Source organism: Gallinula chloropus (genome assembly GCF_964237585.1).
Source record: "Gallinula chloropus genome assembly, chromosome: 1".
Classification (NCBI taxonomy): domain Eukaryota; kingdom Metazoa; phylum Chordata; class Aves; order Gruiformes; family Rallidae; genus Gallinula; species Gallinula chloropus.
The window spans coordinates 156,397,539-156,634,686 of record NC_140085.1 but is presented as its reverse complement, the minus strand read 5'-3'; the positions used below and the strand labels follow the sequence as shown (position 1 = coordinate 156,634,686).

Here is a 237,148-nt window from a genome sequence, read left to right as displayed (position 1 = left end):
TTTAACTGACACCAAGAAGAAATGTTAAAATTTTTTAAAGGCAAGAAATTTGGAAAAAAATAACTGTCCCAACCCACACCATAACAGTGTCGATCACCCTGTCAGAGACTGCTGGTTAGGTTTACATTTCTGCTAAACTGAAAGCACTGAGATGTATTTACTTATTTGCTTATCAAACTGTAAAATACGATGAAAGAACGAATGTATAAACTCAAAATCACTGCACTGGAGTTAAAACACGCTAAATTAAAAGGATTTAAGTGAAGCATGAAGGGAGGAAATAAACAGATTAATGATGTCAGCTACCAGGAAATACTTGCATGCTACAATGAGACGAAATATTTAAGATTTATTAGCATTTTTCCCTATCATCTGGCTAGTTAATACATCTCAGTAAGCTTCTCATTACATTTCTAACCTAAATACATCAGAACAACATGCAGACACATTGATCGGGGTGTCGGGGGGGAAATCGATATTTGACAGTGATCCAAGTAGTTCCTGCCAGTCCTGTATTCTCAAAGGCAGCAGCTAGCATATTCCATGTATTGTAAGAAATACAAATTGTGTTAAGTTAGTTCTGTTAATAAGGAATAGCCTTCTGAGGGATGGGGGGTGGGGGACAATAAAGAAGGTAATGCTGAGGAATCGGGATAAAATTCTACTCCGAAGGGCAAAAATAATTCATACATAACCATGAACCTTGCCCAGCAATTGCTCCCTATCTTCTGTGTCTCTAACTATCCTACCCTCTTTGAAAACAAAAAGCAGGTCAGTGAGGGAAACAGTCTGCTCCATTCACTAAGGTTGGTCAAAGACACCCTTGCAAACCTACACACATTCAAATTAACTGTTTCTAGTGCAGAATCTGGAATGTAGGAGCAGAGAGACCTGACAAAGTTCAGGTTCCAATGTAGTATCAAAAGTTGAGGTATCTCTAAAAGAAAGCACTGTTAGGTTTCACTGTGCAATTTCAGAGACTTCATAATAGGAAACGTTTCTAGGCAGGGGAAGAAAGCTAACACCTTAAGAGAGTACGACAAAACTAAGTCAGTTTACCACAAATTGTCATGCACTAGACAGTTCCTTCAAATGCCTACAAAATGACCTCACTTTTAAAGCACTAGGTAGGGATGTGGAGAAACAGGAAGACAAGAAGATTCCATCTGGAAAGACAAACACATGACAGAACCACAGACTAAGTCAGGTTGCAAATGAGCCCAGGAGGTGTTCTAATTCCAAACCAATTAAGAGCAAATGTAATTCTGACTGTATCTTGAATAAATTTATCATCATGTTTCTCTACTATTTTAGAAAAGGCAACTGAAACTGACTTGGATCCCGACAGTGTTAACACCAATGAGATAAAAAGCATTCCAAACAGAGCCTGAAAGGGAGATAAATAATGGGGACAGGAGGGGTGGGAAGAAACCACAGGCAGGAAGAGCTTGACCAGATGCTTAAATAGCAGTATTCCGAGAAATCTGAGCGGTATGCAATGTAAAGTAGTCTGCCAACAATCAGACTTTTTCCTAAGACATTAATTTGGTGCAAAGTGGAAGTTTCCAGCTTCACTAAGGAGATTCCTGCAACTACAGTGATCAACCACACTGTGTGAGAAGGGAACATCCAGACAGAAATGTAACACGATGTAATATTATCCATTACAGTATTATATCTCAAACTGAAATAGGAGGCTGGAAAAATTCTTGTAAAGGTCAGACAGAAGTTTCTCTACCAATTGAAGAGAGCTAAAAGGCAGGCTAAGGTAGATAGAAGTCTTAATCCAATGATTTTAAAAAACCCACAACCTAGAACAAAAAATATCACCATATGAACAAACCCAGATTGTATATCATCTGAGCAGCAAGCTAGACACTGCAAACTGTCTTCAGCTGAGCCTGGGTTAGGAAAAGGTCTTTTTCTATAGGGAAGACTGGAGGGGAGGGAAGGAAGATTGAAAAGATGAGACATCACTAATGCCTGTCTTCTCTTGGTTTGTGAAAAAGGGTCTGCACCAGTAAACATGCAGAGTTATTAAGAGCTATTTGAGTCAGTATATATTGCACATATTACATCCCTAAGACAAAGCGCCTGTTTATATGCTGAGCAACAAGCTCCTCCTTGCTATACACTACACTGAATCTGTACTGACTGCACTATGAGATTCCCAAAGATGAAAAGATTAATTAGTTGTGTTAGCTCCAAGTTGTTCACAAACATATCTTTTTGTGACATCCTCTCTTGGACAGGTAATAAAGCAGAAGCTCAACTTCCCCTTCAAAAAATTGTTTGGAACTGTTTTACAGTACAGTTATACAACAGCTTTAAGGGTCTAACCACCAGTCCTCCCCTGATTACAGTAACTGCCTAACAATCATCACTTTTCATTTGGGAACTGGAGGACTTCAACATGCTAAGCTATCCTCTGACAACCAAATGATCTCCCACAAGCATAATCACACAGGCCCAAAGTAAATGTGTGTGCTAGAAATCAGACCCTTCTAACCCACATTTGCAAGTTTCAATTTGTCATTGGTGAACGCTTATGAAGGTAGAAGTCTTTAGGGAATCATTACCTGGGTTAATTTAAAGTCTTTGAGGGACCCTATAAAATTCGCATTAACAAACTGAGAACTTATTAAAGGCACATAGACAGAAATTGAACACTTGAGAGAATACAGACCAAGCCAGAGAGATTTTCCAATCAAATATGTTACTACAAAACAACATGGACATTCTGTCTTCAGACATATTGTCACTAAGCCAAAACATTTCATGAAGACACCCCCCCCGTATCTGCCAGAGAACATACTTCAGGCAGGATTCAAGCATCTAGGTCCTAGCACAAGAGCCACAAAAGTATCCTTAATCTCTTAAAACATTGGAAGTAGGTACCTACAAAGTTGTCCTTGATATTTAGCATGCCCAAACTGATGCCATCTTGACAGGACTGAACATCTGCTTCCTTAGAGATCTTCACACATCCTGACTGAACTCAGCTTTTCACAAAACGTGACAGCATTTGTAGGTGGAGCGCTACCTCCTATCTGGCAGCTGCCTGTATATTGGCTCAGAATACTAGAGATGTGGGCCTAAAGCCTCCTCAGCCCAAAGAGATTAAAACCAACATCATTTATCACTCTTTGGAATGCTTTAGCAACCAGATGATATTACAGCAAAGCCAACGTGCTTACTTCTGCCTGATAAAACTACACTGCAGGAAAGAACTGAAGATCCAATAGCCTTGTGAGAGGGAAGAGTATATACAGTAGTTCATCCTTCATATGAAATCTTCCTAGAGACAAGGAAGAAGAAATTGCGGTTCTGGTTGCTGTTACAAGGACTGTTTCTGCAATGATGGCTTCATGCAAATTTCAAAAGATGACCTTAGACTTGACAAGAATTCATATTCCTTTGGAAAGAAGAAGCTGTGCTAAAAGCTGCTTTGTGGCCACAACAGTGAGTTTTCCTCAGTCTTAGAAGTAAAACTCTTAAGCACCTGATTTGTCAAAACTGGTGCAAACCCAACATGGATTACTCCCAGTAACCCTCATATCCTATTTCCAGAACGGCAAGGAGGAGAATATGAGGAACTACAGGCTGGTCAGATTCACTCCCATCTCCAGAAAAATTATGACGCAAACGGAAGCCATTTCCCAACACATAAAGAGGGTGGCTCCAAGCAGACAACATGGATTTACCGAGGACAAATTACGCCTGACCAACCTGTCTGCCTTCCGTGATGAGATGGCTGGCTCTGCGCACAGGGAGATAGCAAAGGACACTGAATAATGTTAGCCATGCAAGGCTTCTGACATAGCATCCTTGTAGCCAAAGTAGGCAGGTGAGGTCTGGGTGAGTGGATAAGGATGGCATCCCATTGGACCGCAAGTTGAACATGCTGAGCAGGCCTCTCCGTAGTAGAAGGATATCGATATACTGGAATGAGTCTAATGGAGGGACATCATGATGGTTATGGGGCTGCTGCATAGAGAAACACCTACAAGAAACATCTAAGAGACCTTGGATAGTTCAGCATTAATTAAAGGCTTAAAGGGAGATCTTACTGCTGTTTGCAGCTACATAATGGGAAAGCAGAGAGAGGAAAGAGCCAGACTCTTCTTGAAGGTACAGTCCTAAGACAAGAGGCAACAGACACAGAATACAGCACTTGCATAACAGTATTCTTTGGGTTGTTTTTTTTTTAAACTATGAGGGTTGTCAACTACTGGGGTTAAAATATTTCCATCCTTGTGGGATATTAAAACCAGTTTGGCATAGTCTCTGAGCAGCCTGCCTAGAGAAGAGCATGCTTGGAGTCCCATGTAATTCTGACTGACAATCTGCACACCCAGCAAGGCCCTAAGGAGAGATTTGCATTCAACAAAAAGGAAAAACTACTGTGACATTAGAAATGCTAAATATGCCACCAGCCTGAAGACAAGAGGCAGTTTATTGTTCATACGTGATACCTTAATGTCAAAGACACTAACAAAAGTAAAAAATAATGCTTATGAAAATTAGAGCAAGATTTAGTTCTGTCCTATCTAGTCAAGGAAGCTGTGACAGCTGGCTAACATCACAAGGTTCTTTCAATAGGCAAACAAGGCAATGTTTGGGTTTATTGTGCCTTTTACACATGTAGCAAAGTGGGAAGGAGGCGTAAGTGATGTGACCCAAGAAATGTTATTCCAGATCTTGCATACACAGTATTATGTATGTGTTGACAGAGAGATCCACACAAGCTTAAAATCCTTAGAGTTACAAAATGCTGAATATCTTTATTAATAGCTTTAGGTCATAAAGTTGAGAGCTGCAGAAAGATCAGTCTTCGCCCAAGTAATCTTCATCCACACATGAAGCATGTGCCTTAAATTCAAACTTAAGTTTACCTTGAGGTCAGATGCACCAACAACTGCCCAAAAGAACTTTAGGAAGTTGTGCAGGTCAATCTAAACTGAACAAATGATCATTTATGGTTACGTGTGAGACTCAAAACATCTAGCCCTTTTAACTGCTTTACATTTCAAGCCCTAACATAGGGTTTCTATTACCGAAATATGCTCACGGGACTCCATCTAGTGGCCACATAACTTTCAGCTTTCTGAGGCTGAAGTGATCATCCTGGGCTCTTAAACAACTGGTAAGATAACCACAACAGAAATGTATTATTATTAGAGAGCTACTGAACATGTTTCTAATTACAGGATATTATTTTCAGAAACACTGATGAAAACATGCCAGAACAAATAATGCTTTACAGTACATTAGACTAGAAAAGAAAACATTTAAAACCCAGTTTTTGAGCAACCTTACTGTGTTGAGGGAAAAGCGGTAGAAACTTCAGGGCTCCTACATCCTTTTAGCTTTTAATCCCTCTATTGAGGTTATTCAGATTCAGGGTTGGCTTTTTTTTTTTCCCTTTTGTTCCTAGTTCAGCCAGGAACAAGTTCCAACTTCCCCTCCAGCAGACCATTAGCTGCCAAAATAATATATGTTGGAACTTGAACTTTGTCTGTTGAATTTTACCAGCAAGACTGTCTACAGCAGATTTTTTTTAAATTTTTTTTCCTATTAGAACCCCCATATTTCACGTGAGTAAAAACCACCTGGATCATGTTGCATACTCTGGCTGGGAAGAAATTAATACACAACATTATCGAGCCATCTAAGGCCACATACAATACCGGGCAAATAACTCAGAGGTGATAATAAGCATGGCAAAGCAAGAATCCCAAGACAATTTCTGACGGAAATTAGATAGCATCCTTCAAATAATTACGGTGTGTGTCATCTCTTCATTAAGCTGAATGATTTTATTTTAACTTACTAATGTTTGAGGTCCAATGTAAATTTAAAATCCTTCTTGGACTAATAAACAGGAAGAGAGAAGCCTCCTTGAATATTCCTTACAGGCAAACATGCTACCATGATTTTCAGCTAAACCATCTACTAAATCAGATGACATCATATTGCAGAAGTACTAATGCCAGTGCAAATACACCAGGGAGGAAGAGGTCTGAAATACCACTTATCTTCACTGTACTGGAACAAGTAAGGAATGGGCTAAATGAGGTAACTTTCTATCTTATTTTCACCAAGCTTCAGTTCTGTATTATTCTAGTCCTTGGCTACAGTCACTTACAACCAGGCCTCAACAAGCCTAGAAAAGCATCAAGTGAATGAAGTGCAAGCAGACCTTGTCAGTATCAGCACCCTGAAGTACTTCTGGAACCAAAGGATATAAAGAGCATTACACAACATTAAAGAACAAAGAGCGCAAAATAGGATTGTCAAAGCAATCAAACTGGAAAAATGGATAACTATCTTTCCATCAGCATAAAACCAAAGCTTCTTTTCTGTATGTCCATGCTAGCTGGCATTTCCATTGAACTTTTGATTTATTCACAAACCTGTTAAAATGAAACAGGGAGCTATCTTACTTGCCTTTGCCTCTCTCACTGAAAACACCCAGCTCTTTCTGGGGAGCTTCTGTTTTTCTTATTCACGTGTGCTTCAGTTCTCCTTTCAGCACGTGAAGGGCAGCTATGCCTTGGGTAACCAATAAGATGGCAAGATAATATACGTTAATGTCAAAACAGAAGCATCCAAAGGCAGTGAGGGCTCTGAACTTGCAAACTGAAACCAAATTAAATGGCTATAAACTCAGGTACGTTGAACTCCAGGCTCCTGAAATCAACTACGTTTCACTTACAGTAACAGAAAAACTGCAGTGTATTACATCTTGCACTGAGGTAACCAGATACTGAAATACTTTCTTTACTTAGCATTATGCAACCACCATCCATTCTGATCATAATACATAGTCACTCTTTGTTGGGGGATTAATTTTACAGCAGTAAAAACATAAACCCATCTTATCTCTGAATTGATCAAATGACTCCTTACCATGCACAGAGTACCTAGAAGAACTAAAAGCAGTTTAGTCTGTGCCTCAAATTTCCAAACCTCGATCAGTATCTGTCCACATGCTATTTCTTTTTAAGTCAATAGCTACACCCAAGTATCAAAAAGCACCCAGAAGTACACAAAGCAGCAGTTAAGGTTTATTTACACTGATGGACCTGTATTAGAAGCTTCACTGTATTCCAGCAGCTCTGGATCAGCATTACTCCAGCTCAGCGCTGACTAAACTTCAATTTTTACTTTTTTTTTTCTTTAATCATTTGAGAGGATGGGGCAAGGAAGTTAAAAAGTATTTTGGTTGCTTAGTTAATTTCATGTGAAGTCACTTGATATTTCCACTGCATGAACAACTATTTTTCTTAGTAGAAGAAACTTCAAAAGGGACTATCTGATTTCAACTTGTAGAGACTGTATTTGTTTATGCACACATTCATCCCTGAAAATTTCAAACAAGTTTGGAAGTGTGAGGTATCATTCTGAAGAGTCCATGTTTTATTGATTTAAGGTCCTGTATTTCTAAGTTTGTAGTGTTCTTTCTTAGAATTATCACTAGAAGAAACTTTTCAAGAGTACTACAAAAGCAACTAGGACAAAAATAGAAGCCATATTTTCCTGATATGCTCAGAATTATAAAGTTGACATTTCTTTCAGAACTACCAGCACTGTCAATATTGTACATAACATTGTCTACTTTAAATTTAACCTTTCCACAGAAATCCTGTGAATCACATTTTTCACACAACGCTCAGCCTCGGCTGACTTATTTCTTCCTCCTCATTGTCTCAAGACAGAAAAATGATCCAGAACTTTTATGTTCTTTTTTGACACAACAATTCCAGGGGCTGAATAGCAAATTTCCTTCTTAAACTGCCTGACATCCTTTCCTTCATCTGGTGAGCAGAAATTCTAGCTGGTCATCTAATGGGACTGGGCCTTTTCATTCAGAGAGGGCCCCAACCCAAGCCTTGGCCTGGGCCCAGAGGCTTAAAACTAGAATTCCAGATAAGGCCTTGATTTATACTGACACCAACCAGTACTCCGGTCTGAATCAGCCTGCCATCTGCTTGCTTCCTCAGCACACAGAGCTAAGATTGCTTGGTCCTTAAAAAGCAAGCTAACACCTTACAGAACAAGTACACAGCAGAATCCAGTTCTGCGCTCCCCAGCACAAGAGAGCCGGAACGTCCAGCAAAGGGCCACGAAGACGATGGACTGGATGATGCCTCTCCTGTGAGGAAACACTGAGAGAGCAGGGACTCCTCAGCCCGGAGAAGAGCAGGCTCAAGGGGATCTCACCGATGTACATAAATACCTAGAAGGAAGGGTGCAAAGAGGACACAGCCAGGTTCTGCTCAGCAGTGCCCAGTGCCAGGACCAGAGGCAATGGGCACAACCTGACTCACGGGAGGTTCCCTCTGAACATCAGGAAACTCTTTTTCACTGTGAGGGTGACCAAGCACTGGCACAGGTTGCTCAAGGAGTTTCCATCTTTGGAGATACTCAAAAGCCACCTGGACACAGTCCTGGACAACAGGTTCTAAGTGGCCCATCTTGAGCAGAGAATTGCATCAAATCACCTCCAAAAATCCCTTCCAACCTCAGACAGACTGTGATTGTAAGAGAACCATGACATCCCATCATACCACATCACTTGGAGAGATCTTCCCTGCTGTGCTTTTGGGTATTTTTTTTTTTAAATTCTGGATATTTACCAGTAGCTCCAAGGCAACACCACCACCCTAAATAGAGTGCCACTCACAGAATGGCATGGTTAGTTCCACCAGTCTGTGTTGCCAGCTCCAGACAGAGTTTTCAACAAAGGCTCTTGATTTGTCCTTTCTCATTTTCCCCTCACTTGACCTGCCTGAGTCTCCAAACCAGGAAGGAATCTCTGGACACAGCAGGAGAATGCAGAAGACAGTATCTGGATTCCCCATTCCTCCTCTCACATCTGATTCATTGGGCAAGGATGAAAGGATGATGAGATGACAATCTGTTCTAATAGACACAGTAACTGATCCTTATGCCAACAGAGAATCCCATCCCCCACCATCCCTGTATCAGATTAAGATTTTTATTTTCTTAACGTTTCCACAGCAAAGCTGCTATTTCCCTCAACTGGTCACAATGGGAGTGGAAGATGACCTCAGCTGCAAATGTTGGATTTCTCTGACCAAACCTTTGTGCTCCAGAACAGTTTCCTTCACAAACCTCCCCTTCGGAGCTTCTGCTCAACTTTCTGAAGACCTTTAGACAATTAGCAAACCTTTTTTCCAAAGCAGAGTCCATCATACCAACAAAGTTCTGGCCCTTGCTTGGCACAAGAAATCTTGTCCATAACATTAATCAGGTTGTTTTTTAGGGCCTCTTAAGACCGTTAATTTATTGGATTTTTTAGTATTACAGGAAGACTGTATTCTAAGATAATATATGCTCAGTTTCATTCAGAACTTTAAGGACCCTTACAGAAAGATAAGATGACATTTTAAAAATCCATACCTTTCTCATGATGCTAAGCTGCCAGCTTCAAATTGCTGAGCTTGTACATACATGCATATATCCCACAGTGATGTAATCTCAGGCACACACTACGCACAATTGACCACTCAGTCCAATAACCCTATATGCTTAAAAGTAACTTGAACATCTACACCTATACACCAGGAAAAAACCCACAGTGGACACTAAAGGTCTGTTTACCAAAACAAGTAGTTACAGACCCTTTCGAAAGATTTGCGTAGAAGCACAACACGACACAACCAAATGACTTTAAGTGGGATATAGAGCTCTAAGTTTATTGCACAAGAATCTTCAATATGAGAAAAAAATAGTCATGGGAATTGTGAAATTCCCAAGTTCAGGTGTGATGAGTTGTACTTCCACTGAGGTAGAAATACGTGATCCTGAGCATGTGTTATAAGGGCATGAGCAGGAGGAAGAGAGGAAAGAGCAAGTACACTACTGCAGTATTCCAGGCTTCAGGAGAGCTGCTGCCACCATAGACAGAAAACCCAAACCAGAGACACCCTGCATCTGACATTTGCTGTATTAGAAACAACTATTTTTAAAACACTTACTCCTCTACCTTAAACATAATTATCCTTATCTAATGGGATAGGAAAAGTTTCAAAAATTAATAAAGCAGCAAGGTGCAGCTAACAAGAATGATCTAATGTTTTTGAATGGGTAAGTGTATTCTTGTGCATGCAGAAATTCAGCTGTCCTGTATTTTTCCCCTCCATTCCCTTTATGAACACGAAGTTTACTGACATTTAAAATTCAAATAAGTTTAATGGTATTTATTAATAGAAGCTTTAGTACTACAGTCCAGCCTCCGAATCTTCACAACCACAGAAATGTCTATCATACCCAGTGAGTTTTCTTCACAGTATCAGACTTGCCAGAAATAACAGTTTTCTTACTAGTATTTTGGTTCCAATCAAATAGGGGTTTATATGCACTCTGTTAAAATAAAATTAGCACCTTTAAAAAAAAAGATCTTATTCTCTGCCATTTTTCCTTTCCTTTAGGAAAGGTTAGCTGTACATACTATAAACTAAAATAACTTCTTCAGGGTTGAGTGTCAGGTTTTTTTCCACCCAAGACAAAGTTTGACAGTTCAGAGAGTGACTAAATAAGCATTATGATTCGCATCAAGTTCATCCAAGATGAGACGTGTTGGGATGATGTTCCTTGTCAGCAACAATTTTTCCTTTAAAATCTTGAGTGTCAGTTCTCACCTCCCTGCTTTCACTCATCCATTCATAACACTTTGCTCCTTCCAAATTCCTTACGTATACAGCTTCACATTCCATATACAGAAAGCTCAAGGTTTATCCATGTTCCTAGCTTTTCTCTATCCATCAGCTCTAAAAGATTCCAGTCCTCCCTCACCCCCTCAGCATTACATACCACTTCTGAATTCCCACTTTCTCAAAGGAGGCCACCAACTATCTCTTTCTACAGAAACACTGCAACTGAAATCTCAGTTAATGTGGTTCCAAATACCCCATTCGCCGTATACAGAGGAGCTGCTCTGCAGAAAAGCACACAAGCCCTCTGCACACAGGGTGTATGAAAGGATTCACCCATCAGAAAAGGAAAACACCAAACCAAAATAAATACTTCATAATCCTCCCAGCATCTGTCTTCTTGGTAAAACGCTACATGAAAACCATTGCCAGAAAAACATTGCACAGAGCACACCTATCCCTCTTTTCTTGAGGAGGTGAGATTCACAGAAAGTGGGGATCAGGAGAGGGAAGACACAGTTGACATGACTATAAAATCAAGAGTAAGTCTTCTTTAAAAAAGAAAAATAATCCCAAACCACATCAGTGAGCTTGAGATCAAAGACTCATTAGGAGATCCAAGCCCTGTGTCTCTATGATACACTGATTTTCCTCCACATCTGAAAAGCTGAATTTATTCAAGAGTTTTAGAACTCAAGAGCTCTACCGGGTACTTGAAGTTAACATATAAAGACCAAGACCATATTAAGATATGATGATTTTAGTTCTCAAATACTCAAAGGTATTTTATACATCCAAATAAAAAAGAACTGCACAGAACAATCTAGGAATCACTCAGGATATCATCCCGTTCTCCGATATCCCAAGTTTCTGCTGTACAATGTTAGATTTCCACACAGAGGAAATAACTTTTGCTGTTATACTTGGTATATTTAAACATTTTCATTATCTGCATATTTGTAAATGGCATTTTATTGACAGCTAGGTAAAAGGAGACCAAATCTGGTATGCCAAGTATTCTCTTAATTGCTCATTATCTTTAAGTGTCAGCTTAATGTAACATAGGGTAGAAGACCTTGTTTTGCCACTGTGATAATTTGTCATTAACATATCATTGAACAAGCCACCACACACCTCTCCTGAAGTCCTACTCAACTGTATGCAACATGCTTTTGGATAGCTCATCAATCACTCAAAGAGACCACTTCCAAAAAACTTGCATTGAAAAGCGCCTTTGGTTTAAGCTGGTTTAAGCTTGGATTGCTGGCATAAGACACAGGTTTGTCACCCCCATGGTCTTGCTCCCCAGGCATAAGTGTATTTGGGTGGCCAGAGGCATCATTCATATTAAGTGATGTGACTAGTCTGAAGTCAAACCGACCTCAGCAATGCACAAGATGGTTTTAGGCAAATATGCTCCTGTCAAGCAGAAAATAGCAAAAACTGAACCTAAATAATCAAGATCTATATTATGTGCCTTATACCGCAGTGGAAACCTGGTTGCCCAATAAGCTTTAAGTTCAGCCAACCAAACTGGACTTGTTGGTTCAGCAAACAAAATCCAACAGAAAGAACGTACGAGATGTCAAACGCTGACAAGATTGCTTGCTTCATTCTGTGATGAAAACTAGCTTGGCTAACCACATCTGCTTCATGTTGTCCTACTACCCAGACACAGGATTTAGTCTGTCAGCAGGCTGAAAATCTCCGACTCTTAATTTCAATCTGAAAATGCAAGACCCTATCTGACTGACATGCTGTTTGCAGTCCTCAATCATCAGCATCATCCCCAAAACAGAGAAGGTGAGCGTATTTTAGAAATGTGTTTGGATACACCTCATTGAAAGACAGCAAAAGCTGCTGCCCCTAGTTATTTTTTAAAGACAAGTGATTGCATTGCTGATGATAAAAGTTGATGAAACCGTTAAGCAGAAGCCACAATAACAAGTTAGAGAATCTCTACAACCTCAGAGGTATTAGCAATTCACTTTTATCTGCCATTGCAAGTAACGACTGGATGATTTGCATCACTGCTGACTGCATCCTGCTGCAGAGGCATATGGAGGCGGTCTTTGGTTGTAGGTATCTGGACAGATCACCCACCAAGAACGCTGAATTCATTCTTTCCTACCTCTCAACTTCACACTGCAAGCCTAATCAGTGGAGAACAGCTTAAATATTATTTCAGTACTGCAAAACTTCATCATGTGCTCGTGAGCAACTGATGTAAGAGCCCATTAGCTACAAATGCCTGAGCAACGTTTTAAGCAACACGTTTTGTTGACAACCCAGTTCAGAAATCCTGGGGAGGTGTGTTCTGTTAACAAACTTGGAGAGGCTGCTTAGGAAGAAATGTGGGTCTTCTTTTCTTTAAAGCCTCACATTTGAATTGAGTACCCACAGCTACTGTAATACAGGTAATAATCCTGTGTTCACCAGGTCAGCCTAAAAATTATTTCACATAATACAGTTCAGAAATTCCAACAGCTAACAAACAAATCAAAGTAAATATTTTTTTTCTTAAGTCTTTTATAGCAAAGGGAAATACTATCCCAACTAAACTTACCCTTAAAAAAAAAACCAACAATAAACCACCACAACCCTGCAATTTCATTCCAAACATCACAGCGCTCAACAGAAGGAGTTAGAGCACATACAAAGGAGGAAGAAAAGGTAAGAAGGTAAACCTGCAATCACCAGCCTTTTATTTCACGATCCGAATGGCACGCGGGCAGGAGTTCAGTGGTAACACGAACAGCGTTTACGACAGTGGGAAAGACGTAACTGACTGAAACAGGAGAGCACACTTCAGCACAGGACGGTATGGGAAAGATGAGGATTCTGCGCCACACATCAAGCTAACAGAAAAAGATCACAAACCTGACATGAAGTCACCATTTTTGCTTTCTGTAACAGTGATGGAAGACCTTACCCAGAATGAGACTGAGCCAGCATGACACTTCACACCTCTGCTTCTTTCACTTCCTTAAAATTCTGTAGAATACGCTGTTCTGGCAAAAACAGCTGAGATAATAGGGAATATGATCCTATTATGTATTCCATCAAACTGAAAAAAATCTGATAAATATTTTCCAACTCATCTCAATGACACTAGTCCTAAGCGTGCTAGAAAAATAAACTTCTAAAGATTGGGGGGGGGAGGGTGTGGAAGGTCTGTCAATTACTGCAAAAGACACATAATATAAAAATTATTTTTAAATATATTTCCTCCTTCTACTCTTTCCAGGATCCCGAGCAAAGTGTTAACATACATCTCTCTTACAAGGAGAGGCTGAAGGACTTGGGACTTTTTAGCCTAGAGAAGACTGAGGGGGGTGATCATATCAGTGCTTATAAATACTTGAGAGGTGGGTGTCAGGAGGATGGGGGGGGTCAGTCTTGTTTCAGTGGTGCCCAGTGACAGCACAAGACGCAATGGGCACAAACTTGAATATAGGAAGTTCTACCTAAACATGAGGAGGAACTTCTTTAGTGTGAGGGCAGTAGAGCACTGGCACAGGCTGCCCAGAGAGGTTGCGGGGTCTCCATCTCTGGAGACATTCAAAACCTGCCTGGATGCTGTCCTTTGCAGCCTGCTGAGGGTGATCCTGCTCTGCCAGGGGGGTTGGACTAGATGATCTCCAGAGGTGCCTTCCAACCCCAGTCATTCTGTGATTACATGTATACGTGCTAATGGTTTATGGAAAACCGTCAGCATTCAGGTGAACCCTGAACTATGTGTATTAGTCTTTTATTATATACCCCGTGACCCACAGTTAAATAAAGAGCGACTTGATTTCAGAGATGTCATTTTATTAAAGACCGATGTCTGTCTTCGAATTGCAGCCACAGCATTTGTTACCCTCACAACACAGAAGCCACCACCAGACAGCGTCCTGACCGGCGGCTTAAAGAAGTTTGACAAGACCACGCGTCGTTACTATCAAAAGCAGAACACCACTGGCAGACCAGCTTCCAGCACCAGCGACCCCAGCACTGAAAAAAACCCTCTATTTACACAGGGTTACCTGCTACTGAAAAATTCTCCGTGGAGATAAGAAAGCCGCCCAGAAAAGGGATGCACACCGCGAATAAGAGCCCCGGGAGAGAAGCTCTGAAACATCCTGCTGAGGCTGTTGAAGATGTCGCCACCTGGGCACAGCCAGGCTAAATAAAATAACCCCAAACCCAAACCAACCCCTACACCTCTGTCTCCCCTGTGGTCCCAGCTGCCTCAGTTCACCGTCGAACACCTGCGGCACTTCCAGCGGTGCGGTCTAAGCGAGCGGCCCGGCAAGGGCAGCTTAGCGTGTGCCGGCGGCGCAGGGGCAGCGCGGGGGCAGCCGCCGCCTCGGCGCGCTGCCGCGACAGGCAGCGCGGGCAGCGCTCATCCTCCCTCTCCGCCCGATACGCGCCACGACGGGAGGAGAAAGAAGACGGGAAGAGGGTTTTAGTTGTGAAGCGTGCGGACCGTGCTGCGGCGACGGGGAGAGCAAGAGTCACTTCTGCGCCATTGTTTTCACACAGGCGAGAAGCGCCCCGGTCAAACGAGGCCAGGCGGCAGCCGCAGCCGGCTCCACAGGTGGAGGAGGCAGGCAGGGCCCCTCCACCTGGCCTGAGGCTGGCTGCTCCCCGCCGTGCCCCGCGTTCCCTCCGGCCGTCCCGCGGCGCCACACGCCGAGAAGTTAGCGGCGGGGGAGGACGGGAGCGGCCGGCCGTGCCCGCCGGCAGCCGCATCCCAATGGCTCCCTCCGCGCCGCTGCCGCTGGGAGCGTCCCCGCCCCGCCCGCACCTCGCCCCGCAAGGCTGCCGCGGGAGAAGAGCCGTAAAGCCCGGCACTGGACCGCGGCGATCTTTCCCCCCCACACCTCCCCTCCGCCTCCCCGCGGCTGTGACAGCCCGGGCGGGCTCAGGAGGAATCGGAGGGCCCCGTCTCCTCCTCCGGGGCCACCGCCTGCCCTCCCTCCGACCCCCCCCACCCCCCCCCCCCCCCCCCCCCCCCCCCCCCCCTCCCGCAGCCGCGCCCGGGCCCTCGGCGGGCCGCCCCCGCACTCACCAGGAGAACGGAGCCGCGCACCACCTCGGAGACGCTCTGCCGCAGCTCGGCCGCCGTGCCAGGCTTGCTCAGCGCCCGCGTGAACTTCCGAGTCTCCGGAGTCACCAGTGCCATGGCTGCCTCCGCGCTCCTCCGGCGCGGGCCGCCCGCTGCCCTCACGGCCCGGCCGCCGGGCGGCCCCTCGCGCGCCGGCTGTGGGCGGGGGGGGAGGGAGGGGGGGGGGGGCGGGCAGGGCACGAGCCCCGCCGGCGGGTGCCGCAGCCGGCGCCGCTCCTGGCAGGTAGCCCCTCCCCCGCGGAGCCGGCGCGCGACGCCCCCCCCGCCCCACTCTCCTCCTCCCGCCGCCAAACAGACCCGCGCGCCGGCGGGCGGGGAGAACGGGACACCGCTGCGAAGGCCGATTGGCGCGGCTACGAGCGGGGCAAAGGGGCGGGGCCGCGCGCGCGGAACGCCGAGGCCCCGCCCCCACCTGTTCCCGCGGCGCCTTTCTGATTGGGCGCCTGGTTACCTGCCCGGCTGCGACTCCCCACCCTCATTGGCTTAGCGCGGACCCCGGGGCCAAGGTGAGGGGCGGGGTCGGCGAGAACCGGAAGTTCCTTCCCTTGCCGGGCAAGGCCCGCCCCTAGTGGGGTGGCCTCTGGTGAGCGGCGGCGGGTTGCGGGTTGGGGGCTTGAGCCTGACCTGGGCTTCCCGCAGTGTACTGGTGAGCGCGGCTCTGCACGGCCCCGAGCAGCGGAGTCGCCGGCAAAGCGCGGCAGCGAGTGGTGGGTGCGGCTGCCGCCTCCCTAGGGCTGGGGATAAACCTCCGCAAGCGATGTGGGGCACGGGCTGGAGCGCGGCGGCCGCCCGGTGCCGGCCCGGCCCGGCCCGGCCCGGCTCTGCGCCGCGCCACCGGCTTCTGCCCCTGCTCGCTGCACCGGCACACGCGCCCCCTGCGCGGGGTCCGCGCGGGCACGTGACGCAGCGCGAGCGGCCCCGCAGCCGCAGCCGGCAGCGAGTCCCGTCACAGCCCGGCCCCGGCGAGGCGCCCTGTCTGAGGCAGGTTGCTGCTCGCAGGCCCGGCCCCCCCGTTCCGAGCTGCGGGGCTGCGGCTCTTCGAATCCCCGTGGGTTCCTTCGGAGCGGCTGGCGAGCGGTACCGCTGAGCCGAGTGGATAGGCAGGCGCTGGGCAGGCGCCTCATGGCGACCTTCAGGCGCTCGGGCTTGCGCGCCTTCGTCTTCTCCGGGTTCTATGTAAACTGAACTCCCTCTTCTAGGCTGAGCGGTGCTCAGCTTGACGCTGGTGGCGGGAGCAAGTGAGTCCGGGGGAGGGGGGAGGCTTCGGGTTGGGGGGAAAAGAAAAGATCTCAGGGTAAGTGTATCAGGCTGCGTGCTCCAGAAACGCCTGCCAGGGAAAGGGCCTACTTCTCTGGATGCTCCGCAGATGCATCTGTAACTAATAAGATGCCAAATAATTGAGGCCAATTCTTTCAGAAAGAGGGAGGGTAAGAAGTCCCAAGCACACACACAAACGTGCGGCTTACTCCAAGTCAGTCTTTCGTCGGTGAGGGATCTTTCTGCAGACACTTCGCAGACCCGTATCAAAGGATGCCTGACACAACTTGAGCATTCGTACTCCTTTGTACCTTTGACAAAGGCAGAACGCGCAGGGTGGGAGGCTCGGCAGGCTCGTTAAGGATAGCTAGAGTTCCTGATTTCACAAATTCAAGACCTGGTGTGTTTTCTGAGTGAGTAGTTAGGCTGATAGATCAGAATACTGGTGGAACACTACCTGAATACAGGAACTGGGCGAGCAGCTATGTGAGCATTTAGCTACAGTGGCAAGAATGAGCTATCTTAGGTCATCTGTTTTATTTATTTCTCTCGATCTGCAGGATATGTTTAGATCTCAAACCTCCACAACTAAACATGCCCTAGATTTTATATAAATAATAGATGATCGTTTTCTAAAATAAAATCTTATGTAATTGTCAGAGCAGTCAGGTGCTTTGAATTCTGACATTCCTGACTAAAAAAAAAAAAGTCTAATCTACTGACTTTATGGTTTCTTGAACATAAAAAATGGCACAAGTTAATTCCCATAGATAGATATTAGTTCTCTATTTAGGAAGACTGTACAGGATACCCAAACAATTACATTACCACAATCATCAAAGAGTTTTCAGCTGAATGAATTCAGTTAAAGAAAGAAAATCAAAGCAACAATTAATGTGTGTGTAAAATGAAAGGAAAAATGTGGAAGCTGATAACCAGAAATGGTAAGTGAGCAGTTGTGAAACAATGAGTAATAGCTAAATAAATGAATGAAAAGTCTTGGCTTGTTGCCTAAAGGACAAGTGGAATACCTTTCTTAAAATGTCAGGATCAAGACAGAATTTCAACAATGAAATGGTTTCTTTGCTACGTTGAAATACACGTTTTTCAGTAAAAATGTGGATATATAAAAGCATTTATTTCTTTAGTAGAAACCTGGATAATGCAGTAACGCTTTATGGATTTAATTACAAGTGTTTTATTCAATCATTACTTCGTAAGGATGATAAATAGCAAAATGTAAAGGTAAAAACATTCGAACTTTCAGGACTAATTAAGTCACATTCCGAAATTTTTTCATGGTAATAATCAACCTGTCTTATGTTTGTACCAGAACCGAAAGAGAAACTGATTTGGTGCCCATTAGGAATGTAAAACGAAAGGTTATTTGAGCTAAAATAACATGATGGGGAACCTTTGGCAAAATCACGGCAGTCAAACATGAGAATCACATGTAGGAATTGGAGAATTACTGAGTTTCTAATATCAGCAGGATTGGCTGGAACCCAGGCCTGTTGTTTATGGGATTGGTGTTTCACCTGGCAAAGGTAACTAACTTTCAGCCTATAAGAAGACATAATGCCATATTCTATTTAGTGCCAGTATTCTATTTGATTTTTTTATATATAAAATGTGCAGCATTTATTTATCTGAGCAACAACAAATTACCCAGCAGATCTGAAAAGTAATTATATCTTGAAAATTATAATCGAATAGAGAGCAGTTTAGCAAACTACAATGATGGTTTGGTTTTATCCCAGTCTGTTCATAATCTTTATTACCTTATGTAAAGAAAACATAAAATAATTAAATAATCACTCATAACAGATGCAGCCATAAATACTTATAGGACTTTCTGAAGCAGAGCTCCTTGTTTTTTTCTCCAGGGTGGGTTGAATGGGACTTAGTGAATTGTTGATTTGAATACAGGTGAGTGGAAAGGCATCTAGGTACAAATAATATTTCGGAGTCTAATGATAGAGGTGTTAGAGCGTGGTTATGAACAACCCAAAAGGATTCATACTTGGTAGGACAAATCTGGGATGTAAAAGCAGAGAAGGTGTAATAATGTTATTGTTACATATGGTGTTGATCAAACTCTTACTGAAATAGGGGTGCTGCATCTTAACACAAATAACTGATGAACTGGAGAAGCCAGAAAAATCTGCCTTGCCCTGAGACTGAAGACCTGTTTGTTTAGCTTCTACAAAAGCTTGGTCATAACATGCTGGGATTTGCAAGAAAGGAACATTTCAAATATTAAAAGTCTCTTTAACCTGTCAGGTAAGATAACGGTGAGAACCTGTAACTGGCAGGTGAAATTATGCTAATTTAGAATAAGCACAAGATCCTTCCGGCCACAAGAGGAGCAGTTTAGTATAATATCCCTGAGGACCCACTAAACTCTACCTCCCAGATTCTAAATTAAGATTCAATATCTTTTCTAAATCCTGGGCTCTCAGTCATCCCTCAAATTACGGACTCAAAGTAAAGTTCACATTATAAAATTTCTTGACCTGTGTTGCTATGAAGGTCAGACGAGATGATCTCAAACCTTTCTGGCCTGCAAATCTATTCAACCAGGAAAAGAGCTGACGAGCTAATGGCCACCAAATCATAGCAAGTGGTGTGGTCAGAGGAAGTGCTAAAAGAACAGAGGCGGCAGGGGAGCACTCCCTCAATATTAGGTATGCAGACAGTCTGGAGATTTTGCAGATAATAACTTAGAAATGGATCTTAAAATCCAGAAAAGATGGATTCCTCTTTTTTTTTTTCTTTTTCATGCTCTGAGAAGCAGAACCATAGAAAGCAACATTTTGATTGCATTTTATCAGTATTTTAATTTAAAATGAGCTACTTGTTCCATATACTTGTAAAAACTAAAGGAAAACAATGCCACTGATGGATGGCTCTCTTAGCATCTTCAAACAAAGTAACCCATTCAGTGATGTGCTGGAGCAGGTTCATTTGAGCTCCTTTTTAAAATTCTCCCAGAGCCCGAAAAGAATAATGGAGTGGTTTCTCTGCATCTGGCTAGCACTGACTTTTTCCCAGATACAGCTGATCTATCCTTCCAAATATTATGCAAGCAGCACACACAGATAGTTCTGAATAGCAGCTTTTAGTTCTGTTTAGGGTTTGTTTCTTTCTATTTTTTTTCTCCCCCCAGTGGAATGTAACGGTGTGCCAGAGTTTATGTACAGAAATAGAAATGTACAAACATTTACAAGTTGCTCTGATTATACAGCACTGGGAAATCCATGATTTGCATGCTGAAGATAAAGTCAATTTTTTTTTTAATCAGATGGTGTCTCCAGGTCCTACTCAGAAGTTCTGCATCTTTTATTTGTCTTAAATCCAAATACCTGAAACTAGACGTGCAGTGTAAGGTAGAGAAAATGTGTATTTCCACCAAAATGCACTATAAATAACTCTGATGTTGGTTCCTTTGATTGTATTAGCCAGAAAGAGCATATAGGTGTGTGTATAGGGGGGGTTGGACCCAATGATCTCTTGAGGCCCCTTCCAACCCCTACGATTCTGTGTATGAGTGTGTCTGTGGCTCATAAATAGAAATGCAAAAAATAATCGTGTTTCCAATAATCTCGTTTCATTCCTTGTCTGTAGATGTGGGTATCTCACCTGGCAAAGGGCAGGAAGATTTAGTGGGAGTTTCTCAGTAGCTTCCAGCACAGTGCTGGAAGTTCATAAAGCTGCGGGGCGCGTTACCTGCTTTGCAGATGACATCGTGGGTGTCAGTGTAACCCTGTGTTTCAGGCTTTGGGCCAACAGAAACTTGAGGAAGGACCAAGTAGATGTTCTGTAATCTTTCTGCAAGTTCAAGTGCGATTCTAAAAGCTCGGTTTTCCAATTCTGGTTCCCAACAGAGATACTGCAGGATTAATCTCAGCAACTAAATCTTCCTCTGCATCGATGGATGGCATAAATAGAGACGCTTTTCTCTTAAAAGCAGAGGTGAGCTCACGCTCTGGCTAAACTCCAACTAGGGTAACGATAGTTCTACGTTACTGAATTCCTGCACGAGTTCAGGAGGACACGGAATAATTCACTTCCTGTCTGTTCCACTGACTCATAAGTCAGTTAATGACCCTTCTTTCAGTTTATCAGTCAATTAATCAGTTTAATTTAGACTTCAGGGATAATATTCCTTTTTTAGTGTTAGTTAAGAGCTTGCCCGTGAGTATTAGTAACAACTTTTGGGGAGTTAGTAGTGTCAAGTGAACAGAATTCCATGTATTTTTCTTCTGCTTTCAGTGGAGTACAACTCCTCTGTGATTTTAAACCCGATAGGAAATTGATGCAGAACTTCTGAGTGGCTACTCTGGATTTGGTTTGGATTATTTAGGTTTGTCTAAACTCAGTTCAGGTAAGTTTGTGTTAAACTGAGGTCATGAAGGCTGCACTTCACAAAAATAAAAATAGATGCATAAGGTTTTGTACAAATTATCTCAGATCTCTGAAAGTATTTGGAGCTTAACTTCTACAGTTTTAAATGTTGGTTTATTTTCACAGCTTTGACTGAAGTGCCGTCTAGCGTTGCTGTGCGCTTTCAAGAGAGGCCTCATATCATGCCATGACCACCAGCAGCAGCTTAAGCACATACCATGGGACACATCTTTCTTTTATTATCAGCACAAGGGTTGTTATAGCCTTCAGAAGAGGATTTTTCTGCTCAGTAGTGATGGAGATTCCCAGCTAAGCCAGACCATATGCTGATTCCCGGATTTCTTATCGGTAATCAGCATCTTTCTTGATGTTCTCAGAGATGTTTCCATTAAAACAGCAGTACGATTCTCATACTTCAATCCTTCAGTGTTCAGGTATTATATTTGCTATTATGAGATTACCTGCCTTACTACCCAAACCAGTAATAGATGTCTTGTGGTGTCAATACTTGTGGCTCCCCAGGCACTTTAACCTAACAGCAGCATGGAAAAGATGGCTGATAACCTCCTAACACATCAAAAGCACTGACAAAGTCTCCAGCAGACACTGTAATTCAAAGTAGTCTTTATGACTACAAATCCTCCGTTACTGACCTGGCTGTACCTTACTTTCATTCCAAGTAGGTAACTTCTCCACACACGAAGAATTTGGGTAAGTGTTCCTTGTTTTGAGGTCGGGTTAGATACAGTTTGAAGAGACGAGCTGAGAAATAAGTAATAGGGTGTGGGCTGTATTCAGCAAAGCGATGAAGCAGTGATTGTTTACACTCTGTGTCAGTCCAGAAGCTCATAGTTCTTATCTCCATGGCAGAGTAACCGATGCAGCAGAGATCTTTGCTGGCACCAGGGAACAGATTTCACCATATGCTGTTCACAAGAGAAGGAAAACAGAATTTTTTTGAATAGTGCATGCTTGTCCAGTATCCATTACAGTACTGTATTTAGGAGCTTGTTTCTCCAGTATAAAGATATACTCAAAAATACCAGACTTTGCTTCCTATGCTTTCTTCCTTGCCAGTTCATCTGGCTGTCATTTAGAATAATCACAGCAATTATTCTGTCACAAATAAATGTCATAAAGTAGTCCATATGATATTTTATTATGTAGATATTTATAATTTTTTTGCACAATATGCAGCTAAAATAAAAAAAGCCCAAACCTGCATAATTGCTAATTTTACTGGCTAAAGGTTTGGCAGATTTTGAAACTGCCTGCTGTCCTGTGGTTCAGTTACTTGAAGTAAATCAGTGGAAGCAGTTTTTAAACTTTCTAAGCTGTTTTTAAATAGCTGCAGGGCAATCTTAAAACAAAACAAAATCAAAACACTATACCAAAACCAAAAAAGAATGCATATCCAAAAACAAAAGAAATTATTTCAAGGGCTTGAAAGTTTCCTGTCCCTTTATAATTTTTGCATATTTGTAGCCTATGATGGTATACCACAACAATAAGCCTCATTCACATGGGTAACCACAATGAAACTACTAGAAATAATCACATGAGGGACAGCTGCAAGACTGAATTTGTGGATGGGGTGTAAATAAGAAAATCGTAGCAGAGAATGCTGAAATGATCGTGACACGTAGAGAACGAAAGGACAAAAGCCAAGAAACAAAGATAAATAGTTCATAATCAACCCTGGGCTATAAGGAAGACTTTGGAATTTATAACCTGGTGCAATACTACCTAAAAGCAACATTTCTCGATCAAAAGAATAATTCAAATCATTTTTTGGAAACCTTGCAAATGTGACCATTGAGTAATGTGATTTAGGATAAAACTCGGGTTTCTTAGAAGGGCAGTTGGACTGTGCTTAACTGGTAAGCACAACGGTCTTAGAGGAGGATCCCTGTGCATGAATCAATGCAGACCAGCCCGAGATGCCTGCTGTCTCCTATTTTCCTATGAAACATGATGAATGGAAGCTCATGAGCATTTGTCAGCCTTCAAAGGAAAAAGGTCATTTTAGGCTTGATTTCCTAGTTTTTCCCGATGTGCTGGTTTGTACTCATGCTGTTTCAAAAAACAAACAAAAAAATATATCAAAAACCCACAAAAGGAAAATAAATTTACATTGAGAACTGGTCTTGCTTGCTACAGAGGCTTTGCACCACTTCAGTTTTACTCTTCTGTCTTCCAAACACTACCAAACAGTCCTTACCTTGAATTTTAATTGCATATGTGAACAAAATCAGTTGTCAGCAAAATGGGTCATCTTCTATTTGCAAGCTGCAGCTACCTTGTTCTGTTTAGTATTATCTGCAGCAACCAGAACATCTAAGAGCCTTCCAGAAGCTAATTAAGCAATGTGACTAACATGGGGTGTTTCTCATGGAAAAAAAAAAAACCTCTGTCTGCTGGAATGTTTTGAATGTTTTTTAATAATACATATTCTACCCATTCATCCATCCACATATTATCTTCATTTTTCTGCTAGACAAGAAAGAAGCCTCCAAAGCCTGTGGCATAAAGTGGAGAAGTAATTGGAGAAGATCCCTGGAAGGCTTCACCTCCATTGGAAGTCTTTCCTCTGTAGGAAAGTCTCATGCGTCAGAAGACGGAGTAGGCACAAACACAGATATATTTTGGAGACGTGTCACCCTGAGGTTCTCTCCTGAAGACTCCAGAGCTGTCCTCTAAACTGATAATCCTTCAGAAGCTAACAGGGCTTATACTCCAAATATAAAAGCAGCTGTACAAAACCAGGCCACAGATTTACTGGCACATTCCAGTGTCTGCAGCAGTGACAGATTGTCTGTAAACCTCCCATTTGCTAGGCAAACAACCATATTATATATATATTTTTTTTTTTTAATTTGCACATATAATAAGTAAACAAACTTAAAGCCTTGTGTGTCATTTCTTCTGGTGCAAATTTAGTTTCCATTTCTCAACATGGTTGCTGAATCCTATGACAACAGTGTGTAAAATCCAACTAAATTCAAATGCTCCTGCCTTCAACAAGCTTTGCATTTATTTTCCAAAGGAACCCATAATATGTTGGGCAGTGAAAAACACATCTTCAGTCCTTACATCTTTCAGATCCATGTTCAAATAGCAGACAGAAAAGATCAAGTAAACTGTCCTCTGTCCCTGCAGCTCACTCAGCCAGCATTCCAGCCCTGTCTTTTCTCACTTTCTCACTTCCTCAGGGTCATCTCCTTGCATCTTAATTTAAAGAAAAGGGGTCATCTGAGTTTGCAGAGCACAGATCTGTTTGGGATACCATCTGTCTTGCAGTATCATCCCCAGACTCATCGTTTGCTGAGCCTTATTGAACCATGTTTCCATTTTCTTTCTTCAGACTTTCTATTACACTCTGGTTATCTTCACTTGTAGTTTCTTATTGTCTGAATTATTATTTTAAGAAGAATCCCTATGTTTTTCTTCCAAATGAATCCACCATTACCTTCTCTTCCTTTAGTTGTGAAGTCTGCTTCAGTTTTGTTACTTAGAGCAAACACTGCTTTTCTTGTTCTTACTACAGACTTCCCTGCTTACATTCTTCTTTGGATTACTGACCACGTAATTAGGAAGGCTGGAAGGGAATACAAAAAAAATATCTATAGCCTCTTTTAAGGACTGGACATATCCCTAATAAATTCAAAGAAGGAAGTCCCCTAACCAGGAAGGCTTGTTAGAAAATGCTGCTCTACGTAGACAATCCAGTATAAGGTAGAAGAACCAGACCAAAGAACAAATAATTAGAGGTTGGGATCAGGAAGGAAAATAAAAAAAAAAAAGGGGGGGGGGAAAAAGTAATGAAAATGCCAAAAACAATGTAACAGAAAAAGAAGAGAAACAAAGTATTTAAGCTAGCCTGTTAGAAGTAAGCACAGGAGGAACGTGTAAAGGAAATTCTGACTTCCAGTTAACAATTCTGCTGCTGCAGTTTTAACTTCTTGTAATTGTAACCTAAGAGTTTCCTGGAAGCTTCTAGCACGGAAACACATTCAGCCTGCTGCAAGTCAAGTTTTGCAAGCCAAACATTCTACTTGCTATTAAAATGAACTTGAAATCTGAAGTAAGTCCATTTCTTAAAGTGTACGACACTGGGTCTTACAACACTGCAGTGAACCAAGGTAAATGCTTATAGTACCTATAATCTCTGAGCTTAAAAAAGCAACTTCATCAATCAGTAAAATATTTGTTTGAGATCAGGCCTGGGAAAAACTGCCCTGCGTCGTCTTCTCCTTGAAAAATTAACTGTTCCCTTTTCCACAAGTCTGTTGGTTTAGACTGAAAAGAGTGAGGAACTCTGGCCTAAAGAGCAGAGAAAGCAGCTGTCCCAGAAAACTGAGGCCCAAGACCAGGTGAAAGGGTCCACGTGAAAGACTATTTTGCTCAAGCAGGCGGAGGAGTTAATGAAACCCAATGGTCAGCTCCCTGAGCACGGGCACAAGCACTGCTCTGGAGCTGTCCTGTAGCGATGGCATTCCCTCCAGCTCTCCTTGGACACCAGCTGCCACCCCTGCACATTGTTTCCAGCCAGATCTCCAATCCCTGTAGCCTTTCCACAGGCTGAGCTGCTCTGAAGCTGTACCTTGTTCCAGGTACAGCGACGGTGCTGTAAGCTTTAGGATGGAAAAGTCAATGGCTGGATACTGCAAAATCTGAACTTCAGATACTGGCTTTTACCACAGCCTGTGTGAGCTTCCTTCATACGTATGGGCAACAAAGTGCTTTACACCTGTGGGTTTCATTATCATATTGTTTGGGTGGTGTAGAGTTAGCAGGATGGCCCCATCGTATCCCTTCCAAATTCCCTAAAACAGCAGGGCCATTTTGGCTACAGCAATAGCTGGATGGTGTGTGCTGGGGGGGTGTGGGGTTGTTTGGGTTTACCCTGAGTCCTGGAGATGTACCCCGCCTCCAGTCTTAGGGAAGCAGCAAATTTCCAGTTACCTTGTGCTCCCATCAAAGACTTTGCATGTGGCTCCCATGCAGTAAAGGCCTAAACAGCTCAGTTCTGTTTTCAAAACAATACAGACATAGAAGTTGGGGTACATCTCACCACCTAAATCATTGCCTAAAGCCCACTGTATAGATAAAGGGCAGCAAGGAGTATCTCCAGAGGGCAGTTCATTTGATCTACTTCAGCCATTTACCTTAGAGTGAGACAAATTGCTCTCTGGAGGTGTCTCTTCCCATCATCAGCACTAAAGGAAGTACAACAGAAGTGGGTAGACATGGATATCCATCTGTTAGATGCTTAGCTTTCCTCCCCACAGCTGTCCTGAGGGAGGTCAAGAATTTAAAACTGGAACTCTGACAAGGGTGCTGATGCACCAAGGATATGTTTGCACCAGACAATCAAAATGTCCTGTAAAATCACAGGACAGCTCCTCTAGCCTATACAGCCTTGTCAATCAGGTCAGCACAGCGCACGCAACCTGTGCCCCTTACAACCAGAGGATTGTGAGCTGCATTTTTCCTGAGTAGCCATTTCCTTTGGTGCTTCAAAATGTGTTTGATTGTACTTTTCATTCAGAAATGCAGAATGGAATAAACCTTCTGGTTTGTCCTTGGAAATATATGTGCAAAACACGCTCACCATGTGGTCTTTGGGCTTCCTTAGGTCAGGTGTCCGTATTTCATTTACTTTTAAGAAGAAGAAGGGTAAAAAAAAAGAAAAGGCAGGCAAATTTGTTTGTAGTAGTATTTGCATTGATAAAATTCTGCGGAATGTTAAGAGATATTTCAGCCAAAACCAGGACAGTAGTAATATTAGACTCTGAACTATATTACATGTACTTCAATTATTTGACCAATAAAATGAAGTATTTTATAGTTTATATAATATACAGCTTATTGCAGATAAGCTTTCAATGGAAGCATCAAAGAATGACTTTTTCCAATTCATAACTAGTTCTGGTTCTAATAAATAGGCATAGAAGTTACAGTTTTGAACGTAACATGTAAAAATAAACTCTAAGTTGTTACCTGTATAAACCAAACATCATATAATATTCAGAGAAATCTAGCAAATTCAGTGAATTGTTTGGTATTAAAATCTACCTTAAAAGTGTTTCCAGTTTACTCACACCAAGTCACCATCCCTGGGTGTGTTTAAAAGACGGGTAGATGAGGTACTTAGGGATATGGTTTAGCATAGGACGGGAATGGTTGGACTTGGTGATCTTAAAGGTCTTTTCCAACCTTGTGATTCTGTGATGTGATTCTGTGAAAGCATCTTGGACCCTAAAAATCCCCTTGAAATAAAAATATTTGTTGGAAAACACAGTCATAATCCTTAAAAGATGTAAATTTAGTGTATTAGAATTGTTAGCAGAATCAGACTTGATATAATGGGAATCTATCCAACAATATAAAATGAATTAACCATTCAGGCAGTGTTTTACCTACAGATGATGTGCTGTGACTGGCAGTCACTTATAAATGCACAACTACAGGCAAACCCACACGTTCTATTGAATTGTTCTGTCAGAAGCCCTACAGTTCTGTACAAGTACCTGTTTTCCATAGACAGGTTGAGGTATATGCCTACAACAGTGTTTTGCTGACACAGAATTTCAGAAAGCATCAGCTGTGATATGAACAACTACTACTTGTGCCAGAAAAATGTTCAAGTGTAAGCTGTGTGAGAAGTTGGGTTAATTTTATGTTTAGTTGCACGAAGATAATTTCTTTCAGGCTGACTGACTCTTTGCTTATACCTTTAAATCTAGTTCTCATCATGATTTGTTAACCCTGCCCTCCTCAAGAACTTCCTTCCTTTCTTCCTCTGCCCTGGTCAGGCCCCACCTGGAGTATTGTGTCCAGTTCTGGGCTCCTCTGTACAAAAAGGACAGGGATCTCCTGGAGAGAATCCAGAGGAGGGCTACGAAGATGGTTAAAGGCCTGGAGCATCTTCTCTGTGAGGAAAGGCTGAGTGAGCTGGGACTGTTCAGCCTTGAGAAAAGAAGACTGAGAGGGGATCTGATCAATGTTTATAAATACCTTAAGTATGGGATGCAAGGGGAAAGGGCCAGCCCCTTTTCAGTGGTCTGTGGGGACAGAACAAGGGGCAATGGCCTCAAGTTGGAGCACAGAAAGTTCCACACCAACATGTAGAACTTTTTCCCAGTGAGGGTGACAGAGCCCTGGCACAGGCTGCCCAGGGAGGTGGTGGACTCTTCCTTCTCTGGAGATATTCAAGACCCATCTGGATGCCTCCCTGTCCTAAGGAACCTGCTTTGGCAGGGGGGTTGGACTCAATGATTTCTTGAGGTCTCTTCCAACCCCCACAATTCTGTGACTCCTGCATCATCCATAATATACTTTTCACTTCTCTGATTCAGCCCCTTGTGAGTGTTGCTGTAACTGTAGCACTTCAATTAGATTATTTCTGCCTACCACCTCCTCTCTCAAAGAAGCTGACTCCGCAGCTTTGAGAAGGAGCTCCTTAGGCACACTCTACACAAGATGTTACTGGGAGGTATGAAGGAAATCGCTGATAATGGTGATAGTCCTCGTGAAAGCTTTGCACTGGGGCTTGGAAGGCTGCAGCAGTTTCCTATTTGTCACTATTTGTGTGTCAGCACATGCCAACTGGATCTTTAAAGTGCTATGTGGTCTGGGTCCTATCTACTGACAATGCCACTTCCCTGCCAGTGACAGCTGAGATAATCACGTCAGCCTTGGTTTGAAGTTCAGACACTAAGAGGTGATAGAAAAAGAGAGAGAGAGAAAGAGAAAGAGAAAGAGAGAGAGAGAAAAAGAGAGGAGAGGAGAGGAGAGGAGAGGAGAGGAGAGGAGAGGAGAGGAGAGGAGAGGAGAGGAGAGGAGAGGAGAGGAGAGGAGAGGAGAGGAGAGGAGAGGAGAGGAGAGGAGAGGAGAGGAGAGGAGAGGAGAGGAGAGGAGAGGAGAGGAGAGGAGAGGAGAGGAGAGGAGAGGAGAGGAGAGGAGAGGAGAGGAGAGGAGAGGAGAGGAGAGGAGAGGAGAGGAGAGGAGAGGAGAGGAGAGGAGAGGAGAGGAGAGGAGAGGAGAGGAGAGAGAGAGAGGAGAGAGGAGAGGAGAGGAAGAGGGGAGAGGAAGAGGGGAGATGAAGACGGGAGAGGAAGAGGGGAGGGGAGAGGAAGAGGGGAGGGAAGAGGAAGGGGAGAGGGAGAAGAGGGGAAGGGAAGGGGAGAGGGAGAAGAGGGGAGGGGAGGGGAAGGGAAGGGAAGGGAAGGGAAGGGAAGGGAAGGGAAGGGAAGGGAAGGGAAGGGAAGGGAAGGGAAGGGAAGGGAAGGGAAGGGAAGGGAAGGGAAGGGAAGGGAAGGGAAGGGAAGGGAAGGGAAGGGAAGGGAAGGGAAGGGAAGGGAAGGGAAGGGAAGGGAAGGGAAGGGAAGGGAAGGGAAGGGAAGGGAAGGGAAGGGAAGGGAAGGGAAGGAGCTGCTTATTGATGGTCCCCAAGCGTGGGCAGCTGCTATGAAAGTTCAGGAAATGCCACATCTGGCGTAGAGCAATGCCAGAGGTCCTTTCAAGCCCACAGCAAATCTAACCCTGTCTGATTAGTCTCACACTGAGGGCTTTGGGCCTGCCACCATTTCTGTAGCCTCACAACCTTGACAGAGGCACCTTTCCCATGGCAGGTTTTTCTGCATTCCCCTTACCCAAGAGGTAATCCTGCAGTTTCACCATTCTGGGGTTCAGTCCTGGATGCTGACCTTCTCGCCCACCCCCAGCTACGGAGCCACTCGCAGTGAGTAGTGCTAAATGCTGCTCTCCAGGAATCCGCGACCTGACTCTCAACACTTCTCTCCACGTGGCTCAGCTCCTGGTTCACCCTCAGACAGAGCAAACAGCAAAACTCAGAAGCCGTGCTGGCAGTCTCCTGCTTAAAGCCCTTCAGTCTCCGCAGTCCTCGGTGCACAGAGAGGGACCTCAGGTTCCCTACAACCGCCCCACAGCCCTGCCTCGCTCTCTCTGCCAGCTGACTCTCCCGAAGGTAGCGCATCCCTGTCACCCACCATCAGCTGTCCGGAGTGAGAACGGATTTATTTCCCTGGCCAGCATTTTGCTGCTGGCAGCTTACCCAAGTACCAGCGGCCTTTGGCATCACGCTGACCCGCACACCTGAGCGCCAGCATCCCACTTGTTCTCCGAACAATGCTTCCTTCTTTCCTTCCCTGCTTCACTCGCTCGTTCGTTCCCCCGGCGCGCTGTACGGTCAGTGCCTGTACAAAGCATTCCTCTGAGCCGGCGGGGCTGCTCTCAGCCCTCCGAGCCTGCTGTGCGCAACCTGCTACCGCTGGCAGGCTCTGGCGGAGTGATGTAATCCTGTGCAGACCTTACACCACCATCCCCGTGCCAGACATTGTGTTGGCTCCTGTTGTTTGTTACAATTTCTTTTTTTTTTTGGGGGGGGTAGGTTGTTAGGGTTCTTTTCCCCAAGCTATTTGAAATGTGATCTGTGCTTGTCTTTCTGCTCCTGGACTTTGCTGTTGGGGTGCTCGGAAGATCTGTGTTGGCATCCTGTGTGAATCTATTGTCCTTCCTCTTGTGCGTTCCAGCTGGGCTAGGTAACTTCCTCTGTTTCACAAATTCTGCTCGTTTTGTCAACATTTAACCCGAGTCTTCCAACTTTCCAATGCTTCTGCTCCAGATTTAAATCATCTTGTCTCATCCAAGTTAACTATTCAAAACAGCCAGCCCTAGGTCAGTCACCCTGCTCCAGCGTTCCAACCTCGTTACCTACCTTCTGATGAGAATAGCTTCAGTTTGCTGTTACATTTTCATGTTCTGTATTGAGCTTTCCTAATTCATCTGCCTGGTTTCGTGAAACGCTATCAAATGTGTATTAAGTGCTTCAGCTCCTGGCCAGAAACAACTCTGTGACCTGGCTGTTTCCCATTGTGCTGCATTTGGAGTACTGCTGTAGTCATTACCTTCCAAGTACCCAGGCAAAATCAATTCTGTCACAAAAATGGCAAAATACCTTTCATTAGCCTGATGTTTTACTGGCACGTCTCTGATTTCTCCTCCCAGATGAAAATCAAAACCGCCCCCCCCTTATCCTCTATGTTTCCAGATGTTTTTAGCATTAGAGGACCGACACACAGCTCCACTGTCCTGCTCAGGCATTTTCTTCCTTTCTTTTCTTCCCAACAGTGTCTGTTCACTCAGCAATGACTCAGAACAGAGAAGTATGAAAGAGGTCAAGCTATTTCGGCTTCCTCGCCTTGTCAGGGTGCAGTTATCCACCCCAGGAGGAAATACAAGACTTGTTGGTGAATGGATGCTACAGGGGTATAGAGGCGAGAGAAGCCACGGTGCTGTGGTCTATCCAGCATGTGTGTGAGGTGACTCAGCCTAAATTAATTACCTTCACTTAGCAGAGCTAAGGATTTTCCTTGAATTAAATATACTGAAAAGAGAAAGGATTTACAGACTGTCCTAGCAGGAACCTGAAGAGGGTTTGCACCTCTTCCTGTGCCCGAAAAGCCTGTGCATCGGTAGCAACAAGCCTGAAAGGAGCTTGTGCAGGAATCCTCTCGCCAGACCTGTGCTAACCCTGAATGGGTTGGAAAGGTGATAGGTTTGGGGTCAAGGTGGGTAAATAATCTCAACTGTGCAGCTTATATGTTACCAAAGGAGACAGTATAAACAAACTGGCTGTCATTATGTAGCAGGGGGAAACACACGTGTTCCAGCTGCGTTTGTAAGATGCCTCACACACAGCGGGGTCTGAATATGGAAGAACACCATGGAGATGACTGAAATTTCCGCTGTCTGTCTGCATGTGCCTGGCAGTAGCTTGGCAAAGCTCACAGAGGCAGATCCCGCATTTCAGGGTTTTACATCTACCCTCTGACTCTGCGGTTACAGAGTTGACTCAGCCTCCGGTTGATTTCCTCTGGATTTCCCCACCTTCGGGGTTTTTTTCCTCTGTCTATTGTGGGAGTGAGATGTTGCAAAACAGGAGTTGCAGTCCTTTTATAAACATTGCTTTTGAGTAAAATTCTGGATTAACATGGAGTTGGAACATCGTGTTCATTGGTTATTGTCAATAACCGAGACCCATTTTTCCCTTTTTTCCCCAAGGATTGATGCTGATTTCTTGTTCCTGGCTGAAGGAGACACAAAATCTGGGTTCTGTGCTCTCAGCAGCCCTTTGGCAGCACTCTCTTCAGGATCACACACCTTACCCTGCTAATTCCCTTTGAGCAACCTGCTTTGTAATCCATTCCTTCAAAGCAACAAAAATCAGACTTGTTTAACTTTCCAGGAGCAACCACCGAGAAGTGACAAGGCTCTGTTTCCTCCCTTCCGGACAGGATATAGAGAACAGTGCAAGAAGATGTTATTTTGGGACAATATATGTGCCATATAATATTTGTAAGCACCTAAATCAGTGTTTCTGGTGCTCTGTCTATTCTATTCATAAGCCTGGCTGAGTGGCTGCCGTTTGGAGGAGGAGAGGCAGGGCAATTTGCCTCAGGCAACCCGAGTCACGGGCTGAATGAGGATTACGACATAGGATTTCCTGCCTCCCAAATCTCTTCTGGTTCTTCCAGACCAGGCTGCCCCTCAAGCAGGTAATTACACACATAATCACACCTCTTCTAATTTTCTTATCTTTATTTATGAGCTGTGATTCTCCTACTTAACTGCGTTGTACTTCGCTGCCTTAATTAGCCGTGTGCTTTACAAAACAACCCGGAGAAGTTTTTCATTTGCGTCAGCTCCAGGAAAGGTGTTAACAAGGCCAGTCAAAAAAAAAAAAAAAATCCCACCCTGAAGCCCAATTACTATATATTTAAAGGTGTTTACCTCTCCACCAACCAAATATGGCAAAGCCATTTAATCACCCACAATTATGAGGGCAAATTAGTCACACAAAAAAAATTACAGCTGCATAACTGTATGTTGTGTTCAGGCAAGAGAATCACATGCTTAAACAAAATGAACTTTAACACAGTTAAAAGAAACTCACACGTTTTACTTGTGAGATGCTTCTATATCAAGCGGTGAGAGGAAGCTGGAGCTGTGCTCTGTTGCGGAGGAGGAAGCAGCCAGATCCTCAACTGCAACAAACTGGTTTTGGTTCAAGGGAATGAATGGATGGATGGAGCTGGATTGGATTAACCCACCTTAAGCACCTGCACCAAATGTCCTTATAGCCACAAAATTTGTGAGATTTCCAACTCTGAAATTAATTTTGACAGGGGGGAGAGGGGGAGGGAGAATGGCTGCATTGACACCAGTGCTGATTACACCTTGAGGACACTGTTGTGTTGTCATTGAACAATTCTGCCATCCATTCTAGTCACACTGTAGTTTATCATCTGGAGTTGCTGGGTTTGTTTAAAAATACCTCATCCTTCTGACATTTTATCCAACCCAATTTGCTTTGTTGTTACTGAAAAATTCTTCCCTCTCTCTCTCTGTTGAAGAAGGGGCAAATAGGAACAGGGATGTCAGCTGTGGGCACCAGGACAATGGCTAAATGATACTCCCCAGAATGCCCAGAGATGCCAACACCAAGTCTGAGTACAGAGTATCTGTATGCTTTCAACTATTTGGAATGGAGGCATGGTCCTTTTCTGACCTCTGGCCCCTTCTGATGTCCCCAAGGAAGAGCCATGTTGACTAGCTGTGGTTTAAGATCACCAGTAGGCTTGCCCAAAGAAGTTCATGAAAACACAGCAGGACCATTGCTCTATCCTTTGCGTAGCTGGTCTGGACCAGCGAGCATGTTACAAAATAAGAGTAGTAATGCTTTATAATTGTTTTCTTGGTATGAGTGATTGCATTGGTGAAGTAGGGCAGAAGTGACTCTACACAATACTACAAATTGCATTTCCCAAAACACACAAGTCAGCCTCCCTGGTTAATAAAGTACCTGTTATGATTTTTGTTTTCCTTCTGAATCTCTGTGGCAAACTTGCATGACAATTCTCAAATCTTTCTTTGCAATGTCAAGACCTCAAAGCTTTTTCTTTGTAAGAATCCAAGCAGAAACTTAGGAAATCTCTGGATTTCAGTGTCTGGGGATAAAAGAAGGCCACAAAATATAGTAAGTGACATCATAAGCTTAGAGGATGCTGTAATACAGCCGAGCTACTTTTTCATCTTGTAGGCCCTCCAGTGCCAAGGCAGAAAGGCAGAAAGGCAGAGGCAGGTACTGAAACACACGCTGCTACCAGCCTGTCTGTACATGTACTCCAGACAGATAATTCCACGCTCCAGGGCTGTCAGCCGTGATGAGCAAAACCTATGTGTGTGTATGTGTGTATATATATAATGTAACATTTGAATCTGTATTCACATGGATGTGAAAGGAGAATCAAACCTTAACCTTTCCATAATTTTTGAGTATTTGTCTAAACAGGAAACAGTCAAAGCAGAAAAGGGAATAACATAAGTGTATTTGTATAAATACAAACAATGTGAATGCAAACATACGTAGAGTCGGCAGATAACCCAGCCATGGGGGTTACAAAGAGAAATTCCCATATAGCACCCCAGCTGTTGACCCAGCATGCAGAAATAGCCCCTTCTGAGAGCTACACACATGGCTCAGGGGAAGAAATGAAAGAGATGAAACAGCTGAGCAGTACAGCACCACAGTGTCTCTCTCTCTCTCTTGTGTAAGGCCATGCTTCTCATGGAGGTGGTGATGATGAAGGTGGTGGTGGAATGAGTGCTTTAGCCCCCTGAATCCCCTGGAAAAGCCCCAGCTAGAGACACATGTGATTCCCACTTGTAAACCTGCACTGCAGAGTGGCCTTTCCCACCATTGCCTTGTTCCCTGCGTGTTCTTGAGACGTGAGCAGAGAGGCCTGGATATCCCTGGGTTTCTTTCCCCCACCTGTGGCTGCAGGATGGTACTGGTGTCTTTGCACACCTCAGCTCTCCTTCTCTCTGTAATTCCCATAAATACCAACAGCACTGCCCAGGAGCTGATGTTTCACCTTGCGTAATGCCTGGTATGTCTCCTTCATGGGCTTCCACTCCCCTTTCACACAGGGCAGTTTTTCCTAGTGTCTGAGTTTTGTGACTTCAAAAACCCCACAGCGCTCCTTCTCTTCTAAGGATGAGTCCTTTAAAACAGCGAGCGTTCTGGATCTGTCTTTTTATCTGGCTGAATACCAATTCCTTGGTTAATGCTAACACCTCAAAACCCTTCCTGAAACAGAAGTCACAATCTTGATTCAGTCACTCTTGAGTTTATTGATTCCAAATCCCTCTGTAAGTCCTTCTCTGTTTTACAAGTGGTCTAAAAATCACAACTCATTTGTTGAGGACTGCTGATCCACTGCTCACTCCAGCATGCGTTCCTGTTAGGATTGATGGCAAGTGTCTGAAAGAAATAAATATTGCTGGTTGGTGAGCATGAGTTGTGAAAAATTCCACCAACCTCATTTAGGAGAAGGAAAAGCCTGAAACAACAGGTGGTGGAAAGATGCTCTGTACCAAATGATACTGAGTGTCGTGCTGGTGTTCGGTGTGTAAAAGTTACACTGAACATCAAGCTTTTCTGGCAAAATAGGAAAGTCCATGCAGAGGGCAGGTATTAAATAGCTATTAAACTCTAATTGTGTCTCATACCTGTGGCACGAGACTTTCGGCACAGAGACCAGCCTTAAGGAGAGGTCACAGGAGGGTGGATGAGGCATTTGGCCCCTGACAGTTTTGTCACACAGACAACAAGGCCACACCTCCAATTACAGTCTTTGGAGCCCACTTAATTTAATTAAGCTCCTCTCTTGCCACAAAGCAGTATGGCTGATGGAAAGGCTGGGTCTGTGTGCAAAGAACCTGTGGGAGAGCCACGATAGCAGCCAGCTCCCTCACGCTTGGGCGAAAGGATGAGGACTCTCACAGCAAGGGAGACAAAATAATTCCTCCTGGGTCAGGAGACAGAGACACTCATTTGTACACTGTGACTTAAGGGGTGGGGTTATTGGTCAGGAAACCTTTGTGGGAGGCAGGAACAGCTGTTGTTCGATTGTCTTCTCAGCTAGACAGGTCAAACTCTAGAGTTCCTTGCATAGGTACTGTTTTTTTCCTTGTCTAAATTGCTGCTTTAAATATATTCACATCTCCTTCATGCCTTGGGTCCGTGGGAAAGTCAGGCAGGGTGATGACAGAGGGATCAGAATTGCTGCAGGCTAGCCAAGACAGCTTTGGCACCTGGGTTTTGACAATATTCCTTGTTGATTCCTCATGAATAGTGAGGCTTTCCCGATGGATTTGGCAGGCCAGGAAAAAGCAAGAAGACTCTGCCTCCACCTTTACCTCTGCCTGCTATGAAAGTCTACCTGATTTATGTTTTTTTATCCCACACTCTAATTAAATTCTTGAAGGTCTTCATTCAGCACTGAGTAATCTACGACTCATTTGGACCTCAATTCTGTTCTTAATGGCCCAAAATACTCTTTCTGTTGAATCCAGGCCAATGCCTTGTTAATTATGGCCATGTCTGAGAAGATCATCATGGCTGTTACTATATCAGCAAGGCAGAATGAAGAAAGACAATACGTGGTGAAAGACACACACCCTTTATAATTTTCCATCTCGATAAAGTATTTCTCAGGCCTCACCCTAAATTCTTACTGTAGGTGGTTACGCAACGTCATTTGAATGAAGCCATCCACATACTGATTTTTCTTCCTTGAGCTTCTTTCAGAGAAGAGAAGCCAGGCTGCACACTCACTGGATTTATAAAGTATTAGCCTTTTACTTGCAAAGAATTTTGATAGTTCCTTAAGAGGGCTCGTAGTAATCGCCAACACACCAATGAGTCATCAAATTTCAGTTCAAAGTCTCTATAATTGAGTTTTAAATTATACTGGGATTTGTTCCAACACAGCACAATTAGATGTCTTCCCATTTTCTGCTCACATCAGGCAAGGGTTCATTCTCTTAGACTGAAACCGATGATAGGGCTTTTTCTGCATGTGTCATTACTTTTGATTTCTATGAAACAGCCAGCTGACAATCAGAACAGGTCTCCAGTAAGCACCTTCCATGACAGAAGCACCAACATCAGATAAAATGATGTTTTAAACTCTGACCTCTTTAGCTGTCACCTCCTTAGTTCATCTTGCATGATTTTATGGCTGTACACACTGTGGTTGTGTATGTGCACGCACAGAGAATATGTACTGGCAAGCACTCCCCAGGAAAAGTTTCTTATCTGCACATGATTTGGAGGGGTTTGCTGGGTGCTGCCTATGCACACAAGGTCCTGTAACATTTTGGATTTTGCAGAGGGAAAACACTTTTTGCACCTCTGTTGCACCTTGTGTGGAACACGAGGGGTACTCAGCATACAGGACATGCCAGCTAGGCAGCGCAGCTCAGAAACCCCTTTAGCTGCAGGAGCCTACAGAAAAAGAGACTGCAGATAGAATATACAGGGCAACCAGAATTCTTTAAGTCAATTCAGCAACTCTTCTTTTTCTATCTTTATCACATTTTTGCTTTCTTTTTGTTTTTTTTTTCTTCCTCCTTTTTTAAACTCATCATCCCACCGTTCACAGACCACCTGGGCTCCATCCTGTTAGTGTTACCTTTCTTGTCAAGCCCCCTCACCACATCTCCTCAGAGCTTTTTACGGATTTCTCCTCTGCCAGTAGCAGGTTTAAGACCTGCCAAGTCTCCTAACCCCAAGCGTGCCTCTGTTTTTTCCCCTGTCTCTTGCTCCACCCCGTGCTAATTCCGCACATTCCACCCAGCCTTCCCCTCGGACCACTCCCTGCCTCTCTTCCTTCTTCTTCACCTCGTCTTAAGATCTTCTTTCATGCCATCACTATTAGCATGGAGCAAAGGCAGCCTCACACCCCACATTAGCTACGCATCCCCCTGCTCCCTTCTCAAAACAAAGCAGGAGTTTCAGCAGAGCCCATCTGTTCCCTGAATCATCCCGGCTGTGACGGGCACTTTCCATCTGCCCCGGCTCACTGCTGTACTGACTGTGGTTTGGAAGTTTAAAGTGCACCCATCCGAGCCAAACCCCGCTGAAAACACAACAGGACTCTTGCTGTTGAATTCAGGGAGCTCTGAGTCAGGCCATAAAACATCTGGGGCGGTCATGCTCTTTCTGATTGCAGGTGGGGTTTTTTTCCTTCCTGTTTTACAGTGTCATGTACTGACACATCTCAAGGGTTACATCAAAGGCAGGTACTTAAGCTCCAAATTGGTGTTTTACCTTGAGAGTGTCTTATCTTTTTTACACAGTGACCTTCAAAGAAAACAGTTTACCTACAGATAAGCAAAATTTCTGGGCTTTGTAAGACATTGAAATACAAAGGCTTAATTTCTGCCCCCCAAACATACCTGTTGCCAGCAAGATCACAGGTACCGAATTCAGCTTGCGAGCTGCTTCTCCTGTATGTGCAAACATACCAGTTCTCACTCATGTTGACTGGATAATGTGTTCAAACCATCTATTACTGAGACTCCAACCATGCTGTTGTGGAAGGACTAACTGCACTGAAACCTGGAATGAAAGCCATAGGAAAATGGCTGAAGATACTGTCTTCTCAATATACATTCACTGCTAAAATTAAGCAACAGTAGCATCCTGGCCAATGTTTATACAGTATATATACAATAGCATTAAACAGTAGTATATAGACAGTGCATTAAGTCAATATTTGCACTAATACTTGTCACCTGTGTAATGTGACTTGCATTGTAAATATGTACTTGTATTTATACTCAGAGACTGATATGTACTTAAGGAACAAATGTTGCAGCGAATGTGTGACTTGTGTGTGCAAAGGACTTTGCTGGTTTATTTTTCTCCCACTTGCAGAACTTGCTGATTTACTTTACAGTAGGGACAAACCACTAAACTTCAGTTTTAGTATGAGCTGATTTAGTATTTCCTTGTTATTTCTTGACAAGTGCCAAAAATGGCCTTACCTCAACCTTTAGCACAGCTGCCAGATCAGTATATCAGCAGGTAGGATGTCACTGGACTCCAGCCACTCAGCACAGCCAGCTGGCCATGCCCCCAGAAGAGTCTGTGGCAAGAACTCCAGCAGGTCTGTGTAACAATAGAAAAGATTTAATGTTGTGTTTTACACACCCCTTCAAATAAAGCCTTCCAGTTCCTCCTCTCCCAGTGAATTCCCACTTGCTCTCTCATTTCCCCTGGGCGCAGGCACATTTGCTAGAGAGGAGCCACCAAACTGCTTGAGAGCACGGAGGCATGGAGCCAAGGCTGGTCTGTCCAGGCTGAAGGCAGCACAGAAAGATCCCCTGGAAGCTTCAGCATCCAGGAGTTTTGGTGTTTTCTTCAAAAATTACACTGGCACTCATATATGTCCGCGCTCACTTCTCTGGTTTCTCCAGTCAGGTCCGTCCTGGGAGCTCAGTGGAAAACCTCCCTCGGCATTGTGCTGGCTGACCAGAAAAATGGCACCATCCCACCACCTGGGTGAGGTGAGGAAGAGCCCAAAACAGCAGGTCCAGAACGTCATCTTTATGCCAGGAAAGATTTCTTTGCCATGGGTGATTTCTGCTACAACCAGCCCTGATTTCTGCAGTGCCCCCACCACCACCTTACAAAGCACATGGTGGTATATTAAAAAATTACACTGAAGTATATTAAATTGCATTCAGTGAGACAAACAAGGAATGCTTCCTACATGCAGAGAAGGGACCTCAAAGAACAGTAAGAACGCCAGCTTTCACATATAATTCATTTTATATTTCACTTTTAGATTAGATCTAATCCTCAGTTTTAAAATCTCCCTAACGTAAAAGTGCTTGTAGCAGCAACCAGAACATGGCCCGTGCTGGAAAAAAGTATAGCAGAGGCTCATGAGTAATTGTGATAATCCATATTTTCTGTGTTTCCAATCACTCCTCTGTATTTAAATGTGATTTATCAACACACTGATTTTTTTATTTTAGCAATAGTTGCTCTTTCTAATAATGAAAAGCAGTTTAGTTTTCTGATGGTAAAGTAAAGGCCATAGCTGGGCTAAATTTTACACTTTTATATCATATAGATTTTTGGCAGATACCTTTGCCATTACTAACATTTTTGGAGGAGAAGAGAAACCTCAGGAATGCTAATTTCTTGGCAGCATACCTACTTCCATTGCAAATATCATGCAAGTACATTTCTGGGGCGAACATCCTTCAACTTTTTGCAAGTTCCACAGAGGGATCATTGTGTTTCAATAAAACTACATGAACACATCCTCTGGTATGGGTAATTAGAGCTGGAAGAAAAAAAAGACAAGGCTATTCCTTCATGCTTGAGTTTAAGTCAAATGCAAATAAGATGATGTCATTGGGGGAGAAGCACTGCTTACAGCTTTATCGTGTTTTTTTCATCTCTTAGTAGTGTTGCACTTCAGACCTGATAACATCAAGATGTGGGTGGCCACTTATTCCCTTAAACACAGATTTGCCCCTGAGTGTAAACAGGAGCGTTTGACAACCTTTGCACTGTGTGGAGATACACGGATAGGACTACAATGCAGACGTGAAGCAAGAGGAGGAAGAGATCTGTGAAATATAGACAGGTATCAGTGAGGAAAAATAAAAAATAAATCCTTTGAATAGCCCTATAAATATCTTCTGAAATCTAATTTTCCAAAGTGAACAATTTCAGCATGGCCATACCTGTATGGAACAATGCAACTCTGTTTCTGCATCTTAAAGGCTTAAGTTTCTCCCTGTCACTGACAGTTCTCTTGGGTAATTTAGCATGCGCTCCCCATCACAAAGGTACTCTCTGACATAAATTCAGTCTGAAATGGGTGGCTTGTGCTTGATCTCTGGTGTGCATAAATGAGCACAGATATGCAAAGTATGTTGCATTATGCAGTGCTATACATAATGCAGCATAATATAGCGTTACGCCCTAATGTATTCCTGAATTGGGTCGTCTGAGCACTGTGCTTAAATCTCATCCTTTCATTGAAGCCTGCTGACGTTTTGCAATTCACCTTGGAGCAAATTAACGCCCGTCGGATGAGCCATCTCCAGTCCAGTGGCAGCCGCTCAGCCAAGGGCAGCTGAACCAGTGTCTTTTTAATTGGCACAAGCATGAGGTCTCACCTAAGTCAAAAGGAACATGAACACAGAACATCAAACATAAAAACTGAGATCAGAATCACCAATTAAGAAACACTGGAATCAATTTGCCTATCTTTTTTTCCCTGACACGTTTGCATGAGGATCTGATTCCTGGTTATGCTACCACGTGTTCTTGCTTCTCACTGATACCAGCCTTCATTGACATAAATAGCCTGGCTCCAGTGGCAGAGAACTTAAGGACAACAACTTTAAGGGAGTGTTTTACAAGTATTTAGAGACAAAGCTGCTGATCAAGAGCTTGGTGCTGCCCCTGAATGTAGAGATGCCAACATCTGGGTACACGTTGGTGTTAGCGCTTAGGATCCCGCTGTTAAAAGGGAAGCAATGGTTCAGACTTCCCGTGTAAAACTAACAGCATGTATGTTCAGCCCACAGAGATGCAATGCAAAGAAGAGAGCAAGGCTGCCTCCACTGGTCCAGGTAGGAACTTTTGTTTCTTGCACTTCCTCCACGCGCTGTCTGCAGGAAGTTCTGCACCATTTGTTGTCCTCCCGTCACTCACATGGGAGGGGCAAGGCAGGAATCTAGAAGGTGGCAGGTGCAGCGGGTTTCTAGTGACAAAACAGAGATGGTTGTTGGAAGGTGGTTAAGAAGGACTCACCTGGCAGTGAAGTAGGCAGGAAAGGGCCTGGCTGGTGATGGCAATGAGCAATGCAAAGAGCGGGAGCTTGCGGCTGCAGGTGGCCCTTAAGCAGTCTGCATCGTGATCACCGCCCATTCTGGGGTTCCAGCTGAAAAACACGGTGGTGATGGTTGAATTATGTTTGAGTTACTGAGGCAATGGTTACCCACATACTTCTATTACTTCACATTGATAGGGAGTTTGGGTTCAACATGGTGTTTAAATTTTTGTGGAAAAAAATTTATGGCAGAACTGAAAGAAATGGAACACTTCTGAACATTTCTTTGTAACACAAAAATCAGTTGCAACCCCCCCCCCCAAACTAACAAAAAAATCCAGAATAAAACAAGCACTCTTGTAATTTTTTTCCACTAGATTGCCTTCTGTTGCACACTTTTTTAGAGCTTAAGGAGCTCTAAAACCTACAAGTTCTTCCTTTAGCCACTCGGTTGCTCTTCACATTAACTGTAAGCTTACCAGCTCTACACGAAAAGAACCAACCTAAAAAATGTTCTGCATCTTCTTGCTACAGTGAAAAACCCAAAATCTGCATAACAAAATGAACCCAGCGCAGTCTAAGGGAACAGCAGGTCTGCTGCAGCGCAGAGCTTGATTCACTTCTGAGGGAGCGAGAAAATCCTCTCATTTTGGAAAGGCACAGGCCCCACCGGGCTGATTTCCACCCAGTGAATCTCTGCCTTCTGCCCTTCCTCCGTTCCCATGCAAACTGCTATCAGCAAGCCAAGCTGCCACAGAAGCCGCCTCGCTAGGGTATGTGTGGCACACAGCTTGCTTCTTTCCAGTCCTCTGAAACTGAACACAAGGGTTGGAAACCGTAGGGAGAAGTTACTTAAATCCTTCAGTTCAACGTTTCAGGTGCCTGATGATATTTTGGGTAACTGCAATAGCTGTGGGTGCTCCTCTGAGTGCCACAGAAACCCCAGACATCAGAGAGACACAGACTACCTGCCATTAACCTGCAGAATCATTAAGCCACAGCGAGTTACAACAGAATATGCTGGAGCCAGGTGTTACCTTTCCACCCTCTTTCGCTTTGCCGCTATCCTTCATTCTATATGGCAGGGGAACGTCTGGCTGTTAGAGATTAATTAGTAATTAAGAGTTGGTTCAAAAGACATCACAAGTTCAGAGAAGAAAGCAACCTAATCGTGTTAGAGAACAGTTAGAAATATAAAATCCAGTCTCCTGGGACTTTCTCTGGAGCAGGAAATTGGAATAACTTTATTTTGAACATACCAAATTGACCTCGCTAACTAGATGTAATAAACAAATGGAGATACTTAAGCTGACATTTGAGCAGTGTCAAAGCCTTCTAAGCTTGTTCTGAGTAGATTAGTAGATTAGTAGATAAGTGCTAGCTTTCCTATTCTGGGATATGTTCCAAGGCAAGCATGAGGACCGATGACTTCATTTAACTCCAAAGTGGACAAGGCTGTATATTTAAATACCACAAATCATATGTGTGATTCTTATGACAAGGCACCAGTTGACACTGACGGTTTGAGGATAAAAAGCCTCCTCTTGGCACTGTATCTGAGCAGGAAACTTACATTTCCTCTACCACTCAATCAGTATGGGAAACTATAGTTGTTAGTGTGGTGTATGTAGCTTCCCAGAAGCACATACTGTATCTCATCTGATTTAATGACAGAAAGACTGACTTGATAAATCTTTTTAAAAATGCAAGATATCATTAGATGCTTCATAGACTCAGTAATAAATATGGATATACTTAAGTAAGGTAACGGAAGTAAATTCAGAGCCAGCCCCCTATATCCCAGCAGTACTGACAGATCTGCCAGTACCTTGGTATATTACACAGAATCACAAAGGTTGGAAAAGACCTTTAAGATCATCAAGGTCAACCGTTCCTGTCCCAAGCTAAACCATATCCCTAAGCACCTCATCTACCCATCTTTTAAACTCATCCAGGGAATGTGACTCAACCCTCTCCCTGGGCAGCCTGTTCCAGACAACTCTTTCAGTGAAGAACTTTTTCCTAAGATCTAAACTGACCCTGCCCTGGCACAGCTTTGTGCCATTTCCCCTTGTCCTATCTCCTGTCCCCTGGCTGAAGAGACCATCGCCCACCTCTCTACATCCTATAATTTCAGGTAATTGTAGGCGGTGATAAGGTCTCCCCTCTGCCTCCTCTTCTCCAGGCTATTGCTGGGAGAAGTTTGCCAACTATTGCTAGTCACTCAATTTTGCAGTATCTGTAACAAGTCCAGTTCAAAATAGGCGTTAAATATTTGCCCAAATGCATTCTTATTCAGCAAAGCTTACATGTGTAAGGCTCTAGTATGTTTAATGCTTCTGACTTCAATCCAATTCCAGCACTCAGCGTTGCAGAGAAGAATCCCTCTAATATGATTACCTTGCAGCACATCAATCTTGGGAAATCTTCAAAACCGAGTTTATAGAAGAGAAGAAGAAGAGGAGGTTCTTGGCTATCAGGACTGTAAACCTCTAAATTAATGACTGTTCTGTCACTCGGTTTCACTGTGTGACTGTGGAAAAGAAATAAAAGCCAGCGTTATCTGCAGCATTAAAGCAGCAATCCTAAGCCTCTTACACAGGCAATGCTGGAAAAGTTTTCAGGTTTTATCCTCACCTATATGAAAGCCAGATCCACAAAAAGGCTTAATTACCTTAAGTGGAGGATAGTCAAAAAAGTCCAAAATGGTGATTAATTAATCCGTAAGTACCTCATTAGGACCCTAAAGCTTCAGGAGGCCCTCAAGCTTTTCATAATGAGGTTTCACACTGGAATTACACTTGGGTTTTTTTTTTTTTTTACATGCTTTGCACCTCATTATTTACCTTCCTTTTCCTTAGAAATGGGGGATGCCGGTGACTGACTTAGGGTTATGCACATTCAGCACCATAACCATACTGGCAAAGCAGCATTTGCAGATGTAAGGCACAGCAGCCAGAGAGCCATTTGCATTTGAAAGGAAGGAGAATTTCTGTAGCAAATCAGTTCTTCCAGCTGTGTTTTAACAGCAAAGAGTAAGCCAGCTGCCTGTAGCCAAAGACACACCATACCTGATGGGCTTCGTGCTGTGAATCCAATTTGGATTCTTTGCTGAGGAACGAACCTCAGCCTGGGTGAGGGTCAGGATTTTCGATGCACCATCATTTTGGTTCTTCCTTCTGGCTAGTTTAGACATAGCTCCTGCCCTGGGAGCTGACTCTGAATCCCATTCACACCTGCCTGACTGCGGGCCCGATACAGAGAGGACAAGGGAGCAACAGGAATCTGAAATTACTTCTGAGAGCTGGACATACACTGAGCTTTGCTTAAGTCTTTCTGGACCCAAGCAATAACGTCTTTTTATGTCCCCTTGGCAGTGCTGAGAGATTTTGTTTACAAAGATACAGGACCTTCAAATTCACAAGCATCATATCTGAATGTAAGTATTAAAAGGCATATTCATGTGTAGTGTTATGTAAGAAGTAAGAATATAACAAGTTTATGACTTGCCTAAAAAGTTTTTATTATTTGTTGCCCGTTTAAAAATTGTTACCTACCTGACAAGTCACATTCTCCAGTTCCAGAGGGACACTTTGTTCTCAGTCTTGTAGTGTGGCACATCAAACATGACTTTGAGGTGTTTAGTTCTGCCAAGTGCACAAACACACAGCACAGAGGCCTTGTACTGCTTCTTCCTGACGTTCATGTCTGTGACACAAAGCAGTGCCCCATCACGTTTCAAGTGCATAGCATGGCTTATTTCAGTAAACTCTGATTTCTACATGGCACCTTGAACACTCTGTTCAGCTTTGGGCTCCTCACTACAAGGAGAATGAGGTGCTAATGTGTGTCCAAAGAAGGGCTGCAGGGCTGGGGAAGGGTCTAGAGCACAAGTCTCATGAGGACTGGCAGAGGGAAGTGGGATTGTTCAGCCCAGAGAAGAGGAGGCTGAGGGGAGACTTTATTGCTCTCTATAACTACCTGAAAGGAGGTTGTATCCAGGTGAGGGGCTGGTCTCTTCTCCCAAGTTACAAGCCTTAAGTTGTGCCAGGGGAGGTTAAGATTGGATGTTAGGAAAAATCTGTTCACTGAGAATGTTAATCCAGCACTGGAATGGGGGCCCAGGGAAGTGGTTCAGTGACCACTGCTGGAGGTATCGAAAAGACAGGTAGATGTGGTGCTTAGGGGCGTGGGTTAGTTGTTGGACTTGGCAGTGTGGGGTTAACAGTTGGGACTTGATCTTAAAGGTCTTTTCCAACCTAAACAACTCTATGGACTTAAAAATGCCATTGAATGACACTGAAGAATCTCGGCCTTATTATGCCATGCCTGGATGCAACCAGGCATTTCATTCACCTTACTCCTGGTGTCTACCACACTGTCAGAAAGCTCCCTGCCTTACCATTACAGCTAGCGGGGATCAGTTCAAAGCAGCCGGCGGGAGCAGCTGACTTCACCCTAAAGTCGACACCTTCACTTGATCACCTGAAAAGCCACCGAACGTACCACCTGAGCCTCCCTTAGCCGTAATGACGGCTTACCCACAGGTCCTAAGCAGGCGCTGCCCTTGCGGGCTCCCAAACTTAGGGAGAGCCTCGGGCGTTGCAGTTTCCCAAGGCGTGAGGAGCCAAGCTCCGCCTAAGGCACTTCCAAATCTCAAATTTAAATCGTATTTTTAAAGACATAAGTAGTTACACACGACGTATGTAGAGGCTTTATCCTTGTGTAGCTACAGCCCAGCTTTGGGGCCCTTCCCTGCGCCTCAAGGCCTGCGAGCGGCCTCTGACAGGGCCAGTCACCAGAACCTGCCCGTTGCCCCCCGCCTTACCGCGGGTTAACTCACAGAATGTATGCCATCTATACGGTCTCGTGTAAGCTTCGCCGTGTAGCGCTGAGTTCAGCCGGTGACGAGCCCGCTCCCTGGCAGCCAGCTCGCCGGGCGGGGCGAAGGTGGGGGGGCCGGTGGGTCCCCGCCGCCTCCCCCCTCCTCGCCCCGCCCGGCGGGCCCGGCAGGGGGCGCCGGTTGCCCGGCTGACGGCGGCGTTTGGCCCATCGCGGCCGCCTTAGCCGCGCCGGTCCTGGTCCGCCGCGGTTCCTCGGGGTCTGCCCGGCCTCTGGGGGTTCCGCCAGCGGCACCCGCCGCGGCTGGGCCGGCCCGGCGCGGCCCGGCCCGCCGCCATGTTTACCAGCACCGGCTCCAACGGGCTCTGTGAGTACCGGCCCCACCGCAGCCCGAGAAGGACGGAGCTGGGGGAGGGCGGCGGCGAGGGGTGTGTCGGCGTCTCCCCCGCGGAGGGTGGCCCGGCCCTCTCTGCCTGGGGACCGGACGGGGACGCGCTGCCGGGGCGGGGGGCGCCGCCGTGACCTCTGTGGGCGCCGCGGAGCGCGGGGGGGGGGGGGCGCACGGGGTCGCTCCCACCGCCCGGCCTGGGCGCGGCGCTGCCGCCGCCTCCCCCCGGGAAGGGGCCGCTGGCCTCGCTCCCCCCTTTCCCCGCGGCCGCGGCCTGGCCTCGGCTTGACTTTCAAACTCGGGCTTTACCGCCTCTCCCGCTGCGGGCGCGGAGCCGGGACCGGCGCTGCCGGCAGAGGAGGAGCCGTCGCGCCGGTCCCGGCGGCGCCTTCGGCAGCGCTCGGGGGGCGGGGGGGGGGGCTTCGCCTCACGAGCTTCGCTTCACGGGCTGAGCTGCCCGCTCCGGCCGGCGGCGGGGGCTGTACCCGGGCGGCGCGGTGCGCTCCGCTCCCGGCACGGCTGCCCCCGCTCCGCGCCTGTGTGTGCGAACGAACAGGCAGGTGTGTGTCAGAGCGGAGGGAAAGCTCTTTATGTTCTACCTTGTTTTGTAACGTGCGAACGGCAAGGAAGACTCCTGGTTTTTTTCCCAGCCGCTTTATCGGGAAGGCAGACTGGAGGGTGGATGCGTTTCTTGCCCGGTTTAACTTCGTGTTTCTGCGTGCAGCGAACGTAAATCGCTTCCTACGCCAGCGCTGCCTGAGCGGGCTTCGCAGGCGTTCGGGGTTCGAGCCTGCGTGCGGGACAAAGGAGGTGCCGCGGTGAGAAGCGGCGGGAGGAGCTGGCCCGGCTGTGGCGAGGACTTTGGCGCTGCGGGCTGCAGAGCTGGCAAATGATCGCCTGAACTTCGCTGGCTAACTTCCAAGGAAGGCCAAATCTGAGTGTGAAATCGCCTTCCCTCTAGGGAGGAGTAAGCCTGGCACTTGAGAAGGGGTGTTAGCTGTAGCTGTATTCAGTTTGAGCCATCCGAATGGGAGGGGAGAGTATTTTTGCAGATGGATCTGGGTTTTTTTTTAAAGATTCCACACGCACCCCCCTTGCCTCCATAATAGACACTGTAGAATAACCTTTCAGTGGTGTGTGTCTGTGTACAATTATGTGAGAAAGAACGTGGGGACAAAAGTACCCCCGCTGGGCTGGATGGATGGAAAGTGACAGTCAGTATTTAAAAGTGTTTCCAGTGTAGGCCCATCAAAAGGATGAGTGGAAAATTTTAGTCATAAGAAACATATTTATGCTAGGAGAAAAACCTAGAGAAGATGCCATTCTGCAAAAAGTCAATGTTTTATCTTTTTTTAAAATTTTTCTCCTCTGGGAAACTGGTACAACAGTGTGTGCTCTTTCTCAAGTCGCCTGTTGACCTGAAGCAGTTTTTCACAGTGAGACTTGACTGATACAGGTGCACTGACAAACTCTGGTAGAGGCAGGGATTTTGGTGGCAGTGATGCATGCCCCTCTAGCACGTAACTCTGGTAGTTTAAGATGTCCCTGTGCCCTCAGACCTTTGTTTCAGCCTTTGGAGCAAAAGTGTTTCCTACTGCAGCAGCATTTAGGTGGAGTTTGGTCACTGATGTGCAGAATCTGGTGGTTCAGGCAGTTAATGAAGGTGAGCACAAACCCAGCTGCCTGCTGTTGTATCGGGGAAGTAAGAGTCCATGTTCTGTGCTGTCCCCAGGTCTTGGGAGTGGTAACCTCTGACAGAAGAGCAGTAACAAATGTTGGGGCACAGTTGGTGGGTAAATGGAGTGCTGTCAGAGACCCCAGATAAAATAGCTGTGCACCTAGTTCAGCAGTGGTAAGAATGATCTTGCCTTGTTAGACTGGAGGCTCCTGTAGCCTGGTGTGCCATCTCTGTCAGGCTTGTTAACATCCATGCAGTTTGGTTCAGTCCATACCACAGTGCCATTTGGTAAGACTTGGTAATGGCCAAGCTCTCTTTAACCATGTGTATCTTACATTCTTTTAAATAGTGACCCAGTTGCTGATTATATTTTGAGTAGATTAGGGCTTTTAGCACTTTGGCATATCTATGCAGTAGTAAAAATGTCAAGAGATTACTGTATTCTTTTTGCCTTTTTTTTCACTCCCTTCTGCAGAATTCTCTTTAGCAATGGCAAAACAAACAAGTGAGGCAAGAGCTCTAGCAGATTTTAGTATTGTGGGTTTTACTGGGCTGTAAAACAAGCCAGTGTTTTAACAAGGGTGCCGGAGACCCATTGGACCTAGTTTTCTAGAAGGAAGTCTGGGTTTGGCTTCCTCACTTTTTAAAAAAAACACTTGGTTTAGATGTTGAAACTTCTTATCAGAACCTAATAGATTCATTTGGAGTATTTTGGTGCTTGTAAATTCTCCTGATTAGCTAATTCTTGAAATTGCATCTCATATTTTTCTAAAAGAGATAAGACAGTAAGTAACCAGTGGCTCTTAGTGGCAGCTGTTGCAGCTGGTTGTAAACTTTTTGCTCCATCTGGTAATATTAATCTAACGAAGGGTGATAGACTCCTGGATGAGGATACTATTGTCCATGTTCTTTCAATTCTTTGTTTTTTATTTCTTCCACTAATTTTAGAATAAACCAAAATAAATTACAGTGGACTGTATTATGTAATACCAGCAGATTGTGGAAGCAATATAAAGATTGTCTGGGTTGTCATTAGAGGTCTAAATGAGTCAAGAATCCTTATGTTTTTATTTGATGCAGTATGTACATCTGATTTGTAATCAGTGTCCTGCAAAGCCTACCTCTTTTTGACTGATACTCCATTAATCCCCTTTTCCCATTCTTGAATCCTGTCTTCTTGGTGTTTCTAGGCTGCCTCTCTCATGTCTCGATATTTTGATGAAAGCAAAGCTCTTCTTTTAAACTATAAGGAAACTGACATGAGTAAAGTATTTTCAAGCTGTTTGCTAAATATGTGTTTTTAAACTGGTCTTTGATCCTCATCATGTATAATAATTTAATTAGTATGTTAGGATTGGGGAATTTTCTTCATACATTATTCCTCTTGTTGTAAAAATTCATGGAACTTCGATTGACCCTGTACTCAGTTCTGTCTTTCGTTATGTCCCAGACGTGGTAACTGTGGGTGCTTAAGAGAAGACAGCTTATAATTAAAACCCTGTGTGCTTGTTAAAAGTTAAGTTATTCTTTAATATTCCAAACACTTAACATGACAAAATGTGGCAGAAAAAGTGACTGAACTTTGGTGGATCGATGTCACTTAGCAGGGTGCTGATGTTGTGTTTCTGGAAAATGTGGGAGAGAAACACGCTGGCTTCCTTCAGGCACTATTTAGAACATTTATTTGGGAAAGTCTTTGGCTGCATCCATGAACAAATCTCCAGTGCTAGCAAGCAAATGAAAACCTCAAGTGTGTTAATTTCATCAGTAGAAGGAGTTCAGCTATGCATCTGTTTGTGCAGGTTCCTGCATTCCCAGATTTCTAGACAGAGGATACCATCAGGTTCACTTACTCTGAATGCGTTTTAGTTTTGTATTGTAAGATGTCCCTGACATACTACTGCTGACTTGCCTTGTTAAGTTTTTAACTCACCTAAACCTTTCTGAAGTCCACTTATATACTGTAGCTGTCCTGATTGTTGCTGTTCTTCATTCAGGGTAAGGTTGTTGGTGCATTATTTAGATTCAAGTTGATAGAACGACCCTAAAAACCATCATCTAGATGTAGCCATAGATAGAGCCTTTGGCTCTTTTTGACACGCAGATCTTTGCCTGGTTGGTGGCTTCATTTCATTTCTGCTAATATCCCCTGTGCTGTGCTGAACAAACAATATTTTTCAAAGCCATTAACAAGTATAAACTATTTTTGTATTGCTTACCCCTAGCTAACTTTATGGATCATCTCTGGCCTGTGGATGGCAGGGGATGCTACTCCATGATACGTGGCTACACTATGGTACGTGGCTACTCAGAAAAGCTCATTTCACATTCTGGTTCTGTAGTTCAGTGAGGTGAATGACATCTTCATCCACGGGATATTCAAATCTTGAAAGGTCTTTATCAGAGATTGAGCTTCAGGTGTTACTCCCAAGTTTGGCCACTTCAGAAGTTAGACTTCCTCATAAATAGTGGTTAAATAGCTGGACCTGTGTAGCCAAGTCCTTGACCTTGTCCCTGTGCCTTTTAAGGAGATATCTCATGACTTTGAGCACTGTGGTTGAGTTCTGACATAAAGTGTTTCTTCAATATTTTTTTATCCTAGTTTAAGAGGTTCCTGGTATAAATCCTCCCTCCTGCTTCTGTTCAGTGCTCGTAAAAACCACATGCGTGGGCAGAGGGGCTCTTGAAAGGTGACACTGTAAGAAACAGGTACGTGAAACAAACTCCTCCAGCAAACAAACCGCCTGACCCCAGGTGCACGTGAGCCATTCCGACAAGTAGGTCCTTTGCTGGCAGGGATCTGCTGAGCTCCTGACAGGCAGTATCAGGTGTAGTGGGTAATGACACTGTGGAGAGCTTTTGACACACCTACTAGGTGCATGACACACACAATTTTGGATGAGGAGGTTTAAAAATAAACATACTTGGTAGAACTATGAGAAATACGGAAGTCAGGAAGCAAGGAAGAACACCATTTAAAAGGACAAAGACTGTTTGCCCTTGTTAAGGGAATCTGTTTCTGTTATCTGGACTAATGGAAGAGCTTGTGTGCCCTGGGGAAAAAAAGCCAATTACTCTGGATAGTTGGAAGCACAGCATGGGCATACGTGTAGCAAGATGCTAACCTACTCTTGACTTGTAAAACAACATTGCAGTGTGTTCAGGTAGTGAGCTGCTCTACCTGGCTTTGAAGAAAGGCTTGAGAGGTGGGCTGGAGTGACAGAGGCTGGTTTCTTGTGTTTGAGTCTCCCAGCAACTCCACTTCCATGAAGTTCCACTTCCTGGAACGCTTTAGTGTGAGTGCATGAAGATTGTCACTGGGCTGGCTGTTTGATTTACTGTAGTGCTGCTTAACTGCATTTGCTGCTTGTTCTCCAACATGCTGCATCTGAGGAGCAAAGTATGATATGCAGAAGGTTTTCTGTTATAAGACACTGAGGGCTTTCCAACAATTTAAAGCTGTGAGACCAATGCCAAACTTTTCTACGGTCATTGTAATATCCCCTCCTGAATTTCTTCATGCTATATGCCATACTGCATGTGAGAATAGTAGAAAGCCTATTAGAGCTATTTTATTAAGGTAAAACCTAAGTCCATGTTTTTAAAGCTTATTCTCTTGCTGCATCTGGAAAATACTGCTTTGCCTACTACACACAAACTACTTCATGTAGTAGTAGGGAGTAGAGTCCTTTGAACTTGCATGTAAGCATTTCTGCTAATGCAACTTACGCTTTTACCTCTCTGTGAACCTTGTGGTGCCGTGCTAGCAATCTGTTAGAAAGTCCCCAAGGCAAGCAGGGAATGCTGTGCTCCTCTGCTTGTGTAACCTGTGAGGCTGAACTCTGTGTGAGGGCGTCAGGAGGGTAATGAAGGTGTGTACGTTGGTGCTGTGTGGTACAACTGAAGGGAGGGAAAAAGAGTGAAGTATGTATTGAACAGGTCAGACTTCTGTGCATAACAATATTATGCAGTACAGTATGGTAAAACAAATGAGCTTCTATGTCAGCGTGCCACAGAGCAGCTTGGTTCAACATCTTAGCGTGAGTCCTGGGAGCAGCACACCACATCAGTTCAGTCAGCCATGCATTGAACACCACAGAAGTGTGGCTATTCTTGTGCTGCTGCAGATGGCTCGTTTTGGGCTGGCCTGGGGATCGCCACGTGGTGTTGTGGTGTGGCCATACTTGGTTCTTCTGATGGTGTATACTGATACTAGTATGGTAACATGCTCTGTGGTTGGGAGGAAGACGAGGCTGCTCAAGGGTAGCCTTCTGGTCAGCTTCAACCTGTTCCACTTTCTGTTTCTTTTCAAATGTTCCTTTTAGAAGCAAAGATTTATTTTTTTTTCTTTTCTTTTTTTTTAGACCCTTGTTCTCTTCTAGTTTGTAAGCTAGGCTAAAACCAGCAGGTTTTTAAACAGTAAATGTATAGGTAACTGTTTTGACTACAGTCTTATCAGTGCCTTCTGAAAATAGATTTAAAACATGTTTATGGTTCACTACTTTATTGATTTTCTGATTATATATACTAAGGTTATTCACCTCTCAACTTCTGCTTTAAGTTTATAAGCATTCAGTGAAAAACTGTTCATGCAGTGATACTTAAGTGTTCATTTGCAGGCATCCCGATGATTAACCACCAGAGTACGCTGTGAAGTGACAGGCAGAACACAGGATCCCATTCCTGTGTCTGTGCTCTTTGCCCAAGTCAGGGGCAAGAGCCGCTTTCCTCACCCTGAATCTTTCACGTCACGTAATACTTTTGGGCAGCGATAACTTCACTGCTGTTGCAGGGCCCTCTGGTATGGCATAATTCTTTTCAAAGGGTAAAATATTAGAAAAATACTTAGATTGGATTGAACAAAAATAATAAAAAAAGAAACATCATATGGTTAAAATCCATCCTGCCAGTCCTCACAGAGTCTCTTGGTGTCCTCTAGATTCCTCAAGCAGTGTTACACGTGTGTACCTCTTGTCTTTTTCCCTCTATGGCATGCTCTTGTTTGTTCTCAGCTATGGCTGAGGACTCAGCGTGTGGTTCTAATAAAGACGAGCTTCTCAGATGGAGCAAGATTGCTCCAGCCTCCCAGAGGCACACATTATAGTGTCTAGGAAGCACTACAAAATTGCTCTTCAGGTTTGAATATGTGACAGTGGTTTTTATCAACCATTACAATAAAGGACAAACAGTGTTTCCAAGCATTCAGGAGGATGTATTCATGCTGCTGTTTGCTGCAGCAAACTAGGATCTGACAGGAAAATAGGAGGCAAGAGTCTGTGAAAACCCTGAGCATTTTGAAACGTCGCTGTCGGTTGATGAACCTGGTGCTGGTTCTTGTTGCGATCTTGGAAGGTAAAAGATGAGTATCTGTGTGACAGCTTAACGTGGGAAAAGCAGCCACCCAAAACAGAGATTCCATCATTGCAGCTGGGAAGCACTGTGCATTCGGTTTGCATCGGTTACGGTTTAGAAGAGTCACAGATCTTGTGTGTCATCATTAAAAGGAGGCTTGGACATACTTCACACCATTAGAGTAGCCCCAGGAGTGAATTTGTCCGTGTGCAAGCAGCGTGTCTGCCTCGTAGCAGCTGGGGCTGGGAAGTCTGCAAGTGGCAGTGGAAAAAAAAATAATGTTACACAGCCTGTTTCATCTGCAGCTGTGGTATAAGCTCAGTAGGGTTCCCCACAAAAAATGTCCTGAACTAATTAAAGCCTCTGCGGCTACTGCTCGTCAGCTGGTGTTGGCATTGAGGTCCTCTTCCAAGTCAACGGTTGAGTCTCAGTTCCAGAATAGCAGTCCAAGGGGTGAAGTTGTTCCCCAGAAAGCCCTTCTGAAGCAATAGCTTGGCCTGGCTGCCTGCTTTGACATGTTCATCTGTCATGAACAGGCAGAGAACGCAGTCATTTCAAAAACACTATTCTTACTACCACAACTCTTGCACTCTCATTAGTGCGATGGTGGCTTCTGAAGCTGCAGCTCACTGAGCAGGTGTGCTATAAACCTCCCTCTCTGTTTATGATGGACAGACAGATCTATTCCTTAATTCTTTGTGCTTCAAAAGGGGTACTGGCAGCCAGAAAAATAGTAGTTTGTGAAAGAAGAGGATCTGTGGGCTTTGTCATGAGTGCAGGGGTGGAATGTGGAGATCAAGAGATTGTGTTCTCATTCATGTTGTGGTTTAGGATCAGTCTCATGTTGCACAGCGGTAGCAGAAAGGTTTGGAGGCTTGCCTGTGACATTATGACAGTTTTGGGTAGAACTTCTCCATTGCACCAGGGGGAAGCAGAGATTGGTAGTGAAAGCTGTTTGCTCTTTCATAGCCTGGGTGTGTATTGCTTGTTACTCTGAAGGTCCTTTGTTCACTCAGATGGAAGCTCAGTCTGAACGGTGCAGCACCAATGCCATTATTCCTGGTTTTTTGAAAGAATTGCCATGTAAGGAGTACTTTGGGGTTGCAAATTTATTCCAAGGTCTTTGAAGAGGGTATTTGATGTATTTTACCTCTTCAGGGTCAAAATGAGAGTTTATCCTTTCATTCTACGTTCCCTACATGGTAAAGAGACGCTGTGTTTTTCTCCTCCGTTGCTCACATTTACAGTAGTGCTGCCCATAGACACTGGTACCCCAGTAGGTTGGCAGCACATGTTACCATCCTCCACATGGTTCAAAATCCATGGGACTAAGAATTTTGCTTTCTGCATTTTTACCTTTACATTCAAAGTAAGGAATTTGATTTGGATGCCAGAATGCCCAATTGTGCAGTATCTGGTGGTGTTAGTTATTTTTGATCTCACTGGGTTGAGACATCCCACAGCAGTGGGGAGGGTTTCTCCTTCAGTGGTCACCCTAAGGACATCCGCAATAAGGATCTATATGCTGCTGAAGGGTAAAGCAAGCTACTGCACTGTACAGTGAAACACCCAGGGGGGAAAAAATATTCAGGAGATGCATTAGGTGTTGTCTGTCCTAGGGAACCTGCGTTGGCAGGGGCGTTGGACCCGGTGACCTCTGGAGGTCCCTTCCAACCCCTACAATTCTGTTATTTATCTGGAAGAGTTTATCTTTCTTAAGTTTACTGCACAGGAGCAGACTTACCAACTGTGATGACATTTTGAGAAGCTTGAGAGTAGAAGTTTCCGTTACTCATGTGACGTTCCCTGTGGGTGACTGTCACCTAAACGGGTTAGTTACTTCTGTGGTTTTTCACTCAGTGACATGCTTAAAAATAAATACGTTTTCTCTATAACAAGGTTTCAAGTGTCTAAGCTGAAGGCTTGAAAGGAGGCTAATAATAAAAATGTGTCTTCACACTTGTGGAGAAAACAGATAAGGTTCTGGTGGTTGGTTATTTTTGAATGTGTTCCACTTAGGAATTAACTTGATAGGATAAAGTAGTTCAAGTGTGTATTAGCTGTAATGTAGAATGATCATTACAGTAAAATATAAATGTAAATCTTAAACCTGTGTAGAAATATATAGTCGCTGTGGGAAATCTGGTGATTTGCATGTCACAAGGTTTTTTGTGAGGTGATCCTTATGTGAAAATTATTATAGGATTAATGAGTTCTTGTAAAAATATTTAAACTCATGAAAAAATGTAAAAGTATTTGATACTAAAATAGCAAATTTTATCGAACTTTGGTTCAGAAATGACTACTGCTTTTGTTCTGATTTAAGCTGTGCTTTCAAATATCTGTTATATCCTGGATAGAAAACTGTCCTTCTCGCACTAAAAAATGTAAATTTAACTAAACTTAGTTAACAGAAGGAGCATTGCCTGAAGTTTCAAGTAAATAGGTATGTGTATTGTGTTCCCTGTAACTTTCACTAAGCAGCTCCAACTTCGTTTTCCCTCCGGTGTTCTACAGGATTCTGATGGCTTCAGGGGTCTTCTGAAGCATCCAGCTAAAACACAGGAATGAATAATAATAAAAAAAATAATATCTAAAGGCTATAGAAAGATATTAAATAGAAATGTGGATAGTTGTATTAAAAATTAATAAAATCAACAAGTCTTTCTGCCCTCCTGATAAGTGTCTCAAAGAAAACCTAGTTAGAGAAGTAGGGCTTATGGTTTGCAGAGTAACATCAACCTGTGTCAGTTCAAGTCACCATCTTAATCCTATGACAGGATAGTTATTCAGGGCATTAACAGCTTAAATGGGACCATGGAAAGTGTGTAAATAATGAACCCAAAGGTATAGATTGTCAACTGCAAGAAGAGATTTTGGTACAAATTTGCGTGACGATACACATAGGAAGAGATGTTTTCTTCACACAGTGAACAGCTGGAAGACTCTGGACTTCAAGGTAGTGTGACCTGGGAACAGCAAACAGTGCCCATCAGAGTTCTTACTGATGTTGTCAGTTAGTCCTTTCATGAGGATCATGCTTAAATTAATGCAGTAAGAACCGTATTTTTGATGGCTGTGGGATTGCACCGTGATTAAAATTTTGCCTTTGGTGCCTATTACCATCTTCCTTTTCTAGCAGTTTGCTCTTCTTGAGTGCAGCAGATGTTGCAGAATCCTTTATGGTAGTCAGTTAATCTGGGTAGACACTAAAAGTTTCCTCTGTTGCACTTTTTAATGCAGTTTTGATCTTCCTGTGCTCCTGCTTTTTATTTCCCATTAGTGCTTTCAGAGTAGTCTTATGGCTCCTTTTGTTATCAAAGAATAATGACAACAGATCCACAGATTTCATAGTACCCTGCAAAAAACCGCAGTTGGCCAAAAATTGCTATAACTGGCGTATTTGAGAAGGCAGTAAAAGTGATTGAAGGTGCTTGTGTGAAGAGTCATAGAATCATAGAATCATAGAATGGTCTGGGTTGGAAGGGACCCCAAGGATCACAGAGCTCCAACCCCCCTGCCACAGGCAGGGACACCAACCTCCAGGCCTGGAGCTACACAAGGTTGCCCAGGACCCCATCCAACCTGGCCTTGAACACCCCCAGGGATGGGGCATCCACCACCTCTCTGGACAGCCTGTTTCAGCACCTCACCACTCTTTCTGTAAAAAACTTCCCCCTGATATCTAATCTAAACCTTCCCTCCTTTAGTTTTAATCCATTCCCCCTTGTCCTGCCATTGTCTACCCTTTAAAAAAAGTTGACTCCCCTCTTGCTTATAAGCTTCCTTCAGGTACTGGAAGGCTGCAATGAGGTCCCCCCACAGCCTTCTCTTCTCCAGGCTGAACAAGCCCAGTTCTCTCAGCCTCTCTTTGTAAGGGAGGTGCTCCAGCCCTCTGATCATCACAGAAGAAATAATGTCTCAGTGTTTCTGTATTGGCTTGAATTGTTGGGCAAGAGTTTGTGAATTGATGGGTAGAGTCCTGCCGGATATGCCGGTCAGTGGTTTTTAGTAAATGTCTATTGCAGATTCCTCCATTCTCTACTTGCTTTCTGCTGAGTACCTTCTCCAAAAGTCATGCTACTATGAAGAAAGAAGTTCTGATTTCATGAACTTCCTGATTGTATTAATTTCTTTATTAATGATTGTAATGACTGAATGGAAGGAAGACGAATGTCATATAAATTAATTAGATACACTTCCTTGAATGGTGGATCCAAGTGTGGTGAAAGGAGTGTCAGGTTTATTCAGGACATTATTCAGCTGGTTCCCGCTTCATAGCATCTAGGAAAAAAGCTCTACCTTAACCCCTAATGCAAAGGAAGAGAAGGTATTTGTTTCAACCAAACGTGTATTTTGCTAGTGAAAAAGAGTGATTGTTTTGCTTCCTTAAACATAATTGAGCCTCAGGAGGGCTGCATAGGAGGGCATGACCCCTGTCCGTGCAGAGCGCTTTGCTTTAATTATAGCCAAGAAATTAATTACTTGAGAGAATGCTGAAAACAAAACCCTATGATTAATATTTAACTGTCGTCAATATATCCAAAGACTTCCTGTGGTCGCTGTGTTTTTCCTATCTGTTGGCAAGTTGTTGGGAACTTGGGAAGTTGTTGAGATAAGCAGTCATGGTGTTGCCACTGTTACTGTGTTTTCCAGTCACCTTTTAAAATATGTCATTCTTTAAAATGTGAGGGATTTTTCTCTAAAATGGTCCTCTTTTTTGTTGTTTTTTTTGTCTTTAAGATAAAGCACCTTTGTCAAAGAGTTTGTTACTAGTCCCAAGTGCCATCTCGATTCTATTGGCTCTTCTCTTCCAACATTATCAGAAGTTCTTTGCATATAACCTACAAGCTATAAAAGAGGATTTTCAGGTAAGAATCAGTTTATTTTGTGTGGAAAGGTACTGTAAACTATGTACTTCTATGTGATCCCCACCCCCTGTCTGTTCCTCTACTGGTTCTTTCCCTTTGTTCACTGTTGTAGACCAGCTTGTTCTTACTGGTTTTTTATCACCCCAATACACCACTTTTTGGAAAAAATGAGAAAAACTGATCTGAAATGACCAACATAGCTTTTTACTTCCTTCTGTTGCCTGGGAGATGATTTGGTTAGTATCATTTTGCCTTCCAGCCGCTGGCATTTGGAAGCTTGCTGTGAATGAAGTGTGATTTAACCCACCCGTGTAATAATAGACGGATTTTGATAGGAATGTGAGTATCTTATTGTGCTCAGTTTCTGAGGCTGAAAAGGGCTATTGTGATCGGGATCTCTGGTTACATATGATTTATTTTAACAACAGAAGCCATAACTTTCGTTCTGTAACTTCTGTTGTAGTTAGCTGTGAGAAACTAAGATTTTCCTGCTTTGAATTTGCAGATTCTGAGTGATGGGGGAGTTTGTCATGCCCCTCAGTAATCTGCTAAATTGGTTAATTATCTTGCTGGACATTTCTTGCTTTCTCTTTTAGGTATTGCATCTTGTAAGGTTTTGTTCTCAGCTTAATTAATCATCCCCTAGTATCCGCTGTAATTGTTGAAATAATGCATTTAGAAGTGATTATGTTCTGTGGGGATTTGTTGGAGGGTTTTTTCCTTTCTTTTTTTTTTTTTCTTTTTTTTTGGAAGTGACATGCTCAACAGAGAAGGGCAAATGCCTCTAATTATCTTATCCCACATGTTTTACAGTTAATGTCTTTGAGGATGCTAACCGTAGCCTATAAGCCTTAAAAGATTATTACACCTAGGTAGTAATTCTCCATGCTGTTGTACTCTCTATGATCTTTCTCGTCAAGAACAAGAGCTTTATTGTAACAATGGAGATTACGACAGTGAAAGAACGCTGCTCATATTTTCCAAGTGTCTTGCTAATGCTGTGCAGCAAAAAATACATAAATGGATGTCTGCCTTTTAAAAGTGTTACAACCAAGTGTTTGGGGAGGGGGAGGAAAAAGTCTGAGAAACTACTGAAGTCTTAAATGGAAATTTTGTGGGTTTCGGATTTCTTTGCTTATGTTTTTTGCAGTTTGTCTTTAGAAGAGTAGTATCTTTGTTTAGTTTATCTGCTGAAGAACAGTAGTAGCTGTGTTTTATTCAAAGAAACCATTCTTTATTGTGTCTTAAGCATTTGTAGGTATCTGTCGAAGTCGTGACCCCTTTATTGTGATGTTTTGGGGGGGAACTTGTGAGTTTGGTTGTTTGTTCTTTTCCTGGAATGATTGCTTTATGTATTGTCCTAGCCTTTGGAGCAAGCTATATACTACATAATTGCATACCTCAGAGATCGGGGAGAGCAGATCACTTAATTTAATCTGATGCTGATAGTCAAATGCAAACACTTAAAAATAAAATTCATTTAGAATAAATTAATCAGTGGGGGTCAGTTTAATGGAATGTAATTTTTCCAGAGGCTGAATGAACATTTTGGATATGTTAACACTTACCAATGCTGGGAGAGAGCATAGGAAATAAAGCATGCAGTTGAAGATTACTGTATTTGATAAGTGCTGTCTTAAATGAAAAGATCTTTGTCTCCATAAAGGAGACCCTCAAGAGCAGTGAAGATGTGTGTAAACTTAAGATCTCAGTTACATTAGACCTATGTATTCCTTAAGCTGGCTAAAGCAAAGAGCAATTAAGCTTGGAAGCCTTCCATAGTCTATGCAAGGGCTATTCAGTTAATGTACCCCATGAAATGTTCAGATGTGCATCCACAGCCCTGCCAGTTTGGACTTCAGGAGGAGTAGTACTCATGCTGCTGGCTAGGTTTTAACATTGGGCATGCTGGTGTGGGACAGCTAGAGCCCTCTTCATTCCTTTAGCACAGTCCTTTGGTAGGCCGGGGAAGGTAGAGGCAGAAGCGTCAGTTGAGGCTTAAAGACCTTGAGCAATGCAAGGCTCAGGCAATGTGTTGTCACTTGGACTTCCATGGAGGGGGGAATGCCTAGGTTATGGCTTAGGAAAGGGAGAGGAGAGAGACAAATCTGAGCTGGAAAGAGATGAAGGGCAGTAAGCAAGATTTCTCTTAAGTACATCCACAGCAGAAGAAAGTATGGGCCCGGTCATCATTGTGGTGGGGGACCTACTGACAAGGGATGTGCAAAAGGCCAAGGTATTCAGGCAGATAGATTTATTATCTTGTACTAGTATGTTTTGCTTTCAGGCCTCCAAGGGCCTTTATCCTCCAAGTAGAGTCTGTGAAAAAGAAGGAATATCCATCATTACGAAAAACAGAGCCAGGGATCGCTTAACGCAGTTGTGCACGTGTAAGTTAACAGGACTTGACAGGTTACCACTGAGAATGCCAATGTTGCACAGGGTGACCTGAACAGAAGGGATCTTGAAATCAACAAAACAGGACTGAGAACAACATCCCTCAAGTGTAAGTAGATAAATAAGGAAGTGCCTATGGGACAGCATTGTGTGGAAAGCTCCCATACGGTTTCTGGGAAATCAGCCTGACTGGGTGCCTCTCTGAAGTGTCTGTACAGTAATGCATGCTGCATGGGGAACAAATAAGAGGAATTAAAGGTCATATGCCATTACAGGACTGCAGTCTCACTGGGGTCATGGAGATGTCGGGGGTTAGCTCACAGTATAGAAGTGCTGCAACGAGCAGATACATCTCTTCAGGGAAGACAGATGAGGAAAGGAATTGCACTTTATGAGAAAAAGCAGCAGAGCTGCTCAGAGCTTTGTTTTGAGATGATTAAGTTGAGGGTTTATGGGTCAGGATTAAAGGGCAGACCAGACCAGCCAGCTTTGGTGGTGGTGTTTGCTACAGACCACCTGACTATGAAAGAAGTAGGTAAGGCCTTCTTCAGACACCTGGAAGAAGCCTCATGACTTCAGGCCCTGGCTCTCATGGAGGGCTTTTTAATCATTCTTGTACATGCCATGAGGCCAACACAGCAGGGAACAAGCAGTCCAGGAGATCTCTGGAGTACATTGATGAGCAACTTCCTTATGCAGAAGATTGAGGAACTGATGAGGGGAGATGTAGTATTTGGACCTCATACTTAAAAACAAGGAGGAACTGGTTGGGCATGTGAAGATCAGGGGCAGCTTTGATTGCAGTGACAATGAGATGTTGAAGCTCAGCATTCTGAGAGGAGGGGACAAGGCAAATTGCAGGATTGTGATCATGGACTTGAGGAGAATGGACTTTGGCCTGTTCAGGGATCTGCTTGGAAGACTCCAATGTGGTAGAGTTCCTGAAAAAAAGAATGTACCAGCAGATCTGGTTGGTTTTCAAGGATCATGTCCTCATTGCTGCTAAGAAGTGCAGTCATCTCCTGGATTGTATTAGTGAGCGTGGTCAGTAGGTTGAAGCAAGCGACTCTACTCCTCTAATTGACACAGTGTTCTAGATGTGGTCTTGTGACTGCCCAATTCTGGGATCCTCACTACAAGAAAGATATAAATACAGTGGAGTGGGTCCACCAAGACAGTTGAGGGGTTTAGAACATGTGACATAGAAGGAGAGACTGAGAGAGCAGGGTCTGCCCAGCCTCGAGAAGAGAAGGTAAAGAGGAGACACCTTATTGCTGTCTACAAGTAGGTGATCAGAAGCTATAGAGAAGCTGGAGCCAGACTCTGCTTGGAGGAGCACTAAGTTAGTGCAAGAAGTAGTGGGTGCAAGTTTGAACACAGGGATTTCTGCCTAGATGTAAGGGTTTGATTTATTTTTTAACACAAAGAAATGGTGTGGCCAGTCACTGGCACAGGTTGCCCAGAGAGGCTGTGGAATCTCCATCCTTGGAGGATTGACATGGCCCTGAGCAAGACTTGACATGGCTCTGAGCAATCTGATCTGATTAGACCTGCTTGGAGTGTTACACTCACTAGTTGGTATCTGGAGGTCTCTTCAAAAATAACTTTGTTTCTGTAATGCTGCAGTTTACTGGGCTTGTCTGTAAATGCCAACCAGGGGCTTTTCAGTGCATTTGCCTTCGTTTCAGTTGTAGATTTATTTTAGCAGGCAGGCCTCTTCCTTCCAAATATTTTCTTTTTAAACAGACACCTTGCACTCTCCATAGCATTCCACTCTCTTTAACTCCTTAAATGTACTGCATTTCCGTTAGCTGACTAACCTCTGAGCAAAAACTTGGTGAAGAATTTCCTTGAAGGAACGGAGACTTAACGTGATGATCTTTAACTTTCTAGATTTGGAGACTTGTATGTGGAAGAACAATATGTCTTGATTTGAAAGACACATTCTGCAGCAGTCTGCTTATTTACAACTTCAGAATATTTGAAAGAAGATATGGCAGCAGAAAATTTTCAGTAAGTTCCAGTTGCATTTTCTTTTAACAAAGACTCTTTTCTACACTGCTTAGAATCTTGTCCTCTTGGATTAATGTTGCAGTTTTATTACTAATATTTTGTATAGAGACAAATGTTAAGAGTTATAAAGAGAATTTGGTTTCTCTACATCTAAATTTATACTGATAATATCTCTCAGTCAGTGGATTATTCTGATTCAAGTTTGCAGCTGTATCAGTTGAAGCTTTTCATACCCATGAAATTCAATTTTGGTGACAAATTAAGTCTTCATTCTTCACTATCTAGACATGTAGATCTGGAATTATGTTGTACTCAAGATTTTATTTGTCTTAATTGCATTAATATGGTGATTTTCTTTTTTCTTTTTTTTCCTTTTACTTAGGGTACATTAAACCTTAGTTTTAAATTGTTGAATTAATTGAAATTAAACTTTTTTTTTTCCAGTCCTTTTTACTGGGTGCTTGGATGCTCTCAGCTCTGTTTGATCTTCTCCTTGTAGAAATTACTCAGTATATATTTGGCATCACCATCAGCAGCTTGCCTTCTGGTTTGTAAGTAGCTCCTAATGGATTAGTTATTTTGAATGTAGTTCCAAAGGATTATTTTGTGCAGATTTTAATTTTAAAAAACTTTCTTCATGTAACACTTCAAATTAAATTTAATCCTCTTTTGAGCTACATTGTGAAGGTTCTTGGCACAACTTATATTTTCAAACATTCATTGCCTAATTGTGATCCATGGTTAATTAATTTATCCTTATAATATGATTTCTTTCTATTCTGTTAGACTCATTTCCACAGTCAGCATGATTGAAATATGGTTTGCAGTGCACAAATTATTGCTGAATTCGTTCAGTTTGGTAAATCTGAGTAACTGAAATCGTGTTGGCACTGATTTCTTTCTTTAACATGTTCATTTTTAAATGCATATGCAGTTGCATGCATTTTATACTGGTATTTTTATGTTTGTGTTTCAAAAACGGAGTGCTAGAGCATGGTATTCTATTTAATGCTTGCATCTGAGGTTCTTTAAAGTTCTAATGTACATTGAGGATCAGTTTCACACAACCTATGTTTGAGACTTCTCCACTTGTTAGGAGATGTATATATTACAGTGGAACCTTAGAGCTTGCAGAGACTTTGTGGGAACGTTTCTGACAGGTGAGATCAGCGTCATACAGACTTGAGTTTCCATGTGTCACATGCTCTGAGGTAATAATAAAAACTCCTGGAGCGAGTTTTTTAATATTAAACCCAATATTCAGCTTGTTTTAGTTCTCCTTTTTTAGCGTGTCTCTTCAAAGTACCTAAAGGCTGATGTAATAAGGAAGGAAAAGTATGTGTTTGACATCATACAGATCTATTTTTTTTTTTTGTAGTGTTTTGAGTATTCAAAAGGAGTTGAGCGCTTGAGTCACACTTCAGTTACTCATCGTGTTTGCTACCTTGAAGTTTGTTGCTGGGACATAGGCTGCCAGTGTGCCTGGACAAATTCAGTACTTTGTGTAAGAGTAGGGTGCAATAAATGTGTACAACACCCCCCCGGGGAACTAATCAACAGTTTGACTATTAGATGTTTTGATTGTATTTTTATAGAATCACAAACCGGTTTGGGTGGGAAGGGACCTCAAAGACCATCTAGTTCCAACCCTCCTGCCATCAGCAGGGACACCCTCCACTAGACCAGATTGCCCAAAGCCCCATCCAACCTGGCCTCCAACACTGCCAGGGAGGGAGCAGCCACAGCTTCTCTGGGCAGCCTGTGCCAGGGCCACACCACCCTCCCAGGGAAGAATTTCTTCCTAATATTTAATCCAAACCTACCTTTCTTCAGTTTAAGGCCGTTACTCCTCGTCCTATCACTCCATGCCCCTATAAACCGTCCCTCTCCAGCATTCCTGTAGGCCCTTTCAGGTACTGTAAAGCTGCTCTACGGTCTTCCCAGAGCCTTCTCTTCTCTAGGCTGATGACTGACTATGACTGCAAAATGTTGTGAGTTACACAGGATGATGTGAGTTACACAAGGAAGCTTTTAGTTGAATGAAATACAAATGTTATGTACATACACTGTAAGTCACGCTAACATGGATCTTGAGAGAATGAAGCTAATTTAGAACTATGAGATATGCAGTATTTTTAACAGTATTTTTTGGTGAAACTATGAAAAATTAATATATATGTTGCATCATAATTCTTCAGTATTGTCTGCTTTATTGTACTAATAGTCACTTTTTCATGTCTGACAATATTCACAGTCTTTTGAGATGTCAAAATCATTGAAAAGTTTAACACTAATACTAGGTTCATTTCAGATTTACCAACGCTCTTGAGCAGATGTAGAGAAGGTGCAGTTACTCTGCTTCTCTCCTATTTACAGTGCTACAAATATGTATGTCACTTCTAGCTATAGAAGTGGTTCTTCAGTGTAGTCAAAATGCTAGAATTGGGATAAAGAATCACAAGAGACAAGTCCCATGACAGTTTTGGGTTTTTTTTCTCCTTTTATATCATTTCACTGTTCATATTATTGAGTGATCTTACACTTCCAGTTCGGAAACTCTTCCTGCGCACGCTGCGTAGGTAATTGCGATAAAGGATGACGCTGATCACTCTGGCCTGGAATTGTTTAGAAACAATGTAGTACAGTATAACATCCAAGCACGTACTGAGGTTCATGAGGAAGGTGGTGAACGCTGCCCAGGGATTGTAATTCATATCTCCATCCTGCAACATCAGGAAGGCGAAGCAAATGTGGAAGGGTACGAAGCAGAGGAGCACTTGAGCGATGAGAGTAACTATAATTCTTATGGATCTCTCCTTGGCCTTAGGCTTCAGTTTGGAAGTCTTGCCACGGATAAAATTGTAAATAATGACCAGGTAACACCCCATCATGATAAACAAGGGAATCAGAAAGAAAAAAATCAAGCGAGAGAAGTTCAGTGTATTTACTTCCTTTAAATGGATGATATCCAGCATTTTAATGCAGGTAGTGAAGTTCGAGGCTTTGTCTGGATCAGATTGTAAAAACAGCAGTGGGGATGTTGTTGCAAGGGTCATTATCCAGATTCCAGTGCAAGCCAGCACAGCTTTTTTTGTGTTTTTCAGTTCTTTGACGTGTTTTGGCTGGACAATAGCCATGAATCTGTCTACACTTATAAAAGTGAGCAACCACAGCGCGATGGCTGGGTAAAATATAGTGAAAGCACTGACGATCCGACAGAATAGATCTCCAAAAGGCCACATTTCTTTCCCATGGTAGATTATCCGAAAAGGCAAGGTAAATATAAAAATTATGTCAAGTAACGCCACATTCATCATATAGACAGTGATAGTTGTTCTCTTCTTGGTAGTGCAGCTGAAAACCCATAGCGCAGTGGCATTCACCACCAACCCCACTATGAAGATAAAATTGTAGAAGACCAGCGATGCAATCCTGTATTCTTCAGGGTGGTGATTTCCAGGCATCATGTTTCAATCAAATTTAGGAAAAGATGTTGCGCTCCATGAATACCCTAGAAGGTAGATAAAAGATGAAAAGTTATTTTCAGTCAAATGAAAACTTTTTAAAAAAACCCCAAACAAACAAGATTGCATAGGATGGGGTTTAGTGATGAAATTGCATCATTTAGCTGTGAAAATGTGCTGGCTTTGTTGCTTTTTCTAACTACAAATATGTTGTTGTGCTCTGAAGGAAGTGCCTGTACTGTCAGACCTGTGAGAAATAGTATTCATAAGCTAGTTGTAATTAAAAACATTTAATTACTTAAGAGATTTATTATATAGGGAATCAAAAAGTTAGGATTGGTCAGTAATTTTGAGTGTGCATCAGTAGCTAATAATTAGTTTGCAGTTGAGGTAAAGGAGCTATTTTGTAAAGAAAATATTTCTTCAAGTTGTCTCTGTTGAAAAATTAATGACTAAAACAGGTTATTGAAAAGGAGTAAGTGAGCATGACGTACAGTGACATTTGGATATGCAAGTCAAGTATTGACTTTGCATCTTGTCTGTAGGAATTGCTTTGCTCCCAAGAGAACAGAGGCATGCTCGTGCTCATAAAAGACACCAAAAAGTTATCTTAATAGCTACATAGCTTTCAATACAGTATATAATCCCAGGGCATCATTTACCTTATGTATGAATTAGATTGAGAAATTGATAGACTTGCTAATTTAAAAATGATGGGAAGCAGCACGGTCTCTGACCAGGCCCTGTGTGAACAGTATTTTGGGGGAGAACGAGTTGCTGATCAGTAGCCCAATTGTGTTGCTTCTCTTGGCTTCCTGGTCATACGAGTCCAACATCTGAAATGTCATTATGCAGACTTGGGTGGAGAGAGCTGGAAGAGATCATCCCCTGGGGTACTTGGAGCCATGAGAGGATGGCAGACCTGACCTGGTGTTTGCATGGGTGCCTTGGTTAACCCGCAGCCCCCCACTTTCCCTGCTCTCACTGTAGTTACAGTTTCATGACTTCGCATGGGAGGGTTCCTCTTGTTTGGCCTCTTACCCAGCCCTGTGACAGCTTTGTGAAGAGGAGGAGGAGGAAGAAAGAGTTAGTTGTTTGTCTGATCTTCCCACTTCTGACAGCCAGCCAAGTAACTTGTATAGTATCAGTTAGGCATCAAAACTCTTCTCAAGAGCTGAAGAGTGCATAGTCCCTGTGTGTTTTGTCTCCCAAAGCGGAGAGAGAATGTATTAGAAAAATGCTTATTGTTACTGCTCGCCTATTTTATGCTTTCACTGTAGTATCTACCAGATACTTTTTCCAGTGGCATGGGAATACATAGTGGATTGAACCAGTGTTTATTATTCTAGTATCTGGGTTTAACATGTGGGAAATACCGACTGCATTTGGGAATAGTATCCATAAGAGTATCTACGTCAAGTGTTACCTGTGAAGTCTTTTTTCTTCAGGTTAGTTTCTGACTTGAAATATGAAGCTTGGACTTCTGATTTTCTTATGGTTCTCCAATTTCCAGATAGATAGCAAAAAGTAATGATGCATGCAATTACCTGGTCCTAAACTCATATGGGAAAAACTATCTATGTAATACTGATTTAAAAAAAGAATATTAGAGGGCATCTGTACAGATGTCTCTAAAGTACGTCATTGTGTAAAGAACACTAATAATAACAATAAAAGCAAGAACAGGCCTTACTGAAAGATAGATGGCATATACTTCAAAGAAAATTTCTGTAGCACAGGCTTGTAGCATGGATGAAATCATCGTATTTTATAGCATACTGTCCCACTTGCATTACTGTTGTGTAAAATTGTCCAAATATTGCTAAACTCTGGTCATGCACATATTCTAATAGTTTTTTTCTTCTCTTTCCTGTTCTCTTTTTTTCTCTCTTGGTAATGGTTGTGTATGACATAGTGCACTACCACTTATCTCAGGGTCTTGACAAATTCAGCAGGTAAACTGAATAGTAATATATAGAATAAGCAGAGGATTTCACTTTTTTTGTAGCTGAATGCTAATGAACAGCCTGGGTTTTGGTTTTGGTTTTGCTCTTCTCTCGTTGGACTTGCAGTGACTATAACCATTTCTGGCCAGGTCCTGTTTCTGAAATAACCAGCAGGCCAATGTTGGTGGGAAGAGGAGAAGCTGAATCTGGCATAAGCTTCTGTTAGGAAAACCTGTGGTTTCATGGCTTGTTTGCAGATTATTTTGAGTTTGTCACAGTTCTGAGATGCATCAAAGAATGGACATACTGGGGTTTGGGTTTTTTAGATATTGTTTCCAAATATTGTGGATTTAAATGCATGTCAATGTTGGTGTTTAAATGCATTTGGTGTTTCTCCTTCAGCATTGTAATTAGGCATTTCTCCTAACTTTAGTTTTTAAGAATCTAAAACTACAACAGACATTTACATAGGTAAAAAATAATGAGATTTGAAAAAGCATGTAGTCATTTCTCTGCATTTAAACACCAGTGCAGCTGTTCTGATCGGTTTTTATCAGTACGTGTCTGCCTGGAGTTCAGGCTGTTATCTCATTGGTCAGCCCAGGTAGATTTCAGTTGCCTGGATGTGTTTTCCTTAGGTGCCATTTTCATAATGGGAATGCTTACTTACTGGTATTGATTAAAGCACTTGCTGAAGAGCCCCTGGAGTCACTGTTTCTGGATGTCTGTCTTAATTCTGAATGATTACTCTGATATTGGTTCATATGTTTTATCAACCTGTTTTAATTTTTTTAATTATAGCTGAAGTCCTGAATGTGTAATGTGACTTGTAAAGCCCATCTAGCTGCTATGTACGAGAACAAAAACTTTCAGAACTGAACAAGAATTAAATATTTTCCTCCAAATTCTTCCTACGAGTCAGGCAACGGTGACTCCACTGACAGCAGCGTGTGTGTGTGTCTCTTCCCAATCCCCTTTTTTCCCTTTGGCTCATTTCCCTGAGAGGGTATGGCTTTCAGAGAAGCACCCAGAGACCAAGCAACAGGACCTCCTCCTGGTTTTAGTTTAATGAAAACAAGCATTTCTTCTTTAGTGATAACATACCTACCAATGCTGCTAGCATGGCATATTTTGAAACTTAGTGTAAAGATCCAAACCAACAGTATTTATGGTGCAGTGCTTCTACAAACACGGTTGTTTTGCTTTAAATGGTATTTATAGAATGCTGCTGCTACTTTGGAAGTGTGCTAAGGAACTAAGTATCTTTTCATTAGCTCTAGCATTAAGTCCTTGTTCAGCTTCTGAAAGAAGTCTACCTTAGCACCATGCATAAACATCAAAGTCACTTGGTTAGCATAACAGAATGGATGGTTACTTACCTTTCGGGTACTACAGGGTTTCTTCAGAGGTGCTCCTTTCATAGCCCCGAATCTGTAGAAGGCTTAGACTTCCTCTTCACTGCTCAGCTTCGCTTAGCTAAAATAGCTCCTCTTCACAGGCAGGAAACAATGATGCATCTAGCTAGCTCAGAGCTTTCATTGGTCAGACTTGACAGTGTTTCACATATGTGCAGCGTTGGTGAACTGATATTTCTAGTACCTTTCAACAGGCAAGCTTCTATAAGATTTCCACTGTGGTCAAACTGGGCTGTTGTGCTATGTGTCTTTTAAAATACATTTTAACAATGTTTGTGGGTTAATGTCAGTGTGGTTAATGCTTGCATGCAGAGGTGTCTGCAAGAGTACATGCCTTGGCTGAGCTGAAGTTTCTAATTAGCACAACATACATCTATTTTCTGTGGAGCATAGTCTGTTTTTTTGTGGAAATCCCCATTTTATTTATATTGTCTTGGATAGTAGTCAGTCTGAAAGTGACAGAAACTTGCTGCATTTGAAATGAGAAGTTTGATTCACTTGGATACACGGCTTCCTTTACCCCTGTACTTACCATATTTTACTAACACAGCAGCGATGTTTCTGTACTTTATTTGCTGTCTAAAATAATAACATGCCTATTGAAGAGCTTTGCAGAAAAATGCTGTATGAGGAGAGGTTTTAGCCCTTATTAAAATGGTGTAAAATCTCTGAACTGTCACTGCAGCAGGCACCTTTGGTAGGATCAGAGTATGCATGAAGACTAATAGGTAGACTAATTTCCTATGTTGGAAAAAATTCCAACCTTTGAAAGAGCTAGTCAGAGAAGGAGATCATTCCAAATCTTCTGTAGAGCGCTCTATAGCTCCAGGCCTCTAACCATCAGTCTTTGGGTCATTGAAGTACACTATGGAGGAGAGTTTTTTACCTCTCCTGGCCTCTAGTATTTCTCCCCAGATGAAGCAGAAGCAGATGTGTGGTGAGGAAGGGAGCAGCAGTGTTTCAGTCTCCTCCTGGAGTGCAGTCAGGAACTTGCCAGGATGTGCACGTGGTGCCAGATGCAACAAAGTCCTGCAGTTCAGATGGAGCCAGAGTTGGGTTTATTTCTGAGGACATCTTTCCTCACTGACTGTAAAAGCAATGTAGGTAGCTGTTGTGGTTTAACCCCTGACTCCTGCCAGCAACTAAGCCCCACGCAGCTGCTTGCTCACTCCTCCCCAGTGGGATGGGGGAGAGAATTGGGAGAGTCGAAGTGAGAAAAATTGTGGGCTGAGATAGGAACAGTTTAATGGGTAAAGCAAAAGCTGCACACACAAGCAAAACATGGCAAGGAATTAATTCCCCACTTCCCATGGACAGGCAGGTGATCAGCCATCCCCAGGAAAGCAGGGCTCCATCACGCCTAACAGTGGCTTGGGAAAACAAACGCCATTGCTCCAAATGTCCCCCCTCCTTTGCTTTCCCCCAGTTTATATGCTGAGCATGACACATTCAAAACTTGCCTGGACACATTCATGTGCAACCTGTCTAGGTGTCCCCACTTGAGATGATCTCCACAGGTCCCTTCCAACCCCTACCTTTCTGTGATTCGGTGATGTCATATGGTATGGAATATCCCTTTTGTTCAGTGGGGTCAGCTGCCCTGGCTGTGTCCCATCCCAGCTCCTTGTGCACCCCCAGCCTACTTGCTGGTGAGGTGGATTGAGGAGCAGAAGAGGCCTCGGCTCTGTGTAAGCCCTTCTCAGCAATAGCTAAACATCTCTGTGTTATCAACACTGTTTCCAGCACCAATCCAAACTATGGCCCCATAGTAGCTATCACAAAGACTTTATCCCAGCCCAAACCAGCGCAGTAGGTGATCCTCGCTTAGTGGTAAAGACAGTGGCTGTGGAAAATACCCTTTCTGCTGGAGTCATGTAGTTTATCTCAGTTGAATGGTTTGTGGTAGCGTGTAGGTATTTGCATAGGTAGGTGTGATGGGTGAAGTAATCCCAGGGAGGGACATGGGTATGGTTTTTACTATGCAGATTAGTGGTATCTTTAAATATTTGCTCTTTCCTGTTTAGGTAAACTAATACTAAACTTAATTTTTGTGATCATTCCAAAGACCTCTTAAATGCAATGAGCTGCAAATCCTACCCAGCCTATCCCACAGCAATATAAATCTATTAAAAAATTATTAGTATTTTAGGATTAAGGAGTATCTTTGAAGGACTAACCAGTGTTGAAAATCCTTCAGTGTCTTTATCACTAGCAAAACAACTCTGGGGCATGCTCCAGCAGGATGAGTCACTCACACTGTTTTCAAGGTTAGTGAAAGCTCGTTGAAATTCAGCAACATATATATTTTTATTTTTAAAAAGGTTTAAAAAGGAGTGTGTTGCTCCTCAAAGAGAATAACTAGGCTTTTGAACTCTCCTAGGCAAGGGTGCTTTATTTTTGGGAAAAAAATACGTCACTATACCAAAACCAGGCCTTAGCTGAAGAGGGAGTACAGAAGTCATTTTGGAATTGGATGGAAACCAGGCGGATATTGCGGCCAGGATCGGAAAAGCTGTATGCAGCACACTGCCTCTTGGCTTGCTGTCTTCTTGGCAGAGGGTGGGCAGGGTGAGGCTTTACAGCTTGTCTCTGTGAGTAGCTGATGTGGGGAGGTCATGCCTTGTGAGGGCAGCTGGAATTGAGTCCCGCTGTTTGCGCAGAGGGTAACAGCAGTCCCGGCGAGCAGCCGAAGCGCGGAGGGGCAGCGGTGTGCTGAAAAGAGGTGCTTGTGCTAGCAGCCAGCACCCCTCTGGCTTGCCTAGGTGCTGGGGCAGGCTGCAGCTGCAGGCTGGTAAGTGTTTGGATGTGAGCACCCCAGTGAAAAGTCAAGCTGGCTGTGGTTTGTGAGAGGCAGCGGGTGGCTCTGCTGTGCCGCATTCCCCTGGTGCTTTGGTTTCTGTTGTAGGAAGCACCTGACTCTATTTTTGTTACCTTCTCGTTCTGTACTGTTTTATCAGCTAGAGATGAGTGTCTTGCATTGGTTTTCCCTCAGATGGGTGAGTACTTCCACCACCCCACCTTTTGATGAAAGAACTGCTCCATACATTACCCTTGTTGTGGCGTTCTGAAGTTTGAGGAGGAAAGATAATCATTTTGGCTGAGTACTGTTGGGTTAAAGCTGGTTTTGAGTAGTTAAATCTAAGCGAATAGACTTCATGTCTGAGGCTAAGGCAGAGTATGTATGTGGTCTGTGCCGTCACTGGCTGGTGGTAAGGCATAGGAGAGGGAGCCTGATCACTTGCAACAGTGTGATTTCAGCCATGGTACAGAAGAGTGTGTTTCGCCTGTCTGCCTAGGACTCTGTAACACAAAGCTTTGGCCAGCTGATACAGAGAAGCTCTGCGTGCAGAGGGGCAGAAGGACCACCCTCCGCTTGGGTTCGGTAAGGAGCAGGCTTGAGCTTTGTGTTCTCCTTCTCCTTCCAGACTTTTAGACCTATTGAAAAGAAAGAAGTGAAGCTTTTTGCACAGTCCAGTGCAGGGCAGGAAGCACCTCTCCCATGTGTCAGCTTAGTAACTTACCGGTTTGCTGTTGTGGGTGAGTTCACACACCGTTTTGGGCTGCTGTTCTCAACCTTTATGAAACTGTGCTTCATTTTTTTTTTTAATTCCCACACTGTATTCTGTGATAGTGAAAGTTTAGGAATAGACTGCTGGTTCAAAGTTGTCGTGGCACTGAATGCATGAACTTAACTGCCATTGTTTCCAGTTCTGCCGAGCATGTGTTACTCAGAGTTTGCGTCACGGCACAGCTATCCCTCCTCTCCCCCTCCCCAGCCTGCCAGTGAGTATAAATGCTGCGTGCAGCAGAGCTGAAGGAATGGGGAGCAGGGCAGCTTAAGAGGACTGCGACCTAGTTAGCTGTACCTGGTATGTCCTAATTACTGCCACATTTTACTTTCTCTTCAGTGTTTTGCCAGAATTTGGTATGGTTAGAGGAAGGATTTCCCAATTTTTTCCCACACATTCTGTGTTTCTCATGGTTTTGGTGTTTTTTTGTGTTTTGGGGTTTTTTTTCCTTCCTTCTCTGGTACAGCCAGGACACATCTTGCATTGCTAAATACCCTGAAAATATACACTACATTAGGCCTTCAGTTCATCTGTTCAGTAGCACCAGCTTTTCAAAGAAGCAACACTTCAAAAACGAATTGAAATGAAAGTTACACCTCCAAGATGACTGAGAGCAGGGAAGTGCACTAGAGACACTGGCTTGCTACAGAACAACAGTCTCAGAGTCTCTAGCTTATGAGAAACACTGGCGAAGCTCCGTGCCTGTTCATGAACCAACATTGCCTTTTTTCTTAAAACGTTTGTATCCATGTTCTGCTTTCCACCCATGTTCTGTTGTGTTGGGAAGCAGATACGTTTTTTTTCCCAAAAAACCCCACAGATTTCTCATGACACATATAGTTGTTTAAAATCTGAATGAACACTCAGCTTTTTTTCTTTCCTTTTTTAAATCTGCAAGCACTGCTAGGAGCTTTGCAGTGAGTTAATTGTTCCAGTTTGGAGGTGCCTAGGCGAGCTTTTTCACATACTCTTTCCTTAATAAATGTGTAGTGAGTGATATTTTTTACTATTAGACTGCTCTTAAAAGTCTCTGGTGTGTCAGCGTACTGCTCTGAACCCAGAGTGAGCTGTGCAAGTATTTGAATCGCAGTAAGGGCTGTCCTCTAAATCATAGAATCATAGAATGGTCTGGGTTGGAAGGGACCCCAAGGATCATAGAGTTCCAACCCCCCTGCCACAGGCAGGGACACCAACCTCCAGGCCTGGATCTACAACCTCCAGGCCTGGATCTACAAGGGCACCTTGCTGCGTGTCACGTTCCCCTGCGTGCCCAGCCCCGGCAGGTAGCTTGCTTTGTTGAAGTGACAGTCTTGCAGTGCTTTCTGCCTGTGCCACCTGTCTCTGGCACGGATTAACAAACACAGTAATGTATCAAGGTTGTGAAGCTGCAGTGGAGTTGAGCTGACGGGACAGAATGTTCCAGATGGTAAAAGGGCTGGCATCATCCAGAGTGGGACAAACCCGCTCCGTTCCTGCCACACAGCAGGTTGGTTTGGATCTCTGCAGGGCGGTGCCTGGTGTGCAGGCTCAGTGGAGTCCTTGGAGGAGAAGTTGAGCGTGATTATGCTCAGTGAACCTGAACACTGGGACAAGGCCAGCTGATGCTGAGAGCTGGCAAAGGAAGGCAGCAGAGCTGGCTGTGAGCAACTGACTTCAGAGAAGGTATATTTGTAGGTACAGAGCTGGGTCCTTTCAGAGGACTGTCTACTTTCTGACCAGCTATTCAACTACATATGTATGGTTTTTATACACACATATGCGCTTTAAAGGGAAGCACCTGAAAATCCAAGCTTTATCATGTTGAGAAGCCTAGCAGAATAAGGCAGGGCATAGATTTGAAGTTCAGTAAGCTGCCTTCCCTGTGTAGACATTGTGTTGGTAAAGATGACTTTAAGAGAGGATGGGCCAGTGAAACTGAACTGAAACACGTTTGTTTGTCTCATTCTTTGGCATTTTCATCCTCTGCCTCCAAATCATACAGGCTGTCAGTGCATTTTTACTTTTGTCCTAGAACAATAGGCCTTCCAATACCTGAAAGGTGCCTGTAAGAAAGCTGGGAAGAACTGTTTTGAACTAGAAAAGGGGAGATTTGGGTTGGGTATTAGGAAAAAGCTCTTCAATATGAGGGTGGTAGATCACTAGCACAGGTTGCCCAGAGAGGTGGTGGAGGCCCCATCCCGAGACATTGAAGGTCAGGCTTGATGGGGCTCTGAGCGACCTGATCTCGTGAAGATGTCCCTGCTCACTGCAGGGGTGGGGTGGAATAGGTAACCTTTAAAGGTCCCTTCCAACCTAACACAGTCTATGATTCTGACATCTTGGACATTGTTTTCATTTGCTTGTATCTGAGCTCTGTGCTGTGTGGTGATGTGGGCTGCCAAATCCATAGCCCTTACCCAAACGCCGGAGTAAGTGCACAGCTTGTTTTCAGTGGGGTGCTGTAGAGGAAGAAAGGGCAGTACAGGTGGTAAGGTGTTGCATGCCTCAGCAGTCCTCCTTTCTAATTTGTCAGCATATGGAGGTAACTGTAAGAACTACACCAGCAGCCCACAGCTCAGTGCTACAGGCAGATGATGCAGTTTCTTTCCAAGATGACTGTCCTAGTTATTAGGCAAGTGCTTAGTGGGGTATCTTTTACTAGTGGTAAAAGCTGATCTGGCTTCTGTTTGCTGCTGGACAGTCCTTGGCCCAATGCTCGTCCTGCCCGTGCAGCATCTCCAACATCTGAAAATGGGGCTTAGCCTCCAGTGAGAAACAGTTCTGTGAAACCTGCTTTGACCTCTGCTGAGTTGGAGATTTATTACCGCGTCAATGCTGCCCTCTGCGGACCTTCAGCTAGCATAGCAACAGATCTCTGGAGCAGCAGAAGTGTAGCTGGGGAAGTAGTGCAGGTATAGAGCAAGGTCATGCCTTTATATACCTGCACTGCTTCACCCGGTGTGCAGGAAAGTGGGTTATGAAGAGCGAGAACCACTTTGCCTCCCCCATGGAAAGGAAGTACTGCATGGAGTGGAAACGGTGATCGTTCCTGTAATTGTAGAACTGCAAATGCTGCTGTTGCTCAGAGTTACATGTCATACATGTCTCCCACTTGTGTTTCTGTATGAACAATAAGATACAGTTCTGAGAATAAGTTGCAAGTGGTGACACTTGTACTGTGTATAGTTGGAATTTGCCCTGGGAAGGTGAAGAATTAGAAGATACCTAGTGCGGGAAGGAGGAGGAGGACTGGAAACATTTGCCATTCTTCTGGCTTCATTATATAACACAAGGACAAAATCTGAAATTAAAAATTAAGCAACCCTGTGTTTTCAAAGCCATTCACCTCTTGATTTTGCTGTGTTTTATTTGTCTGCTATGACACAGACACAATAGCAGCCAAGTTCTTACCACAGAATTTCATTTTTCTGAAGAAGTGGGTATTTGTGTTCCATAAGTTTTATGATTAAGTTACTTCATTAAAACAAACAATGCCTTATTTCCTATGTGGAAACAGGGGGCCTCCTTTTTAGCTTAATAGTTGACCCTTGAAGTTTATTTTCAGTCTGCATGTGGATGATCAACTCCACCAGCTTTCTGTCTTTACTGGCAGCTTGTGGGGGGGTTTTCCCCCCTTCTTTTCCTCTTTCGGGAAGCAGCAACACCTTGTTTGTTCTTCATGTTGAACCACAGCAAAGGAAGACGGGGATGTGGAAGTCCCTTTGGACTTTAAAAGGAAATCCTGCATCTAATTGTAGATCCCTGTGCCAAACAATTCTGTACAGATTAGAACTTTGGCTATTGTTTGCGAATTGGCTTACTGTCGGTGGTGCCCCGTGTTACGCGATCTGAAGGAAAACAATGTCATTACATCCTAGAAACATCAGTTGTCTCCTGCCTGTAGAAGTTCTGCTAGGAGCATGGCTTGCTACCACATTTTTCTTTTGAGGATCTGGTATCCTTTCATTTAATGGATAAAATAACCCACTCCATCACCAAATGAACTGCCCCTGTTCCAGTGATGGTCTGTCCCCTCATATTTGTAGGGCAGCTAATTATTTGACTGGAGTGGAGGAAAAAAGAACAGCAACAGGTGATAAGTCTTCAAAGCAGTTGGAGATGTTGTTAGTATGAGGAGATACTGGGTCATCTCTCTGCAAAGTAAAAAGTGTGTGATTGCTCTCTTAGGACACAAAGGAAGAGGGCGGTAAATGAGTAACTTCTCGAAGAAGGTCTTGAAGTGACTAATGCTTGATGCTTGGAACTTGACTTACTGAAGTAATGGACAAAAGTTGATTCAGTGTGTTTGGTGGTTTTCTGAGAAGGCACAGGTGTATGATTGAGACTTTAAAAAAACAATCTGCGTGAGACAAAAAGCTGTGCTTATGGTTGGTAAAAAAATGTGTGGCTGCTTCACTAAAAAATTAAGAAATTAGAACATCTCTTTTCTCAGAGTTAAAGGACTTTGCAGACTTTCTGTATAAATAAGATTCTTTTCTTGTATTACTTTCTTTTAAAATTTCCTCTTTGCTTTTATTTTATGCTTACTGAATGCTCTCCTTTTGTTTAGTCATCACTTTGCTCCAGACAATCTTGGTCTGTAGTTGTGAGAAAGGGTTATATGGTGGTCTTAATGGGGAAGTATTTTTTGCAAAGAAATCATTTCTCTGCTACAGCCTTTCTGTTTTGTCATGAACAAGCCAAACAATTTCCTGCCAGCAACTTGGGCCTTGGAATGCTTAGAGCTCTTTTTGGAGAAAGAGAAGATGACCTACAGACACAAATCAGAAGAAAGTGTGAATGGTGCCTTGACAAAAGCAAATGAACAGAATTGGGGAAAGTGGTTTAGTTTTCAAGTATTGTGAAGTCAGCTAAACTGTGAATAAGATGAACACTAAAGCCTCTCTTTACTAGTCCTTAGCCTTTGATAACATTATGGTGTCTGTTACAATGTTATGAGAAGAGATTTGATTGCTATTTTTTTAAGCAAGAATTCAAGAGTAGTTTAAAAAATGGCCCCAACCAAAAAAAATTAATAATATTTACTGACAGGTAGCCAGTTACAAGACTGTTCTACAGAATCGTGCTCAAAATCTTGAAGAGTGGATATATGAGTTGCATTTCAGTACTTAGTTCCAACTTACTGCCTCTGCCATGAAAACAGGTCATAATAAATGACACAAAAATAGCTTATGTGCTTTGCAGCATAGATCAGCATAAATTGCCATCCTCTGGCTCTGCCCAGCCCAAGCTTTCTGCTAAATACAGATCCTGAGAAAAGGTGATCGTTTAGTGCTTAAATCATCAGGGAGCTGGGAGTGAAGACCCTTTTCAGCCTCTGGGATTGTGGCCCTTCACCTTCAGCAGTTGCCCAGCATGTAGTCCCAGGTTTCTGTTGCCTGAGTCAAAAACCTCAGATGTCTTTGGAGGGACAGAGACCTTGTGTCTTGAGTTCCCCTGTCGGTGCACCAGGCGTGGGACAGCTTTGGGCTAGGTGGGCTAGGTGATCCTTTTGTCCACCAACATTCAGCTTCCCCAGACAGTGATAGCTGACAGCACCGTGGTGCCTTACGCAGACATGAAGGGTGAATCATCTCACACTCATATTTTGGTTAGGCACAGCGATCAGTTGGTGGAACTTTACTTACTGGCAAACTATTCAGCGGGATTTTGAGCTCTGAAGTCAGGTGTGTCACAAGTAGAAAATCTGAGGTGATTTCTCAGAGCTATTTTAAAAAATTATTTCCTCTGCTCTGGAGCCCACCAGACAGGAGGCCACCTTTCCCAATTTTCTGAAGATATAGAGAGATCAGACAAGATGCAGACAAGTGATGCACCACTCCATTGGAGAGGCAGATTTCATTCAAGGCTGTCTCAGCCAACAGTGTGGTCACCCCGCAGCTGCTATGCTTAGCATTCTGTCATTGCTTCCCAGCCTGGGTATAGCATCTAGGACTGGTAAAGCCTGTCCACTAAACCCTAGTAAGACACATTCAGTGAAGAAGCAGCACTTATTCTCTTGCAGTTCTTAAATGGGACTGATTTTTCCATTGGTGTGTGACAAAATACCTTTCATGTTTTAAAACTTTTGGTAATTTTTTTTACCTTGTTACTTGTATTTCTTGTACAGGTGAGACACTAAAATCAGTTCCATGAAGTGATTCTCAGCAGTAATCTCTGTGCTGTTCTGTGAAAGCTTTTCTGTCCCTTGTCACCATGAGTTTTATCAAGTGCTTGATGAGAGACATGTGGGTGGTTTGTTGGTTTGTTTTGCCATTGCTTAATGATCTTTTTTGGTAAGGGGATGTTAATTTGTTGCTGCTTTTCCTCCTACTGCAGCTCTTTGAGTCTGTGGTCACCAGCTCTTTTCACCTTTTGTGAAAACAGTGTTTTGGTAGCTGTGCCTCTTCCAGAAGCGTGAAAGAAGATTCAGTGTGTCTGAAGCAGTACAACATCCAATGCTTTCCCCCTTTTCCTTTGAAGTTTCTCCTCCAGACTTCACCCCAGATTCCTGCATCACTTGTCAGAAAATCAGCTTACTGGTGTTTCATCTAAACCCTCATATTTCTAGAGCTGGGGCATCTCTGTGCCTCTTGGATGTCGAATGATTTTTTATTATTTATAAAGGTCATTCAGGGCAGTTTCTTGCTCTTTCAGTGCACAGGCTGTCATAGTGAACAATGGAGTGTGAGACGAGGGAGCAAGGGGTAGACACCAGGTCTGAGCCCCACTGTTCACAGTAGAAACAATAAGGAATGTTTCCCCTCCAGAAATAAAAAGGGGAGTTTTCTTTACACCTTGTCAAGCAGCGCTTTGACTACAGACCTGAGGCAGCGTTTGCCATAGCTGCTGTGCGGTCTGATCCCTCTTGCCTTGAGCACCGTTTTCCTTCTTCAAGTCATTTCTGGGGGCTGTGGTTAAGAGACGTGAGCCAGCGAGGGAACTGGACACTCAGGAGTCATCCTTACTCATATTCTTAAGCTAAAAGTTTTTGCACTTGAGTGCTGAAGTTATTAATTTACAGGCTATTTATCCCATCTCAAAAAAAAAAAAAATAACTTGGGTCAAATATCCACCAGAAAACTCAATTAAAAGTAACTGCTGTTTAATAGTGATTGTGAAGAGAGATTAAAGGGGACAGGATCAGAAAATGAGAGCTAGTATACGTGTTTAGACTCTTGAGGGAACTATGAAGATCTTAATCTGTGGGGCAGAAGGGACAGAATAATGTTTGATTAGAAATACTCTGAAGTGACACTTGATCAGCGTAAGGGAGCGCGAGGTACCTGTGCTCTGAACTGGGGGCTCCAACCTGTGTCCAGCTGATGGAAAAGGCCGTGCTGGTTCAAAAACAGAAATATGGCTTCCCCAGCTGTATTCCCTGCCGTGCTGCCAGAGCCTTGTGAAGGAGACAAACACGTGTGGCTGTGCTTCACCTGCTGAAGGTGCAGTTTTATAGCAGGGCTGAGCTGGGTAAAGCGTAGGCTGCTGCTTACGGGGCAGGTGCTTGGCCCCAGCGTGTACTTTCCTATCTACCACTTGCAGTACAAGTCATCTGACTTCCTACAGGCAGTGGTTATAAGGAGGTAAAATGGTGTTTAAAAATAAAACATATACATATACATAGATATTCGTCTATATATACATAGATATTTTTGCAGAGATCATCTCCCACTGGCTTAAGTTTCTAAACCTGGTCACTTCTGAGCGGATGAAGGTCAGTACCAGAGCAAGGGAGGTGATGGGAACATGTGGCTGGAAGCCAAAACAGGGACTTTCTCCCTCTGTGACTGTGTGTACCACAAGATTCACAGTCGATTGCTTCAGCCAGGGTTTGAGTGCCTGAACTTAAGGCACGTGTCACTGTAGGGTCAGGAATCTCTGCGGGGGGAGGAGGGACAGGTGGGGCAGAAGAGCATAACCACAGAACTGGGCTTCTCCACAGTTTGTCACACCAAGCCTTGGCTTTAGTAACGGTAAGGAGAGACCAAAAATGTCATTACCGGCCTAAAGCTGTGCCCGGAACAAAGCTGTGCCATCCAAGATGTCAGACTAGAATAACAAATGGAAAATCAGCTGTTTCTTAACTGGTGTCAGGACTTGCTGAGGATTTTGAGGGTGTTTTTGAAATAGGGAAATGCTCCTTCTCTGCAGAGCTCCTCTCCAACAGGCCTGTACTGATACAAGTGGTTATTCCTTCCCAGGTGCAAGACTCTACACTTGCTTTTGTTGAACCTCATCCGGTTTCTCCCTGCCCAGCTCTCCAGCCTGTCCAGGTCTCGCTGGATGGCAGCGCAGTGTCCTGCATGTCAGCAGGAAAGGAGCAGTGGGAGTCAATCTGGACACAAAGCTGCAGGATGGCTGAATGTACCTGGAAGCAAGGCAGTACACCTTTGAAAGGGTTTCCCTGAGACCAGCTGCCCCTTTCAAATGCAGAAAGTACTTAGGTGATGTGTGTGATTGCAGGCTGTCGCCGCTTTCATGCTTAATTTTGAAGATGGCCTTTATTAAGTGGAAAGCACCGAGTGTGTCATTATTCGATATCCGTGAACTAAGTGTAATTATTCAGATTGGAAATGTGTTTTTATTTAAGGGGAGGGAAGCTGGTCTGCCTTACAGCAGGATTAATCTCTGCAGTCAGTGTTCTGTAAGCGGCTTATGGAAGTAAACATTACCTGTGTCTTTGCCAACTTGGCTAAATGTTGCAGCTGTCATAACCCTTTTTAAAGATAAATGAGCTGTAATTGGATTTCTGTGCTGGATAAATTTAAACAAGGGCTGTTGGAAGAAGCAGTAATTCAGTAATTGTTATGAAGAAACTGCACAATAGGCATATTATTATGAGACATCGCATCTCAGAGCGAGTTGGTATTTGTCTATCAGAATCAGGCTGGCAGATTAGAGAGAAACATGCTTTGATGTGGCAATTCCCATTATTCTTACTATGTGTGAGGAAACAGAAATGATAATCAAGTGGTAGGGAGAGAGGGACGGTGGTGCTACGAGCAGTTACTTTGTACCAACATTGTGTGAACTTCTAAAAAAGTAAATTGAAAGAGGAGGAAAGATAAATTGATTGCTATCTTTTCTATTACCACAGCACTTTTTAAAATAAAACCAGACACTATTTTTGTCTATAACAATATACTCTTTAAACCCAAAATAATTTAAAATTTCAATTCAAAATCATTTCTCCATATAGCCGGTTTCTCTAGGAGGGAGGCAAATATTGAGAGTGGAAAACTTGTCCATTTCAATAGAGTTTAACAGAATCACAGAATCACAAGGTTGGAAAAGACCTTCTAAGATCATCAAGTCCAACTATTCCCATCCTATGCTAAACCATATCCCTAAGTACCTCATCAACCCTTTTCTTGAACACATCCAGGGATGGTGACTCAACACCCTCCCTGGGCAGCCTGTTCCAGGCTTCAACAACTCTTTCAGTAAAAATTTTTTTTCTAATATCCAATCTGACCCTGCCCTGGCACAGCTTTGTGCCATTTCCCCTTGTTCTATCTTCTGTCATCTGGCTGAAGAGACCATCACCCACCTCTCTACAACCTCCCTTCAGGTAGTTGTAGGCAGTGATAAGGTCTCCCCTCTGCCTCCTCTTCTCCAGGCTAAACAGCCCCAGCTCCCTCAGCCACTCCTCATAGGATTTGCCCTCCAGCCCCTTCACCAGCCTGGTTGCCCTTCTCTGCACTCGCTTGAGGACCTCAATGTCCTTCTTATGGTGAGGAGCCCAGAACTGGACACAGCACTCAAGATGTGGCCTCACCAAGGCCGAGTACAGGGGCACAATCACCTCTCTAGACCTACTGGCCACACTGTTTTTGACACAAGCCAAGATGCCATTGGCCTTCCTGGCTGCCTGGGCACACTGCTGGCTCATATTCAGCCGGCAGTCAACCACCACCCCCAGGTTCTTCTCTTCCTGACAGCTCACCAGCCAGCCTCCCCCCAAGTCTGTAGTGCTGCATGGCGTTGTTATGCCCCATGTGCAGCACTTTACACTTGGCCATGTTAAACTTCATCCCATTGGTCTCAGCCCATCGGTCCAATCTGTTCAGATCCCTCTGAAGAGCCTCCTTACCCTCAGGCAGATCAACTCTTCCTCCTAGTTTAGTGTCATCTGTTGTAATCTTTTCTTCAAGCCTGCTGCAAAATACTAAAAAGTTAAAACTGAAGTGAAATGGAGAGAGCAAAGTATGATGTTGCCTATAGTGTTTCGTTTCCTTGATGTTGTTACCAAAGGCCATTGAGTGTTTTTTGGGAAACATGGATGAGTACTCAAATAATAAATCTAAGTTTTCAAATTTAGGGATATATTTATTGCACCAGTTTGTTTTAAACAAATAAAATATAAGGTTGAGGGGCTTTCAGCTTCTGAGGTATTAGTGGGTTTATTGATGCTAGTATTTAAGCTTTAATGTGTGAAGCACAGAAAAATGTTTAGCCATTTTTCCCAAGTTCATGTAGTGTTAATTGGTTATTATATTTTTCAGTGTTTGTTGCTATCCTAAACACCCTAAAAAGTGGGGGTATTTTGAAATTTGTATTTTAATTCCTTGTTTTCTTACAACTACTGATTGATTCCAGTTTGGCTCAGACAGAGCACTGCTTGATTCTCCCTCACTGATTTTAAGAAGCTCACTGTTATGTTCTCCATGACTAGTAATTTGCTTGCCTTCCTTTTTTTTTTTCCCCTTTATCATTCTCCACAAAGTCTTACCATTGCTTTGTCCACTTTCATTTGGCTAATAACAAAAGTTCGTTAAGTTTAGCTTAGTCACTTTGATCTTTTTGGTTCAAAAGAATAATTTTTGGAGGAAAAGCATTATGACTCATCTTTTATGACTCACCTCAACTGCTGTTTGCTGTTGGAAAACTGATAAAATACGAAGTGTTTTACACCAAAGAGAGGACAGTTCTTTTTGGACCCCAGTAAGAAAGGCACAAACACTTGCAAGGCAGATAACTAATCATTGATAGCCCAGAAAAAACAATGGCAAATTATGAAATCTTATGTCTCTTCCGATGCTGGGAACCCCAAGTTGTTACAGCATCGGCTGTACCACTGGTCGGCGACAGCACGTGGCAGATATCCCATCCAAGGTGAGGTTCACCAGCTTTGAAATGACTGGTGTTCCTCCAGGGTCTTGCTGACTAAGTACAGCTCCATCAATCACTGACACTGTTCAAGTCTGGAGTACAGGCTTAGCTGAGACTCCCTTGGACAATATACTCTATTCTTATCTCATTAGTAAAGCTACAGACCCAGAACACCTGTTAGGCACGTGTTTCCCATGGATGGGACAATACACCATATGTATAGTTATGATGAAATATACATGTACATGAAATATACATGTACATTAACTGATTTTGTATTGACTGTTCACACACTGATTAATTATACTATTGATTAGTTATTCCTTGATTAAGTTACACAGCATCCGTGATACAGAGACACACACCTGGATTAGTGGTTATGTGGATTGCTAACTCTTTGTAGATGTGGTGGTTTGACCCTGGCTGGAGGCCAGACACCCAACAAAACTGCTCTGTCACTCCCCTTTTCACTTGGACAGGGGAGAAAATATATATTGAGAGGCTTACGGGTTGAAATAGGGTCTCTTTAGCTTGAAGAAGAGGAGACTGAGGGGTGACCTCATTGGAGTTTATAAATACGTAAAGGGCAAGCGTCAGGAGGATGAAGCCAGGCCTCTCTCTGTGATGTCCAGTGACAGGACAAGGGGCAATGGGTGCAAGCTGGAGTATGGGAGGTTCTATGTAAACATAAGGAAAAACTTTTTCACTGTGAGGGTTATGGAGCACTGGAACAGGCTGCCTGGAGAGGTTGTGGAATCTCCTTCTCTGTAGACATTCAGAACCCACCTGGATACATTCCTGTGTGACCTACTCTAGGTGATCCTGCTGTGGCAGGGAGGTTGGACTAAATGATCTCCAGAGGTTCCTTCCAACCCCTAATGTTCTGTGTGATTCTCTGTGTGTGTGTGCGATCAGAAATAGTGTGGCCAGTAGGTCTAGGGAGGTGGTTGTGCCCCTGTAATTGGCACTGGTGAGACCACACCTGGAGTGCTGTGTCCAGTTCTGGGCTCCTCACCGTAAGAAGGACATTGAGGTCCTCGAGCATATTCAGAGAAGGGCAACCAGGCTGGTGAAGGGGCTGGAGGGCAAATCCTATGAGGAACAGCTGAGGGAGCTGGGGATGTTTAGCCTGGAGAAGAGGAGGCAGAGGGGAGACCTTATCACTGCCTACAACTACCTGAAGGGAGGTTGTAGAGAGGTGGGCAATGGTCTCTTCAGCTGGGTGGCAGGAGACAGGACAAGGGGAAATGGCACAAAGCTGTGCCAGGGCAGGGTCAGGTGTTAGGAAAAAGTTCTTAGAAAAAGTTGGCAGTAAAGTTGAGTCACCATCCCTTGATGTGTTTAAAAGACAGGTAGATGAGGTATTTAGGGATATGGTTTAGCTTAGGACTGGTATGATTGGTCTCGATGATCTTAAAGGTCCTTTCCAACCTAGTCATTCTGTGATAAGGGCTGGGAGAGATCATTCATCAATTAATGTCATGGGCAAAACAGACTCAACACAATAAAAAAATGCATCTAATTTATTACCCCCCCACCCCCCAAGAACATACCCAGTGAAAAGAGAGTAGGATAATGAGAAATAAAACCAAAACTTAAAACACCTCCCGCCACCCTGCCCTTTTCCCAAGGCTCAACTTCATGATTTATCTCCCTTCCTCCCCTGCCATGTGTCACAGGGAAGACAGGGAATGGGGGTTTCAATCAGTTCCTCACAAGTTGTTTTCCTTCTTGGGGGGTGCGGTGGTTTGATCCTGGCCCACCAAAGTTGCTCTGTCCCTCCCCATTTCAGTTGGACAGGGGAGAAGATACATATTGAGAGGCTCAGGATTTGAGATAAGGACAGGGAGAGATCATTCCTCTGTTAGTGGCACGGACAAAACAGACTCAGCACAGAATAAAGGAAACTCTCTAATTTATTACCCTGCACTGCACACCCAGTGACACCAGAGTCGGGTAATGAGAAGTGCAACCAGATCTTAAAGCATCTCCCCCATCCCTCCCTTAGCAAACTTGACTTTAGTCATGATTTTGCTCTCTTCTTCCCCACATTGTGGCACAGGGAGGGGCAGGGACTGGGGGTTTCAGTCAGTTCCTCACGAGCTGTTTTCCTTCTTAGTTGGGGGAGTGTCATTCCTCACACCCCTCCCCTGCTGCAGTGTGGGGTCCTACCTGTGGGAGACAGTCCTCCAGGAACTTCTCCATACATGAGTCCTTTCCTACTGGACTTCAGCTCTTCACCAATTTCTATGGGGTGCAGTCATAAATCACAGAATGTCTCTCAGTCTCTCAAGCCCAGACTGCTCCAGCCTGGTTCCCAGTGGAGTCTCAAGTCCACAACAAACCTGCTCTGGCACGGGCCCCTCCCTCCAGGGGCTGCAGGTCCTGCCAGGATCTTGCCGCAATGCAGGTCACAGTGCAGTGTCATCCATATGTCTCCACCTGCTCCAGCGTGGGGTCTCTCTTGGGCTGCAGGTGGGATCGCTGCTCCCCATCATCTTCCATGGGCTGCAGGGGGACAACCTGCTCCACTATCGTCTTCTCCATGTGCTTCATGGGAATCTTTCTCTCCAGCACCTGGAGTACCTCCTTCCAGCCCCGCTTTCTTCCCTGGCCTTGGTGCCTGCACAGTTCCTTACACCTTCTCACTCCCTTCTCTGGGGGCAAAAAGCAGCTGCTGGTGGTTTTTTCTCCTAAATGTGTTTCCCAGAGGCGCTGTGACCTTCGCTGATGGGCTCGGCCTTGGTCAGCAGCGGGTCCGGCCTTGAGCCGGCCGGCGTTTGCTCTGTCGGGCCTAAGAGAAATTTCTAGTTGCTTCTTGCAGAAGCCACCCCAGCTCTGTGCCACACCCCATCCCCCACCCCAAACCTTTCCATGCAAAACCACAACAGCAGAATAGTCATCCACCGCTGGTTACTGCAGGAAAAAACCCAACCATTATTGATAAGGTTATTTCTGCAATTACAAACGTTTTGAGTCAAAGTATTGCTGTTTTTTTGATTGCTTATGGAAGCAAAGGTCACTTAATTAAAGTAGAAGTCCTTTGTCATTTGGAGGTGCTCTGCAGTTCTTGGTGCAAGTCGGTACATTCTTCCCCTCCTGCTTGGCCGCTGCTGCCATCGTCCTGTGAGTGGAAGAGTCCAGTTGTGAGCGGTTGGGCTATATTGTCAGATTAGATGGAGTGTAAATCATATCTCTTCTTTGATTAGATCTTTTTTGAGATGCTGACAAAGCAGGATAAGACTGAAAAGAGAATGGCAAGGGCTTGTTCCGCCAACATGTCTGTGGCCAGTGAGGTGCACTTGTTTCCTGTTTTTGTTTGTGACTAGAAAGTGGTACCTTGTGAAAGAGCATTGGAATCAGATTTCTCAGAAGTCTTTTCCGAATTTGAGCTCCATCCTGATGTTTTGTTTTGGTTTGGGGTTTTTTTTTTAACATTCTGAAAACCTTATCTAGGCCATAAGAGGAAACTTCACCTGTAGTTAAAATACGATCCTAACTCTTTATTGATGTCTGTTCTAAAAACCATTTTTGTGGACGTTTTTAATTGCAGTTTGGCTCATTGATAATTTAATTTCAGCAGGAATTCACCAGTTGCAGCACAAGAAGCACTGCAAAGGGTTATGGGATAGCAGCGGTGCTTGACTGCATGAACAGAGATGCTGAGCTGTACTGTAAGAGCTTCCACAGCACCAGCAATCTGGTGGAAGGCAGGGCCATAGCTAAGGGAACTAGTTTTTCCAAATTCAGTTTCTATATGCAGTGGAAGATTGGAGGAGGTATATGGACACCTTTTATAGAGGCAATAGAATTGGTCCAGACAACAGGAGGCATTTCCTCGACCCTAAGCTCTCCATCTACGGTGGTCCTCACCTGGTAGCTCTCAGCTATGAGCTTGGCCTCTGTAGGCTTGCATAGCTTTGCCTGTACTCTTTGGTGTGCAGGGACTCCTCGTGGCCAAGGGCATGGGATGGTTGGCACAACGCAGCAGGAAAGTCAGGAGGGGTGAAGAGGTGACCTGGCTGTACCCATAACTGGAAGCTGCGTTCGTTTTGCAGTCATCCCTGGTGTTTGCGGTCACTAGTTCTGCTTGCCAGTTGTGGTATCTGAGCACGACCGTTTTAGAGCTTCTCCTCTAGCTTGTGGGTTAAGTGGAGTTAAAGATGAAAGATCCTTCATTTAATGAAATTAATCTGTTGTGCCAGTAAGTTTGGATGGCTTGATTATTTTCAAATTATTTTTATTTTTTATTACGTTTTTCCTCCTCCTGACAGAACTGGGGTACTTTCTTCCAGGTCACATTTTTAATGGTAATATGCAATGTATTACCTTCTTGCAAGCCTCTTTCTAGATGTCCTGTCTGATCATTTCTGCCATTTTTTTCTAGACCAAAGGCACTAGAAGAAATAGATGTTGCTAAGTGTTGGGGATATGAATGTGAAGCTTTGGCCTCTATCCCTCGATTAGTGTACGTAACATTATCATGTGTCTACCCTAGTAGCTATCCCTGACGTGGTTAAAATAGCAAAGGAGTAAGATGCTGAGAGTGTTTAGCTGTTACAAATAACTGGCATTGTGAATACACTGTATTTATTTTTTAAAAGACAAAAAGTGCCCCAGAGTTGCCTTTATAGCCTGATAAACTTGTCAGGAGCCTTCCGTTGTCTGTCAGAAATGCCTTGCACATGCAGCTGGCAGGGGTTCTTCATCTCTTCCTGTCCAACAGAGGACAACGATCTGTCACTGCTGCTTCTAGATAGAATTACTGTAACTTCCCGTTCTTAGAAGTTGTGATATTAAGGTTTCATCAAGTTCTTAGCTCCTTAGTATCAGAAGCTGCTGATAAAACATTATCTGGCTGCTTTGTAGGCCAGTAAATTGAGAATAACCACTTTTCAGCATCTCTCTATTTAAAGTAGGCTGCTGCAGAGTGCCTTCTTTCTGCTAACTAACCACAACTTCCCTCGAAAGTTACATGCCACAGGAAGGATGAAACTGCTACAGCAAGCGTATTAGAGGGAGGAACATAACTCTCCTTGTGCATGGTATAAGACAGAGTATACTTTTCTGGAGGGGATAGGATTACCACAAATGTTGCTGCCCTCAGAACAGGTGCAAAACTTGCTTTTTTAGTTCAGCCCTTTGCATAACATCTGTCACAACCGAGGAAAAGAAAAGAGGAAGAGGAGAAATTCATATTTTTCCACTGAGAAAAAGTAAATGCAGCTTTTTGGAAAGATATCTAGGCTGTGTCTTGACCTTTATTTATTTTAGGAGGATGCCAATGACAGCATTTTGATAAGGGCTTAAATAGAGAACAGCACTAGAAGATTTAAAAGTTAGATTATTTGTTAGATGTTCTGCAAAGCCATTGAGTTTTCATGTTGCTTTTTTGTCTAACTTAACCAAAGTTTTAATCATATTTGTTGGAAGCATGCAGATGGAAGGGAGCCTCTGGAGATGTTTCGTCCAACCCTAGTAGTGCCAGTTTAATCAGGGCTGTATCCAGTCCAGTTTTGAGTCTCTCTAAGGGTAGAGATTTCACATCCTTTCTGTTCAACCTTTCCCAGTGTCTGATTAACCTCGTGATGAAAATGCTTCATAGTGTTTAATTGTTCCCTGTTGTAACTTGTACCTGTTATACTGTGTGTTGCCATCCTTTCTGTACCCCTCCCTGTTAGGCAAAGGCAGCAATAACATTTTCTGTCAGTCTTCCCACTCCAGGATGAACCATCTCAGCTCTCTCAGTCTCTCCTCCTGCAGTATGTGTGGCAGCCCCTTCATTCTTTTTGGTGGTGCTCTGCTGGAGTTGTTCCAGCAGGTCACTATCTTTCTTATACTGGGAATCCCCAAACTGGGTATGGGACTCCAGCTATGATCTCACAAGTATTGAATGGAGGGGAAAGATCACTTCCCTTGACATTCTTTCCAACACAGTCCCATACCTATTTGGCCAAGAGGTCCCACTACTGACTCCTCTTGAACTTGCTGTACACCAGGAGCCCAGACCTTTTTTTCTGTCAAGCTGCTTTATAACAAGGCAGTGCCCAGCCTGTGCTGCTGTGTGGGTTTATTCTATCTCAGATGCAGGATTTTGCATTATACTTTGCTGAACTTTATGACATTCCTGAGAGACCATTTTTCCAGCCCACTGAGGTCCTGTTCTTCTTTTACTTAGAGTCCGAGCAAGGTTATCCAAATTTTCAATTCATGGGGCAAGATCCAACTTTGAGACTCAACTGTATGCTATTGTGGTAGGTAAAATAAATCAGAACACTGCTGATCTCCCATGGACAGCAATTCCCTGTTTTCTTTTGCTACCCAGCTTAGGCACCGTTGGATTTGCATTACTTCTTTACACTTAAACCTTCTTTCCTTTGTCGATCTACACTTTGGATGAAGTGGTGAACAGCTTTCACCTGACTGTTCACAGGAGAAGAGACTAGATGATTTGATGTAGGTCCTCAAAATCACAAATAATGATTTCAGCATGGCTGGCCTTCAGCATCTGATCCCTCAGTCTGTATGTGTGGCCAGGGTTGCCCCTTCCCAGGTGCAGGATCCGGCACTTGCCCTTGTTAAACTTCATGCTCTTGGTGATTGCCCAGCTCTCCAATCTGTGCAGGTCTCTCTAAGGCTTCTCCACCCTCAATGGAGTCAACAACTCCTCCCAGCACAATACTGGGAGACACAGTATCAAAAGCCTTACTGAAATAAAAAAAAATAACATCAGCTGGCTTCCCTTGGTCAACCAGCTGTGTGACCTTGTAGTAAAAGGAAATCAGATTGGATAGCCAGGACCTTCCTCTTCTGAACCTGTGTTGGTTGTGAACAATGACTGTGTTGTCCTTTAGGTGTTTTTCAATAACTCCCTGTATGATTTTCTCCATAATTTTACCATGCACTGAGTGAGACTGACAGGCCTGTAATTACCAGGGTCTTCTTTCTTACACTTCTTGAAAATTGGGACAATGTATGCCAGCTTCCAGTCAAGCAGGACCTCTCCAGATTCCCAGGACCATTGAAAAATAATTGAGAGAGGTCTTGCAATGACATCAGCCAGCTCCCTGAGTGCCCTGGGATGATCCCATTAGGACCTATGGACATGGATATATGGATCCAGGTGAGGCAGCAAATCACCCACAAGTTCAGGGTTTACTAGGAGTTTATCATTACCGCAGTCGTGGTCCTCCAACCTGAGGTGTGTATGGTCCCAGAACCCACTGACTGTGTTGAAGAGAGGCATTGAATGTCTCTGCTTTGTCTGTGTCCCTGTCAGTAAAATGACCATTCTCATCGAATAACGGGCTGATGTTCTCTCTGGTCCTCTCTTGTTGTTAATGTGTTTGGAAAACCTCTTTTTATTGTCTGCCACAGTATTGGCCAGCCTCAGCTCTAACTGAGCTTTGGCCACATGAATTTTCTCCCTACAGAGGTGAACAGCATCCCTGTAATCCTCACACATTGCCTCACCTTGCTTCCATTGGCATTGTACACTTTCCACCTAAGATCTAGAAGAAAGTCCCTGTTCAGCCAAGCCAACTTTCTGCCCCCACCTGCTTGATGTCCAACGTTTTGGAACTTGATGTCCAACGTTTTGTGCTTTTGGAAGGTGGTACTTAAAAAAGTGATGAGCATTGGTGGACCCCGATGCCTTCAAAAGCAGTTTCCCAGTGGACCTTACCAGCTAGTTCCCTGAGCAACCCAAAATCTGCTCTTCCCACATCTAGTGCTGGTGTTTTCCTCCACTCATCAAAGATTTTAAATTCCACTACTTCGTGGTCACTATGGCCAAGATGGTACCTCCACTTACCCCACCAGACCTTCTCTGTTTACGAACAAGAGATCTAGGAGGGCACTTTTTCTCATTGGCTCCCTTAATACCTGAACAAGGAAGTTATCATCCAGTTGCTTTAGGAATCTCCTGGACCTGTTGGTATTATCTGTGTGGTGTTCCCAGTTAACGTCTGGCAAGTTGAAGTCCCCCGAGGTTGTTGGCCCTGCCTGTGGCAGGGGGGTTGGAGCTCTATGATCCTTGGGGTCCCTTCCAACCCATGCCATTCTATGATTCTATGATTCTATGATAAGGACAAGAGCCAGACGATCTGGAGGTGTCTCATAGTTCCTTGAAGAATGACTCATTAATGTTGTCGTTCTGTCTGAGCGGTCTGTAGTAGACAGAGCCCCACTACAACATCTCCTTTATTTGTGTGTCCCTTAATCCTTACCCAGAGACTCTCAACAATGTCGTCTTCCATGGGTAGTTAGACTGTGGAACTTTTTGCTGCAAGATGCTGTGGGCACAGACATGTTATTCAGGTTCAAAGAGGGATCAGACAGGCTGATGGAAGAAAAATTGACGGCGGATTGTCATGTGCAAAGATGAGACATCTGCCTCAGGAAGTCCCAAGTTAGATGTTGCAGGAAGCTAAGAGAGTATTCAGAGAGGAAAAAGAAAATTGAGGAAATAATGTCTGAAACACGCTGTCTACACAAAGAGCAATTCCCCTGTTTTCCTTCAGGAAAGGCTTGCAGCTTGGCTGAGTTGATTTCATGCCACAGCTTTACTCTGCAGCTCAGCTGAGACGGTGTTAGGAAATATTTCACTGGGATGAATTTGGCATTTTTCTCATGGCTCTTGGTGCCTGTTGACCTCGTCTGTATTGAGCCCCCACAGTGGGATATTGCTAAGATACAAACCCTACTTTGTCTTGAGTTCTTCCCCTGCTCTCTACCACAGATGTGGAGATAGAAGAGAGAGAATAACGTCACTGCTTTTTGGTTCCTCCAGAAACCAGGCATTTACAGCAAAGCTTCTCTTCTCCTTCTCTTTAGCTGCACCCTATTTTTCTTATGTTGGAGGCTGTCTAATCATTTTCTTGGAGTCTTTCCATTCTTTGCTTAGCTGAAAGCTTTTGAGTTTCAGATCAGTGTTAGTCTTTAATACAACATCTGTTTAAAAAACCCAAACACAGATTCTTTTTTTTTTCCTTTTCTTTATATTAATGGAATTGCTGGTTTAAGAGAAGTCATTAACCACCTTCATGAATTGTGTTATTTGTTTATATATATGTTTATATATATGTTTACCACTCCCTTTACTAGGAGATGACCATGTTGCTGACAGGTCATAGCTTCTGCATAGCCTTCAAGCTCACAGCCAAGAGAGTCGGGCAGCAATACCAAGGGGAATGCTTGTCCTCTTCTGCTTGGACAGTAAAGCACAGGAGATTATGTTCTTGATCTCCACGCTTTCAGGTGGGCTTCAATATCTTCCAGTCCAGGGCAGCTGAGGGAACCAGTCTGAATACTTGCAGTACTAATCGTTGGATTTGTATTCTCAGCAAAAGAAAAGGTGAAGGCCCTAAATGCTCTTTTATTGAAAATGTGTGTGTCTCTTGGGATTTTTTACATGATGCATCTTCACTTGGTCATGTGTTCAACATCAGTTGTCTGTACAACTTTCTTTTCTGGACTTGGACAGAGGCACTCCAAATGTACCATTTGATTCTCATCATTGTTTTTATTTCTGTGTGCTTTGTCACATTCCCTGCAAGATGAGATTCTAAGATTTGACAGAGATGTCAGATATGGACATGTAGTCTAGTTGGAGTCCTTTTAGCAGATTCCCTAGTCCTACACTTTAAAGTGTAGAGTTATAAGATTTTCTAGCATTTTACCATGAACATGACATCCTGAGTGGATGTCACTTTCCAAATAGAGACACAATTTCTCCAAAGAACTTCAGTCAGATCCTCATAATAAGCTAGCCATTTGAACCTGCTGCTTCTTGTCAGCTGCTTTATGTATACAGAAGCACAGAAATCATTAAGGTAGAAACGGTGATGTTGGAAAAGATCTTTAAGATCATCAAGTCCAACCATTAATCCAGCACTGCAAATTCCACCACTAATCCATATCCCTAAGCACCACAACTACACATCCTTCAAATACCTCCAGCGATGGTGGCTCAGCCACTTCCCTGGGCATGTTCCAATATTTGACAACCTTTTGAGTGAAGATAGTTTTCCTAATACCCAATCTAAACCTTTCCCTGGCACAACTTGAGGCTGTTTCCTCTTGTTCTAAGGCCTGTTACTTGGTAGAGGAGACCAGCACCCACCTATGTGAAGGTGTGTGAGCTCCAGATCTTTATTACCATTTTCCAACCTTTCACATTGAAGGGGACATTTTCCAGAATGCTTTTGCCAAAGCAAAAGGTCACTTTCTTTTGCAAAGCTCATACTGCTTCAACCATAAGTTGCATGGTATGGCATGTTCATGTGTTTTAAGACAGATACATCTTATATACTTGGTGTTAGAGAGGAAAACAGATACAGGGTATGGTTTTATCCCCTTTATTCATCCCTATGTGACAGGCAGGAGGAGGGTGGGACCTGAGATGTGCCACTACAGGTAACTGCTGTTGTAGACTTACTCCAACAAATAGTACCAGGGAAAGAGTGCCGAAAGGATGAATAGATAAGGGCATCTTGAAGAAAACCAGTTACTGCTCTCGCTTGCTCCCATGCGGCAGCTCATTACAGTCTCTCAGCCCTGGTGGCTATCAGCCCTGCAGCACAGCTGGGAGAAGGACAGATGCTGCCTAAATGACTTCAGTTGAGCATCCCAGGCTGACCAAAGCTGCCACCTCTGCTTTTGGCAGCTGCAGATAAGCACAGAGAAACGAGGCTGCTTATTGATAGGAAAGTGCATGAGCCGTGAGTGCGTGTTCACAAGTGGTGAGGGGAAGCATCAGTGGCTACAGCTGTAAATTGTCACCCTCTGGGTGTCTGTGCCTTTAGGACTCTTGTCAGAAAGCTGAGTTTATCTTAGCTTTTACTTTCTTCAGCATTTGAGAAAGACTTGAAATAAGGAGAAAAAAGTGGCTGTTCTCCAACTTGTATCTAAACTGGACCAAGACTTTAAAGCTTATTAGAGCAAGCCTGCTATTTTGATGTAGTTAGCCATTTGAGAGCGTTGCTGTGATTTCAAAATGAAATCTGAATTTGAAATTAACAGAATTGCCAATGTGAGAGAAGAGGGACGGGGAAAGATTTTTTCAATACAAATCCACACTTTTTTTCCACGTAGAGAATAGGTGTCTGCATTACATGATGCTGTAATATACATTTGAGTTATATTGTACAGACAAATATAAAAAAGTCCTCTTGCCATTAAGGTTTTATAGTCACAGTTAGATGAAACACATACCAAAAATTAAAAAAACACCAGACACTAGTAGAATAAAATGAGCTTGTAATGTTAATAATACATATATTTTATTTCTACAACTCCAAATTATTTCTGAGTGGTCTGTCTGTGGTTTTATCAGGTTATCATTTGTTTACTCCAGCAGAAACAAATTCTTAAATAATATTTTAAAATAGTTTATTACAAAAGCTGACAAGAACTGCAGTAGCGTACAGACTTACGTCGAACTTCTCCTGTTAAAAAACATTTTTCTCAGTCTATTTTCCTGTATTTACATAGTGTCTTTTGGAATCAGAAACTCAATTTGACACCCTAAGTGGTCTGAAATATAGGGTCTTTTGCATTTTCTTTCACACAAGAAGGCAATGGTTAATTTAACGTTTCCGCACTGCTGCTCAGATGTGACCCGTCCGTGTTTGCAGGTAGGCAGAGCTCAACATGTGAGGAAGGAAGGAATCTCAGAGATGAGAAATGTAACAATGTAGGTTTGATGTTGAGTGCAACCTCAGTACCAAAGAGATACAGCTGCAATGAATAACACTTATTCTGACATCTGGCATAGCTTTTACCAGTAATTATCAGGCCATCTAATTTTCCTTTTCCAGTACAACCTCACTGTGCAATCACCAAGCTGCATTGGTGTGTGGAGGCGTGTTAGAAAGGCAGAAGGCAAAAGAAAAGACAGGGGGCCAGGAATAAAGTCGGGAAGGAAGCTGACACATGACGGAAGGGCACGACAACAGGAACCCAGGGCTTGCATCCTGCATACTCAACTGGTATTGAGCCGATTCCAGCAGGATGTGTTTAAGTCATTTGGGCTCCTTGCTGGCCCAATTTCAGTGTGTCCAAAGGGATCCCGGATGCGCTCTATGAAGGCGTGATGGGAAAGGTGGTTCTTTCCAAGCCAACCCTGCTGTTCTCATTTATTGATCTCTCAGGTAAGCAGTGCTTTAAAAGAGGTAGCCAACTCACACCATCAAAATTAACTCATTCATTTGCTTTCTGGTGGCTTCAACTGTGAACATTTATTCCTGTTTCTGAAATGTTTGCCTTGTGTCCTTGTCTGACTTCAGCAGAAGTTCTGAAGAACCCTGTATCACTGTTCTTTTAGCTGAAGCGACGCCATTTTCATGTTACAAGTCTGTTGCTTCAACGTATATTTTGTGTTTATAAATAATCTCTGTACAACTAGAGTAGACACTCTTTACAATACACACTGTAAGAAAAGTTCTCCTTTAGGAAAAGGAGTAGAGAGATAATACACCTTGCAAAGATGAGTGATTTAACATATAGGAGATAATAAGTGTTGGGGTAGGGGGATCCAAACAGTTCATGAACTTTTAATCTGTTACACTTGACAAGATTATCAGTAAGAGTTGTCCAGCAGGACATTTGTGCTCCAAATGCTATAAAATGCAGTTTCACCCCCAAAGAGCTACGAAGTAAGCACTTCTGATAGGGAAACGTACACAGAAATTGTACAGTTTATCTCAAGGTTTGCTTTCCTTTTCCTGTGTGACTTGGCTAACAAAACCACTGTAATTGAAGCTCAGGTAGTGGTTGTAGTCGCAGCCAGTCTGAATTGTAAACTATTTGTGTTTAATCCTTTCTCAGACACCCAAACTGGGAATCAAGTCTCCACTTGAGCTGCTAACATCCAGGCACGCATACGTGCAGGTTGGAATCTGAACATTCACAATGGCCCACATATTTCCTGGAAAAAAAGATGAGACAAAGATCAGACAAAGTGATACAGCTAGGAAATTATAATGCTGAGTTTTCCCGCTGTCCTGTGACAATTCTTTTTCTGTCCAACATCACTCCTCGAGTTCCTGACATCCTGAGAAACAGAATCTTACTGAAGCTGCTGTGCAGGGACCACTAAGGTTTTTTTTTACTGAGGACCCTGGCTTTTTAAGTTTGCTCTACTGCAGTGTCCTGCAGACTTTAGTTTTCAGGTATCTTTCCATTAGAAGATTTTGCAAGTACCATCATTTGCGTTTCTCCCACGTCGCGTGAGCTTTCTTCATGATGGGACCTGACGGCGCTTGAAATCGATACGCTCACTTGTCGTCTCAGTATTTTCATTACAGTCCTCTTGTATCCTTTGCATGCAAAGAAATAGATGAAAGGATCTAGGCAGCAGTTAAAATTCATGAGAAACACAGTATAATGGAGTGACTTCTGGAAAATTTGGTTTGCAGTGCACAAGGGTTCACTCTGAAGCTTCTTAATCATGTGTTGTATGATTGCAACATGATAAGGGGTGAAGCAGATGATGAACACTATAATTACAAAGATGATTGTATTGATGGCTTTTCTGTTTATCCCAGATTTTTCAGTCAATGGATTTTCCTTGGCTGTTTGAAAAAGTTTGCAGCTAATTTGAGTGTAACAAAACAGTATAATCCCCAGGGGAATAAGGTACCCTACTGAACAGGCAGCAAGAAGTATATACGGTAGATGTGGTATTTTTTCAAAGTTTGGATATTCCATACACGTAGTCCTTCCATTTTCTTCCTGCGTCATGGGTTGTATAAGTAACGGGAAAGTTTGACTGAATACCAGAAACCAGATGAAGATGCAGATGCCCTTGGCATATTTAATCCTCCTGATCTTGTAGCGGAAGGGGTGGACCACAGCGAAAAACCTGTCGATGCTCAAGCACGTCATGAAGTTTACACCGGCGTAGGTGTTGATGTAGAACAGGAGCGCGGTTACCCGACACAGGGCTTCCCCAAAGGGCCAGTGGAAGCCCAGGGCGTAGTAGGCTATCCGCGTGGGCAAGGCGATGCAGAACAGGAGGTCTGAGAAGACCAGGTTCGTTGAGTAGAGGGTCGTGGAGTTGATCTTCTTTCTGTTTTTAAAGATGACGGTGAGGGCGATGGCGTTTCCCAGCACCCCGAGGATTAAGATGGCGCTGTAGAAGACAGAGAGGAGTACCCGCGCCGTGTCTTTGTGCTCGTATAAGTCGCAGGTGGAGGTGTTGGTCTGAGAAGTGGTGAATATGTCCATTTCTGTAACCACTATTGCTCCAGGAAACTCAGTAGACCTAACATTAAAAAAAAAAAAAAAAAGAAGAAAAAAAAAAGGGGAACATTTTGAAATAAATGTAGATAAACCTGCTTCTGCATAGCAACGGCCACCCTCTGTTGCAAAAAAGCAAGATTGTAAAAAAAAAAAAAAAGAAAACCTGAAATGAAACTTCATTATGGTGAAATATTTTTCAAGGCTCCTTCCAGAAACCAAAACCGTGGCTCTTTCTAGCTTTTCTGCTTTGCTGCCAATTCCTTCCCTCCTGACAAAAAAATCAGGTGGGGCAAAACAAAAAAACAGGGTTGTAATGTATTTGAAAAGTGAAGTTTGTAGGTGGGAGGTGGGAGACTGTTCAAAGCAGTCTGAGGAGGAAAAGGAGCCTGAAGAAACCAGGTGATCAAAGATCATATGAAGTCCCCAAGGGTCAAACAAGCAGATGAAACCTCCTAAATGTGTTTCAGTTAATTTTTAGAGTTTTGGTTTCTAACAATTCATGTTGTGATGATGTAACTTCAAGAAAGAGAAACCAGTTCTTTTCAGTGTTCTTATCATCTTGGCATTATAATAATTCAGCTTGTTTAATAGTAGTGTCAGAATTGGCTTTTGGAATCTAATTCCAGTATTGTTACAAACATAACTTCTTACGACCAGTACTTTAGTCACTCTTTAGTGGTGCTGCAAAAGAGAGAGAGCCCAGCCAAAATTACAGAATCACAGAATCTCCTGAGTTGGAAGGGACCCATAAGGATCATTGAGTCCAACTCCTGGCTCCACACAGGACCAGCCAGGTCAGAGCAGCTGTCTGAGAGCATCATCCAGATGCTTCTTGAACTTCGCCAAGCTCAGTGCTGGGACCCCTTCCCTGGGGATCCTGTTCCGGTGCCCGACTTACCCTGTCAGTAAAGAACCTCTTCCTAACATCCAGCCTAAAACCTCCCTTGTCACAGCTTCATATACATTGTCAGTTTAGAAGCAATTGTTGAACCCATCCAGTCAGAATTGGTGTGGAAGAATTGCAAAGTAGCAATGATTTGGGGGACTTAAAATCAGAAAAATTCATCCAGCAGAATTTCAGAAGCAGAAGGGACCCCATCCTGTTGATAACTGCTCCTAGTTGCAGTTGCAGTTTGCAGTACATTGCAAAATCTTTCTTAGGTGTGGTGTTACCTGGTGGTTGCAAAGTGTCAACATCAGTGTCAGAAAGGATGGGGCATATAACGTTACTCCTGAAGCAGCTGTTCTGCTAAATGGTGTCTCTTAGAGGCACCACTTATGGATCAAAACAGCAGTGAGAACAAGATTGCTTCTGCTTTAATGTGGAATGCTATCTGGAGGTAAAAATTGGTGAGCTTTAGGTCCATCTAGTACCTTAAATTAAACTGCCTAGCTGTTTTCTGATGATATGCCTTTCAACGTGCAGTAGTCACAGCCAACAATAGCCTGTTGTACCTTAAAAACGTTTATCTGGAAAATACCTCTCCATTTGAAGGGGTCATTGTGCCCATATTAATGCATGGAAGCATTACAAGGTTAGTATCTTCCTTTGTGTTTGAGGAGATTGTCCTACTTATTTCAGGTCATTCACAACCAATGTACCTGCATCACGTTCTGTATCATAAGCCAGATGGGTCAGGCTTCTGGCTGGCTGAGCAGGGGTGAATAAGGTTCTCTACAAACACTGAACCTGTGGATTGTGGATGACATGTATTGAAATACCTAAACAAGTGACATCATACATGTTTAAGGAAGAAGTTTAGCATCCAGATGGCCTGTGTTTGCTGTGTTGCACAGGTGGTGGGGAAGAGAGGTGAGTGATTTCAGACTGATAGATGTACAGTCTTCTCATTCTTAGAGGGTGTGTACCATGTGCCGAGAGCTGGGAATGCTGCATGCAGGGTTGGGAGTCAAATCTGAAGGGGGAGTTCTGTGCTTTGAGTAAAGGAATTAAAGTGGCAAATAGCAACTCCACCTCTAATGCTGATTTAAGGATGTCTGTAGTTTTATATTAGTTCATTTCTCGTCATTCACAGTATCTTGGTGTTAGGGTGTTCGATGATTGATTAATACAGTAGTTATTACTCTGAGCATAGTCCTGGTATTCTTTCCTCCTGTGTCATTTTTTCCCTTACAGAAGCATGTAGAATGACTCCTGTTTTAGGTAAGTGTGACAAACTGCTTTTTGCAGAAAATGGTGTAGGTTTGTGTAGGCTCCAGGATAAGAGTCAGGGAGATTTTTTCTTTTCTCTTTGAAGTGTTTCTGATTGCTTGTTCACACTCCCAGCATGATATTTGTCTTCTACTCTTCCTTGAAATTTAGGATAAATCATTTCTTAAAATATATAGGGAAGAATAATCTCAAAATTTATGTTAAGTAGTTCTGTTGTAGTAGCTATGCTGTAAAATGGCATCATTTTAATTTCTAATAGTGCTGATTCATAAATAATGTGCATAATTGTCACATCCATTCATTTGTCTTTCTATAAATGTTTGTAATATCTGTTACACAAAAAGTTTAACTATGGCTTAGGAAAAAAATCTGTGATTTTTTAAAATTACATTTTTTTACATCAAGAGTAGAATTCCATAAAATACTTTACCTAATTTTGCACCATGAACATGGATCTTTAATGTACCAAATTACTCTAGAAAGTGGTGTTGCTCAAAATAGGATGTCCACCCTGGCATAAAACCCTGGCTGTATTGCAAAGGAGTCCTAGCTGAGAGAGAGAGCCTGTATCTCTCTATGGTGATAGGATGGATGTACATAGGGAGCAGCTCTACGGCAGAACAAACCAGCCACAAACCTATGAGAAGAAAGCTGGAGGACCACAGCACATGGATGCAAGCAGCATCTTCTCCCTGCTGTGGAAGTCAGCCCTGGGTGGGGGAAACATTCTCTTTGATCCCCTGTTAGCCCAAATATATTTTCACTGTTAATGTAGGGAGCACATTTTATCATGCTTTAGGTGGCTACTAGTATCCTCAGTGTGTGGGAGTGTGGGGGCATTTTTGAGCAGTCACTGTGGTGTCTAAGTGCTCTATTACCTACACATATTTATTTAAAACAAAACCAAAAAACGACCCCCCTCAAGATCCTGTATCTGGTTTGGGGCCCAGACAGATGATAGAAGTTGCTACCACCACTTAACGTGCATCTCCTGAGCTACAATAACTTCTTTGTACATCAGAGTTCTCCTTGTTGGATGAATTCCATTCATCTCAGCAGGTATTTCACTGTTCCTTGTCAATCTTAAGTAGGACTGCATTAAAAAGAACCCTTACTTTCTTCCTAAAAGATGTCCAGACTATTAAGTAAGACAAGAATTTTTAGGTTTGGTGTTGTTTTTAAATCCTATCCCTTGTGTCAGGTTGCTGTTTATTTCTGAGCAGCAGTCCTTAGTGATGAGCTTACATATACAGAACATATGCCATCCTTGACAGAATTTATCTGGAAAAACAATAGCAGGCACATTTTGCATACTTTCTGTGTGTTTTGCTTGTAATCCAGGTTATGTTCTTATTTTAGTTAGTTGTGTATGGATTCTTTTCATTAAAAGAATCCATTATCCATTCAGTATGGATAACTTTTCATTTAAAGCATAGTTTCTAAAATGCTGTTTGGTCTTAATTTGGAGAACTGAAGAGAAAGTGAATTAGCCTTTTGTACTGTAGTTTTTGATCAGTCAACCTTCCTGTGAAGAAATGTGGGTGTCTCTTATTTAAATGTCTTTAAAATTAATTTTCAGTCACTGATTTGGTCGAGCCTTTTTCCTTTATACAATCTCATGCAACTCCAGCTGAACTTCTGAAACCTCTCACCAGAAGGCAAAATAGTCCTGTCACATCTGTTCTAACTCCAGCTTAGTCCCACACAGGAGATGGGGTTCTGGATGCCTCTGGGTGTCTCTGTACCTGGAAGCACACTCACCACTGCATCCCTGTTTTTTCTGCTCAGTTGATGAGGTATCCAACATAAGAGCTGTGTAGCATTGTGCTGGGAGCTCATGAAGTTACTTCACTGTCATCCTGGAGTTCTTCTTAGATTCACTGTGTCCTAGGACATCTCCAGTCTAGGGCCATGGCCATTGCTCTCTGCTTCTACCTGGGAGGATCTTATGCCTGGGAGAGTTAATATTATGCCCAGGGTTGCAATCAGTGCGAATCATTCTTAGTAGTTCTCTGACTTGCCATTTTCAAGTCACAGCATTGTATTTGCTTTCTGATCACCAGTGGGGGGAACAGAAAAGAAAGTGAGATGTGTTAGCTAGCCAGCTTTTAGTCTGCTCTGTGGCTTTCCTGATGTCTGATAGCAATAGTGTCTACTCAGGGGAAAAAAGTGACAGCGCCCTGACGTTCGGCTTGCAGAACCCACCATGGATGAAATCTGTGCAGGTGCCTTTTGAAGTCAGTTTGGTAATCTCATCAAAGAAGGAAAATGAGTTAGTTGATCAAAACATCTGACTGGCACTGCTCATTGGTTTTACATTTATACTGCAGTGAGCAAGGGCCCAGCTCGGAGTAGAGTGCCCACTGCAGGAGGTGTTTAATGAACACAAAGGTGGCTCCTTCCTGGAGGTACTACGTAATCAAAAGCCCTGGTTCATAGAGGTGTTCTGGTATGATGAACTTCTTATATAGTATCCTAATGTTACGTACACATAACTATTAACAAGCGTAGACTTAAGCTGTGAGCCCACAATTGCAGTGTAGCAGTCTTGGATTACCTGGGTTTGGACTGTGTGCAAGCAGCAATGCAAAGCTCGCTCTCTCTGTATGCTGGATGACTGTTCTTGTTCTCAGCTCCTTCTTTTGCTGAAGAAGCACCATCTGTCTTTTCAGCAGAACAGGGGAAGGTGTAAAAGGCTTTAACTGTGTATTGTAATCTAATGTGTGGTTTGTCTGTCTCCATAATTTTCTTTCTTGAGAGGTGAATCCCTGGTCCATCTGTCCAGTAGTTAATTTAAGAGGGATACCAATTAAAATCATGGGAAAGGCAAGGAAAGATCTCTCCAGGCCTTATATGTAGTATGGATTAGTCACTTGGAGGTAGAAGGTTCTTTAACAAGCAGTGTTGGGGAGTAATGCTGTTTATATGTGCATAAAGAATATGCATTAATTAAAAGGAATGGTCAGGAAAAGAGACTTCTCTTTCCCTGCGGTGCCTGACCTGTGGATTTACTGAGCTCGCAGTCCTCTGTAGGTATGAGCTGTGTAAGACTGACAGAGTCTAAACTGGCAGAAGATGGAAAATATGCAGTGCTGTGGTTATGTAGGTTTAATTTTTTCCTTAATCTCCAAAAATATTTCTCTTCTGATGACCAGTCATATTTGCCATCTGAGTTTCTAATTTGCTATACAAGTGATCTTCATTGTGGGGCGTTCGCTGTATTTGAGAAAAGGCCCCTGATGCAATGAAGTTAGGTATGCTGAGAAGCGTGGCCTGCCAAGGTTCAGAGCAGAACACCTTGCTAACACAGAAAGAACATACACTTTTGGTACATAAATCTAGTTGTCAATCTTAGCTACTAAAATAAAATCAAAGCTGAGGCAAGGGACAGGCGTTTCCTAAAGGTTCCTGTTTCTTTCTAATACTTCATGTGCTGATAACGGGTTGTGCTCATTTACACTTTTGAAAAGCTGTTGAGTTTTGCCTCCTGCATGGCAAGGGGTGGGTTTAGTGACCTAAAGGCCGAATCCTCAGATCACAACCCACAGCTCATTTTGGAGACATAGTTTCAAGCCTGGTACTTCTGTTCTTCCTTGATGTGGACCAAAACTTGTTGTTGCTAAAGCCACGTTTATAAGCTGCACATAAGAGGACACTAAGTATGCATTTCATGAATGAAATTATCTTAGTGATGGCTGGAAGAATTATAATATTCTTCAAGTGCTTAATAGAATTTGCAGATGCACAAACTGTGGGACCTTTACGATCCTGCTTTTCTCCATGACTATAGGTCTTTGCAGAGTTACGTGACTCTTGTATTTGGTGTTCCAAAGTAGTAGAATCTACAGTAAATGACATTAAAATAAAGGAGTTGCAATGCTGCGTATCTAGTTAAAGAAAAAGTGGAAGTAAATCGAAGTGTTCATGTCTCTCTTATCTTTTGGATCTGTCTTTCCAAATGTGATCTGTCCTATGAAGAGTGTGAGAACTAACATAAATTGTCTGCCAGAGCTGCATGTTATGAAGAGCTGTGCAGATGCTGAGATGATTAACCTCCCCTCAGTCTACTCACCTAGGTATACTCAACATAAAAAGCGGAGAGGCTAAAATACAGCAAATAAACAAACTAAACACCTAAGCCACTGACAATTACTTTCCTGCAAGCAGAAGAAAAAAGGTGTCAAATAACAATTTGTACTTTAATACTAGAAAGCATGCACACCTTTTATGTGATTCCCACCCCCCCAAGCCCAGGTCATATAAATCCTGTACAGGAGCAGTCTTTAATTCTCAGAAGCAACTTCAGAAATGTAGCTTAAATTTATTACACATTACATTTGTACATAACCCTCAATCTTTCAGAGAGAAAGGGATGAGAGCTGAGCTCTTAAAAGACTAATTACCCGGTAAGTGTTTTGGTTCCCTCCTCTCTTCAAAAAGAGCCTTGAAAAATATTTGACAGGCTGCTTGTATTCTATGCTCCAAGACATGCATGCTGGCTCTGTGTTTTAAGGCAGGTGATAGTTGAAACAGTCTGTCTTGGTCTGCCAGCATAATAGGGAAAAACAGATCCTTTTTAATTGGGAAGGTATATAAAAATCGTTAACACTTGTCGTATTTCTTCAGCTTTGTGGAAATAGTAAGGAAAAAGATGTTTGGTGATTGCAGTTCAGAAAAAGAATTCCTTCTAAAAACTTTGAAAAAATGGCGTGTCAGAAGGTAAAAGAGGAATTTGCTCATAAAACATTGAATTCTTGAAATGTTCTGTTGCCGAATTTAGATGTGAGAAGCATGACTGAGTAATTTTTGAACCGATAATAAAGGCAGTTTCATAGACAAGCAGCACATGGGGTAGAGCACGCTGTACATTCTTGACAGTTTGGATTTGTTTTAAGGCTCTCTCCTGCCATTAAAGTATTCTGTGAGGTTCAGTGAATGACTTAAGAACTGCAGCGTTTCCCTTACTACAGTACAGCATCTATTTCTGCTTTAGTATAATTGAAATTACTAATGCTAAAATAAAAACTGTCCAAGCTAACACAGTATCAAATGTTTCTCTGTGGTTGTCGGAAGGCTGTATTATAAGAAAGGACTTGAAATAACTTGTTGATGCTGTGAGTTAGCAGATCCTTTAAATAAAAATTACCTGGCAGTATATTCATATATGAAAATAAAAGGTCATGCAATTTCATCCACGAGCCTTGTCTCTCCCATCCAAAGATCGTTTATCCTTCCTGCCACATAATTCAGTATAATGCCAAAAAAATAATAATAAATATTTCTGGACTTGTTTGCTGTAGTTCAGTTTAAAAAAAAAAAAAAAGGTTAATTCTTTTCTGTACTTACATATCTGTAGCTTCTTGAATCCTCTGAGCAGTCAAGGGCATTAGCAGGATGGCTTCACTGTGAAACCGTACCCTTGCACATTGTTTTCAAGAGGAGTGATTACGTGAGTCTGATGTGGGAGGGGAAGGCTGGGCTTTTCTTTTTTCTCTACTGCCAAAAAAAAACCCCAACCCTAAGCCTTGTTTGTACGCTGGGCTTCATTTGCTGGCTCGAGCTTTTTGGGATGTGAAAGCATCTATTTTTAATCCTGTTACAACTAGTTTGAAAAGGAGCAATTAAAACCGCGGTCCCGCCTCCCCCCGCCGAAGTTGCGCGTTACTGACTTGCCTGAAAGTGATGTTACGCAGAGGTTTGCTTGACTAATTGTTGGGCAAGTAAACCCCCTGAGTGATAGACTTCGTCTGTATGCCATTTGCATTTGAAAATAAATGTAGTTTGTAGCAAAGAGCTATGTGATCAGTATATATAAAGTACCACCCGTTAAAACCGGCGCTTACTGATCAGATCTGACACAGCACAAGAAAACCTCAAGAACTGAGGCATAGTGAGACGCTGCGTAAAACCCGACGTCTCGTACATTCCCAGCACTGTTTTAGTCTTGTAATGACAAGACTTTGCAGAAATGCCCTTTGAATTTGTAGGAGGGAGTTGAAGAACTCCAGTGGTTTGAGAGGTAAACCAGGATGTGTGCCCTTGTAAGCTTTTTATTGCATTTTGAGCAAGGGTGATGATGATTATAGTAACAACAGCAACAACCACCACATGTAAGGTAGCTATATTAAAGAGAAAGGTAGCTATATTAAAGAGAAAAAGCTTTTGAAATATAAATCTCATTCCCCTAAAATGCTATTGATAAGAATGGGTGGCTGTGGAATTGGAAGGGAATAGGATGTCAAATTATGAGGGAACCCGTTGTTACCTGGAATAGTATACCAGGGTAAAGAGCGTTGATCTAAGAGTTAAATTGTCTGTTGGTTAAGAGGGTTTGGGAGACGGAGATCGATGGAAAATCCTGTCATCAGCTGTTAGATTTTGTGGCTGGGGGTTACCTGGGATTTTCCCCAATACCTCATACTGATTGGTCATGACTGCAAAGGACCATTTATCTTTAGAGCGGCCTCTTTTGGTGGCCTAATTTAAAAAAAACCCAAACCAGCAAGCAGGCGTGATGATGCGATTTGTGGTGGGTCCAGCCCATGCAGAGGTTGGAATGCCTCTTTAGAAACGTTAGGGCTGCGTACATTGTCTTATGGGAAATGTTTTTGCTGTGACAGAATAAAGTAGAGCCTTGTAAGCTACTTGCATGCCTACCTGGAGCTTTTACTTGGCACTATATGCTGATTTTTCTGGTGCTGAACTCCCAGTGCAGGCATGTCTTGATTCCCCTCAGATGCCAGGTTGCTGAAGGGCTCAATCTAGGGCTTTCAGCTTTCAGCTTTCAGTTTTTTACTGGGTGTTTATCTTTAAACAGCAGATTCAGAAAGCATTTGAAAGAACTTGCTGGCCTTATTCTGGATGCTTTCCTGTGGTTTTGAATGATTTTTTTAATTATTCAGCTTCATCACAGAGTAGAATCTGTTCAAATGAAGTAATGAGAAATAAAGACTGTGTGAAGGGAAATTGCACAGGGAACTTGCTTCATCCGTACACAGAGCAATGCTGCAGTGTGGTTCCTTGTCCAGCAGCAAAAATAAATAGTAGAAATGGGAAATTTAGAGATACACAGGCGTCTTTGATCAAAGGCTGATGTTAGTACCACAGCTTCATGTTAAAGGAAACGTTGATTTCAAAATAGCCTTACATTTAAAAGCCAATACGTGTTTCCTGCCCTGATCTGATAAAATATTGCCTGCCTTTGATTAAGATACATTACTAGATTGTACTCCCAGGTTGCAGTAGCTACCAATCCAGCCTAGCATGATGTGGTGTTAACTACTTGAGCTAAAGGCTACAGGTTGCATTCTTTCACTCAACTGCTTATCCTTCCAGCTATTTGCTTTCTCTTCTTATACAGCTGCTGTTTTTTCCATTATTTGTTTGACTGTCCCAGGATTTGAACATTTTAAATGAAGAAATGGCTTGTATCAAAAAATGTGGTAGGTGTTGGGTTGTACCACTTGCAGGCAAAAGCTTACTTTGCAGTTTTGCTCCCGGGCTGCCAGGAGAGTAATATGTAAATTAATACAACAATTTCTTACTTTCAGAGGCGGTAACATCAAAGCAGTGCAGTTAATATTTTGACCAGTATGTTATGATGCTGTGATGATTTATTTTCTGTCTGCTTACTTAGTCCCTACTATATCTGAGCAGTTTACAAATAGTACTGGATTTCACTTTGCAGTTCTAGACAGTACTCAAATGACTTCTGAGTTACACAGAGTGTGATGGTCGCTTCGTCTCCTATATTAATGAATCAAAAGTTGCAATGATTCTGCTGAGTATCCATGGACAGGAGAAACTTTTCTTTTCCCCTCAAGATGCACAATTCAAGTTTTGTCTCAGGGCTTTTCTTCTGTTCCTGCATTCCTATGAAATATTGGCAGTTAGGTACACGAGTGTTGGGTAAGGCACTCCAGAGCTTTTGCTGGTACTGAGAGGCCTCAGGCACTGGGGTATGTTTGGTAACACTGTCAGATTCGACATCTACAAGTGGAAAACCTACTCTTGGTGAAGGACTACCTCAATTCTCTGTTTCCCTTCACTTGTTTATTTTCCTCTTAGTTTTGCTTTTCCCTTCATCCCTTTTAATCTCTTTTCCTCTACTTTCCTTTTCCAGACTTCCCTTGTGGTAGCAAAAGGGTACAGCAGATGGTTCCTTTGAGTCCTGGGCTCCATTAGGCAGAGGATCCCAACTATCAAGGGTGACCAAGTTTCAGGGAGTTAATTAGGAACTTTAAAGAATGTTATTGAGGATGCTTAACATTTTCAGAATAAAGGCTGGCCCCTTAAGTGTAACAGGGCATATCATATAATCATATAATGGGATGGGTTGGAAGGGACCCCAGGGATCACATAGTTCCAACCCCCCTGCCATGGGCAGGGTCACCAACCTCCAGGCCTGGATCTACACAGAGCCCCATCCAGCTTGGCCTTGAACACCCTCAGGGATGGGGCATCCACCACCTCTCTGAGCAGTCCATTCCAGCACCTCACCACTCTGTAAAAAACTCCCCCCTAACATCTAATCTAAACCTTCCCTCCACTCCCCCTTGTCCTGACATTGTCTAACCCTTTAAAAAAGTTGATACCCCTCCTGTCTGCATGTTACCTTCAGGTACTGGAAGGCTGCAATGAAGTCCCCTCACAGCCTTCTCTTCCCTAGGCCAGGGCAGTGTCAGGACACCCCATATAGAAATGTAGAGCACTGAAGTAAGTAACAGTAGCTTGAATGACAAGCACGCTGTTTACGTGCTCTGTATTATCTGCAGCTGCTTTTATAAGCGGTATTTTTAGTCGCCAAAGAAATACATCATCATGAGTTTGTCAGGTTAATGTTTTTAAGAAGAACTTAAATGAAGAAAAATCCAGCACCGCAGTTCGTAAGCGCAGTGACTCATTCTGAATCAAATAACAAGTTCTTTCTGCAAGTTTAATCCCGCAGATCTTCCATTGACAACAGCAGATGTTTTTACAGAAGTAACATTTAGCTTTCTACACATTTGTTCATACATTTTAGAACCGCTTTTTTTTCTGTCTTTTGTGCGTGTATTTACCAAGGTTAAAAGGTTTTGTTTTAGTTAGCAGTTAGTATTCACCCTTTTAAACTTGAAGTAGCGTGATTCTCTTGTGAGAAGTACTTGTCCCTGATACTTCTCTGTCTATGGTTTCAAGGTTATTGCTTCTTCAAGTTGTTGGCTTTTTTTCCTCTGTGCAAAACCAGCCTCATCACTTCATACCATGTCTGTGTCAAATGTTCCTGTCTGGTCTGCTGTGTTTCTTTTTCACGCCAAGTGCTAAAATGTAGCGTGGTCTTCAAAATGAGGATGTAATCGTTGTAGAACTTGCTATTACAGTACATCTTTGGGGTGGGAGTGGTGTCCATATAGAGAATTCAAACTCTAGAATTTAATTTTTCAGGTTTTAGAGTTTTTCAGTTTGCTTGAGAGTTTTCTAACCCGCATGACTGAATTTAACTTCCTAAACACGAAGCGGCATAAACTCAGTTTGAGGTTAGCATGTAGTTGTGTCTGTGGCCCCCCCTTTGCATACAGACCTCTCAAGTTTCCAGAAGTTAATCATGGCACTTGAGAGGATGTTCCTGATATTCTCATAGTATACTGAGAAAAGGCCTGGGGCAAAGGTCTCTGGAAAACAAGAGAAAGTAGAGGAAGAGAGATTAAAAGGGATGAAAGGAAAAGTAAAAGTAAGAGGAAGAGAGAGAAGCGAAAAGAGAGAATTAAAGGAGTCCCTTGCTAAGAGTGGGTTTTCCAGTTGCAGATGTGGAATCTGACTATATATTACCAAACAATTAACATAATTAAAAAAGTTAAGAGCTAGTCCTTTTATTTTCAGTACATGGATACATGTTTGTACCTGTCTGGTGAAATACAGGGACAGAAATGCTTCAGGAACAAGACTTTGATTATTCATGGAGTGATAGAGTAGCTTAGGTTTGACAGGACCTCTGGCAGTCCTCTACTTCAAACTATGTTCAAAGCATGTCCAACAAGAACAGGTTATTTAGGGCTGTGTGTCCAAGCTGTATCTCTGAGGATGTAGGTTCTAGCTCTGAGCAACCTGGTACAGTCCTGGGCCATCATCACTCCCAGCTGGGCTTGCTCCAATATATCAGTGCCTCTCCTGAAGTGAGAAGCCCAAAGGTGGACACAGCGGTTCAGGCTCAGAAGGGCTGAACAGTCACTTCTCATGGCCTGTTGACTGTGCCCTGCATGTGACTTGTCTTTCCTGCAAGGGCAAAGTGCTGATGAACACTCAAAGGATTCCCCAGCTCCTTGTCTGCAAATCTGTTTTCCAGCCAGCCTCTTCCATTGCCCAGGGTTATTCCAACCCAGGTGGAAGACCCTGCCTGCAGTTGCTTTTGTTGAACTCCATATGGTTCCCATCAGCCCATTTCTCCAGCCCATCAAGGAGTATCTGAATGCAGCCCTGCTCCCCAGAGTATTGACTGTTCCTCCCAATTTGATGTCGTTCACCAACTTGCTGAGAGTGCACTGTGCCCCATCATCCAGGTTGTTAATAAAGACAATAAATAGTGTTGGTCCCAGCGTGGATCCCTGAGGGAAGCTGCCAGTAACTGGCTGCTGCTTGGACTTTGCACTGCTGGCCAGACCCTTTTGAGTCTGGCAGTGCAGTCAGTTTGCCTCAAGTCTGCTTATCCAGTTGGTGTCTCCCCAGTTTTTCTTCAAGGACAAAGAGGAGACTGAGTCAAAGACTGCCCTAAAGTCAGAGATAAGTTTGCTGCCTTCCCCTTCCTGTCTGCGGTGCCAGAGTCACCCTTGGTATATCCATGCAGGCTGCTGGCAGTTGCCTTGTCGGTCACATGGCTGGCAACAGCTTCTAGGAGATTTGCTCTATAACTTTCCCAGGGATGGAGGTGAAGATTCCCAGGATTCAGGTGCTTGAATCCTCTTGCCCCCCCTTGGTGATGGGTATGACACTGGCAATTTTCCAGTCATCAGGAACATACTCTGATCATCACGATGTTTCAGTAACATTGGCCATCTTCCCTGGTGTTCTGATGTGTATCCCATGCAATTCCATTGACTCCTGCGTGGCCATCTGAGCTCAAGAGCTTCCTAACCATCTTCCTTCTCAGCAGGTGTTGCTCCAGTCCCACAGGAGGCTTGGGGCCAGGGAGGCCAGAGGGCAAAACTAACCAGTGAAAACTGAGACAGAAAAGCTACTGAGTGCCTTGGCTTTTCTTCACGCCCTTTGTCACTAGGTCCCTTTTCCATTAAGCAGCAGGCTCATGTTCTCCCTAGCCATCCCTTAGTTATTCCTTACTATGTCAGTCATACTCTAGTATTGTTACGTAGGTAACTACTTACTTCTCTGACAGGCTCATTGTAGATGAGCAGCATCTCTATATAGATACTTTAAACCAAGGCATGAGCAACGTATAGAAAATTCCGAAGGCAACACGAAAGATTAATTGAGATTTTCTAAGTAAAAGTACAGAATTATGGAACAAAAGCTGAGAGCAAAAGTTTAAAAGTAATTGGAATAATTGGAATCCACACTGTGGATTCACCTGTACTAACAGGTTTTACAAAATATTTTGAAGGGGACTGGTTTTGACATTTATAAAGAACACATACGTATCTGAAAGGGTATTTGTGTGATACCAGCTGGCACTCGATGTGAACCCTCTCTGAAAAACAGAAACTCTGTGGAGGCGTGTGTCTGTGGTGCCTACGGACTTGCTGATTTAGGAGAAATGTTCATTTTTAGGTTTTCTCCAGCTCCTCTAGGTTGTAGGACGAGGAGGAGCATCACCAGACTTTGAATTACATGGATCACTGCCCTGGATGGTGGTGGTGCTTTCTATGGTCTCTGTTGAGCTTAGTGATGAATACTAGGGAGCTGCTTTGGCAGGGGGGTTGGATCTGATGATCTCTCGAGGTCCCTTCCAACCCCTATGATTCTGTGATTAACATTTAAAAAAGCTTTCAACATTCTTTAATTTCTCCTTAAAGTGCACTTGCAGTCGTAGGAAATTCCTTGTTGTACTTTCCTCTCTGATTGACTGCACTCTTGCATGTGACATCTCTGCACCTGAGTCACTGTTTGTCACAGGAGAAGTAAAACCTGAAAAGCATGCCACAGTCTTGGTACTCCCTCAGGTCGTTTGGTAAGAGGAGAAAGAAATAATTTTAAATTACCTTCCTAAGAGGGGAAAAGATCTTTTTTCATTGAATATTGTCTACAGCAGAAGCACTTCTGATGAATTATTTTTGTATGTGGTGCTTTTGTAGCTGGGCCTATCAACTCCTACAAATTAAAATGCTGACTTTATTTCAAGAATGTGTTGTGTGTGTTTATACAGGTGCTTTTTGTTTGCATAAGAAGGATTATGTGCAAGATTGAACATTTGTCAGTAGTTTCCCTGTGAGCATTATCTGTATGTTCTGGCTGCGTGTTAATCGAATGATACTAAAATATGTCTATAATTAAACTGCATGTATGTCCTCAGAGAGGAAGCTGAAGCTTTTCAGCAAGTTGAACTTCAAATATAACAAACAAAATGCAAATAAAGTGCTCTTATGCCACAGCCCGTTACATGAGTAAAAATAATACTCGAAGGGGGTTATTTCATGGCTGTGGGTGTTGCCTTTGGGTTCAGAAAATGTAAGTTTTAATATTCAGACCATCGTTTCACATCGTATTACTCCTATCAGTAGCTCATCCGGAATGAAAATGTACTTTTGAGTGAGCATTTCAAGTTATTTAGGTTCTGGTTTGTGCTGTTTGCAGAATTCCCATTGAGTATAATAAGATCCATTTCAATGTAAAGGCCTCAGAATCACAAGGTTGGAAAAGACCTTTAAGATCATTGAGTCCAACCGTTCCTGTCCTGTGCTAAACCATATCCCTAAGTACCTCATCTACCCATCTTTTAAACATATCCAGGGATGGTGACTCAACCCCCTCCCTGGGCAGCCTGTTCCAGGCCCTGACACCTCTTTCAGTGAAGAATCTTTTCCTAATATCTAATCTGACCCTGCCCTGGCGCAGCTTTGTGCCATTTCCCCTTGTCCTGTCTCCTGTCCCCTGGCTGAAGAGACCAACACCCACCTCTCTACAACGTCCTTTCAGGTAGTTGTAGGTGGTGATAAAGTCTCCCCTCAGCCTCCTCTTCTCCAGGCTAAACATCCCCAGCTCCCTCAGCTGCTCCTCATAGGATTTGCCCTCCAGCCCCTTCACTAGCCTGGTTGCCCTTCTCTGGACTCGCTCGAGGACCTCAGTGTCCTTCTTATGGTGAGGGAGCCCAGAACTGGGCACAGCACTTGAGGTGTTGCCTCACCAATGCTGAGTACAGGGGCACAATCACCAACCTAGAGCTACTGGCCTCTAGAAACTCCAACTCTTGAAAGCTTTGATAAACTGGAGAGCAGTGAAAAATTAGTATGTGCAGCATCCCAGGCCTGAGGGAACACAAAACAACCCAGACCTATGGGTAAGGATTCAGCTGGGCGAGTGCTGCGTAGACACCCCCCCTCTGCCTGCTGCCTGAAGCTGGCTTCCTGGAGATCACCACACTGTCACTGCTCCCCCACTTCACCTGATGAAAGTACCTCTTTTATGTTCCCTTTCTCCATCCTGGGAAGTATTTTTCTTCTAGAAACCTTCTGTATCCATGTCTTTGCCATTGGTGCTGCTGTGGCCTCTCCTGTTGGCTTTAATACATGGTTTCATTTTCCAGGTCTTTTATGATGAGGAACTCAGGCTTTGTGTCTGGGTATATGGATGAAATACACTAGTTTATATTCACAAGCTCAGTCTTAAGTGCCTGGCCTTAAAGTCTGAGGTGCCTGAGTCTTAAAGTCTATGAAGCTGCTTCCAGTGAGGGTTTAGAAACTTAACGAACACCGGGCCCTGTGATTGAGGCGAGGACCCTAAAGCAAGTTAGTTGCTTGTAGGGCCACACACATCCCTGGCAAAAGGAAGTTAAATCCAGCTGTCCATATTCTCATCTTGGATATTGCAGACTGTTGCCAATCCTCCAACCTTAAGGCTGGGTAAATAACAGGAGCTTAACTTCCAGAGCGAAGTGGTTTCCGTAACCTTTTGGAGAAGGTATAATCCTTACCATTTGTCCTTCTGAATCAAAGAGGTTTTGTTCTGATGTGGGACACCACTGCTGTTCTTTTTGTGTGCTTATTTTATAACATCAGTCTGCTATTAGACTAAATATGCTGCTTTTTCTACTGCCTCCAGGCTTAAATGTTTGGAAACAAGATACTTTTTGTCACCTCTTCTTCTTATTTGCTAATGAATCTATTATCCTGAATGCTAATAATTGGTTCCCAACCTTTGTTTGCAAGGTGGTATTACACTTCGATTGTTACATACTTAGGATTAATTACTTTTGATTGTTATATGCTATTGTCACTTGTATCATTCTTGTTAACCACCTGTATCTTTCTTGTTGCAGCCTGGGGCCCGTGTTTGCGCTGTTTGTACCATTTTATTCCTCCATTCCAAGAGTGCAGGTGACACAAGTATTGGGCCACTTTTCTATCACAAACAAGACACTGGTCTACATACTGGGTTTACAGGTATGGTATGTACTTGCTTGTTCATCTTTTAATGAATTGCTAGTGTAGTAGTTAGTATTTCTGTAGGTCCTTCTATGAATTCTAGTGCTTCCACATGTGTGATTCTTCATATGTTTAGGTAGTGAATGTCCCATCAAGTAAAATACTGAAAAACATGTGTTCCACATGCTGAAGTGGTGGGCAAGTTATGTGTTCTTCTGTTGTCTTCTGTCTTGATTGTCTTGCGCAGGAAAATAGAGTGGACAATTCTACAGTATTATTTTTTTTGGTCACCAAAGTGAACTAGATGAAAATAGATTAAACCAGAACTTTATGTAAGACATAAAGACATCTTCCACCTTTCCAATTTGCTTATGTTGATGAGTTTGTTTGTTTTCCCCTTTTCTGGTAGAGCTCAAGGCTATAGAATACCGTATTTTTCTATAGTAAGACTAAGGAAAAAATCAAGTTTTTTTACTGAATTCCACTTTTATATATATTAATATTATTTGTATATCAAGCATTACCAGTGACAGGTAATTTAAAGTAACGTAAAGTAGAGCACAGCAATATCCCGTAATATGAGTGGAAAAATACAGGTACTTGGTGCAGAAAGGCAGTAGTTTTTCAAATAAAAAAACAGCAACAAAAAAACCCAGTAGCATTGAAATGAACGGCCAATCATGTCACCACCTGAATTATGAAACAGAAGATGTGCAAACTTATGAGAAATTTTACTCATTTTTATATATTTCAGGTACTCAAAAATAGCTCTAGCACTAGAAACGGAAAGCACCACAGTTATGTGAAGTGTGATAGAGAATATTTTAGAATGAATGGTCAGTTTCAGAACGTTGACTCCTGTTCCTCATCAGTGTTTCATTCACCCATTTGGCTGTTCAGCCTTTGGATTCCTTGGATTTCTGCTCCAGCACCTTATTTTCTTGATCTGACTGAAATCTTGTTTCCTCTCATCCGATACCACTGTTACTCTGGTGTTTGGGAAAGCCATGATACTGTCTGTGCTCTTTTCTGTCCCGTCCTTTGCCTTTTGCTTTCACACACTCGCCACCTCCGGTACAGATCACTGCTGTTACTAATCACCCTATCTCTGTTCAATCTTTCCCTGCTGAGTTGAGTACACAACGGTTGCTGCTGTCACGCAGAGGCTGAGGGAAAAGCCATTTGCCTTCCCCTCATTTGTAAACTCTGCCCTTATCTCAAGTCACTCTTTCCGTAGCCAGAAGTCTAAAGGGAAGGTGTTCTCATGGCATAATGCAGAACTATTTTAGTAACCAGTATCAGTCTAATTTTCATCCCATTTCCCCAGCTGGTCCTAACCTTATCAGGTGGTTAATCATATACTTTACTAGAAAGGATGAGCTGCCCTTTTGGTTATCAGGATTTTTAAATTTTTTTTTTTCAAACTTCACTCTGACCTATTTCTGTGCTTTCACGTCAACAAATACTCTCTCTGGGTGATAACTTTATTTTTTTTTACCTTGATGTTGTCCACCACTGCATGTGTGAGAGCTTCACTTACACTGCCTACCCCGCTTGGAACTCCTCCTGTTGAGTCATTTCCTTTACTTCAATCTATCTTTCAGACTTGCTTTTCTTTGCAGCCTATAACTAACATCCTGTTACACTTATGCTATATGAAAATAAAATGTATTGTTCTGTAGGAGAACAATTGTTGGGGTTTTTTCCACTTCTGTTACTTCAGGAATGCATCTTTTTATCATGTTAAACTGAATTTTCACAGTTGTTTGAAAGTTCACTTCTCCCATTGTCATGATATAAGTACATAGCCTATATGATACTACAGCGTAGTAGTTCAGACAACAGCAGCTTTGTAAAATGAAAACTCTAAATCACTGCTCTTATCTTCTAGCTCTTAACCTCTGGTTCCTACATCTGGATTTTAGCCTTAAGTGGATTGGTAAGTCTTACTGTTTTTAAAGGCACATGTGGCTTAAGACACTCTGTTATGCATACAGTTAGTGTGGTGTGTTGGGACCTGATAAGAACAGAAATTACCAGGTAATGGTTTGATTTGTGATGGTAAGTAGAAAGTTCTCTGTCTTCAGCTTCCAAAAGTGTGAAGCACTGGCTGACTGGTGATAAACTGGCAGGCAACAGAAGAGCTGGTTAATATTTGCAGAGTGCCACTGCTCTCTGACCCCCCTCAAATTAATTTACTGCCACGGATATAGATTTAGACCCACAACTATAAATGAGACTATTAAGGAAATAGTAGAAACATTTACCCTCTTGGTTAGGGTCTTTTTTTTCCAGTTTTCAGCAAGCTTCAAGCTGTTATTGCAAAAAGCAGCTTTTAACAACTTTTTGCTGTGAAGTTTTCATGTTTTGCTGTGAAGTTGTCATGTTTTGCTGTTCTCCTGGCACATCTGTAGTTCAGCCGTTTCTCACTGTGATAACAGACAGCAGCAAGCGTGCAAAATCACTTTCTTCACACCAGGCAGATAAAGTCGGTGTGGTCTGTCTTTTTCCATTCCAACTCTGTTCTTAGTGCTCAGGCACCTAGTCATAAAAACAGATTGTATTAAGTCTTCCAGAGTGTTAGAGACTGATAAGCTTCTTTTAAAATTTCACAACCTTAGAAACGAGGAGCTCAGACTTGTGAATCCTTGGCCCAAAATACTGTCTGCTTTTCAGTCAGGAAAGTGCCACCTCTTCCAGAGAAGCTCCTTATTAAGTTCATGCAGTCTTAAGACGAACATAAATTGTGCCCTTGCTGTTTAGAACCTGCTAATTTGAATTTGCAGTGACCTCTGAGTGAAATGCCTGCAGACACTTTGCATGAAATTTCTGATATAACTTAGCAGTTTGGTCTTTTACCATTTGCACTGACTGTTCCAAAATATGCTGTGAACTCACAGGGTAACTGACAGGAGTGTTGGAGCAGTAAATAGCAAAGTTTGCTCAACAGTTTGGTTTGACCATAAATATCAACTAACAAACCAGAATTTCTCTGTCTTGGAGATCAGCCCAAGCCTCTGTGCCCGCCTAAGGATCTGTGACTTCCTCCAAACACGCTACCCTTCCTGTTACTCTTTTAATAGCCCTTCCTTTTGAACAGGTGTTAGAGAGGGAAGGGAAGGAAAGGAAAAAAAAGGAAAGACAGTTTAACTCACTCTTTCCTGGTGGTGGGAACTGTAGATATACTTTGTTACACAAAGTAAAAAAGAATGCCTCAAATATATTTTTTCATAATATATTATGTGGTTCTTATTTTAAATCCCCTTTAACATACAGTTTTATTCAGCTTTATAATGCAACTAAGGATTCCTTTTCCTAAATATTTTTGTTTTAATTGCAGATTTACATTAATTGCAGGTTTACATAGGTGTAAGTCCATCAGAATAACCAGAGCTTGCTCTGTGTCACAGGAAGGCTTAAAAAAATAACTTGAAATTTTCATGTTGCTTCAGTCAGCATGAATTAAGTCTTCATCAATGATGATGTGTTTTCAGTCTCATTTTTTTTCTGCAGCAAGTAGAGAACTGCACTCCACTATCGTGTATTAAGTGCTGCAATTTGGAAAGAAGGTCACATCTTGAATTGCAGCCTTATTTTACACTGCATATCTGCTGTCACACTTCCACGAATATGAAGTCTCCGTTCATATTTAGAAACAGTAATTTGGTAGCTTTAGAAAAAACTTGATAAATGAGTGAAGTTTCATAGTATATGGGATAATCTGGAGAGGGATATGAAGCACTGTAAAGGCACCTTTTAGCACTACAGGTGTAGGTGCTTGATAGCATATGTAGATGTACAGTTACAGAAATCCATAGCTTGAGAAATCATCAAATCAGTGTAACCCCTTCCAAGAGCCCATGTGTCTCTGTAATTCTTTCTGCTCTTGACATTTTCTAACATACTATATCTTTAGTGAATCAAATTCCCATGTATTTGTACAAAAAGACCAAGTAAGTGCATGAACAGCAGGTCAGCTAGGTGTGATATTTAGTCACTAGGTCATTGCCTGTCAGACACTCCACTGCCTGTATTTTTAGCTCTAACGATCACTCGGATGTTCACGTGACCGTACGCGATGCCGTTCTGCAATTTGGCTCTTCTCGCACTTCTGCTTATGTGGAGCGTTAAAATGGATGGTGGCAGCATGAGGTCTGAGCTGTTGTCAGCTTCCACTGTGTCTGCACCATGTCCCCTGGTTTATGTTTATTTAAATTCTCACAGTTTATACTTTTAAGGTGTAATGAACACTCTTCAGAGTAAATGGGGTCTGACTTTCCAGGTGCAACGTGTGCTCATGCTGGAAGGCTTCCCTGTGGGTTCCAGGCAAGGGAACTGTACCGCCCTGAGTGCTTGTTTTCAGTGGTTTGGGGTGACGCCGTCGTCACAGAACCGCATTTGCGCGTGTGTATGAGGCTGTGCAGGTACCACGGGTGTAACGGGTGTGGTGGTAGGGAATTTTAGACAGCTTGGGGTTTCTTGGTTAAAGAGATGATGGCACGTGTTCTGTTACTGGAATACGAAGGGTCTGCCTGTGTCTGTCTGCCATAAGGTACATATATATCTTCACAGAGTCACAGAATTGTAGGGGTTGGAAGGGTCCTCCAGAGGTCATCAGGTCCAACCCCCCTGCCAAAGCAGGTTCCCTAGGACAGGTCACACAGGGAGGTGTCCAGACAGGTCTTGAATATCTCCAGAGAAGGAGACTCCACCACCCCCTGGGCAGCCTGTGCCAGGGCTCTGTCACCCTCACTGGGAAAAAGTTCTAGCTTCTTGAGAGTAGCCCTGCTGAGAAGGACTTGGGGATTGTGGTGGATGAGAAGCTTGACATGAGCCAGCAGTGTGCTCTTGCAGCTCGTAGAGCCAATGGTATCCTGGGCTCCATCAGGAGAGGAGTGGCCAGCAGGGACAGGGAGGTGATTGTCCCTCTCTACTCTGCCCTCGTGAGGCCCCATCTGGAGTACTGTGTCCAGATCTGGGGCCCCCAGTACAAGAAGGATGTGGAACTGTTGGAGAGGGTTCAGAGGAGGGCCACAAGGATGATTAGAGGGCTGGAGCACCTGCCCTACAAAGAGAGGCTGAGGGAACTGGGCTTGTTCAGCCTGGAGAAGAGAAGGCTGTGGGGGGACCTCACTGCAGCCTTCCAGTACCTGAAGGGAGCTTATAAGCAGGAGGGGATTCAACTTTTTAAAAGAGCAGATAATGGCAGGATAAGGGGGAATGGACTAAAGCTAAAGGAGGGAAGGTTTAGATTAGATATTAGGGGGAAGTTTTTTATAGAAAGAGTGGTGAGGTGCTGGAACAGGCTGCCCAGAGAGGTGGTGGATGCCCCGTCCCTGGAGGTGTTCCAGGCCAGGTTGGATGGGGCCCTGGGCAGCCTTGTGTAGATCCAGGCCTGGAGGTTGGTGGCCCTGCCTGTGACAGGGGGGTTGGAGCTCTATGATCCTTGGGGTCCCTTCCAACCCAGACCATTCTATGATTCTTCTGCATGTTGGTGTGGAACTTCCTGTGCTCCTGTCTTCTCAGGTCTCTGATTTTAAATCTACACAGGACTGCACTCTTAAAGGCAGCTTCTTTACTTTTCAGATGAAACTGGAGTACCTCTCAATTATCGTTTGTTTGGCACATCAGTATGGGCCTGGTAATGTCAGTTGCTGGGTTGTTGTGTAAAACATGCTCTTTAGTTAGATGCATGATGCTTATTTACAAAGAAGGGAGAATTGATGAACTACCCCATAAACAAGTTCACAAGACTGGTCAAATCAGTAACATGTAACGTTGTTATTCTTAGTAATTTAGGAGACTAATTTGGTTTCTTGTGATTTGTTTTGCCAGAAATATGCCATACTTGGAACATACAGTCCAACTTTGTTTCATGGTGGAGGAGGGGGGGAAGGGTCATGATGTCATGAAAATCAGGAAACTTGATATTAGATACAGTGATGCAGATGTATCACGAAAGTCGTACAACCTACTTCCGTTTGACTTTAAGCCAGAAATTCTTTCAACAGTTGTTTACAGAAGAGCTTCCCTATAATGCAAATCACTCAGTTTAGTGAAGGCCAAAAACAGTTTCCCTGCTATTCTTTCTTCTAAACAGTCAAAACACATTAGAAAATGGTACCCACTAGAATACTTTACTGGATGCAGACGTATGGAGCTATTGTCTCTCCCTTCTACCTCCCCACCCTCCCCTTTAAAATCTCCTGGGCTCTCAGCTTAACGTTTCTCGTTGCTGTTCTCTTGCGAGATGTACTTGGACGGTCATGTCAAGGCTCACTCAGTCATAGTGACAGCTTACCTCCTGCAGGAAGTAGGCTCAGGTGGTACCAGAGGAGGAGATATGCCCACTGGCACATGCAGTTCCCTCCACTCATTAGTATAATGTCATCATCATACGTATCACATGCCAGGGTTTCTGCTAGCCACGTAGCTAGCTATATTTCATAGGGGAAAGGTACCTTTCAGGCTGTTCCTGTGATTTTAGTGTTGCAGCCTCTTTCATCCAGTGTCATTGTGTTTTATTTGTTTGCAAGGTAACCTGCATCACATAGAAGTTCAAAATTCTGAATGCCCTGGGTCTTACTTCCCCTACGAAGAGAGACTGAGGGAGCTGGGCTTGTTCAACCTAGAGAAAAGAAGGCTGAGGGGGGACCTCATTGCAGCCTTCCAGTACCTGAAGGGAGCATACAAACAGGAGGGGAATCAGCTTTCTAAAAGGGTAGACAGAATTACAGAATCACAAGATTGGAAAAGACTTTTAAGATCATCAAGTCCAACCATTCCCATCCTATGCTAAACCATAACCCTAAGTATCTCTTCTACCCTGCAATGGCAGGACAAGGGGGAATGGACTAAAGCTAAAGGAAGGAAGGTTTAGATTAGATATTAGGGGGAAGTTCTTTACAGTGAGAGTGGTGAAGTGCTGGAAAGGCTGCCCAGAGAGGTGGTTGATGCCCCGTCCCTGGAGGTGTTCCAGGCCAGGTTGGATGGGGCCCTGGGCAACCTTGTGTAGATCCAGGCCTGGAGGTTGGTGGCCCTGCCTATGGCAGGGGGGTTGGAGCTCTGTGATCCTTGGGGTCCCTTCCAACCCAGACCATTCTATGATTCTGTGAGCTGCCTTGAATTTGTGTAGAGTGCAGTTCAGACCTTTGGAAATTGAATTTGTCTTAACTTTACAAATGCTGAAGTTTCTAAAACTCTGTTTACTTTGCAGATTTCATTAATCCCAATGCAACAGCCTTCTGCATCCTTCTGCACTACACTGTGGTTTACTTTTCTCAGGTTGTATGACTAGCTGTGCTTTTTTATATTTTAGATATTGGAAAACCGTGGAGGATCTGTAAATGGGAGCAGGTACTTTAAAGGCTTAGGGTTAAGGTAGGAAGTTCAGGCAGTGCTGAGTGCTTGATTTTAATTTCAGTTCTGATTTTTGAGTGCTTGAATTCTTATTCATAATTTTGGAATCGCTAATTTGGTTTTACATAGACTACAGATATCTGTTGTTAAATGCTCCCAAGCATCCTTTGTTTGGAGCTCTGTTGGTTTAGAACTGTCTTCATCCTTTATGGTTGTTACTTCTTCAGCTGAGGTGTTTTTCTGTGGTGAATCCCAGCCCTTTAGGATAGGCATTTGTAGGGTAAGATGTGCTGGGGCTAGGGAGAAAAATATTGAAACCAGACTTTTACTTTTTTCAGTTCTTGTCTTAAAAAATCACATACTGTAATTAATATCTGATCAGACCTAAGAATCCTTTATTTTCTTCTTGTTCTTCCACATCTTTCTTAAGTGATTTTGAACAATCCTTACTGAATTCTTTTTGTTGTTAAAAAATGTTTTGAAGGGAAGGCAGAAGCATTTGTGTTACCCCACAATGCAATATGCACACTTAAAAATATCACCCCTTCTACATACTTAAAATTAGTATTAAATGTGGGATGACTTTCTTGAAGAGAGTCTTTGATCAGAGCGCTGACAATGTAGTATGCAGTTACCTCCACATTCACGCTGCCATGCATCCTCCTTCTTCCAACAGTTAGTCTGGACGTCCTCCAGGCATCCACATTTAGTCTTGTGTAGATGGTTAGTCAAAGTATGATATTCCTTGAATTCTTTGTAATTGTGCAATTACAAGCAATCATTCAGGTACATCTACTTACATCTAGTTAAATATTTTGTGGGTGTGCTTTGGTGACACACGGGAGAGTCAGTCTAAGAGGATAATTTAAAAAAATAAATGAAAGCTATACATTAATTCCTTTTTCTGCTTTTGATTTGTAGACAAGCAATGCTTCAATTGGAGTTCAGGGTAGATAAAAGTTTGCAATAACTGAAATCACATTTTTAATTCATTCTTTTGAATTTGGAATTATGAAAAGCTATAGTGAAGGCAAAACCTATTAGTGGTACAACATTTAAATAGAACAATATTAAGATGTAATTAACTGATGTGTTGTTTTGAATATTGTCCTTGTGTAAAGTAAAATTTAATGCACTCACAATAACATTAGTAGCACTTAAAAAACCTCTCATTGCTGTTTTTTCATCTTGAGCTTATTTTCACCCTAATGCCTGGCTGCAGACTGCTTCACAGTGCATTTCTGACCTGAAAAATTGACAGAAAAGGAGTGTATTCCTAACACTATCCTTTACACTTTAAATAGTTTTATCAGTATAGTGTAGCCTTCTCATTGATTTTTTTTTAAGTCTTTAGGTTGTTGGAAACATCAGATGATCACAGGGGATTATATTTTTTTGTCTTCAGTAGCAAGAAACGTAATTTTTAGAAGAAATAACTAAGAAAATTTAAATAAATCTGAGAACATAGATTATTTAAGGGCTTCTCACTGGCGTCTTGTCTTGATTGCAACTGGTATTTGAGCCTTTGTGTTTGAAATCAGTCTGCCTGGTTGGAGCTGGAACTGCCACTGGCATTCAGCTAAGGCTGAGCTTATGCACAGGTGGTGCAGTGGACTGAAACATCATTTTCAGCTGATTACCCCGTGTCACTGACCACACCATCAGTAAACAGCATTAAACACCCAATGAGTGCTGCTTTGGAGATATATTGGGCTGCTCTTTATAGAGCTGTGCTGCTTCTGCCTGCTTCATGAGCAGAGCTTTCTAGTTCAGGCATGAACGCCACACTAGGGCACTTGCACAGGTCCTGTTTTGCCTGTCACTGGAGGTATTTTGTCCAGGCAGCTTTCTAGTATCTCCAAAGATGAGGAAGACTCCACAACCTCTTTGGGTAACCTGTCCTGGGGCTTGGTCACCCTCACAGTAAGAAAGTGTTTCATAATGTTCAGAGGGAACCTCCCATGTTTCAGGTTGTGCCTGTTGCCTGTGGGCTCTGCTGAGCAAAGCTTGGCTCCATCTTCTTCATTCTCTCCCTTCGGGCATTTGTGTACTTTGATAAAATCCCCCTGAGCCTTCTCTTCTCCAGGCCACAGTACCACTTCTCTCAGCCTTTCCTCATGAGAAAGATCCATTGATCATCTTCGTGGCCCCCACACTGGTCTTGCTTTAGCAAGTCCAAATCTATCCTGAGTGCAGAACTGGACACAGCACTCCAGATGCAGCCTCGCCGATGCTGACAGGAGTAAGGATCACTTCCCTTGACCTGCTGGCAGAGTCACTCAGGAAGCTCAGCACATAACTTGCAAAGTGCTTACAGAATTGTAGGGGTTAGAAGGGACCTCCAAAGATCGAGTCCAACCCCCCTGCCAAAGCAGGCTCCCTAGGACAGGTCACACAGGGAGGTGTCCAGGTGGGTCTTGAATATCTCCAGAGAAGGAGACTCCACCACCTCCCTGGGCAGCCTGTGCCAGGGCTCTGTCACCCTCACTGGGAAAAAGTTCTTCAGCATATTGGTGCAGAACTTCCTGTGCCCCAACTTGAGGCCATTGCCCCTTGTCCTGTCCCCACAGACCACTAAAAAGAGGCTGGCCATTTCCCTGTGTGCCACACTTGAGATATTTATAACCATTGATCAGATCCCTGTCAGTCTTCTTTCTCAAGGCTGAACATCCCCAGCTCATTCAGCCTTTCCTCACAGGGGAGATGCTCTTACCCTGAAGAAATGGAAAAGCAATAGACTAACAAAGATTAGGGAATGGAAAAGAATCATCGTCTCCTATCTTTGGGGCAGGTGCAGATATCCATATGCAAGCTAACAGATGTGCTGAAACCCACCCAAAATTAACATGAGGTATATGTGTATGGGCAATGGTCAGTATTCAGCTGAGTGACTTTAGCTGACTTGATTTGAGGTGAATGTCTTTACATTGTACTGACTGTATTGACTTAACCCCCTCTGTGGTGGGAGCTTCTTGTCCAGATGTCACGTAAACACAGGACAACTCACTAAGCTGACAACACATTGTATCATTTCAGGTGTCTGAGAAGAAAAGTAGTTGATTCATCTGGCATAGAGGAAATGTTAGTGTCGAAGTGAGGTCGTAATTGTCTGGAGAGGAGAGGGGCAGATGCAGATATTTCCAATTCTGGTAGAAGAAGAAAGTGGTGGGAAAGGAGAAGAGAAGATAGTAATGCATCATAAGATACTTTCTCTTTTATCTCCACAACTTCTGAGATTCTGTAGAAAAATGGATTTTTGTTTTCATTTGGTATTTCACTTCTAAGTTTTCAGTTTCTCTTAGATCTGGAGAGGAGTTTGTACACTCAGAATCCAGTTTATTTGTTTGACTCTGTGTCGTGGTTTTACCCCGGCTGAGAGCCGAGATCCACGCAGCTGCCTGCTCCTTAAAGGAAAAGAGGAGGGGGAGGAGGGGAGAGGGGGTGAGGCAAGGGAAGGGAAAAGGCAAATAACAACCCCAACACCAAGAAACCAAAGGCCCATGGGTTGGGATAAGGATAGTTTACTAAAATAGCAGAAAGATCAAATATAACAATACTAACAGGACTTTAGAGCAAAAAATATATGAAGCTGTTGCTACACAATGCAGTTTCTCACTGAACCACACAACTCAGGCCGTGCCACCCAGAGCCGTCCCGGAACCCGACTGTACCCCAAAAACCGCACATCCCAGAGCTGCCCCTGCTCCTCCTCCCATCAGCCCCCCTTTATACTGAGCATGACGTAATTGGCATGGAATACTCTCTTTGGCCAGTTTGGGTCACCTGTCCTGGCTTCGTCCCCTCTTTTCTCATGAATAGAGAAATATGAAGAGCTGAAAAAGTCCTTGACTGCTTGACCACAACTAAAACCATCAGGGTGTTATCAGCACTGCTCCCATTTTAACTCTCAAACACAGCATTCCATCCGCTGCTACAAAAGAAGTTAACTCCATCCTGACTGAAACCAGGACACTGCCAACCAGTTCAGTAGGAGGTAGATTGTTTCTATCAAGTTTCCTAGCCTGTACATGTACCCCATTCTGGCCACAGCATTGCCATTGCTTAGAGAGAGAATCAGTGAGAGTAATTCAGCCATGTATGTACTTTGTTGACCGCTGTCATAGGATGAGTCACATCTTAACAGTGCCTGTTTCTCTCTGTTGACTGAAAACAGCTTTAAACAACCACCCCCTAAGTAGGCTTTTAAATTACAGATGTCTACGTCAGAGCAGATAAATCTAATCGTGACCTTTTAAGTAAAGAGGTTTGGCTAACGATATGATGATGATCGCCTGCAGAACGCTAGAAGAAGCCCAAGGGAACCTGTCCTTAGATCACAGGTACAAGTTAAGAACAGCTGTAGTCTGCTAGAATGGCAGTACCATCATGCTTGCACACATGATTAAGATCTGATAATGGCTGCACCTGACCAAAGAAAGCACCTTTGATGGACTCCAGAGATATAAAAATCAAGGTATCTGGGAAATTTAGCCTGTCAGCTGGAAGCCCAGTCAACTGGGAAGGAAATTGAAATAGGGGTGGTATCATTATTATTGTTGTTATCGTTACTGTTTTTACCTAGTATGTTTACATTACTATATTCATTCACATTGACTGTAGATTAGTTCTACTATTACTACTACTGCTATTATTACTACTATTCTCTTATTTTTCTGTCAAGCTAACTCCTGCAAAAGGCTGTTTGTGCTCTCCATGACTACTTCCGCAAAGAAAACCCGAACAAAATAACCTGTTGTGTGAAAATTGCACTGCACTTTGTAAGGACAAGTTGCAAATGCTTATGTAGTGGTTTTATTTGTTGGGTGGTTTTCTCACAATCTCTCTGGCTTTGATAAATGTGTTTCTCTAATGAAGGTAAACACACAATCTCAAGACAAATTTTAACCCTTTGTTTTGATTCTGGTTGTATAGAATTCAAAGCATACTAAGGATATAGCAGGTAAAATAGATACAAAAAGGTCGCTTCACCTTAAGAATACTGCTGTTTGCTTTCAGTTTGTTGACACCTGAAAGTAGCAAAGTCTCGGACACATCTGATGCACATATTTAGATCATTCAGAACAAAGTCATTGAGTGTTCGCTCTCGAGTTCCAACCATTAGGCAAAATAATTTTCAGTGCCATTTTCTCCACCAGTCTGCCTGTGGTTTGGTTTGGTTTTCCTTTTGATTTCCTTTTTATAGTATTAATCAAGTACAGTGATTTTAAATATCTCAGCAGTGCAGCATGTGTGTCTTTGTAATGTAAAATATTGGAGACCTTCCACGTTTGGCTTACCTACTGTAAAAGAGAAACTTGAGCTACTTCCTTGTTCAAAGTGTACGACTTCAGAGGGACATGAGGGATGGGGTGGGGGGAAGTTGGGCTTTTTACAGTCGTGGGGAGAGGGTAGGAAATTTCACGTGAAGGACCAGCAGTAAGCCATGATGTTAAGAACCTGAGAAAAATACAAGCAAACATTTTTTTCTGCAGCATGCTGGGCCATTTCCAGCATAATGCATTTTCTCTGCTCAGCGTTGTGCCACCATGACATGGTGGATGAAGTTGTAGGTTAGGGCAGTGTGACTAACAGCCAACAAAGAAGATGCATTTTATGTTGCCAGCCAAAACAAGGTGAAGTTGACTGCTGTGTCTTTCTGTGGTGACTTTTTAGAGCCTAAAATACTCTGGAGGCTCATAGGTTTGGAGGAAGTAGCCCTTCAATGTGATGTGTGCTGCTGAATTGGGATATGGGATCTTGTCTTCATTGAATAAACAAAAACAGTTTGCTTTTTAAACACTAGAAATTCACTAGGTGTCTGTAACAAAAATGGTGTAAAAAGTTACCTTATACTTATTCAAAGCTGCTTGCTTTTTTGGTTTGGTTAGGTTTTTCTTAAATTCTATACATTAAGTTCTACTTATGAACCAGCTAAAGAGGAAGTTCTTTGGAAATACTTGACATTAAGATGACACTAAACCAGACTGAATCACGAGAGCTATTTTAACTACAAACGTCTCCATTCTGGTTTTATTGGAAATATGCAAATAGGTGTTTCTTCCTCACTAGATGAAACTTCTTGAAAATTTATTACTGAGCACAGCATTTTAAGTTTCTTCTGTCTCCAGCTAACAGCTTTATAATTGGAGTAGTAAAACAAGGGAGAGAGGAAGACGAATGGCATGAAATCCTAACAGAGGAGGAGGTAACAAGATGGGTTGCCAGCGTACGCTCAGTGCTTCTCACTGCCGAGTCTGTCCTTCCATCCGTTCATACTTGTTAGGAATTGCACTCTGACACAACTGCTCTGAACAAGTGCTGCTCCACAGCAGGTTTCTTTGCAACTATGTATAGAAGATAACCTTCTCTTTTGCTGCTCCACACAGTTTTGTCTGCTTGCCTTGTCTTTTTTTTTTATAGATATTAGAGGGAAGTTTAGATATTAGGGGGAAGTTCTTTACAGTGAGAGTGGTGAGGTGCTGGAACAGGCTGCCCAGAGAGGTGGTGGATGCCCCATGCCTGGAGGTGTTCAAAGCCAGGTTGGATGGGGCCCTGAACAACCATGTGTAGATCCAAGCCTGGAGGTTGGTGGCCCTGCCTGTGGCAGGGGCATTGGAACTGTGTGATCTTTGGGGTCCCTTCCAACCCAGACCATTCTATGATTCTATGATTCTTCACTAAGTGCTTTTTATTTTAGATTTTACTGTGAACTTTGTATTGTCAGACTTCTCAACTTCCTGCTCGGTGAGCACAGAAGTCCACGCGTTGGGGTTATGCAATGAGTCTAAGGCAGGACAAGGAGGGGCCAAGACACCAGTCTGTTGTTGAGGAGCAGCAGGGAGAGAGAAGACAGCCCCCTGCAACTGATGCATTGGCTGTAGACCAGGCATGCTACTCCAGTGAGCACAGTAAAAATTGGAAGGCAGGTACGAGCCATGTGTATGAGTCTGACACAGAGCGCAAAGCGCCATTCTCCATTTTAGCAGTGCCCATAAAATTACAGCTTTATAGAGCCTTTTCTTCTGATTAAATGCCCTGGAATGACTTGCTCTCTACAGCTACCTGAAAGGAGGTTGTAACAGGGTGGGTGTTGGTCTCTTTTTCCCAAACAGGACAAGGGGAAACAGCCTCAAGTTGCACCAGGGAAGATTTAGGTTGGATATTAGGAAAATTTTCTTCATCGAAAGGGTTGTCAAGCATTGGAACAGGCTGCCCAGGGAAGTGCTTGAGTCACCATCCCTAGAGGTATATAAAAGACCAGTAGATGTGGAGCTCAGGGACATGGCTTAGCGGTGGACTGGTCAGTGTTAGGTTAATAGTTGGACTTTTTATGGTCTTAAGGATCTTTTCCAGTCTCAATGATTCTCTATCTGTCATAAAAAAATATGAAGGTGCTTTTACTGATGCAGCTACTAGTTGGTGCTTGCGGTACACTTTCCCTTCCGAGACAAACAAGTCCCAAAGATGGGCTGATGCTATCTCTTTGCTGTATTTTCTATCTTGAGCTGATAAGAGAATCATTCTGTTTGTGTTTAATGTGTTCAGGCACATGTCAAGATTTGTCGTACATTCAGGGAGTAGATTTTCCTGTCACCGCTTGCTTTGTTTTGTTCTTCTGAGTTGTTAAATTTAGGGTGTCATGAATACATTAGACCTTAACAAAGAACTGTAGGTGTGGTGACAAGAGTGAGCAGCAATCAGTAGCTGGGAGGGAAGTTTGAAGTAAGTCAGGAAACACTAATGTGATGTTGGACAAAGTATTTTGAGCCGGAGCGCCTTCCCTGCCTGGTTACACCTGGGCAGCCAGGACTGCAGAATCCATGGAATTGAAGAGGGAACCTGGCTCCATACCCTAGTGATATGAGGTGCGATGAAGGAAGATAATTTGTATGTTCTGGTGGTGCTTGTGCCTTTTGCATCTAAGAAACCATCAGATTAAATGTATACACAGTATTTGCAAGATGATTCAGTAATTCCTGCTCCCAAAACCATGACATTCCTGGTAAGTCCTACAATCTTGGCTTTCTTGAGTGAGGAGCCTGTAACACTTTTGGGACCCTGTGGTTAGCTTCTGAGATACCTTCTTGCTTGGTAGATACTTCACATACTGAGTACCAAAAAGTAAATGAACTGTAGAAGTGACATGAATTTTCCTCCACTTACTGTTTGGTGGTTATAGTTCTGTCTTAGTTTCTAGTAGGTGTGCACAAATTTTGCATTTTGTAAGGTCATGGACTTACAGTCATCTGGAACAGTTTTGCTAGACCTGAGGAGAGAATTTCTGTGGTCCTGAAGAGGCTTTGGTTCCAGTGCCATGTCATTCTTGGAGTCCTTTTAATAACCTTTCTTTCAATACAGAAGATTTTTGTTTGCAGGAGCCTTCCCTTATAATTCCAGAGATCGTGGCTTTCCTCTTATCCCATTTGCCTCCTTCCTTGTAACATGAAAAGCTTGAAGGGGCTAAGGGTGGCTTAAAACTGTTCTTTCTCATTTTGGAATGGTGTTACGTCCAACCCTGAGAACTATCATAAAATGAAAGTAGAATAAAATAAAAATCAGTGTTTCTCAAAGCAGAATGTATTTTTGCTAAAAGTTTCATTATCTCACTGGATAATTAACAGTAGCTGTGGAAATAAGCTGAAAAATTCACCCTTTCCAAAGAATGTTGCATTTCCCTATCCTGTCTCCCTATGTATATATGCAGCAGTGCACCTGGTATGTTTATACCAATCTCTGTGAGATAAAATAAATATCCCCAAATGCATAGCCTAGGTGTGGAGTTTCTACAGGGCTTCGGGCATAATTGGGGATGTTTATGGATTTGAGGGGCTTCATATCTCTGTTCATTTCACTCTGTCGTCATGGCGTCAATCTTGCGGCCTAACAGGCCGTAAGAAGCCATGAATGCTGAGTTGTGGCACACAGCACTATTCCGGCTCAGAGTTTGGGCGGGAATTTTGGCCTTCCTGCCTGGACAACTTTGGGCTCAAATGTGAGAGGGCTTCGTAACAGGATTTGAAATCATGGCCGGGTGATGCTATTGATCATTTGTGGGACGCGTGGATTTCTCTTGCTCTTCCTGAGTCTGAAATGAAACCGAGCCCCAGGCCAAGCACGAGTGAGAGCGCAGAGAATGAGTATTTTTCTCACAGGTGGGAGAGAGCACTACAAAACCTGGTTTTTTCAGTATCACAGTCTTTAATGCACTGGTTTTTGAACTTCCTTTTTCCTTCTAGAAGATAGATTAAATCCTTTGTGGAATAAGTCTGTGCATACTCTTAGATTTAACTTCAAATCAGCTGTTTTGCTTTTGTTTTTACTTGAGGAGATTGGGGCGGGTGGGGGGGGAGGAACAGAAGCCTTAAGGGGTTGGGTTTTTTTAAGAAATGTTTACAATGCTTCAGCATCCTCAAGGGCAGCCCTTATCTTCTCAGGTCAACATGCAGCATACCCTGACCAGGTCCTTTACTAGCAATGAAAATTTGGTTTGAATTTTGACCTCTTTGAGAGAGTCACTTGGTTTGGTCTCAAATCCTGAAACAAACAAAAAACCCCAAGCAACTTTCTGAGTCACATGCAATGCTGTTCACAGATTTTAAAAAAGTTGCTGTCTGTAGCTGTGGGGAAGTTGGAGGTAAAGAAATCCCCTGTTCTTTTTCTGATTTCTGTCTCAGACCTCTGGGTAAATACAATAAAAAGTGCATTAAAAACAGAAAGACTAACTGCTATCTGCAGCTAAGTACAAAGTAAATTTTGGGGTATGTAATGTTTTTGGACGCTTTGTTGGGGTTTTTTTTAACATTTCTTTTTTTTTTTTTTAGGTTTCTGGGATTTGCTATAATAGCAGTATATTAAAAGTTCATCGAATTCTTTGTGTACCCAGCTGGGTAGCAAAGATATTTTCTTGGACTCTTGAACCAATCTTCTCATCTGCGGAACCAACGAATGAAGTTCGAGTGGGAATGGGAGCAACAGTTGACATCCAGAGGCAGCAGAGAATGGAGCTACTGGATCGTCAAATCATGATGTCTCAGGTTGCCCAAATGAGGAGGCAAAGGCAGCAGCAGGTACTGATATACATTCTGTAAGGTTTATATTAAGTAAAATCCATATCATGATTATGTATACACTTTATATAATTATATAGATATATATTATACATAAAGTACAATACCTTTTGTTGTTGTTCATATATCTTTTGTGGTTCCTCTTTCTTATAAATAATGTGTTTCTGTCTTCATTAGTCTTTTATACACTGTTGTACTACTAATAGCTTGTAGATGGTTTATATAGCTTCATATATTAAAACCAGTTTGCAACATGTAAGCAGAATGTGACACAGTCCTGTAAGAACATCAGTTCTTCTGACATTCTTCCATCAAAAAAAAAATGAGGCTGAAATCTAAAGTGATTGCCCCTCGGTGGTCTTTAGTAAGAGCCATCGTGGAAAGTTAGGAAGTCACAATGCTGCTGACTCTTCTGAGTATTTGTATGTTGAAAACTGTCTAGATAACTCCTTGGTTTGCAGAGGTGCTTTGAATAAGGCTCGTTTCTTTTAAGGGTGTGCGGAAATTAAATTCACTCAACTTTCTAACAGAGGTCAACCACAGGGACTTTCTGTTGCCAGGCTTTATGCTCTTGCTTTATTTCCTTATTGAACAGAATTGCAGCCTTTTTATTTTCTCTGGTGGTAGTCAAACCAGCAGATATTCACATAGTTTGTGCTGCAGGGCAGTAAAACAAGGTGTCTCAGTTCACTTTTTCCTGTACCTTAGATTCCTCTCTTATTCCTCTATCAAACCTAGCAGGTAATGTAGGCCTTGCATTCCTCTGTGTGAACATAAATTGCTTATAACTTGATTGCAGCCCAGCAATTTACTGCATTTCCTCTGCCTGAAACCAGCTCTGCACCCATACACAAATTCTCATTGTGTTCAGGGTAGTTAAGTGTGAATAGATATAGCCACACCATCATCAGTACATTGTCAGAATTAGAGATGAGAGGTCATAAAGCTTTAGCCAGCTAATTGAGTAGGAATCTTTCTTTCCAGTCCCTGATAACGTAATTCTGTTTTCCTGGATTTCTTAAGGTTTCAATCAAATGAAATTGTTGCTCAGATCCTAATCTGCTTTTCTCTATTCCCATTAGAACGTTAATCAGTTTTAACATAAGAACTGAACTAGACATTACTCAATTCTTGAACATTGCCATTGTAATAGAAAATGAATTGAAAGCAATTGTTAGGCTACAAGCTGCTGGGTAGAGAGTGCAGCCAACTTTCTTCAGGTAGGAGGAAAAAGCCATTTCCAGTTACAAAAGGCAATCTTTATCATAGATCTTTAATTGCAACAAGCGGTAAATAAGGTCAGAACAGTAAATGATAAAAGAAGAGCTGATAACATTTTCTTCTCATCTTCTCCTCAGGCTGCGAACAGCGAAAGGGGAAAAATGCCTTTTCATGTTTGACTTCAAATAGAGTTCTTGAAAACAGCAGAGGTTTTAAACTTAAATAAATGAGCATTGTTTGAACATCAATAAGGTGCTTCCTTTTACAAGTTGCCAGAAGACTTTAAAGTTATCTTCGTGTCTGGTCTTTAACTGGAGCGCAGCTGATAGTGCTGATCTGCAAGCCCAGTGATTGGAAGGCAATGGGATCCATGTATGAATGTTTCTGAGAGGCTCGTCAGAAAAGATGGGTCATGAAAGCTTTTGGCAGGCCTTTTTTTAGTGTCTCTCAGAATTTACTGAGCTTGAACTAAATCACGAAAAGTATCATTCACAGATCTTGAGATATCCTGGTAAAAACGAAAATCAGGCTCATTTCGATCTCAAAGTGGTATTTAAATATATGAAAACAACAACAAAAGACAATCCACGTTCTGGATTGCTGTACTTGGGCAATTCTTTTGCTTGGAAAGGTATAAATTGAAGACAGTGGAGTTGAACATGTCATGTTACAGATGGAATTTAGATCATAATTTTACTTGCAGGAGTGAAACTGGTAAAAGATGCAGACTGGTTTCTTAGGGAGTTTTTTGGTGAAACTGAAAATAATAAAAGCTGCAGATACGTATCTATCATCAAATATGGCTTTGAATTATATTTATGAGAACATTGTGCAGATTTCTGGACTCACCATATACTATTTGTAAGTAATAGGCCATAGGTGAGATAAATTCACATTTTTTTCTCCTGCTTTCCCTTTTGTTTGGCAAGGGAAGTGAACTTTAACCTTCCTCTGCCACAGTGCAACAATTTTGTTTAGATGCCCCTTGAGAAGATGCTGTGCTCATTCCTCCTCCTCCTCTACTCTTCAGTTCAGCTGTTTGAGAAAAGAGACAACACAGTTTCCCTGTGTATTGGTGGCATTATGGAAGAGCACAAGAACACAGGTGGTTTTAATGGTGCTCCATTGCCCAAGAAGTGTGGCAAATTTTGTTCTGGCCATGAGGAGACCCCTTTCTTAAATAGATGTTTTTTGTAGTAAGCTCATTCTTCTAGTTTTTGCAAGAAATTCTGAAGAATCTGAGCCTGACAAGTTTTCCAAGCCAACACAAAAGGGGTAGAAGTTTAAAAAAAAATATTAAAAAACAAACAAGGAGAGAAACTGGGGAAAAAAGTGTTTTTCATAAGCTGTTTTTACTGTACCTCCAAGACACTGGGGTTACCAGGATGTAAATAATAGTTTATTTTTCTTTATTTTTTTTCCCCACTCTGCTCTTCACAGAGCTCTTTCATCCAAAGCAGAATTCACTTTGGATGCTTTCTGGGGAGGAAGGTGGGGTGGGGGACAGGGAAAGCGCATCATCCAGCCCAGAATCTCCTTGCTGGCAATTCTGTGAGCTTTACCTTTCCCAATCTTTTTTTATAGCTGAGATGTTCTGGTCTGGAGAAGCCTGAAGCACGGAGTCGTGCATGTGAGCGATGGGTTGTCAGATTACCCCTAACTTCGAGGAGCAGGTTGAATAAGCGATAGGATTTGAGCACAAACCACAAGCTTCATTACTTGATGTACCTTGTTTTATCCCTTAAATGTTTGGTGGTACTATGTCTGAATATGTTGTTAGAAACTAGACAAAAATAAAACAAGGGGCTGTGGTTACATAGTGACTGATGTTTGTCTTGGCTTCTGGTTGCTGTGGAGGCAGCCGTTAAACTTAGGGTAGGGTGCATGTTGAAACCTCCTGTTCTTTTTTTTTCTTCCACGGGCAGCCCTGAGAAATGATGAACTTGTCACAAACAGAATTGCTGAGCATCACCTCAGCACGTTTTGAGGCAACAGAATAAAATAGGTGCTGTATGTGTTCATTCCCTCAAAAAATACGAGCTTGCTATTTTGTTACTGCTTTTAAAACTTCAGTTTCCTGGTTCTTCTCTCTCCCACCCTTTTGTATATCCTCTTTTCTAATTTAAATAATTTCTCCTATTTTTATTTTTTTCCTGTTATCCAGTCTCTTTTTCCCCTTCATGTTTTCATTCCCCACTATGCCATTTTCCTCCCACATTTTCATCATCTCTTCTCCTTCATCTCCATTGTTTCCCATGCTTTGTACTTGCTCCTGCACAAAATCCTTCTTTGCTTTGGGGGGAAGTTCGCTCCCGTCACATCTCCCCACCAGTCATCATTTGCTGGTGCATCACAAAGCCCATAGGATTTTAGGGGATGGGTGCCTGTTGCCTTTCTCTTGTTTGGACAAGATGTAGTTGAGGTCTTTGAGCACTATCTTATCCTTTCGATTCGGTAGTGTAGGTGTGAACATCTTGGTCCTGACTTTGCTGTGTCTCGGTCTTTTTCATTTCCCAGCATTTTTCTGAAGTTTATTTTTCTGTAACCCAAATGAAAGCCCTGGTGGGAAAAGGGAACTGACTGCTGCATGAGTGTGCACCAGTGTGGTAGTAGGGACTCGACTTTCACTTCCTATTGAGAAACTTGGCAGGAGGCAGACAGATAAGGGAGGAGTGCCTAGGTGTTACTGACAGCACTTGTCACTCAAGGTAGATACGTGGAAGGTGGTGGAGCGTTTCAGAAGAGGGTGGTCAGCGCCTTCTGTTGGCAACTGAACACCACTTCTGCTCTGAGCACTTACCCCTCTGCTCACTGGGGAGGGGCGGTGTATGAACTTCAGTCCCTTCACCTTGAGCAAACACTTTCTGTATCCGCAGAGCATTTGTTCCTTCGTTCATGCTGGACATGTTAAAGACACTGTATTGCCTGCTTCTTGGCTTCTGAAGTTTCTTGGCTCAGAAAAGAGTTTCACCAGGTTACTCCAGGTTCTGTTATAAGCCTATGGCCATATATTAAAATCTTCACTTGATTACTTTGTTTCTGCCCCATTCTCCACTTCAATCTTATTTTGTCGTTTCCCTCCCATCTTTCTGTTGTTCCATTCCAGCTGCCATTGCTTTTCAGCCAGGCCAGGTTCTCCTTTGATTCATATCACAACATCTCTGTATGAGATTCTTCTGCTTGCAGAGACCAAACTTCTTCTGTAACAATGTGACTTCCTCTAATTGTTTGTTCATTAGGCATCTTTCTCCTGGGACACTGTAGAGATGCTCTGTGGGTAGACCCTGAATGTCTTTATTGTTACAGGGAGTCTCATATCCTGAGAAATGTGCGAGTTTCACATTCTGTCAGCTGAGGACTGTGAGACTGGATTGCTGATCTGCTTTCTGGTTCTAACTCAGCGGGAAATGCCTAAGCTTGGAAAAAATAGATTGATGGAGCAAAGACTTTCCTGGCACAAGAATTCCTCCTCAGGAATGTTATCCTCAGTGAACATACTCCCAGAAAGTCCATTTCCACCTTCCCAAAGAAATGTAAGAACCAGACCTGACCATATTTAGCTTTTCCAGTCACTGTAACAAAGTCTTCTTGAATAACTTCAGAAGCTTGAGTACCAACAAGGAGTCCTTCAAATAGACGTTCTGAAGCCTGAAGACCTTCTGCAATGTTACATTGCTGGGTCCATATAAACTCTTGCTCTCACAGCCAGGGCTTCGGGCAGAAGCAGCTTTTTCATATTAATGTCAGGAAGGAATCTGCCAGAGCGCTTTACTTGAATAAACAGGTGAGATTTTCAGCCAAGTGTTACACAAAGACTTCTTCTCTAATGAGGTTTCCATTCTATGTGGTACCCCAGGCTACTTTGGGATTTTGTGACATAATAGAATAGAAATGGCCCTTAGCAAACTTGTAATTAACTTCAGAGACAACTAAACTTGAAATGCCAGTAGGATAAAGAAGTTATTTGAACTCAGACTGTTGAGATATGTGTAGAGGAGCTGACGTCCTAGTTTTAATAAGTGATTCATGGGTTTATTTCAAGCCATGTGTGAAGCATGCAGGCCGCAGCAGTAGCACTTGTGGATAAATTTAGACTCAGTATTCACTGATGTATTTGGTCATTCATTCACTCTTCCCTTCCTCTGCATGTTGGTAGACATGTGTGGGCACACCCCAAGGGTTTTTTTTAAATCACAGGTAGCTTCCATTTTTGTACAGTAAACAGTGCCTTCTCCTTCAGACCTCCATGAGTCTTTAACTCCTCCTTTGGTTTTTGGCATTCTTTGGCATTTTCAAATCTTGATTAGTGACTGTTTAATAACACTTTCTCTGTGTGGGGAATAAGCCTGCTTTTATTTCAGAAGGTGAGCTTTGCTCTTAGAGGTCGCTCTGTATAAAAAATTGCGCCTGCTGCTAAATGCTGGCACGTGTCAGCACTTTGGTTTTTTACTGTTTCCTTTCAGTAACACATTTTCAGCAGTTGATAACCTACTGTTATTTAAATATTTCTCTTCTCTTCCTCTGAATAACTTTCTTCATGGTTTCTAGGTAGGAAATTAAAAATGGTGATTTTTCCAGGGTGCTGATCCAGCTAATGAACAGTTTAGGACTGTTTCCTCTGCAGACTTCCACTTTGGTTTTCTGTCTTTTTCATGGAAACCGTCAGTTCCACAAGCAGACAGACGCTTGGTGTACCACTAGAATGAGCTGGTGTCTCGTCAACAGGCAGCAGCCACAACCGCGAGGCTGTCGCTGACTCCTGCTCCTCCGTAGCACGTCACTCACACACTGAACTTCTCCTAACTAATCCAACAAGTAAAACTCTCTGTCTGACTGGGCTTTTGAACTGTAGCCTTTGATTTGGGTCTAATATTCATAATCGATTTCCCTAGAGAAGCAGTGTTTGATACAGTTTGGCTGTAAAACTTCCTAAAGCAAAATATTGTTTTATTTCAAAGCAAATGGATTTCTGAGAAATGGACAATTCAACTTGAGACAGTTCCTCCTAAAAAAGCTCCTGGCGTGCAAATCTCCCCAGGCATTTCCAGCATATTTAGTTCTCTGTTGCCTGATCAATTCCTGTTTACAGAAGGCAAGTTTCTTTTTTAGCTATACCTGTCTCTTCCTTTCCAGCTTCGAACATGGGACAAAGAAGGCATTCACTTTGGGGGCTGGTTGATTATTGGGTTCTAGGGCCTGTTCTGTAATCCTTCCGGTCTAGACCAAGAGGGTCATGATGGGAGGCCCTTTGTTCTTCCTGGTGTCATCTTCCATACCATGTAGTAACCAAACAGCATGTGGTTCAGATAGTAAGTGGTCTATCTTGGTGTGCAGGTTTTCTGATTAGAAAACCTTAGCACAGAACAACTGGAGGACAGATTCACCCATTGTTCCTTAATGCATTAGCTGAAGAGGCACAAGAGAGAAAAAGTTTGCCGAAGTATGACAACTTGTATACTGACCTTGGGACATCAACAAATCGAAGCCCCTCCTCTTTGGAACCTAAAGCAGAACTTGAATCTTTGCATCCCAAAATGGGATGCTTATCAGGTTTTTCTTCCCTACAGCATAACAGACTAGCCCTTTATATACTCAAGTATGTGTTTATGCTGCGACGTTGGAGAATTTGGGTTTGAGTTTTCTTAGTGCTCAGTGTTTGTTATCTCAGCTTGCCAAATCAAAACAACTTTGGAACTCTGATTTCTCACTTTTGTTTCAGCCTCTACTCACTACTCTTTGAAAAGGTTTGTGCAGGAGGCAAATGAAGGATTGTCTGTCTAATCATCATGCTTTAGTAACAGTGCACTGTCACTAGTCACCATCCAAAGCACCATGTAGTAAGGGTTGGAACTGTCTCTTACTTTGTGTAAAATGTCTAAAATGGAGCCAATGGATTGTTCCCTCAGGTATCGGTGTTCATGCTGGCGGACCCATCTTCAGCAGGTACTACACTGGACACGTTCCCCCACCCCAGTTATATTACAGATTGGACATTAAGAGTTGGAAGGGACCTCGAAAGATCATCCAGTCCAACCCCCCTGCCAGAGCAGGATCATCTAGACTAAATTGTGCAGGAACACATCCAGGCAGGGTTTGAATGTCTCCAGAGAAGGACACTCCACAACCTCTCTGGGCAGCCTGTGCCAGGGCCCTGCCACCCTCACAGTAAAAAAGTTTCTCCTTACATTCACATGGAACCTCCTGTGCACCAGTTTGCACCCATTGCCCCTTGTCCTATTGCTGGCCATCACTGAAAAGAGCCTGGCCCTGTCCTCCTGACTCTCACTCTTTACATATTTATAAACATGTCACTCAGGAAGTGTTGACTGCCCAACATAAAACCAGCTCCAAATGATGTAATTCCTTTAAAATTCAGGTGGTGATTGGAATTGACAGCTTCACCTCTCAGAAGGCACTCGCTTACAAAGATAGATTTTTAATAATGGGAACTTACTTTTCAATATATACCTGGGATTTTTGCAGGAAAAATGTAACAAACCCCACTGCATGACATTGATGTGTGTTTTCCACTGATGTAACCATGACCATATCAGATGTCACAGCGCCAGCAGAAGCCCAGTTTGGATGAAGGATGAGAGTGAAGCTGCAAAGTTTGGAAAAGGAAGTACTTTGTAAAGTATTTGCTTGAAGACCTGCCTTGGGAAGATCCAGATCCCTATTTATTAGTGTAAACTAAGTCTGAGAATCCTGCCCCATGCTTCCCCTATGTTATCATAGAGTCACAGAATGATGTGATGCAAAGGGACCTCAGAGACCATTTAATTCTGACCCCCCTGCCATGGGCAGGGGCACCCTCCACTACACCAGGTTGCCCAAAGCCCCATCCAACCTGGCCTTGAACACTGACAGGGAGGGGGCAGCCACAGCTTGTTTGGGCACCCTGTGCCAGTGTCTCACCACCCTCACAGGAAAGAATAAGTCTACCCTCTTTTAGTTTGATACCAATGCCCTGCATTCCGTGATAAACAGTCCCTGCCCATGTTTCCTGCCGCCCCCCTTCAGGTATTGGAAGGTGAGTGAATAACATCAGTTCCCCAGAATGCCATCTTTCAATTTCTGCTTGATACAAAAGATCTTCTTCCTCCTCAGCACAGCGACCCATCACCTTCTGGCTGAATTCCTGCATCGCAGCCATACTGAAAGGGGAGTGTTACCATGAGGCAGAGTTTGGCAGGGAGTGGGTATTTACCCTCACTCTAACAGGTTAAAGGCAGAGTGCACCAGCTCTTTCAGTCACCTGAGCTAACTTCCAGCTTTCTGGAGTACCTGTGCAGCTGTTCACTTACTGCCAGCCAGTCTGAGTCAGGTTAACGACACCCCTTCCTATCCTGTGTGACAAGCAGTGATCTACAAGGACAAGTGCTTGTGCACCCACGAGTACATGAGGAAGTGTGTTCAAAGCTTTCTGCACCTCCCTTGAAGGCAGAGGCAGCGACAGCCATTCCCACCTCACCTCCAGGGAGCAGATGTGCCCACCCGTTAGCATTTCGGGCTATTGCTGGCCTTGAAGGCATTGTGCCTGTGGTGAAATCCCCTCTGCTGCTCCTCTTCTTGGGCAGCTTCAGAGGCCAGGTTAAGGTGTTCCTCCTAGATTTCAAAGGAAATAGCTGATCAGGCTTCAGAAAAGACCTCATGTGGATTTCTGAACTTCTGTGACACGTGAGCCCCTCCAGGACCACGCAGGCATCAAAGTTCAGGATGCAGCAAGTAAGACTTGGAGACAGAGCCTCTTAGCTGGGAAGATTTGTCTGTAGGATGAATTCCCAGGGGAAATTTGACTGTTGTTCGAAATTGCTAGAGCACTTTTCTTGGTGAAAGTGCTTTCCATCATTAAGAATGATGCCCACGACACTAACACTGTTACATTTCTACCCCCTTTCAAAAAAGGGAAGTTATTAAAGTTTAAAAACAAAACAAAAAAGCTCAACCTAAGCAACAGAAGAGTTTGTTCTCACAAAAAGGGGCAGGCTAGACATTTGAGTAATTCTGCTCAAAATTTCACCACTGCCACTGATCTTTCTCACACTGAGTTCAGGAACTGTGGCAGCAGGTATTATGTCATTCATGGCTACATTTTTTCTTTGTTTGTATCACCACTGTGTGTACCTCAGAGCCAATAATTCATAGAAAAATACATGTCTGAAAAGCAAATAAATGCCTCTTGCTTTCAGTACACAAGATACTGTTTAAATTGAAGCTTTATATAAAAGAAGACAGTATTTGTATCTGTCCCAAGTAATGGCTCCTACGCAGAGTAGCAGACCTCAGAGATATTACTTTATAAGATGAAATGCAAAGCAATTTCCTTTTTTTGTGTGTGTGTGCCTTTTTGCTGCGGTTGTTATGTCAAGAAAAGGTGAACGAGACAGATATCAGGAGGTGCTTCCTGTTCCTGTTTGTGCAAGCACATGGCAAGCTGGCATTAACCATGCACATGAGATAACAGTATCAAAATATCTTAACTATGCACATCACTTTTAAGAGGACTTTTGTAAAGCTTTGCTTTCATTCCTTTTTAAAGCCACCCAGTTGAAATAGGTGCAGATGTGAGCGCGGCTGGAGTGGATATTTGCTGGTGGTGCACAATGCAGAGTTTTTACTTGTCAGGCTGTGGATTAGAGGTGCTTTTACAAGCTGTGCCCTGACAGGTATGTCTGTGGGAAACAGGTAGAGCTACCTTTTCAGAAAGAGAGGAGATTATGTGAAAAGAAGTGTCATAACTGGGATTTTAGCAGGCTGCACAATCAGAGACATATGCTAGCCCTACACTGGCATGAATATCTCTTTCTTATTCTGGAGGAAAGGAGGATACTCCTTTCTTGGTAAACAGTATTGTCCCAGGCACCATATAAAAATACCCAAAACAAAACCAACACACAAAACATCCCAAAAAAGTAAAAAAGCCATCAAGGATATGATCTCATAAGTCACAACGTCAGTACGTAAAGCCCTGGCAGCTGTCCAAGAATAAGTCATCAACATGGTATTTCCTTACAGTCTTTTCTGTGATGAAAGCTGCCATTTTCCTGTTCCCTTGACCCAGTCTGTTCTTAAATCTCATCCTGTGGGCACCTGAACTTGTGACTGGTTTGTTGTCTTCCTATGACAGAGGTCCCAACATCTCCGGTGTTCTCATCCACTTCAGCAGTAATTTATCAGAGACCAATGAAATGGACTCCTTAGTATGTTTGCCTCCTAACAGGCAGTATTAAAGAATTTACAGTCAGCAGATTCACCCACCACTTCTAAACCCAAGGAAACTGAATTTTTCTTGAGGTAAAAAATGATAACCTTGGGAGTACAGACTGCCCAGAGTGGTTGTGGAGTCTCCTTCCCTGGAGACATTCAAAACCTTCCTGTTTGATTTAGTCTAGGTGATCCTGCTCTGGCAGGGGGATGGACTAGATGATTTTTCAAGGTCCCTTCCAACTCCTAATGTTCTGTGATTCTGTAAATAAGGGAGGAGGGGAAGCTTACAGGCCTTTCTTAGGTGTGTCCCTCACCTTTCTATTCAACTAATTAATGAAGCGGCCTCCTTGTCTAATGTTTTTCCCCTGTGACATGTGGAAGAGGCAAAAGCCCGGTCACCAATTTGTACGAAGTGTTTTCATAAGTGATAGTCTGTAGATTGATCTTTTCAGTGCTTGTCTCCCTCTAGTAGCACAGCAGTCAGGACATCTGAAACACTGTTTCTGATCAACGCCATGAAAAATGACAACTGGCAAGGGGACTGGAAGTTCTTTGTAGCGTCCCACTGCGGGCACTGGGACCAGTGCATGCAAGTTGATGGGAACCTTTTCCCTCTTGACTGCAGTGGGCTTGGTGCTTTTTTCACACTGTCTGCAGAGAAGGCCTCCTCCATCCTCTCCTCCTGCAGCACAAAGCAATGGAGGGATGAAATATGGTTTAAAAAAAGGAAATTATTTGTGCTTTAGTAAATCTTGCGGCATTTACGCAATTGGACATGGAAAATTTGGACTAAGGAAGCAGGTGTGAAGAAGCAATCTTACCTTTGCATAGATAACCTGTTGAATGGCTACTGTCCAGAGCACTGAATGGGGAGAGGAGTTGGATTATGTCATGGCTGCAAGCACACCAAGGGGCTTGGGGCTGGCCCTGGTACAGCACGGCTCTTCAGCTTCGGAGCAGACGTGGTGGTTGGGAATACCAGCACGCAGCCTTGCTGGGGCTTCAGCCACTTTGACTGGGAGTTGCTTTTAAATTCAGGTCCTTGCTGAGCTTTGCAGATACATGTGTGCCAGGACATCCATCTCCCTCCCTGCTCCTCACCCACTGACCTGACCTCTAGGCTTGGTCTCACACCCGCCCACCGTCAGTGGGTTTGCCTGGCGATCTGGACTTTTGGCTGACCGTGGTTACACTCACTGGACCAGCCCTGCTCTTCTCACTTGGATCCTGTAGGAACCCAGGACGTTTCAGTGAGGCCACTGCCTCTGCTTGCCCTATTGCATCCTTAGCTCTCAGCTTGCCTTTCCTCTTGGCACCTACACTTGCAGCTCCCACGGTGCCCAAGATTCAGGACAAAGAAGAATGTCACTTGCAATAATCTTGGTGCAAGGTAGCCTGAGTCTGTGACTTATGGAAACTGGCTCTGGACGTAAAGAGGTTTAGTGCATCCTCCTGACCTAGTTCTGATTCATTTTAAGTCCCAAACCTCAAACAGTGTAGTACGAAATTTAATTCTTTTCATAACAAACCAATAAATCAGACTCACAGAACTGGCTGGATTTCATTTAATGGATTAAATTGGCAGACACTTGTCACTGAAGGTGCTGCTCAGGAAAGGAGCTTACATACTGGACCCTTAGTCATCCTCATCACTTAATTATTAGTTCCTTCCTTACCTTTGGTTTTTGCACCATTCCAGAGAGCTCTGTTACCTGAAAGAAGGAAGGCTCCTGTGGAGGTAAAGAGAAGGGTGTGAGCTGTTGGGTGCTCGTACCAGGGTTCAGGTATTGCAGAATGCTTAAATGTTGTTTGCTGATCCGCAGCAGGGACTCTCAGATGGCTAGAAGCAGCACATAAATTCATCAGATTGGATATCTTCATGTGAAATCTTCCTGACTTCGTGCGGAGTGAGTGTGGTAGCATGATCAGAAAACCACTTACAATACAGAAATCTTCATTGGCTGCAAAATGAGGTGAGGTGGATTGTCGGTCTGGAAATCTCTTGCACGTTCAAAGATGTCCAGGTATTTCTGCTGTGATATAGTTGAGGTTTTGAAGTCTTTAGGCAGTCACCATCCATGCTGTAAATTCACAGCCTTGATCTCCATATTCTGTGGATCTGAGACATCCTTATTTTTCCTTACCTTTCCTCTATGGGATTGACAGCAGTACCAATCCCAGAGTTCCTACTCCAGTTCCCAAATCTCTGCTCTTTTGAGCCCGGGTTCGTGCATGTCTGACATATCATTAGAGGCCAGTCTATAAGGGGAAACAATTCTCTTGCAGTTAAGGATAAAGGAGCCTGATGTGTCTGCTCGTGGTGCCATTTGGAAAGTTTCTCATCACAGATGAGAAGTGGCCCATTCTGTTGGGATTAATCCTAAAACATCAATATTCATGTACCATTGCAGACTTCCAGCCTTTAATACTCATTGTTATGTGTTGGACATTCCTACGTCGTTGATGCAGTTAAGAACCAATGGGTTATGCTTGTCATACTTTTCAAAGGTAATAGATACATTCTGAGGGCAACTGAAAAAGATCATTTCACAACTATTTTCATGGAATTTGTCAGACTAGTCTGTTATTTCTGGGAAAGGGTTAGTGGCCTTCACATGGCACTCTGTAAACCTTCAAAACTGAGTAGTTAGTAAGGAATCTGCCCGGTTTTACTGAATGTATTGGATTCTGTATGTGTAAACTTAAAATGCTTTGTAAGTTTAGGGTAAGGAGGTAGATGAGTCCCTTTGTAGTGTGATGTGACAGTGCTCAGGACAGAGGAGATGCAGAAACAAAGTGGAATAGGCAGCTCTGAGGTAAAGCCGAGAGTCCAGCTGGAAAGGTATGTGTCAGCCTTCAGATACACTGGGGTACTGCTAGGTCAATTCATTTATTGTAGATTTTATATTTAATCCAGATTATTCTGTATGACTTCTGACAAAGAAATGTGATGTCGCCCTGTTAGCATTTTTTAATTTACCAACTTAATGCGAATGATCCTTGGAAAAGTATTTTCTTCCCCTTCCCCTCCCCCAGGTCTTTTCAAAAGAATAAAAGCAGGCAAAGCAGCATTAGTGCAGCGTTCTTGCTGAACTGTAGAACTCAGCAGACTTTGGAAATTCAAAATTAATGAATTAAAACTCGGTATAATTCTGACTTGAGGGAAATTATAGATGGGGAAGTACAAGACGTGATTTTCCAAGGCCACAGAGTAGAACAGTGGTGTCAGTAGAAGGTCTGAGATTCCTCTCCGGGTTTACACTACAAACCAATTCTCTTTTTCACTGTGCTACGCCGTTTGGCTGACGCAAGGCTTATGCAGAATCCCTTGGTTCAAACCTCGTGACTTGAAAGGGAATGTTTTATACAGTGTGTGAAAGAGAAATGGAGATACATGATCTTATTTCAAAATCCCTGACAGTGGAAACTATGTCTCAAAACCCAGTGATGACTCCTAGCTACTGCACATCTCCACGGGGAAAAACCAGCTGTGGTGTATGAGGGATCAGGACGCCAGACAGGCTGGCATGTCAAATCTGGTGACTCCCCAAGTGCTTTTTGAAACGTGCTAACGCAGTGCCCCCTGTGGTGTCTGGGCTGGTGGGGTCTCCTCTGGAGAGAAAGGAAGAAACAAAGGAAAGGACAAGAAAACTAAACAAACATCTGTAGTTTGTTGGGTTGGGTGGTTTTTTTTTTTTTTTAGTCTAGGAGCAGGTTTAGCTGCTGCTGATTGAGCAGAGAGCACTTAATGCTCATGGGGTACAGAAAGGCAGGAAGAGCCCTCGCTGAGAGAGGAGAAAAAAAAATGAAATGTCTGAAGAGTTCTGAGAAACAACAGTATAGAACTAAAATAGAGCAACTAGAGGAAGGAAGCCCATGTCCTATATATACAGAAAGGGAGGGGGATCTTCTCCATAGTAACAGAAGGAGCAGGGGGGGAGGAAAAGGACAACACAGGCTGCAAAAAGGCATTTTAACTAGTTGCACAGAAAAGAGAGATTTGATGTTTGTTCTTCCCCACTTGTGGGTCTGTGGGCTTTTTATGTAATACAAAATCCCTTAAGAAAATATTTGTTTAAGCCAACAAGTGAGATTTAATTCTCTCTAGCTAATTATAATGCTTGTACTTCAGTGTCTGCTCTTTATATTCTAAATGTTTTATTACTACAAGACTTGAAATTTGGGGGTTAAAAGTTTCTGTTCTGTGGTTGACACAATCCACACATCACTGCTGTATTTGTCTTATTACTGTGCAGTAACTCAATGCTTTGGTGCTGGAATAGGGCCAGATTTTGCAGCAGTGTTTAATAAGCAGAAGTTAGGTGAGGAGCTCTGCATGTCTGTAAGAGGCTCGTTGGTGTCATAGAAGTAATCACTTGCATGGAGTACCCGGTATCCTGCAGGTTGGGCTTGTTCCCAGTTACCTGATGTGGCCTTGCTGATGCACTGAGAATCAGATTTTGCTTCCCCATCAGCTTATTTCTTGCCCTCTTTTCTCCTGGTAGAATCCAGCAGCAATCCTGTAGAGCCCTTATGGGTCCTACTGTTGCATCTCCTGCCAGATAAATCCTTCAGCCTTGGGAATCTTAGCTCTGTAGTAAACCAGGTCCTTCACCATGCACATGAAACATCCTGTCCCCCTCCTGTTAGTGCTTCTCCTGAATTTGCAGTGATTGCTTCGAATGACTGGTAGAGCAGTAACCCGTCCCAGTGATGAGACTGCAGCAGCTTTTATTGTTTAACGTATTTTAATCAAATTTTCACCTTTGATATTACGCAGGATGGATTATCTCTTTGTTTAAAAATGTCTGTAGTTCCTTTTGCAAAGACTGACAGCAGTGTCTGGTTTCAGGGTGGGATGATTAACTGGAATAGACTGTTTCCTCCTTTACGTCATAGACACAACGCAAACTATCAAGATCATCGCCCCTCTGAACAAGACACACCTCCACCTACCGAGGTTTCTGAAGAGCAGGTAAATGTTTTTCTATTTTAAAATGACATTAAAAACTGGTTAGGAACTACCTCTATTAATTTGTTATCTTCTGGTGACACAGTTTCCTAAACGTTCTCGACAGCAGTGCAAATTAGATTATCAGATAACAGTCAAAATACAGAGACAGCAAATCATCATCACTGCCCAAGCCATAGTTAGAAACCAGCTTGGGAGTTTCTGCTTTCATCTGTAACTGTCTGTATTGAAAGATGAGACAGTTTTGCTGGTGGGGGCTATTCAGATCTGATAAACGTTTCACAGAAGGAAGAATGACAAACGGATTTCATTCTGTGTCTTGTAGACGTGCAAGTTGTCCTGCACTGAGGTCTCCGGCTTAAGTTTCCAATTCAGTCATGTAGGTTTTTTGGAACTGAGAATGCTATGAGTGTTATGCCAGCTGTGGACCAAGCAACACATGCTTGGTAGAAAACATGGATGTTTCACTCAGTGATGGACTAATTTCGCTTACTGAGACGTTTGTCTCTTTTCTATCAAACATAGATGTAGACCTTTGTCCATGGTTTTGTTCTTAGAAGAGAGGATGATTTATTAGGAAACTGAAGAATTAAACAGTAGCCTTCTCTCTGTATTCAGGATTTATTGCAAGCACTCAAGTTCTCCAGGTTGTGGCCTGTCTGCAGTTAGTTGCATTGGCCATTTTATAGTTTAAGGTTTCTCCCACCCTTGAACAAGGGTGGGTTTCAAGTGTGAGTTTTTCTTGGCCTTTTTCCTTTTTTTTTTATTTTTTAAATTAGGGAGAAAAAAATCAACATTTGCTAGCAGCACAACACTGTCATTTCTAGTCAGTTAAAAATGAGCATGTCCTAAACAGAAATCTGTGCTATGACCTGATTTCTGGTTTTGATTCAATGTTAGATTATGTTCAGAACATTTAAAACTTTAACTGCACCCGTGGTTTTGACTGCAGACCTGCTGGGCTATGTTCAGAAAATAGGGGGGTGGCAGGGGCGGGAATAACAAACTGGGAAAAAAAAAAAGATACAGAGGAGAAGAAAAACCCCACGCCAGTGAGCATCTTCTAAGAGAAAACCCAGAAACCTAGGTTTTGGCCAGCCTGAAAGCCCAGCTCAGTGCCAAGTTATGGGGTGGACCAAAAGATTTCTCTGCTGGGTTAGTTTGGTTGTTTTATTGACAAACTCTGCTTATGGAAACTTCCCTTCTTGGGCTGGACCTATGCTTGGGTCCTTACCCAAAGCCTTCAGGCCCAGATCTATGAAAGCAATATATGTTTGTATTTTCTCATGCACTGGAGTTGCAGAGCTTGCCTGACTGCTGTCATTTGCAGCGCTGTCTGATTACCCCACAAAGAACAAAGCAATCTGAGCACCTTTGATTTCTCAGGACTGTGCTGATAACTGCACAGGTTGTCTGAGAACAGCAGAAATGCAGAGTTTTCTTCGGTTCCTCAGATTGTTTGCAAGCACTTGTAGCCCTTCAGTTGATACAAAATCTCTGCATTTCTTGTGGGTTTTTAGCACCTGAAATTACCGTTACTGGTACACGTCTCTTGTTTCCTGGAGCTGGAATCAGTTCATGTGGTTAAAATATACTTAGATGAAAAGAGCTTTTTGTTGTTAGAGTCTCTATGATGCTCTCTGGATATTGCTGTAAATGGGAACATTGCAATTCCATCCACCACTTCTTAAGGTCAGAATTCACGACAACTGCAGTAAAAACCTTTCTTCTGAAAGTTATTTCTGTAGTCAGCTTTTATTCCACTGCCTGCCCTTTTCCTTATTAAAAAATAAATACAATCTTAGATGAAAAATCAGAGGAAACTGTAGAAAGCTGTAGGTTATGCAATCCAGTGTGAAGTTATGCTAAGTGTCAAGAGTAGCAACATGTTTCTCTCTATACAAGGTGAGAAACCAACACTGGGTTGGAGGGGGGGAAGGGGGAGTGGGAGAAAGGCACGAAGATGGTGATACAGTGTTTGATACTCTGACGAGCGAGGTAGCCATTTTCAAACGTTATGTAACAGTGTGTTTAGATGAGGAGAACGGGGACCCCCCTGCCTCTGGGCCTACCTGGAAGTAGCGTGTCTCTCAGTAAGCCACCAAAGCAGAGAAGATTAAAAATACTGCACACCTTGGAGGTGTCTTAGAGGAAGGGGGGGGTTGCTTTTAACATCACCTTTCTTGTAAAAGGCCCTTGAAGCACTTTGAGTACTAGTGCACGCTGTTCTCGCACCCTGGGAAGGGTCCACCTGAGATGTAAACAGCATTTGCTGCTGCTGCTGCCTCCATACAAGCAGAAGAGGAGCAGTGGTAGCTCCCAGGCAGCTCCTGTAGCTCAAAACTTCCAGGTTTGGGAGTTGTGTCCAAAACTTCCACATTTGGGAGCAGAATGAGAAACACTTTATGCTGCCAGTGGCAATTGTGAATTTTGCGTGCCGTTCCTCCCACACACACCCCTTGCTTTTTCTCTCTCTGGAAGATGAGCTCTAAAAATGAGTGGGCTATATGGTGAATTTCGGTCCTGTGTAATCGAGAACCGTAGATGTTAAATGTACTTTAGATTGGCATTTAACCATCAGTTAAATTAGGTTATAACTGTATTGCTTTTCACATGGGGTAATTTGAGTCTCTGTCAGAAGACAAAGAGGTTAGGTGTCAAGTGCAGGATATTGTGATGAGGGATGGTGGAGTGGTTATTGACCACCAAAATCACTGTCTCAGTATGCTCTGGACCAGCTAGGGAAATACAGGTGGGGCATTTTCAGTTAACGGTTGGGTTTGAATAAACCTAATATCAGAAAGCAGTCATATCTCTCTGTGGTGAGGCTTTCGATCACGCTGTCCCAGATGCATCTTTGTGACAGTACATAGCTGCCCCTGCTCGCTTGCTCCCTGAAAGGTACACTCTTAAACAGCCTGATTGGTGGAAAACTCATCTCTGAGGCTGTTGGCATGGCTACTGCGCACAGACCGCGACTAGAACTCTTTTTAAAGCAGTCTTGTTTACTTCTTTTCCAGGTTGCACGACTTATGGAAATGGGATTTTCCAGGGGAGATGCTCTAGAAGCTCTGAGGGCTTCAAATAATGACTTAAATGTAGCCACTAATTTTCTACTGCAGCACTGATAGTTTTCTGTGTGAAGGAACTTGGCTTGAAGGGTTTGTATTGTCTGAAAGAGGATCAAAGCCACCTGCTGGACAGACTCACGAAGGTCTTGTCCTTCCCCCACACACACCCCACGAGAGCATCAGGAAAGAGAAACTGGTTCTGCGTGACTGGTGATTCAAAGTGATGTTAACGAATGACATGAACTGTTCCCAAGCCTTCAGATCACTTGGTGGTTTCTAGTCTGGTTATCCTTTTCAAAGTATCTTTAGTTTCTACTTATTACTGGATATCACCTAAATTTATTTTTAAAATGAAGTAGGTGTTTTTTTCCTTGGAAATCATAGGATCATCGAGGTTGGAAAAGACCTTCAAGATCTCCACCATAACCACTAAACCATCTCCCAAAGCACCTCATCTACCCATTTTGTAAACACCCCCAGGGACAGTGACTCCACCACCTCCCTGGGTAGCCTGTTCCAGTGCTTCACCACTTGGTAGCTGTAGAGAGCAATAAGGCCTCCCCTCAGCCTCCTTTTTTCCATGCTAAACAGCCTCAGCTCCCTCAGCCTCTGCTCCTGAGACACGTTCACCAGACTCCTAATCAGCCTCGCTGCCCTTCTCTGCACCCTCTGAGGCACCTCAGTGTCCTTCCTATACTGCGGTGCCCAAAACTGGACACAGGACTCAAGGTGCGGCCTCACCAGTGCTGAGTACAGGGGGATGATCACCTCCCTGGCCCTGCTGGCAACACTGTTCCTGACACAGGCCAGGATGCCATTGGCCTTCTTGGCCACCTGGGCACACTGCTAGCTCATGTTCAGCCAGCTGTCAGTCAGCACCCCAGGTCTCTCTCAGCTGGGCATCTCTCCAGCCACTCTTCCCCAAGCTTGTAGCGTTGGCTTTGGCCCATCAATCGAGCCCACCTAGGTCCCTCTGCAGAGCCTCCCTACCCTCAAGCAGGTCATCCAACCCATAACCCAGCTTAGTATCACCTGCAGACTTATTAAGGGTGCACTCTATCCCCTCATCCAAATCACCAATAAAAATAATAAACAGGAGCAGCCCCAGCACAGAGCCCTGGAGACCACCACTCGTGACCGGACCCCAACTGGATTTAACTCCATTTAACACAACTCTTCGGACCCAGCCACCCAGCCAGTTTAGCAGTCCTTGTTAGACATGTTACCAGGCTTAATGACTAGGAAAAGAACCTCAAAGAACCACAGCAACCAGATTTATCTGTTGAGAAAAACAGCATTTTCTTCATTTATCAGTCTTAATTTCTCTAGCTTACATGTTATGTTACAGTACTTGATTTTTGATGATAGTAATAAGAGGTTTGACGATCATTTTCAATTCAGTAGGGGGTTTATGGGACTTCTGTGTCATTCTTTGGAAAGTTTTATTAATGACCGTAAGATTTTACTTCTGGAATTCCTTTTTAAATAAAAGTTGTCATTCAGCACAGATGGGATGAGAGGAAATTCACGTGCTCATTGCAGGTTGTGGTAAGTGACCGCTGTAAATTTCCAGGTTTTTTATGAAGGGAGTGAATTGCTATTCAGACACAGGTCATGAAGGTATCCTCTGGAGGCAATAAAGGTGAATCGAGTGATACAGTAAGATCAGAACTGAAATGATTTGAATGACTCCCATGTCTAATTCAGACAAGACTCCTGTAACAATGGATGTGTGCTCAGTGTCCTGTGCCCTGGTTTCTTTTTTTTTTTTTTTTTGAGCTGGCTACATATTGTCATAAAAGAAAATGATAAAAAGGTAATTTTTCTATATATAGTTCTAGTTTTCTACTGTCAAAGACGTGGGTGGCATTTGCTGAAAGACCCTGGCATGTGCTGAAGCCTCGCCGTCTGAAGCAGCTTACTGTTGATCACAGGCTGGAATATTAACCTGGCTAACACAGGAGGTAACGGGGTGATGATGTCGAGGTAATGCAGTATTGGGTTTGAGGTTTAGATTGATAAATAAACCTCCTTGGCCTGGCTCTCAGAAGCACTCAGTATTATCAGCACCTTAAGAGTTTCATGGGGTGGCAGGATGAGGAGAGGCAGACATCCCTGTAAAACCCAGCTGAAGGAATGCAAGATTCCCAACTGCAGCTCCCTGAAACCAATCTGCACGGGTATCTCAAGCATTTAATGTGTGTTTCTGTTAGTGCTTCTGTTTGTACACTGTGCCTGTGTCTGTCTGTATACACACAGGCCTGTTTAATACATATGCACATCTAGAACAAGACATAGGTCATCGGAAGCATCACGAAGGCGATAGCAGGTGCGGAGGGGAGAAGGGGAAGGAATGCAGGAGAGAGAAGGAAGTTTTGAATACCCGCACAAACACATGTGCACGTAAGTACAGACCTGTGCAGTCTCACCTGGCCTGGAAAATATACTGGGAAATTAAAGGACAAGATCTGTGGAGATTCCTTTTCTTCCTTTTTCTTTTCCTTTCTCTTAGTTGAGCATTAAAACTGAGAAGATGTCCTTCAGGCACACCCTACCCAGAAATGGTATCAGCTTTGTGCCGCTTTCAGCACATGACATAGTTTTTAATAAAGTCAATGTCCCGTATGTATTTCTTCGTATTTTCCAGTGGGTGAACTAAGGGGTTTTTTTGAATGACCAGGTGTTTTCCTAGGCTGTGATCAACCTCCTTCAGGGTTTGGCTTGCTGCTATGACCACATTATTTAGGCAGGGTCTGCTTTTTAATTGGAGGGTTTTGTGGGTGTGAAGGTGAGTGGCCAGCTGTGTGTGTGTGGAGGAGGAAACCTGCTGTCTTACAAAGCAAAGGGCAAGTGTAAAAAAAGGGGGCGAAGGGGGAAAGCCCTACAATGATTTGTATATGCAAACTAGTTAAATAATGTTTTGAAACAAGTACAGGTTTTCATTTTGAAACATACAGATCCTTCATTCACAAATATTTCTTCAAAAGTAGCAATCAAGACTAGTGAATTCCTTCAGAAGCCAAATTTTATCTGTAGGAAATGAATGTCTGGGATAAACGGAGTATGACCTGTGCCCTTTCAGCTGTTGCCCCGCTCCAGGGACAAGCACAAGCAGCATTTGTTCCTTAGAATTGTAAACCATGTTGAATCATATCCTGGGACATGTAAGCAGATATTCTCCAAGTCTTAAATCCTTTCTTATTGTTGTGTGTACCTGGGGTATACAAGTGTCACAGCTGTGTGGAAACCCTTCATTTTGCTGGGCATTTGGCAAAATGTTGTCAAATGGGGGGGTAAAATTGCGGTCTTGGCAATGTCAGTTGAAAACTCCCCTTGGCATTGTTGGGAAGAGTTTTTGCTCAAAGTGCTTCCAGGGTTGTGATTTCCCATTTAAAAAATAAAGAAGTGGTAAAAGGAGGGGTCTGGGAAGCCGTTGAACACAGTTCCTGTTTTATGCAAGAACTGCAGAAGAAAAGTGCACATTTTAGAGCTGGAAAACAATTCTGATTTCTCTTGACAGTGAAACTTTCATGGACCCTTTCTGAGAATGTAAGGAGTGTTTTCTTCACACTGCACAGTGCTGGTCCAGTACGGTGGTGAATATCTCACTGCACAGTTTCTCTTCTGCGGGTGACACGATGACAGTTTTTAGGCAGCAAGAGAATGCAGAATGTTTTTCTACAGAAAAGATAAGTCCCTAGGAAATTGACGCCAGGATTTGGTATTTTGAAGTAAGAGTAGTTGTTCCTGTTAAAATTTCTCTGGTTGGGAATGTTGTCTTTTGACATGACATCAGAGTAATTTACTGGGGACTTTCCTACACAATTATGTGATACTTTGAAATGCACCCACAGCAAGGTTTGTATTTGTAGACACCTGCCTGGTAAGGTGCCATGCTCTCCAGCTTTAACTTTTCTCTTAAGATGTGGAATGATTTGGCTCTGTACCTACCGAATCAAATCCATTTTCCTCACCCAAAACAAGAGTTAAAAGTTGCCTCCTCCTTACGTGAGCAGACAGACACATCAAAACTACAACTCTCATGTTACAGCGGGATCTGAGTCCGTTTCAGGATAAATAAATGCACAGTATCCATTGGGACTAACAGGAGTTCTTTGATATGTAAGTGCAATTAATGTCTTGTGTGTGTTCTTCCATTAAAAAAAAAAAAAAACCAAAATGAGATTAGCTTTAACTGGGTGGCCGCAGTAAATAGGTACTTTATATAAATTGGTATAAATACTATTTTATTTGGAGAGTTACATGAACACACACACACTGTATGTGTTCTTAGATACACACACATATGTGTGTGCTTAAAATATGTAAGCACACATATATAAACGTATATATAAAATATATATGTGTGCTTAAACTGGGTTTGGTTTAATTTTTAGTAGGTTTACATTCCTACTGCTTCCATATGTAAAGGGATGCTTTGACCACAGAAAGCCCACTCGTAATTGAAACTCAGCAGGGGTTATGTGCGGCCCATAGTTTTCAGTCCAAGTATAAGACGAGAAACCGATGATGGGAGTGAAGGAAGGGCACGAGCTGGGTGCAGCTGGCAAGAATCTCAAGAAATCGGTAGTTCAGCTGTTGTAATTTGATTTTTCTTTTTTTTTTTTCATAAAGGAGAGGTTGAAGAGGAAATGAGAAGTTAGCTGGGCTCACACATGTTTGTAGGGGACTTGTTTCCAAACCTGAGTGATAGTAGTAGTGGAGAAAACGTGACTGCATACTTTGAAAGTGGGTGAGAAATTCCAGGATGGTGGCTGAACTGAAAGCAGGAATTGGCCTTTTGACCAGAGAGATGTAGAGACCATAAATGTCATGTAAGATCAGCAGAGGAGAGGATCTGAGGGAGACAGGGGAAGTGGAACTCTGTGGAGCAAAAGGGTTAGAGAAAAGGAACGTAAGCGGGAGAGGAAACCCTGTAATCCCAGCAACTCAGCAGTGAAGCAAACCCAGGAGTCACCACAGCATGCCAGAAGGATGTTTCTGGTGTTCGGTTAGTCCTGACAACCTGACCCTTCTCCCGGCACCCCATCACGACTGCAGAGAGACCCTCTCCAGAAGGGACACGGCTCACCATGGGTCCCACCATTCTTCCCACCAAAGGTTATTTATAAATCCCGGTGCCATGAGAGCGCACTGCCTTCCTGGGGAAACCAGTGTCCTGCCTAACGGAGATGGATCAACAGCGTCCGCTTGTCTCTTGACACACGTGTGCACCTCTGAGAAGCCGGCGGTTGCCTACGTCACCTGGCCCAGACAATCACACCGGGGCTTGTTGCTTGGCAGTGAGAAGCTTTTATTTGAAGTAGATAATGTGCGGTTTTACATGGCAATGTTTTACTGGCTTACAAAGATGGATGTTGCGGGCATCAGCTTCGATTCAGGACAGTGGGCTGAAGAGGCATGTTGTACTGTCCGGGTAGTTTACTAACAGGTCATGTCTAACTGTAACCAGGAGCTGGTGTCCCCCAGCGCTCTCCTGGGGATTTGTGCTTTTAGCTGAGAGAATTTAGTTTAGAACCACTATTAAGGAAGAAAAGGCAATGCTGTTCGAGCCCCATGTGCTTATTTGCAGTTAGGATACACCTTGTCAGGCGGGCAGGTCATCTGCAGAGATCCTGTCCGCTTTCCGCTCTCCATTCGGTTGCGTGAGCTTGTCACCCCTTTGCACAAGCTCAGGAGAAACCCAAAATACGCTGTGTCAACAAGGTGAGTTGCTTGACAGGGATTTTGAACTACAGGTGTGAGTTCTCGGGCAAGCTCACTTTGCGTAGGCGTGTGAATGCACACAGGCTGGCTAGTAGTGTGTGACTGCAAGAAGTGTACCCACTCCTCTTAGACAAAAATGTCGACTTTCCCCCCCTCCCCTTCTTCGAAGACTCTTCAGCATCAGGCTGCTGGCTAGCATGAAGCAAGAAACACCTGTGTATGGTACAGTAGTAACTCTGTGTGGAAAACCATCAGGGATCGCCCCGCGCTTCACAACCACCCTCCTTCCACGTTCCTACGTGACAGCAGACGCGGGAAGGGGGGTGATAGTATCAGCTGCAGATGTTTTTGGTTTGGGTTTTTTTTTTTTCTCTGGGTTTTTTTTTTTTAACCTTTTAGATCCGTGGGCGTTATTTTTAAGGCAAGGTAAAGGTTCTCACTCCCTCTTTCGGCGGGAGCCGGTGTTGCCCTTCTTCGCTGCAGGAGCTGCGCGGAGCCGTCGGCCCGTCCACCCTCAGGGGAGAGCGGTAACAGAGGCGGGTTGTGGCGGGCGCTGTGCTCCTCAGGCGGCCTTCCCCTGTCCGTGGATATCCCCTCCGCCCCTGGCAGCGGCCGAAGGGAGCTCCAGAGGTGTTTTACAGCGCGGGGGGCGGCTGCCGGAGGAGACAGCGAAAGCAGAGGTGTCGAGGGATGGCGGAGCCGCTGGCGGTTCACCCAGGGTTCACCGCCCGTGAGGCGAGGCGCGAGGAGGCGCCCGAGGCGCGGGCGCCGGTGCCGTGGCGGAGGGCGGGAGGGAGAGGGCGTCGTGCCTGGGAGCTCGGATCAGGCGGGTACCTGTAGAGAAAGTCTTACCGCGCCTCAGGGCAGAACGCTCCGTAGGGATCCGCTTATGTTTTAGGGAAATACTCCATTTTCGAGCAGCCAGGGAAGCCCCCCAGGTGAGGGGGCTGGCCATACAGGCTTCCTTAGGCGGTTCTCCTCTGCCTGGGCTCCTTCAGACCCAAGGCCGCCATCCCCTTTTTCATTTCCAAAAAGCAAAGGGTCCCAGGCTGGCATCCGTGCAGATGGGGGGGGTCCGGATCCCTCCTGCTGTTTTGTAGAGCTACACACGACTGTTCACCCATTTCCTTCCCCAAAGGCTCTCGTTGGTGGTGAGAGGGTGGAAGGTGGGAGTGCCTTCTGTAGTAAAATACTTTAGAGAAAAGTAGAGACCAGAAAAGAACAAACCAGGCAATGTTTATACTCCATCTTTACCTGAGATGGTTTTGTCGTAGATTTGCCTTTGTCTCTGTCACAGTGGGGGCTCACTGAGCTACAGACCACTGCTCTCCTGGCAGCCCCCACCACGGTCATACAGCAACCAAGCTCTTCTTAGCATGAGTGTGTGATGACCACCAGCTGTGGATGGGGAGATTCAGGCTGCACAGTGGGAAAAATGTTTTCATCTGGGGGGGGGCTGCAGAACGGGAGCCGGTGCCTCAACAGAGGGAACTCCCTTGCCCGGAGTTTCCAAGCCTCAGTTAGACAAACACATGGCCAGCCTGACATCATGACAGCCATGGTCATGCTTTGAGTAAGCTGTTGGGTGAAGTAACATAGTGAAGTCCCTTCCAGCCAACACTTCTTTTATAAATCAACAGTACACCAAAACTGTACAGCAACTACCAGCCTAGTCAGGACCCTTTAGGGTGTTCAGACCATCAATATATTGTCGCATACGAGCTCCCCGTTGTCCATTGTAACATGCTTTTTAGGACATGGACTCTCAGCACTGAGGACTTTCAGGACAGTCCCTTTCCCACCTGAATTATTTTAGGCATCCCTCTTAGTCAGCCTTCAGGATGTTTGCAGTTGCCCATGCAATAAGTAAAACCATCAACATCCAAAAGCTCATTCATGTGCGTTTAAACAATAAAGGGCTGCATGTGACTCTATTATTAACTTTATAGCCATTTTAAAAATGTAAGAAAACCAGCTTATTACCTTAAAGAATGTGGTTTAAATTGGATATTAGGAAAAATGTCTTCACCGAAAGAATGGTCAGGCAGTGGAACGGGCTGCCCACAGAGGTGGTGGGATCGCCATCCCCGGAGGGGATCAAAAAACGTGTAGATGCAGCACTCCAGGACAGGGTTGAATTGATATGGTGGTGTTGGACAGGCGGTTGGACTTGGTGATCCTGGTGGTCTTTTCCAACCTTCTATGATTCTATGGTCTGTAATAATCAAGTGTCCACTGATGAAACTTCTTCAGTTTTACTTTTCAGCAAAATAAAGCTGCTTTTTTTTTCTACATTTCATGTCTCTCTGCGTGTCTCTGTCCCTTCCACACTCAAACACAAGACCAGCCAATCCAGGACCTGTGAAATCCCACGTGTGGTTTGTTGTTACAGTCCAGCAACTTCAGAAAAGAGCCCAGGAGGTCTTTTCTCCTTATCACACAGGCTCAAATGCCAATGGGAACCCGACATCTTGGGGCTCCTCCCCTCCCTCTGTAGATAGTCTCACCTAACCCGCCCTTTGCAAGGTTGTCACTCGGCCTTGTCATGGTGCCGGGTTCAAGAGGTTAGTCAAAAGTCACGTTAAGGCAATCTTTGTTCCTGTCCCTTCTTCTCCACACACTTTGAGGTAAGGAGGGACATGGAGGTTTCCCTGGGGAGCACCCCGAGGGCAGGCTTGCAGCCTTACTGCTGAACTGCTGCTGCCAGCCAGGCCAGCCCCGGCATCCCCTTCCTGGCGGCGACTCCCAGCGTGACCGCAAAAGGAAGGGCATCCTGGGGAAGGTGCAGCCACCCAAGCAGCAGATGCAGGCAGCTGCACTCCCAGGAGCTCTGCAAATTTACAGCCTTGCCCCTTTCCCTTGGAGAGGGCTTGTCCAGCAGCTCCCATGTGCTCCGTGCTTACTGCTCACCCCATGCAGCACCCGGTGGTGGGGGGCAAGAGCAGGGCGCTGGGCAGAGGGGGAGCAGAGCTGCCGTTTGTTGGTGTGTGTAGGGAGGGAGCCGAGAGTGACTTTCTGCATGGAAATAACATCCCAGCCTGTTCCCAAACCCCCCCCAAGACTCTGTACTCCATGCTAGCTGCCCCCAGCACCATGGGGATGCTGCCTCAAGCCCGATGGGGATGGTGCCCCACACTCTGGGGGCAGTGCAGGGGATGAGGACAGAGAGGCAGCCATGGTGGTTACTGGCAGCAGCTGGCCCCACGAGGGATGCGGGACAGGCGTAGGAGGGAAGCATGGTGCAGTGCTGGGAAACCCCCTGGCTGAGTTTGCCAGTTAGACTGGTTGCACGGAGCTGCTTCCTCTGGGGATGGGATGAAAACAAGCCTCTCCGTGCTCCAGGACGGTGGGTTCAGCGGTGCTGAGCACAGAGCCAGGTAGGGCTGTGTCCCAGCTGGGTTGGCTTTGTGAGAGACCCCGGCTCCAGGCAGGGGAGTGATGAAAGCCTGATGGAGATGCTGGTCCTGCTCTGCAGCCCGTCTCCAGCTCCTGCCGTCCAGGGTGGTCCATAAGCTGCAGGCCAGAGTGAGAGGGAGGGGGTTGCACCGCTAGAGAGAGACGGAGCCGGGCGGCTGGCTGTTGCTGTTGCTCTCAGAGGGGGTCTTGGCTGTGGAGGAAGTGGCCAACGAGCCACTGTTCCTGAAGATGCGGAGCAGCTTGGTCTTGTAGCCCCGGAAGGCGAAGAAGTAGATGATGGGGTCAATGCAGCAGTTAAGGTTCATGCATGCCACCGTGATTTGCAGGGACATCTTGAAGGCTTGCTGCTCAGGGCAGGATGGCTGGTAGAGGATCTTCCTGACCATAAACTGGACGATGTTGAGGTGGTAGGGACTGAAGCAGACCAGGACGGCCACCAGCACCACCAGGATGACAGTGAAGGCCCGTTGGTGGTGCCCGTTCTTCACCGTCAACGGGTTTTCCTTGGCCGTCTGGCAAAGCTTGAGGTTGATCCTGATGTAACACAGCAAGATGATGCCCACGGGCAAGAAGAAGCCGACCACGCAGGCCACCAGGAGCAGGTAGGGCAGCTTGGGAATTTCCTCGAAGTTGAAGTATTCCATACACGTCAGCTTGTCCCCCATCTTCCGCGTCAAGGGCCGCAGAAGCAGTGGCATCGTCTGCAGGAACACCATGGACCAGACAAGGATGCAGATGCCCCTGGCACGGCTCATCTTCTGGGTCCTGCCGGGGTGCCTGGTGCGCACCACAGCGATGTAGCGGTCCACACTCACACAGGTCATGAAGTAGATGCCCACATAGGTGTTCATGTAGAAAATGAAGGCTGTGACCCGGCAGGACCAGTCCCCGAAGGGCCAGTTGGAGTCCAAGATGTAGTAGGCGATCCTGCTCGGCAGTGCCAGGGTGAAGAGGGCATCAGAGAGGGCCAGGTTCACCAGGTAGAGGTTGGTGGAGTTGAGTTTCTTCTTCCTGCGCTGGAAAGTGATGCAGAGGGCCAGGATGTTCCCACAGGCGCCGAACACAAGCAGGAGGATATAGAACAAGGTGAAAATGACTTTGGCAGAAAAGTGGTAGTTGTGCAGGTTGCAGCTGCTCTGATTGCTGGAGGTGAGGTTGATGGGCAGGAAGGCGTCCTCCTCGACAGCCATTTCTGCGGTGCCTCGCCAGCGCTCTGCAGCCTCTCCCTTGGAATAAGAACAGACATGAAACTGGCAGCTTATCGATACCAAGAGGAGCAGCACCCGTAGGGCCTGTGTCCCCTGCTCCCTGACAGCCCCCTGGCAGCACACAGCTCGAGTCATTTGGAAAAAGTCATCTCGTGTGATTTCGGGTGCGAGCGTCTCCACAAAGGCTGGTGACTCATTGTCTATCTGCAACCAGCCTCTCTTATTTGTGCTGTTTTGAAAGTCCAATCAATACCAGAAAAGGAGGGGGGTGGGGGTGCTGGGAGTGGGGGGGAATCGTCTGTCACACAAACAAGGTCCCAGGCTCGCCTGGTGGAGGTGATGTGATGTCCATCATTCATCGCCGCGGGGCAGGAGGGGAACGGGGAGATTCATTGAGAGAGAACGCTCGGAGAGCGGGGAGGGTTGGGGGGTGGAGGGGCGGGGGGACCGGTGGGCAGAGGTGGCAAGGGCGCGTTGCCAGCCCTGGGGCTGGGGCCGGAGCAGGAGCAAAGCTGAAGAAATCCAGTGAGAGGAACCCACACCCTCCCCCCAGCCTTCCCGACCCCCGTCCCCGTGCCCCGCGCCCGTCCCAAGCGGGCAGCACCTCGGCAACCAGCCCCGCACGCCCTCCTGCCCCGCGCCCTGCTTTGAGCCGCGGCTCCGCGCCCACCGTCGGGACAGCGGGCAGCGCGGTCCCCTCCGCACCTCCCCCCTCCCGCCCCCCCGGGTCCCCTCTGCAGCTCCTGGGGTGCTCCACCCTTCCCTCACACACCGGCCGCGGGTCCAGCCGCGGCCGCCACCGCCCACCCCATCCCACCCCAACCCCGCCGCTCACCTCACGCTGCCGTCCGCTTCCCGCCGCCGCGCTCCGCTCCGCGGACGCGCAACAGCCGCGGCACGGGACGGGACGGAACGAGGAGTCCCGGGCACGGCGCTGCCTCCCGCCTCCGGCGGCGGGGACCCTCGAGGGGCCGGGATGGTCACAGGCACCCTAACAACGCTCTAAAGGCAAATCAGGGGCTCCAAGCTGGGAGCGGCAGTGTTGCCTCCTCCACCACCTCCTCCTCCTACACCTCCTCCTCCTCCCGCCCGGTGCTTGGCGGGTGGCGGGGGGGGTCGGGGGGGGGTGGGAGGGAGCGGGCGTAGAGCCTCCCTGCCGCGCCCGGCTCTGGGGCTCCTTTCAGCCGTCTGAGCACTTTTCGGGATTCGCTCAAACTATAAAAGCACCGAGAGGCCTGGGGGGTTTTTTTCCTCCTCCCTTTTTCTATCTTTCTCCCAGGATTAGTGAAACCGTACACTTTTTCTGGTTTTTGGGGAGGTTTTGGGTTTTTTCTTTTTTGTGAGAGACTTGTGTTTTTTTTGCAGAGCTGCTGTTTTCAGTACTGTCTGTATGACTGTACGTCTAAGATCACTCCTGTCATCTGAGCTGACTTCGGCTTTTACTCCGCAAGTAAAGTTGCTGCGAGGATGCAAAAAACACGTCTGAGCAATGAAACAGCAACAGCTCCATGAAACGGTTCGCGTGTGCGGGGTGGCCGGTTCGCCCCTGGGCACACAGGCAGGGCCACGGCAGCACCATCGGACCGCAGCATCTCCTCAAAGTCAGGGCTGAACCTCCCGTGGAGATAATTGAGGCCATTGGCCAACGCCAACCACGCTGCGCACAGCTCCCCGGCTGTGGCGAAGCCCTGATTTGCCTTCCCCACATACACAAAAATGCCACCAGGCGCGGCTCCCCGAGGCAGAGGCTGACCCCAGGGCAACCAGGCAGGTTCCCCAGAGCTGAAAGGTATTTTCGTTATCAGGGTGATGATATACAATGTGGTGAAGGTCGGGCAAAGCCCCGTGTCTCAGCGGGAGCCCTCTGCTCCGTCCCTGCCAGGCGCCGGGCAGTGAAAGGCTCTGATTTACACCACATCGCCGCGTGCAGATGATCAGCAGGGCTGTGACGTGGCCGGGAAGCCACCACGAAGCACAGCAGCACTGACCGTGGCACGGCGTCGCCACAAACGGGCATGGTCAGCCAGCACACTTGCAGCGGGGAGAGAGAGAGAGAGACCACTTTTCTCCCTGGCACTTCCCACGACGTTTGCAGAAGTGCTGGCTGACCCGTGGCCAGGGGGATGGCCTTCCCCCGTGGTGGCTATTTCCTGGACTACCAAAGGGGTTTTCAAATCCCAAGAGGTTTTCGTGATATTTCTGGTTGGTTTAGGGGTTTTTCATGGTGATGATCACGCTTGCTTTGGTTTTCCCCCCCCTTCCAAAAACTCCTAGTAAACTAGAAAATTCCCATCACGGGACATTCAGGGTACTACTGAGGCATCAAAGTTAAGATTAGTGTTTCTCTCCAAGCTGGCAGAGTTCAACCAATCCTTTTAATTGCATAATATTTATAATGTTTTTACAATGTAGGGACATTAAGCTTGGTACTAATCTATGTACCATGAGTCACTTGTATAGAAATTACACAGTGAGGGATATCGTCGTGAAGTACTACAAACTGAAGGTACTTAGCAAGAGTAATAGTGAAAATCTGCTAGCAACCACCTCTCTGTTCATGGAGAGGCTTCTCTTGCTCGGGGCTTTGTATCTCACGAAGGCAAAGGTGTGCTGAGCCAAAGATAAAGAACATTCCGTAGTAAGATGGGGGGTTTCTACCTGTATATCTGTCAGGAGTTCAGCCAGTCAAACCGGCGTGGGGCTCAAATGTCCTCGAGCCGTTTCCTCACCAGGATGAAAACACATGATGGATGTAACATCAGGGAAGCGTTCCCCCTATGGAAATCTCGAGCCCACACCGGTGGGCAGATCCAGGACTAGCCCTTTCACCTACCCAGTGCACTGCACAAAATGCAGCTGCAGCTGAAATAAAAACCGGTCACCCTGAAGCAGGGGGTCACTCTTGGAGCTGATGGTGGAAGACCTGATGTTTTGTCCACGTAAGGCTTCTATCCGCCCTCCTCCTCCTCCTCTCTCTGTGGGTTAACACACTCAAGGAGATAAATCTGGGATGAAGCTGGGTGGAATGTCAGCACCTCCCAGCTGGGTACCTGCAGAGCCCCAGGCTGGTGGCCAGTGCCAGCGCAGGGTGATGACAGGACACGGAATGTTGTGATGCAAACTCAGGCTTGGGACTTTCTCCTTGCAGCCACACAGGGCCCCGTACAACCCCTCCCATCCCTCGGGCGCCGCGCTCACACGGGTGCTGAGAACGGAGCTGCAGATCCCAGAAGGGGAATTACACGCGGATAACCCAGCAGCACCAGCCCCACCACTGACACGTACCCTGGGGATGGGGTGGGGGGCTTCTCGTGGGAGAAGCCATGGGAGCGGAAAGGCATCGCTGTGCCAAAGCAGGGGCTGGATAAGGGATGGCCTGGGTGGGGCTCAGCCCCTGAGCAGAGGGTGAGGTCCTTCTTGGGGGGCAGGTGCAACGCAGGTCTTGGGGAGCTGGAGGAGGGAGATGCCCCAAGTGGCATCACCAGCCTCGAAAACAGGCGGACACCAAAGGTCCGGCTGGCATCTGCATCCAGGGACTTGGGAATGAAGAGGAAGGAGAACAATGCTTTCTGCCTGGTTTTATTTTTCTTTTTTTGCAATGAGAAGAAAGGAAGTGGGTGGTTCTTTTGTGCAAAACATGCTCCTGCATTGCTTGGAGCAGGTGCCCTGCTAAAGGAGTGCAACCCAGCTCCACCCGTTTGCATGGCCCTGGCAGCCCCGCCGAGCCCAGCAGTGCTGCACAGTGCTGCACCGCAGGCAACGGCTCCTTTCGGTTATGGGTGCAGGGCAGGGGAGACCCCCTTCCCAGCTGGTGGGACACCCCGCTCCCTGCAACATTGGGTTAGCTGAAAACAGACACCCTGTGCTCCCAGGCAGCGTAGAGAAGCCCTGTCCAGCCCAGTTTGCAGCCATCCCATTAAAGAGATGCTGCTCTTCGCTGAAGCTGTTGTTGGGATGAAATGTGGTGCGAGATTCGGGGTGTGAGGTGTGACTTCAGAGCTTGGCTCAGGTTTTCTTCTGCTGTACCCGTGTTTGCACAGAGCCACTTTTCCTTGGGCCTGGCAGGGAGCAAGGGAAGGGTCCTGCAGCCCTGGTACCCATCCCAGGGCAAGCAGGACCTGCTGCCTCAGGGTGTCCCTGCTGCCAGGGACCCCTCCAGGGTGCAAGGGATACCTCCCAGGGGAGTCCTTTGCCTGGAGAGTCTCCTTCCCAACATGTGCATCATAAACCATTAACCGTGACACAATCCCAGTCAGGTCCCTGCAAGGCAGCCACCCCACACTGTTTGCCTGGGGGTTGGTGCCGCCCTTCCCAGAGCCAGCTGCTGGGTATTTCAGGGTAGGCAGAATCGTAGGGGTTGGAAGGGACCTCCAGAGATCATCAGGTCCAACCCCCCTGCCAAAGCAGGTTCCCTAGGACAGGTCACACAGGTAGGTGTCCAGATGGGTCTTGAGTATCTCCAGAGAAAGAGACTCCACAACCCCCTGGGCAGCCTGTGCCAGTGCTCTGACAAGTGCCTCCAAGTCACTGCATCTCTCTCTGACACCATCCTCACAGAGGACATCTCTCCCTGCTCCCCACAGGTCCCTCTCCTTCCTGAGGGCCTTTGCACAGACGTTTCATCCCAGCCCAGCAGAAAAGCCAGCCCACAGCTCCTTTGGGATCACATCCTTCAGGCCACCAGCCATGAGCCCTGCCGTGGGAAAGTTTGCAAAGAGCCATCAGAGCTGCACTTGGCAGGCGTTCACCCTCACACGTGCTGGGAGAGCTGGCATGGGACTTGCTCCAGAGCTTTGTCTTGGGCTGCAAAGCCTCGCTGGGGGATGCTGAGGCTGTTGTTTACACCTGGTGGGGTTTCCCAGAGTTGAGAGATGATTTGGAGCTGGACTTTCTGAAGGCATAACAAATGAGGTAACAGCCCCTTCACGGAGAGACAGCAGGAAGTTTGCGCCTCCTCTTTCCACTGTATCATCACCTCTCCCTCTTTCCTTTCCCCGTCTACTTCGGTTACCTTTCATCTCTTTCAGTGCAAAACATTTTCAGGAAGCTTTGGGTTTTAGACACAACAATCTCAAATCCAGGTGCTTTCGGTTTCAATACGACAGGCAGGGATTTTCCACAGCTCAGCCCCAGGATCTGGGGCCACCCTGAGTCCCTGGGTGGTAGAGCAGACATTAGGAGAACAGCTGATTTTAACACCCACCTGTCCATTCAATCAGAGCAGGTGTGTGGGGAGGGCAGCGTTAGAGAGGCTTTAACTCAAGACAATGGGAATTGTGGAGAAAGCAAAATCTCTACTGCGATCCTACCAGCTTGTGTCAAAAATCACAAGACAATAATTACAGGGGCTTGGGACCTAATCTGGCCCTAAATCTAGGTGGGAAGCACTGAATGGCAAAGCAATGAGAGTCTGCTTCTGCACGACAGGGTGTGATTTACTCTGCACATCCAGCACTGGCTCTGGAAACAGTACTGCAGCACCAAATCACGGTGCTGCCAGAGCAGCAGCACCACACCACAGCACTGTCAGAGGAGCGGCACAGCTTGCTCTGACCTCCTGAGTGGTGGGACTGTCGTGGGTTTGCCCCAGCTGAGAGCCGGGCAGCACACAGCCACTTGTTCTTTAAAAGGGAGTAGGGGGGAGTTGAGGGAGGGGGAGAGGGAAGGAAAAACCCAAGGAACCAAAACCTGGCTGGTTGGGATAAGGATCGTTTATTGGGATAGCAGAGAGATAGATATAACAATAATAACAGGACTTAATAGCAAACTGGTGATACACAATGCAGTCTCTCATTGAACATCAAAACTCAGGCCATACAGCTCAGAGCTGTCCCAAAACTGGACCGTCCCCAAAAACCTTGTGTCCTGCGGCTGCCTGCTCCTCCCCCCACCAGCTCCGCTTTTATGCTGAGCATGATGTCATTGGCATGGAATACCCCTTTTGGCCAGTTCGGGTCACCTGTCCTGGCTGTGTCCCCTCCCTTCTCATTAGCAGGGAAATACGAACAACTGAAAAGTCCTTGACTGCTTGGCAACAGCTAGAAACATCCCTATGTTATCAGCACCCACCCCAACTCCCAAACACCGCATTCCACTCGCTGCTAGAAAGAAATTAACTCCATCCTAGCCGAAACCAGGACTGGGACACAATGTAGCTGCTCCAGGAGCTTCTTCCTTCCACGTCCCCTGGCCTTTGGTCCCAAAACTTGGGCACGAAGCCTCGCGTGTGGGCCACGTAACCGCCACGTGCCCACTGTTCTCACCGAGCCTGGCTGCGGGGAGAGGGGTGGGTATGTTAACAGGGGCAACTCTTAGTCATGTAGGGCTGGGCAACTCGGTAGGTACCAAAGAAATTCACATTATGAACTCACTTTACCCAGCAGAGCACGAAAGACATCTGCTCCCCCGCTGCACTATGACTTAGAAGCTCCATTTTGATTTTGCAGGAATAAGATGAAAGTTTTTCTTGGTCTCTGATTTTTTTGTTGTGGTTAAAAACAACGTTTAAACACTCGTTAAAGAAAAAAAAACCCCAACAACCACGCAACACAATCATAAGGCAAGTTTGGAGAACAGAGGTCCTATTTTTAATCTGGTTTTTCTTCTGCTGGAGCCACATGAGGCTACGTAGTGTGCACACACGGATTTGTTACACGCAGCTGTGACCCGAACAAAAGCAGCCAGTGTAGATGGTCAGAAAACACAGAAATGAACGTTCATGATAGAGAAAGTGCCCCAATAATAGAAGTATCTTAATTCACCCTGGATCTCCATGATGCTATACAAAGATTTCTTTTGTCAGGATACCTTCTTTCATGACTTTTTTTCTTCTCCTTAATTTCACGGAATCACAGCATGGCAGGGGCTAGAAATAGCCTCTGGAGATCATCTAGTCCAACCCCCTGCCAGAGCAGGGACATCTACAGCAGGGTGCCAGGATCATGTCCAGGCAGGTTTTGAATGTCTCCAGAGAAGGAGACTCCACACCCTCTCTGGGAAGCCTGTGCCAGGGCTCTGTCACCCTCACTGTGAAGGTTTGTCCTTGTGTTGAGATGGAACCTCCCGTGTCCCATTTTGTGCCAGTTGCCCCTTGTCCTGTCGCTGGGCACCACTGAGAAGAGTCCAGTCCCTTCCTCTTGACACCCACCCTTTAGATATTTATAAGCATTGATGAGATTCCCTCTCAGTCTTCTCCAGGATAAACAGACCCATCTCTCTCAGCCTCTCCTCATACAACAGATGCTCCAGCCCCCTCATCATCTTCATAGCACCACGTTTCCTAGCCTAGATTTCCATTCATTCTCTGCATTCTGTGTTTAGGCCATGTTATGAACAGGTTTTGACCATTTTTAACATGTACCAGGTAAATCCTGTGGAAAAAACAGCATCCTCATGAGCATCTCCATGGGGCACCCAGCACAGTGCACCACTGTCTCACAGGTGGACAGAATAGTTGAGGTTGGAAGTGACCTCTGGAGGTCATCTGGTCCAATCCCCTTGCTCAATTGGGGTCCCCCAGAGCTGATCACTCAGGGCTGTGTCCAGGCTCCTTTTGAATATCTCTGAGGGTGGAGACTCCACAATCTCCCTGAGCAACCTGTGCCAGTGCTCAGTCACCCTCAGAGTGGAAAAGTGTTTCCTGATGTTCAGAGAAAACCTCCTGTGTGTCAGGTTGTGCCCATTGCCTCTGGTCCTGTCACTGGGCACTGCTGAGCAGAGCCTGGCTGTGTCCTCTTTGCACCCTCCCTTCAGGTACTTACATACATCGGTGAGATCCCCCTGAGCCTGCTCTTCTCCAGGCTGAAGAGTCCCAGTTCCCTCGGTGTTGGCTCACAGGAGAAACATGATCCACTCCTTCATCATCTTGTGGCCCTTTGCTGAACTTTATCCAGTATGTCCATGGTTCTCTTGTGCTGGGGAGCCCACACTGGACCCAGGACTCCAGGTGTGGCTTCACCAATGCTGAGCAGTGCATAAGGATCGCTTTCCTTGGTCTGCTAGCAGCACTGTCCTTAATGCAGCCCAGGACACCATTTGTCTTCTTTGCTGCAAGGGCATGTTGCTGCCTCATCTTGGTGTCCACCAGGATCCTGAGGTCCTTTACTGCCAACTGTTTTCCATCTGGGTGGCCTGTCCAGCATGTACTGGTGCCTGGGGTTGTTCCTCTACAGGTGCAGGACTTAAAACTTCCCCTTGCTGAGGCTGATGAGGTTCCTACCAGCCCATTTCTTCAGCCTATTGAGATCCGTCTGGACGGCAGCACGACCCCCCTGATGTATCAGCCACTCCTCCCAGTTTGGTGTCATCAGCAAACTTGCTGAGGGTGCACTCTGCCCTGTGATCCAGACTGCTAATGAAGATGTCGAACAGGACCAGACCCAGCACTGACCCCTGCAATACACCACTAGTAACTGTCCTCCAACTAGGCTTTGTGCTGCTCAGCTTCACCCTCTACACCCGGATGCTCCTCCAGTTTTCAACTCACCTCAACACCTCGGCATCCTCTGCTGAGTTATCTACCCAGCACTGGGGTGCTCTCTGCTTTATTGTGGGAAATGAAACCTCAGAGGAGTCATGATGATCAGCAAATATCTGGAGCTTTGATACCTCATTTTTTTTCTCAGAGCAGTTCGTTATCTCTTGCTCAAAGTGTGACTGCAACCAGTTGTAGGACCAGCCCCGAGCATGCTGCACATTTCCATTTCCCTGGCCCCAAACCCTGCAGAGTCCCGTGGCTTTTTGGAGAAGGTGGAATGAAAACCTTCCTTAACGAAAGCCTTCCTTAATGAAAACCTTCCTCAATGAAAACCTTCCTTAATGAAAGCCTCCCTTAGCGGCTGCGGTCAGAGCGAGCTCCGGCTCTTGCGGCTGTCCCCACCTCGATTTGGTGCGGGCAGAGCGAAGGGAGCAACCCTTTTGGCTGTCACCCAGCTGTAGGCTGTTGCGCACCCTGGCACACGGTGCACGTGTGCACAGGGCCCAGGTTGAGCTGGTGGATACAGTGCCTTCTTGGTGCTGCTTTAGTTCCTCCCCTCTTCTCTTCCTGCTGCAGGACAGCAGGCAGGAGAAGGAAGATGTGGCACCTGAGGGAGCCGTGATGCTCACGGGCGATGGCCACAGTGCAGACCTCTGTGCCCTGCTGTGACACTCACCATCTGTCTGGAGAGATGAGGAGCCCCATGGGCTGGTTGCTTCCTCCCTAGACAGCAAGGGAAAGCAGTGTGGGTGCACATCAGTTCCTGCCAGGATACGTGTTCGACCGGCTGCAGGCTGCCCTCGTGGAGCTGCCAGCATGTCACTCCCTCCACAGGTCAAGCCAGTGCCAGGTCCCTCCAGGGACTCCTCTGGTCCTGCTTGCAAGTGTTGTGCAGCAGCACATGGATGAGACCCACAGGGTCAAACACTAACATTTCTACTGAGCTGTTATTTTGGGGGAACCTGCAGCTTGGCCAGAGGAGGTGGGAATTTCATGCAGCGAGGAAAAAGCTGATCACAGAATCACAGAAGGGTTGGGGTTTGAAGGAACCTCTGCAGATCATCTAGTCCAAGGCCCCCTGCCAGAGCAGGATCACCTACAACAGGTTGCACAGGACAGCATTCAGGCAGGTTTTGAGTATCTCCAGAGGAGACTCCATAACCTCTCTGGGCAGCCTGTGGCAGGGCTCTGCCACCCTCACTGTAAATAAGGTTTTTTCCTTATATTCAGGTGGAATTTCCCATTTCCCAGTTTGTGCCTGTTGGCCCCTCTCATGTCACTGGGCACCACCAAAAAGAGTCTGGGCCCATCTTCTTGCCCACACACCCCCCCCCCCCTTTAGGTGTTTATAAGTATTGATGAGATCCCTTCTCAGTCTTCTCTTTTCCAGATCAAACAGACCCAGCTCCCTCAGCCTTTCCTGATACAAAAGCCCCTCATCATCCTCATACCCTTTGCTGGACTCTCTCCAGTAGCTCCCTGTCTGTCTTGAACTGGGGAACCCAGAACTGGACACAGTGCCCTAGATGTGGCTGCCCCAGACATGGCCTCCCCAGGGCAGAGCAGAGGGGGAGGATAACCTCCCTCAATCTGCTGGCCACGCTCCTCTTAATGCACCCCAGGATACCAGGGGCCTTCTTGGCCATGAGGGCAACTGCTGGCTCATGGAGAGCTTGCTGTCCACCTGGACTCCCAGGTCCTTCTCTGCAGAGCTGCTTCCCAGCAGGTCAACCCCTCACCTGTACTGGTACTTGAGTATGTTCCTCCTGAGGTGCAGGACCCTACACTTTGAATCTTGCTGGATCTTGTTGAAGCTCATTTGGTTCTTCTCTGCCCAACTTTCTGGTCTATCAAAGATCTGTCTGAATGGCAGAACAGCCTTCTGGTGTGCCAGCCACTCCTTCCAGTTTTGCATCATCAGCAAATTTGCTAAGGGTACACTGTGTCCCCTCATCCAGGTCATCATTACTATGTTGAATAAAACCAGACCCAGCACTGACCCTTGGGGCACACCACTGGCTACAGGCCTCCAACTAGACTCTGTTGGGCTTTTCACAGCCCTCTGACCTCTGCCATCCAGCCAGTTCTCAACCCATTGCACTGCCCAAATGGTCATATCCTTGCAAGCCCATCCCTCAGTGGTTGGCTCCCTTGGACAGCAAGCACCCCTCTGCAAAACCACAGCACTATTTTTTCACGTGCAAAAGGGAATGTCTCCCTTGAGTTTTACTTCCAGAAATTGCCACGCCATTTTTAGGTGGAACCTTCCATCAGCGCTCACCCTGAGGCAGCCTCAAACCCAAACCATGCCTGGCTGGCCAAAGCCAACAGATGTTGTACACCTGGAAGTGCTGGGGACGTGTAACAACAGCCCGGCCTCCTGCACTGCTCCCAAACAGCGCCTGCTCCTTCCCCACAGCCAGCCCAGGCTCAGCCCCTGCTCGGGGAACCCGGGGCCTCTCCCAGTGATGCAGAGGGGCATCCCATGGGATGGATGTAGGTCATCCCTGAGTATTGCAAATGTCAGGGAATTTGTCATTTGTAACCAGCATTGAAAGCCCAGGACGCAAATGTGTGTGTGTGTCAACATGCAACTATGTATGCCTTCACATACCAGAGGATCTCCTGTTGGAGAGCAGCGTAGGTGAGAGGGACCTGGGGGTCCTGGTGGGCAGCAGGATGACCGTGAGCCAGCAAAGTGCCCTCGTGGCTAAGAAGGCCAATGGCATCCTGGTGGGGTATTAGAAGGGGTGTGGTTAGTAGGGCAAGAGAGGTCCTTCTCCCCCTCTACTCTGCCCTGGTGAGACTGAACCTGGAATGTTGTGTCCAGTTCTGGGCCCCTCAGTTCAAGAAGGACATAGAACTCCTTGAAAGAGTCCAGCACAGGGCCACTAAGATGATTAAGAGAGTGGAACACCTTCCTTATCAGGAGAGGCTGAGGGAGCTGGGACTCTTTAGCTTGGAGAAGAGGAGACTGAGGGGTGACCTTATTAATGTTTATAAATATATAAAGGGTGAGAGTCAGGAGGATGGAGCCAGGTTCTTCTCAGTGATGGCCAGCGACAGGACAAGGGGCAATGGTTGCAAACTGGAGCACAGGAAGTTCCATGTGAATGTAAGGAGGAACTTTTTTGCTGTGAGGGTGACAGAGCCCTGGCACAGGCTGCCCAGAGAGGCTGTGGAGTCTCCTTCTCTGGAGACATTCAAACCCTGCCTGGATGCGTTAGTCTAGGTGATCCAGCTCTGGCAGGGGGTTGGACTAGATGATCTTTTGAGGTTCCTTCCAACTCCTAACATTTGGTGATTCTGTGATTTCACCAGGAGCTGGGAAACTGGGAATAGAGCCCAGGCACTTCTGGGGGTGAATAATAAGTAGAGAACAACATCTCAGGGTGAGCTCTCCATTTTGCTTTGTGGTTTCCCCATGAAGGTCCATGTTCATGCAAGTAAGATTTTGTTCAAGGCTGCTGGAAAAAACAGCTGTTAGATAACACCCTCAGAAAGGTTGGAAGTCATTTGGAGGAGGGGAGGGAGATGTTCTTGCACCTTTGAGTCACATGGTGAAATTTTGGTGAGGCATCCTTCCCCAACAAAGTTGTACCAAAACTCTGTGCAGATCCTGAGCAGGGCCCAGCCCTTCCTCCTGTCAGGGGGATTGGAACTGGATGATCCCAGAGGTCTCTTCCAACCCAAAGAATTCTGTGATTCTGTGATTCCCTGCAGCTCCCTTCCCTGGCAGAGCTTTTTCCCTGAGGTCCACTTGCAGCACCACAACTTCTCCTCCCTCTTTCTTTGCTGTGTTGCGACTCTGTGTGGCAACGTGAGAAATTGTGCTGCCTAAACCAGAGTGACGTAAACCTCAAACATTTAATCAGATTGAATCTTGGTGACACTTTAAGTGTCTGGATTATAGTGAAGGTCATCATTTTAGGGCTTACTTGTAAGACCAGACAGATGCATCTTAAACCTTGCCACCTTAAATGTCCATAGCTTTCAGGCTTTGTTGGCTAAATATCATTTTGATGTATTTATCACATGCCTTGTCTTCTCCACTCTTGTCTCCTGAGCCCAAGTTGCGGTTGGTCTCCTCCCTTACACACCCAGGGAACGCAGTTACCAAATTATTTCCTGCCTGTGGAAATTTTGTTTCCTGGGATTTCAGTCACTTCTAAAATATTCATGGGGACTGCAATACTTCAGCTGCCAATGCTTATTAAAACCACTTGAGTCTCTGGGCTCTATGTTTGATGTTTAAAGCTTCGAATGATTCATGATCATGAAGAGTTTGGTCTGACAGTGTAATCCTTGAGTAGATGGGACTTCTGAGCGCTCCATAAAAACTAAGGAGACAAAAAAAAAAGCGGTAAAAGCTCTTGCACCTCCGGGGAAGTTTTCAATGTAACTAGTAGAAATAGAAAATGGACCTCAGAATGAAACTATTTGAGGGGGGGGTGGGTGGGTGGGTATGGGGTGGTGGTGGTGGAAAGCAGAACTGGATATTAGCGTAAAGGAAGACCCTTCCAAGAAACAAACGCCCTCAATTCACATCAAACTAGAACTCAGCATCACATTGAGCCGCTCCAGAAAGTCACGAGCCACAGGCCAACCGATGCCCCTGCCCGGACTCAGCACGTGGGGAACTAAAAAATTCTGGTTTTATGGCCCCAAGTGACAGCACTGGCCATGGCCTTCTCCAAGCCCCTTCCTGCTTGGAAGCTCCGACACTTCCAGCGCAGTGACTTGAGGCCACCCGCTGCTCTCCACCCTGCACAGACCTTACCTCTCCCGTTGGACAGGGAGGAAGGAGTTGCACCTCACATGTAGGGATCAGAGGCAGGGAGTGAGGAGGTCTGCTTTATCACCTTCTCCCGTCGCGGCTGCGTTGGTTCGCACCGCGGAGTCGGGAAGCTTAAGGCGGGATGCTGCCTGTGAGCCACGCTGGTTGGAGACTTCAAGTCATGGTCCCGTTAGTCAGAGTATTTTGCTCGTGACAAAACCCCACGCAGCTCAGCCTGGTGTGGGAGCCAGTTTCTGATTCTTTTTTAAACCACATTTTTTTTTTGAGCTCTCCGCCAGCGTTACTTGTCTGCAGCGGCCCGTGCTCAGAGCTGCTGAGGTGTCTCATCTCGAAATGTGTTGAGAAGCTTTTCTGTTCTTCACACCCCCACCCCCCCCCTCCTCCCTGATCAAAGCCTGATGTCGAAGCCATCTCAAGTCTCGATTACTTTGAAACCGTTTTCAAGCACAGGGACAGGTCTCCCTCCTTGCACAGCTGCTGCTGGTCCTGCGGTACCGCCGCGTACGGCGCCCATGGGCATCACGCCAGCTCTCTCATTAAACCTGGCTTTAATCAACCTGCTCCCCATAAGCTGTGGATGCCACTGCTGAGGAGAGGGTTCGATGACCGCTCTGGTCGGTGGCAGGATGAGTCAAAGCTTGGCTGATAGAAAATGGGAATAACAAAAGTACTTCTGAAAAGGCAAGAAGCAAAGGGTGTTTTTGTTTCAAGAGCTGAGGGAAATTTGAGTGAGGCCAGTAATTTCCCGTTTCTCCAGCACTGTAGTCATCTGATGACTTTGGTTGGTCTTGACCATTGATAGCTAAACACACAATTTCACACAAGATGACCTGTGTGCCATGGCTTTATTGGTGGCTCTTCAGTTTTCTGTGGCTTTTTTTGTAATGCATTCAAATAGTCTGGGACAATAGAGTCATCGCCCTAATCTGATTTAAATACCAACTCCTAAGAAGGGTAAAATTAGTATTTACTAGAAATGAAGACAGTGTAGTTTCAACAGCTAGACTCTGATACTCCTCAGAAGGTTGAAGATAAGGAGACACACCATGTCCCCACCCACACGGTTCACAAATTAATAGCCTGGCTGGGGCTGGCAGAACAAATGCATCTCACTGCAAAAAAGCAGTTTCTGCTTTCAGCTCTTTCTGGGAATAGGGAACAAAAGGTCCGGGCACACTATAACCCTCTGGCCACCACTGCCAGCAGAATACCCACCCTGCTGAAAGCATACGGGGCTCACAAGAGGAGACTCCTGCTGCTTCCCACCATCTACCTCCCGGTCACCTCACCACGTGTCACCAGACCAGAGCTGTGTCTCGCTTCCAGGCTCCACACGTGTGGGCCACCCAACAAACCCTTCCGTGGCTGGAGCCAAAACCAGACCCATTGATGGGGGTGGGCATTTGCCTGATGGCTTTGTGCTGCCTGGTAAGGCTCCTGCACCAAAATCATTCTTAATTTCAATGCTTGGGTTGTTCTTACTTCACAGGCAGTTGTTCCTAATATGTGTTTTGCACAGCTGATCCAGCAGTTTAAAAATGCAAACACTTTTCTTCCATTGCTATGTGTGTTGACAATGGTAATAATGTTTGTGACCAGCAGATCAAGGGAGGTGATTCTGCCCCTCTACTCTGCTCTCGTGAGACCCCACCTGCAGAACTGTGTCTGGCTCTGGGGTCCCCAGTACAAGAAGGATGTGCAGTTGTTGGAGTGAGTCTAGAGGAGGGCCACAAAGATGATCAGAGGGCTGGAGCACCTCTCCTATGGAGGCAGGCTGAGAGAATTGGGCTTGTTCAACCTGGAGAAGACCCCAGGGACACCCTAGAGCAGCCTTATAGTACCTAAAGGGGTCTACAGGAAAGCTGGAGAGGGCTATTTTCAAGAGCATGGAGTGATAGAATGAGGGGCAATGGGTTTAAACTGAAGGACAGTGGGTTTAGATATCAGGAAGAAATTCTTCCCTGTGAGGGTGGTGAGGTCCTGTCCCAGGTTATGCAGAGAAGCTGTAGCTGCCCCCTCCCTGGCGGTGCTGAAGGCCAGGTTGGATGGGGCTTTGGGCAGCCTTGGCTAGCAGAGGGTGTCCCTACCCATAGCAGGGGTTGGAACTCGGTGGTTTTTGAGGTCTCTTCCAACTGAAACCATGCTGTGAGTCTTCGAATTGATTGAAAACTTGGCTGAGGATAGGGGTAGAGGTGGTTTCGTACTGAGAAGCACATTTTCTTTTTGAGATGCAAACCTCTTCCCTCTATTATCCTAGATAGAGCATATCTGTGGGTGGACCTCCCATAGCTGTCTGGGTCCATGTGCTTGTCTACCATCACACAGGGCTCTTGTGAAAGGAGGAGGTCTTGTAAAATATGCTAAGCTTTACATGGAAAAGGTGCTTATCACTTGGATGACCAGTTTTTCATCAGAAGTAAGTATGAGGTAAAAGAAAGGTATTGCACTGTGACCCTTTGGTAAGGTCCACTAACAAATCATAATTTAATTCAACTTCATGCATAAACGTGGGATTTTGTGGAAAGCAAAATTCCTGAGCTGAGAGACCATGCTCTCCACAGGGCAAGCAGAGGCTGGGTCTGCAGAGGCAATAAAGACATCCCCTGAGCCAACCAGCATCAAACTAAATCCTTAAACCAATCTAACAATTTGCTTAAAGACAATTTCCTCCAAGGAGATGTTTGCTTACGTGCCTCTGTGAAGTGCTTCTGCTGTTTAGGAGCAGAGCACCGCAGGACAACGATGCAGTGTGGTGGGACAGAAGAGAGCACACCAAGGTGCAAACTCCCCCTTCACAGGTGACATTGAACTTCCTCTGCCCTTCTGAGGGTGCAGAGTATCTGTGGGATCTCAGTGCGCAGGGGAGGGGAGAAGCCCTGGCACAGCGTGGGTGGCACCTTAACACCTCCAGGACTTTCAGGAAGAGGGGGAAGGTACTATGGGTCTACTCGGCCACAGTAATGCTGGTCCCATTATAAGCTGATCTGGTAGCTATGGGGTCTTGCTGTGACTCGTGCGCCTGCATCATGCAGCATTGAGGTGTGGAGCAGCTTCTGAGTCTCTGATGGCAGGTATTTTTCCAGGCGTGAGCTGAGGAGGGTGCATACTGTCACCAGCACCGAGAGCAGATGCAAAGGGAGGAAGTGGTTGCGCACCTCTCCGAACGATCTGCCGCTGCACACCAACGGCAAAGCCTTGTACAAGGCCCCTGACAGAGCTCTTTGCCTGAAGAGGCCTGAAGAGGCAAAGATGGATGGGGAGTTAGTGGGGAAAACAAAAAAAAACCTCTAAGGGAAGAAAAGGAGGCTGGAGACAAGTTGCCACAGTGCTGCTTGGTGCTGACCAGGTGTGGCGGTGGCCAGCTCAGGCACTTCTCCATCAGCAGCCACAGGCCCTGGGCCTGCAGGGCCTGCTAAGGTGATAGGGAGCTGGCCCAGGTGGTCAGAGGCCTCCTTGCCCTGGAGGGGAAGATATTGGTGGGATGGGGACGCACGGAGCTGGCACACACTGGTGTTGACTCCCCAGACTGGGATGTCCAGGCTGAGGAGACCAAGTACATCAGCTCATGTCGGCCAAGGGACTTGTCTGGTCTTGTGTGAGAGGGCCAGTGGGGTGCTGGAAGGAAACGGGTAGAAGTGCAGGAGAAGATTATTTCCTCTCTTTCCAAGCCCATCTGAAGCAGAGAGATGGTGTGGAAGGGGACAGGGGTGCTGGGCACCAACCCACGTCCTCTCCACATTCACAGATGTAAAAGAAATGTTGATTTGCAGCAATGAATTAAGGAAAAAAATAGATTTGAAGCCTCAGTCTCTATGTTTAGGATACCTAGAGGTGAAATCTGGCACTGCCCACCATCCCTTGGATGCAGGCTTACCTTTCTACATGCACTTGTCAGCTTGGGGTTGTGCACTAGCATTAATTGTCACTTACTACAAGAATTAGATTTTTTTATAGGAAAGATAGGGGGAAATACACCCAAACCACCTACCACGAGTTACAGGTAACTTGTGCCTGTGCACTTGGGTGTGAGAAGTCAAGACCCAGAGCCTGCCACGCTTAAACACCTGTTTTCTTAAGCTCTGCATTGGTTTGCATAGCAAGGTTTAGGTACTGAGGGGCTACAGAGTTGGGTTTCTGCAAGAAGCTGCTAGAAGCTTCCCCTGTTTTTGACAGAGCCAGTGCAAAACCGCTCCAAGACTCATTAACATCCGTGATGGTGGTAGCGGTTCTCGGTTAACAGTTTGTTAAAAAATAGATAAAAATGAGCAGCGGTTTCTGCAGTCATATAGAGGAGTCATATAGGTCAGAATACGTGAGGAACAACTCTGCAGACACCAGGGTCTGTGAAGAAGGAGGAGGGGAAGAAGGTGTTCCAGGGGCTGGAGCAGAGATTCCCCTGCAGCCTGTGGAGAAGACCATGGTTGTCCCCATGCAGCCCATGGAGGATGATGAAGAGTAGATATTCCACATGCAGCCCGTGGAGGATGATGAAGAGTAGATATTGCACGTGCAGCCCATGGGACACCCCACGATGAAGCAGGCAGATGCACCCAAAGGAAGCTGGGACCCCGTGGGAAGCCCACACCGGAGCAGGCTGCTGGTGGAACCTGTGGCTCCGTGGAAAGAGGAGCCCAGGCTGCAGCAGGTTTGCTGGCAGGACTTGTGACCCTGTGAGGACCCACACTGCAGCAGTCTGGGCCTGAAGGTCTGCATCCCATGGAAAGGACCCACACTGGAGAAGTTCATGAAGAACAGCAGCCCGTGGGAAGGACTCACGTTGGAGAAGTTGGTAGGCGACTGATTCCCGTGGGAGGCACCCCATGCTGGAGCAGGGTGAGTAGTCCTCTTCCAGAGGAAGCAACACCAAAGACAAGGTGTGATAAACTGACCACAACCCCCATTCCACATCCGCCTGTGCTGGTGAAGAAGTTAGAGAAGGCACGAGCAAAGTTAAATCTGGGAGGAAGTGAGGAGTGGAGAGAGGTGTTTTTAATGTTTGGGGTATAATTTCTCATTATCCCACTCTGATTCCATTGGCAAAGAAGTAAATTGATTTTCCCCAAGTCAAGTCTGTTGATAGTAATCGGGGAGCGATCTCTCCCCGTCCTTATCTAGACTCCGGAGCCTTTGGTTACATCCTGTCTCCCCTGCCCAGCTGAGGATGGGAGCAACAGAACGGCTTTGGGGGCACCGGGGCTTGGGGGAGGAGGGCACCTGAGGCTTTGGGGGACAGCTGGCCTCCAGCCGGGGTCAGCCCAGCACAACGAGCAGCGCTGAACGGCACCTGCCTTCAGCAGCTTTTGTGGTTCGCGCCTGGAAAGGGTGCAGGCCGGCGGCGAGAGCCGGCTCCACGGTGCCACTAGAGGTCACCGTCTCAACGAGGTACCGGCTGCGGCACCAGCAGCGGCACCGGCAGCGGGGGCAGCGGCACCGGGGGCACCGGCATCAGCAGCGGGGGGCACGGGCAGCGGGCGCCCAGCCTGGGCGGGCAGTACGGGCAGCCCCTTACCAACACGGCTTTTCCTCGGCTTTTCCAGGCAGGCGAGCGAGCACCGGCGCCCCAGCCTTTGCGAAGGCGCTGGGAAAGGCTCGCTGGAGCCGATGGGGTTAAAATGGATGGTTTGGAGAAAGGAGGCAGGAAAAACCCACGGTTTGGGTGTTCTGAGAGGGGCGACTTCTTGAGTTGCTTTGCTACGCTTGGTTATACTACTGCTCCTCATTAGCCTAAGAGATAGTTTGAGAAAACCTAATTCTACTTTGCTGGTCAGAGAATTTGAAAATATTCGGCCTTTTAAAAAGTTTTTAATTTTTCTTTTTATTTTTGGAGCTTCTGAATCTCCAGGCAGCTTTTGAAGCACATCTGCCACAGCATCCTGCACAAAATCTTCTTTGCCACCGCTCTTGGAAACTGACTTTTTTTTCCTTTGGAAAGCTTCAGTGCTTCTCCCACACTGACACCTCCATCAAACACAGCTTCACATGTCCTCACCTCTACCTGACAGTGAGGGCGAGGCAGAAATGAGGGCTCGGCCATGGTGGTGTTTACAGGAGCTGCTACATCAAAACTTTGCTTCTAAGCTTTTGCTCCTTATTGCATACAAATTTAAGATGTGTAAGTAAGAGAGTCATTACATTTGCCCAAGGGAACTACCTACAGTCAGGTGGGGTTTTAATCTTTGTCCCAGAATTTCCCCATCTCCTCTGCTGGATGCTTTCACTCATTGCCTGAAGCTCAGGCCTCAGTTCCTTTGGGGTCGGAGGTCTCTCATTTATGTGCCTCAGACATTTCTGGCTAGAGTAAAATTTAAGTGACTATCATGGTTTCAGCCAGGTCTCGTTTTGAGTAACTGGCTTACCTCAAAGCAAAACTGAGAAGAAGCCTTGGGCTAACTCTCATATCTTAAACCTGGGACTACTGCACATCTTCACATATTGTTAGAGTGAAATTATTCAGAGGCAACGCCGGCAGCTATCGCTCCTGTTAGAAATCAGATGAAACACCCTCGAAACTGAGAGCAGGATTCATTTTTAGTGGCTAACCCCATATTTTCTCTGCTGGAAGCGCTCGTAGCGATCACCATCAACATCGAACAAACCCGCTCTCACTTTCCACGCCGGCACCCTCTGATGCCACTTTTTTGAGAGGACCTGGACTTAAGAGCCCCACGTGAGACTGGAAATGCCACCCGGTGAGGAGGATAGGGAGACTTTTGGCAAATAGAAGGGGATGAATTTATGGCACTGGGGAGCGAAACCTGGTCAGCATTGTGTAGCCAAGGCTGTCCCCCAAACACCTCTCCCCATGAAAGCCAAGCCGCTGCGGGGCTGTGAGGGGGTCACCCTCAGAAGCTCTTTCCATTAGAAATTCCCATACAAATATGTATTTTTCTTGTGCTGCAGATGCTTAGCAGAGCAGTGTTTTGTATCAGTGCTGTCACCATGTGTGGATACCACGATGCTGGTGGGCAGGACAGGTTTAGCATGGACAAATCTTTCCCCTTTGCAGCTCACAAAACAGCATCACTTCTTTTGTGACACCTCCAGGGCCCCCAACTGTTTAATTTCACAGATGAGTCACTTTCACTAGGGAAAGTTACACATTTGCAAGACGAGATAGCCACTGAGCTCCTGGTTTCCAGCCACAACCTCAGCCATCAGGGCTTGTAGAAGGAGATGGAGGAGGAAGTCCAGGGCCCTGCAACGTGGGAGGCTTATCCAGGATGACACCTCTGCAGAGGTTATTTCTGGACCTTATGTCCCATTGTGAACCCTGGGGACCAGCACGTGTTTCTGTGTCCCCAAGGTGCTCGTTGTGTGTTCACAAGCTTCGCAGTTGGTAACAATCTGTGTTTGCACAGGCAGCTCCGGGCCTGCTGCAGCCACCCAGCTGTCCAAGCACCTCCTGGGGAATGGCTGCAGGTGGGGGAGTGACTGTTACTTCCTGGTAAACAAAATATCCTGCTGTAAGTGCTCCGGTTTAATTTCTTGTCAGAGAGAGTCCTCGCTGTACAAGGCCGGGTGTGGGGCCAGGAGGAGGAGGAGAAGGGAGGAAAGATGCCAGCAGGAGGAAGCACAATACCCAGAGGGTGGTGGGACACTGATTTCTGGGGGGCACCCCTGCGTATTACGGCATTTAAAGGTTTCATCTGGTGTTAGGGCCCATGTCGTGTGGGAGAGCCCCGGACGGGGTTGGACCTGATCTCTCGAGGTCCCTTCCAACCCCTACAGTTCTGTGATTCTGTGATTCTTGTAACCAGAGTCAAAGCTGACACCTTTCCCATGGCGTGCAGGAGACCTTCTCAGTAAACAGGGAGCATAAAGCCGAGGGGAGTGGAGGTCTGTCGTGGTTTTACTCCAGCTGAGAGCCGAGATCCACGCAGCTGCCTGCTCTTTAAAGGAAAAGAGGAGGGGAAGAAGGGGAGGGGGGTGAGGCAAGGGAAGGGAAAAGGAAGGGGCAAATAACAACCCCAAAACCAAGAAACCAAAAGCCCGTGGGGATAAGGATAGTTTACTAGAATAGCAGAAAGATACAATATAACAGGACTTTAGAGCAAAAAATATATGAAGCTGTTGCTACACAATGCAGTTTCTCACTGAACCACACAACTCAGGCCGTGCCACCCAGAGCTGCCCTGGAACCCGACCGTCCCCCAAAAACTGTGCATCCTGGAGCCTCCCCCTCCTCCTCCCATCAGCCCCCCTTTATACTGAGCATGATGTAATTGGCATGGAATACTCTCTTTGGCCAGCCTGGGTCACCTGTCCTGGCTTCGTCCCCTCCTTTCTCATGAATAGGGAAATATGAAGAGCTGAGAAAGTCCTTGACTGCTTGACCACAACTAAAACCATCAGGGTGTTATCAGCACTGCTCCCATTTTAACTCTCAAACACAGAATTCCATCTGCTGCTACAAAAGAAGTTAACTCCATCCTGACCGAAACCAGGACAAGGTCCCACTGCTCTCAGCTGGAGCAGGTGCCACCTTAAGCATGGGGCTGTGCTTCTTCCCCCTTCCAGTGCTTGTAAGGAATCTGCAGAGGTTGTGGAGAACAACAAACACTGTGGTTCATCAGACCAAAATTATCAAAAGCCAGTGCAGCTCTGCTGCAGTTTCTGTCTATTTAATAACCACCTGCTTTTCATCTCCCTCTGCAGGCACGTGACCCCAGTGATTGAAAGCAGGCCAGGAGAAGCCCAAATGAAAAAAAACCCCACCGTAGGTATGGGACAAAATCCAGTACAGGCAAGTTAGGTGCTGATTAGAGACCGTAAACACTTGAACAGAAATAACAAGGTGAGCCAAGGTGCTGGAAAAGGCACTGCTGGTAGGAACCACAGGAGAAGGTGAACTGCAAACTGCTGCAAGGCTCCGTCCAGCACGAGGGCTGCAGCAAGCTGCTTCACGTCCCCTTTGATAAAGAGGGGCGTCTGGGGACTTGTTCTTAACCCAGTCTCTAGGCAGAGCAAGGTTCTCGACGCATTTCAGTTTTGTATCGCTTCTGACTGCTCTGTTGACAACCAGTGTGGTGATATCAAAGCAAGGCAGAGAGGAGAAGATGACCCACATCCTCATTTTCATTACTCAGGTGCTAAATGGAAATCTGGAAAACCCAGGCAGCAGGGACTAGTGAGAAACTATTGAAATGCCAAACTAGTTAGAGGAAATAGATATGGTAAGAGGATTTTGGACATCCAAGCTAAAAAATGCTTCCCACAAGTGCTGTTTTTTACAGATAATGCACCAAATCCAAGAAATAAAAGTAATTAATACATATTCTTTTTTAATTTGGTGATCAAATGGTCAGGCTTTACTAGTGTTACCAGCAGCGTGCTGGGAGAGGGTTGCTGGTGAGATCTGTCCCAGCCTTGCTTAACTTTTTGATAAGAGTTAGCAAACAACGTTGATTGATACAACTCAGTTAAAGGCAGGTTTTACACATTGGACCTTGCCTTTAACACGGCAGTTAATCTCAGTGAATGCCCTGATTGCAAAAATAAACCATCAGAAAAGAAGAAACAGCTCCTTCTAGAAATTCCCCAAAGGCTTTAAAACCTTCTACTCGCAGCAATGCCCACAGCCTCAGCATTTTGGGCCTCTGAACCTACCTGGGAAAATGAAATCGATGACTTTTTGACAGAGCAGGTAATTTAAGGTATAAAAGCATGTCACAAACGTTTCTTGAACAGAATCCTTGTGTCTGTGTGGGTGAGATTCAGGATCTCTGGATTGGCCCACCTACATGTAGACGCCTGCAAGGCAGGTGTCTTCAGGTGAGGAAAAGAAATTAAACATTAAAAACAAGGCCCAGCCGGCGGAGCTGAGGAAAGACAAACCTTCTGGAGTGTTGGGTGGAGAAAGCAGTAGGGAAACTTGGAACAGAGAGCAATGCTAGTTCCAGGCTGGTGGTGGGGACAGGGTTTTTAAACCCCTGAGCTCTGCTTGGTGTTATTTCTCAGATTTGGGGCATAATCCTGCTCTGATTTAAGTCAACGGGAGCTTTGCTGTTGACTTCAGAGGGACCAGAATCAGGCACTTTGTCTGCTCCAGACCTGACTGGTTTATTTGGAAATGTAACTTTTTAAAACACTCGCTTTTCTCTTAAAATGCCGCAAAGCAGAGCAAGTAATTACATCAGGCTCTACCTGAAGCTCCAGAGAATTAATACAAAGGCTGTTTTGGCTCTTGCCAACTTTCACTATTACAATTTTACTAGCACCATATGCAGCACTACCTTACCTGCTTGTTTCACTTAGTGAACTCATTGGGGGTTTTGCATTGTGGATTTTTGTTTGGTTGGTTGGGTTTTGGGTTTTTTTCCAAAGGAGCATGCAATATATATTAAAAAAAAAATGCTCCAGGGAGCAGGGACCAGCTTGGTGGCCCATATGGTCTTAGTATCAAAGAAATCACCTCATTGCAGCCTTCCAGTACCTGAAGGGAGCATATAAATAGGAGGAGAATCAACTTATTAAAAGGGTAGATAATGGCAGGACAAGGGGTAATGGACTAAAGCTAAAGGAGGGAAGGTTTAGGCTAGATATTAGGGGGAAGTTTTTTACAGAGAGAGTGGACAGGTGCTGGAACAGGCTACCCAGGTGGTGGATGCCCATCCCTGGGGCTTTTCAAGGCCAGGCTGGATGGGGCCCTGGGCAACCTTGTCTAGATCATGCCTGGAGGTTGGTGGCCCTGCCTGTGGCAGGCGGGTTGGAGCTCTATGATCCTTGGGGTCCCTTCCAACCCAGACCATTCTATGATTCTATTCTGTGAAATCAAAAATGGAGCAGGTCTGTTTGCTCAGCAACCCCATCTCTTTTTTTTTTTTTTTTTTTTTTTCAAATGTGTGAGAGTTGGCTCAGGAAAAAAAATCCTATTTTGGCTGGTTTCTGTTGCTTGCTGCTGTTCAAGAAACTGTGAGGTGAGATTTCCGGTGGGTTTTTTTGAGCACCTATGTGGCCAAAAAGAAAAGGAGCTGTAAGGTAGGGAGAGGACTGGCTGTGTCAGCTTTGTTACCATGGAAAGGTTTAGGATGGTTTTCTGAAGACAGTTGTGACAGGATTTCTGCAGAGGAGAGATTTCACCAGAAAAACCAAATTCTGTGATTTTCATGTGACAAATTCCAATGCAAGAGAAGAATCAAATTGAAATAATACACACCAAGTTTCACATAAAGGCCAAAGTGGAGATTATTCTGCAACAGGCAGGTTTGCTAAGGCAGAATAAAATTTGACAAAGGATTTGTCACCACCAGCCTTGAAAATAAGGTGACATAGAATCATAGAATGGTCTGGGTTGGAAGGGACCCCAAAGATCATAGAGCTCCACCCCCCCCTGCCACAGGCAGGGCCAACAACCTCCAGGCCTGGTCTAGACAAGGTTGCCCAGGGCCCCATCCAACCTGGCCTTGAACACCTCCAGGGATGGGGCATCCACCCATCCTGGGTGGGCAGCCCGTTTCAGCATCTCCCCACTCTCTCATTAAAAAACTGTCCCCTATTATCTAATCTAAACCTTCCCTCCTTTAGCTTTAGTCCATTACCTCTTGTCCTGCCATTATCTACCCTTTTAAAAAGTTGATTCCCTTTTGGAAGCCCAAAGACTCTAGCAGCTCCCTCAAGCTTGCTCAGAAGGGATCTTCTGCTGCACCTGGCTAGGGACATGATCCTCAACCTCACCTGTGCCACACCGTGCAGGGACATGTTAGTGGTCATGCCCATGACAGCCTTATTTTAGCTTCATCCTAGTGAGAACACCCTGTGGTCATGCCAACAAGGCATTTTGCTCTGCCAGTGTCCTTTGAGACCGTTGTACTGTGCTGCATTGGAGCAGCCTGATCGCCCTTCTAGTTGAGTTGGGTCCTCCCCTACCTCTGCTAATGGTAAATGGTCAAGAACACGGCGTGTCTTGCTTGAGAGCAGAGCAGTGTAAGCTGTGCAAAGGGCAGCTCGTCTGCTTTTTTAGCCCTCAGGACTGTCAGCCATGAGGTGGGCAATGAGAGGGTCTGGGGGCCCAATGGGTGTCAGGAGAAAGCAGCATTAGATGGAAAAAGGAGGTAGGGAGCAGAAAAGGGGAGAAAGAGCTAGAAAAGGAAGGTGAAAGTGATAAGGGCGTTTCAAGCTGTTTCTCAGAGGTGGGTTGGGTGACTGAGTACAGTGTATGGATAACTTCTGCCCACGAACCAGATTTACTGTATCAAAGAGTTCCACCACTGGGCTCCCACTTAGTTCAGTTTGTCATAAAACGAGGCTTTGTCTTCAGAAGACAGCTGGCATTGTCTACTCCTAGAGTCTCAGAGAGAAAAATCAGAGGATTCACGAGGAAAGGCTAAAGGTTTGAAACTGAAAGTATGGCTTTTGGTCTCATTTGGAGTCTCCTACAGCTCAATGCATAACGAGTTTGAGGTGATTATTGCCAGTAAGGACGCTGCCCTGCGATGTATCTGAGGGGTGACCACTACAAGACACAACGGTAAGTCAGACATCGGTGCCTTTAAGACTCTGGTTTGTTAAGGCTGATGGATTTTGTTGCAAACATGTTTCTGAACCCCAGCACAGCCTGATGCATGCTCATGGGTTAGAGCTAGGCTGGGACCAGCCCTTGGGAGCCAGGGTCTGGCAGAGATGCCCTCTCTCTCTCTGACCAGGTGAACTAACTGATGGACTGGGACATGCTTCTCCCTCACTCTGGGGAAAAAGAGCACGAAATGACAGACATGTTGGTTGAATGGGAGGTCACCTAGTCCAATTCCCAGCTGAAGCTGGACAACCACCAACATTAGGTCAACCTTTATTTAGCCACGTCATGCAAAGCCTCCAAGGAAGGATCTACCACCACCTCTCTGGAGCAGCTGGTGGGGAAAGTTTTCCTAATGTCCAACCTGAGCATCCTCATCCACTCTGTGGCCACTGCCCCTTGTTACGTCCTCTGGCATCACCACAAAGGGTTTGGCTCTGTTGTCTCTGTAACTGCTCTTCAGGCAGCTGCAAGCTGCTGTTCCATCACCCTTTTGGCTCCTCTTCACCAAGCAAAAGGAGCCCAGCTCCCTCCACGTCTCACACCACTCCTCTGCTCCAGACCCCCAGGTCATGGTAGCAGCGCTCAGCTGGATGTCCCTGGCTTTCCCATATCCACCTTGAGGCAGGGGTCCCTAAAGAGGAGTCTGCACTCCAGGCACAGACCTACCAGTGCTGGGAAGGGGAACTGCATGGTGACAGCTCTTTCAACCGCAGCCTCATTTTATTTTATGATAAAGGGGGTCCAAACAGTGGGTATAAACTGGGAGAAATGGGGCAGTTTCAGTTACAGCTAAAGCTTCGGTGTGGAGGCACCAGAGAGCTGCCTGCTTGGGCTCTGCACCTAGTTAGCCACGCTTCTCCAGTCAATCAGCACAGCGCCCAGCCTACGTTCTGGTGTTCCTAGGGTTTGTGTTGCGGCCTAAGACTAACCAAAACACGGTTTTATATGCTAATTTCCTTACAGTAAACCCCTTGCTCTGTGTCGTTCACCGATACCAAGCGGCGTACATGTAAGAGGAGGCTAATATTCTGTCTATATTACCAACTTTATGAGTTCAAGAATTACAACGTGCTCGCTTTATTTAGGTGGTAAACTTTTTTAATGAGCCTGGAGGGTCCTTTACATAAAAGCAGGGACTCGAGCTCGGAATATCTTTCCATGTTTATTAGAAATGTGTTTTACTTTACTGTGAAAAAAGCCAAGGAAACATGCAGCCTTAAAGTCTAATGAAGTAGTTACTCGTGCAGTCAAAGTTCATAAATTTTAAATACATTTAATTTATAAATTGAAAACATAGCTTGCCCTGGCTTTTTCAAGATTATTGCTTGCCACAGGGGTTTTAGGATAGTTGCTGGGCCATGCTTGTTACCTCTCCCCTTTCAAGGCCAAGACTGGATCTTCATGATTTGCTCACATCCATTCCGATGCTTTTATATATTTAAAAGAAAATAAAAATCAGAAAGGGAACTCTTTAAAATATTAAAAATCACAATCCCTCCAGCAGCCTCTTTGTTCTCAGCTCAGATAAGATTTGCTTTCGAGCTGACACTTTAATAGAGAGCTCTTTCTTGTTGTGAGAAACCCTTTTTCCCTCCAGAGACCTCTTTTCCGAGCTAATTGCAGAGCACAGTTCCTGCAGTGGCAGTCTGAGCCGGGCTCCAGCCTCACACCAATAAAACCTCAGTGCCAGCCTGGGTTAGAAGCCCAGCTCCTGGGAAGAGGGGAATTTAAGGAAGGCGGGAAATGAAGATGCCAGCTCCCCACTTTTGCCCTCTGCAGTCCTCAGGTTGCTCATCCAACCCTCAGGAGCTACTTGACAGCACAAGCTCCGCTATAATTTGTCCTACTTGCAAAGCAGCCTTGGGTACAACCCGTGCTGCAGGGATGCTGGACCCTTGGCAGTGCTCTGCCTGCATCAGGAGGGGGTGAGAGGGGGGATTTCCACCAGACACCCCAGTGGGCACCCTGCCTCGTGCCGGTGCCACTGCACAGTGAGACAGCAGCTAGCTGGATCACTGCAGGACTGTAGGATCACTGCTTGTTGATTCAGAGACACAAGAGGTTGGTGCTGGAGCTTCAGGTAACTTTTGGTGGAGGCGATAGAAATGGGAATGTGCCTGGAATAGGGGAAAGCTTTGAGCCCATGAGATCCATAACACTGGTGTTGGCATAGTTTTAGTAGTTTTAGGCTTATATGGACAACCTCCCCAGGCTTCCTTCAGCAACGCAGTTAAATAAGTAAAGGTAGCAGGGCTCACCCTCCCCATTTCCGTGCCCCCAAACCAGCCAATTATACCCAAGCCATTTCAGAAAGCTATTTCTCTCAGCTGCTCTCCAGTGACTGACTCAGATGAGTCCTTGACCTAACATTTAAAAATGCTTTTCCTACACACATAGCTCACATCAGGACCGTTTCTGTGTGGCTCATCCTGACGGCTCCATCCTCATCTGTTCCAGCACCTCCACGGACCCCTACGAAAGGCAGCTGCGAGGTGACTGATGCACGGCCGTGCTCTGCCCCACGGCTTCTCCCCTCCTCCCTCCCTGAGCCTCACAGCCCCCACACAGCTGCTGAGCTGGCCAGTGCAGGGAGCGGTGCCGGTAATTGGAAAGGGGAATTGCAAAGCACCAAAGCTTATCAACAGGCAGCAGGGGAGAGTTCAGCAGCCACCCTCCTGGGCCCGGCCCGAGGTCCGGGGTGGGCTGGCAGCCTTTTTTTCGGCAGCACAGGGCAGAAAAGCATGGCTGCTCCACTCAGAGTGGGCACAGCCGTGATTGGAGCCAGGGGGACGTCTCACCTGCTGGTGCAGCCTCCTCTTTCTGCCGAGGCTGTGGAGAGCGGGGCAGAAGCAGGAAACCGGCACAGCTCGGGATGCCCACGCGCCCCGTCTGTTTCCAGGGTACCCTTAGGTATGGCTTCTTGGCCTCTGAAGTGCCACCAAGCACCACCACTCTGCACACAGAAGTAGCAGTTATTTTCTCATATATCTTTTACTCATTAGCCAAAGGGTCTAAATATAGCCCTGACTGAGACCAGCAAGAGATGGTGGGTACCCTCCACAGCCACCTCTTTGCTGCCAGCCTACCTGCAGCGCTGGTTTTCTGCACCAGCTCCTCCACTTTGCCAGCACCCTCTGCTCTCAGCCCTGGGGCAGGGGGATATTTTACATTACAGGTTGCTACTATGTGCACAGGAAAAGCATGAAGCCCCCAGAAAGGAGTCAGCTTCTCCTATGCTCCTGCCAGCCTGCTGTGGCCTGTGCAGTCCTCCCTCCATCCCTGCGCTGTCTCCTCCTGGCTGGATGTTTGGATAAACCAGGATCTTCATGTGGCCTGGGTAAAACACGAGTCCAAAACCTGGCTTCTTTTGCAGGAGTTGTTCTCACTTGTGCCCAGGATGTGTCCAACAGGACGTCCCCAGTCCAAGTGAGGGAAGTTTTTAATCTTACCAGGGAGGTAAAATGGAAACTATTGCCTTTGCTGGGAGCTGGGAAGCTTTCAGGGTGTATCACAAGTATCTAGTACGTTCAACAGTCTGTGTTCCTGACTTCAGCCCCGTCTTGATGCTGGGTAGTAGTATCTCCACAACCACCAACCACTCGTTGACAGCCAGTGCTCCTCCCTTCACTGGGCAATTTGTTCAACATAGTGGGCAAGTGGAGAAAAGGGATGGCACCTCGTGTCCCCATGTGGATTTTAGGCTACATCCTAGGTGTAGTTTCTGCAGGAGTTCCCTGTGTCCATCCCTCTTCCCAGGTATGTAAGAATTGAAAAAGATGGCCAAGGGAGAAAAATTAAATGCACATTTGCACTTTGTCTGACAAAGAAGCAGGTTATGGATGTTTAAAGGCTTGTTGCCATATTCTGGATAAAGGAATACGGTTGTGACCTCTGGCACGTTGAGCTCAATATTTTTCTCAATTTTTTTCAAATGCCAGCTCAATATTTTTCTCAGTTTTGCCCATTCATATCAAAACAGGCTTTACAGTGCCATAAAAACAAGCTAATTAGACTCCAAATCTCCTTGGAGGAGCAGTCTTCCAGAGGAGCTTGCAATCCCTGTCTGGGAATTCCTCAGCTCATCTGTCTCAATGCAATTTCCTTGGAGTAAATGGAAAGCCACACTTGCCTCCAGTAATGTACTTGAATTCCTTCTAGTACATTACTCGAGGCAGCACAGCATTTTCTGGAGATAAAAGCTCCTAAGTGGCAGGATATCCTGATCAGAAGGAATCTGCCTTTCAGCCCGTGGCCTGGCATCTGTTCTCCTGCCCACTGATACTTTTTTATTGGTAGCTGGAAATGTAACTCTCTGTTTCTTCCCTTGGGATAACAGTATGAGAGGGGAAAAAACAATAGTGTTGGTGAGCAAATATGTGGTGGCAAAGCCTCTCCAGGAGGATGGAGCCAGGCTCTGCTCAGTGATGGCCAGCGTTAGGACAAGGGGCAACGGGTGCAAGCTGGAGCACAGGAAGCTCCATGGGAATGTAAGGAGGAACTTTTTCACTGTGAGGGTTACAGAGCACTGGGACAGGCTGCCCAGAGAGGGTGTGGAGTCTCCTTCTCTGGAGACATTCAAACCCCACCTGGATGTCTTCCTGTGTGATTTAAGTCTAGGTGATCCTGCTCTGTCAGGGAGGGTTGGACTAGATGGTCTTTCAAGGTCCCTTCCAACTCCTAATGTTCTGTGATTCTGTGATTCTGTGAACGCTGGGACTAATGATAACAAGTAAAAGAATCACATTCTTTCAAGACAAAACTCTCTTTACTTACAGCTGAGTAGACAGAGATTAAGTTATAAGGAATCTGGGCTCCTTGCCAATTCCTCCCCATCTGCTTGTCAGGAACAAATGCTTTGTTATTTGGCTCAGTGAAGAGGGAAGTGTAGGAGGGAGGGCAGTGGGCCATGGAGGGAGGGCAGTGGGCCATGGCCATGCCCTCCCACAGGAGCTTCCCTGCCCAGAGGAGCTGCTCTTGCCTGGGACCTCCATCACTAACGCTCCATGTTAGTGACAGAGGGAGGGTCAGGGCTGGCTTGCCAGGAGAGGTGGGCACCATTCAGGGACAAAACCATCTGGATAGAAGAGAAATGGATGAAGATGGATACGTGAGCCTTCAGTAAAACAAAGGCAGGTGTGGAAAATCATGAAAGTCAAGAAGAAGAGAGGTTCTCAGTGTCCTGTGGGATCCAGGCATATTGTGTCACAAAGATAGAGGCTGAGAGACCACGGGAACTGTGCAAGAGTTGGCAGTTCCCAGGGCTACATTACTGTGTCACCAGTGTGCTGCGAAAAATGTGGGAAATTACAAGATCAAGCCCAAGAGCCACATACCGTTACCACAGCAGCAGCAGCAGCCTCTTTCTGCACCTTGTCCCATGTGTCAGAAGCAAAGCTGAAATGAGAGGAAGCCTTTAGGGACTGGCAGACCAGTGCATGGAACCTACGTTTGGGAACTGAGGAAGTCTGGGATGAACAATGGATGTCCGATGCCTGTTAGGTGGTCTGATAACCACTTGGACCACTGGCTTCAAAGGACAGCGTTCAATGTCTTGATGCCCAGTCAGCAGCTGCTAACAAGCAGAGTGCTCCAGGGGTTGATACTGGTGCCAGTATCATTCCTTATTCTCATCAGAGACCTGCCTGAGGAGGCAGAATGCAAATCCCTAAATGCCTCATCCTCAAACCAATCTGCAGACGGTACCAAACTAAGGTGGTAGAGAGCAAATAAATAGACCTCAAAAGCCCAAGGACTGCACCAGCAGAGACACCATGGAGTTCAACAAGGAGACATGAAAAGTTGTGTGACTGGCACCCCAAGCAGGGAAGTAAGAGCTCTGCTGGAAAGCACCTGAGGGTTATGGTGTGTGACAAGAGGACTGTGACACTACCGTAGGATCCCACTGAGAATAACTGTATGCTCAGCAGTGCTGGGAGGAGGTGGCCAGCAGATTGAACAGGACTCCTGTGTGGCATTGGTAGGTCTGTGCCTGGAGTGCAGACTCCTCTTTAAGGACCCCTGCTTCAAGGTGGATGTGGGAAAACTGAAGATGTCCAGCTGAGCACTGCCACCATGACCTGGGGGGCTGGAGCAGAGGAGTGGTGTGAGACGTGGAGGGAGCTGGGCTCCTTTTGCTTGGTGAAGAGGAGCCAAAATGGTGATGGAACAGCAGCCTGCAGCTGCCTGAAGAGCAGTTACAGAGATGGCAAAGCCAAACCCTTTGTGGTGATGCCAGAGGACGTAACAAGCGGCAGTGGCCACAGAGTGGATGAGGATGCTCAGGTTGGACATTAGGAAAATTTTCCCCACCAGCTGCTCAAGAGAACTGGTGGCAGATCCTTCCTTGGAGACTTTGCATGACTTGGCTAAATAAAGGCACCGCTGACCTTGTGGTGGTAGTCCTGCTTCAAGTGGGGTGATCTCCAGCAATCTCATCCAACCAACAATTCTGTGATTCCACAGATTTATTACAGTGCTGAGGCACTAGCAGACTCAGCTGTTGATGGTCTGTGATTGCTTTCAGATTCACCATTCCCGGCAGGCCAAGCCACCAAAAGCAAGCGTTTGGCTTGCAAACGTCCCAGGGCACACAGAATCACACAGAATCACAAGGTTGGAAGAGACCTTTAAGATCATCAAGTCCAACTCTTCCTGTCCTGTGTTAAATTATATCCCTACGATCTACCCATCTTTTAAACACATCCAGGGAAGGTGACTCAACCCCTCCCTGGGCAGCCTGTCCCAGGCCCTCACAACTCTTTCAGTGAAGAACTTTTTCCTGACATCTAATCTGACCCTGCCCTGGCACAGCTTTGTGCCATTTCCCCTTGTCCTGTCTCCTGTCACCTGGCTGAAGAGACCATCGCTCACCTCTCTGCAACCTCCTTTCAGGTAGTTGCAGGCAGTGATAAGGTCTCCCCTCAGCCTCCTCTTCTCCAGGCTAAACACACTTTAGTCACAAACACAGCACTAAGAGGCATTGTCCCTGAATGCACAGACTGCATTGCTAGCCTGCCAGACCCCCATCCTGCCCTCACTCATCTATATGAAAGGGGAACATTACAGAAGCTCAACTCCATCCACCATGGTCTGGCCAGCACACCCACTTTAAGTATCAGTGAATAATCTGTGTAACATGGGAACAGCAATCGCCCTTTCCACAGTGAAATTTTCAATCGTTTGAGTTTAGGACTGCAAGTGTTCCTGGTTTTGGCTGGCATAGAGTTAATGTTCTTCCTACTAGTTGGCATGATGCTCTGTTGTGGATTTGATTTGAGAATAATACACACCGATAACACACTAATATTTCAGTTGTTGCCAAGCAGTCAAGAGGGATAGTCCATCACATATGATGTCATGTCATATAAACTTGGGTGGGGGGAAGTTGGGAGCGGGGGGCTGCCACTGCTTGGGGGACAGGCTGGGCACTGGTTTGTTGGTGCTGAGCAATTGTTTTTTCCTTTGCGTCACTTGTTTTTCTTGGGGATTATTTCTCCTTTTTGCTTGTCATTTCACTTACTAAAACTGCTCTCATCTCAACCCACCAGTTTTCTCCCCCATTACTCTTCGTATTCTTTTCCCCCATCCCACCAGGCGGAAGGAGCAAGCAAGTGGCTGCGTGGCGCTTAGCTGCCAGCTGGGCTTAAACCACTGCACAGAGCCATAGTATTTAGGAGAACCCCCCGACTCTGGGCTGTATTACCTGTCCATGTTCCCAGCAAGCACAGCACTCGATCCCTGCTCACCCAAATCCAAGAACAGCAAACAAACACCTCTTGCTGAGCAGTGCAAAGTCTCCTTCGCAGACCTACCCACCACGGAGGCGTGTTTGTAAATGGTTTTCATTGTAGGCATCCCGAGAGTCGCCTCGTTAGCAAACGAACACGCCAGGTGAGATTCTTTTCACCACAGCCTCTACTTTTTTTGCCCCTGCCTGTGATCACATATAGCACAGCAAGTGATCCTCCCAGGGAGGGTACTGTAATCTCCGGAGAGAAAAGGTCACCCAGAGAGACACCAGCTTTTCGGCGGAACCTCCCCAGCGTTTCTGTCTCTTGTCTATGTAAATAACAAGCATGTTTCATATCTGATCAACCTTCCTCCCACCAATCATAAACCAAAGAGGTAACTTTGTGTTTATCTGTAATCTGCAAAATCTTATTAGCTTTGATGGCATGGGGAAGGCATAAATCAGAATGTAATTTGAAATTTCCAGAATCCCTCTAGTTTACAATGAATTTGTAACACGGAATAACAGAGAGAATAATTCTCCTAGCTGATGTTTTACATCAATTTTTGACATCCTAATCCCACTGATTGTTATTTTAATTAAGTTTCAGAGTAACCTCCATTCTGTTACTGGTTGGGACACACTAACAGTTTTTTAAAAAGCATGTGAAGCAATGGCTGGGCTGAGCTCTCAAAGTTCTTATCCAAAAATCAACAGGAGGACCTCTCAAACTCCCTCCCCCTGAATTCTCTAAGCACTTGTAAGAAACCACTTTGCAGAGAACAAAGGACCTAAGAAAGAACTTTAGTTGCAAATGAGGGCAAATAATTTTATTAAACCAGTTTGTGGATGGGAGACGGCAAAACTACCACTTGTAGTCTACCCCTTAGAAAAATGTGCCTCTTGATTTTTTATTAATCATTCAAATGTGGGTACCTAGAGACCCCACCCTCTAGAACAGAAAAGGGAACTTCAGTATGGAAGGAGTTGCAGCAGGTTTGTTCACTTTTCTCCCCCATTTGAGAAAACAAAGAGCTTCATGGAAGGGATCTTCATATTTTTGTCTGCGTAGGTCAGGTCAGGATTGACTGATCTGGGAGATCAGGTTCCATTTACAGTCACACACCATTGCTATGAAGACAAAGGCACTTGCATGAAAATACAACACTAGATGTGTAATACTTTATTGGGTTTTATTTTGGAACTTTTTTTATTATTCTCTGCCCCATCTCGTGCCAATTCCCCTCTCTGTCCCTCTTTCTTTCTTTTCTGCCTTCCACACACTCCCCCAATCCCTTGCCTCCTTTCCCCCATTTGACGGTAGTGTAATGAAGACCACACATCCCTGGTTTGCAGACAAGAGTATCATATGGGACAGCATTAGAAAGTCTCCTTCTAGTGCCTGCTTGCAAGGTCTTTTTGACTGTCAGACCACCTTCCTAGGTGGCCACACTGGCCTCTCCCCGGGCTTTGTGGTGGTTTTTCATCGCATCTTCGGCGTCTCTTTTAGGAGCTGACAGTTCTCCCCGGCTCCCTTTCCCATTAAAATTCCTTTCCACAAGACTGCATTTACCAATTCTTCGAGCGGGTTGAAGTCTTCTGGTTGGAGTTCATTAGTCCATTGCTTTCTCTCCCTCCTCTCCCGAAACTCGAGAGCTCTGTTGATTTGTGATCTTTTCTACCCAGATCGCTCCTTCTTCAGCGGCAGCCTCTCAACCAGTTAAACCTTTCTCCAGCATCAGCCTCTCAACCATTAACCAGCAGCAAATCACAAGCCGCCAGGTACAGCTGCTTATGCCTCATGTCACTGAAGAAAAAAGCCGCTCTTTATCCCCTAAAACTTCAGGGACGGGCTACACGGTGCCTCCCAAACACCTATCTAGGACAGGGTTTCTGCCACTGTCAGATGTGTCCTACAAGAGGTACGAGCATCCCTTCCACGTGCCCACGGCTGCGAACAGGGACCTGGTTCAAAGTATTAGCTCACCACGGCTGAAGCAGGATGCTCGCGGCTCTGAAATCAGCTTCCAAGTCTTCCACGCAAGCAGTTCCCTGAGGAGTTGGGAACCAGCTCAAACGCTTCGGCTCTGTGCTGTTCCCCACTCCTGTAAACCCCAGGATGTAACTGGCTGGAAAGAGATGGGTCCGTGACCTTTGAAATTGCATCGACATCCTTGTTCCTGAACCAACGGGTTTCTCTCCCCAGTAACAGGCGGTCAGGCATTCAGATGCGGTTACCAATATTGCATGGTTCTCCTCTTGGGTGCTGAATTTCTCTCGGAAGTTGAGGGAACCCAGCAATACTGACAGTCACGTGCAGGCTGTCTTAAGAAAGGGAAATACAAAACCAAACCTCAAAATCAATAAATCCAAAATGCAAACTTTAGAAAAATAGGAAAAAAAGAATTTTTGCCTGTACTTCTCTCAGAAACAGCCACCGTAATTCTCTGCTGGTCTGAAGATCAAGAAAATGTTAGTTTTACCCACATCATGTTACAAAGTATTTTAAAGACAGTGTTATTCAACACAATTGTTCCTTTCTAATTGTAAAGTTCTTTTACTTCTAAGCATAACACTTAGAAGAGCTAAGTAAATCTCTCTTCAGTGCCAAATTCCCCCAGAATTAGAGGGCTGGGTGCCCCGAATTACCATTGCCATTGACCACGCATCCTGCTTCTCGCTGCTCTCTGTCCTGTTTTTGCTTTTCTCCAGCTATTTACTACCTTCTTTCCTCTCTCAACTTTCTATTTCAGGCTGTCAAGGAGAGACTGGAGTCCGACTCCTGCAATGAAATGCTTCACCTGGGGAACCCGCTGAGAGCGAAATTGATAAAGGACAGCACCAGCCCAGGCAATTTCACTCACAGCGGGCACTTGCAGGTGAAACACCACCATAAAATGGAGCAAGGTTACTCGCCCGCTGCCTCTCAGCACAAGTCACCAGCTGATAGCTGCTTCTGTCATGATCTTTTCACCCGTCTCCTGCCAGGCACTGCTTGCTCTGAGCCCAGCGCGAGAGGTGGGAATCGGCCATGTAGACCAGTGTTTGCTAGCGGGGGGTTGAGCCCAGGTAAATGCTCCAAACGTTGAACTTGGATGACGAAGCGTGGCCCGGCTGCAGGACGGACCTCTGGAGCCTGCCTCAAGCCACTTTCCCACTGGTGACATCCCAGGTAGGATGCCTGCAGTCCCACCCACCTCACTGGGTACCACAACAGTACTACAGAGCTGTCACCACCGCAACCACCTGACAAGATGAAGGTGACTTGTGTGGCTGTTTCTGTACCAGCCTGATGCTCGGTGTCATTTAGGACAACCCATACATCATTTCTGCCAGTGGCTCCATGGATCTATTTCAGCACAGGTTAGGTCCCAAGGGGTAGGGACACAATCATTCCAGCATCATTTTGCCCCATCCCACTTCCTCTGCTATTTGAAAATCCCATGGATTGGAGGAAACCTTTTCATCAGCTTGGGAGGGTTGTGGGGTTTTTTTAACAGGAATATTCCTCAGAGCTCAGAGTAGGTAAACTGGGCTCTGCCATCTCCCCCTTTTTAATACTCGGGATCAAACATAAAAGTTCTGGATTTGAAACAAATAAATAGATTTTCTTACATAATGCATTAATTTGTCAAAGCTAAGATATACTGTTTCATACCTAAGACCAAAATATTTTTATATCTAAAAAGGCTTAACTATTTCAGGGGAACAGTCATGGCTGCAGCTAGATGACGTCGATAAAGTGAGATAAAAAGTTACAACAGATAACCTTTCTTACAACTTCAGTGCATAAAATTCCAGGAACTGGATGAATTATTGAGAAACTCCCTTTTTAAACAGTGCTTCTGACAGAGAGTTCTGTAGCCCATGCTAGAGACCTGAATGATGGGCAGCGCCAGACATCTGTCATGGCAGTTCCTACCAGACGGGGAGGGGCAGGGGGGAAATCATTACGACAAACAGTGTGAGTCAAAAAATACCAATCATGCCATTTCCTGATTGAAATTAAGACCCAAGAAGCACAGTGCAAACTCAATGTACCTGAACGCTTGGTTCCTAATTTGGCACGTAATTCCCCGTTGAAATTGGTGGGAAAACAGTAGTCTCAAAAGGATTTAACTGTCTCGATACCGTCTTGGTTCTTGCCTAGATTTTCAGCAGCTACATCCCAAAACAGCTCTGCAGCCTTCACTGCTTTGTTCCAGAGTGCTTCCCAGGATCTGAATTTAATAAACATTATTTGCTTTACAACAGCGCAAAATCCACCACCAGGAACTGAACGTGGATGGAGAAAGATCTTTATCCATGAAGGTAGCTGATTGCATGTGTTAATACGTCATGCACAGGAGGACACAGGGTGAGGACAGAATACTTGAGAAACGTGACCCCAGATCAGCTGCGAATAGCCAGATGATGTCTGTGTGCGTATTCTGACTTACGTGCTAGAATCGGATCAATATTGATGATTACAGCAATTTTTTCTTTTTCTTTGTTTGTTTTCCCTCTCAAATCTAGTTTAACTCTTGTCAAAGGTCCTGAATGATCTGTTCTTGAAGAAAAGAAAACACCAGGCTCTTCCTTTCCCAGCTGATAGCAAACAGTGATCATCAAGAGCAATATTTCAGTTTGGAACTACAGTGAAATGATTAATTACTGGCCACACTGATTGCTGAACAGGTAACCAGCTCAATTTATTTGGGCCTCATAAACCTATAAAAAAGAAAGCATTCCCTTTTGTTTTATCCACAAGCATATTCTACTTTCTCCTCTACAAAGGTTTGTTTCTTCCCAGTCTCTATAAGTGCTACTAATGTGAACAGCAATTATATTATTACACGCTGAGGGCTGAGCAACCTAATTGGTGCAGCCTGAACCAGACCCGCTCCCAAGGTGGGAGACATGGGCCAGGCAGGCTAGCAATCTTCCCACACTTTCTTTTGTGCCGGTTTACAGTTCAGCAGGGACCTCACAGGAACCTTACCTATAGCAACCGCTGAAGAGAGTCATAAATCCAGTGCTCAGACCACACTAGCTGGTTCCACGCGCCCGCTCGCCCTGCGGGAAGAGTCTGGTTTGTGTTTGCTGCAAGGCCGCGGCGCGTCCCTCTTGGCACGTCCATTTCTCTGAGGGCTCTGTCCCATTGCCTAGGCAAAGGAGTCAGCCGAGCTCAACATAGCATGATGGCTGCATGATCACCTCAACATTTTCAGATGGAACTTAGTAGTGATTTTTACCTGACAGAGCTCCTCTTTGCCTATTTTATTTAGTCTTTTCTCTTTTTAATTTGACAAGCCAGGTATCAGACAGGCCGCTCATTTCTAGCATGGTATGAAATAGTGGGGAAAGGGACGTAGGCCTCTACCAAAAGCCTGAAAGGATTTGTGGTAAATATTCATTTGAAGTTGGTGTTGTGGTTTTGCCCCAGCTAAGAGCTGGGCACCACGCAGCTGCTTGTTCTTTAAGGGGAGGGCAGGTGGGGAATTGTGGGAGGGGGAAAGGGAGGGAGAAGAAAACCCAAGGAACCGAAGCTGGCTGGGATACAGACAGCTTACTGGGATAGCAGAGAGATAAATATAACAATAATAACAGGATTTTATAGCAAAATATAAGGAACTGGTGATACACAATGCAGTTTCTCACCGAACCGCACAACTCAGGCCATACAGCTCAGAGTCATCCCAAAACCAGACCATCCCCAAAATGGTATATCCTGGAGCTGCCTGCTCCTCCCCCCACCAGCCACCCTTTTATGCCAAGAATGATGTTATTGGCATGGAATACCCCCTCTGGCCAGTTCAGGTCACCTGTCCTGGCTGCCCCTTCTCATTAGCAGGGAAATACGAACAACCGAAAAGTCCTTGATTGCTTGGCAACAGCTAGAAACATCCCTATGTTATCAGCACTGCTCCCATCCTAACTCCCAAACACCGCATTCCACCCGCTGCTAGAAAGAAATTAACTCCATCCTAGCAGAAACCAGGACAGTTGGTCAAAAATTCATGGAAGGTGCTGGATCTTATGCCTGAACGAAGATGTTTTTAAAAAAAGAAAAGAAAACAAGCCCCAAAACCATACAGAGTTGCAAGTCATAAAACCAAACAAGGACAGCAATGGCACAGCCAGATGACTTTCTACATGCTGTGTGACTAGCCCGAGCACTGTACTGTTTACTTAGGTAGTGAACTGGCTGCGGTTCAAAAGGATATACTTTTCCTGGAACCCTGTGTCTCTACTTTGACCTGAAGGAGAAGCACACCTTCACAAGCCCTGCACAGTATTTGCAGGTTGCAGCACGGCTCCTGCAATGATCCCAAGCTGCAGGAAGCCAACACCTACCCACCAGAGGACTGTGCCTTGCAAAAGAGGGAGGGGAACCAGCAGGATCTCTGCCCCGGTGCTTCACTTCCTCCATCCATCTGCATGGGCTGAGGAGTGCTCATGCCATGCTTCCAGTCCCACAGGTAAGGTGATTGATGGCACATTGCTATGCCAAGGTCACTGTGGATCCACAAAACAATCAGGGCACTTGATGTGCTCAACTTCTACTTCAGGTGCAGAGCCACAACAGTCCTGTCACCCTGCTCTACTGCTGTCTCACTGAGGGCGCACACAGCCCCCTCCTTAGCAGGACTGCACTGCTCAAATATCCTCAGGCCAAAGTAGGATCAACCTGCACAACAATAATCTTTCACCTGTTTTATCTGCAGGAAGTCCTCAGACACACTTGATACACCTGCTGGGGGGGAAATTGTTACCAGCAATCATCCTTGGTACAGTCATCTGGGTCTTGAATTCAACTTCCACCTCTGCCTGATGAGGTCCTCACCTGTACTTCTCACTGTCTAGAAAAATAACCAAACCACCAGCCCAGGGGTTAGTTAAGACCAGGGGATTTCTGCCAAATTATCACAGACAGGTTTGGGTTGGAAGGGACCTTAAAGACCATCTAGTTCCAATCCCCTTGCCATGGCAGGGACACCTTCTGCTAGACCAGGCTGCCCAAAACCCCATCCAACCTGGCCTTCAAAACTGCCAAGGAGGGGGCAGCCACAGCTTCTCTGGGCAACCTGTGCCAGGGCCTCACCACCCTTACAGGAAATAATTTATTTGTAATATCTAATCAAAATCTGCCCTCCTTCAGCTTAAAGCCATTACCCCTTGTCCTATGAATCCATGCCTTTGTAAACAGTTCCTCCCCAGCTTTCCCATAGGCCCTTCAGGTACTGGAAGGCTGCTATATGGTGTCCCTGGAACCTTCTCTTCTCCAGGCTGAACAAACCCAACTCTCTCAGCCTGTCTTCATATGTGAGGTGCTCCAGCACCCTGATCATCTTCATGGCCCTCCTCTGGACTGGCTCAAACAGCTCCATGTCCTTCTTGTACTGGGGGCCACAGAGCTTGATGCAGTACTCCAGGTGGAGTAGAGGGGGAGAATCACCTCCCTCAACCTGCCAGTTGCTCATTATTAGTGCCAGTTGTCTCAGGAGAGAAAAAGAGCATTTACAAAAGTCTTTATTTTAGTTATTAGAGGAACTCATCTGCATGAGGGAGATATGGGTTCCAGGCTGCAAACATATAGTTTATATTGAACATTAAAACAAAAAATAAAATTAAAATGTTGACATTACTATGAGCAGTAAAGTGGATGTTAGCTGGATCCAGTTAGCACCCTAAATGTTATGTGGCAGAGTATCACTCTGTTGGTCTGGTACCAGAAGCACACCCACAGAATTGTAAACTGTGGCTGTAAAACCCATAGCAGGGGAATCTTGAGTGCTTGCACGCTCCGTCACAAGAGGAACAGCCCCACAGCTCAGCTGCTGAGGCACTGTAGTGAGAAAAACATTTTTTGAGGACCTTCGGGCATGGGACTACGCTAGGAGAAGTCTATAGCCACTGTCCACAAGGGACTTTTCAGAGTTTGTTTCTGAAACGAAGAATTACGAGAGCTGTGAAGAGAAGGAGGTTCCCCCGCCTTGTAGCCCAGACATGAGCAGCAGAAGGTGAAAACCACCACAATAGTAGCAGAAGTTAATCATAACAGTTTCTAATAACATTTTTTCAAGGAATGACACATTTTCCCAGCAGTTCCTGACTCGTCTATTATATTTGATCACAAGAATTTCTCCGGAAAACCCCCAGACTGATTTTTTGCTTCAGCTTCTGTTGGTTCACTAACCCCTGGAACAGTAATTTTTCCCATGTTTTATTTCAGAGGCTTGTAAAACCTTAGAATTTCTCATGATAAAACCTGCGATACTTGTTCTGCTGGTACTAAAACCACACCCCCTGAATTGTAACCCATGGCGGTAAACCCCATAGGGAAGTAATCTAAAATGAGGAATTGCTAAGCAAATTCCCATTGAAGTTAAACTAGAGAAGATGGATTTTGCCCAGGCTGGCTGAAATTGGATCTCAAGAACCATGGCCATTCCTGGAACTATAACCCATGGATACAGCTGCTCCAAAAGCGTTGCTGCATTGAATTGGCAACGCAGCCTACAAACTGTTTTTCCACATGACTCTCGTAGAGCCGAGGGGAAGGAGCATCGTAGCATGCAGCATCACATCCGCTGAAATGCTCTTTGCACAAACTGGCTTGAGCACCCTTTAAAATCATCCTGAGTCAGCAGGTTTAGCGGCCAGGAAGGCAGAATAAACCGAGGGATTTAAACTGGTCACAAAGCACACCGAAACTCCTACTCATCACCCAGCTTTTGCAGCATTCTCAGGGAAGATGAGGATTAAATGGGCAAAGGCTTTTAAATATTCTCTCATGCGAAGGAATGAAATTAGGCCCACAAAAGTAATTTGCCTGGAATATTAACCTGGGAAATGGGAGATACATTTGAAGTCCCCTGTGGCAGAGGAGAAACTGAACTTGGGTCATTTACAACCTGATTACCCTAACCATGAGCAATTTTAAATAAAAAGAGGGAACTGGGAATTCTTCCCCAGCTGCAATTGTCACAGGGCTTGCTCTTATAATTGTGCTCTTAGGATATCTACAGGATGAGACAAGTAGGAATTAGACCGAGAAAGGAGAAAGGTAGATTAACAACTGAAGTTTTAAATACAGAGTGTTCAAAAATATCTCATGTATAAAATATAAATTAATATGCATTTATATAAAGGAACAGCTTGTTTAATGTAGAAAAATATATATTAAAATACCCTTACCCAAGGTTGTTTTATAAATAAGGTAAGGTTAGGTGTTTAGATGTTCAACAGTGCATTTGGTCAGATGCTGTGTGAATTCAGGCACCTGGAGCTCTACCACCCTGCACAGACAGGCTGGCCACTGTAGCCAGGCATCTCATCTGTTGCCTTCTCAGGCACCTGGATGTTTCAGCTGAGCAGACATCCCTTTGGACAGCCCTGCTTATTCCTCACCAACTTTACCTGCAATACCTTAGCTGCCTGAAGGCTTTGGTTTTATACAGGATCATGTGAGCAAGTGTATCCCCTGAACCTGAAAACAAATAGAGGCATGGAAACCAAATATGTGCAAATCGATGAAAGTAATGGAAATGCTGCAATATTTATAAATACAGCTTTTTATTAGAGGTTGTTGCTTGGTGTTTCTAAAGCTGTACAAACTCAAACTGATGGGACATACTAGGAAGTAGGGAAAGGTAAAATGAAACTCTGGGCAATGCCCTCTCCCACATCATCCCAACAACAACGTCCTCTCCCACATCATCCCAACAACATGCCTGCCCCTTCCATAGGGTTGGGTTGGGGTTTTTTTGTGGGCTTTTTCCTTTTTTTTATCCAGTAGATCGTTTCACACATGACAGCACCCATCAGCGACCCCATGGGAACACGGTCCCGGGCTGTTCTGAATGCTGAGCTGTAACGGATGTCCAGTGCAGCCAACACCTGCCTGCCTGCCTGCCTCCTGCCCGGCTCCACTCAGCCGGCGGGAGGTCTCGCCTCAAGTTCAGTGTGCAAACCGGGAGAGCTGTCCACGGGGAAACTAAAAAAAAAGGCAAAATATCCTTTAAAAAGAGCAGGGCCCGCTGAACAGCCGCGCAGCCTGACCGACCGCGGGGCCACGCCTGGCCGGGACCGCCCCCAGGCTCTGGCCGCCGCTCCCATGGCCCGTGGACGTGCACTCCCCCGCCATTCCTCAGCGCCCGGGGCCGCCCCTCACGCTCCCGGTGCGGGGAGGAGGGGTGGGGAGGGGAGAGGAGGGCCGGGCCCGCGGCTGTGGCTTCCCGCTCCCGTGCCGCTCCCGGCGCAGGGCGCCGCGCTGCCATGGCAACCGGGGGCAGGCGGATCGCTACCCCGGAAGAGAACTGGCAGGGAGCCGGTCCGGCTCGTCGCGTGCGCTAAGCCCCGCCCCTCCCCCCGTCGCGCCCGTCAGGCGGTCCGCGCGGGGTGACGTGTCGCGCGCGCGAGAAGCCGGAAGTGGCGGCCGTCAGGGAGGGGGGGGGGAGAGAACCGAGCCGCGACCGTTGCCGCTGCAGGCGCGCGAGAGGCGCCCAGGGACCCTCCTCGCCCCCCGCCCCCGCCGCTGCTCCCCCCGCCGCCTCCTCCCCCGCGATGGCTCTACGACGACTCCTCATCGCCGCGGCGCTGGCGGCGGCCGCGCCCCCCGCCGCCGCTTTCTACCTGCCGGGCCTGGCGCCCGTCAACTTCTGCGAGGCGGGGAAGGAGAAGCCCGAGTGCAAGGTGAGCCCGAGGGGGCCGCCGAGCCCGCCGCGCTGAGGGGAGGGGAGGGGAGGCCTCGGCGTCGTCCGCGCCCCGGAGGCCCGGGTTGCTGCGCGGCCTGACTTTTAACCGGCTGCTGCGGGGCTTGGGGGCGAGGGGCGCGTTGGTGTTTGGGGTTTTTTTCCCGTCCCGGAGGGTTTGTAGCTGCTTCGTGTAGCTGCTGCTGCGCGGCCCCGGCGGCTGTTGCCATAGGGACTTCCGAGAGTGTTTGAGTTGCCGCTGTCATGGCTGGTGCCGAGGTGTCCGCCGTCCCCCGGGGGAGAGAGAGGTGGGAAAGAGCTATCGGCTCATCTGGTGAGTTACGGTCACGTTGCGGAAATAGGAAGCGCCGGACGCTTATCTCTCGGGACCTTCTGAATGCTTCTTGCGAAGCTGCAGAAAGTAAGAGTCGCACTGACAGGTCGTGGCACGGCGCGTGTGTGATCCCTGGCAGGGTGGAGCAGCAGATGCCTGCAAGCAGATGTAAGATCAAGGCAAGAATGCAGTGACACTTTCTTTGCTGTGTCTTCCTAACTGTACGAATCTGAAGTGTAGGGGTTTCTGAGCCCCGGAGTCTTCAGTGAAGCCTGAACTTCTTTTTGTGCCTACATAAATGACAATCAAAGTTTCAGTAAATGAATTACATGTAAGGATGCTGTCAGGTGTGTGTGGGGGGGGTCCTCTACTTAAAATAGTTTGCTCCTTTGCATGAACTTTAGAAGTTATTTGCTGATGCTGTGATGGAAATTACACCGGATGGCTATTTAAGACTTGAGAAAGTTCAAGACCAATCACTTTTATGATCCCTGGTGTTAGGGCTGTTCAAAGTGCCTACCTCACGCTTTTTGATCTCACAGCTGCTGTGTTACACAGAACTCTGGTACATGATTCTTCGGAATAAGAATTTATTTTAACCATATGCTTTTAGTAAATAAATGCCTTGCACTGGCTTTATTCGTTTCCTGTTAAGAATCAGAAGAGCAGGTAATAAGCCAAACGTGTAATGAAAGCATAGTTGTTATAAATGTGTTTTCTCTTCTTTCTTAAGTGTATTGTTCTGTTCAGACCAGCCAAACCTTGCACCTAACACATAGGTGTGAATTTTTCACTTTTATTTCCATTCCACTTCTGTTGTAGTAGTAAAATATTTTGTGGACATTCCTTTATAGGATCATAGAAGTGGTACTTGGAATAGACCTCAAGAGGTCATACAGCCCAGCCTCATGCTTGAAACAAGGCTGTTGCCAAGAGTAGAATCAGTTCAGGTCTATCTTTGTTTATGCAAGCCTTCAAGACATCCAAACATGAATTCCAGAATCGTAGGGGTTGGGAGGGACCTCCAGAGATCATCGGGTCCAACCCCCCTGCCAAAGCAGGTTCCCTAGGACAGGTGGCACAGGGAGGCGTCCAGATGGATCTTGAATCTCTCCAGAGAAGGAGACTCCACAACCCCCTGGGCAGCCTTTCCCAGGGCTCTGTCACCCTCACTGGGAAAAAGTTCTTCCCCATATTGGTGCGGAACTTCCTGTGCTCCAACTTGAGGCCATTGCCCCTTGTCCTGTCCCCACAGACCACTGAGAAGAGGCTGGCCATTCCCCCTGTGTCCCACACCTCAGATATTTATAAACATTGAATAGATCCCCTCTCAGTCTTCTTTTCTCAAGGCTGAACAGCCCCAGTTCACTCAGCCTTTCCTTGTAGGGGAGATGCTCCAGGCCCTTAATCATCTTCATAGTGCTTCTCTGGACTCTGTCCAGGAAATCCCTGTCCTTTTTATACCAGGGAGCTCAGAACTGGGCACAGTACTCCAGGTGGGGCCTGACCAGGGCAGAGCAGTGGGGGAGGATCACCTCCTTTGACCTGCTGGCCATACTCCTTTTGATGCACCCCAGGATCCCATCCACCTTCTTAGCCACCAGAGCACACTGCTGGCTCTTGGCCAAGGTGCCATCCACCATGACCCTTCCTGTGTGACCTGTTACAGTGCTGCACTACCTTCTTCAGGATTTTTTTTTTCTTCAAGATTTTCAAGGTGCAGTTTGTAGTTCTTCACAACATTCTTGAAAAAATATTAGTATGTTTGAAGTATTTCTGCTTTAAGTAGGGATCATGGCAGGAAGATTTTTTTTAAAAGATGGATTATTTTAAGAAAAAATGGTCCAGTAAACCAGGTTGCTTACTGTCTTTTGTAACCAGCCTGAGACACTTGCAGGGTGATCTTTCTTAGATGTCTCTGTTGTGTGTTTGAGTTTTTTCCCCTCATAAAATGTCTACAAAGCATTTGTATTGTGGAAAATCTGTCTTTCTTTAAATGTGAAGTGCAGTGCTTCAATGATGTAAATCAACAACCAGTGGCTACACAAACATTTTGAGATAACCTCAACAAGTGTATTACTGGAAAGTCATTCTGAAATTAGCCACTTCCTATATTCCTCTACCTTGTGCCAGCCATTTACATACAGTGTGGAGACGGAGGCATATGAAGACAGCTGAATCACTCTTCTCATTGAGTCTCTCTGTGTAGTCTCCAACTGAGTGTAGTCTGGTCCCTGGTCAGGAGTAACAAGATGTGATCAGATAATTGCTTTATCAGAACATTTATGTAAGTGGGTAAAACTAAGCTTCCCTGGATAACTTTAATTTTACACATGTTCTTGCTGAGTTCTTAAAATTGTCACTGTTGATTATGATGTCAGTAATAATAGTGAGATTTCCCCTGCCTCAAGGATTTTGATCTACTGACCAGCTCTCTGCTACAATCTATAGCTCTCCTGTCCTCTGTTGGTGAGATAGGATGGGGTATTAGCGTGGCACGTAGCTAGCAGCACAATAATGATGAGACTTGTCATCTTCCCTCTTCCTCCAAGCTGTCAGGTCATCCACTGGGGCAAATTCAGTTTGGCTACCTTTTCCTGTTCTGGTTGGGATATCACCAGAAATGGAATGTGATCTGTGCAGACTTAAATAGCAACTCTTGCTTGAGTGTTAAGAAGCCTTACTCAGTTTAAAAACATACTGATGGCTCCAAGGGGGACTTGCTGTTGTGTGTGAAAGTTTGCCAAAGATGCTGAGCTGCAGCAATGCATGTACTTCTCATGGAAAACTGCAGCATTCAGGTAAATCATAGAATGGTAGAATTGTAGGGATTGGAAGGGACCTTGAGAGATCCAGACGGGTCTTGAATATCTCCAGAGAAGGAGACTCCACAACCCCCTGGGCAGCCTGTGCCAGGGCTCTGTCACCCTCACTGGGAAAGTTTTTACGCATGTTGGTGCGGAACTTCCTGTGCTCCAACTTGCAGCCATTGCCCCTTGTCCTGTCCCCACAGACCACTGAATCTCCCCCTCCAGTGAAAAATAGCTAATACAAGATCATGGTTCTGTGACCAGGCAAGGATGTCTAATTCCTTGCTGCTGTAAGTGAGCAATTTCATTCCTATCTTCCTCTAGGCAATGTGTTCCAGCTTTCTGCATTTTCCCAGCTGTTTTACTTGTTAATTCCTTTTTTGAGCTTATTAACATAGCAAGACACTACTCAACTTTTTGCCAGACTAGTTTTTTGCTGTTAGTGTGTTGAAGTGGCAAATGAAATTATGACAAGTATGCCCTACCCAGCAGCAAGTCTGCACGGCTTGAGGCAGAGAGAAGTAAGGTGTGTCTTCACTTAGGGAATCAACCAAACAGCTACCTACCTCTCATGGAACTGAATCTTAACTTGCATATGGACAGCTACAGTGTATCAGTAAAACACAATACTTAATGACTGGAGTAACTGATAGCCATGAACAATTCTGTCTCCCCCCACACACTCCCACCCCCACCTCCTTCCAGAATTTGTTGGTTTGGTTGAGCTTGGGTGAATTTTCATACAGAGGAAAAGCTCTCCTGTTGATTCGTGGTGAGAAAAAATGTATGGACTGCTGTGAAAGGGGGAGGTCTTGTTCTTGGAAGCACTCCCTTCCTTCTGCTGTCTCCAGCTCTTGTCTGATTGCACACTAGCACACTTCAACTTGCTATGCTGCTAAAAAACTGCAGTTTTAAAAAACTTTGGGTGGCGGAGGGTAAGTCTTTTGCCAGTTTAGTATGCAAGGAGATAACTGCCAAAACCAGCGTGAGGTAAATAGTTGAGATACAGTGGGACTGCGGGACTGTAATAAGGGAAGCGATTTTGATAGGAAGTGGGAAGAGTGAGAGACCTCTCCCTTTCTGTAGCAGCAGGCTGCCCCATCTGTAATTAATGTTTATAGACCAAACTAGTCTAAAACCACGGCAGACTGAATTTCAGGTTCTATTCCGGAGTTACTGATAAATTTCTGTAAGAAGGTGAATGTGGATATGTTTGCCTTCTTTTTGGAAAGAGCTGCTGTTCAAAATCAAAGTAATGTATCAGTCTGAATACATAGTTCAGTTTTCAGTTGCTACATAGATATAAAATTGTGAAGCATCTTAATGATAGGGAGAAGTACTGACCTCAGTCATACTTTAATTCATGTTCTTTTAAGACTTTTATTACCCAGAAGTTGTGGTGATGACCAATGTGGCTCTAACTTAGTTCACTTCACTAAAATGCCAGCAACAGTGGTAATTGTGTTCTTCCTGTGCAGGATATCTTGCTGTCTTGTAGTTGGAACGATTGGGTTAGCCTTGCAGTGGTTTTGTCATGTGGCCACTGGTTTTGTGGTGCTTAGATACATGGGGTTTTACTCATGCTCTCAGCAGATACACTTGGTTGCACAAGATTCTGCATTTGGAGGTGTGTAATTACACGAATCTTGGATTTTCAGCTTTCCTTTATGCACACAAGTCTATTGATAGATGTCTGTCAGAACTGAAGAAGTGCTTTAATGTAACTGCTGATTATCTCCACTCTTTCAGTCCGGAATCGAGCTGTTCGTGAACAGGCTTGACTCTGTAGAGTCCGTCCTTCCCTACGAATACACCGCGTAAGTATATTGTACTGTCTGTGCACTTCAGTTGCCAGTTCTCCCAAAAGGATTCATTTAATTTACCATCAAGCATTATCTGTATCTTGCTACAGCAGTTTGCCAGTGAAGAATGTCTTATTTATTTTGCTAACGTAAGTTAAAAAGTACAGAATTTTGAAGCAGCAGCTGGATACTTACGCGACTTCCTTCTCCCTTGTCTTTGCTCATGCTTTAGAGGCAGTGCATGAATTCACAGGCTCTCATGCAAGTCGAACCACGGCTTTAGATTAAGTTAAGGTTAAAACCCGTGTGTGTATATAATATTTACTTTTCTGCACCAGTTGTCATTTTATAGATCAAAGTATTACTGCTTTCTTTAGAAGCCGGTAGCCAGAGGAGTTAAAGTGGTAATGAGGTGTGAACTTCCCTTCAATTATCTTAATGAGGTGTTAAACGTTTACTTGGTACACACCATAGGAGTGCACAAAAATATATCAGTGCCTGATACAACTATGTGAAGTTCTTGCTTCAAAGAATACGTGGGTAATATTGAAGAGGTTAAGCAGTAGTTATGTCTACACTGTAATGAACATAAACGTGATATACTTGAAAACAGGCTAGAAAAAACTTGGAGGATGTGCTGTAAAATGATTTGGTGAATAAAACTGCAATAACCTGTTCATTTAGTAGTGCTTGTTGTGAAGGAGCTGTGTCTCTATGTAGGTGTGTAGATTTGTAATTTTGTTTTTTTATTATTATTATTCCCCTGCCAAAGAATCTGGTCTGCGTGCTTTTCTTTCAGAGCAGTCAGGAAACTCTATTCTTGACTAAAATCCCTGTCCAGATGTATAAACTGAGTTCTGAAAGAGCTGATGAAGAGATTCACACTTTTCTTTGCAGGTTAAAGGAAGAAACAGTTGTCTAGAAGGAAAGCCTTATAGTTCCTTCACTTTTGAAGAAAGTGCTGATTTTGGAGCACTCTTTGAAGTCTGGTATTTGCAGCAGGGAATATTGTATTAACTTCTGTATCTTTTCTCTAATTCAGGTTTGACTTTTGCCAAGCGGAAGGAAAGAAGCGTCCCTCTGAGAACCTTGGCCAAGTGTTGTTTGGAGAGAGGATAGAGCCGTCTCCTTACAGGGTTTGTTCTCTGACAAGGGCTGTTGGTAATATGTATGATCAAATGGAACCAAAGGAGATTGGAATCTTGAGGATCCTTTTCACAAGAGCTTTCATCTCAGAGAACTTCAAAACCTGAAATTCCACATAATAGAAATCTGTTGATTTAACCTAATTGTAACTACACATTTTGCGTCATGAAGCTGGAGCCTTGAAATGCAGTGGAGGTTGTCTTCTCTTTTTGGAACCTGATTCTTGCTCCTCAGCTGTCCCTTTAGAGGGAATTGAATCCTCTTATTTCTTGGAATCAGATCTGAAAATGCTGGAACTGTAAAGTGAAAAAAATTAGGAATGGTGTTAGGCAGCTTGTCTTCTCTGGTAACTGGAGCTCTTGCCTTCTCCTCTGTATGTACTAGGGGAGAATGTTACCAGTTGAATCTGCCTGGAATGGCAGATGCTGCTGTGAGATAGGATGACGTGTCAGGTAAATCATTGTAGGTTAACAGGTTTTAATGGGTAACAAGGAGGTCTTAGCACAGGGCTCCTACAATGAGCACAGGAGGGTTTTATAGCATACACCAGTACAGAAACCTTCCCTTGAGGGTTAATGTACATAGTCTTTGTAATTATTTAGGTGGTTTTATAAATGCCTATACTGGTATAATAAATGCATAGGGGAAACGTGTTAAATACTGAAATAACATAAAAGTTTGTTACAACTTTTTGCTCATATCTCTTTCCTTTTCCTTAGTTCACGTTCAACAAGAAGGAAACATGTAAATCTGTTTGTATAAAAACATATGATACCACAAAGACAGAAGATAAACAGAAATTAGACTTTTTGAAAAAAAGCATGCTACTGAATTACCAACATCACTGGTAAGTTGATACCAAAAATTATTGCTTGGTTAGTCTAGTGTGGTGGTGATAATTTTGTTTATCATTTTGCAAGTTAATAGCAGATTAAACACTGGATATTTGCACTGAATCTATTACCATTCTGTTCTTGCAAAAGATGTTAGATTGTTTGTTGTCCTCATAAAAAAAATTCCTTCACTTCCAGGTATAATGGAAACAAGTCTGTTTCCAAACACAAAGCTTCATGTAGTTTTTATGCTGCCTCTGTGCTTACTGCAAAATACTGCTATTCCTCTGCACCTGTAAATGTTAATCCTGCCTTAGCTTGAGAAAAGTCTTAAGGGACCTTCGTTCTATCCCTGTGTCATCTTTGTTGTTCTCAAGAGCCTTTGTGCTCCCCTTCAAACGTTGTGTCCAGGAAATAGGATCAATGGTTCTGAAAGGGTTTTATGCAAAGTTTGTTTCTCTTATAGGATATGGAAGTGAAAGGTGATCGGTGAAAATGAATTAATGAAATAAATCAACACTTGGTCCTTTCCCATTCTCTGAGTCCCTCTGTAGCCATCTGAGTTGTTTTGGTGTATAGTGGCCTTCTGTTTCTGCGTGGACATTGAGGTCCCCTTCTGGTGAACATTTAAGGGTGGGGCAAGGCTGAATACATATGCTGAATCTCTTGCTGATTTTCAGTTTGGATGTAGCCATGCTCTGCATCCACATGCAAAAGCTGGGAAATGTTTATCAGCAGGCTCTGCTGATAAGCAGCCGCCATGTCAGTGTTTGTACAGTGTGTTGGTGCGCTGTGCAGCAGCCTTTGGGTGCAAGGGTAGAAGGAACAACTTGGGTATGATGTTGGGATGAGTTCCTGTGGCAAGTTTTTGCAAGTAATACTTAAGCATTGTTAACTGATGTTGCTAGATGATTCCAAATACGTGCTCCCTGCTTCACAGAAACAACCATTTTGGTCTTCATCCAATTAGATTAAAACTTCTTGGAGATATTAATAAAAAAACAGGTGAAATGTTGTATTTTGATTTGATGTTTTTCTGTAATGGTTATGTTCCATCTCTTCAGTTTTGCTGGAAAGGCAATGAGTGTATTTTCTACCACTTTTGGGAAAGGATACAGGATACCCCTTTTTAGGGATAAACTATTGCTCAAAGATGTAATCTTTCTGGGAACCTCTTGAAAATTAGTTTAGTTGAAAGTTGATAAATTAGGTCAGAAGGGCTCACAGGCAATGGCCATATGTTTGTGTATGTGAAGTAAGAAGTAATAAATAAACCCTGAAAGGTACAGCAACTTTTGTGGGGATTTGAAGTGCATATGACTAATTCTGAAATAAGTAGAACTTCAAACATGCTGAATTTTATTATATTCCTATTAAATGCTACATATATTATAATGTTTACACCACTTTTAATTCACTGTTACATGTTGGTCTGGCTTAAAGCTTCAGCCTTAGAAGTGTGTATGCTTTGGTGTATAAATGAAAAGTAGTTTCTCAAGGCTATGATCCTGCTACTTGTTGAAATGAATGGCTAATTTTGAATTTATTTTTTTTAGAAAAGCACAAAAACTAAGCTGAAAGAAACTGAAACAAAACTCTGTAAAATTAATCACTCTGAAAAGTGTTTAAGGCTGGGTTTTTCCCCCCCTTAGTGTATTTACTTATTTTTTAGCCTGTACAGCTGACTTTGTATGACTGTTCTGATGTTTTTTTAGATGTAGTTCTCTTTTTTTGGTGTGAAAAATCCCCTTCTAATTTAGGGTACTCCTTTTAGTCTTAGTACTTTTGATAGCATTTCTACTATGTATTTTCTTGCTAGTCCCACTGGCATGAAGAATCCCTGTATATGCCTGTGTGGTAATGACAGTCACTCTCACCCACAGCTTCACAAAATGAAAGTGATTGGGTTTTGTGGTGAATGGTGTGTGGTCCAGGGGTATGGTATGGTACAGGGCTGTGTTGTGCAGGAATCAGCAGGGTATCCAAAGTGGGGGTTTAGTAGAAATTTATTCCAGCTTCAATTTATCGTCAAATTCCTGGGGAAAACAGGTGGTGCAAAGTTCTTTTAAGGGTTTAAAAGCCACTTAATAAGATTGGGAATTGAGATACTGTACTGGACTCAACAGCTATACTGATACCTGGACTGACAGTGTTCATCACCAGATGTTTTTGAGAGACATACAAGAACAGTGTTGTATAGTATATTTGCCCCATCTGTGTAATCTCTTCAAGTCATTTTAAATTTGAAGATTAACTGTGAAAAATTACTTGCTTCTTAACTCATCAGTTTGTTCCAGCATTGCTGCTTGAAGGCAGCTCAGTATGTCTTTGCTGCAGAAGATGCAAGGGAGAGCCCTTACCTCAGCCAAACTCATTTGCAGTGGGTTAATGCTTTACTGAGTTTTGATTATGAAATTAAAATACGAACAAAAGCAAGAGGTATCTCTGGTGTATATCATGCAGGTGAATTTCAAAATATGGTCCAAGTATAATGAATCATTAGCAACTTAATTGTACCCCATATAGTAGTAGGGTAAAATGGGTCAGGATTTGATGGTGGTGCTGCTGCCTGCGACTCTGATATTCTTTGGAATTTCCTGAGAACCTGTGAACTGTTTTTTGGAAGGTCTGTCTTCCCCTCTTCCACTGGGTCAGTATGAGCCAAGGACATTGCTAGCTACTTCTGCCTGGTAGTTAATGGTGGGGGTGATGAAGATCTCTTATGTTGGATGAAGAAAGACAGCACATACTGCTCTTTTTACGTCTGTTGATGTGCTTCAAGAAGTAGTGCTGCTTTAGAGGTTGTTGCAATATGCAACAGACTAAATAATGCTTTGGTTTTGTTGTCTGAAGTCATAACTCCTGTGTTTAATTAGGTATTGTAAAATACCAAATGAGGTATTATCAGGTATCTCTTAGTTAGCGTAGCGGTTTTAATGAATGGACATTTAATTTTAAAGGCTGTTCAGTAGCTTGATAAGCTGGTGTTATCCTTCAGTGGGTTATCCTTTTCCTGGTCTGGTGATGCACACAAAGTGGCAGCTGTCTCATGTCTTCATGTGTGAAGTTTATTAATAAACTTTTAAAAACATATCTAGGAGCAATTAATGTTGCCCCCAAGGGCAGCTATTGAATTTTAAGCCTTCTTTGAATTACTTTCTTGTGGGATTCACCTTTTAGCAAGTTTTAAACACTACATAACATAAACAGGTTTGGGTGTTTTAGTAGGTTCTTTTACAAAGGGATGGGTCACTATGCCAGGTATCTTTGCTTAAAAGTACCTTTTTGTTTTGACATTTGTACTGTTTCTAGCAAGTTGGATACTGTTTGTATGTTACTGTCTTATCATTTTCTGCAGCTCCTCATGGGGGTATGGGGTTCCTCCACAACTTTTTCATTGAAACTGAACTATAAACCTGTTGGGCTCAATACTTTTAGGTAATATGAATATAAATCTTGAGCCAGTAATATAAAAGCAGCAGGTAGACAATAGAGGGATTTTTGAAAGTGAATAATTTTCCAAATCTATGATGCCTTACAACTTCTTTCTTATGTAAACCATTTAGTTAAAATATCCCATATTCTCAGGGAACCACAACTGAAGTCAAGGCTCAGGAATTAATTTAAAATAGCAAAAATAAAATTAAACTTACACTTCAACTTTATTGCAAAATAGAAGATTAGAGTGCTGTGAAGAATGCATTCTTCAATGGAAGAGCAGTGAGGAAGCTGGAGAATTAATAATATGTGCATGTAGGCAAATTTTTATTTTGCACTTTGTCTTAAACTTGAAATTACCAAATTCATTTTAGCTGTTTGAGTGGATGATTTTGGCCATTTTTAAAGACAAAAGTAATTAAAGGTTAAGTTCTTACAACTTTGGAATTGGAAAGTTTTATATATTGGGCTATGGTTTTAAGGGGACTTCAGAAAGAGTAGAAGGTTTTGGTGGTCACATAGTAAGCCTTTTACAAGCGCCTTCTGAAGAACTAAATTGATTTTTATTAAGTTTAGAGTTTTTTTAAAAGATAGTTTCAGTTGAAGAGCTGCATGCTTATCTCACGTTTGGAAACTGGGTTGATGGTTGGTGTAAATCCCGGTGTTAAGATCTGAAAGAAGTATTGTTCTGGCAGTTAATTTTCCATAAGAAATATGGCAAAGTTACATCAGTATCAGTGTGGGTTTGTTTCCGTTACGCTGGGTGTTCTGAAAGATGGTGACGTGTCGGCGTGCCCTTCGCAGGATTGTGGACAACATGCCTGTGACCTGGTGTTACGATGTTGAAGACGGCCAGCGGTTCTGCAATCCCGGGTTTCCTATTGGCTGTTACATTACAGAAGATGGCCGCCCAAAAGATGCCTGTGTTATTAATGTACGTTGATGCAATTTGTTTGTTAATACCCCCTTTTTCCTAATTTAAAGCCTGGCATTTCTCCTATGCCGTGTTTCTATGGTGAGGCCTCGCTGTGTTAAGAGCTGTCGTTGCCTAAAAGTAGGTAAGTGTTCTGCGGTCTCTCCAAGTACTGCAGTTTGTTATCCTCATCTAAGCCTAAGAATTTTGTCTGATCTGTTGCATAATATGGAAGGGCTTAAAAAGATAGAGGAAATGAATGTGCACAGCATTTAGTACATGTAAAGGGTGAAGGAAAAGAAAAACATGTCATCCTTCACTGCCTAAGAAGTCTAAACATCTGAGGCTTGGAATTTACATTTTGGTGCAATAGAAGTGTTTGTACCTCTGCATGGAAATTAATACTTCTTGGGGGATTGCTTTCTTTAAAACTGTGTGGGCTAATGGAAGAAGGCAGAATATAAGATTTCTCAGTGAACAAAGCTGCTCCTGTCAGAGACAGAGCTGTTAGATTAACTAGTGGAGGTCCAGATAAATGCACTGCAAGCATTTTTAAGACAGGAATGCAATAAGAAATCCAGGGTGTCCTTGGGTTACCACTGACCTCTTCCATGGAGAGGTCACTAAGTCCCTGGACTAGATTTTTGGTTTTATCAGGATGGTTGGGTTTAGTTAGTGGATCTCACCACAGATGAGAGATGCTGCAGTTTCTCATTTTTGTTTCCTTGCCTCTGTAATAAATTGGTTTCTGAGGCTCCATGTGAATGAATGCGTTTATGATCAAATATGTAATCTGGCAATATCCTTTTAGTCTTGTTTAAATACTTGTTTTGAACTAAAGGGAAACAACATTTGAAGGAGTAACTGAAGGACTGTAGAGGAACACTTTGTTTATATAACTATTCTCACCATTAGGGTGCTTGGTAGAAAGGAGTGAGGGTAGAACCCTGGAGAAGTATTAGTTGAACATCAGTAGACATAGTGCCTGTGATTTAACAGCCTCTTCAGGCAATTCAGTTCCAAGCTGATGTTTCCCTTCACCTGAGATTTGTTTTCAGCATTCTTGGGTGCTGCTTGCAGTTCATCCCTGTGCATCTTTGGTTTTAAATGTCAAGGTGGTTCTTTCACAGAGGGCAATTATTTGCATTGTTTGTCTGGGAAGGTTCTGTTTAATCTATGGAAAATATACAAGCTTTTAAATAACTGACATTTACGAAACACTTCCAATATGGAAGTTGTCACATAGTTATTCAGTTTTCTACTTCAATTAAATAACACGGGGCATCTTCAGTTATTTTAATGAATACAGGTATATTGATAAATACATTTTATACCTTTTTCCAGTTTTCAACCATAGTACTTTACAACTGCAGTAAGACAGCTCTTAGCACTAACTTTTCTAGTTGTTTTTTTATGCAAAGACTTTACTGGTTTTGCATTTGTAGCATCCCACATTCACCTTGTAGAATGTCTTGACAGAAAACTGTACACAGTCTAAAAGTCTGCTATGTAAGCTTCTGTGTAAGGCTTTCTAGATGTCTTAATATTTTGATTGTGTAACATAATCTTTTCTCATTGCAGTCAGAATTTCATGAAAAAGACACTTTTTATATCTTCAACCATGTCGACATAAAAATTTATTACCATGTTGTGGAAAACGAAGCTCTGGGAGCAAGACTAGTTGCTGCTAAACTTGAACCAAAAAGGTTAGTACTGAGAAGTAACTTGTCATCAAACAGTGGTCCATCCCAAGATACTTGCTTTGATTGGGGGACCTCTTTCTAGTCAGAAATGTTTTCAGGTGTGTGATTAGATTCCCTGTTGATTTATGTAGTGCAGTCTAGGGTAGTCTAATATAACTTTGTTCTGAACTTGCTAGATTTTTGTGTGCTGTTCCCTGTTTGGGGGAGAAAATAAAAACAAACCAAAAAAACCCCAAGAAAACTACCCAAAAAAACGTGGAAGTGGTATGTGTTCAGAGAAGCAACCCTGATTTTCCTACTGGAGAACACCTGATCTTGTGACAGAATAGGCCACCAGTGTCCGATGCAGTAGTGAGAGTGCAGCATTTGATGTCCTCAGCAACTGGGATTTGAACGGAATGGTCTCACAGATTTGCTCATCAGTTGTTCTGGTGTCTGTGTGGCTTTTGCACAACTGATAGCTGGTTTGTTACTTCTCAGCAGCTTGTCTTTCGTGACCCTTGTATTCTTGGTATAACTGAGCTTGTGTTATTGTTGTTGGTCCAGCATCATAATGAAAGTTGTTGGGGGGGTTTTCCTGACAGAAGTTAGAAACTCTGTTGTTGCAACTTTTTGAGTGTTTAGGAGGCTCTTTGACTTCTTTAATTTTTTGGTGCTCTGCTTTAGAGAGTGTGCACTTTGTAGTTTTCTTTTTAGAAGAAACAGGTTTTGTTTAAAAAGTTCAAGTATCAAAACCTCCTGGGCTTACAATGTATTCCTTGTGAATTCTGAAATTTGTGAGGTGTTAAGAGCAACTTTTCTGTTTAAGGGAAGAATTCTTGATGAAGCTGATGCTTTTGTAAGATGAATGAATTATTTCTTAAGAGTTGTGATTGATGCAGCTTTCATGCTGTGTTGTTACAGTTACAAGCATACTCATCCAGACAACCCTGATTGCTCAGGAGTACCTATGGATATAAGTAATAAGGCTAATGGAGAAGTCAAAATTGCTTACACATACTCAGTTTCTTTTCAGGTGAGTACTAAGCTTTCTGTGGTAGTTAAGTCTCAAAATCCTGCACTAATAAATATAAATAATTATAAAGATGGACAAGTCAAACTTTCTCAGAATAGAAAATCTGTGGGTTTAAAACTTGATTTGAACTGGAATATCAGAGATGGCTTGGGATTTAACCACAGGATTTGAAATTTTGCATACCCACCCCACACACACAGAATGTGAAATTTGTATTTGTTTTTAAAAGAATCCCACTTTCCATGTTTACTGAGGTGGTCTGGTAGGTTATTTTTTCTGAAGGCTGAGAAATTGTGTGTTGTAGGTAGACTGGAACTGCTATCCTGCTGCAGAAGCTTTCTTCTTCCCACAGAAATCTGCAGATGAGTAGGAAGCTGCTGTTCTTTGTTCTCTAGTCTCTATTTAAAAGCAGAAGAGCAGCCTGTCAGACAACTGTGGGGAACAGTGACACTTGTGTATGTTTCATTCTTGTGACAAGCAAGGAAGGAGTTTTTTGTGCTGTTGGGGCTTTTTTTGTTTTTCAATGGTATATTGGACAAGCTGTTTTCCAAAGTTTCCTACTCTTTCCCAAGCTGTTTCCCTTTTTATCTAAGACTTCAAAATGCAAGTGACTCACTAAAGAGTAAAGATTATAACTAAATGGATTTCTTGCCTCCCTATGCACGCACCGAGGGGATAACTCACACGTAGCAATTCCTGTTTTCAGCCTCAGTATTTCTGTGATTCTTCTGGATGTTTTTTTTTTTTGTCATTATGAACTTTAATAAAAATCTTGGCAGTTAACAGATGAAAAAACATCAATGAGGCCATTTTTGGTTTTGTTTAACCCATTTCGTGTTCTGATTGCAAGGTCAGTGCTGTCTTTCAGGATGAGAGGCCATTGCTATATTAAGGCTCTTAATATACCTTTCTTAATTCTTGGCATATCCTCCTGTAGGGTTTGGTTCAGCTGGAGACTAAATAGTTGGTCTTTAAAGTTAGTTGGAGGGTAGCATTGGGTTAGGGTGTGGATCCACTGCCACTGTCTTAAGTAGTACACAGTAAAGCACTGGTCTTACTAGATAAATACATTGCCATAGTTTCTCAGGCAGGAACCCTTTTATCTCTTAGAAGCTGTTTGAGCACTGTTTGTTGTATTACCATGATTGTTCTTCAGTAAAATAAATAGCATAAGAAAAAATTCATAAGGGGTCATATAAGACTTAGTAGTTATAATTTCTCAAATATCTCAGTTATGGTCCTGAACTCTTAATTTGTATATTGAAAAGCAAGTACTTCTGGAAACCTGTGAGAAATCAGTGATTAAGAATTGCCTTAGCTTCATGATAATATGTTGTTTCTCTTCCAAAATTGACATGCCCAGCCATGTGTGTGTGTGTTACTGTCCTGTGCACAATATTACATCATCTGGAGGTTGCCTTCCAAAATCCCATCGAGCTGGCAGATCAGGTCATCTCAGGAAGACAGATAAAAGGCTGTGTAGATATGGGAGGAAAGTGAGATTCTATTCTGGGATTGTTGATAGTGGTTTAGAAACTTGTTCCTTGCTTTGAGTCCTAGTTTTATTACCTCAGTGAACAAGATATTTGATCTTGGCTAAATATTTTTCCCATGACAGTTTTTATATTTTCAAAATCTGGCTTTTCTGGAAAGCACTTTTCCTCTTGTATGTTCTAAATTCTGTGATAACATCTAGTCAGAAGGTCACCTAGCCTTTTTTATTAATTAATACTAGTTTTTCTGGTTTGTTTAATAGCAATCTTCAGGTCAATCAGCAGTGTTTATTCCCTTTTTTTAATGTTTACAAAATAAAACAAAGGAAAGCGCTTTTTGAAGTGTTTCTGATCAATGGATATTCAGTATGAATAAGTATAATCAGTTGCAATGCCTGAAGGCATCATTTGTTTCCCTCTACTAACAATGTACGTTCTGTACTATTGCCCCCCACCCCCTCATCTGTCCTGCAATGGACACTGAGAGGAACTGGGTCTGTAGTTGGTACTGAAACACAGTTGTATAGACAGACTCTCTAGAAAGTGGAATATTATGCTGGAAAGTATATAGCAGAGCTTAGTTTCTCAGGGTTTGTAGTGTTGACTTCTATATGCTAAAAAATGTATGTTCTTTTATTGTTCTGCTAATTGTTTGAATTCAAAGTGAATTAATGTAATTCTTGGAGGGTGGAAGCACAATTAAATTAATTCAGTAGGCTTTTATGTCTTAAGAAGACATGGGTGCTTGATACTACTCAGAAAATATTATGGTTTAGATGCTGTGGTCAAATCTTAAGTTTGTTTTAGGAAGCTGTTTTTAAACAATGTCCTTTAAGGCATGCAACACGAAATCTCCCTTATCAGGAGATTTAAGATTGCTTTGCATGAACACTACCTTGTAAATGTGCAAATTGGATACTGACGTGTTTACTCTTTCAGGAAGAGCCAAATATAAGGTGGGCGTCAAGATGGGATTATATTTTGGAGTCCATGCCTCACACTCACATTCAGTGGTTCAGGTGAGAAGCTTTGTCCTCAAGTACAATGTACTGAATTCAGATTGAGTGATGATTTTTAACTTTCCTCTCTCTTAACTTCAGTATTATGAATTCCTTGGTCATTGTCCTCTTTCTGTCCGGAATGGTCGCTATGATTATGCTGAGGACCCTGCATAAAGACATTGCGCGATACAATCAGATGGATTCCACGGTAAGTCTAAAATGTACCTTCTCAAACTTACTTGGAATGTATTTTTTTCAGCTAAATGTATTTGTGAAACAAGCTATTTAAGTGGCGATCCACTGTATTAAAATAGGTGTGTTTCCTTTACAGGAAGATGCTCAAGAAGAATTTGGCTGGAAGCTGGTTCATGGTGATATTTTCAGGCCCCCAAGAAAAGGAATGCTGTTGTCTGTTTTTCTAGGCTCTGGCACGCAGATCCTGATAATGACTTTTGTTACCTTGTGTAAGTAACAAAGTGTGGAGGATTTACTTGAATACAAATGATTTTTCACTGCTAATTGCATGATGCCAGTAAAATTAGCAGTATGGATTTTGTCTAGAAATTTCTTGGAAGTCTTAAGGCTAGAAACAGCTGAGCTGATAGAGCAGACACACGACACAGACGTTAAGACAGCTGAGGTGTAGTGGCTTTGAGGTGAATGTATGGTTACTTTCTGTGCACCTCTGCTTTGTAGTTTTTGCGTGCCTGGGATTTTTGTCACCTGCGAACCGGGGAGCTCTAATGACCTGTGCTGTGGTTTTGTGGGTACTGCTTGGCACTCCAGCCGGTTACGTTGCTGCCAGATTCTACAAATGTGAGTAAAGGTTATTTAAAATGACAAGGCTTAAGTTCATTAAAGTAATTTATCATCACAAAACTGATTTTTACTTTGCAGGGCTGTTTGTAGTTTCTCTTGGGGTGAATTGGAGAAATGGACTTACCTTAGCAATAGAAAATACATACAGGGTACTGACATGGTTACTCTTTTTTTAATATGCTCATGCCTAAACACCCTGAATTGTTCTTGCTACTATGTATTTATGGAATTTGGAAGCAGATTCCATTTTACTGAGTACAAAGCTCATTACATCAGACAGTTTTGTACTTTTGTTTCCTACAGGTGGGTGGGGTTAACATGCCATGGATGTTGCTTGGGAACTTTTTTTTTCTCACCAAATCACAAACCCCTTTTCTCCCATGCCTGAGATTTGTCACCTCTTCTTAGCAAGTGCCTTAGATCTTTGGGAGAAAGGTGCTGATCAGACTGTGGGAATGGTGTGGGGAGAAGGATTACTGGGGGTTCTGTAACAGTAGAAATCAACCCAGTGGTGACTGGGCACCTGGCAGTAATTAGTTGATACTGGTTTCCTTCCCTGATCCCAGCTAGCTATTGTTTCAAGGCCTGCCTGCCAACCTGAAATGGTTTCTCCTTGTAGTATACAAAGTAATGTGAGACATAACCCCAAATGCAACTGAAATGGATATGTAAAAGTGTGGGTTTTTTTCAACACTGCATTTAAAAAAAGAAACCTGACTTGAAATTAAGTGGTTAATCTTAATAACTGGTGCCCTGTTTTACAAAGATTTTATGAAGAAATAGAAACTTAATTAAAATCACTCTAACCACAATCACTTCTGACTCTCGAGTAAAGAAGCATATCATTATGGCAGTGCTCAGATGAAATTGTCAGCTTCACTGAATTCCAGCAGGATATTTCCATTTGAAAGTATGCTGACTAGAATTTTTATCAGCATAGTGCAAATTTGTAAAGATTTTCTTAATAAAGCTGCCTTTGGTCTTTTGGTATCACCACTGCTTAATGCTGTTAAGACTCAAGAGAACGTCATTGCTTCCTGCAAATGTGTTAGTCCCAACTTTCTTGTAAAATTCATACACAAAAATTATTTCAAGAAAGCTGTTTAAATTTGCTTTTCACATATCTATGGTTTTGGTTTGGGTTTTTTTTTTTTACTACTAAAACTTGCATTCAAATGTTAGAAAGCTTAAACTTCTTACTCCAGGTTTAAACTATTTTGAAAGACTTAAAAAGTACTGCAAAGCTGTTTACTCCTATTAGCAGATAAAGTGGTCAGAGACCCAGTTTATTTAGTTGGATACTTTTGCTGACCTTGGTTGGAGGCTTTGCTTTGAAGCTCTGTGATTAGGCAATATGATGAAAGAGTTCAGTTTTATTACTGAAGATTTCGTTTACTGTTTTAAACATGAACATGATAGCACATTATTTACATATTTGCAAGCTAAGTATAATAGGTAAATGAACTGGAAAATTAACAGTTGTGAGTTTAATGCATGTTTTGATGACTGTCAAATGTTTTAATACAGCATTTGGAGGCGAGAAATGGAAAACAAATGTCCTGTTGACATCATTCCTTTGTCCTGGGTAAGTTGAATGATTAAAAATATTAAATATCTTCTCTGACATGCATAGCTAATATTTAAGTTTCAGTCTGCAAGTAAATCTTGTTTCATACCAGAAGCTACAAGAGTTATCACGGCACTTTTGACAACGATGAATATGTTAATGGCATATCATCCTTAGATTTATTTGGATTTTTAGCAAGCATTTGTTTACCACATGAAAAGGTTGATTAAGAAAGAGTATCATGATAGTAGTAAGTTTTAGACAGGCATGCTTTTTCAAGGCTTTCTTTTACTCTCTAGGCTGTTTCTCTGACCACACTGTAGTTGGTCTTATATAGTGTCATATACTGTATAAATACCATGATAAATGGTTCTACTTAAACACAGCAAGCAGTCTTAGCCCGAAGTGCACTTAAGACAAGCATATATTTGAAATTGCTTAGCTGGAATGTCAGCTCCTGCTGTATTTCAATCCCACTAGATTAACAAAGAATTGCTTGTTTGACCTCCTCATTTTGATATTTGGTGTGTGTCATCTGGTTTAAACAGAGATTTACACTAAAATCTTAACACAGTGCTATTGTTTTGTTAGAAGTATTAAACATTAAGAAGTATTTCTGTGCTTTAAGTGTGTTATCTGTTTTTCAGAATTGTGTTTGCAGATTTTTTTATCATGAACCTCATTCTCTGGGGAGAAGGCTCTTCAGCAGCTATTCCATTCGGTACTTTGGTTGCTATTTTGGCACTCTGGTTTTGCATATCTGTGCCACTGACCTTTATTGGTGCCTATTTTGGTTTTAAGAAAAACGTAAGTGTTTGAGAAATTGTTTCCTAAGTGTGTAGACACGTATATGCACATACATACCTTTAGCTGTATAGACTGTGACTGAGGTAGCAACCCAGCTGGCTGCATTGTCAGCTCCTGTTCGGTTTCTTCAGAGCTGCTTTAGGTATTTGATCTTGAGATTCCAAGACTTTGCTATTCACTTGGTTGTTGCTGGTGATGTATCTCTGCAACAATTAGGGTTATCATTGTCTTTAATTGACTGCCTCAGATAAAGCAGTGATTCGGGCATTCTTTATTTTAATTGGCATCTCTTTCATTACTAAAAGATTTAGTTGACCCAGCCAAGCGTAAGGGAAGGCAAATTATGCGTTTCTGCTATTTCCTCTGTGTGTTTTTTTGCTCCTGTCTGCACCCTACACCAAGTGTTTAAAAGGCTATTTTCTGATTAACTTGCTACAAGAGTACTTGTGAAGTCTCTTTGCATAAGAGTTCCATAAATGATTATCACTGCTTGGCAGACGTTAATTGGGATTTACTCCTAAACTGACCAAGTTGACTTATTTATATGAGGGACTCTGTGACACTGCTGACCAAACCTTCTTAAATAATGAAACTGGTTCTTCCCTTTTTGCTTCATAAGTGGTTTACTGTGCCCCACAAACTTCAGTCTGCAAGGTCAGATATTTTTGTGGGGTTTTCTTTTCCCTGTATAGGAAGCTAGAGTTCTGTAGTGCTCTCTGTAGCCAAAACTGTAGCCAGCTCTCTGTAGAGAATATTTAGGTATACCTTCAGAGAATATTTAAGTATCTTAGAAGGCACTTTTTAAGTCAATTGTAGTTATCCCGTTTTTCATAACCAGAATTCAGTGGGACTTTCTGATAGCCAGGTTGAAATTTGAGCAAGCCCCCCTGCCTTGTACAGAGGCAGTTTCTTTAAGAAAGGAGGATTTGATAAACTATAAGGTGATGTGACAGGTGTCACAAATATGTTAAAATCAAATGCGAAGGCAAGTACCTAGCAAGTATCTATTGACACTTTTAATGTAGTCTTTATGAAAGGGGAAAGATGGGAAGGTGTGTATTTACCTCTTTCCTTTTTTTTTTTTTCTTTTTTCCCCTCACTCATATTAGGACTTAGTCACCAGATTGGATCCTCTGACTTTGTGACTTTACCCTAATGTAATCTTTTCTTTTTTTTTGAGTAAATGCTGGAAAACAACATACAGGGATTTTTAGAAGGGGGGAAAACCTCAGCTGAAAAGTGAGAAGTCAGCTTGGGCTGTGTAACATATCATAGCTAGGCACTCGTAAAAAGGGAAGTCCAAAATACCTGATGCTGTGCTTTCAATTAGAGCTGTCCTTTAGCTTGCTTGCCCAGCAAATCTTGGTAGCAAAAGCAGACCCAGTGGTAGCTGGGTATGACCATGTGCTCCAAACAGTAACCTTTTGCCACTGCTCACTTTGAAAAGAAAGCAGAAGGGTTGTGCTGTAGTGTGGCATGTTACTTACTGGGCCAACTCCTGCTTCTGTTCACAGGCCATCGAGCACCCCGTTCGCACAAACCAAATTCCTCGGCAGATTCCTGAGCAGTCCTTCTATACGAAGCCCTTACCTGGCATCATCATGGGAGGGATTCTGCCCTTCGGGTGTATCTTCATACAGCTGTTCTTCATTCTTAATAGTATTTGGTAAGTTAATTGAATTTGTTTTGTCATAAAAAGTGGTAACCTCTTTGTCAAACCAGCTTTAAGAAAAACTTTGACACGTTTTTGGTGACACACGTCTCCCAGAGTACTAGCTTGATAAAAGTGTAAGTGTTAACATCTTTTTAACACTTTGGTTTTTAAAAGATACTCGGTGCCTGTTCTGCTTCTTGAGGTGTGTAGAGAAGTGGTTGTGTTATGCTTAGCAATCTACAGCTGACCTGCGATATTCAGATACCTGCTTTTCTCATGCTTCTCCCCCGGACTTCATGTGCAAGTGGCTCTGAAGCTGACATATGGCATATAACTTGAAAGTAGTAAGCATATTAAATTAGACTCAAGTTTTTGGTGTAGCTGTAGTTGCTGGTTTTGGGGTTGAAAGGTTTTACTACTCTTGGGAGAAAAAAAAGAGAAGAAATTTTATGAAACCTTTATGAAGGCACCAGATTAATTCTTTTCAAAAATAAAGTGCCACAGACTAGTCCAGTGGAAGCAAATTCTGATGTGAGCTCAGCATACTGAAAAATTAATCTACTGTGAGGGACTTGTCTTCCTTCTGGCATATTTTAGTGATTGGATCTTGTTAAACTGTTTCTGAACCTTGAACAGGTGCCTCTACCCAACACAGACAGCTACAGCACTTGACATTTCTTGTTAGTTTGCAGCTCTGCCCCTTTGATTGAAATGAGAGGTGAAATCCAGGTTCTGCTGAAGTCAGTGGAAGAGGTCATGCTGACTTCACTGGAACTGTAATTTCACTCATTATGTTTAGTCAGTTCTTTCCCTAAAATCCCAACCAGGAGTGTGCTTTGGGTTTGCTTTCTTGCTGTTTTCAGACTGAGCCACGGAGGCTCCCGTTCTTCAGTTGGAGAACAGATTAGTCAATTGGGTGGCCACACAGCTGAAGGGGAATACTTAAGGTGAAGATGATACTACTGCATGTTTTTAAACTCCTTTTTATAGGTCTCACCAGATGTATTACATGTTTGGCTTCCTGTTTCTGGTATTCATTATTTTGGTTATTACGTGTTCTGAGGCTACAATATTACTCTGCTACTTCCATCTATGTGCAGAGGTAAGACATATTCTTCAATGTTCAGACTTGATACTGTTTTAAGAATGTTTCCAAAACTTATAACAACTATTAAAACGCTGCACTGAGGGCTGCTAAGTCAGACGTTTCTAGATTCCAGCTCCCTCTTTCTGAAGACATTAAACTAATCCATTAACTTTGGTCAATCCAAGTGCATTTTGGGCATGCCCAGCCTTGGGTGAGGGGGGAGAAATCTCTCTGGCTGGCAGTAGGACGTCTGAATTATTTGTGGGTTTAGATTTTTGTCTACTTGATACTGATCTTCAGGTTTCTTCTCTCTGTGAAGGGTATATGGAATATTACTCAGACTTTTCTTTCTTTGTTTCCCCCACCCCTTCTAGGACTATCACTGGCAGTGGCGTTCATTCCTCACGAGTGGTTTCACTGCAGTTTATTTCCTTATATATGCAATACATTACTTTTTTTCTAAACTGCAAATCACAGGAACAGCTAGCACCATTTTATATTTCGGTTATACCATGATCATGGTTTTGATCTTCTTCCTTTTCACGGGTAAGTATGTTGAACCTTAATTTTAAATTTTGAGTCTACCTTTAACTTTGTTACAGTGGAATCCTTGGCAGTGCTTATCTTGTTACAGGATTATAAATGTATATCTAGTCTTTTGGAGTTTTTTCTAAGTAGTTGTGTAGCATTTTGCAACTCTCTGATCACAAATTTTAGTGAAAGAGATTTAAGTGAGGATGAGGCAAAACTACTGCTAATCTGAGGTGTGGCCTATAACTAAATCTTCAAACATGAGACATTTGAACCTGATAAATACTTCCCCAGATTTCATTCCTATGCTAATCATGTGACAAACTAAATTATTTAATGAGTTGTCTTTTGAAGAAACACAATATCAAGGGAAATATTGCAGATTCTGTGGAATTAGGAGGAAGAGAGAGAGGAGTAAACAGAGAATGCTCTTTACCAGAAATTCTTTACCTTCTTTCCCATCAATTGCATTCATGAGGCATGGGAAGCAGACAGTTTCCTAAACATTTTTTGATGCAATATCAGAACCTTGTCATCTTTACTGTGACCTTTTGGAAAAAGCACGTGTCTTGGGTGCTGCATTTCAATTTCCTCTTCAATAAGTGAGATGAGGTCACAAAAATCTTCCTTTGTCATCTTCAGTATTGAGAAGGAATCTTCAGCCAGACACGCTTATCCCTTGCTAAGGGTGGAAGAATGGAGGTCAAAATACTAGAAGTCTCCTTTCAAACTCTAGTGCAAGAAGGCAGCAACTGCCAACCCCCTCAAAAGTCTTAAAAACACTAAATTCTGTTCTAGCAGAATGTAATTTGTCTCTGTGGACTTTACCCTAGAGAGCAATACTTCAAAAACTATTTTGAACTGATAGATGCTTTAGATAATTTTAAGCTCTGCATTTATGATGAAGCTTAATGATTCCAAAGACTTTGATATGTATTTATGTATACAGCTATTCAGGCTGTATTTTAAGGCATCTCAGCACACAGTTTTCTCATCGGAGCTTTTAATGCAGATCTCACTATAAGTGGAATTTTCATTTCCACTTAACACAGGAGAAAACAAAAAGGGAATCTAGTTGGAGAAGAACTGACACTTGAGAAACGGTGTTCATTTAAAGTCTAACCGAGTATTAATTTCAAAGACATTGCCACTTCAGCTTAGGAAATATTGAGACTGTTTGGGCACCACAACTGAATGCAGATGATGATCAACGGGAACAAGAGCCTGCAAGGAGTTTCTTGGGTCATTGCCTGTTAAAAGGAGAGAAGGGGATGAAGTATGTTATATAATCTCTTTGAAAAGTGATCAAGCTGTGTTCCAGAAGTGGTTAGTTTTCTATTCCATCCTTCCCTTTAAGTCAGTCTAATGTGCCTTGGCATCGCTTGCAGCTATTTTGTAACCTACACATCATCTCTACTTCTGTTTATATTTTGTGTACTGGGTAGCAAGTCACTCCGAACGCATCCATCGATCAGGGATTCTGCCTCCCTTTCTCACTCTGTCTTATTTCTCACCCTGCCTTTCTCAGAACCTGTATTTCTGATCTGGGTTCAACTAGAAAGGAATGTGCAAACTTACAGAGTTGCCTAAGAAACTAATTAGGCCTTATGTAAGGTCAATTAATTTAGTTTCACTAGCTTTTCCAACAGATACTTGGTATGTCTGTCTGGTTTTGGCTAAAACCAGAACTGTGTTTACCCTGTCTCCTTTGTTTACTTTGGATGCATGCAGTAATTCTGGTGTCCACATTCCAGATAAAGGGGACTTACACTAAATTTTCTGTGCTGAGACTTGGCTTAGCTAAGGTACCCATATAATTTCTATCTTTTGCCCTTATTCTTGCAAGTCACTCATGTCACATGACATCATCTAGAGGTATGAAGGTGTGACCGTTGTGTCGCCCTTTCCCTTCGCTCACACATTCATTTGCAGTTGACCGGTTGGCTGTGCAGCACCTCCCAGCAAATCTGGGGAGTCCTTTTCAGGATAGGTTTGCAAGCATGCCAAGAAGAGGTGGTTTACTCTCAGTCCCCCTCAGGTGCTTTCTGGGGAAATCATTTGTGCATAACAGGGGCAGTGGAGGTGTGAGTTACTTTGTGCAACTTGAACTGGGCTTTCAGACTCTGTGTGCTTTAAGTTTTTGGTTTGTATATTAGGGGAGAACACATGTGAAGTGCACTGAATGGTTGGAACTCTGAAACACTGTGCTTAATAATTATTTTTTTAATCTACTTCCCACAAGATTGAGTGCAAATTATTCTTTGAGGGAATAGTGCTGTTTCTTCAGATTTAAGAATAATTCTGTCTATTTCGGTTGATAGGCATTCAAGGCTGGATATGTTCTGATTTACTGAGGAGCTTTGAGATAAGGCTTTACATAAGGAGTCAGAGGAGGGGTGAAAGGGCAGGCAGTTCTTCTCCAGTTTCATAAATGAAAAAGCCTATTAGCAATTTAGCAAAAAAACTGCTCCTAAAGGCAACTGGCTTCCTGTGTCAGGATGATAAAGAAGCTAAAAAGAGAAAATCATAATTGTTGTATCAAAACTATTCTGCTGCTGCTTACTCATCTGTTAAAAACCATCAGTATGGGGAAGGGTTTTGATGGTGCCCTGCTGCTATGTCAGTGTAACACATGCTTCAGGCACTTGCATCCGTGCTGCATTCCAGGTCATTGATCAGACTCAGCAGGCAAAATACCGGGAGCTGCATGACAAATCTTTGATTCACAGCTGGGACCACAACTACGTATCACAGTCAATGAGTCAGTTAAGCATCAGTAGTTTAGCAAGCGTGAAGGGGAAGAAGAAAGAAGGAAAAAAAACCCAAACCCAACCCAAAAAAACCCCGTGATACCATTCAGGGTTCCTTCCAAGCTTGTACAGTGAATGAGTTGAGTTAGCACACAACTTTCAGTGTGCCTCTTATCAGATCTAAAATAAAGGTGCCTTTTCTTTTTTTTTTCTTTTTTTTTTTTTACCTTTAAAGAACTTAACCCTGCTCTTGCATAAGTGAAGGCTACGATCTTGGAAGAGGTACACAGGCAAAATTCAGAGAAACTTTGGGGCTTTTTCCCTGTCCTAGTTCTTGTGATACCTGAAGGTTCCTCTAGCATTTCTGAGCTCCTAAGTCTGTCATTGTTCTGACTGAGGCTTACTGAACTAATCCAGTTAGATTAATGAAGCCAAATTATACTGACTATTCTACATTCAAAAGAATATTTTTGTGTAAAACTTCTGTTGGATTCCACAAAGAGAAGGGGTGCAGATATTTTTCTTCAGCCAACAGGATTATAAGTTACTAGGGAAACAGTCTTCATTCTTAGATTTCAGTTCATGTTTGCTTGTACCTTCTGAAATAGTTATGGCAGTCAAAAGTGTTTATTTCTAAGGTATGTAACACATTGTCAGTAAGAAGTATGAGTTGCATAGTAACTGCACTATGGTTTGAAATTTGTATTAATGTGGTTTATGGGGGGGAAGGTAGTGCTCTGATTTTCTGAGATCTTAAAGCGTAACTAAGAAATGCAAACTCCTTCTGATGCTGTCAGTCTAACTGGTTTATTAAATATAGTAACACTGTTCTGACTGGCTGAGCTGACCAGGTGAAGTGTGAATGGTTACTGAAGGGTGCAGCAATAGGAAGGAGTTGGACTGGGTAATAAGGAAACAACAGAGCAAAAAGATGTAGGAAGAGAAAGAACGCAGACGCCGTAAAATGAGTTTCCCATGTCGTCAGCTCTGCGATTGTAAACGTAGTAAAATGCTTTATGTAGTAATTGGTGCCTGTAAAGGCCAGGTGCTCTCTGTAATGTTCTGCTGTTTGATCTGGTGGATGTGTGGAAGACTGAAGATAGCAGAGTGTGTATGTGAATGTCCTGATGTGTAAGCGACGGGTAGAGATCAACGTCTCCCGTGTCACTTCTCCTAACGTGCGATTTTAACTATTTAATTTTTTAGGGACAATTGGATTCTTTGCATGCTTTTGGTTTGTAACCAAGATCTACAGCGTGGTGAAAGTTGACTGAAGAAACCAATGTAAAGAATTATCACAGAAGAGGTTTAATCTTCATTAAAGTAACTTAAAGCCCCGGTCTAGTTGACGAACTTGAGCTTTATCAAAGTATTGGCTTCCTGTTCTTTGAGAGTGATGCTGAATAAGCAGCTGCCCCAAACACTTTTTTCCACTAACACGTTTGTATTGTGACTTAACAGGCTGTTTTCGTTCAGATCTTAAGGAAGATCAGAGTTAACGATATTTATGCATTTGTAAATACAACTATACTTTAAAAGACAAGTGAAATTCTAATGGCGGGATAGAAGTGGCTATATTACACACCTTAATGATACTTCTGATCAAAGTACAACTGTAAATAGTTTTTTCTAGCTTGGTAGGTGGGATGAATTATTTTTCTTTGAGGGAAATGAGAACTTTTTATTATGCTAACTTTGAAGGATTACTCTTAAGAAGTGTTGCTTTGAGTTTGGATGTGATTTTTGAATATTTTTTTTTTTTTAAACTGGTGTTACGTCCATAAATATTCTGATTTTCTGTGACTTCATTAGTTTTGGTGTTCTTGGCCTTTTAAACTATGTGCCTCCAAGTCCTTGAATTTATAAATTCATAATCTAATAAATATTGTAAAAATGTCTTCAGTGGCTCGTTACCTATTATAAGTTGGGTAAAACATGTAAATACGATTATATTGAAGACAGATGCTTAAAGATAGAGTATTTTATGGCGTTTTCTATGGTTTAATTCTATTGACACACCCTTCAGTCTGCAAGACAAATGTTACTTGTGCTACATGGCTCTGACACGGAAATGTGGTTGTGGCACACGACAATTAAATTCTCCACAGAGTTAAAAATCAAAACCAGCCTGCAGCATTAATTGGGTCCTCAACCCAGACACGTTTCCAGAGGTTGCTATGGAATTGTCAGCATGTTGAGAAGATCTTAGGACACATGAAGTCAGCATTCTCTGCTGATCTTGCCTTTCAAAGATCTCGATGATGCATATTCTATACAGCAAATATTGCTGGTTGTACTTAATGTAGGTTAAAAAAAAGAGAGATAAATAAAAGAAAATGACTATTTTTGCCTTCTATTAAGATGACTGTTGTCGATTTTGGATGACTGGCATTAAACCTGTATTTGCTGGTTTGGAAACCAGAGTATTTTGTCCGTATCTTGTTTGGTAACTTTAAGACTCAACACAATTCGGCTTTCAGTGTGTTTTCACAAGCCTGATAAAATCTTTCTTACACTTAAGCTTCACCTACCCGTTGCCATTCATAAAGTTGGGCTTTTTTTTCCTCTTGCTGGTTTACTTTTCTAAAAGACCTGAACCTAACGATGCCTGAATATCAAACCCAATAAAAGTATCTTTGGCTAAGGGCACTTGTCGTTATTAACCTCTGAAAAGCTGTCACATCAAAAGGCCTCAGGTGATGTTTCCTCGACTGCCGTGCTCCACAAACCCTCCCCGATGAACCGCACAGCTCTTGCACGCTGCTTGTCTCCAACCACAGCTCTGTTCAGACAGCACAGACAGGTTTGTTCTCGTGCCCCTCCCCACCTGCCGTCGCTAGGAAATGCTGATTTCAGATAAATCTTCCATGTGCTGTGTTCAAAACAGGAAAAGGGTGAGTGTGGTGGTTTGTTCTGTGCTAAAGGCACCGAGCTGTAACGTGACTCCTGATTTCAATCTTTCAAAGTGTAAACTTGTATATTCTTACGAGGACTGGTTTTGTCCATATGGCTGCTGCTCAGACTCACCAACAGTTGCTACACAAATGGGAAAGCTTAGTTCCAGAAACATCCACCGGTTGCCTGGCACTGAAGGATGAGTAGAAGGTGCTCAACAATTTCAGTGCAGTGATGTCACAGTAGGGGGTTTGTGATGTATTTACAGCTGCTGCCTGAAACTCTGCTTAATGGAAGCGAGATGTAGCCACTGTGGTGCATACGTGGGTGTGACACTGATGGGTGGATCTTCTTTGGGTTGTTTTTTGTTTTGCCCACAGACTACCCGACAAATCACAGCAGCTTCTCAGGTATCTTATTTTCTCCTTTAAATGGAGTCTGTGAAGCGTGCTGTTATCTTCTGGCATCTAAACCTGCTGCATACACCTCTCTTTCAAGCAGCCTCCTCTTGTAGTAATTGCAGCTGTGTTGGAAGCGGAAATGGGTACGATTTGGCGCGCAGTACTCCAGAACGTTTAACGCATCGCAGGGTTTATGGAAGAGCCCTTCTGAAGTTGTCCTCTCCTTTGGACTCCATTAGTGTCTCAGGTCATTTTAGATGTTGTTCTAGTGTGTAGGCTTCTAGTGTGTGATAGGGTGTCCAGATGCTCCACTACGTGCCATACCCGTTCTTCAGATCTCTTGGAAGGCCTGGGTTTCCACCTAACCTTTCAAAATACTGTCCTCCTCCTCCAGAAACTTTCCATGCTCTCAGGCATTTCCTTAGAATGCCCCAATTGTGGGAATGCCTGAGAAAACACACCATAAGGGGAGGGTTAAGAGGTAGGAACAAATTGACGCGATGCATGAAGGCAAAACAAATCTATACAAAATAGAACACTTCATATCAGTGTCCCTATTTTGGTGGCTGGTAAATAAAATCTGGTGCTTTGGAGTCTTGGAAAAAAGTTACTATCATTGCCAAATTTAGTCTGAGAGTAATCCTCTGTCCGAATCGGGTTTTGGAAACATGGTATGGGCATTAGTGGTTCAGCTTCCTCTGAGCAAGAAGAAACAAGCAGCTTCATGGCAAGCTGCATCTCAGGGTGAGCTGTCCCCTCCAGCTGGAGCCTGGCAGCTTCTTCCTGAAATGCTTATCTGTGGTGGAACAGCTGTAAGCATTCCTAAATGTTGCCATCAAATGGATCGCGTGAGCCCTCACCTGCTTCAGCTGGAGTCTTGCTACCGTATCACAGGTATTACTTGACTGTGGGTAAGAACCACTGTTTTCCTAATGCCAGAAAAGGCAAAAATGCCAATCTCTACGTGAAGAAAAGTAGGCTGGGCAGCGTCTGAGCTTCAGGCAAGGTGGGAGAGGAGCGAGACACCCTGACAGGGAATGGTGGGGGTTTGGTTGGTTGAGTTTGAGATTGTGGCCAAGTATTTCTGCAAAGCTTTGTGGCGTTGCTGAGGAGGGGCTGCTGCAGCCAATCCCGACCATGTTAGCAGCGCACGATCAATAAAACCTGAGGTTGCTTAGTGAGTTGTTATCACTCAGTTGATAGAGATCTTGATTTTACACAAGTAAGGAAGAAGTCACGTGGAAGTACAGTAAATCCTTTACAGCAGTGGTGTATCTGATGGGCGATAAGCATCGTCCGCTGCTGCTGTAGCTCAGCATTACCGCAGAGGTGGGTTTAGTTTGACTCTGAAGGTCAAATTGTATGAGCCAGAACTCTGATGAGCTTCACTGATGTAGAACACACATGACTTTGACTTTATGCCATGAATGTCAGACTGTCCTCCTTCCGTGCCTCAGCAGTTTGGGCAACAGCTTCAATCTGGGGGCAGCCTTATTT

The 237,148-nt window shown here is 44.3% G+C and overlaps 5 protein-coding genes and 1 long non-coding RNA gene across 6 annotated transcripts; 3 read left to right on the top strand and 3 right to left on the bottom strand.

The window, feature by feature from the left end:
• Window positions 1–18,234: 18,234 nt before the first annotated feature.
• On the top strand, window positions 18,235–24,369 carry LOC311204509. Its single transcript, XR_014618064.1, has 4 exons — window positions 18,235–18,599; window positions 19,165–19,335; window positions 21,586–21,807; window positions 23,957–24,369. It is a non-coding gene; the product is annotated as an uncharacterized lncRNA (long non-coding RNA).
• A 22,910-nt stretch (window positions 24,370–47,279) lies between these two features.
• UBAC2 (UBA domain containing 2) lies at window positions 47,280–153,616 on the top strand. Its single transcript, XM_084272165.1, has 9 exons — window positions 47,280–47,403; window positions 59,198–59,325; window positions 63,616–63,735; window positions 64,180–64,286; window positions 116,102–116,225; window positions 118,099–118,146; window positions 133,388–133,633; window positions 148,917–149,039; window positions 152,057–153,616. Exons 1-9 carry the CDS (start codon window positions 47,373–47,375, stop codon window positions 152,162–152,164), a joined length of 1,035 nt encoding a protein of 344 aa, XP_084128291.1. The 5' UTR covers window positions 47,280–47,372; the 3' UTR covers window positions 152,165–153,616.
• Window positions 66,155–67,202, bottom strand: GPR18 (G protein-coupled receptor 18; the record flags this gene model as incomplete). Its single annotated transcript, XM_084271177.1, has 1 exon — window positions 66,155–67,202. One exon carries the CDS (start codon window positions 67,200–67,202, stop codon window positions 66,237–66,239), a length of 966 nt encoding a protein of 321 aa, XP_084127303.1. The 3' UTR covers window positions 66,155–66,236.
• On the bottom strand, window positions 98,385–100,111 carry LOC311204944 (G-protein coupled receptor 183-like; the record flags this gene model as incomplete). Its single annotated transcript, XM_084279210.1, has 1 exon — window positions 98,385–100,111. Exon 1 carries the CDS (start codon window positions 99,879–99,881, stop codon window positions 98,385–98,387), a length of 1,497 nt encoding a protein of 498 aa, XP_084135336.1. The 5' UTR covers window positions 99,882–100,111.
• A 7,766-nt stretch (window positions 153,617–161,382) lies between the features above and the next one.
• Window positions 161,383–162,441, bottom strand: LOC311205648 (G-protein coupled receptor 183-like; the record flags this gene model as incomplete). The annotated part of the gene is made up of 1 exon (XM_084280119.1): window positions 161,383–162,441. The coding sequence occupies one exon, from the start codon at window positions 162,439–162,441 to the stop codon at window positions 161,383–161,385; it is 1,059 nt and encodes a 352-aa protein (XP_084136245.1).
• Window positions 162,442–206,433: 43,992 nt separating this feature from the next.
• Window positions 206,434–234,158, top strand: TM9SF2 (transmembrane 9 superfamily member 2). The gene is made up of 17 exons (XM_084266280.1): window positions 206,434–206,653; window positions 211,546–211,613; window positions 212,641–212,734; window positions 213,464–213,591; window positions 217,820–217,949; window positions 219,510–219,634; window positions 220,535–220,646; window positions 223,079–223,158; window positions 223,240–223,348; window positions 223,472–223,604; window positions 223,837–223,956; window positions 225,487–225,544; window positions 226,174–226,333; window positions 227,848–227,999; window positions 228,978–229,089; window positions 229,449–229,620; window positions 233,562–234,158. Exons 1-17 carry the CDS (start codon window positions 206,525–206,527, stop codon window positions 233,627–233,629), a joined length of 1,950 nt encoding a protein of 649 aa, XP_084122406.1. The 5' UTR covers window positions 206,434–206,524; the 3' UTR covers window positions 233,630–234,158.
• Window positions 234,159–237,148: the final 2,990 nt, after the last annotated feature.

Excerpts from the sequence above, each read along its gene's own strand:
- UBAC2 (XM_084272165.1), top strand. The coding sequence starts at position 47,373 with ATGTTTACCAGCACCGGCTCCAACGGGCTCT. Across the intron at positions 47,404-59,197 it reads CACCGGCTCCAACGGGCTCT|ATAAAGCACCTTTGTCAAAG; the intron begins GTGAGTACCGGC and ends TTTGTCTTTAAG. Across the intron at positions 149,040-152,056 it reads CCGAGGTTTCTGAAGAGCAG|GTTGCACGACTTATGGAAAT; the intron begins GTAAATGTTTTT and ends CTTCTTTTCCAG.
- TM9SF2 (XM_084266280.1), top strand. The coding sequence starts at position 206,525 with ATGGCTCTACGACGACTCCTCATCGCCGCGGCGCTGGCGGCGGCCGCG. Across the intron at positions 223,159-223,239 it reads ACTCACATTCAGTGGTTCAG|TATTATGAATTCCTTGGTCA; the intron begins GTGAGAAGCTTT and ends TCTTAACTTCAG. Across the intron at positions 223,605-223,836 it reads AATGACTTTTGTTACCTTGT|TTTTTGCGTGCCTGGGATTT; the intron begins GTAAGTAACAAA and ends TCTGCTTTGTAG.